We start from the raw sequence: 255,155 nt of genomic DNA on the forward strand, positions 1-255,155 counted from the left end.
CGACTTTTTTATCTTACTTCCGAAAACCCAAACGCCTTTTTTACGTACACTTCTTTGAGTGTATGTCGGTAATAAAAATTCCAAATGTCCGTCAGTCTCGTTTGTTCTCATAGACTTTGGAACTTTATAATATAGTATCGTCAAGACAGGTGTTTATCGTTCTATTTTCCACTTGTGATATGATACCCAAAATTAACTAGATTTCTTTGTAAATATCATTCATATATATGTGTGTGTGTGTGTGTGTGTGTGTGTGTGTGTGTGAGCGTTCCCATAAGTCCCAAGAAAGTTAAGTGTTTTACACAAGACTTGCAAGCAACCAAATTAGCTTGTGGCATTATAAATACGGCCATAAGAATGAGATATTTTACTCAAGGGCTATTATCGCTACGCTGACCCTCCGAAACATGTTTTTTTTTTTCATGCATATGAAGGTAACAAACCTAAAGTCCGTATCCTTGATGCCTTTTCAGTGAATGGGAGAGGGTGAGATTTTATGTCTATAAACAATATTCCATAAGGCATGATATAGATCTCGGCCCCATTTTATTAAAAAGTTGAAGTTGCAGAAATGCGGAGTTGCGGAGTTGTTGAAAGTTAATGGAATGGTAATTGTCATGGTAACGACATGAATCCAGTTCCCTGATTGGCTGTTATACCACGGGAAGCATGCTTTTTCAGGTGTAGAGTTGCTAATATAACATCTTTTTCGAAACAGGGCTGGCAGCGTAAAATTATGTGAACTGTATCATTCATATAGTACAGCCGTGGATGGAAGATGATAATGTACAACATATATATAGAGTGCTTGGTAACAGGAACAAAGAATAAACGCATACTGGCCGTTTAATACATAATCATAATAATAATGTGGGCTGAGGGAATGCAGTAATGTTGGTAGGACAAATTAGCGAAGTTTTAGGGAAATCAGACGATATGTTCAAAAGTTCCGATTTTTAAAAACTTTTGGCTCACCATAGCCGGATGAGAAGGCTTCAACATTTTTATGGCGTCACGCATGGACAGGGACTATGAGAAAGATCAGAATATTTTCACTTTTCCATAGCATAATTAAAGAACACTTGACTTACCTCTTTCGGAGAGCAGAGGAAATGATAATTATAATGAATTACCCTTAATGCGTCAGTGACAGGTCGATGAAATGTGTATATTTCTTCATCAAAACAAAAATTTGGGAAATTTGTATTCTCTTTGCATTTTCTTTATATCGTCGTTCTGCAACGACATCACGATCTGAAGAAGACAGTCTTCCAATCAAGCATGGCGGCACAAAAACGTTAACAATTTACAACTTTTCAACGGATTCTCCTATTCTCCCAGAACTTTGCTGATGTGTTCTATACATTGCTATGATACATTCACTAAAGCCACATGTATATTCGTATTTCATTCCCATTTCAGATAGACACTCTTAGCGACAATGATTTAAACAAAAGATAGATTGAAAAACAAACAAACAAATAAGCACTGATGAATAGAAATCAAAAAGGTTTTTAGTATATAGCTGATTCATCGAGGAAAGGACTTTAATGAAAGCTGTATATCTACAAACGGGGAGGTGAGGTACAACCTTTTGTCTAAATGGGTGTGATTTGACCGATTCCGTTGCTTCACGCGGAAAAATAAATGTTAACTTCAAAATTTCTTAACTTTCTTCGATATATTTGAAACTCGTTATACCGGCTTCCTTTCTTGTTTTCAACGTAACTCATATTAACAAAGTCAACGCCAGAGCGTACAGTTCTGCTGTAATCTGGTATTGTGGTAAGAAGGTTGTTACCGACAGATTTGAGTGAGTGTCACTGGGAAAACAACTATCAAAGCATGCAGCTTACTTTTCGTAACTGTTGCAGGCGACATCACCAGTGTCATTGTTGTAGACATTCCCGCCTTCATGGGTGTATGTATCCCATATGTTCTCCCCTTTACCTTCAGCGTCCCAAGCACCTTCGATCTGGTACGACGACGTCGCAGAGCTCCAGGCGAAGCCCTCGGGAAAAGTCCCGTAGAGAAGGGCGTCCCTGACGGGATCGTTGAACACGTCCGGATACACGAACTCTGGATCGTCGGAAATCGCCGGAGCGACACTGAAGATGATGAAAATTGCTAAAACTATCAGTAGTTTCGTCATGATACTTTTATTTTGTATTAATGTAGCACAAAGAAAAAATTTCGGATTCCAGTAAATCACTTCTTGGAAAATGTTTCTTAGTTTCGGACTAAATATATAACTTTCCTAGCGTCTTCCCAAGATACACCAGCTGTGTTCATAGAATGAGTGTATTTATTGGTTGTGCTTTCAAAACCCCCATTGCCAATTGTTACTTATTGCTATATTTAGGGGGATGAATTTCAACAAAGAAACGCCCCCTATAGTTCATGAAGGATTCGATAACATTATCTAGAGCGGATCGGGGGGGGGGGGGGGGGTTGCAACCCCCCCCCCCCCCCAAAAAAAAAAAAAAAAAAAAAAAAAAAAAATCCGGGGACCATTTTTTGTTTTAATCTTATCTTTTTTTTTAAACTTGCAATTTTTAATTTGGCAATGACCTCTATACCAAAAATAGTGGTGTTTTAGATGCAAGAAAACGCCATTTTCACACACAGATTTTCAAAAATTCTCCCTACTGTGGGACGGGGGACACCCCTCTCCCACACCCCCCCCCCCCTTTTTTTATAAAAAGCTAGATCCGCCCCTGATTATGTTGTTGAAAGGTTAATTGCATGGGTTTTTTTTATCTCGGGCACACACGCCCTTGAACTTTACATAATTATCAAAGTTTGCAAAAGAAAAAAAAACATATACCAACTGAAGCAAGCTTTGGGTGCGAACCAAGAGTAAAAAATCTCATATACTGTTTGATTCCAAAGGTGTTGATAAATGTCAAACTTCGAGATCGAGCAAGGGTAAATCCAACTTTGTACAGTAAGTAAAGCTTTGATCTATTTACCTTTCAACTCTACAAACAATTGGGGGAGGTACGGCCTTTTGTTATTTTCCTCATAAAATAATTGAACATTGAACGGAATGATATTCGATGAAGCTTTACTTTGGAGCATAAAGGGATGGGTCTGCTTGCCACTCCCTATGATTAAGGCTGTAGATGACCTACAAATTTTGGGTGGTGTTCGTTACTCCGAAGGCTCGTTAATGCGAAAATGAAAAACCGTTCGTTACTCCGAAGGTTCGTTAACCCAAAACACAAAATTCCTTATACATAGATGTTCGTTAATTTGAAAATGAAAGAGGGTTCGTTAATCCGAATATTTGTGGTGTATATTCCGAGGTTCTTTGTTCCGAAGCATTCGTTATTCCCATAAAAAGACTCGATAATCCGAAAATGAAAAAAAAAAAGGATCGTTATCCGAAGGTTTGTTACTCCGAAAATTAAGAAGGTTCGTTTTCCGAAATTGAAAAAGGTGTGTATACTTACATGAAACTTTGGAATTACGAACCTCATTTCATTTCGGATTAATGAACCATCGAAATAACGAAATTATGTATACCCGAAATTTTCACCTGCGCGTATTAGAGGGCAAGCAAAAGGATGTAACATGGTGCGAGTTATAGTATCAACGTTTTCCAACATAATCCTATCGCTATATACTGTCAGACATGTTAGTCACATTATGTAGTTCGTCATATTTTATTTGACTTAACATAACTTGCACATTCTACGATGTGGACTACATGTATTTTCATATGATTCTCATATATACTGTTTTACCATTGTATTAGCATCATTAATATCACAATAGTGCATGTCAATCTTTCTTGCAATTATTGGTACAGATTTTGTCAGAGATGGAAGACGGACATTTAGTACAATGTATACATATATATGTATATGTATATATATATATATATATATATATATATATATATATATATATATATATATATATATACATATATATATATATATATATTATGGCATATACATACATAGCCATATGTTACTGTATTATTACACTTGATTGAGCAAGCAAATGATTTAGTTTACATATTATGACTTGCAATGGAATTAAAGATTCCATAAATTATATTATCATGGTTTATGTTGATACTCTAGGTCCTGTATGCTTCAATGTTTGTACATAACTTTGAAAATTTAATGTCAAAAACCATTTGCTATCACACTGTTAAGTTCAGTGGCTTTGACACTGAACACATCAGGAAAAGAAAGAGGTGGGCACATCTTAAGTTTTAAAATAATCAGAAGCCTTAAGCAAAGCCTTATTTCACCAAATCTCTATATAGGGTGTGTTATTAAAAATCAACATTCAGAATCTTGCAATATCTTGCGTGACAACCCTGCCATGCATGAGGCGTTCCGTCGCTGACATGTGGACTTTGCCATGACAGGGCATGCAGGTGGTCATGTTGTTATGGGCGCAGCTCATAATCCACTATATGTATACAACTCTTTTCACAATACTTTGAAGAACAGATAAGCTAGGAATTGTCTACCTCTTTCTTTCTCTGATGAGCTCAAAGTCTAAGTCAAAAGCCAAAAAGCCTTTGTTGCATGATTTTTTTTTTCTGGAAATAAGAGGTATCCATGCTTCTCTTTATTTTTTCTGGTGTGTGTTGTAGCAAGAGGTTTTTGACATTAAACATTTAAAAGTCATGATACTCAAAGATACTTGACTAATTGGGTTTTCCGAATGCATAATTTGAAAGAGCATTTAAGTTCAAATTTTATGAACATTTTTCTTTTCTCAATCATGCATACACCCCACTTCTTCTGCATAATAAGCCTTTGTTTTAGTTTCTTTCTTTGTTGGACGCCCTGTACATCTGGTCTGAGTGAATGAAGCAACTACCGCAATGTGAAGTTTGAGTAAAAATCGGACAATCCGCTGAAAAGTGATATGAATTTTTAAAGTTGCAATGCCGCCACCGAAGACCATAACATTTTGTGACATCAGCACGTACTATGTACATACAACGATATAAAAGATATAAAGAGCATTCCACAAAGTTTTATTATCATGAAAAGTGCACTAGTACACAAAGTGCTGGTCAGGAGATGAGAATAGGGAATGAAAATGTGAAAATATCAAGCCAAATGAAAAGACTGTTAACTCTGCTCTAAAATGATAATGGAAATATGCATCACTTTCTTTCTGGAATCTGTTGAGTGTTATCCGTGTTTATTTGAGTTCACAATCCCTCTCCGTCTGCAGGGGACATGCGCTATATGGTCACCTTCAGTCACTGAGTATGAAATCAATTCTACAGCTTGTAACTCGATGTTTTCCTTGTCTCTGATCGAGTGAGAGTGTCGTGATGAATGTTGAATGTAGTCCAATATAGGTTGGAGCCATCAGGAAATGCCGGTTGAAACGTGTAGTACTTCCCACTTCTGTATAATACAGTATATTCATTTTCGGTGGAATAACGCACAAGTATACAGACTTATCTGGTATAATGGCTGTGACACTGAATGAAACGTACCCATGTGCAGAGTAATCTAAAGGATCAAAAGAAGGCATTTTACCTTTTGATTTCTCGATGATACTAAAACTTGTCGTTGCTTTGCTGTGTCACACCCTGTCCATAGTTCCATACAGTTCACCTCCTTGGAGGACACAAGGGGACCAGACCGGTCACATCAACGACAATGACAGACTGACCAATAAGAGGTTTAACTATCAATGTCAACTTAGTTTTGACACTTCTCTCGGTCAACTAGATCATATGGATCAAGCGTCTGCTTATTGGCTGACATGGTTTGGGATCATTTTAATGATCCGTTTCTAATCATCAGCGTTATTGTTAGCACACTCCCGCAGTTCCATATCGCCTTGAAAAATATTACTGGTCTCTTTATGCGCTCTTAGGAGTGTTCAGTTTGGTCTTTTGAGCATAGCCACGTCAAGACGGGGACCGAGAAATCTAGATAACTGTATATAACCGAAATAACATTCATAGGAGGAAAAGCGAAAAGGTCCTTGATCATTTTACGTTTAGAGTACATTGAAATTGATTTCTTTTTTAAAATTTCGTTTACTTGGCTGTCTTTATAAATCAGAAAGCAATAAATTAACAAATAACTATACCATTCTTTGCGAAGAAGGTTTCTGGCCACACTTCGAATTCACTTTGTTTGGCACTGAACTTTCGAGGAGTCCCTCCCCCTCCTCTTCTGTCTGTCTGTCTGTCTGCCTGTCTGTTCGTCTGTGTATCTTTATCTCATCTCTCTTTAGGGGAATTAGTAAACAGTGAAGCGATGTAAGGATCTTCTGATATAATGATGATGGCCCTAGGCAAATGAAACAAGACATTTCTGAAGACTATTGTGTGTTAAACATAAATTTCTGACATTATTGATTTGATTTAATTGCAGGTGAATAAAAAAGCATCAATTACACGATGCATTCGAGCTATTATATTATTCTTTCTCAATTCATGAAGATTTGATCCATTGGTGTGCTTTGAAAGTCCATTGCAACTACAACGGAAAAGGTTTATAGTAATGTATGATGGCTAGAGATTAAGAATAGACATTTCATAATTATGCAATGTGTGTCGCTACACATTTCAACCTGATGACGTTATTGCTTTCCTTATCATATATACTTTGATGAGAATTAGCAATTCATCTTTTCCTCGTTTAAAGCTTGACAGAGCATCAGCATTCGATAATACGATATTTGTTCTGATTGCAGCGAACTGAAGTGGCACATGACCTATAAGTAATAAGTGGTTGAATTGAATGTGTGCATAGTGTGCGATGTCTCGATATTTATATTTATTTACAGAATATTATTGATAGCATGCACGCAAGGGCGCTAACTCAAGACAGTGTTGACATAAAGAACCAATCATGCGGGCTCGGACGAAAGTAAACAAAGCATCACATAATAATATCACTGGGCTTAGGATACTCAACATACACCACCATAAAATGGTCGTACAATAACAAAAAGATTTTAATCGTTGTTTGTTAACTCAGCACTCATCCTACAAGTTGCCCTCCTAACTGTTGTTGCTTTTAACGAAAATAACAAGAAAACGGATGAAAAGGCACATTCTGCTCCAGCAGTGTTAAAGTTGAGTTTAATGATTAGGGTGAAGTGAATCAGTTAAGCAGAATGACAGAAATTTCAACAAAATCGGATATGAGACGAGTAAACCATGAAATTGCACAGATTTTCGTGTTTTTAACAGAATGATATACTTGCCGCAACCATAATTGTATTGATAAAAGATATGCATCAAAGTGTTCTTTGTTATTTAATCAAAAAAGAAAAGAAAAAGGAAATCAATGAAGACAGAGTCCGCGGAACCGGAGTGTGTGTGTGTGTGTGTGTGTGTGTGTGTGTGTGTATGTGTGTGTGTGTGTGTGTGTGTGTGTGTGTGTGTGTGTGTGTGTGTGTGTGTTTGTGTGTGTGTGTGTGGGGGGGGGGGGGAGCTGAACATTGACCCAACAATGCTCACGAACCATTCACACTGTACATGATTGTTGTTCCCCTTGGGATTGAACAAGTAACTATGTTATGCTCTGTCGAGAAATGAAATTTTGATTTTGTTGAAAAAACAACAACAGTATAGTAGTAGTAGTAGTAGTAGTAGTAGTAGTAGTAGTAGTAGTAGTGGTAGTATGATAAGATTTATAATAATAAGGTCAACTTCATTGAAGGTGTAGGTCTATTTCTGGAAAATTCCATTTTCTGCTTGATAAAAAAGGGAAAATTGATTGACGGGCCTGTTAAGTTAGAAACATGTGTCAAACAAACCAGACTAGAATCGAGGAAGAGAGATTATTGTCCCTGATTAAAATGTCTTTATTTTCATTTCATTGAGCTGTGGTAACGTAACCTCATTGTATGATATAGCCCAAGGTCATACCGTATGTTTATGATAGTGAAGTGATCGAAAGCCAAGCATGCGTGAGAAGCACACACGGTAACCCTAGCCACGACTACCCAGCATGCGACGGACTCTCAGTAAAAGCCGTTATTTTCGCGAATTTAACAACACGCGAAAATGTCGCTATGCGCCAGGCTAATAGTTCACTTACAATACTAGTAGCCAAACTTTCCATTCGCGAAAACAACATTTCGCGAAAATGTCCGAGACCTCATCGGCGAAAATATCTGTACGCGAAAGTAACAGCTTATACAGAGATTCAAGCAGGAGGCCATTCTGTGGCTGCTCGTCAATAGATGGCGCGATTCTACCGCTCTGCTTGTAAATCTGCTGGCGGTGGTAGTCTCAAACTGTTAACCGTTGACCTGACTGCATTAAACCGTATCAAGTTTTCAACATCTTCATGGTCGCTAGGAAAAGGGAACCCTCATCCCCACTCGGTATACATCTGGGTTAATTCAGAGTCCTTAAAGGAGACATTGCACATTATCCAGTTGTACACGTATCAAGAATAATGAGGGCACAAATATTTGTTTTTTCTTGTATATTCCACTGTCTATGTGCGTTTATGTCTGTGTGCGTTTATCCCATTAGTAACTGAACCGTCGCCGCCCGAAACCGCCCGTCAGCTTTAGCAGTTTTATGCTTTACTGTTTTCATTGTTTTCATAATATGTATCTATGAATTCATATTTCGTAATTTGAAAGAGGTCAAGAGTCAACAAAAGTATGTCAGAATTATTTCTGTGACACACAAGTGTCTTGTTAAAGACTTAATAGGCTTTCAAATAAACATGAACTACAATAGACAAAAATAAACATGCTTTGATCTAGTTTGCATAATTTAGAAAGTTGTCGAGTAATATTGCTATACTTTCCAGGGAACAACTGGCCATCATTTTACAGAATCTTAAGGTTCTAAAGGGGTGCGCAAGGAGATAGGCGAGCTCGCCGAGTGTACAATGCACATATTGGCTTTTGCATGTTTTGTGTGTGTGTGTGTGTGTGTGTGTGTGTGTGTGTGTGTGTGTGTGTGTGTGTGTGTGTGTGTATATGTATGTATGTGTGCGTGCGTGCGTGTGTGTGAAAGAAACATAAACATTCAGACATCCCCCATGTATGCTAAAGGTAAATTTGATTCCCTTAAAAAGTTGATGTTGCAGTTCAGATTAAACATCAGGCTATAAAGGAACATTCAATCATTGCAAGGGTTCTATAAATTATCTGTAACCTATATTCCCCTTCACTTCAACACACGCACACATATCATATACCTACGCATACATGTATCGCACATACTTTATATGAAGGCCTAAATATATGATTTATTATACATATATATATATATATATATATATATATATATAATTATAAACATGCACACACACATACAGATTTCAATTTGCTTATACGTTATATTCTAAGAAAATATTCAAACAACATGATCAATTTAAGAAAATAATAACAATGCATGAATCTATAGCTACCTCCCCATTGTGAATTTATTTTCATCTGTCATACTGCATTTATATGTCATACATCTGATAATAACTCTTGCATTAAATACAGAACACATATCTAAATATCACAATGTAGATATATCTAACTATAATTGTAATTAGCATTAGAACTTCATTGATAAATGGAATTGTTATAATTATTCTAATTGTTGTTGTCATCAATCATTATCACCATTACTGCCATCGATGTTATTTATCTCAACATCTATACATTTATTATCACTGTTATTATTACTATATACCTAAATCCATTAGCTGGTAGCAATTGTTCAAATAGAATGAAAGTCAATATTCTTGACTCAGCACATACTATGTCCAAAAAAAAATTCAAGCATGATAATATCCTCCCCTGACAATATTCGTTGCCTGATATCCATTTTTTTTTATGTGTGTGTGTAATTGCAACACCATATTCTGTCACTAGAATAAGTTTATTTCATTTTCGAAAATACGAATCTTATTTAATTTTCGGACGAACGAACCTTATTTCATTTTTCAGATTAACAAACCTCGGGAATAAGGAACCTTATTTCATTTTCGGAATAAGGAACCTTCGGAATAGCTATAACACAAATGGAGTCCTAACCTTCAGATTAAGATCTGTAACCCATAAAATACACCAACACACAAACATATTCTTTATCCATGCAAGAATCTCGGGACCATCCCACGAGCCTAACACCCACGGGTCATATTGCCCACAAACAAAGTAACATTGTGAAATTGATGTTATAAAATGGTCCATTAGTCGTACAACCCATGAGTCTTACAGTCCATGAGCTCGACACTATATACCCGCAAGTAAATAAAACCCACGAGTCCGACACGAGGCAAACAAGGTCCACGAGACCAACACTGCGTGAATTATGCCCCGTGATGCAATGTCCTTCTCGTGGGCCTTTTTTCCCCTAGTGTCTGACTCGTGGGCTTTGTTTGAGTATGTGTAGTGTCGGACTTAAAAAGGCCTTATACGCCGATTGTCGAGCTGGTGGATCGTAAAGCTCTTGGGCCTATTTCACTATGTCGAACTCGTGGGCCTTGTTCACTTAGTGTCTATATCGTGTGCTTTTTTTTATTCGTGGGCTGTCTGACTGGTAGGCTGTATGACTCGTGGGTGACGGACTCGTGACGTGCACCCAAGATCGTGCTCTCTCCCTCTCTCTCTCGCTCTCTTTCTCCGTATTCTTGTCATTCAATATCGATACATGAGGAAACTGAGATTTAACCAAGAACTAAATATGAAAATGATTTTTAAGCGTTATTTGTATAGCGCCGTGTTCAGTAAGAAATGGATACCTGAGTAACTATATAGGATAAATCAAAAAGAAAGAAAAAAAAAACCTGTACACGATCTATAATGACAAATTAAAATCAATGAACATGTCGGCAAATAACAAAACACACGTTCGTATTGGTACAGCGGCAGAACATATCAATGTATAAAAGTTATCGCGCAACATGCACACACACGCACATAATACACACAAACAAACAGATATATACAAAAACGTGTAAAATAAGTTGACTATACCAATGTTAGAGATTCTTTGCACGATTCATAGTGGTTTGCGTGCATTATATACTGAAATCAAATTCACTATTAAGCTATATATACCGTATGCCCCCCCCCCCCAAAAAAAAAAAAATAATAATAAAAAATTACAACGGTACCCTCCGCAATGATATCTTTAAAAATAGAGAATCAATCTAAATAAAAAATTCAGGGTATGAAACTATAACTCATTGCCCACATCTTACGCAAAACCCCATTCGATTTGCTTTAGTGGTCAAAGAGAAATGAGGAATTTTGTAGAGGATGTCTGGAGTCTCTTCCCTCCAAATTCTGTCTTATTCACACACAAGAGCATCGAAGTGCTAAACTTGGAAGAATCAGACTCATGGCATACTTTACAACAATCCACATTTCTCTGTGACTGCTTAACCAAATTGAATGGGGTTTTCTGCAAAATAGAGCTAAGATGTTATATTTTAAGACTCTGAAGTAGTATTTAGACAGTTTAATCATATTGGGTGTTATCAATGCAAAAACTCTGTAATTTTTTGGGACGTATTGTATATATATATATTTCTTTTTTCAGTTTGAATTATTAAAACAAGATACGAGTACGCTGCGTATAGTATTTTGACAGTATCGAATTACTGTTTTTAAATATTGTTTATTTCAGTCTTGTCCGGAGACTTGTTTCCCTATACCCTTTTACATCTTACTTTGGCCGCTCAGGCTGAATGATTGTACAGAGTATAAAATAGGATCCTACACCAAAGCCACCTATCTAATATTTAAAATACCTGCAGTGTATTTTGTATCCCGCTTGTTTTTACCAACAACAGGTTCACGTTTTACAGTCAAGATATTATGGGAGTTCGAGTGGTCACGTTTGCACAACATCGATGTCCTCCTTGGGTAAGCAGGGTTCAGGCTGTATACTCCGAAAAAGACGTAGCAAGTAACACACCGACATCACGACTACTGATGCAACCACGGTCCATTTCAAATGGTAGTCTGTTTCCCCAGACTTCCTTCGCGCCGCTTTCCATTTCTTTATCCTCTTCTGCTCAAACATTGCAGCGCAGTCGTCAACCATTATCTGCATAATCTGTGTACAGAGAACGTGAGCAAATTTGACCACAGTCCGAGCTCTGTGATACAACTGACAAAGAGGTGTGGTTCCTAGATGCCTTCAGCACAATTACTTTATCTGTACGTATTCTTATCAATCGCACAGTAAAACACTTGTTATTATTCATATGACAATCTTCACGCAGAAGAGGCTAATAATCCCCCCTCCCCCCCCCCCCCCTCCCCCCCTCCCCCGCTCCCCGGAAAATATTGCGCATGAAGATTTGGATTCATGAATACGTCAGACCAAAAGCAATACTTTGCAATACGAAATTTGTCACACTATATATAACGGCGATCACGTATTTAATTGTGCATTCCTCCCCGACTATTTCCTGTGGTCAGTGGAAATACTGTAGTGAGTAATACCATGTCCAGGAAGAAATTTAAAGAGCACAGCATGTATGAGAGTTGCTCATAATTATTATATTCATCTTTAAATTACAGCTGTCAATATATTGTTTTTAAATGTGGTGCCATATACCATGGCTCGACACTAACTTTTTTGTTTGGTGGCCCGATGGGGCCACCAAAATCCTAAATTTCAAACTTTTGGTGGCCCGAGAGAAAAATTTGGTGTCCCGAAAAAAACAATAAAAAACATGAAAAGTCCTTTTTTTTAATGAGTCAAATATCTAAGATTTATGATAGTAAGAATTAGAAATTGGACATATCTACTCATAAATAAACTTCAACAAACTTGCAACACTCACTCTCAGGCATTCATTCATTCCTTTTCATCCATCCTTTGAACAAATTTAACTGCTAATTTCCGGCGCAAAAAGTTACGAATTTATTGACATACTTTTCCAAAAATTTTGGTGGCCCGAGGCGGGTTACCAAATTTGCCCTTTTTTGAAATTTGGTGGCCCGACTTTCATTTTTGGTGGCCCCGGGCCACCGGGCCACCGTTAGTGTCGAGCCCTGCATATACTATCGTCAATTCCGTATACCTGGCCTACCTTTAGATAATGCTTTGCACACTTAGTATACTCAACACTTCAGAAGCCTATGAGAAAACTTGAATGTGTAAAAGATTGTGTTGCTATCCACAGAATTATAATTATGGTACACCGTGTATGCACATTGGCATAATTCGCTAGGGAAAGATCGAATCATCTGCGTAGTTAAAGAGATGTACAGTTTTGGTTGAGATGGGGCTTCAGGTTTCCAACTTTTTTGATGATTTTCTGAGATAATGAAAAACCTCTTATGAAATTAAGTGAAAGAGCATATATTATAAGAGTAATTCAAAGTCTATCAGATGAAAATTAGTTTTAAAATGGCTGAGATATCCAAAACAAAGCGATCATAATAAAAGGTGGGACCCACCTTTCATTAGGTATCGCTTTGTTTAACTTTTTTTTAATATCTCAGCCATTTCATAACCAATTTTCATCAATATAGAGTTGTATGCTCTTTAACATTTTACAAAGTGGTTTGTAAGCATCTCACAAAAAGTTAAAAGCTAAATCCTCACCTCAACCAATACTGAGCCATCCCTTTATGCCAGCAAGACGATAAGTTGTCATAATTATAATGGTTATTAAATATAGTGGATGTCTCACCCGCAGTCTGTCCCGCAGAACTCCGATTGTTTCCTGCACTTCTTTCTCCGCCATGATCTTGGCTGACACTTTTTGACACTCAGTGCATCTCTCAGACGGTGACTTCACATCCTACGGGGCAAAATCACAATCAACATGATTATAATGGCACCAAGCTCATATGGTTTTAAACTAATAGTGTTTATGCCTATTATCCCCAGTTTTATTAACTCAGGGATACCCCTAACGCCGCCATCACTCCAAACTCAAAATGCGTGGTCGACAAAAATCGACAACACACCGTCACCCGCTGCATGGTGTCCTTGTGGACCTTTTGTGTCACCCACGTTTAACAGTGTCAAAAGGCATTGTTTGGAGTTCCGCTTTGCGCATTTTGCTTTTAAACCCAGGCACGTGGTCACGAAAGATTTGTAAGATCTTATCGCTGATAATAAGATCACAGCGTAATCGCATTTCTTTATTTTGGTGCAACATTCTTAAAGGTTGGGCTAAGAAACCGAGTAGGGCACATACACATACTCACTACTATAGTATTATGATTGTATCATTTTTCACCAATTCTGTTTAGGTTTCAAAGAAATATCAGTAACCATTGCACTCAAACTAAGAATTTGCATTCTTAAATGGTTTGTCCGTGGCAGTCAGCGCTACTTCAAGCAATACACGTAGTTCCAGTTTCCGACCTATAACTGCAAAGCGAAGCAAATCTTAATCATGTAAAGACACTTTAGACTCGGAACGACTTTGAAGATAACTGTCTGCCTGAGGGAATCAAAAAATCAAGCATTGAAAGACTATATTATTTAGTATTCGGTCAGGGTAAGCATTATCCCAGAGTGTCGATTTATTGATAATGATGATGATATTATGATAATAATAAAAGATAACAATGATAATGATGATAATAATAGTTGTAATGATAATGATTCTATATTCATTACTAGCATTTTTTGTTGTTGCTGTTATGTATATACTTATATAATAGCATAGTAAAAGAAAGGCGTTAATGTTAATTCATCTTCTTATGCTGCTTAACATAATAATAACACTTCATGAGAAATCGAGCTCGTGAGAGGACCCCCTGTAAATGATCAGACCTTACTGGAGCAATAGGTATTATTGAACACCACTTGCATGTGCCATAATCATGTAGCATTGTCGAAATCTACCAGCTCAAGGACAAAAAAAAAAAAAATAAAAAATCGTCCTGCCTTTTCACCTCTCTTATCGATAATACATGTAAAATTATACGACACTCCGGTCCGTGGCAGCTCCCCATACCCCATGTTTCTGTCGATGCCATCTCAGTGTGAAGACGGCAGGTGATTCCTAAAAGGGGATGCTGTTGCTATGACAACTTGAGCACAAACGTACAGACCGCTCAACACCACAAAAGGCTCTCGTAAATGCAGAATATAACCCCATCACGAAACGACTTTGGATCGAATTCCATTGCCTCGAAACTGTGCATCATAGCATAGACTTCATGTTAACAATCCGATATTGATTCAGGTTAATGACAACAGTTGTCATACCCATAGAAAGGACGGGTACATGGCGATGAGAGTTTACCATCTTATGACATGAAACATGATAACATGCGGTCCAAATAATGTAAACCTATATTATGGTAAATTGATTACATTCTGTGCGAGAGAAATAATCACAATGATTATAGACTTCGAATGAAAGTAGAAAGTGAAATAACATGCAACATGATTGCCACAAAGGTGCGCGTACCATTCTTGTACAATGCATGGGTAGAGTCATATCCAGCTTACTTTCTACATTTTATAGACCTCAAGATATAATCTCCATAAACCCGATCCGGAGTTCAATCGTTCAGAACATGTCAGCCCATGCGTTTTATCAACTCCCACCCCCCCCCCCCCCACACACACACACCCGCACACACTTTATGTAAATAAGATACATACATAATATCTTATGTGTGTAAAAATTTGTGTTTGCTTAAACGCACTAATAAGCACGAGCGATTGAGTGAAACGACGGAGATGAACATAATATAGTTTTCTCTTACTGAAGATAGATAATATACATTCAGGAAACATGCACGCGTTTTTACGACGTGGAGTACTACGGAACAAATCCAACTGGAACCTGGTACTCAACCATGGACCTCCCTGGTCACAGTATGTAAGCTATAATTATGTAGGCTACGACAGGAACATGATCGTGATTGCGATAGCGTCAGAAAAGGGTAAATAAGATATTCTGCACACAAGAATGGCTATAGATATAGTGGAGAGTAGACGGATTGAATACGGATATGAAAGAGAGAAGAAAGAATTTTATGCTACGTCTCACCCCAGTGACCTTATCTTTCCGAACTGAGCCCGGAGGCGACACGTTGCCACATGTGTGGAACATCTCTCGTCGGATCCGCCGGTACAAAGTCGATTGTTGGCATTCAAACTGTACAACTCTTGTTCATTTTTCTTGACAACAACCTCAATCCATGGTACGGCGTAAAGCGTCTATATGATACAAACCAGAGAGGGGTTATACATGTAGCACGAGCGATGGAAACACGGAAGTTGATACCGAAAACTTGGCTTATAACCAATAATACTGAAAACATGAAACTGTTTTTGAAAGATATCCAGGTACAACACGAGATCGTCAGGAAATCGAAAACCAACTTGGCACTCAATATGAATAACGACCAGGGAGACGCGCTCCGACTGCCGAGAGAAAATGAAACGGGTCACATTGGTGGCAGAATCTGTCGATCTCTATCTCAAAGTCATAAAAACCCCCAAATTTGGACTTGTAGTAATTTGAAAACTCCTGAGCAGACCGTCAATGTTTTCCTGCTTCCATTTGCTACATATCCACGAAATTTTCAGATCTGCGCTATCCAGCGGAAAACAACACCAGTCGTGGCGGAGTAGCAGAGCAGGCGGAATAATGTAGGCGCGTCGATGATATGACACCTTCATCGCATACTTTGATCCAGCTATTTTATTCGAAATTGGCAGTAACACAGCAAATATAAATTCCACTTGATTCATGCACTATTTTATGGCGTAGTCAGGCGTTACTACCGACTGGGTGCGAAGCGCAAACATTGGAAAACGCTCTCTTCACATAGAAGAGAGCGAAAGACAGAAAAAAAATAACAGATAGGGTGGGGAAATATAGACAGAGACAATAAAATACAGAGAGAGAGAGAGAGAGAGAGAGAGAGAGAGAGAGAGAGAGAGAGAGGGAGAGAGAAAGGAAAGCCAGGAAGTGTGTATGTGGGTGCTCTCTTTTTTTTTGTTTTCATTTCAAGAGGAAGAAAGGAGAGAAGGAGAGAGAGAGAGCAACAACAAATTCCACGGCACTATAATGGCTTTCTATATATAGACTTTGTACGTTATGTTTCCATCTTCTTTTTGTGTATACACTTGTAAGTATGCTGATTTTTGCATTGATTATTGTTAAAGTATATTGAATAATGTAATTTACTGTGGAGTTTAGAGTTATGTTTTAATAATGTAAGATTATAAATACACTGTACACGTTTTGGTTTGATTATCTGTGAGGTGCTTAGAAACTCTGTTTATAATTATCATTATTATTATTATCATTATTATTATTATTAATATCATTGTTATTTATCATGATTAACGTAAGATACATGAGCTAATTGTATTTATAGTTTCAGTAATAAATATTATCTGGAGACCTTTTTGTAGCTTTTATTGGAGTGTAGAGCAATAATGAACCCGTCAACAGAGACTTTGAGATGATGTGATTTTAATTAGTAAAATCAGGTGAGCCGACACTTAGCCTAATTAGGAACTTGAAGATGACGTGTTCAGGAGTGTGTCTGACAACTTTCAAAACCGTAAAAACTAATGCGAACACGTACGATAAATCCTAGTGAAATATAACAAATCTAAAATGCGCATTTAAAAATCAAATTCGATCACTCATTAATGTATTATCAGTAATACTCAAGTAATTAAAGAATACAATCCACTCCCGTTATAACGAAGACAGTTATAACGAAATTCTGGTTGCAACGAAGTAAAAATTCAGACCGCAAAATTATCTACTCTTGATGTTTTTTATTGTTTATCTGTTCGGTTATAACGAAAAATCCGATATAATGAAAGGAAACTGCCGGTCTCGAGGACTTCGTTGTAACGGGAGTCCTCTGTAGTCTCATATGACACGTACTAAGTTAGCTCACATATTAAAGACTGCATTAAGTCATCCCAGACAACCAAGGACTACACACAAACTAATATACAAACGTTTATCTGTTACTTTTACTGATGTAAATCCACCTACATTGTATTTGCTTGGATACAGAAGACATGTATTTACACACCACGAGAAAGTTTATATTGCCTTGAAATCTTGAACAATATTGCAATATAAAACAATATTTCATGAGACTACATGTATTATAATTTTGTATGTTATAATTTTGTAACCTTCTTCTATTTTTTTCTGTCTTACCTCTTTATAACTGGTTCCCCATGGAAGACCAGCGGCACCAGAAAAGTGCAGCTGATTATGGGCTACCCGGCCATTATCATTCTCTAATCCTATACATTCTATTCTTTTTCGTACATCAATGATATATCGTATACTGTTCATTTACTATGTATGTATGTTTCATTTTCCTTGTATACCTTATGATGTATTTTTAATCTGTATGTATGTTTATGACGGAAATAAAACCAGAAACAAACAAACTTTCAACAAAGAACGCCTTATTTCCTACCCCATATACGTTACAGTATTCGTACATCTGTAATAGTGTAGATTTCTTTCCTTTCAGCTGTTTTATGCTATCAGCTTCCGGGTTTTTCTTTCTGTTTTATGCTATCAGCTGAATGCAATTTACCTTATAATGTGAGTGCTGTTTTATGTTTTCATAATTTGCATTGTCGATTTTTATGTTTCAAATATTCTGTACTTTCATGTATTCATTTACTTTATTTCACAGGGACCCGCGGAAGACCACGAATGTAAACGGGCCACCCTGTTTTTAGATATAAGCAGATGAATCCAAACTAAAAAAAATACATAAATAAATGTAGAATAAGCATCGATACCACTACGGAGATGACCCATCTAAATCTTGCTACTGGTTACAATAAATAAGATTTCATAAAACATCTGACTGATTTGTCTTGTGGGTAGTGATGAGCTGTAAGCAGATTGTTCTTGTTGAATTCCATGAAAGCCCAAAATAATATATATATATATATATATATATATATATATATATATATATATATATATATATATAAAATATATATATACATATATAATTTTGTATGCGCACAAAATATTTCTTGTGCACTTCCGGGTTTAATCAGCTGACAAGAGAGAGAGAGAGAGAGAGAGAGAGAGAGAGAGAGAGAAAGAGAGAGAAGGCCCTAACAGGTACTTTCTCGTACCACTTCCGGGGTTAACCGGCTGCCAAGAAAAGAAAAGAAAAAAAAGTTCAAATTTTCTCCTTGTTTTTCGTGCCACTTCCGGGTTTTTCTTTCAGAAATTAAAGTGCCCCCTTTCACTTTTCCTTTTTCATTTCTTTTATTAAAAAAACCCCAGAAAATCAAAGGGGGTAAAGTGACACGAGAAGATAAAGACTAGACGATTGCGATGTAACACATTGTGACATACTGTACTTCCAACAGTTAAAAAAGTAAATGTTTTCCTGGCTCTTCGATGCGGAATGATTCACATGATTTGTCAAGGAGATTCATATAGGCCTACATGTATTTAGTATTCTCTTCAAGTGTGTGTCTATTTTCCACATAAATTTACGAAGGTCAAAACTGGAACTGAAACAAGAACACCCAGCTGTCATCTGGAAAATGTCTGCCTATAGATATACACCGTTGACCAACGTAGTTACTTCAGTCTTTCGGTACAATATCCATGTAAATCAAAATAAGATCATTGACGAAAAAAAAAAACAATCTGCAAGTGTTTTAATATACAAGTACATCAACCTGCTACTTATTGCTACGAAAATGTTAATTACCTTGTAAAACGAATTATACGACCACATCTACTCTACAGATCTGATCAAGCAGGTATTAGTACAAAAGGAAGCAAATTACAGGGTACAGTGAACACGTTTTGTAATGTCATCCCTATTCAGTGTCCTCCATGATAACATAAAATGGCTGCAAAACTCCCGGTGGTAAGGTATTTGTCCTTCAGACCAAAACACACCTGCACTTGTATTGTAGGAGATACAGCTGTATACATGTAGAATATCCTGTACTTCCAAAGCCGAGCAACGAGGTATAAATGTGTGACAAATCACACCTAAAAATATCAAAGGACGATCACATAGTAGGGCCTACAGTTCATACAAAATATACACGTATGATGTGTGTGCACAATAAGAGAAAACAACTTGATTGCTGAATCGATCTTCAGTGCCTTCACTCAACAAACATCAAAAACGTCCTATTATCCACAACGTGGAATTATTATTATCTTTTTTTTTTTTTTTTTGATGGGCTGATACAATGTAACTCAAGTAGGAGATGCAACCTTGCCACATTATCCGACAGTCCAGATTCTAAACTACAGTGTTTTACGAAAGGTAGAATTTGGAGACTCTATGAATCAAACCATGCGAGAATGTAATACAATTTATACATTTTCGAAAATTTATTGTGAAAAACTGTCAAAGGTACTGTACAAGCAACCAAGATAAAGATGCATGTAAAACACGAACGACTAAATTCAGTAAATCTCTTTTAACATGACTTAAATATTCGCCAAATAATGATACAAAACATGAATAAAGACTGCACTTTACAGGGGGAGGGACTAGGGTGTTGACCGGCCGTTTCCGTATGTTTCATGCTTCTATACCAGGGCCGGCACTACGTTTTTCAAATTCAGGGGCCGACTTTATGGGAGCAGGGAGAGAGGTGGATTCGTTTTCAGGATGGAGGGGGACGTGTTGCTGCCACTTCTCCACCACAATCAGCTAATCAAACTCTAAAACAAAACGAAATAAAGACAGGGGGGAGTTGTTAACATATTTCCTGTGGTTGACTTGCAAAAAAAAAAAAAAAAAAAAAAAAAAAGAGGTTGCGCCAGCCATGTAACCTAGTGTACATGTCTTTCGCCTGCAATTTACACCACCAACGCTTCCTAGTTATAACAGTACATGTATTTCAGAAAGTTCTTTAGCATTTAAAATATAATAAAAACAAACAAACATGTGATGCACTCAGAATGTATACCATAGATAAATCCCAGTACTGTATAATAACTTTAAGATTTATTCAGTCACAGACAAGCAGGAAACTAGTCGTACATACATGTTTTTTGGGGAGCTGCAAATTTCAAAGGGAAATGCAGAATATCAATAATGTCAGATACATGTATATCATGACTGTAATTCTTTTTGAGATGCAATTCACAGATCTGTTGAACAGCACGTTTTCCATGTACAGTTGTACACTGTATTCAATTTTCATTAATAACCACAAGTACAAATTGTATGTACAATGAACTTTGTACACTGTACACAATTTAACAGTTTTATGGAATATGCGACACAGAACTGTCTCAACCACAGACTGTCAAACAAAACCTATAGACTACCTCAAATGATTTGTAATGCCAAATGAAATACATGTACAATGTACTTACACACACACACACACACACACACACACATGCAAAGAATGGCAATACATGTAACGCCCTCATTAAGCATGTTAAGGATAGTGCCCTTTTAGTAAACCGTCATTGCCTCCAACACACCTTCTTTGAGGTTTGCAATGTGATAACATCAGTTTCAAATGTCAGCTCTATACAATGTACACATAATTCATATCCTTGTGTTTCTTTCCTTGTGATATCTTTTTTGGATTTACTTTTGTATGTAACTTTGTATGTATTTCATGTTGTTTTTATGCAGGGCCCCTTTGTAAATCATTTTTTTTAACTGAAAGGGCTACCCTGTGAAAATAAAACGGTATAAATAAATAAATAAATAAATAGATAGATTAATCTTACAGCTGTCTTGAGAAAGTGTAGTTATTGAGAAAAAGGAACATAACAGCCCTCAACTAAACATTATGACTACGACCTGTATGTGTACTATGACATGAGCTGTCACTGCAAGCCATGGAGATCCCATTCAGTTTGTACCTTCCACATTGACTTGTATAACAAGGTGATTATGTACATTGTACAACGTATCTTAAAGGACAAGTTCACCTTCATAAACATAAGGATTGAGAGAATGTAGCAATATTAGTAGAACACATCATTGAAAGTTTGAGGAAAATCAGACAATCCGTTCAAAAGTTATGAATTTTTGAAGTTTTTGTGCAGTACCCGCTGGATGAGAAGACTACTGCAGTGTATGAATAACTTAGATGTCCATGCGTACAACAATATAAGGAAAACATAAAGAGAGTTTCACAAAATTCCATCTTTTGAAAAAAGTACACATTCCCCTGACTCGTTACCGGCAAATGTTATGGATAATATTATTCCCCCTGCTTTTAGAAAGAGGCAAGTCAAGTGCTCTTTTATTATGCGAAAAAAGTGAAAATATGTTGAATTTTCTTTTACATTTTCTTTATACTGTTGTACGCATATGACTCACAAGCTGTAGTACAATGTAGTCTCCTCATCCAGCGGTTCCAACACAAAAATTTTAAAAATTCATAACTTCTGCATCGATTGTCCAATTTTCCTCAATCTTTCACTGATGTGTTCTACTAATATTGTTGCATTTTCTCAATCCTTATGTTTCTGAAGGTGAACTTGTCCTTTAGACATGAACATACAGTATACCTGTATGTATTTGTGCATTTTCATTTGCAGCAAAAATAAGATACATACATTTTTGTAGTTACTTCATATTTTTAATGGATCACATACATAGTAAAGTGTACATTCACAGGTCATGCAACAATCTGTATTGATAGAATTTGCTTACACCACTGTACCACAGATTACTAGTACATCGTACATTGCATACATGTACTTTGTACTCGTGTACAAACAATGAAATCTGTTGTGCTGCACTTGCCTACGCTACAAAGAAAATTTATTAAAAAAGAATGATAATCTCTTGTTTTAATTAACATGAACAAAAGAAATCTTGAAGGTGAACAGTCAGAGGGCAAACTAAGTTCTTTAACAATTAATTTGCACAAACTTCTGGAAGACAGGGGAAAGGGTGAGGATAGAGCATGGATACTGGCTCTGATAACCTAAATTGTCAGTCAACAAAAATGAGGCATAGCCTAAAAATCAACATAAATGTACTACATGTAGTGATGCAAATGTGATCTGAGTTTGAAATATATCACTGATGAAGTTCATACAGTGAAATACATACATACATACTTGTAGCAAAACACTCCACCAACATGTACAGAGCACCTACGTTGTATGTTCATTCACATGAATGACATCTACACAGTACATTGTATCTAGAGAAGAGGAGCCAATGCATTTCCTGGACTAGAAACAATGCACTAAAATCACCAGTCCTCTGCATTCAGTCCAACATGTTCATGTCTCTGATGTCTTGGACTTTTTATTTGCACTTGAAACACAACTTTCTTCTGCATTTCTCTTAGTAGAATCCTGTCCTGTGTTTGGGCAGTCTCCACTATTGTCTTCATCCTCACCATCCTCATCCTCTAAGCCAAAGTCATCTCCATCACTGCCACCTGTGGAAAATCGCATAAAAGATAGTGCTTACATAAAATGGGCCACACATTTGTATCTCATTTTAACATTGAATCATTTCAATCAATTTCTAAATTTCAATGTCGATCTCATTTTAACAGTGAACCATTTCAATCAACAACCCTGGGTTCTATGAACAAAACAAAATTTAATCTTATTAGATATACAGTAAACCTCGGATAAGTCGACGTCTAGTGAGTCGAAAATCACTTAGCTCGAAGCAAAATAAAAAGTCCCAATTTTTCCCTATGTATTTTCTCTAAGAAATATGTGGAAAAGCCGAAGTACGAGAGTCGAATTTCGGCTGTGTTGAAGTAAAACATTTGGTCCCTTTTGTACAAAATACCCGTAGTTTACATCACTTGAGCCGAAGAAGATTTGTCTGGCATTCTCATTACATTAGAGGAGAACAAAAAAATCGGCATATCGCAGATTCAGAACCTCGTCCCTGACCTGCTGCAGGTACTAGTAAGCATGCACACTCAATATCTTACACCGTACCGCTCCGCACGCATGTCGAATACATACACATGTATACATGTATACACGCAACACATCAATCCATACTTAAACCATACACACAGCACATCCATACTTTATCCATGTCAAGCCAGAACTCCTTGGTCAAGCCAATCGCTGCTTTATCATTTTAGTGACAGGCCAAGTGGGCGGAGCTTGTTTGTGCATGCCGGCTGGCTGTATAGTTTTGTTCAATGGAGGTGGGATGGGCCTGGGAGAGTGTTTTGTCTCAGGGTTGACAGAGATGAAAGCACACAGCTGAGAGAATGTCTGCCAGCAATACTGTTGCACCATAGACATAGCACATGCACATTGCCACATTAGCGCAGACATTCTTAGAACTATGTTTAACTACTATTATTGATACAAATTCCATGTTCAATTTAGAACAAAATAAGAACATTATCTTCAAGAACAGACAAATTTGAATGCAAACACACACACACACACGCATGCAAATGTACTAGACCTATATACATGTACATAACTGTGAGTCGAAAAAAAAATTGACTCTCACGAGAGTCGAAGTTCACTTATAAATAAGTCGACACATTTTTTTCAGTCCCGAGAGCTTCGACTCATGTGAGGTTTACTGTACTTCAGGGATAATGGCATGTCATTTTCAGAAAATTGTCCTCTCCGACTTAGCGGGTCACATTTACTAGACTAGAACTGTCATCAATGGTCATGACTCATACTTTGGGTCTACACTGTAGAACAAAAAGTCTCAATAGAAACAGCCTCTTTCCACTATACAGTATACTGGGTACACAGCATCATCATCACATTTCCCATCTCAGTACAGGTCTGTAAAGTGCCACGTCTGCACTCAAGCATTGCCGCGCCGCCGCGCCTGGCGACACTCGCGCCAGTAATCGCTCGCATTACAGCATTCGCATGGGTCGTTTGACATCGCATTTAAATCCATGATTTTAGATATGATGCCTCAAACCGATTTTGCTCAAATTTCGTGAGTAACTAGGAAACTTGTGAAGCTTTATGGACATAATCAAGCGAATTGCCGCAGTCCTTTCATTTTCGCGTTGCATTGCAAAAAAGCGTGGAGACTCCTTATAAGGGGTGCCCCGGGGGTTACTTATAAGGGGGACGGGGTTACTTATAAGGGGGACGGGTTACTTATAAGGAGGGGCCCCCCTTGTGAGTGGGTTTCCCGAACTGAACCGTACCTGTACTTCAGTACTACTACTGCTACTTGATACCTGAATCACCTTCACTTCGCACTTACACCTCTTGCGAGTTGTAGCAAGTAACTCGTACTTCAGACAGGGCCTCCTCAATACTGTGAAAATTTACAAAATTAACGTTACAGTCGTTAGGCCTTGTAAACTTTAATTTAGACACTAGACACATTAGACTACCTGCGGTTTCTTCCTGCTGCTGGCTGTGTGTCCTTTCGTTCTTTCCTTTTGACTTTGCTTGCAGCTTCTCGTTTTCCACTTCTTTAGTCAGAAATGCATTCACATCAGCTTGGATTTTTGAAATAGCATTGCGAAGTGACTTATGAGTCAGTTCTTTATCGTTGGATGGAAGCGCATGCTTGAAAGTCGTGATATCACCGCACCTCGATGTCACAGAACAAGAGACACAGGGGGCTGCCATATTGAATCTGCGAAGCCTCTTTCATAATTTATAAAAAATATCTTTACTATAAAAGTGCTAAAACGCATAGTATATCTAGAAAACTCTATAAAAATACCAAAATATTATTTTATTCATTAGTTGAGTTTTCTTTTGCCAGAATTTTAAAAATGTAATGTTGAATACAGTAGAACATTTCTACAATTTATTGATATTTTCGGACTACGTAGAGCAAGGACAGTGGGAGCATGGAGCTAAATGCATACTGAATATACACGTGAGCTGGCGAGAAGTTCCCAAGCCTGTCGCATCTTGAGGTAGCTAGCTTCGGGGATCGCGGGCAGCTAGCTGAGGCGCATATTCACGGCCCGGTGCCGCATTGCCAGCCACGGAGCATTGCATTGTACATGTAACGTTACCGAGCACACTTTTAGCCCAAGGACTTGCAGAGCTGAGCACAGGTTGCGGTTGCCAGAGGTATTAGCACAACGGTATGTTTTGGTTCATGCCTTGGATGGTTTTATAGAATTTTAGATAGACTCGTATAGATCTACGTAGAGTAGTTCCTCTGGTGGTGGTGGAGGAGTAATGTTTTGTTTATCCCGAGTGGTCCCATCCATTTACATTTGGGATGATTTGTGTTTCCCCACCCCCTTAGGCTTTGATTTGCTGTGTGCTCGCAGTGCAGAGTGGCAGTGACCCGAAAGACAGTAGTTTGCGTCAAGACATACATCACTATGAATTGCGTTAATAGTAGTTACACTTGGTATTTAATCAAATTATCCCCGAAATGCCAAGTCCAGAGAGCATCCACTACTAGTGTAGACATCTAGACCCTATATTCTACTATCTGTTTGTGAGTTACTGACTACTCTGTGATACTGAGATTTTGCAGCACAGCTTCAGACTCAGAGTCATAAAGCCACTTGTATTTGTACTTGTGAGGGAGCGAAGGGGACTGGATGGCATGGGAGAGGATTTATTTTAAAATATTTAAAGAACTTGAGCATTTTTAAGCTGTACCTTTAAATCGTGTGATATGGTGCATACCGAATTTAATGCTTTGCCTTATTTTGTAGAAAAAAAAAAACAAACTCAAAGTGATAAACTGTGTGACATTTTGATGGTTTAAGAAACCCATGTTTTGTGTTTGGGTTTTGTACATACATGTATGTTTGTTTGTTTGTTTTTTCCCTGAGCTGTGAGGAGAGAAGCATGTCCGTGTGTAGCCTGACAAGTAGGTTAGTGTTTAAACATTGTAAACGATCGTCACTATTGACGGCAAAATCACATAAAATGCCTTTTATTTTGTTTGATTTTAAGAGTAAGATAATTTTTACCACTCACCTACATATGTACAGCGTATTTTCCTGATGGTTGAGTTGAATTCGGCGTTTTGTTGGTATCCAGACCTTATTGTTGAATTTTTCAGAGTAGATTGTGTGGTGGCATCTTTTCCTTCGAGAGCTTCACAAAATCAACAAACTACCACGCATGCGGAACCGGAAGTGGTTGCGTTTTACGTACGCCCTAACTACACGCAGCCGATGTCGCTTCGCGACAGTGGCTGCACGTCTACTCCTTCGCAGACATTGTTATTTTTCAGCGGTGGGTGTACGTTTCCTTCATGAATATCTTTATTAATCGTGGAAAACTAAAATATAAGGAATCCCCGTAATCTATGATAATCATTCACTAATCGGTATGCGTTTTTTTTTTATCATTACGTCAAAAACCCACCGAAATCCGTCCTTAAAATCAGGTCTGTAAGCATCCGTATTGCTTCACTCCTCATCTTCTGTGTGTTATTGAATGGCAATCACTCTCCTGTACTACAACGTAGCGAGTCGGAGCAGAAGTGATGAGCTAGTCGGAGCGGAAGTGACCCATGTAAAGGTCAAATCATGAGAGCAGCACGCGCGGAAATACATGTACGTAGAAGACGACAAGCTTTACGTAACACACGAAGCGCACGGGCCTACGTAAAATGCTACCACGGTACCTCGGGTTGAGCGTTCGTGGTAGTTCGTTGATTTTGTGAATCATCGCACAATCTACTCCAAAAAATTCAACAATAAGGTTTGGATACCAACAAAACACCAAATTCAACTCAACCATCAGCAAAATACGATATAGGTGGGTGGTATTACTGTTAAAATCAAACAAAATAAAAGACATTTTTTGTGGTCTTGCTGTCAAAAGCGACGGTCGTTTACAACGTTTAAACACTAGTACATGTCAGACTGCAGTGCTTTGCACAGCGGTCTGGTCAGGCTACGTACGCCCGTGCCCCCATGCGCCCGTGCGTTTTATGTGTTACGTCTGTAAAGCTACAGCACTCGTATCCGCGCGTGCTGCGCCGGCAATGATTTGACCTTTTTATGGGTCATCCCGACTGGCTCATCACTTCCGCCCCGACTAGCTACGTTGTAGTATAGGAGAGTGAATGCCATTCAAATAACACGCAGATGAGAAGTGAAGCAATACGGACATTTACAAACCTGACTTTAGCCACGGATTTCGGTGACTTTTTGACGTAATTAAACAAAAAATGGCATACCGATTATTGAATGATTATCATAGATTACGGGGATTCCTTATATTTTAGTTTTCCACGATTAATAAAGATATTCATGAAGGAAACGCACAACCACCGCTGAAAAATAACGTCTGCGAAGGAATAGACGTGCAGCCGCTGTCATGAAGCGACAGCGGCTGCATGTAGTTAGTCCGTGTGAAGTGTGTCATAAGAAAGTGATCATGAGAAAGGCTCCTGTCGTGCAAGTCTCAAGGCCTCTTATGTGTGACACTTGGTAGATCGGTTACCCATATAATGCTGATACCGGTGCATCAGTATATTCCTTATAAGTTATGCTACTTCTGAAGGGCATATTGCCAAATACAATTTCATGACATAATGTCATCTTTAGTTGTGATTTGCTTGAGCATTACTTCCATGTTTCAAGAAAAAGTGTGTCTGACTGACTTCTTGCCACATTTCTGCACACATGCTGAATATAGATTACCTGTGAAGTATCTAATGGTCTACAGTACATAAAAATTTTGTAAATACTTGTCAGTGATTGGTCATAATGCAATCATTTGACTACAGGTTTCATTACAAGTAGTGACATTATGTGAAGTAATGTAATTCAAGAATTGACTGTCTACCAATGGGGCAACAGTAAAATGATGTGTGTTTATGTAAACCATAAAGAATAATATTGCCTTGTCTGACAGTTCCCTTAAAGTTATCTTCTCCCCTCTCTGGAAATAATAGAAGTCCTGCGAGGATGTCAATTATTGTATTACACCTTTAAAAAGGCATTATCTGTGTAATGTTGACTTGTCCTCTTAATTCACTTGTTGATTTATTTAAATTTTGCAGCTATCTAGTACTAAAAAATATGAGTGATAATCTGATGGTGGGAATTTTCCATATAATGAGCATGTATATTTTTGTCTTGTTTTATCATAGATTTCCTGAGTGCAATATTGGCACATCTTTGTAATAGTTGGAGCGGAACTGTGGAAGGGACTTCAAGACAATGAATTTTCGGCAGAGGATGGCATGGATCTTCCTTGTTTTCTACCTGGGCATCAGTGTCCTGATGGCATATTTCATTTTTGAAATCAGTGACCAGTACAACATTCTTGCCCTAGAACACGTCCAAACGTACACAGACACCCTTCGTCTCAACCCTCATCAGCTGACGTGGTACATGTCGATTATGAGGAGAGTGGTGGCGCTTCCATTCTGGTTTTGGGTGATGGTCTTCATTCTGCCTTACTTGCAAGTCTTCTGTATAATCATAGCGTGCACAAGGAGTGACCCCATGAATGCAACCGTGATGGTTGTTCCGGTGTTCCTCTGTATGAAAGTCCTCAGCATTGGCAACAGGTCTCAACAAACAGTCGATGAAGACCTCCCACGCTTCAAGACATGACAGGGAGCTCCAGGACTACTTGATAGTCTTTCTTTATGAGAACCCTTCCAATTGATGGAAGTTGTACTGAAAGTTAGAACTCTTGTCAGTGACTGCAGAGGAGATGAACATTTTCTAGCAGAGTGCTATTTTGCAAACCAGCATATTATGTTTCATGGAATATTTTTGGTTTTCATATTAGACACACCGTAATTCAAATTTCATTTGTCCAACAAGTCTGAATGCCCATTTTACTGCCCTTTAGTTATAGATACAAGTGTAGCTAATATGGTAGAGCAGATCCATGATGGGAACCATTTATAATTGCTTTGTATTGAACCTTATACCCCTTTTAGTAACTCCTCTGGCTTGGACCAGGCATGAGCTAAGTTGTAAAATTTTAAGTTTATGAATGGGTTGGGCCAAAGTGGCCCACGCCAGGAGCGGGCTATTTTGGTGCTGCTGAAGCTACTGTAGCACCAGGCACGGGCCAAGCTCAGGCCTGGTGCCGATTGAAGAGTTTATGAATGATAGCAGTGCCAGGCTTGGGCCAAATTCCTTGCACGGTCAAAGGTCACAATTACCAGGCGTGTCCTCTGCTGGAGCACACGTTCAGTTACCATGGTAGTTATCTCTCCTTACAAGGCAGAGTTTGTGAATGGGTTAGCATTAAAGTAGCATGGTTCTGCTATAGTTACTGAATGCAATTTTTAGCTCACCTGAGCCAAAGGCTCAAGTGAGCTATTGCGATCGCCCTTCGTCCGGCGTCCGTCGTGCGTCGTGCGTCGTCCGGCGTCCGTCGTGCGTAAACTTTTTACATTTTCATCTTCTTCTTGAAAACCCCAAGACCGATTTTCATCAAACTTGGCAGGTAGCATCCCTAGGGGGTTAGGAACTCAATTTGATAAAATGGGCACCATGCCCCACCCAGGGGGCCCCCAGGGGGGCCCAAACCCCCCAAAATTAAGGAATCTGTAAAAATCTTCTTCTCTAGAACCAGAAGTGATAGAGCGAAGTTAATACTATGATTTGGTACATTGATGACTGTAGTTTCAAGTTTGTTCATGGCAGAATCAGGGGTGCCCCCTTGGGACCCAGGGGAGGGGGGTGGAGAGGGGTCCTAATGGGGCCTAAATTGTACATTTTCATCTTCTTCTTGAGAACCCCATGACCCATTTTCACCAAACTTGGCAGGTAGCATCCTTAGGGGGTTAGGAACTCAATTTGTTAAAATGGGCACCATGCCCCACCCAGGGGGCCCCCAGGGGGCCCAAACCCCCCAAAATGAAGGAATCTTTTAAAATCTTCTCTAGAATCAGAAGTTATAGAGCTAAGATAATACTATGAGTGAGTACATTAATGACTGTAGTTTCAAGTTTGTTCATAGCAGATCCAGGGGTGCCCCTCTTGGGGGCGGGGGGGGGGGGGGGGGGGGGGGGAGTGGGAAGGTCCAAATAGGGGCCTGAATTGTTCATTTTCATCTTCTTCCTGAAAACCTCTTGATGGATTTTCGTCAAACTTGGCAGGTAGCATCCCTAGGGGGTCAGGATCTCAATTTATCAAAATGGGCACCATGCCCCACCCAGAGGGCCCCAGGGGGCCCCAATCCCCCCAAATTAAGGAATCTTTAAAATGTTGGCCCTTATTGTATATTTTCATCTTCTACTTGAGAATGCCTGGTCAAATTTTAGTAGAGCTGTGAATAATTTAGATTAGTGACTGCGTGAAAGGTAAACTTGCTATACTCAGGTGAGCGCTAGACCCGCGGGTCTCTTGTTACTGCTTGGCGCAGGCCAAATTAGCTCGGACCACAAGCTGGCCAAAAATGCATGAGTTACTGAAAGGGGTAACGTGCATATGACTGTATCTTACTAAGGTGTGTTGGTTTGAAATTTTCAGAGTTAAAGAAACGCTAACCTGTCAATAGGAGTTTTGAGCAAATCCTTTGATTTTATATGTATGGCATTATTTATTGATTTGAGAGGAAATAGGAAATAGATAAATTGGTCATGGGTAGAAATATTTGTGTGGAGTTTCATCCTACATTTGTATATCCTCTGTTCTGTGTACATTTTTTTTAATGTATAGGTTGCAATTTAATAGCCATTTCTGGTACATGTATTTGTACATTACTTGCTGCCTAACTTCTAGAGTGAGAAAATATAACAATCAGTACAAAACTTTGTCATTAGTACTGTAAGCATTCTTTCATTGTAAGATTCATTCAATGTTTTGTGCATTTTGATGAAGTTAGAACAGTAAAATACTAGTGTACATTTTATGTTCAATCCATTATTGGATATGATGACATACAGCAATTTCAATGACATTCATATATTATATGACATCTGTATGATTTAAATGAATAGGAATTATTTATGCTCTCCAGATATTTAATCTGAAAGAGATATCAATCATTCATAGCGAGTGGTACGTTAAGGCCTCAGATCAATGAAGAAATTAAAGCATCGGTCAAAGTTTTATTTCTCTCATGGATTTCTAGGACCAATATTAAAAGATATCATGAAAAGAATAATTGTCTAGACCATAGAATACAGACATTGTTGAGGCCCCCAAAAGTGTAGGGAGTTACAATGACAGTGTCTGCCATGGTTAGGCTTTACTCCCCAAAGATTGATAGAGCTGTTGCCCAGATGCTGACCAATAGTATAATGCCATCAGCATAAGTTGCCACTATTTCTATGTGCTTTATGAGACAAGTCCCAAGGACAGGAAGCGTTTTACATTAACTGCAATTTGCAGTCACTGTAAGTATGATGCCAACAACATTACAACCAATAAGTCATGAGCATTTAAGTCTTTGCTGTGCTTACTCCCACATCTAAATCTATCATGATCCCAAACCTATATGGAATGAGCCCCGAATTTTATGGTACATGATACAAATACTGAATGGTCACAAGTGCAATGGTACAAGATTTCACACAGGGTGAAAGATAAGGTACTCGATACAACAAGGCGAAAATCAACTGCTAGTCGGTTGAATGAATAGAAAATTGTGCTTCCAGGGAAAGGAGATTATGAGCTATGTCAATGTAAGATGTACACATGAATTGCTGATAATATCAAATATCACTTTAGCAGAAGCCTTGTGCTCTCTCTCAAAGAATTAGGGTGCATTTGAGCACTCTCCTCGAATGCTCCAAAAGTGTACTGTACTGTACTGTACCGAGCCAAAAGTTGACCACTTCTCGATGTGCCCCAAAAGGGTACCAAAAGCATACCAAAAGTTTGCAAGTGAGAATGTGCGTAACATGTGCATATGTCATAATGCAAAGAGTTCATTCACTTTGTTCGGGACATCCGTAAATAGTTTAAGTGCGCCAGGTGAACAACCCTTTTGCTACAAAATGCATGACCCCCTCTAAAAATAACTCATGAGGTACACTTTCTCAACAATGCACTTAAACGCTCCAAATCTGGCAGTTCAGTGCGGTATGCTTTAGTTCAGTTTGCTTTGGTTCATTTTAGAGCACTCAAATGCACCCTTAGACTGAACAGATATGGACTGTACACTTATGTGTGTGTTTGGTTGTTGATTTTTTTTTTTTTTTGGGGGGGGGGGCTGTTTATTTTTAGCAGGTATACACCTGTATGTGAATTTGTGGTAGGAAGAAACTTCACAAAAAATTATGAAATGGACAATTGTATCAAGTCTGAATGTTGTTTCATTGTAAAGAAAATTGCATATATACAATTTTGTATTTTATAGAACTTGTATGAATTTGAAGTATTATTTGACATGCTTAATGATGAATTATAAGAAATTTTGTAGTGTGAAATCTGCTGGGTCATAAGAATTTGCATTTAGAAAACACAATGAGGGAAAAAAAAGTCAATCAGCAGCTGCTCACATATATTTTGAACAGAGACAATTATCACCTCAACAACATTGGTCACCTTGGAAGCATTTTTTTTTTTTTGTTGCTTGGGTTAAGTTCTGCAAATGTTAATTACACTGTTTTTCTTTTCTTTTGTTGTTGTTGTTGTTGTTTAGAAGTTGATATTACTTGTTTATTTCTTTATTTTCATTTACCAGCCACTTTTTATCTGTCTGTAAATAACGTCAGAACTTTCTTGTGAATGAATATGTTGCAGGTTTCAGACATGAATATGAGCCAACATATGCAAGGTTGATTGTAGTTTATAATACAGATTTATAGAAAACTAAACAATGTACATTTACTAGTGTCAAGGGTTTGTACAAGGTAAATTTGATCAGATACTTTTTTTGAAAGAATGTCTACATCTCATAGTATGTTATATCACGTGCTTGTTACAACAAAGACAGGGGCTGCCACGTCTCCTTGATTGTGCAGGATGCATTTTAAAAGTTTGAAAGCTCTTCATGACCCGACCAGAGGACGAAATATACCTCTCTAATTTGGGAATTACCTTCACATCTTGAGATGGATGTAACACACAGGAGTCTCCCTTATTGCTCTGTTGAATCTCCCATTGATAATGAATGTTGGCAAGCAGAAAGAGGTGTTCAAATGCCAATACAGTCAGCCTTGCTTAAGTCGACCTCACATAACTGATTTAAGTTGAATAATGGCCTGAGTTGAAGGTCTTTTCAAGTCCTCTTTATATTCTACTGATTTTAATCCTTCGTAAGTCAAATTTTCTCTGAGAAGAAGCTATTTCTTCAGTCCAAATAGATTCGACTTAGACATCGTTGACTGTACATATAAATGTATGCATTTGTTTGAGTTGTTGATTTTTTTTTTCCCCAATCACTCTCTGGGTTCCCTTTAGTGTGTTTCTATGGTGTGGGCATGTATATTTTGCCAATTATCGGGAGTTGGATCAGATAATTGTTCTATGGTTTACATATTTTTTGCCTTAAGAGTTGGGCTTGTTATGGAATTAATATTGATTGCGAGTATCTTCATACATAAATTGATATGAAATGTTTAAGTTATTGTTATGTATCATTTGAAATGAATCTCTTTTGCAAACATGTGATTGTTTTGGAAGACAGCTATAATTGAGAGCCTGCTGGTCCCCACTGGACTAACTAATCACTCACCTTGACTAATTCTCTTTTTCACTGATGTCCAGGTTTTGGTGTTAGTGATGTTTTATACTTGTGAGAGATTGATGGATGAAAGAAAAATTAATGCATCGTACAGTGCACTCCCATTATAACGAACATTGTTATAACAAAATTCTGGTTACAACGAAGTAAAAATTCAGGCTGCAACATCATCTGCTCTTTGTTTTTTATTGTTCATTTGTTCTGTTATTGCAAAATTTCAATGTAACGAAAAAAAAACTTGGTGGTCCCGAGGACTTGGTTATAACAGGAGTGTCCACTGTACATGTTTGTAGTACTACAGTTGTATGAATGAGGTTGTACTGTACAAATCAAGTGCAATTTCATCAAAAGGAATAAGAATTGAAAAAAAAAAACAGCAGCAGGAGGCTAATTACAACATTTTAGGGATTTTCCCCTTTTTTCCATTAAAGAGACTGTGTAGTTACCTTTTTGCTGGAAAAACAGTGGTAATGTGATGGAATATGTGCATATTTGTGTTTGTGTATTTGAACAGCTATTATACATATCAAGCAACAATAACAAATTTGTGTATAAACTTAGTTACTGATGCATGAGATTGGATCCATCTAGACCAAGAAATTTACATTGACTGACGTGAAATATAATGCATATAAGTGCAGGTTGAGCATTGGTCAATTTGCGCAAAAAGGAGAATAGACTTTACTTAAGAAATACATGTACTTCTGCTCAAAACTTCTTTATTTATTTATTTTTTTTTTTTTCGGTCTGTGATCCCAAAATGTTGAAAACATTATGATTTATTACTTTTGTAGCTAACATCTCAGTTCATTTCAGATTTTGCTGTTTATGGGAAAAGTAGTGTACTTTATGTATAGATGGTGGTATACTGTAAAAGTGGAAATTTTTGTGGTGTTGAAATGTTCGCGCAATTTGCGCAACCAGAAACTATCCTGAAAATAAAAGGATGTGAATATATATGCTTGCCATATGTTCCAGTAGTTGATGTCATGATTCTGCAGAATTAAAAACATGTGAACTCTTCTTACCCGGCTGAGTACAAATAATTAGTTGCGCAAAAATATTCACTTTTACAGTACAATGTATTTGCATTAGAATATGCCAGTATGTGAGCATTTTGTATGTAAGGACAGCTTCTCCAAGTGGACTTATTTTATTCGTTTTGTTTTTTTATTTATTTGCGTGTGTACGAGACACTGGAAATCTATTCAGTTTTACAAGATGATTTCTCTCCAAAACATTGTTATGAGGTCCTCAAATACCATCAGTTGTCAAATGAGATGATTCTTCCATATTAAATGATTCAAATGTTCACACTGAATGACTTTGTTTGGTGTTGTTGATTTTTTTTGAAGTGAGTGGACAACACAAAGTGATGATTCGTACTTGTGTGTTTGTTTTTAACAACAAATTGAATACTAATTTGACGTTCAGACAAATGTAATGAAGTCACTTTTAATGATATGCACTCGGTGTCTACTGGCATTGCTCTTACGCCAGTCACACAGCTCGACAAGGGTCCATTCAAAACAGCAAGAAATTATGCAATTCTGGAAATAGACAGGCACCACCACTGCCTGATACATGATATGTGGACATGAAATCTTTTAGTTTGTTCTCAAACTGCGTGCTAAAGAGACCGAATGGAGTCATATACAGTGGAAACTCGTCATTAAGAGATCTGATGTAACAAAATACGTGTACCTGACATGACGCACTAATTTCTCTCTCAATTTATTTCCTTTCTTTTATATTGTTTATTGTCTACATGTACCCCGTACATTGTACTGATAGACAAAATATTTGATATAAAGAACAAATTGTGTTGGTCCCAAGAATCTCATTATACATTTGTACTGAGTTTCCACTGCAATGTGTACAACAGTCTGTCAATTTTTGTTAGATAATTTTGAGGTGTTTGTTCATGTTTAGATGTATGATTCTACTGGGGTGGTTTCACCATGGAAAATGAATGAGAGTGAGTTTACATATAGTGATCTCCCATAGAACCTTGCAAGTATAATGTACATTGAGTACAATGTACTGGAAATCCTACGTGTGAAGAAAAGCTGGTTGACGCAGAGAGTAGAAAAACTACAGTTGGGCCTTGCTTAAATCGACAGCACATAAGTTGAATAATTAGATTTTCAAGTCCTCTTCTCTCTATATTCTCTTGATTTGAATCCCTCATACACTGAATTTTCTCTAAATGGAAGCTGTTTCTTCAGGCCAAATGGATTCAACTGGCCAAGGTTGACTGTCCATTGATATGAACATCCCTTAGGTTGGGTTTTGTTGGATTAGACCTTCATGTGCCCTTATCATGTATGATGGGAATCCAAAGTTCCAAATCACCGAGTGTGGCAGTCATGCCCACAAAAGTCCATACCGGTACACACTTGCAGTCATACAACTGATTCGCTTCAATTTGTATGGTGCAGACTACATCGTACACATGAAAGAGTCTTTTGTTACGTGCAAAATCTTTGGTCTCTCTTCAAGTTATATAAATTTTATAATATGTTTATAAAGTAAAGCTGTCTATCTGTTGATTTGATGCCCATGAACTGTAGCTGTGACACCCCATGGGTATCATCACCTAGGCACTACAGTGTATCTGTCAAACTGTGTAGCTAATGGGTCCACACATTTAAAGTGTAAATGTCAGTTTTCTTTTAGATGGCCCTTCAGATCTGTGTATGCAGTGTAGTTTGGCTGAGAGACGAGATCAGTATGAACACAAGATACATTGCGGGGGGGGGGGGGGGGGGGGGGGGGGCATTTCATCAAGCATTTTTGTTGGATATTTTTTTCCGACAAATGTGCTCTTAGCCAATCACATGCAAGGATTTTGGATCTTGTGAAATGTATCAGAAAACAATATCTGACAAAATGCTTGATGAAATGCCCTCCAGATGGTAGACTGTATGCATACTCCAACAACAGGGAGGAGAAGCTGTGAGTTTTATGTGAAGTTATCATCTAATATGGACACCTTGAAAGGGCCTTCTTGGTTATGTGACTGAATTTATTCTTTTTTTCTCTGTTTTTAAGCATTACATGTACATGTCTCACAAACTTCAGTTTCTTAGAGCAAGTGTGAAATATTGAACAAGAATACTCTCTATAAAGTACTGGAGTATAGCAGTGGAGATTAATGGAACTGGGAAAATGTATGATTGAAGAGTAAATAATTTGTTTTTTTTACGGACCCCTGACATAAACATTTACAGACATTAATTATACTAGGCGTTACAAAAAAACATTTCCCACTTTTGATCCTTAATAGTTCGAAAACCATACATCAGAAAACACTGTCATTGATATGAGTAATAGCTGAAGAGTGTACAATTTAGTTGGAGGTGATTTTAATATGAGAGCATGAATCAGTTTCGTAAAATTCATGATTAATTTTAAAGTTAAGTTCCAGATTTTGGTCAAATTTGAACCTTCTGTACAAAATTGAACTTTACACGAGAACAAATGATGTGTATGTGAGTGTGTGCTTACAATGACCCTCAACAATAGACATGACTGCCACGAATACCACCTTTTCAGAGCTCTGCTGACTAGGGTTCTGGGCTCTTGCTCCAAGGCACATGAATGCTTTATTAATAATTCATGATCGATTGCCCTGGGCACTGCTACTCTGAATTCATGGTAAAGGGTAAAATGCATGCATATGACAAAAATAAGCACATGTTTTCATGTGCTTGTATACACTGCATTTCAGGATGAATAAAGAGTTGATGTGACAGTGGAATTTCTCATGAATATGTAATAGAGCATTCCAATCCTGGCCATTGTTCGGGACTATTGTCAGAGTGTTAACCACACACTGCCATACACACCAACTGACTCCTGTGCAAAATCAAAATTTTGTACAGAGGGTTAAAAACAGAGCAAAATCTGAAACCTAACTTCAAAATAAATCTTGAATTTAATGAAACTGATTTATGCTATAATTTTTATATCACCTCCAACAAAATTGTACACTATTCAGTTATTGCTCATATCAATGTCAGTGTTATCTTATACGTATATAGTGTTTGAACTATTAAGGATCAAAAGTGAGAAATGTTTTTTGTAACACCTTGTACATGTACATTGTATGTACACTGTATTCATTCCTCTAGCCTGCAATTTATAGTTTAATGTCTTTAAGTGTCTTAAGTATCGAGACTGCAGTTAGAATACTACATTGCTAAGCATGCTGGTGAAGTACACACAATCACACACACACACACATACACACACACAAACACAAACAAACAAACACACACACACACACACACACAAAGAAAAATGACTTGCCTGACAATGTGTCTGCTGGGTAAGATCAACCAAATTTAATACAGTGTAGCTCATCACCTCAGTGACACTGTAGCTTTGTACATGGCATGAGATATTCAAACAAAAAAAATTGAAGTAACTCTGTTCTACAATGTACACCAGAAACTTTTTTTTTCTTTCTAGTAAATATGCACATAAAATCCTGCTGTGCTTCAGGTTTAGATCAAGACATCAAAATCAAATTACCTCTGATGGCATCTATAAATACTGTCAACTCCACGTAAGTCAACGTCGAATGTGTAAACTTCTTCAGGGGCTGTGGAATATTTTTCAGAGTGACGGTACTTTACTGAGGTACAGATCAGGCTGGCATGAATATAACACTACTGAAATATAACACTATGAAGTTCACATTATTGTCATTACAGCATAAAATTTGCACCAAAGTTCAAAAAGCACAAGTGATATTTTGTGGTGATTATGCATTAAACTGAGATTTGAACTCTTTATGTGACGGTGTACCAAGTTCGCATATTTTGCTCAAACGCACAAAATTGCCCAAACCAATTACAATTATAGTACAATAGAGGTTCACACGCTATTCCACTCCTCACACATGTAGCTTGCAATGCCTATGATTGAACAGCTGTGTTCCATATGGGTTTTAAAGTAAATTCTATTTTTCTGTCTCAGTTCTCTCTGCCAAAGTCATGCCTCGCAGACCTGGACAACAACAAAGCTACTGGTCATTTGCAAGAAAATAATCAGAGCTTTGTCATAAAATTTATATCCATATCAAAGCTTGGAATTTCGTCTTCAACTTATCCTCACTGCGTGTCTGGCATGAAGATTTCTGTAAAAAGGTACAAGGCTCTGCAAAACAGAATGGTTTCCTCAGAGTAATGTGTAAAACAGGGGGTTTACACTGTGGCACACATAAGTTAGATGGGACAGAGCTTAAATTGACATTTAATAGGGCTGATTTAGAATAATGCTCAATTATTAATTCCAAAGATTACATTTACCTAACAATTAAAATCATAACAAATGGGATAACTGACATCATACACAAGTTGCCTCTCTTTAAAAACAACATCATACAATGTATTTCAAGATTATTCCACAATGCTGACAAAATTATTCTGCCAGTTTCAGGTATTGATGATAGCATGATGAACTGAAGTGTCTTCTGCTCTTCTATGGTGAATTTCTTTTATTCAAATTTGTGAATCAGAAGTGTCTGGCAGGCACGAAATTATGTTGGATTTCAAATTCTGCTGCTGATTCACTGAGATGGAACTCCTTCAACCTGCCCAAGGCTCTGCACAAACCATGGATGAGTCTTCAGTTACTTTGAGTGTCAGACTTGCAAGGAGAAATGTATGATGCCAGGGGAAATAAAGTAGCAAGTTGACAGCCAAGATTGAGAGATGATGGTAAGGACGTCTTACACCTGATCAGAACCATGTCTGATTTCATTTGATTTGCTACTGCATGGAATAATTGTTTTCATCATAACTGCTGAGATGCTCAGAGCCGATTGGTCATCACCAAGGTGTTGGCATGACAACAGCAATGATTATGATTTGACACCATAATTGAACACTTCAAGAAATGAGGTCTACAAGACACAGTCACACTTCTAGTGATGTCACAATGAGAAGCTATATCTTCATCTCTTTTGCTTCCCTCTTCCTTTGCCCCGGAAGCCCTTGGCCCTTGGTCCTCTACTCAGTTTCTTGGCACGGATCTTACTCCTAGAGTCCACTCCTCGCACCCAGCGGTCACGGTCCATCTCCCATCGTAGCTGCTTCATATCTGTGGGTCAAACGGTCATGAAAAGTGACACACATTATCCTTTGTTACCACATTTTAAGTGGCAAACAGATTTAAAGTAATTTCTGACCTAAAAAGGTACAAATCTGCAGAGCAGCAGTACCCGTATGTTTGAAATCCCATGACAAACTGGACAGAGATTTTTCTATAACTCTGTAATAACTCTAAACTTTTACACATGTATTCCATAACAACCCACACATGTAAATGTCAAAAATGTAATTGAAGAGATATATATATTTTTGGGTACTTTTACTTTATCAGACTCACGATGGGAGCTTGGAACATACAATGTACTTTAGCACATATCTGTTTTGTATTACTCTCACAATTTGTTAACAAGAAGTTCTATATTCAGAATGGTAGAGCACATTTAAATATACCATCAACATTTCTACTCTCTTTTCATTTGCCCAATGTTAGAGATGAAATACTGACCTGCTTTGTCTTTGTTGGCAAGAGCGTTGAGTCCAACATCAAATTTAGACCCAACATTCTCATCTATCATGCTGGAAATCTGAAATATACAAAAAGGCAATAAATTAAGCATACTAGTGGTTTTGATAGAGTAAAATGATGTGGATATACATAACCACCACATTGTATGTGTTGAAATAGGCAATGTAATTGAGGCAATCTATTAGAATATATAACTGAGATATCTTGACACTTATAACAATCACATAGAAAAACAAAACCATGTATTATGTTTTCATAAACAATACAAATTTATGGGGACAAGGATTTGCATGGTCATTTCCGTGATCTTCAGCCAAGAATGCCCATATCGTAATATTCTGGCAATATAAATGCCACATTTTTTTTTTCCTGAGAAATGTATGATTCACATGATTTGGGATTTTCAGATTAATTTCTTAATGTTATGACCGGTAACATGAGTATGTGATACAAAGCTACAATTAAACACACATTGTGTTCACCAGCCTATAATATCTAAAAGTCATCAATATACATATATGTGTTCACCAACCTATCTATACTTCCTCAATATACATATGGGTGAGTAAGCATATCGAATATATTCTCCAGACTCCTACCACATTTTATCTGACAATGAGAGAGAAAGAAAAAAAAAATCCAACAGTGTGTCACATTTTTTGTTTGAAACTAACCTTGTACTTCGCAGTAAGGAAAAAAAAAAGATTATATATATATATATATATATATATATATATATATATATATATATATATATACATATATATATATATATATATATATACATATATATATATATATATATATATATATATATATATATATATATATATCTTGATTTTCCTTTTATATTTATATGACAAAAAATTTCTTCCAGCCACAAGGCTGTATCATACCCAAGAAATGTTGATTGTAGCTATGAATTTTGTGATATGCCAGAAAAATAAACTAACACTTAACATTACTCTCAGGCCCTTTCTGCTCAAGACTACAATCATGTTTGACACTCGGGTGATAACCTTTAAGAAGTCTTTTCAAAGTATGAATGAGTTTCTACAACTCTCACTTCCTTGTGACCCATTCATACCTTCTCGGTGACATCGGAGAGTTCCGTTGACTCTCTCTGTCTCTTGGGTTTCTTCGCTTCCCGTCTCCGCTTTCTCTTGCTGGCTTTGCTCGCCTTTGGTCCAGGAAAATCTTTTACAGATCACACACACACAAACCAAAATCATTGCGTTAATAACCGGAACACACAAAACAGCTTTCTACATAACATGTTGGAATGTGAAATGTACTAACAGATATGATAATCATGCCTATGTCTGTGCTGTACAGAAAATATGTGCAACTTAGGACAGGGTAAAGTAATAGAAGAGTGTTTTCATAGAGTGTAATGGTAAACCTCAACAATTCAGTTTTACAGTGATGACCACATGTACACACATCAAGCCATGCAAGCAAAATAAGTATTTATTTCATAAAATAGCTTCAGTACATATTTTCACCCAGCAATCAGGATATCACTCCCAGATAGTCATTAATGCCCATGGGATTAAATGTATAAATGTACTGCTGCATTAATCCCTGAAAAACATGATACTTCAGAGATTCTGGGCATACCTTCATCTGACATCTCAAATGCTTCCTCATCCAGTCCATCTATGTCCTCTGTCTCTGGAAGATCATCCATGTCATCATCATCTGCATCACTCTCATCGTCATCCTCCTCCTCCCCATCATCATCATCGTCGTCAGATGAAGACTCATCCTCTCCTTCAGCAGCCTTCCTCTTCTTGGACTGCTTTTTGCTAGACTTCTTCTGGAATTCTCTGGAAAAAAAATCACAGGGGATATCTTTATTCAATTTTTGCATTTAAAGACAAAATCTCAAATGGATGTCGTGGCAAACAAAGTCAGTTGCATTTTTTTTAGTGTGCATATCATCTCTTATTTCAGACCAAAAGAAAGACCAATATCCAAAATATCTTTGCTTTTTTAAAACCAAAGGATAACAATCTAGATAAGTGTACAGAAGAAATAAACTAAACAAACCAAAACATATACATAATAAATGATCAAAAATGAGTGCGAAGGCTCTATCAGAGGACTAGAGTAAATGCATTCCATAAATCATTTCCAATCAAGAATGATTCTCTAAGTGAATCAGTGACTTTGAAACTCACCCAGCAAAATCGAAGTCATCACCTAGGTCAGGATCTTCTGCACCTCCCTCCATCTCATCTACACATGTAAACAGGGAAGAAAATATCATGTTTTGTTTTGTTTTTTCACAATGGAAATGCCTGAAACTTGGGGAAAGGAATTTTGAAAACACAGCAGACGTTGTGATAGCCACTGTCATTTTAATTCCATTGGGGGGGGGGGGGGGGGGGGCATGAAATCACATTAAAATTGACTCTTTGAATTTTTGTACAAACAACAAACTTAGGGAGTATCATAGAGGAGAAGCACATAAGAAATACAACATACCTTGAAAGTTGTTGGAGACATTATCGGGTAAACCTTTAGAACAAATATTTACATCTGTTTCCTGTTACTGTACCATGACCAGTGATTCTAATCAATCGAATGATTTGGGTATGACCACTTGATATAGTTCCATTTTTGCACCGTGAAATGAAAGACATTTTATATATCAGCAGAGAATTGTGTGGTGTTATCAGCATTTTCACACAACAAGATGGTCATTCAAAACGTTTGACTTTGTGTCATATATCTCTGCTAATCATGAGCTTTCATTTCATTCTGAGATTACTTCAATGTTTACCAAATATCATCATCACACCAGGTAAGAACCTTTAGATATTCTCTGAAACCTGTAAGTTTGACATGTACCTACCCAGTATTCTGTCAAACTCCTCATCGTCAATGCTCGAAGCATCGCTGTCGATCTCATCAGGTGACTCGTCTACGAACTCATCAATAGAATCATCGCTGTCACCAATGTCTTCATCCTCTTCCACCTTCTTCTCTCTTTCTTGCGATGTTTTCTCTTTACTGTCTGTCTTTTCCTTGGTCTTCTTTTGCTTATGGTCTTTGTTGGAGAAGAACCTGTCAATCATAACCATGGAAGAGAATTTTTGAGAGTCAAGAGCTTTTCTAATTGTGATCTGCCAAATCTACCACTATCCTCCAGTCACAATGAAGATACCTTAACACGGAACACAGAGAATAATTAATGATCTATGACATAAATACCATAACAGATGCACAATTTTACATGAGTTACCATGAGCAAGATGATTTTAGTATGATCATACCATCTACTGTGTGTGTGCCTGTGTTTTAATATGAATACATCACACATGGTGAATATACCAGTATATGAGGCAGAGATACATATGTATCTGTGATCATGCTAGTAGTGAGACATATTTCAGCTGCAGAGAACTTCAGAAGTTACAAACCTGTGGAAGAACATCTCATCAATGGGAACATTCTCCTCAGTCAGACTGGTGAAGTCCTTGCTGTTAACGGGGAGGTTCCTGACTGCTGGAGGTTTGTAGGACCTTGACTTGGGCTGCATGACCGACTCTCTGCCTACACAGACATGTAAGAAAGCACAGTGAGAGTTTACATACTGGACTAGTCCATTATAGGAATGTACATACATGGTGTGTGTGTGTGTGTGTGTGTGTGTGTGTGTGTGTGTGTGTGTGTGTGTGTGTGTGTGTGTGTGTGTGTGTGTGTGTGCATGTACCTGATGTCCCGTAAATTTCTGAAGAAATATATGACCAGAGACAGGGCATCATCTATCTTACTGGGGAATTTTCAGCTATTTGTACAGTAATGGTAGGTAGCACGACAGCTCATAGTTTAAAAAAAAAATAATGATCAATTACAACAATAGTCAGCTTTTTCTTATGTATCCACTCTCTAGCCCATTTTATTGAGCTAATAATCAACAAATTTTAAACAACATTTTTACATTCATTTTATTATTATTCACATACATACCAATAGTAATGAATGATGAAAGTAAAAATATCTAAAAAATACACACAGCTCTTCAAAGGACTGGAATTAACTTGACCTTGTTTGAATATACAAGGGTCATGTATTCCTTAGTGTCGGAAAAACACAAGCAAACACACACATACAAACATCATGTTAAATGAAAATTCTATTAACTGTGATGCCATACTTGGAACTGGGTGGGTTTCTCAGCAGTACTACATTTGTTCAAGGGCAGTGAACTACTGGAGTGTACAACATTGTTTGGAGTTAGAAATATGACTTTCACTTTTTCACTTTTTCGGTAACAAGTCCAGGTGCTTTGAAAATGGATATATTGTTGAGAATGGGAGATTATATACACTTGGACAGCATTAGTTTGGGATCATGTAATTTGTAAAGTGCAATTAAAAGAATGTTATACAAGGCACTGTCATAATCAAAGCCAGATGTAAGCTTTGAATGAATAACACAATCTGAAACACTGCTGAGAGAGATATTACATACATCTAAACACTCAAGAAAATCAAATGTACACTAACTCTGTTTGGTACACTGGGTGGGTTGACTGGAAATCTGAGTAAAGAGTGCCACAAATCAATTTCCAATCTTACCAATAAGTTTCTGCTTGGGGTTGCGGTACACAAATCTGTCTAGGAAGCGTGTTGCTGTGAAGTCTTGCAGAGGGTTCCCTGTGTAAGAGACCAGTGTGCCAGAAAGGAGCTGGGAGGCAAACAGCGCCACTGATGGGTGGAAGTGCTTGGACAGCTGGAATGGGTAGATAGCATACAAATGATAAGGATAATAATAATAATAATAATAATAATAATAATAATAAGGTCTTATTTACCCAGGGTAGCCTCTTCAGTGTTGCCTCTGCTCTACCAGAGGGCCCTGCTATTATTATCATTAGAATTCTGATGAAGCTGCCACAGAAATTGGACACCTCGCATGATCTGACCTTAAAGCTTGGAAATAAATGAAATGAAATGAAATGAAAAATGAAAATAAAAGCTACACATACAATCTTGTCCTATTTCAACACCTGATAACTGGCAATAGTCAATTTCCATATCATGCGATCTAAAGATCATTGAAATATGAATATAAAAGATACAAAAACCTGAAGCTGAAGGCACGAAGCATATGAGGCATGTGTACATTCATGCAATAGCATAATAACTAGCGGTCATATAGGAGACTGCAGTGTTGACACCTGTATGTATATATGACACATGTTGGCAGACATGTACTACACTACACCACTTTCACAGCACAGTCCACTTCTGGTGAGCATTTATGCTTTCTGAGAGAATAATTCTTGAAGTTGTAAGATCTTTAACTCAATTTCGCACAACTCCACCCAGCACACACACACATGTATTCCACACTCTCTGCTTCCAAAAGAGCCAAATAAACAGGTTTAAATTCTCACCACTTTGAGTTCCCACATGATGGCATTGTCTACATGACTGTGGAGAGGATTTCTGGCCAGAGCATCATAGCTGGATGACATCTCGTCTGCAGAGAGAGAGAGAATTTCAACTTTTCTTGGTGATACAACAGTAGTTTTGCTTAAAGTTTTCAAGATGCCTTGCAATAATTTGACAAATATACTCATATCAGAGATGATGAATTAATTTCTCAGAATTTACTATCAACATTATCTTGGAATGTTATTTCTATGAGTAAAGGTTGCAAAACCCTTGTCTTTACCTTCTGGTGTGATGGCAGACAGCCAGCAACGGGAGTTCTGTCTGTTCATGGAAGAATTACAGGCCGTTGAGGGGTGCAACCAACACCACTTTTACAGGTGTACTTGTGCAAAGTACAAACAAGTGAGACTGTTTTGAAGAATATCTTCCCTTTGTTTAACATCTACCCTACTCAACAAGTTTCAGTGAACTTTAAGTTCTCAGTTATCACAAGAGAAAGAGTTAGGTGATCACTACCTTTGTCTCCTTCTGCCGTCTGTCGATGGACCCAGGATGACTTGTCCTCTCTGGTCTCATGTGATGTCGTCTTCATCTCACCCCTCTTCCTCTTATCACTGGTTTCATCTTCTTCCTCTTCCTCATTTATGTCCACAAAGTGCTCATCATCAGAGTCCTAGAAAGAAACAGAAGAAGTGATGATTCAATTAGGATGACATAAAATTTCACCAGTGAACCATAGATGTACAAGCAGAGAGAGAGAGAGAAAAAAGACAAATCTGCGAGTCATTCATTATATCTGCTGAAAATATCTAACTTTGAGAACAAGCACATGTTCATCAATATCTCATGAATAGTTCATATCCTTTACTAACATTAACACCAGCTACTGTGATCGCAAAGATTGCTGATTAATTTAACACATTTTTTTAAAGGTAGTATTTTATCGCTTCATTCACATTATAGTTAAGATGATCCATTCAGCTTTCTACACATAATATCACAAATTTGATGGTTAGTGATAGTATATCATGATAAAGCTAATCTCCAAACTTACCTCATTCCAGGAGGAACTGAAGATACCAAGTGAGGGTTTGACCCGGATGACCTCGGAGACAAGCACTAAGACAGCCGCTATAAATGGAGGCTGCTGCCAGCTACACACCTGAAGTAGACGCTTCACAAAGGCCTGGGGGAGGACAGCAAGAACAGAAAAAATCTATGGACTTGTGCATTAACTGATTGATAGACTCCTTTTTTTTATTCATTCACTCATTCATTCTCTCACTCAGTCATTCCTTCTTTCATCTCAGTCAAAGTTGAATATTAAAAAAAGAGTCATCATTGCAGGAAAAGATATATTACAGATATTTCTCATCACATAATAATTTAAGTAAAGTGTATTAAATTGTTTTTGTTGGGAATCTGTTGCTCTTTACACCTGATGAAAGCAATTTTGGGTGAAAATTAACAATACTAGTGGAAGAGACAACTAGGTAAATATTTCAAGTCATGGTCTTTATCATGAACAATTTTCTTAACTTCATATCCTCTAGATCTAAACATATTGAATAGGCAAGTGTCTCCAGATTCCATGGATGAAGTTATCTGCACTGATGAATACAAGAGAAAGAAAATCAAAGCATAAAGAGCACTCATGGTAGCTACAAGGAGACCCTTCATCAAGAATTAGAGAATTACAGATTCTTCCACTGAATGAAATCCATCCTCATTTGATTTTGTTTATTTCCAAAGTCTCTGTACCGTTACAAGTGATTGACAAATGACCCTTCATTGATGTAAAATGAGCACCAATTTTTCAGTGTTGTAGTAGTAGCCATGAAAAAAAAAAAACATGGGCATACAAACTCATGTTGGACTCGAACCAACTATCTCCTGATTGCTAGAAATGTGTTGTTATCTACAAGATGACCGAGCTGTCTAGTAATTAAGTTGGTTCGATTCCAACTGAGTATGGCTGCCACTAAAACACTGAAAAATATGTGCTGCTCATGTTGATGAAGTGCAATTTGTCAATCAGTTGTGATAAAAACAACTTGATGCAAAAATTCATTAATTTTAATCTCTGGTGCAGCTTTCTGAGATGCGACTGACCTTGACTCTGTTGAACACCTCATCCTCTTTGAGGGTTTGGAAGAGAAGATTGAGGAACATGGCATGTCTGGGTGAGGTAGAGAGCTGGGGGTCCAGCAACTTGCGGTACAGGGCTGAGTAGAAGCGGTCCATTGTGGATTTCCTAGGTATCAAGAATTAAGCATCACAAACCCACAATTTTTCTAAGGTCACTTCTCAAAAACTCTATATGTAAGCTTCAAGTACAATTTTGTGTACACTTACTTTTAAACCAGTTTACTTATCACAATAACTATGAGTTCTGTCGCAATCAATAACAAGTTAATCACTGTTGCAACATGTTGCAAATTTCAGCATGCTGTCTTTACATATACCATCGACATTATGTCAGTATCATTCATAGACATATGATCATAGCTAGAATAGTTCTATCAAAGAAGATGAACACCATAGAGAAGTATAATCTTTGAATTACATGAAGTGTGATTTCACCCATTCATATCATGAGTAAATGCAAATTACAGCCAAGATACAGAACAATAATGATGGTAATCACTGAAAACATCACATATCACAAGAATGCAAAAATGCAATCTCATGCATTTCCTGTTTTCTGACAGGTATCATCTCTCATAATGTATACACATTTTCCCTATTCAGAGTGGACGCTAACCTTTTGTCCAAGACTTGCTTGACCAGTAGGAGGGCCTGGATACTTGTGTTGAAGGCCACCTTGTGGATGACCTTGAAGAGAGTGTCCAGCTGTTCATGAACCTTCTCATCCTCTGGAAAAACACATTTATGGCAAGAAAAGTCCATTGGGTTTTAAGTTCATAAAGTACGAACAGACAGAGGAAAAAAAAGTGACAAATTAAATATATGTGGCTTTACATATCTTAACAAGATAAAACAAAAGTGACATTTGCCCCTCTCAGCTTATGTATTATCTTTATCCTCATCTTCAAACACAACTATGGAAAACAAAATGCCCATATCAATGCTTCCTGTTCATATATTCTCTTACCTTTGGAGTATGGGAAGGCTCTGTGGACTCCTGTTATGACTGCTGATAACATCTTGTTGTCAATTTTCTTCTGCTTTGTGCAAGCCTGACAATATAAAATCAGAAGAATATTTTAAGATGAAAATCAAGGTGAACTTGCTTGAAAAGTGCAGGTCAGCCTCTTCTCTTAGATAGACATGGACTTGACAATGATGATAATAATACACAAATATAAAAAGCACAGAATGAATGTTAATATGTTCTCCTGCAATGCACGAGCTGCTGATGAGTTTAACCCATTGAGGACAACCCAATTTGCAAAAACACACATTTCTAATAAGACATCCGCCCGAGTATACTGGGGACTGGTCTTCAACGGGTATGTTTTTTCTTAATTTTCTAATTAATGTTCTTAATAATGCTACAATTGGGGATTACCTGATTTCTAATGGAAATCTATCCCACAGTTTGGGGCTGGACAAGCAAATGCTCAGTCTCATAATGTTATTTATATTGCACATATTGGGATTTGTAGGGAAAAAAGGGTTCTTTAGGTTTCTTTATTATCCTAGATTGCATCAACATTTTGCCTTAAAGAGGCTCCTGGCTCATGAGCATTTCAAAACAACTTAAAGGACATTAAAAAAGAATAAAACAAAACATAAATGATACAAAAAATCTGCAGGCTGACAGACTGATAAAATGCAAAGCCAACTATATCAGTTTTTGAGTAACAAAGACTATATGAGTCAAAGACTACAATTTCCTCTGGGTGCAGGAAATAGGAATGGAAAGTACAAAGAACTCTCTCTCAATATGACTTGCCTTGAAGAATGAGAGGTAGACCACAATGAGCTGAGTGGCAAGTCCATCCTCCTCCTGGTTCAACACCAGCTGGTTCAGGAAGCATATGGCATAGTACCTGTAACAGCAAGGGAAACATCAGTTACAACCATGAAGTCTTCCACTGCCGGCAGGGAGAAGAACCCAGTTATATAATACCCATCCCTACAGATTCTTCCTGGTGTCCAACTCCTCGCTTTCATTCTACTTTTGATTTTTGCATGGGACCTCCTTCAGGCATAGATTACTTTTCAGCCAGTCCGTACTGCTAAACGAAGACAATATTTTCAACACTGCTGGCTCAGTATATTTGGTATGAGAGCATTATGTGCCAACTTGCAGCTCTGCCAATAAAGCACATAGTGGAGTATAAGTATCTTCTCATTACTATTACATATCGTCGGGTGCCCGTGCATTGGCCGCTAACGCAATACAATTTGTATTGCGTTAGCGGCCAATGCACGGGCACCCGACGATATGAGGGTCTACTTCCACTGGTGAAAATTTGACTTCAAAGTTTAAATGCTGTGAAAGGTCTATCACATAAGAATTCGATAAAGGAAAGACAGAAATCATTTCTGTACAGGATCCCACAGAGATGTTCCACAAATAACAAAAAAAAAAAAAAAAAAAAAAATGCCTTCAATCCTCACAGCATCACACTGGTTTGATCATCCAGATGATGTTAATTACATCTCAGATGTGAAGGAGAAGGATTGTTTCTATCACGTTTCCTCATTACATGTTAACAACATTATACCCTACACTAACATCATCTTGTGCAAAGTAACAGTAAAAACTACTGGCATTTACATTACCAAACAATGAGTGGTACATAGATGGAATCAGTCACATGTACATATCACGCTGTCCACACGATGCTGAACCAAATGGTTTTCTAACATTTATACAGACACTGCTTCTCAGTGTACACTTTATATTAGTCAGATTTCAAGTTTCTCCAATGCTTCAGTTTAAACTACTTCTTGGCAATGATCTATTCATCTAAGTGATTCCCTTGTCTACTTACTGAGCCTTGGTGTTGATGTTTGGTCTGAAGAGGAGTTCCTCTATGGCCTGAACCACCACAAACTTCATCATTGAATGAACCTCAACTATTTGTGAAAAATATGAAATTCAACACAAACAATTGATCAATAATGCATTTCTGAAATATTAATAAGATGAAATGTGTGATAGCTATTGTCTTTAAAAATCATCTCATTGGAGATCCTTCTTTCAAGAAATCATTAGGCAAAACATGGAAACAATAAAAGCAAGCCTAGTTAAAGATGCAAGTCTTGACAAAATCTAATTGCTAGCTCTTATTTGTCATACATTTCAAACTGAGGTTTACAATGTCATAAGTCTTTGGAAAGCTGATAGCTTGGCAAAAAGAAACTCACCCAACTTTTGTAGCCAGTGGACTGCTTTTGCTGCAACCTTGTAGTCTGGATCCCCAACTTTGTTGACTATGAGTCTAAGCAGTCGCTGAAAAACCAACAAACATGGACAAGCATTACAAACAGAGTGATAAATGTACATATCACTTGATTTTCCAATGTATGGAAAAAAGAAAAGATGCCCTCATCTTGGAGAATTTTGTAGATATTTTAGTCTTGTACTTATGACTATTTATGCCCTCCTTCACTTAAATATTACTGATACATTTTCAGTTGCCTCTGTAATAAGCTCACACAAAAGTGTACAATCTCTGAGAATTTTCAAAGAGTTTTCCTCGTTATTTAGAAGGAAAAAAACACACAAAATGAATGCATTCTTCACTAGAGGAGCACTCTATTTTGGTATCTCTATACTACATGAAATGTAAAAACAGCTGTTTTTACTTAGAAATAGTTTATGAAATGTTTCAGATGACTGTGTCACTTTTTCCTCACCTTCTCCTCCTCTGGTCTGTTCACAAGAAGCTCATAGCATGCTGACAAGGCTTTGCCCTTTATGGCACTTAGTGTATCTTGCAACATTTTCTAGATGCAACAAAGGGATACAATGAAAGAAAAATATAAATACTTTAAGCATCACATCATCACGTTTGACACAACCTACAAGCACAGCCAGAAAGCAGACAATTTCTAACAGCTACAACTATACTCTGACAATATTTCTGTCCTTGTTTTCCAGTAAACAGTGCACATCATCAGCTCAAATAGGATTAATCGATCATGGCTGTGAACATAAAGAAAAAATATATTGTCACGTAATATTGAAATGGTTGCAGTTTCAATAATTCAACTTGACATTCAGTTGTTACCCAAAACAATCACCACTAGACCTTACATCATTTTGCAAAGCACGAGAACACCGACCCCCCTTACTTTCTCATCATTTGTTTCTTTATGCCCTTAAAAGAGAACAGTTCATCCTCTACAATTCAAAGTTGTACACTTTTACTTTGTCTGATGAGGGTTTCAGCTGTAAGATAAGTTTCCCTAAACTCTGAACTCACCTCAATGATGTCAAGAAACATGCTGTATTTCTGCTTCAGCTGATCTTCAAAGAAGTACATCAGAATTTGCTTATCACGCTTGGCACGATCTGAGCCACATTTCCTTTCTAGATCCTCAAAAGAGTGCTGGAAACAAACACAGAAAAATATATACCGGTAATAAGTCCATCATGACAGAATTGCATAGTATCACTTGGTGTGGAATTTATCTGACAATGAAGAAATAAGTTATATGTTTATATGCACTTTGGAAACTTGATTCTTTCATGGTTACAAATCACATTTCTCACATTGGTACTTTTTCTCATTAAGAAGATGACATTGCAAAACATTATCAAAGTATATAATCACATGACCAAGGTGTTAACTTGGCCCCTGACAGACACTTTTAAAAGTAAAATATACAAATGGAGCTTGGAGAGACATGAAGAAATTGTTTCTCATAATTTTCCATCACTTTACCATCTTTTTTTGAAAATCTATTATAACTATTTAAAAGAAGTAACAGAAGAGGGTATTTTCCTTGACTATGGATAGAGAGTGAAGTTCAAAAATAATGTTTTGTGAATCATACAAACCTGAGAGAACAGCTTCAGCTTTCTGTTGCTAGGCAACAACTCTTCCAGAAACAGCCTCTTGACTGCATCCAGCCCCAGGAGGGCTTCCCTCCGACCCTTCTTCCTGACCATAGCCAGCAGGCTGTCCAGGCTGAGGGGTGTGTGGACAGGGGCACCCTGCACCTCCAGAGTGAGGGCCGCCACCTTGTCTGAGAGTGCTCCTGACTTTGCCACGGTCTGCATCCATCTGCTCTGAGATCCACTCTCACTGCTCTTTCCTGGATGCCGCACAGAAAACTCATATTCCGTCACTTATTTAACAACTCTTTCAGCTCCTCACTCTCACAATTTCTCTTTCATGTCAAAACTTACAATAGAGGGTATGTCACAAAAAAATGTCACACATGCAGAAAATAATCAAGTCTGAAATCAACAATATCTGAATTCTCACAGAGCAAAAAATAAACAAGGAAAAGTAGAAATTACGCGGTGCGTAACATATGTCCCCGCCGGAAGTAGCATTTTGTAACAAAATGTGCAATATAGGTAAAAAATCAAGGTCAAAGGTCAAAGAAGTCAAAGGTCAAAATTCTGTGTAGAAGTTTTGAAGCCCTCACCTAGTGCCATCACATAAAGCAAATGGAATCGAAATTGGGTTAGAAATGGCGAAGGAGTAGCATTTTGTAGCCAATGTACAATATAGGTCAAAAATCAAGGTCAAAGGTCAAAGAAGACAAAGGTCAAAATTCTGTGCAGAAGTTTTGAAGCCCTCACCTAGTGCTATCACATAAAGCAAACGGAATCGAAATCGGGTTAGAAATGGCGAAGGAGTAGCATTCTGTAGCAAAATGCACAATATAGGTCGAAAATCAAGGTCAAAGGTCAAAGAGGTCAAAGGTCAAAATTCTGTGTAGAAGTTTTAAAGCCCTCAACTAGTGCCATCATATAAAGCAAACGGAATCGAAATCGGGTTAAAAATGGCGAAGGAGTAGCATTTCGTAGCAAAATGTACAATATGGGTCAAAAATCAAGGTCAAAGGTCAAAGAAGTCAAAGGTCAAAATTCTGTGTAGAAGTTTTGAAGCCCTCACATAGTGCCACCACATAAAGCAAACGGAATCGAAATCGGGTTAGAAATGGCGAAGGAGTAGCATTTTGTAGCAAAATGTACAATATAGGTCAAAAAATCAAGGTCAAAGGTCAAAGAAGTCAAAGGTCAAAATTCTGTGTAGAAGTTTTGAAGCCCTCACCTAGTGCCATCACATAAAGCAAACGGAATCGAAATCGGGTTAGAAATGGCGAAGGAGTAGCATTTTGTAGCAAAATGTACAATATAGGTCAAAGGTCAAGGTCAAAGGTCACGACTGAAATTCTGTGTAGAAATTTCAAAGCTCCCATGTAGTGCTATCATATAAAGCAAACAGAATCAAAATTGGCTCATAAATGACAGAGAAGTAGCAAATTGAAGATTTTGATCACACACGGACGCACACACGGACACACGGACACACGGACGGACGGACGGACGGACGGACACACGGACGGACACACGGACACACACACGTACGGAGCCCGTTTCATAGTCCCCTGCTCGAACTCGTTCGGCGGGGACAAAAATAAAATATCACTGCAACTGACTACTTGGACAATTTTTTAATGCTGAATTACAAAACAAACCATACAATTTAAAAATACAATTAAATTACTTACTTGCTGCATAGAGTTCTACTTCATTGTCATAAAGTTTTGTTGCATACTCCTTGTATGCAGTAACAACAGCTTCATCTGGTGGCTGGACACTCACCGACTTTGCAGACTCCTAAGTCAAACATAAGAATTACAAAGAAAAACAAAAGGAGCTTATTAGAGATAATATCAAATTTGCAAGTTGATCCTGTTACTACAGGGGACTCCTGTCACAAAACAAAGGCCTCTGGACTGGCAGTTTTCTTTCACAATATTGAAATTTCATTACGACCAAATAGTAGAGTATGTGAAGATACATGTACAATGTATATACATACTTGATAATTTTAAGATCTGACTTTTTTCTTTGTTGTGTAAAAAATGTCGTTATAACCATGCTTTTGTTTTTGTTTTAGAATAACAGGAGTGCACTGTACTGTATTTATCAGAGCTCTCATCATTCTTTGTTAGATAAAGTAAATCAAACAAGAGCTCTAATGTTTTGCCTTAGACAATCATAACAACAATACTTATGAGTTCCTTTCACATGACCCAAAGCTTCATTCAACTTAAATATATTCAACAGAAAAAAACAACAACAGGGTATATCATGTGGCATATAAAAGGAAAAAAATCATGGTCTGCAACAAACAAATAATAGATGAAACATAACAATATATGACTGAAATAATTATACATATATGTGTAAACAAGCAAACACACATACTTTAATATATATAATGTACCATATGAACACATTTTTCTGGTATTCATATTTAGTTATTCATCTGTTCTTTCAATTCAAATTTCTGAATACTCACCAGAATTGTAAACCATTTGACTCCAGAAGGTACTAACATAATGGAAGTTGGTGACATCTGCAGATTGACTGGAACTTTTCCTTTGGAATGTTGCTTTACATTCTTTTCTGGACTTCTTTCATTCCCCACACTGGGTACTGTCCTTGCATTGACTTTAGGTGCATTTTGTGTATCTTTCACTTTTGCCTTTACAGCTGTGTTTCCTTCAACCTTTTTGCCTTTCTTTTTAGTCTTCACATTGTGTCCAAGGATATCTGGCTTCTCTTCTGTCTGATGCCTTGACCCATCTTCCTGAGTAATTTTGTCTTCATTTTCTTGTATGCTTTTGTTTCGCACATCCAAAGAGGGTGCTTTTTTGTCCAGTTTCTTCTTCTTTTTCTTTTCTTTAAAGCTGGACGGTTCCTGCTGATACCTGAAAGGCAACATCAAAGAAAATTACTGAATGCATGGAAAACTTGTTATCTTACAGCCTACCAATGTTTCTACTTCAGGATAGAACAACATGGTGAGTACACTCAAAAATAAAATTATATATCACAAGTCTCACCTTTAATTTCAGACCTGCAGAAAAGCATAACTTCTTCTGCAGTCATATTTATGAAGGACAACTATGAAACATGGTAAGATACTTGCTTATCTTTCTGATATAACATGGGATTATTTTCTACAAAACGAATTATTTCATACACTTTATTATTGGTATCCTAAACCACAATTTTGCCAAGCACGTAACCACTGGCTGAAGACATCGCTTCAGTTCTATGTGAAATAGACTTTTAAGGTGGTGATATGTAAATAAGTCTTCGCAGCATTTCTAATCTATTGATGATCTGCAGTGAAGTAGTGGAATGGGTTTCATGCATTGTAAGTTTGTAGCTCCCAACCCTCCAGGAATTTTGGTACTTTTGGTCTTTAGAGAAGAGAGTGGCTAAATTTATACCCATCATGCAATTACACTTTTATTTTGATTTCCAATGAAGGAAAGAATTCCATATGTAACCCCCTTCCCTTCAAATTGATCCATTATCACTCTATTCTTGCCTAAAACCAAGCCAAACCCTCACCCTAATCTTTTCTCTGTACCCTAGGACACTGGTGCCCACCATCTTTACAAAGGACACCAGGGTCCATGTACCATAGGACACCATACTTCGCATATCCTAGGATTATAAACAGGTTTTGAATACGAAAATGATCACCTAAATGTCTCATCACTTCTAACAAAATTAATCTAAGTTCACCAGTTTGTTAACATCCTCACATATAACATGTGATGAATGTGTTTAAATTGTTATGATATGAACAGAGTATGAAAATAGTATTTTTCCATGTTGTACAACCTGTCTACATCATAATACCCAGTTTCTTTTCTCATTTTTTTTGTGGGGGGGGGGGGGGGGGTGGGGATGGGGGAAAATGGTACTCTAGCCCCAATCAATCTACCTGTCAAGTTTCAACTTCTTGATGATGTCATTAATCTCCGATGCTGGGACATCTTCTCCTTCCACTTGATGACTCGTCTCCATCTCACCTCCATCATCCTGAATGCTATTCATCAACTGCAACAAATCTTCCTATGGAATACCAAGATCAAATTGAAGAAGTACAAAATTGTTGAAATGCTTTTAATTTAAAAATGGTATGGAATGGTATCTTTACTTTGTGAACACGATTTCAAGTGTGCAGATATGGGTGTATTCGTGTAGTGTATGAAAAACAATATCAACAGAACCAGTTTAATTCTTGGATACTCGGTGACTAGATCCAACCAACGTTAGTGATAGTGCTGTGTCGCTGTCTAACGTTACACGTTACATGAAGTGAGCTGATGAGCGTCTAGTCTGCATTTTAGTAGGATAGGCCTAGCGCTATACTGCAATTGTCTGCATGGGAGCTAATTGATAAATACATATTAAACTTACATTAAGCACGCCAACATTATACAAAACAGCGGAGATGATAAGGGTTTCTACTGTCTAGAATCATATACCTTTGAAGCCGAGGCGAGGGCATTAATATCATTATCAAACAGAAACTGTTGACAGCATAGCAGCTCATCACATTCACAGTATGAAACACACAAAAATATGCAGATGTGGGACTATGCACGTAGACGACAGTCAAGAGAGCTCAGAACACGAACATATCCCTAACACTCTACATTCATGAATACTCTGCAAAACAATGAGTTTTACGTACATCATCACTGTCTTCCTTTGAAGACCTTATCCGTCCCCCTGCTTTCTGCTTATTCTTCTTCATATCGTTGGTATCATCGAACTTATCATGCGCCGCGCTTCGATACAAAACAGTCTTCGCCAAGTCTTTGCCACAGTGCGTGCATGCACGCTGGAAAAAAGTCTGCCCTTTCGCCTTCACTAGCCCGAGCGTGTATCACTAGCACGGCGCTGCTGGCGTGGCACGCTATCAAGTTTACAGCACTGGTTTTAGTCTAGCGGATATAGGGCACATATAGGGTGAATCATGCACATTATGGTAAAAGCACCATATTTGGTACACATGTATATGATGCCAATACAAGTCATTTCTGATATGGAAGCCACTCTGATTCTGCCTGTGGCGGCCGTGGCGGCCATTTTTCAAAATGGCCGCCAATGGCCGCCATGTGATATAGCAATGCTGTGTATTTTGGAAACTATAAGTCCGATTGTCGTGATTCTTGTACCAAAGTATAGGTTTTGAGGGTCAAGGATTCCAATAGAATGATTTTTGAGAGGATAAAACCATGGCAACCTACTTATTGGCGGCCATTTGAAAAAATATGGCCACCATGCTAGATATAACATAACCTTAAAACGTATGGACAAAGGGTCATGACTCTGATACCAACTTATATGTTTTTGGCGTCAAGGACTCCGATAAATTCAACTGTAAGTGAATATGAATCGTTTCATCCTACGTTTTGGCGGCCATTTTAATAAATATGGCTGTCATACAACGGATAATGAATATTGTATATCTTCGAACTCAATGAATACATAATCACGATTCAAGTGTAAAAGTATAGATTTGGGGTGAAGGTTTTCAATATAATGATGTTTTAGCAAAGTGAGTAGGTTCATCACATCCTTTGTTTTGGCGGCCATTTAATAAATAGGGCCTCACTCCAGTTAAACATGGCTGCCGCTCTGCATTCTATTCATATATCTTTAAAACCAATGCATGCATCTTCATGATTCTGGTACAAAAACATGTTTTTGAGGTTCAATTATTTAAATGGATACATCTTTTCGTGTATACAACCATCCTATGTTTTGGCTGCCATTTTGAAATATGGCCACCGCAATATATACTATACTGTACGTCTTTGAAACTAATTGGGGTCAATGATTTTAAACAAGCATTTGTTGATGAATAGAACTAACACATTTCGTTTTCATGTCCATTTTGATAAATATGACTGCCGCACTACATAGTGTATGTACACACACACACACACATTATATACAGTGTGGCCTAGAATTAACGGAAACGCGAGTTTTCGCAAATATCTGCACATTTGCATTATTTTGATGCCAAAATGAATGACATAGTTGTAGAGAATTCATCTAGAAGAAGAATGACACCAAAATCATCCGATTTGGTTGAGTAGTTTTCATTCTACAGATGTTTTTTTTAAAAGACGGGTCGAGCGTAAATTTCTTAGCTCAATTCAACAAATTTCAGCATCGAACAAAAGCCACTTGGGAGACTAACAAAGAATTGAGGCCGCACATCACAATGTGGAATGCTTGAATAGGATTATTGTCGAAAATTGATCTTCAATTGTTGGGTAGTCTCCGTTGCTGAGCTTTGATAATAAAGTAAGAAATTAATGATTAACAAAAACATGTCTAGAAAGAAAAGTACTCAACAAAATTGGACAATTTCGTTTTGGTTTTGGAAAAATATTCGTTTCCATTTTCTGAGGGGCCACCCTGTATGTATTATATATACACCCTCACTTGCCATATGTATTGTCCCATTGACAAGAATCGTTCACCTATCATTGGTAAATGAACCTCCTATGTCGTTGCGGTGTTTAGTTCTTTATTGTTCATTGATTGTTGTTGATTGACCATACCTCTATCACATTCACTATTCAAGTAGGTATTGAACATCACATAAGTACAATTGTTGCATACGTGGAATACTAAAGATAATTATGTTGAATATCAAAGGTAGAATAAAATGGTGAGAATGGAAAAGAAGACTTTTCCCCAATTTTGGATGCATAGACAGGAGAGTACAATTAATGTACTGTCATAGTTTCCAGCCACAAAGACATGATTCGTATTGCAGTCTTATAAGACTGATTTCTAAAGTTTGTTTTCAGTTCTTGTTCATTATTTCATGGTATGACCTTGTCAAAACTGTTACACAAAATTATAAGGAATCATATGAAGGAATCGAATTAGCTCTGACAATCCGAAACAATATTGTTCCTTATCATCCATTGCTAAGCGGTGATGAACATGAATGCATAGATGCAGGTGCGCTTTAGAGAACGTCTTCAGTATTTCTACTGGTGCCGGTAAGTAAGATTGATTTACTGAATATTTTATTCTGCAGTTTTATCTTCCAATAATTATGAACCTAAAAATTTGTATTTCTTTGAGGTTTTCCTTAAATTCATAAATTAGCATAATTTTTCTTGTAGTTTATATTTTAATAGTAGAATCATGTGGACCTGCAAATGACAATTACATTTAAACCTATAAAGATGTATTGTATTTGCCGGAGAGATGATGAACTACAACACCTTACCGCCTTAGGGGTTCCGTTCCGGATTTGGATAAGGTTTACTCCCTAGCCTTTGATTAACCAAAAAAATGCCCGCAAGGAAGCGGAAGACTCGTGGAGGGCGGGGACGTCTTTCTACCCGTACAGGACCAGAAGGACCTGCCCACTGCCACTATTTACTTTATCGTTTGATGTACAAGATTCAGTGTAGTTATAAGTATCAGAACAGCCTGGTCAATCATGGATTTTATAGACATACATATAGTGTGTTTACATTTGATGTAAGTGACCCAAGAAGTTTTAGAAGTTTTCTCACACTTAGTGTCATTTTTCCAAAGAAAACAGATGTACTAATTGGTTGGAAAGTATGATTTTCATTCCATAGTCCAGGGACCAGAGAAAGCGAGAGTCTATATTTCTAGAAAATATATAATCTTGATTAATATGTACTTCAGACATGAAATTGTGAAGATCATGTTTTCCACATACACTGTACACAAAGAAATCCTATAAAGGAAGTTGAGCATATTTTCCAAAATGCTTACAAAGTTAACTATGCCCAGATGTCCCACATTACAATACTAAAAATGAGTGAACAAGTAATTGTTGACCCCTAAAACAAATGATTTTCATTCCATAGTCAAGGGACCAGAGAAAGCGATAGTCTATATTTCTAGCAAATATATAATCTTGACTAATATGTACTTCAGACATGACATTGTGAAGATCATGTTTTTGACATACACTGTACACAAAGAAATCCTATAAAGGAAGTTGAGCATATTTTCCAAAATGCTTACAAAGTTAACTATGCCTAGATGTCCCACATTAGAATACTAAAAATGAGTGAACAAGTAATTGTTGACCCCTAAAACAAACGTTTACACCAGAATCAATCCACAATGGGCATCCCGCTGTCATAACACTCGTACGCTATTTATTAAATGGCCGCCAAAACAAAGGATGTGATGAACCTATTCATTTTGCTAAAACATCATTATATTGAAAACCTTCACCCAAAAGCTATACTTTTACACTTGAATAGTGATTATATATCTTTTGAGTTCGAAGATATGCAATATTCATCATCTGTTGTATGGCAGCCATATGTATTAAAATGGCCGCCAAAACGTAGGATGAAACGATTCATATTCACTTACAGTTGAATTTATCAGAATCCTTGACCCAAAAACATATAAGTTGGTACCAGAGTCATGACCCTTTGTCCATACGTTTTAATGAGATGTTATATCTAGCATGGTGGCCATATTTTTTCAAAATGGCCGCCAATAAGTAGGTTGCCATGGTTTTATCCTCTCAAAAAATATTTTATTGGAATCCTTGACCCTCAAAACCTATACTTTGGTACAAAAATCACGACAATCGGACTTATAGTTTCCAAAATACACAGCATTGCTACATCACATGGCGGCCATTTTGAAAAATGGCCGCCACGGCCGCCAAAGGGAGAATCAGAGTGGCTTCCATATCAGAAATGACTTGTATTGGCATCATGTACATGTGTACCAAATATGGTGCTTTTACCATTAAGTGCATGATTTTTTCTATATCCGCTGGACTATTTACAGTATTGCACTGATTGCCCACATGTGGTTGATCGCACACCATGTTGTATTTCAACTCAAGATGGCGCTGTATCTTTTGATGTGCTCGCTGGACGGATCGGACTACTAGTACATCGAATCACAAGTTTGGAACCGGGTAGAGTTGCGGTAAAATAAAGTTGTTAACCAGACATAGTCACAGTAATGAATGAACATGAAGCAAATGGATATGAGTCCCCAAGAAGCAGAGCTTATGATTGGGGCCCATTATGAATGGACTTCTCGATCCCAGCTTAATCAAATGCAAAAGGAATTATCCAGTTTTCTCCTTTTCTTCTTGTCTTTTTGGAGTTTTTGTTCCCTGTTCCAGTGTGGTTTGAATTTACGATCTATGTTGAAGTTAGACAGGGTCACGATTATTATGTATTCAATTAATGTATTAATTCAATATGGTAATTAACAACATCAGCATTCTTTTCATTCTTTTCCCGGTTTTCTTTCTTTCTTTTTCATTTTTATTTCCTTATGACTATCTTAATCCAATCGCTGTAGGAAATAAAAGCAAGAAAAACACAAGTGTTTTTTTTTTTTTTTTTATCAAGCAAGCTAACCACAAAATTCATGAAAATCAATAAAGTGGAATCAATGAAATGAAAAAACGAAAATGCTCCATAATTTGATCAAAATAGAAAGTTGAGGAGTGTTAAACATTCATGTCTTTTTACTTAATAGGCCTAACTGATGTTGTTTCACTGTCACATAAAAAGTTATTAGACTGTCTTAAACTTTAAACAAAAACCTTGACCGAATTCTTTTGTATAGAACAATAATTGAAGAGTTTTATCGCAAAACGAGCGAACTCCATTCTTGTTAAATTGAAATATTTGTGATTAAAGCTGAAAAAAACCCAACAACAACAACAACCAAGGAAAATAATAAGAAAATACAGGATATTTTAAATCATAACTTTTAGAATATTCCTTGTTATGTCACAAGTGAGATATTACTGGAATGGTTACATTTTGTTATCTGATTATGGACTTACTTTAGAAATGGCGCATAACTCATTTTGCAATAAAACTCTTTTAATTTAAGACACCTTGTACAGTTTTCACTGCTACTGAGTCAAAGACATGTTCCTATGTAGTGCAAAATCCATTAGCCAATATTTCCTACATCACTTTTTAATAATAAGTTAGACAGCAAATTTCTCTTCCGCTTTTCACACACCATTTTCATGCCAGAATTTGGTATCTGTGTGGATGAAAGGACACCTTCACATTAATATAATCTATGTGTTATGTGGGTTGAATAAAGCAATATCAATATAAAACACATCTATAAATATATTCAGTGAAAAATTGCGGAAATTACTACCGATATTGCTGCATTCAATGACATCACTCAATCCACACATATTATATTTGAATGAACTTATCCTTTAAAATCCATTTCAAATGCCTGTAACAAATAATATCCTCTATCTTGGAGCATTTGAAATAGCATGATGTTTGATCCATACTGAGCAGAGAAAACATAATCTATTTGTCATATTTGTCATATTTGGCCCAAGTTATTGAAATTCCTTGCATCGGCCGATATTAAAAATGCCCCCTCTATATATACTCATTCAAAAGGAAACTGAAATTTTTTCTATTGCAATCTTATAATAATTAATATTCTACTGAATTGAATTAACCAGCTGTTATAACTCCTTATCTAAGAACCTATGTTTTCATGTATTGATCGCTACGTATCTTAGCTCCTATCATTATACTTGTATAAGGCTAGGATATTTCTGCGATTATTATCTCTATTAACACCTTGTTTTTTCTCGCGTTACTTTTTCCCACCCTCTCAACATACTTCTGACGAGATCGCTGTCTCTGCTTAACGTTTTTGTCTCTTCTGTTCTGTTCTTTACTGTTATGTTAGTTTTGTCTCATTTTGTCTCGTCTCATTGTCAACTCTCCGTTGTACTATTACTCCTATTTCAGTCCCGTTTCATGTTTATTTTTTTGTATATCTGCCTGTTTTTGTTGATCTCTCTTTCTAGTGGGCTTCCAGACTTTTACTTTGCTCTCAACTGATGTTTTTCCTCTGAGGGGCCCACATCCTACAAGCTTTGTCTTTTTAGTGGGTCCCTCCATTTTTCGAATTTTGCATACTGTTTACTTACTTCTAATCACTTGAGTTTTATGATAATGTATAATTATCGTAAGGTGCTACAATCATTGTACATTCTTTTCATCCTAAATAGTTTTACGCACCTTATTTTCTGTTACCCCCCAAAAGTGATGTCTATATGTTCTTGTCGAAAAATGAAATAAAACACTGAATTGAATTGAATTGAATTGAATTATGTTAGAATATGAAATTTATGACATGCAGCAGCTTCTCATTCATCCCCCCCCCCCCAAAAAAAATAGTCACTAATTCAAGTCTCACAGTAGGCCTTAAAATTTTTAGGCGGCCAAGGCTATTGGCAACAGGGCCGGCGGAACGGGGGGGGGGGGGGGGGGGAGGGGAACCCGGAAGTGGCACACAAGTTGCGCTGAAGGCTTTTGTTGTTGTTGTTGTTGTTGTTGTTGTTGTTGTTGCTTGTTAGCTGATGAAACACGGAAGTGCCCCCCCCCCCCCCCCACACACACACACACTTTTGAAAACGTGGCGCCGGTCATGGGCAATCACCACCATTGACCTATCTCAATAACATTTTCACAGAGTTTATGTTTTAATGTTTCACCATTTTTTTCTTCAAATAATCTCATCTCATAGACTGTAGGCAAAAATCCTACAGGATCTTTGCTGTAGGTAGTTCCGTCCACACCTTGCCTTTGAAGTTTCTGTTAGAAGACGGACCTACATCTTTTGAAATACAGTTTCACCTAAATTGATCGGAATCATTTCACGTTATTCATGCACATTCAAACTCAGGGGCGAATCCAGAAATTCCGTAAAGGAGGGGGGGGGGGCACAAACAATATTTCTGGTGCTACTTCCGGGTTTCATCTCATTCTTTTTCTTTTGTTTTAACAACAAATAAAGAGGGGGCGCGTACCCCTCTGGATCCGCCACTGCAACTGACTGGCCATCGGTATACTTTTGTTGTTCAATGCTATGTCATTGCTGCCTGGGGAGAAAAATGTTTTCAGCGGAGAGAGGAATACACAAAAAATATATCATCGTATGTAGGCCTATCGCTGTCTGTCATTTCAGCTTGAAGATGAACTGTGTATGGCGGTGTGTTTTCGTAGTCTTAATTTGATCGTTACAAGCTTATATCTTAAAATGTAACTACCTTAAAATATAATGAAAGAATTTATGATATTAAAATATATTTTTCAAGCTTTTAACTCAGTTAAAATGTGCTATTCTTTTTAAATTCATCAATATGATCCAATTGTAAGAACAAATTATATTAAACATCCTTATAAAGACTAATGAACTCTTGCGTTGCGTGACGACGTATCAACAATCCACTCAGCTGTGCCGATGGTGGCCTGGAGGAGAAGCACCACCGTACCCGCGGCCCGCACGCAGCGAGATGCTAGCGCCGTGAACAGTGTCGTCGGGCCGGAACCGCTGGAGTGCCCTATTTTCGTTATGCGGCGCTTGTTCATGTTATTCGGAGAATGTAGCGGTTAACATGAACGGAACAGTCAGTAAATTGGAGCCGAAAGACCGGACACAGATCAGGATTAGTTACATAAATAGGCCACGCGTAAGAATGGACACATTAACAGTCTAATTAACGACGATGTCTAAATCTTCGACGACAGTGCCCTCGTCGAAAGCAGCATCTGCAACAGGCGACAAGAGTGATGAGGAAACAGAAAATGGCGGCGGCGGCGGCGGAGGAGGTGTCTTGTTTTATGTGAACAAGGACGGTTTCCCCATGTCACATCAGACATGGGAGAAAATGTGGAACCACTGTGCAAATATTCATCCCGATGGTGAGAACATGGTGAACAAAATTCGCGGAAATAAAAATGTTCCAAAGGTGAGAGCTTTAACTTATGACCAAATCTACTTACTGTACTGAAACATTTGATACAGTTCAGTTGTAGGCCTAATAATAGTATAATGTTGATCATGTATATCTGCAGTCACTGAGTCAGGTTGGTTAAAATGTGATAGAGTCTAGTCCTAGTTAGTAGGTTGAGATATGTATTGATGTAAACACATCCCAATTCAAGTGGCCTGTTGTGCATTCTATTTTTAACTTTTTGATGCAGTATCAAATTGATATTGATATATTAATAAAATCAAAAGTCTCCGCTAGACGTGCACAAACAATTACATTCTCAGTAGTGATTCAAAATCAAATACTCTCAACCGTAAAGAAATAGCTTCAACTTAAAGAAAATTTGACTTATGATTGATTAAAATCTACAGAATATGAAGAGAAGAGGACTTGAAAAGACCTTCGACTTAGGCAATTACTCGACTTACACGAGGTCAACTTAAGCAAGGTTGATTGTACTGAACAGTATGTGATCAACAGTTCTGCTAGTACTACACTATTAGTACTGCTAGATGCATGAAAGACGCACTGTATGTACACATTTCGTAATCCCTGTCCGATCCCTTTTTCCTTCATCTAGTGATCGCACACATTCAGACACATGCAACCAAAGTAACATTTTCTCTCACAGAGATGAAATCACAACAACATTAATTAGCCAGGCAACATTTCGATGATACGTGATGGCATTTTATTATGTGTAGTCAGTGCATGTGAAATTCTATGTACCATGAGTGTCACATTTCTAAACCTTCTGGAGTAGATGTTTGAAGAGGTGTGACTGACCTTTGTTCTTATTTCATGTACAGTGCACTCCCATTATAACGAACACGGTTAGAACGAAATTCCCGTTACAACGAAGTAAAAATTTAGGCCGCAACATTATCCACTCTATGTATTTCTATTGTTTATTTGTTCGGTTATAACGAAATTTCGATATAACGAAAGAAACTGCCAGTCCCGACGACTTCGTTATAACGGGAGTCCACTGTATCTAATCAAAGTAACTTTTCCATTTCCCAGGTTCCTGTTCCAACAGCTCCATCAGTTCACCTGTACACATCTGCATCAACAAGAGTTGAGGCTGTACAGAACTACATGAAAGAACTTCAGTATCCTTTCCTTGAAATGAGGAATTTTACTTACTGGTAAAGGAATCCAGTTGATGAATTGTAAAGTGTGTGCACTGTCTTATTACATGTCATGGTGTATACACTCATGTCTTTGATTGTTGAATATGAAGTACATGTTGTATGAGCTGTCATGATTTTCATGCGAAATTTTCATGTTTTTTTTTCTGATAGAAAAATGTCTCATGTGTAGTAAATGTTACAGTATCAGAATATTGTGAGATTTTTACCTTGACCAATGTACTTTGTCAGATACAACCATACAGGCATGCAATTCTATGAGATCAGAAAGAACAGACCACTCTCAGGGTAAGTAGAATATCTCGCTAATACCTCTGATATGCCATGGCAAGTTGCTATGGCATATTAAAAGTATTTATTTGTTTATGTTTGCTTGTATTTAGTTTCCTCTTCTCCAAGTAGATTTTACTTATTGATTTTTATTCATTTATTTATTTATTTTTAAGATGGCTGCCACTCAAAGCTCCTAGAGAGCACACTGAGACATTCATTAAAATTCAGTATCATGCTGCTAATGTACTCTTCATACAAGGTAGGCCTACAGGCCTTTCTATAATTCTCCACTATTTCAGTAATCATCTGTGTATGCCTCTTACTCTATAATATATTGTCCTACTCACTTTTTTTTTTTCATGCAGAATGCTTTTTTTTTTTCATGCAAAATATCAGTGTTATTTGTTTTTGTTCTTTCTAGTTTAATGGAGTCTGCAAAGGAAATGATAAGAGAGTCCCTGCCAATCAAGTGCTTGGAGGCTGTTATACTTGGAATGTATCCTTTCATTAAAGCTGACAGTACCATCAGTCTCAAAGATGTGTATATTATAGGTAAGTATATAGGTAACTGAGTTGACATCTTTACACCATTTGGCCTGCTTTAGCCTGCAGGTGATTTTATCGATTTATTTTTGTTTTATCATTTGTATACCAATTACGTACTCACATTTAAAACCAGTACAGAATTCTTTGCAATAAATGATCTGGGGTTTGAAACCAGTGAGAATACTAGTCTCACCTGATGAACTTTCTATCTTTCATGAAGAGATGGAAAAGGTAAATACTGTATACGCCAAATATTTCGCGGGGTTTTTATTCTCGCGAATTTCGCGAGTCAGGTGCTATTCGCGAAATTAAAGACACGCGAAAATATTGACTCTGATCCCGATGTGAATGTGACGTACGCGTGTACACTTCTCCGTTCAGTACAGACGCCATGATCGCGAATTTAGCCACTCGCGAAATCGTTGGGAATTCCCGATTTGCGAAAATTTAGACTCGCGAATATATGGCGTATACAGTAGCACATTGAAGTTTATGAAGACTGTTGTACATATAAACAAATGCATATGGTACATCAAGGCAAGTTTTAAACCCATAGATATCTCCGCAAGGCTCATTGTTTTCCTCATATCTTTCATCTGTATTTTATTCCTTAGCTGCAAGGTATTGACACAACAGTCCCAGAAGTTCAAGGACCCGCAAATGTTCTGTGTACTAAAAAGTACTGTGTAGTCATGTGGTCTAATTAAGTAATAAGTTAAAGGGGAAGGTGTTGCTATGTGTTCTCATGTCAGTTCCATCGTCCTTGACAAAGACACTTCTGTTTAGCTATCTGACTAATGGAACCCCTGGCCTTGAGCGGTTTCCTATCAGCTTCAAGACACAGTTCTCTGGAAACATCCACAGGCACGTGGTCCTTGGCTTAGCGCACAATTCTCGCTATGGCGCCCTTGGGATGAGCAGGAGGGAAGACTTGATGGACAAGCACATAGATTTCAAGGTTCATATATCTGAAGTTTGGCATATTTTGTGTGTAATTCAAACCATCTTTTCTTAGGGGTATGAAACAACCTTTAAAAGGAATGATGGATGGAAAGTAATTCACTCAGCTATTGCATAGATAACAAAAGGTTGAATACAATAAAAATTGAAAGTCTTGGATTGAAGTGATATGCAGTAATCATTAACTGTGGCAAGAGCAAGGAATCAATTCAAAGGAGTTCTTTGTACAAATTTGAATCGGCTTTAATAATGATGTCATATTTTATGGAAAAAATATAAAACATGTCACGTACAAGGGATTCAAGTAAAGACTACTCTGAAACTGCTTGAACACTTGAATGTGAATGCACATTACGATGTGCAGTAATGATGATATATTTTCCTTTAGTAAGTTTACATGCCCTGAGAACCACATTTGTGTTCAGAAAGGTTAGAAAACATGACCTTCTACTGTTTGCCTTTTTAAAAAAATTCTGAGTCTCTATCATGTAATATGCATCATTTCCACATTGTGTTTATGTTTGTTTGTTTTTGCAGTCGTTATCAGAACTCATTTTCAACTACCAAGATGCTTACAAGAAGTGTAAGTACATCCACAAATGATATCAGAGTTGTTTAAAGATTTAAAAAAAATATATTTCTGTCACATTGTGTTTTTTCCACTCAAAAAAACCTCCATTATTAATATTCTTTATGAAAAAAAATTGAATTTAGAAATGTAGGCCTTATAATTGCTGAATGAAAAATGAAAATAGTAGCTTCATTTTAAAATCTAGAATTTAAGCTAAGGCATCTGAGAAAACTTAATGGAGTATTTTCACTTTTCCAACTTCAATATCATAGATTATACACGTATATGTTTAGTAATGTGATGTTAGGTTTCATTGAATTTGCTGTGTTCTGAGGTTTATTGCCCTTAAATGAAAAACTCTTCATAAAAAATACGAAGGCTTGAGAAAGAGGGATCCATTTATTCTTTCTTTTCAAGTATCAGTGATCTGAATTATGAAAAGTTGCTGTTTCCTTGCTTGTATGCAATGACTGCAGATGTTATTTGGTTAGCTTGAGAATTTTTTTTTTTTTGTAACTTGTAAACCTGCCAGAAATTTCAAAAGAGAATGTGTGTGTGTGTGTGTGTGTAAGTGTGCACATGTGTACTTGTGCATGTTGTAGTCTGATAATCATTACCAAAGTTGAGCAAAAAATTTCATGATAAGGATATGAAACATCACAGAAATCAATCAGGTATGACATTTGACTTTTAAACATCAAACTGTGCACCCATTTCAGTCTTTCAAAAGGAGCTAATGTGCTATGTGTTTTATATCTGTTCCCTTTAAACAGACTGGCACATAGTGAAGAAGGTGAAAGTTGGTCTGCCAATCTCCCATGACCCTCACAGCTTTGAGCAGATTCAGTGGAGGGTAATTATGGCTGATGTTCAGCCAACTCTTGTCTCTCTCTGGAAAAGATTACAGATCAAAACATGAGTATCAATTAGGGTACTTACAATGTATTTCTAAGTTTACCCAGGTGAGGTACTTTATCTTATTCTTTATATCATGTCGGTACCTACTGCAGTCTCATCATGGTATCCTCATAACAGAGGCAAAGTAGAGTGTTTCTATTTTCTTGCATAAGATCAGTGAGTGCAGATTTTTACCTTCTGTACCAGTACAGTATATAATAAGGAAGTAAAACATTGATTGCATTCAGGGGAAGTGTTTATTCCAATCTCACCCAATTGACAAGAGTAACTTGAACCCAATTATACAAAGTCAACTGTATGACACAGTTGTAGCATTTCAAACCAGAATATCAGTAATCAAACAACTGAAGGTGACTTGTATCGTTCATTTGCATGACATACTAATAGTTCTTACTATTGACTGAACGGGGTTCAGTGATATTAGCTAAAGTTTTCCATTCGCCCTAATCTTAGTTCTATTACATCCACAAAATAAGTGTGACAGGCCATGTGTCTATGTTTTTGTCCTCTTCTAGCAGTGCCATGATACTGACACTAATGTTCCACTTTATGTGTGTGATGTTTGTTTTCTAGCACCTTTCTCTCAATCTATGGAAAATGAGTCGGACAGAGGCCACAAGAGAGATTGACAAGTATGCCAAGGACATGAAGGCATGTGTAAGTAACCTGCTTTGCATCTAGTTGTCCTTTTTGTATATCACAAGCAGGAAGAGTAAGGCCATGGTGTTCTCTGATGCTATGTCCACTGTAAGGCAGTTAATATTTAGTAAATTTTGCAGCTTGTAGAGAGAGTAAATGGAAAGCAAGATGAGCATAGTTTGAGAGCTATGTGTTGCTCAAGCTCCAGCGTCAAATTTGCTGTTAACTCTTCAACAGGACCTAATATACTGAATAACAAAAAAGGTATTTACCTGCAATACTGTAAATTACTGCATTTGCTTGTGAATATCATAAAGTTTTGTATCTCCAAGTGTACTTACCAATCCAAGATAATCAACTCTTTTCTCTGTGCTGTAAAGCAAAAGATGTATAGGCATGCATACTTTTCACAGAGGGCAAGGAAACAAGAAAACTTAAAATTTTCGTTGGTATGGCTTGGATTTGTCAATTTGATCCTAAATTCTTTGAGAGACACTTTCAGTCTACACATTGCATTGACTTCATCAGTAATAAGACAAAGTCAGCTCTATCACTGGAGTGAAGTTACACAGACATCTGAAATTCCAGACTTTGTCTAACCATCTCCATCTTTCTATCCTAGTACAAATCCAGCAGGTCTGGTAACGCCAGCTACCAGTTCGTCCAAGAGGCCAACCCATACAACTCACCCCGAAGAAACCCCGGCCCCAGCAACACGCCTCGTATCAGAGAAAGTCATGCTTCCCCTGTGGCCATCAGGATGACCCAGGCAGGGACAGAGCAAGACAGTGATGATGATGGCCCTGTGGTGGAGAAGAAGCTCCATGCAGGAGGATATGAGATCAGGATTTAAACCCTCTGTGTGCCAAATTAATTTCCTGTCCATATGTTTGTGTGTGAAATTAATCCACATTTGACTCATTAGCAGAGAAAGGGTTAAAGGAATATAACTGTACATAATATGTAGTATACCATGTGCTTTCACATAATCAAGTGCAGCAGGTAATATTCAAAACCTTCCTAAATAAATCAGTGTTCTTCATAGAAGACTAGTGTTTTATGCTATATCATTGCTGTACAGTCAAACCTGCCTTAGCGTCCACCTGTCTATAGTGACCACCTGTCTATAGCGGCCACTGAAAAATCCCCCCAGGAGAAAAGCTCTGTTAAAGACCCTGTGTGTAGCGGCCACCTGTCTATAACTGCCACTTTTTCCGTCTCCCTTGGGTGGCCGCTAAAGACAGGTTTGACTGTACCTAAAAAAGGTGTGCTCAACAAATAAAAATATTTTTGTATTTCAGTACAATTATGTAGAAATATAAGATGTAAGAAAAAGAGCATTAGAGGAGAGAGAGAGAGAGAGAGAGAGAGAGGGAGTGATTGAGATTGTATGGACATGATGCTGGCATCTTAAAAAAAAATACAAACAAGCAGATGTAAAACTGAAATAGAAATGTTATCTTCATTTGTGTTCTATTTTTCATTTCCACTGAGAATTTAAGCATATACAGTGCAAGTATCTATTTTTTCTTTCGATTTAATAGAAAGACATAAAGAAATATCTAGGTATTCGAGATTGACAAGATATTGTTCAGCTCTTAACTTTACATTAGGTATGAACAACAACAACAAAAATCCAAGAAACTGGTATTTGATCGTCATATTGAAACTGCATGTATTCATACTCTACAGGGTATTCAATCTACTGAAAAAAATAAATTGATAGATTAGGGAGGATATTTTTGGCATTTTTCACTTCAGAGGAGATGTAATGATATCCAGAATATGAGGCATTCTTATCTGTACATAGTATGCATCTTTGTTCTGAAATGAAATCCCAAAGTTGCCAATGAGAACTTTAGCAGTTAGAATAACATTTGTCTCACTTGCCCACAATGCTGAGTATTTTCTTGCATTGCAGAGTACATGTACTTCAAGCTCTGATCAGAGTTACTGTATTTTTGTTCAGCAACTTTGTGTTGCAGGTATGATGCACTTTATTCTAAAAAAACAAGCAATCAATCAAGCAAGCAAGCAAGCAAACAAACAAACAAACAAACATCAATTTGATGGTTGCAATGAAACCGTTCATGAATTAAAAACAGTATAAAACCATATGCTGCCATACTTAAACACTCAGTTTTACTGTTGATACAGAGTAACGTACTACAGTCAAAACTGCTGTAGTGGCCACCTGCTGTATACGGCCACTAAAAACAATCCCCCCCCCCCCCCCCAAGAGAGCCATGTTACAGACCCTGTCTATAGTGGCCACCTGTCTATAACAGCCACTTTTTTCATCTCCCTTGGATGGCTGATATAGACAGGTTTTACTGCATTTTTTTTTTTTTTTTGGGGGGGGGGATATTGTGTTTTTAACGCGATTTAGAGAATATACTATATTTTTTTCAGGAGGTATAGAAAAGAAAAATAAAGATGCTGTGTATGTTTGTATGTTATCTAGGTCAGTACTTTTCCAATTATTCAATTCTTGTTTCATTCCGTCCTTATTTCCAGTTTTCTGTGACGTCTTTCCTAAAAATTTGTACTGATATCATGTACTTTAACAACACAAATCATTATGTAATGTATGTGGATCATTGTGAAGTGACTGAATTTATTTGTCCATGTTCATATACTTGTCAATTGATATGAACAAGGAAGAGAACAATACCTAGCTAGCTAGACAGATAGAAACAGAGAGAGTGAGGGGGGGGGGGGGGGGTGTGAGAGAGGTAGAGAGCAAGGGAGAGATAGATAAAGCAATACATTTGATGTAATGTTAAATGCCATGTAGGACTGAATCATGTTCTCAAATTTATGCATCTGAACTTTGCTCAAGCCTACAGTACAATGCAGAAAGTGCCTTGAAGGAGAATAATGTCCTTGTAATCCATTGGGTAAAAAATAAATGAAATCAAAGTCTCATGGTGGAGGTTTGTTAGTTGATCAAAACTTTGTCAATCACTGTTTACTTTATTACTCTTCCAGTGAAGTTCCATGTTCATAGTGAATTATCGTGATAAATCCTGCATTTTCATGGTAAAAATAGTGTTCTGTTAATCACTTTTTGAATGGAATAAACCATGTGTTAAGGTGTCTGTAATGAAAATGATTTATAGGCTTGAACTTGCAAAAACAAGGAAATCTGTGACATCTACACATGTTTGATTAAAGAGTAAGCTGGTGTACAGTATGAATTACCCAGGGATATCTATTTTGTCTTTGAAGATTATATCAAATTTGAGATCATATCGAATCTCTGCTTGTGATTATTGCGATGGCTGTCATGATTTAGATTACTTCTATAAAGTAGTCTATATACATGTAGATAATTACAGTGCCAACCCAGGGGCGGATCCAGGAATTCTGTAAGGGGGGGAGGGGGGGGGGGGGCGTGACTAATATTTCTGGTGCCACTTCCGGGTTTCATTTCATGTTTTTTCTTTTTATTTCTTTTGTTTTTAACAAAAAATAAAGGGGGGGGGGGCATGCGCCGGTTGCGCCCCCCTCTGGATCCGCCACTGCGAACCTACATGCTGTTGAATGGGATTCATAATTGAACCTTTATTATTACAGAAAAAAAGGTGTATATAATTGATCTCAATGTTGCATGAAAGTCCTTGCTGTTATGTCTATCATAGAAAGTAGTGTTCATGTGATAAAGCCTTGTTTTGGGCCCTACATGATTTCACCCATGTAGGAATATTGTCTAGTTGTATGCTTGGATGAAATAGATACAGCTCGACAACATGTAGGCCTATTTGTCTGTTAGGTGGATTTTTTTTTAAAAGATGTATCGTATCTTCTGCATGCATTATCCGAAATTAAGAGAAGTGAAGAGAAAAATAAAGAGAATTCAAAGTTGTAGACCTGACGTGTAATAAAAGAATAAGCTTGATATATCAACCATTGTTTTTGTGTGTATTTTATACACTCTACCTGTGTTTTTTGTATACTGTACCTGTGTTTATAATTATGCATATGCCTTTACTCTTACATAGTATACACTGTTTTTATAAACACAAGAACCAAACAACAGCTATGAGAGAATGGAAACAGCAGAAGTATTATGTGAAGATGAGTTTAGAAAAGGGGAAGGGGAACTTAATTCTCTGCATTAGTGAAAAAAAAGAATTGTAGAAGATACAGTACTGGGTATTACCATGTTTATAAATACTGAGTGATGTAATCATAAGGACATCTTTACTGTATGAGTTATAGAAGGGACTTGATAACTGAGAAGTTTTATTGACAAGGATTTACAATATATTATTCATCAAAAGTAATTTCAAGAGTAAAAAAAAATGCCATAGTGAGTCCACAGATGGAAGTTTGGAGGATTTGATGGGCAAGGTAGTCGTTGATATAATTTTATTTGAAATTAAAAAGAACACTGAAAACATTTTAAAGGCCCTCACGCAGTTAAATTGGCACCAATCACGTCCATCTTCTTTAATTAGTCTTGCTGTTTCTGGCAGCTTACGACAAATACATAAATAGGGGCCTATGTATTTTTGCATTGAGTTGTAATATTCAACCTTGCATTGCAATTCAGTGAGCTGAGAGAAGGAAAGAGAGAAGGAAAGAGAGAGAGCAGAGGAAAGGAAAGTAGACAGTGATATTAGTGGAAGAATACAGAGAGAGAGACCAGGTGAAGAGATACAAGGAAAGTAGGCATTGCTGCTGAGAATGAGAGTAAACAAATTGCGAGAAAAGAAGACAAACTACCTCTGGTAGCTGACTGTATCGAGATGGACTCTTCGTCTGAAGACGCGAACTAGTAGACGCAGACTAGTAGCAGACGCCGCTAGCCAAAGACGCGTAAACACACCGCCCGAGAGGGCGCTTCGCGTTGCCACGGCAACTGGTGTTTACACCCGCCCATTCATCAGCTGTTTTCGACGGAGACGCATGCTGCTGCCACCACAACATACATGTACTGCCGCGCCGGTGTATACCGTAACCATATCATATGAGAGGGTATCGATTGCCGCTGAAACACGTGTATTCAAGCTGCAGTACTGTCATCATTCTAAAAGCAGACTCTCAGGTTAACACTATCGTGCAAAATCCAGAAGAGTGAAATATGGATCCTCAAAAGATGTACGAGATGAATAACCAGCGCGAATCCTGGTGCGCTGTAGAACTCAGTGCACGGCAGGACTGGTGCAAAGCTCAGAGACAGCACTACTCGGAGAACTTCAAAAGCACCGTTATGAACCCGAAACAAAACCAGCCAGAAAGCGAGGCGAGATGCACTTTCCAAGTCAATGACAGAACACATAGAGAGAGGAGGCACTTCCCCAACAAATCCAGTAAGTAAACTATCAATATCGACGCTTTACATTTGCCTAATTTATTTGTTCGTATACTTTTTTTTTTTTTTTTAATGTGCAAAAGCCAACTTGTTTTATGTTTGAGTTAGACTTATTTCATTTTTCCGGTAACAACAAAAACAAACAAACAAAAACACAATCATATAAGCCTTATAGAAGCTGAGAAAAGTGAACATAGAAGGGTGTATTGACAGGTAGATAAATCATAAAAAAGCTAAAAGGAACCTGTACATGACTCAAATTTTAGTTGTTATTTTAATTATGGTTCCTTAGTCGAAATACTTCTGCCTTTGAATTTCCTATTGTGCACATGCAGTATGTTATGTGGCTATCTTTTGGACCCCCTCCCAATGTTGGGTTTGAGTGAGCTTGGGAACCGCTGAAAACTAAGAGATGGTAACACGTTCTTTGGCCAAAGCAGTTAACTTCACCATACACTTAGATTGATACAGATTTATATGGAGCTAGTATAGTACGTAAGTAGTTGGTAAGTTGTGCCTTGTATCGTCTCTCAATTTCCAGTATTTTCCAGGCTCAGTCAAATCGAAAATACAGTATACTAGACTGCACTATTCATGCACTTCTTCCTGTGTACTGAATATCTATATTGTGTAACCCCTAATTTTTACCCATATAATTGTCTTAGCTGGTAGATGTTGATGTTATTAACTATTTTGGTGCTTTTTATAATCTACAATGTAGTTATAACCTTGCTTGAAAATGTTCCCTTTTTTTCCAGGTTACAGTCATCTTGCCATCTAAAGCCAAGCAGGGAAGGGGAGATCTGCTGGAGAATACCTGAAGCTAGCAATGACACATAAAGAAGATGGGTGCTGCAGAGGAAACTTAAAAAAGGTGATCTGTTGATGCTGGACATCCATGGCTGGATTGCTTTGCTGCAGAGTCTGAGATCATGTGGAGCTGGACTGACCCTAATAATATTCTGCTTCAGTATAGATTCTGATCAGGGACTGGTGCCAAGGAACCTTCTGTGCTTGATAGTGTGTGCAAACTTCTCAAAATACACCTACCCATTGTATGTCTGATATTTATGATTAACATAAGGTATGGCAGTCATACATGTACATGTAGTGGATAATGTAATAAATTGGCTTGAAATGAGCTGGCAATACTATCATCATTGTTATGATGAACAGTTAGCATGGATCTTTTTCATTTTGTTACAAAGTCATCTTATAAAGGTTTCCTACAGTACACAGGATTTGGTCATGTGTGGTGCTTTTCACTTAAATGTACAAACTTTGCCTCTTCACACTGTCCAGGGATTTGTGTCATTCCTTCAAGTAGTATACCACTGTACTTCTGCTACAAGGGGGGGGGGGGGTGCCTCCTTATCTAATTCTCTCTGGTCATGCAGTGTTGAACATGTAATTTTCAAAGTATCAAAAAAGGGAAATGATGGGCACGAATTTACCAAGAACTCCTCCACCATGAAAAAAAAAAGAATCCTTCAATAGTTATTAGATTTTGCCCACAGCATTGTTATTTATACATTTAAAGCACAAATTTCAAGAGAGCATTTTTCTAATATTTATATGTACATTTCATTCAGACTTGGTGTGCTTTTCAATACATGTACCTTAGGGAACTGTCAAGTACTTGATATCTTTTTTTAATAGTAATCCCAAGAGAGTTGAATGTTTGTTACTCACTTGAATAATGTTACATAATGCATAGTGGAATTTTGAATGGCTTGCATTCGAACACTTCTAAGTATTACTGTATTTGGGTACCTCGTCTTGATCTGTCACATCAACTTGTCAGATGAAAGAACAGAAAAAATTAGTTTAATTCTAAATGTCAGAAGCTGTTTGCCGTTACCCAAGTACATCGTGCATAATACACAACATTCAATTTTGACAAATCACCATAAAGATGCCTTGTGTTAGATTTACTCATATTTGAATAAGGCAGCTACATTGTATGCTGAAGGTTGTTGAAAGTAATTTCTTTATGTCAAGATGCTACAACATATTTTTGAATGTGTGCATATTTGTCATTGTACGGTGTATATTGAAATGTGCTGCAGATCGAGGACAATTGCCGTAAAAATCTAAACTCACTCATGGGCTGTATCATACAGAACTGCTGTTATTATCAGCTATGTGTGACCATATCTGTGATAATAGAATACCCCGACTGTTCAAAGAGGGATATCTATTATGGCCCCGTGTAGTCATTAATTAAAGCGTTTCGACAAGATTCTTACAGAAAACCTGTCCAAAATGTGCAGTACATGTATGTAAGCTTCTTCGTCACAAGGATACATTTTTACTTGGGCATGCATATACCCTGTACATGTATCAGATTATGGATGGACAATTTTAGTCTGGTGTACTACTGGTAATACCAAAGGGGAAAGCTATGCAAGCCTCAGTTGGACTACACAGTAATCTTGTAAAAAATGTGTCGACAGAATGAGAGTGTTGTTACCTCTGCTGAGAAAGGTTGTGTTTCATCGCGTTGGTTTGTTTGTCTGTTTGCAAAATACGTAACTCAAAAAGTTGCTAATGGATTTCAATGAAACTTGCAGGAAAAGTTGATGACGACAAAAGGAATGTATGATTAAATTTTGGTGGTTAATCTGCGAATTTGTATGGGTTATTTGAAGGATTTTTGAACTTTTGGCAGATAGGGTGCATGAGTATGTATTTGATGTTTGCATGTGCTCTAAAGTGCGTGCTCTGAGTGCTCGGGTGAGGCACTGTGTAGCTGGAAACTGTAAACAAAAGGCTTCTGTATTGGGAAATTGGGCTATTTTCAGCATGTGTTCATGGGTGGAAATGAGCTGCTTGTCAGAGGTCTGCACTGAGCGTTTTATCTAGTTATTGTTGCATTCTTTATAGGGGGTTGTATTTGCAGGGCTGCTGTCTATATACACATAGCATTTCAAAAGCTTCTACAGTTACTTGAGTAGTTGTACACTGTAGTTGATGTCAGTTGCGATATTTCTTGAACCAAACAACACTGTATCATTTAACTAAACCCACAATGTGCTGATGAAATTTATGCAGAATTTGATTACCAGTGTGGTACTTGTCTTGATTTTTATGCAATATGTATGAACAATGTAAGCAATATTGATGTATACTTTTGAAATAAATATTTCAAGAATGAAACTTCTTGTCAAATGAAAGCAGCAATTCTTGTACAAATGTATGATAGTGAGTGCATGGGAGGAATCTGAATGAAACACCGACAAGATATCTCAGTCCATTAAAACTCATAAATGCACACCACACACACACACACACACATGCCTACTAATCCACACAGATTGGACAGATTGAAATGTCCTAGTTGACCTCTATGGCAGTCTGTGATGGGAAGGCATTTCATTTCACTTGATCACTCTTACACACACACTGTCAAGCTCTCATTATTGACCACCAATATCTTTACGCATGTTAAAGAAAAAAAAAAAAACTCTTCTCTTCTCTAAACAATGATAACATTCAAACTTGACAAATGATGTAACTGGACCATGGTAACATTTATGATATATTGCACTTAGAAGTTTATCTCTCTTTGTTTACATGTTGTAATAATTTTTTTTTTAGGCTGCCAATCAACCTTTGTGGGCCAGCCATTTTTTTTTTTTTTTTTTATTATTTTCCCCCCTCCTTTTGCTCCTTGAGAAATACAAAATAAATTCATGTTATGCTATGTTGAGGCACCAACTAAACCTACATGCCTATTTATTTATCTGTTTATTCAAGAAGGCTGAAAATCACATTCCTAGCCAATAATATTTCAAATTCAGCCCTACACCAGACCTATCCATAATCTATGATTGATTTTCAGTGAATGTCAAAATCAAATGTATAGCATTCAAAACAAGACAGTCTACCAATTGGTGCTCAAAAAGCTAGGAGAAATGTGGACTTTACATTGAAAACATAAGTGGGAGAACATTTGACATTTCAAAAATTGGGGCCCCACTTCTTGAAAATGTTTGCAAAGATTGAAAGTGGCAATACAGTGCACTTCCGTTATAGTGAACACGGTTATAACGAAATTCCGGTTACAACAAAGTAAATATTAAGGCGGCAACATTATCCACTCTATGTATTTTTATTGTTTATTTGTTCGGTTATAACGAAAGAAAACTGGCGGTCCCGAGGACTTTGTTATAATGGGAGTCCACTGTAACTTCAGTTGTTATGGCAACAGTTGGGAACAAGCTATCAGCTTTGAATATGTATGCCGTTGCTGCATTTATTGTGACTTGTGATGATGCAAACATTCTTCAATGAAATAAGACTGATGGAGAATTTGTCATTCTGCTGAATGCCATGCCTGAGGTATGGCTACTGTTGGGATGCAGGATGGCAAACCTATAGGCGTATGTATGTGGGTCACTCTCCCAGTGATAGACCAAAAACTTTGTCAAAAACCTGCATCCAACCCTGTTGCATGATAGATATCTTTGCAAGATTTGGCCACAATGTCACTGATGCCAAGTTGATGTGTCTTTGTATTGTTGGTCCTTTGCTCACTTTATGCAATCATGATGCAAGAGTCTTTCTATGACTGCTGAGCTTCTGAAATTTTGCACTTGACTTGTAACCTATGTCGACCAGTCTCTAAATCATATGAGTATATGTTTCAAGGTGCACTCGTCATCTTGGTTGGAGAAACTGCCGAATCCTGGGGAAGAGTTTGAGAGCATTTTCTCGGGTGACCTTCCTCACTGTCTCAGCTGACACACCTTTGACCTCTGCGATGTAGTCACATGATATTCGGATATTGCTTGGTTCATTTCTTGTCTGCATGGATAATTGAGTTAGGAGAACAGATATATTAATCATATCAAAATTAAGACTCCAAACACGATTCATGTTTGATAAAATCCAAAGCATTGGCATAAGGCTACAAAATCTCTACACGATGTCACATGTAGTCACAGCAATAAATTTTATGCCTTTCCTGTATGCTAGAGTCCTGAGGAGTGTGCAATAAATTTTTTCCCACCTTTTGCATTTTATCAAGTGTTTATTATTTGCTGTTTTATACCAATATCTGAATCGAGTTCACCAAAGAATGGGTAAAAGTCCTCTAGAATTGTATCACTTAGGCCAGAAAGTTGTATAAAGAGTCTGAACTGTTAATGAGTGAGAAATCATCTTTCCATGTCTCACCTGCTTCTCTGCAGCCAGGGCTGGGGAGTCAGTTTCCAGTAAGATGTTTTCCAATGGCAGCTGCTTCACCAGCTTTTGCTTCTTGTTGAAATTAATAAATAAGAAATGAGAAAAATTCATTGCAATACGAGAAAGAAGAGGAAAAATGGCAAAACAGCTGTATTATTTTGTATCAATATTCTGTGTCTGAAGTGTCATCTATTAGAATGTGCAACACAGTTTTGGTAGTTGTTTGGCAACTTAATATTGTTTCTTTCCAAATATCAAAACATTTTTGGACTAAAAACAAAAAATGTGTTTGCCAATTATGACTGAAGTTCAACCATAACCAACCCATTACTTCATTTGAAAGTTTGTGTTTATTTGTTGTTTTTTTACTAGGTGTGGTGATACTGTGAGTACTCATACAGTATTAATTCTATCTGCAAATCGCTATCTTTGTGGCAAGATGTATGGAAATAATCCTGCATGTCACCAGCATGTCACAAAATCTACATTTTTTTTTTTTGTTGTTGTAGAGTCTCATCATTAAGCATGATGTAAGGAGAATAATCAATGCCGAACAGCGATATCAGACGAGAATTCTTCAGACCAAATTAAAGTAAAGAAAGAGGATGAAAGAACACATGATTGAGACAATCTACAACAAGCCTACCTGACCACTCCTAATGATGGAAGGAGGGATAGAGAAGAAGTAGCCATACTGTACTCCCTGAAGAGCAACTGATGCCTTCCCATCAAAAGCATGGAGTAATACATTCTCCGCTCCTGAAACAAAGAAAATCAAGCAACAGTTACACACTGAACATCTGAACATGCCAAGCTATTAACTTCAGCAAATGTGATATGTTACGCTGTAACATTAAATGTTAAATATATATGATGTATCAACCACTATATATATATTGTGTATACGGTGGTTGATACCTCATAATCCTTTGTAAGGAGAGATACTGCAAATTATACATTTGTCACCCTGCTCTAATTTTTCCCAGGACAAACTTAAGGTCTCAAGAATGTGATGAAATTTACAGAGTACATGGTACTTTGGCAAGTATGAGACTGATGAAACTGTATCCTTTGAGCTAAAATCTACGATATGAACACTTATCTTAACATAAATAGTATCATAGGGTTGCCTGGGTTGGCAGATTGACAGTGCAAATCATCCCCTGACTCATTTCTCAATAGGCTGATTAGACAGTGAAGACAAATTCTTTCATCGAAGTACAGCATTTCTTGGACTATAATGCAAATTTTTGGTGGGTGTGGTCTAAACCATCACTTCATAGATGACTACTTGTCATAAGCTATAAAGTAATAATGTTTTCTTTCACATCATTGCAAAGTAAAACAACATATTGCCATGATACTACCAACTCTACAAAAATATTGGATAAAATCCTAGGATATGAAAATCACTTTTCATACAGGCTTCATCGTCTTGGTCTATTGAAAGACTATAAATCAGCGTGGATGGAAAATTCTAACAAGATGGGTGTATCATTAAGCAGATACGGTTTCCATAACATGTAATGGTCTGAGGTAATAAGTCTACAGTGATTTGAACAACACATTATGAACAGAAAGGGAGAGTGTAAGGACGGATCAGAGTTGATATGATTTGCAACAGTAAATGACATGTAAAAGAAGAAACCATCTTTCACCTTGTTCATGAAGAAGTGCTATTGTAGGTCTCCCTGCTGACCTTGAATGGACATTTCTACATGGAACACAGAGTATGAAAAGAATTACTGCCTGGTCTCTCTGAAAGCCATTTTTACATTTGACTCACATGTACAATAATATATATTCTTGAAATCATGTTTTATTCTGTATCTAAGTCTCTACAAAATATTCAGCGTTGCCCTAGCAATTAGCTTTGCTGAAATGCATGTATCTGGTAATTGAACACAATTGTCTCACCACAAAACAGAATAGAGGATACATAACTTACAAAGGGAGTCCTAGTCTCTTTGCCAGTTGTACTTGTTGGATGAGAACAGCTTTTTGTGTGTCCTTCTCCTCTGCATTCCTTGCTACTCTTGGTGTGAAGTCTAGTCCCACCTGAAAACAGAATTACATGTTTCAGTATATAACATCGCAATACGATAGAATGATACCTAAATTCATAATCACAGGAACCGATTTGCTTTTATCAGAAATCCTTTAACTGCAATCCATCTCCACTTTTTTTTTCTTTTTTTTTGTGAGGATTGAAGCTGTGCTGTATGGGTAACTTGAATATGAGCATCCATATCTATGAAAGGGTATTACCTTTACAATATTTCAAAATAAAGCTACGGATAAGACAGCAGATTTGAGCATGTAACATGCAGCAGTTCATAATAATCACCCTAGATACAAAATAGTTCAAAATAACTGTGTGCCTTTGACAAATGACATGACTTTGTCCTTCACTTCTGCTTACCATATAATAAAACTCATGATATATTCACACACAGGAAATAAGAGAAGAAAGGGTAAAACTAGCATGCATGAAAATGAATGAAATCTACAGAAATTCATAACCATGGACAAGAATTCCTCTTTACCTCTCCAACAGCCACAAGTTGATCGGCATACTTCTCAATAACTCCAATGCAGTCATCCAAGTCAGTATGCTGTACACTGCGCTGCTCATCAGGGGGATTTCCCTACAAACATGAAACCATAATGTAAAAAGTAAAATGCCATCAGTACATATCACCTCCCCCCCCCCAAAAAAAAAATAAATAAATAAATAAAAAAATCAAAAAAAAAAATCACATAGTCTGATGCTGTGCAAATATCAGGAAGGTCATTATCGTATATAGGATATCGCAGAATTCAATCTGACGTGCATTCACAGGGGACCTGAAAGAATTGTCTTGGTAACACAACTTTTTTTTTTTTTGTTGTTGCTAGTGAAATACATCTGTACTGATCATTTGTGTGAGAAAGTTATAATATTGTACACTTTTGTGAAAATATTTTTTCATCATGATAATCAAAAAGAGGCTGCAAACCTTGAGGACAAATCAGTATTAAACTGCTCAGGGACAAAAGAGCTTTACTCGCTTTTCATAATTTCCCTTTTCCTTTGTCACTAAATAGGGTCATTTCAGCTTGTGTATGTGTATGGATGCAATATCGCATGACCTGCTGATCCATAAAGTTATTAACACTGTGTTGATCTTTCTGATATAAAAGCTATTTTCAACAAATCCACTAAAATGATGACTGCTGTGAAAGGATGTCCCATGTACTGGAAATACACACACACACACACAAAAGAAAAAAGGTAGAGAATGTTTGAAAAACTTCAAATTATCTGAAATGGCATTCACCATGTGATTCAAAAAGCTCTTAGGTGTGATTTTATGACAAGATATGTAAGCAGTGGTCCTCTCTTTTCACTTATCTCTTAATGAAACAATCTTTTAAGACAATGCTCAAGATAAATGTGGGACTTAACATTCTTGTTGACATCTTTCATGGGGGAAGAAGTTAATTTGTTTTTAAAGACAAGTTGCAGGAACACATCAAATTCTGAGAACAAACCAAACACCTGCACAGGATGAACACCAAGGCATGGCAGAAGGAAGCCTGGGTAGAGTCTAGATAGTTCCATGACCCCCTCAAACTCTTGACCATTCTCTGCAACTACCAGTGCAGCCTCCACACCATGCTGGAATAAAACATATACCATACCACAAACAGATTCAGGTCAGATTTATGCTCTCTCTGTATTACATGCTACATTTTCCATTTTCTCAAGCTATACACACATTAAATGGCTGTACCTTGAAATGTGGAGTTGGTACATCAAGATATATTCTCCCTATTAATATCACCATTACCAAACATATGCACCCTAACTATAAAGTTACCTATAGAGTAGTAACTACATTTTCTAACGAGCAAAGTGAAAACTATATGATACCTCTTGTATGTTTACTTTTATTACCTTTTGTGTTCAGGTCTACAACTACACACTGAAGTTCATGTAAAACAGACAAATAAACATTTTACTAACCCTGGTTAGCATTATGTTAGATACTAATATTAACTCCTTCAGTTCACAAAAGTATGGAAGTCCACAATATCTACTACATATTCAAAAGTTGACACAAGTTTGTAACCAACGAGTAAAAAAAAAAATAGTGATACTTTATTTTGATCATATCTGGATAATTCCCAGATCTACATACCTCTCTGGCCCTGCACACCACCTCATCAATATCCTGTTGAAATGCAACACACAATACGATATACTTATTATTAAAGACAGTTGAAAAGTCATAAATTGGTATGACAAGTTCAAGGATTTCATTGTATGAAATCTTATTTTAACATTTTTTAAATGAAACTGCACATTACCTTGACCTTTTCCTGACCTCATCAGGCTCATTGGATTACTTAAAACCAATGCCCTGGAGCTTTATATTTCATTGCTCTTTCTCTGTCCAAGAAAAATTAATTCGTGTGAAATTTTTAGTATGACACTACCAATTGTTGCAGAGATCTCATGAATCAAAAGCAGCACTGAATATAGCCTACCCGTCTTAGCAGTGACCAAAACAAATTGGCATACTCATGAAATAGGCCCCACCACTGCGTGTCCGTACTAATACTACGGCTGCTCGCCTTATACTCGTGAATTCAGCCCCACTGTGTGGCGTTCATCGGTAGGTAAGCACAGTGGTGGGGCTTCCTTCCACAGTATACTCATGAATGCAGCCCCACCAAACGGCATTTATGCGAGATTGCTACAGCGGTGGGGCCGATTTCCACAGCATTATATTAGTCTTCAACTTTTTATTCTCGGAAGGCCTCCCTAATGTCCCTCGACTAATTTAACGGCCAGTTTAACCATAAATACAACCCTACCTAACCCTAAAAAACCCTAACCCTAACCATAACCCTAGGATCTACCCTTGCTTGCTAACGCACGGGTGCACGCACACTGCGGTGGGGCCTATTTCACGATTTTGCCAACAAATTCCCTTGGGATCAGATTTCAGATTCCAATATTATAAGCCCAAACAGATTAAATTTTATAAAGATAGATAAAAAAATAAGTTATTGATTTAATTATAATTGCTCACTGCTTCAGTTACAAACAACTAGATTCTCTAGATCTACATCATGGTAGTGGTGTTCTAGTCAGTACATTACAAGTAAAACAGCGTTAGTAGATTGTTGAATTGTGAAGCCAAGTTCACGAAGGAAGTGTGCAGTGGTGTCATAGTACAGTAAGGGTACCGGTTTTCGACACTTTAGCACATTTCCTTGTTTACCATCAATACTGCACCGTTTTACCTCAGAATTTCGATATGAAGTTGAGCTACTAAGGCCAGCAATAATATGCCTTGAACGTATTCCCATTTGAATGCACTCATGTTCAATTTTAAGCCATTTCCGTCACGCCGTCGCTGGCATCAGATTTCGACACCCAGCATCATTTTTCGACACAATCATGCAGCGCGCATCACACATAAATCACATGGCACGTACAGTATGCGTACACTGCATTGTGTGCGCAAACCAGCAATCATACCAGCGCAAGAACTTGTATTTTCTTCTATAACGTGTCTTAATATGGGAATGTCGAAATCCGGTGCCACATTCTCAAAGCCAACTCTTTCTAAAAGTTTGCTCATTTATCACGAATTCAGCCATGAAATTACCAAAGACGAATATGAAATGAAACATCAGGATTTGGCAAACAAACTGATACTAAAGTAAGATAACCGGCATGGGTCAATTTCATTTTACGGCGATGTATACAAAATGCGTCATATTGTCAGCTGATTGTTTTGAACCCCTAAAAATGGCTGACATCAACATTTCTGCTGACACTGTGTTGCTTTTCTACTAAATATTCTACCGTCGGATTATGATGACAAGTGACAAACGGTGTTTACATAAGACTAGAAATGTGATTGATAACTTGGTTGATTGTTGAAGTCAGACGTTTGTACTGAGTATAAAATTCAATAAGAATTATCTGCTGGGTGTCGAAATCTGGGTCCTGTCGAAAACTGGTGCACTAACGGTACATGTATCACTGTGTGGCAGCAGTGCAGTGCTTACATGGACAAAATCCTCTGCAGCGAGATGGCAGTGACAGTCTATATATTTAGCGTGTTCTTCTGGGCCCGATTTCGTCTCCATTCCTGTTGAGTTGTACCAGACCAGATTGGGATATACGCAGATTCACTGTCTTTTCTCGATAGTCGGAGCCAGGGTCAGCAGGGAAGTGTTAGACACTACATGCAGGCTGTGTGAAAACTCGAGCTCGAGTGGAGCCACAAATCAAGCAAGAAGGATCACCAGAGACACGGGACACGGCTCCCCAATCTGTGCCGTCTAAAAACAAAAACACGCCGGAGGAGCGGCGCAGCCTAGCCGACCGAAGACTTCAGATCCATGCACTGTTGAGCTCTCACTGCTCTCGTACTCCGAGCGGGTAAATTTAGTCCAGGCTAGAAGGCACCCAACCTTGTTTTTTGATATATACAATGTTTTTTGATGGTTTCTTGTCAATTCGAGGGTGCTGATTCCAAATCCGATTGATGCCACTCGCGTAACCTTGAGCATTTTCGGCAAAATGCAAAAATCCAAAATGGCCGCCAGATATGCTAATTCGGCCATGATAAACACAATAATGTGCATTATATGACCAATTATTCCACCAAGCTTCGTACATTATTGTTCCTAGAGTTACTCCATCTGCATTTGCAAGCGAATTTTCATTTCATATAGGTTCATTTAGCATTTAAAGTTCATTTTTGTATTCAAAATGGCCGCCATTCCTATACTTATGTACTATATGAATGGCAAAACATATGCATGGAAATATAGAACAAATTTACTGTATTTCCAGTCCCTTACCTACACTATCATAAAGTTTTGTATGTGCAATATGTTGGGTGTCACTTACAATATATAGGGGGGCTACATTATGAGCATTTAATATTCATAAACCTTACGATGTTGAACACAATTTCTTATATATTTCATTTTGTCTCAACAAAAGTCTCGACAATATAAATTCACTAACGTCTCGCAAAGAATGAAAATACCATCATAGTCTATATGCCGGCTGAATATAAACATGTAATACTAACACAATATATCAAGGAGCCTAGATACATGGTATTTATCAAATAATGTTGAAAATGGAGGGGAAGCTAGAAAGCAAAGCTTGTGATATGCATTCCCCTAAAACCATATTAACAAAGTACAGAAAAATCCTATACAGTAAGTGCAGAGATACGTGGTTGCAGACAAAAACACATCGGACGTTAATGGCACAACTAAAAACCCTTTACATTGTAGATTTTTTTTTTTCCAGCAAGGAGTTGGGGGGGGGGGGGGAGGGAGCAGTCCTGAGGCGAGTTCGAAATGGATCATAACCTCCATCACTTTGATATGATTTAATTTAGAAGTGCCGCCTTGATATTATCGAGCAAACCTGATTTTCTTCTTGAATTAAAACAACAACAAAAACTGTTGAAGGCATAAACGAAACTGTCCTAATGCAATACCGTACAAACTGTTCATTAAACATCAACCAAGGAGCAATGGGAGATACCTCTTTCAGTTCTCTCACAGTTCCCAGGTGTTGATAATACATGTATACACTTTGACATCATGATCTCATTCAGTGTTGTCTTAAAACTAAAACTGTCATTTTTATTGTCTTTAAAGAACCCTTAATTTAATCGTATGTTTAGCAGCAGGCGACATCAGCCCCAAGTTTGCAGAATTCTCAGGCTAAAGATGCATATTAGTCCTGCAATTGTTTTAATTGTAACCACATCTGGTGATGTTCAGCACTTCCTCAGGGGTCAGAGGGCGATTATTTGCCATAGAAACAGGATGAAGACATGAAGACTTGCTTGATCACCACCCGTTGAAGCCCTGTGGCTTTGTTGCCAGGCCAGAGATAGTGTTGTAGGTAACTTGGGTGGTATTAGAGATGACATCAGACCAGCATCTGCACCAACCTGTTTTGGGGTCAAAGCTTTCAAGTTACAGTAGGGAAATCTATAGGCTTGTGGGATTTCAGGCGCATTGATGGCAGGTTGTTCAAGGGGGCATTTCATGAAGTGTTTTGTCAGATCTTTTCTTTTTTACAAACTGTTATAAGCTATTAAATCCTTGCATCTGATTGGCTGAGAGCAAATTTGTCAGACAAATTTGTCCGACAAAATGCTTCATGAAATGCCCCCCCCCCCCATGCTATCGTGTTTGGAAGGTCAAGGTATGCGTTGACGGCACTGGTGACACTTGCCATCCTTTCCTTCCAGTGTGAGGGAGAGTGATTGAGTGCCAGTGAAGGAGGGTGGACTTCCTTAGCCTATATGATATGCTTGGAAGGCTTGCCACAGAGGGCTGCCTTGAACATGACGTTGGCAAGATGGTTACTAAGATGGAATGCATGGATCTGATGATAATCTAATAAAGGTTGGGGCAAAGTCTCCAGAAGATGAAGTACTCCACTATTGTCTTGAGATGGGTCAGTACTCGGCTCATGTCATCCAAGGACTTTAACCCTGAGACGTAAAGGCAAGATCATCTGCAAACTTCCTACGTGAAGTGAATGTAATGTCACCACATATATGTTAAAAAGACCTCTAGTGGAGTTAATTTACAGCCACCATTAAGGAGGCCATCATTCAGAGTCCTAACACAGCTGGTCTGGTTACCGAGAGCAATCCTGAATCTGAAGATTAAAGACAAGCAGTGTGAAGTTGTTATAACACTGCTTTCAGAATAAGGCAGCACTGTACAGATCTCAGAGTCTCCCTCGACATCATAGGCCTATACTCAAACACATTCACTCCGAAAAAAAAAAAGCGTGGTAAAATTCATCTACCATGTTCATCTGGGTTAACATAAAAAAACTTTGGGGCATTGTCTTCATTTCAGAGATTTGACAACAGGAAGTGAGGTGGTCCCTTTTTCCACTTTCCCCTGCCTCATGTTCTTTCTCGGATGAGGGGACTGAAAATTTTGTATAATATCGCTTTTAGATAATGTAGAACAGGACAGTTAATTGGAAATTTCATTTGTGTCATCATCTAGGATTCAGCCTTTTAATTCAGTAAATCAGAATGAATATTTTGATGTTGAACATCTCAAGGAAAGTAAGTATCAAATGTTCATATCTAATAATTCCTGATAAACGATCTTGATGTTGGCGTCAATTCAAGTTTTGGTGGATTTTTCCAAATACCTAGGGAAAATTTCAGGTTGAGGTAGCAAATTTGGATGTTTGCATAAAAAAAAATAAAACAGCCTTTGTTAGTAACAACCTTCTGATTTATAGTCAGCACACAAATTGGTAAACAGTGTACCTGAGTGACAGAAAAAAAAAAAAAAAAATTTGTTTATTTCACAAGCTCTGCCGTTCATATTGTGCAGGGGTATATTAGTGGCGTCCATTTTGAAGTTTTGTATAAAGAAGAATATAATAAGCCTAAAAACAATAAACTTTCTGTTTGTTTGCTTTTTTGTTTGCTTGTTTTGCTAGTGGCACTCATCAGATTTGCATTGCACATGCAAAACTTGATAAAAGCGTAGGTATGTGACTGGAAATTCGTCTTCTATTTCTATGCATATTTTTTGCCATTTATATAGTACATGAGTATAGGAGTGGCGGCCATTTTGAATTGAAAATAAGCTTAAAATACTAAATGTACCTCTTCAAATGAAAAATTTCTTGCATGTGCAAGTAGAATTACTCAAGGAACAAAAATTTTAAAAACTTTGATGGAATAATTTGTCATAAAATTGACATAACTGGGATTATCATGGCCAAATTAGCATATCTGGCGGCCATTTTGGATTTTTGCGTTTTGCCGAAAATGCTCAAGGTTACGCGAGTGGCATCAATCGGATTTGGAATAAGCACCCTCGAATTGACAAGAAACCATCAAAAAACATTGTATATATCAAAAAACAAGGTTAGGTGCACTTTCTATGGAGCCTAGCCTGGACTAATTACAGAATACCGGCAGCCAATCACGGAGAGCGCAAATCGCTCTGAAAAGAGCGTAATTACGCTTGCCGATAGCAACCATCTGAAATATTAATCCGATCTGCGATACGGTCCGTGATTCGGCTGTCGACGATTGCATTTGTTTACGTGTGTTTTCTTTGATCTGTGCGGTGAGAAGTGTGGTATCTTACGTTGTTCTCGGGGGTTTCGGGGGTGTCCCCCGAATAATGTAGTTCTACATCCTGACGATGCTAGTCTAGACTAGCCGTTAAAATTTACCCGAATTTACGATGAATACTCACGTTTTTAGGAGTTGAGGATAGTCCGTATCCTAGAAATCGACAGCAATTTAGGTGAGACTAGAAAACAATCACTTATCTAATTGCTGGTGCTAGCTTACAGTAGAGCTTACGCACTGTGTGGGTGCTCTTGACAGCCCACCATGTTGACTCTATGCAGTCGTACAACAATACCTACACACAACAGCTTATGATGCGTACGTGTGCAGTGGTAGCGCGTATTGAGTCTGCAGAACGCGCGCATGTTTACTAGTACAGTGTACAATACGTGTAGCAGTTGAGTGCGCACATGTCTCTTGACAATACGCGTATACGCGCTGCCTTGCCAAACTAGTGAGTAGTGTGATTGATCGTGAATGACTTGTGTCGAAAAGAGATGAAGGAAGGAGGATGTCAGCTGTGATGACGTCATCAAGTTTAAAGTAGTTCCGCCAAAATCGGCTCGATTTTCTTTACCGACGATTTACTCGAGTTATCTTGATTTAGAGCAGTTTTCCTCTGAAACCACTCAATTTTCATAAAAATTGTGTGGTCAACCTACTTTTTGACGGCCGTTCCGTTCCCGGGCTTTTTGGGGCCCCCAGACGACGGGAAAGACGAATTTCAGCCCTTCGGGCTGAAATTCATCTCTAAGGGAGAGCCGCCGGAGGCGGGGCCGAAGGCCCCGCCTCCGGCGGCTCTTATACGCACTAATATGCTAATTTATATGATGCAAAACCGGTATTCTGTAATTTCCCCCAAAATTCCTGTTTTTTAGCCAATAATTTTTATTAAATTACTATTTACCCAAACAAATAATCCTTTTAATGAACGAGGTCAATATCATTGAGGGAGGGGAGCACCGAACTAAGTTCGGTGGAGGGCCCGCGCCGCGCCCGGGGGAGGCTAGTGAGGGATCATCAGAGCAGGGAGGGTCCCTGCTCTGATGATCCCTCACTAGCCTCCCCCGGGCGCGGCGCGGGCCCTCCACCGAACTTAGTTCGGTGCTCCCCTCCCTCAATGATATTGACCTCGTTCATTAAAAGGATTATTTGTTTGGGTAAATAGTAATTTAATAAAAATTATTGGCTAAAAAACAGGAATTTTGTAAAATAAATTACAGTTTTATAAATACTTGTATGTGAAATATGATGAAAATAATATCAGAAATGATCTTAAAACATATTCATTCCTCAATGTACCCAATTCTGAGAAGCGCGATGGTCAAAAAATATGGAGGACAATTCAGATTCAACGCCGACTCTCGTAAACTGCTGTAGTAAACAAGCTGTAGAATCGGCTTGTCATATGGTTGTATCAACCATTCAGCTTGTGTTGGAGAAAAATGAGTATGAAGATGACTTCCGTGAACGTATCAAACAACGATTTAAAGAGGTACGTCTGTTTTATGTCGTATACAATCGTGACGCCTTCACCAATTATAAATCAGTCAAGAAAAGCAACCGCAAGACAGGGATGTAGACAAACGTTGGTTAGCGGCCGTTGGCGTGCGCGTTGATTTCTATGCACAGTCGCTGTACTCTGTAGGTCCTATTATTTTGCACGTAAAGTCGCGACAGGCTTCGCACGGCGTCATGTGTGTGTGTGAAGGACCGGTGTGATCGTGATCTGGGCCCCATTCCATAAAGAAGTTAATTGATGGAAGTTAAATAATAAGCAAGTTATTATTTTTTTTCTGTGCACTGGCGCAAGCTCTCACCGCACCGACCGCCAGTTTTCCCTTTAGGCTTTGAACAGTGTTGAAAAGCACATAAAATTTTAAAATCATGGTTTGGAAATCCATCCAGTGTCACTGTCAGTGAATGGCAAATAAAATAGATTCAGAATGCTAGCACACTCATTCTTCCCAGATGTAATTTCCCTTTGGAATAACCTCCCAAAAGAAATAATATTATCCAAGAGCACAGAAGTCTTCAAAACCAAACTAAAAAAGTCAAAGCTTTTATAAAACAAAAGAAACTTGTGTTACCACTCTCGTCAGCCCTGAGTTACCCTTCCTAGTGGAGGTCTTCGGGGATAACAACTACAAGGTACAAGGTACAAGGTATGTAACGATAGGCGTTAGGCTTAACGTAACCGCAGCAGCGACCCCAACACATACCAAGTACAGCGCCCCGTGCCGGGGTTATATATAGGCCTAACGTTACTGCGACCAGCAGCCCCATACGCATAGCGTTACGCTATGCGTATGGATGGGGCTGCTGGTCGCAGTTAGGCCTAACGTAGATTCTAGGCTATGTGTTAACAATGATTACTTGTATTACTAATGAGGATTTTCTTCCAATTCTTTTTTTCCTGAGATTATTTACCTGCATCCCCCTGATTTCTCTTGATTTCTATTCCATGCATACTTTTGTCATGATTTTATACGCGAGAAAGCCATTGCGCAAGCGCCAAGGGTGGTCGATCTAAAAATAGGTGGTTAATCGTGATGGATAGAAAAGTACTAGCTGTAGTAGTAGAACATAGGGTAAGAGCATGAAATTGATCCAAAGATATATTTGAATAATTCAGTTTTTCTTTTAGCTTTTAATATCCATAGACTCATGAAGAGTTTATTTTCCATGCATGCCTCAAGTTATCATTTCTTCTCACACTTAACCTCCCGTACATCACAATTCGTTTCCCCTTCCTTGTGCCTATTTATATACACTTTCCAGTACTGGTACCTTCTTTACATCTCACCCATCTCCACACCTCATGACTCTTTTGTTCTGTTCCCATTCATGTTTAAGTTCAACTCATGATCACCTCATCTTTACTTTCCAATAGTTCTTTCTTTGACCTCAGGGGGATGTTTCATCAAGTTAGTCAGCGCTGACAAGTTGTCTGTCTCTGACATTCACCATGGTAACAGTCAGTGACCAGAGCATCTCAGCCAATCAAAACCAAGGATTTTGCTGAAATTGTCAGCGCTGACTAAATTGATGAAACACCCCCCTGGTCACACTCTTTTGAATAGCGTTTTGATTGGTTTGTGTAGTTTGTGATTTAAATACGCAAATGGAAAGAACCCTGTGGGTTCTTAATAAAGAATCAGTCTACCACTGGAACTCACTGAGAGAGGACCTCCTTCTTCTGCCTAGGGCTCCCTTCTTTCTTTGAATGTTTGTTGGAGGTTGACTAAAATGCTGCTCAGCTTGTGGAGTGCCGAGTGAGTAGCTGATGATGATTTTGGACACCAGAATAAGTGTCACAGTCGACTAACTACATCTGGTCGTCAAGGATATGTTCTGCAGAGACTACGTCTGGCTTCACGGAATCCCCTCCTCTACAGAGGAGAGCCGTAAATGTCAAAAAATGATGAAAAAGAAAAAAAAACAACAACCTGCAGAGGACATACAACAGATTTTTTCTGTCTAGAATGTAATCTAGTAATCTGTATTCAGTATTTGCAAACAAGTATAGAAGTAGAAGATCTAGTCTAAGACTCTAAGTTTGACATCTCCAAAGTTAAATGTAAATTTTGCAGTGTGTGACTGGCATTCATGATTGACATCAATTATCATACCATTGAAGTTGTATGAAATTAAAAATAAATACAGTATGTCACATTGACATCAAGCAGCTTGAATTATCAAATATTGACAAATGCCTTTGTTCCTGCAGGTGTATGAAAATGCTGTTCACTACAATGTGTCAGTTGAAGGTCAAACCTGGAGTCAAGCTATGGAGGAAGGAAACGTAACAAAAGGTATTCACCACTATGCACTCTCTGATTTCTCACTCTCAAAATGTTACCTACTTTAACTGTGTAATTGCCTCCCCTTTCTTTTCTTCCTTTATCATCGATAGTGTAATGAATGCCAAGAATTCTTCAAGCTGGTTGGTCTACTGAATGGCCCTTTCTATATGCTTAAATCAGAAGACACAGTTACCACTGAATTTTCTTTCACATTTCTTATGTAATGGCCACAGGATTACACCTCACTGACTTGTTGTGTTGTGCTAAATGGAACAGGTGCCATAAAAACCTCAAGTAATACAGTACATGCCAGTGATTATAAAGACTTTAAGTCTTCTTTGTCAATATACATGTACCGGTATCATACTGTATGCTTACCCAAAAGATGGGGAAAAATGCTTTGCATCAATGTCTGCATCAAGTTTGTTCCTCCATTCATGTATTTGTTTGGGTTGCAGATTTGTCAAAAGATCTTGACTTAGTTTTGTAATTAATAACATACTTTAGAAGCAGGGAGGTGCCACCTCCCTGTTAGAAGTCAGGTTCATGTTTCTCTTAAATTGACATTTTGTATTTTTGTGAAGATTTAGTGAATTCAACCAGTCCCAAAAGTAGGACTCACACTAAAATTCTGATTTGCCAATGTAATGGGTCGAAATTATTATTTCTGCTGCAGAATGCCTTTAGGATTTGATGGGTTGATGAAAATTTATGTCAGTTTGGTTTGAGAAAAGATAGCATTTATGAAGTCCTTAATTACAACAATTGTAATCTGGACCTGCCAAATGAATTTGGTCATTACAATGTAGTGATATCACATAGGTTTTTTTTTTTTTTTTTTTTACTTTATTCAGTTTAGTTTCCACCCATGTAACAATTTCTCAAAGAACCTCTGTTTACTCCTGTTTAACAATACATTGTGCTGACTCGTATACAGAATGGGAGCTACCTATCCCATGTCTGCTCTTCTTGAACTTCAATTTAAGATGTGCCCTTCCACAAAGAAAGCCAACCCTCCACAACTTAGTGTAAACAGTTCAAGATTCTACAGTTAATTCTCAGAAGGTACTGGTAATCCCCACATGTTCAGAGCTGATTACATCCAAGGTGGCCATTCAGTCCAAAACATTAGAATCCCCAACTTGCTGTGTACTTACAAACCTACATGGCCCCAAAATGCAAAAGAGCAGTGGACAGTAGCACCCTCTTAGTACATATTGTGTACTCATTACATCTTCAACAGCTATTTAATCCCTCTTTGAACAGGACTTAATTGCCCACCCAAGCAAATATAAAGAATGGGACAAAGCCAGAGTCAACTTCACCAACAAGACATGTACTAAAGCTACAATTTTAATTCCCTCTATGAAGGTTGTCCAATCAAAAATTGAGTTAACAACCTTAAATCTATTGTTGTCTTGCACAAAATTAGCATATGGATCTCATATATCCCATTTTCCATGATCTCCTGCACAGTTGTAAAAGTGCACGAAATGATTTGTTTAAAATGTGTTTATTTTGCATTGTTTTAGATTATGAGCCAGTTAATGTGGAACTGAGGAAGGATGTGGATGCCAAAGCACTCAGATTGGATGAGCTCCTGGTGGAAACAACAGCAAAAAGAAGGGAGATGCCCCCAAAGATCACACAAGAAATCACCAAAAGGATGGAGCACTTGAGGCATTCAGCTGTAAGCCAAAAGCAGAAAAAAAAGTTTACTTCTCAAATTTGCTGGACAAATCAGACAGTTGACTAAAGTAATTATATATTCTGTTCAGTTCTATGGAGCAAAGTTGCAATAAAAGACATTTGATGCAACAGCACATGACATAATTGAACAGTGAGTAGCTCTGCGGTACTAGGAAAAAAAATTCCTTAAAAAAATATTTTGAGAGCAATAATGAGGCCAAGAGATAGAACTCTTGATCTAGGCTGCAATTAGTTTCAAATGAAAGATACTGCATCAAATGTTGATGATGTCTGTAACTACCAGTACTTAATGTGGTAAACAAGTTGTCAACATTGCATAGTTGTTTCAGTAGCACCTTGCTTGAAGATGAACCAGCTCTTCACTAAATTTTGGTGGGAAAGCAAAATCATGGTATCATCTAGGTATTTCATTTGCTGCAGTTGATATTTCCATAATATTGATTTTTTTTTTTTAATGGTAACCATGACTTGTGCTGAACTCATCATATATGGTAATACTGTACCTCTCTTTCTGCAGGAACAATATACACCAGTAGTGAATGGGCTTGAAGTTGATACCAGCAATTTTCCAAGTCAAGGTAATTATATAATGTTACTGACAGATTTGTCAAAATCACAGTGATACTCACACTTCCAAATTACCCCCATGAACTATCTGTAGTGCTCATGACTCCAAATATATTTTGCCCATTGATAGATGATGTAGAATGTGCCAATGTAAGCAAAACTTAAAGGCATTGTTTAACTATATGTCTAATTAAAAAGGGTTAAAGCTATCGCCGCGATGTGTCATACTCATGACTTTTTTCTTTTGAGTCTCCCGCATCTTTTGACACCAAATCCCAGATGCCTGGGCGCGCGATTCGGAAGTTGGGCATAAATATGTACGTGCATGTCAGACCAAATATTGCTCAAAACTGTGAATTTGTGTACAATTTCAATGCAAACTGTGCTTTCAGGCAAATTTCATAAAAGCATGATTATTTGGGGGTTTTATCCATTAAAATCAATTAATAGCATATTTTCTTGTTCGGAACAATGTCGCGGACAAGTTTCATCGAAAAGACAATGAAAAACATAAAGTCGAAAAACAGAGAAATACATAAGAAATTCAAAAAACAATAAAATACTTACGAAATTTTTTCTGATGCCGCAATTTTTGTCTCTTATATTTGCTCAGGACACCAAAAAGAATATTTACACAAAAAATGTGCCCATTTTGAGCTTTATTTAGTGATTTATACCAAATTGTCTGATTTCATGCATCATTATGCATAAATTAGCATAATTTAGCATAAATGATAATTTTTTTTAAATTTACCTTCGTAGTACCGTAGATTACGTCATAGGCAATGTGTGTGCCAATTTTCGTCACGGTCGACGGCCGAGATCTGGAGGGGGGGCCTAGGAGGCCCACCCCCCTGGCTCTATGATCTACCTAAATAGCCCGGCCTAGTTAGGGTTAAATATCATTATACATCCCAGTCAGCAAAGTGTGACAGTTTTCTTCAAAGTTTGACAGTTTTCATTAAAGTTTCATATTACTTACAGTGAATATGCATTGTCATATGACTTTAAGGGCACAAGAAAGTTTTCCGTAGTAGGGTAATCCTCCGTACTGTATGACTACAAGTGTTTCTATACTTTGTAAAGTATCCAAAAAATGTTACCGGGTACACACCTTGTGTTTGCTTATGTTACACTTCAGAGGAAGTAACCAATCCAAGTGCTAATTGCTTTCTGTTTTCCGTGCAGTTCTGAGCGACGATGCAAGACTGTTGGAAGAGTCAGGCGAAGCAATTGCCAGGTTATCAAGGGTAAGATAACAAATTTCTGGCTGTAGATGTACATGTATGCTGGCTAGTGTGTACAGTTAAATTGAACTTTTGCCAACACTCACTTAATAATGAGTCAATCTTTGAAAAGAAAATTGAAGTTCTTTGGTGAAATGATAAACTGCTGGATAAAGGTAGCATAGCATTCAAGTCCTGTTCCTAACTAACGTCCATTGAATGAAATTGAATATTTGATTTTAAGTGAATACCAGATGTAAAGAAACTGAAGTAATATTTCTGTCTGTTACTGCTAAACAAGTAGGCTGAGGTAAACTTTGATGAATGCTTCAGATCACTACCTGCCATCTCTTGATGAAATTTGATAAATTGTGTGTGCTTACAAATGAGAAGCTACCAAAATGAGATTACAAAGAATTGACATCCTCATTCTGTATTCCTCCAACCTCTCTTTGCTCTTTGTTACAGGACCTTCCGCTGCTGGAAGACAAGGCGTCCCGTCTCCACGAGGCTCATGAGATGAAGTCTTCCATGCATGGTAGCAGGGTCTACAAGGTTCTCTCTCATCCCTTGGAAGAGGAAAGCAAGATGGCGGTGTCTATGACTCCCCTGCGTAGAAGGCTTGCAGATGAGACACCATCACCTATCATCAAACCCTCGGCCAAATATGCTTTCCGGGCTCTCAAGGTGCAAAACCACCCTATTAATAATAACTACAAGTTAAAATGATTGCTATCGATTATGCTGTGAAGATTGGACAGAAATAATCTTAAATCATCTTACATCGCTTAACCTTTTCATGACTAGTCCTGTCTTTGGCCTAGATCTGTGGAGAATGTGTACTAGCCAAGCCACCATGCCATTATTATAGGAGAAATCTCTTTACACAGGATAGGCATGACTACAAACCAATGTTTGTCTGTAGTCAGAGGTAACCAGTACCTTTGAGCAAAGTTCTTGTGTTAACCAGTCTGCCACCACTGTTACTCTCTTGTTCTTCCCTGTAGCACACACTACAAGCTACATGTATATATGGAGCTGCATTGGACATGTATCTTTGTATACTGGTACGTAAACTGAGAACAGGCTTGACTGAGAGATACACTGAGATACACACATTCTTTCTCTCTCTCTTTAAATATATACATTGACTGACCAAATTGTACATCCACTACTTGTAATATCAATATTCACTATGATTTACATTGTACATGTATTTTTCTTTGAATTTAGTACTAAGACTAATAGCCATAACTATGCGCTGCTTTATCTTTTGTAGGCTTGTACATACAGTCCTACATACCAATCATTTGTGATAACATACAAGAGTTAATGTGTATAGTAGCAGATGACTTTATGTATATCAAAGCATGAATGTGATATTGCACTGCTAGAGCAGGGCAGATACAAGTGTACCAGCAACAAGCATAATTTGTGTCTTTGTGTGAAGTGTCTCAGATGGATTGCAAAGTTTTTAAAGGAAATGATTAATTATCAATATAAACTTGACAACAAAGACACTCAGTTTTAACAAATATGTGCTTACTTGGGGGGATTGCTGCATAACAATTTAATCTGTCCACAGGTGTCCATGTGCTATATTTACTGTTTTCATTTTGTAGGAGCAGCTGTAACTTTTTTATTTCCTTTTTGCAACACACATATGTTGTAAATGTGGTATATATTGTAGTGTTTAAAGTTTTACAAATTTTGCACGTTGACTAATATTCCCAAAATTAACAACTTCTGAAAATACACATATTCTGTCCCTCTATACAAATGCTGTATACCATCTCTTGAAGTGGGAAAATCACCAACTTTTTTTTTTCTGGAAAGAGATAGTGCATGTATTCATTTGTCATTGTATAATTGTAGTTCTTGATTGCCAAATCAACCACTTGCAAAATTGTCTTACTAGCCCCAAACAATGAAATATACTTAACAAATACCAAAGTATATACCATATGCAGTATGCTGTAAGATTATTGGGATAAAATGTGTAAACTCTGCTCCTAGTTCTCTCAGGATCATTCGAGTCAATGAAAATATCAGAAACATCCACAAAAAGTTCTTGTAAGCCACAAGGGTGTGACATGAACAAATGAAGAGTTTATTTGCAAAAACAGATAGGTCAATGTTTGAAGATTTTGAAGTACGGTCTCTGTCATGAAGTACAAAATAATACCTTTTAAATGATATATTGGTCGCTACATATAAAGGTACATTTTTGAAGTTATGGTCAAAAGAAGCAAAAATGTTATTATTCTCTTTATTTTTCTTAACCTTTAATCGCAAATATCTCCATTTGGCAAATATGGACTTATCGGTTTTTGTGAACAAACTCTTCAAATATTCACCACCGTCTCTAAGTAGTAGTAAAGTCTCTTTGATCTTGTTGGACGAAAGATGCCCGATTGATCCATACTGCTATTGCCACTATTGACAAACTAATAGATGGCACCATTTACACATATGTGTATTCTTGTGTGTGTGTGTGAAACAAACCACTTCTCCAGGTTTGCACTCCACTTTGCAAGACCTGAAGTGAGATTTTATGTATCACGAAAATATCCAAACAAATTTAATGATTCATTTCCTTCTTATATCAAGTGCATTAGGATGAAATTTGGCGAGTACACGTACATTGTAGTTCATTGAGCATGTTGTAAATGATGCACACAAAATGCTTACCGGTACATGTGATTTCGTGTCCGTTCTGATTTTTTTCATGTTTGTGTAATGGATCTTTACTTGGGAGCAAATGGCTACACTGCATATAACAGTGGACATAATTGGGTATTCCTGTAAATTCTACCGAGTTCAAATTAATGTGATTCACATTTATGTGTACGTGAGTGTATATTTTCATGGTACAGTATACTGTAATAGTGGATATTTTCACGAGAGCAATGTTTTACGCTCTTCTGATTAGGATAAATTTTGCAGGTTTTTAATTGCATGGAATCAAATCAAATTTCCGTGCTAGTTTCTGGTTATGCGAAATGTGTGAAACTTTTCACATGGCAAAAATTTCCACTTTTACAGTATCATCTGCATTCTGAGTAGCCAGTGTATAACATAGTGCAGTTCATGTATTGGCATACATAACTATTTTGGTAGAAAATCATTCATATTTGTCAAATTTGTAGTCAAAATTACATGTATCATATATTATTCTGATATATTACTTTGACCTTTGTTGCATAAAAACATGATTTTGAGTTCCAGCTATGTATTGCACTTCCTACCAAAAAGTCACCAGTGTGAGCCTGTAAACTGTATTATACAGTCCTTGAGCAACAATGTAATTGTATGGAAATCCTGTTCTAACAAGGTTGCCAGGACCACCAACAGTAAATATGCTGTACTAAAAACACACAACGTAAATACAGACTTGGAAAATCATGACCACAGAATTCACCTCGTTAAAAGTGGGACATGTACCTTGTTGTAAGCAAGCTTGTTATAGCTGAATTTCCTTGTACATCCAACCTCAGTTATCTGACCATGTTGGGACCGATGCCCTTTCGGACATGTAGGGAGATTGGACTCTCTGGGACAAGTGATATGGCTGGACAAGTGAGACCAGGGAGATGGGCTTCTCCCTGGTCAGATATGCTCAAGCCTGAGGCATGTTGGGGTTTCTATGTAAGACACTGATTATTCATTACGATTTACATGATACTTGCATGTGTCACAATTCAAATACACATTTGTAATGTGACGATGAAATGGAATATGTGTGGAAATATGCCTTCCTCTTGGTCTTTGTTCTCTCTAGCTACAGTATTTTGGTTGGTATGAATATATACACTATATACAAGTATTGTATCATAGTGATCAACATTGATTATGTCCTGACTTTCTCATTTCCTCATGAACTGTACACTGTATTTGCAAGAGAATCATTGCTTTGTACTATAGTTCAGTTTCGCACTGATGCTGAAAAGACGTAAGTACCGTTCCATGTCCGGAAAGTACAGAGATCAAGAAAAGTAATGGCCCAATAACCGAGGTTGGCCTGTAATGTTGTGGTTAAGGTACTTTGTACCGTAGATATGTAAATGTACTAGATTGCTTTCACAGAAATTTGGGATAAACTGACCAGACTGGTCTCATTGTTTAAGGACACCAGTCTATTCCATGTTACGTCATTCTCCGCAATAGGACAATGTGCTGGCACAAACACTTGTACTGTATAATGTTCAAGCTCATTTAGCATTTTGTTAGCCTGGGGTACTATTGTACAACGTACTTGACTTGACTACTGTACTAAATCAGTGGTTAGGTGGACTAACAAAATATATGTTCATTGCATTCTGTGGAACATTTCATAATCAAAGAATAAATTCATGTGTGAATGAATTGGTTTCTCACAAAAATTTGTTGGAATATTTTATTGAAATTCATGAAGTCAATGTACATACATATAGTGTCACACTTTGGACATTTATGTACAAAATGAGTCAAACTGAATGTACAAAATCTAAAAATAACATCCATAATGTTTCCTGGCATCCACAACCAGAGTGGAGAAAGAGAAAAGAAACTAAGGTAGACATCCAAGACGACTCAGTGAAAGTCAAAATCTTGAGTCGACACTCCACATCAGGTCTCCTGCATTCTCTCTTTTTCTTTGTAAGGTTTATACATTGTATAGTTTCATCTTTTCTATATCTGGTAAATGTATTTCCTTAATCTCACTGGATTTCTACTCAAATTTCAAGGTTTACTGAAAGTGACAAAATGCTTCTATGAGAATTCTCACAAGCTACAACTAAAACTATGATGCTCCTAATTTGGTAACTAACATCACATGCATTGCTCTTTAAACAATATGAATCGTGCATATCCTACACACCACTGAAAAACAACAAACAAACCAAAAACAAACCTGTGCAGAAACTCATACATTTGTTAAGTCAGGCATTGACTATTGGTTGTACATAGAACACATTTGTATATCTCTTTTTATTCTGAAGATATGTGTACTGATATGATTTTAAAAAAAAGGGGGGGGGTATTAGAAACCTCATCCATGTGACTATTACCACCTATGGAGTATGCCTGTAATATAGAAGTTACCACAGTGGAAAATTTGCACAAACATTTTCATAAGAGCAGGTTATTTCAGTCATGAGAAGCCGAAACAAATAAAAACATGATTTTTTTTTCCCCATCTGGACAAATGAACAGAGTATCTCATGTCAAGTACGACTGTATGTACAGTCAACCTTGCATAAGTCAATCTCATATAAGCTGAAGAATTAGCTGAATCAAAGGAAAATCGTACACTGGATGAACATAAACGTGTTAATTCTCTTGTGTAAAGCAAAATTCATGCATTAAATCAAAAGTATTTTCTCTGTTCCCTTTAGATGCCACTTAAGCAAAGTTAACTTTATTTTGCTGTATCAAGTACTCTGTACACCAAGTTTCTTCTGTGTGCACTGAATTAACATGGATGAGAAAAGTTGGCAGCTACTTTGTACAAGGGAACCTTGTTATAATGAGAATCTAAAAACCGAGACAATTACCTTATTATATCAGGTTCTCACTATGTCAGGGTACAAAAACAAGAGTTGGAACCTACAAAATCACCTTGTTGAAAGAGGGTTTGTTATATCCAACCTCTTTATGAGGTTCCATTGTATCTGTGCATTTACAGCTAATTGCAAATTACCATGGAAGACCAAACAATTCTTTTTATAAACACACACTGATTAATTTAACATTAATAAGTAGAGTGTGAAGTGTGCATCTCTCTTCTTGGTATCAATGGTAATAAACACATTAAGGCATTCACGATTCTCATGGATTTGTTCATTATTCCCAGAATATATCATGTAAAGGAAATCCTACGACAAATCTGCACAAGAAATCTTGAAAATGAGAAGGGGGAAAAATACAGTTTTGTCAGTCTTATCATATGGAATGATATGTGATAATTCAGATTGAAAACTGCTAGCAGTAAGCATTATGATTCATTTGCAATTTTCGTGTGATACACATGCAATGGCTCACCATAACTTGTATACCATCAAACTTACTTCCAGCTGAACCTACTCCTGCTAAAATTTAGCTGGCTGTGGACGAATGAATAAAATAGTTGTTACATGCCGTAGGCAAAATCTAGACCTATACAAGTCTGAGAAATGACCCTCCCCCTCCGCCCCCCCCCCCCCCCAAAAAAAAACAAAACCCACCACAACAAACTTTGATCATCATCAGCGGATTATCATGTCTTGATGGCACTGTCAGCAAACTTGGGTAAAAAAGAAATAATCTTGGCAGAAACACAAGACACACAACTCTGTTTAATTCCTGGTAGAATTGAGGAAGTGGAGAAGCTGCTCTCGATTTTTGTCCCGCTGTAGAGGGAGACAAAGACAACAGAGGGACTGCTGAGATGAAAGTTACTGGAAACTGGTGAGGAAGCATGGAATACATAGCTAATTGTATTGGGTCACACCATAATCCATTGCGACACCTTGGCAGTGGTTTCAAACCATACTGCAATGCTGCACACTGGCACTGGTCTAACGGTCCCTGACCACTAAAATTAATCAATGTCAGACCAGTAGCTTTTCAGAACGGACCGCTAAAATATGGAAAAACTTACAGATTGTGTGGACAATGATATAAAATATAAAGGGAATTCCACAAAAATTCATTTTTTATGAAAATTGCACATTCCATCAACTTGATACTGACATATGTTAAGGGTAGAAATTATTACCCCTGCTTTCTGAAAACGGTTAGTCAAGTGCTCTTTCATTATGCTAGAAAAGTGAATTTTTGTGGAATTTTCTATATATTTTCTTTATATGGTTGTCCACACATACGTCATAACCTCTACAGTAGTAGTCTCCTCATCCAGCAGTTCCAACACCAAAACTTTGAAAATTCATAACTTTTGCATCGTTTATCCGATTTTCCTCAAACTTTCACTAATGTGTTCTACTAATGTTGCTGCTTTCACTCAATCCACATTGCTCTTTGGGTTTGGGTTCCCTTTAATGATCATACAATTCTATAAGGAATTCAATGTTTATTTGATGAAAATTGATTTTTAAATGGCTGAGATATCCATAACCAAAGTAAAACAAAGCGATCCTAACAAAAAGTGGGTCCCACCTTTTATTAGGATCACTTAGTTTGGGATATCTCAGCCATTTCAAAACCAATTTTCATCAAATAAACTTTGAATTTCCCTAGAATTATATGCTCTTTCATATTTCACAAGAGGTTTCTCATTATCTCCGAAAAATCATCATCAAAAAATGTTGGAAACCTGAAGCCCCACCTTGACTGAAACTGCACCTCCCCTTTAAAGTGAAAACTTACTGCTTTGTCTGAACTGCTCTTCTTCACCTTCATCTTGATCTTCTGGCCGGAGACTATACTTCTGCCTGTTTCTGGCTTCATGTACTATTGGTAAAAAAGGAAGGTTTTTTAGTGTGTAAAACACTGTAAATTCATTAAAATCAGACAGACACATGATATTCACCTTGATACCATATACCATAAAATGCAAGTGGAAACTTAGTGACATCATAACAAGAGTTTGGCATCTACCCTGTTAATGTGATTGTATATTTTGTCAATGCAAGTTGCATTAATTCTGGTTGGTGTTTAAAAATATGACAAAATGATGATTTACTTCTCTTTTATCATAAGAGATGATAACATACACTAATGAAGAAATGCTACTTGTTGGTAGCAAGTGATATTTTCATTCATAGTGACTAGGACCGCAAAAAATAAGTCTTGCCACTTGTCATTAACTTGTCTAAAGTAATTCAGCATGGTACACAGTACATGTAGAACTTTTGTTATCTGTAGAGTACCAGGTGTATGACAAAAAGTTTGGAACAGCGAAGGTGACGTAATGACTGCTCTCATTGATAGTTTGTCATGCCGCAGATTTAAATTCATATAGGTAACTTTTGTAACACAGAATCTGCATTCTCGCCAAATGACTAAATACAAGGTAAAATGAGGTTTGCATTTTCATTCACAATGCCATTACTGCAGTGCAATAGACATCAAGTCCTGCATGTGTATTATTAGCAGGTTTTTGTTGAGATCCTTCATTATCAGGAAAATCTCAGTCCAAATGATCTAGTTGCAACGTGACATAAACCTACACATACGCACCTGTGATAAGCGAACAGGTCCACTGTCATTTTTGCTATCTTTCTTCTTCTTTGTCTTCTTATGTTTCTGGTAAAGAGAGAAACACAATACCTTCATCATTCATATCTTTTGATTCAATATCTGTGCTCTACCAAAAGCACTTGATAACAAACTCACTGATACAGTTTGAAGTAGGTGTACACCTCTAGTTCTTACTGGAAAGGATATGAAGGCTGATAAAATATTACCGGTAAATGTTCACGAAGACCCATGTGGAAGATGCTTACTACGAGGATTTTTCACATTTTTGCCCCCGAACTGCCAAAAGCCGTATAAAAAAATCAGTTAACTGCATATGGCTGTCTCATGTGTGTGTGTGTGTGTGTGTGTGTGTGATATTTCTGCCGTGTGAATTGTGGAGGGAAGGGAAGGATAAGTGGTTATGCAAGTGATAAGGGCATGGGGTGGGGATATTTGGACTTGGGAAATAAAGGGGATGGGAGGAATGAAGGATGTCTGTTTGGTATTGGACTGGATTTAAAGGGGGAGTGGAGATGTGAATATTGAGGGTGTTTGATGTTTTGGATAGTTGTAAAGGTATAGTATTAGGAACGGTAGTTAGGAAAAATTGGTCTGGAGATGGGTTTTATTTCAGATACGATATACATGTACAGTCAACCTCGCATAAGTCAAATAATCACCTTAATGCTTTCCAAGTCCTCTTCTCTTTATATTCTATCGATTTTAATCCCTCATGAATTAAATCTTCTCTAAATCAACGCTATTTCTTCAGTCCAAATCGATTTGACTAAGGCAAGGTTGACTGTATTTCCACTTTTTTTTTTTTTTTTTTGGGGGGGGGGGCGGTAATTTGCTGTACTATTTTCATTTCATCTGTTACAACAAAAATGGAATGTGAGTCTCAATTGATACCTTTGTTCATTTCCATTCCCAAGTGCAGAAATGTTACTAAAGGAATTATTTTAGATACATTGCCTGGGAATACCAAATTGAATCGCTGTTAGAGTATAATTTGGATGGAAGTGAATAAATATTATTGGGGAAAAAAGTGATAGGCAAAAGTGTGTGTTTCTTTGTCTGGTTCATATCATCCCTGTATCAGCCAACTCTGCAATATAATGTCCATAAATACAGAACGATTTGCTTTACCCATGTAAAATCAAGTAAAATTTACTGCTTCTCTCAGTGAGTAAGGGTTGTTTCAAAACCCTAGATGAACTAAAGGGATAATTACATGGTCTACGTAAATACTGGTCGGTGACTGGCCATGATGCAATCGCATGACTAATGCAGCGAGGATAGAAATTGTTACACATATGGTATTGCCAACAGTGATGTCACTTCAAGTAACATAATTCCAGAATTCAACTGGCTGAAGACAGAATGAGTAATACACAACTTTGTAATCATCCACACTGGTGTGATTCTATGCTACAATGAAATTATGTGTTTTTAAATAGATCATGCAGAATAACAAATATTGCCTCAAATATTGTTGCAATATAACTCTTGTCATCAGTTTGTTCCTCGGGATTTTATATTTTTTTCCTTGAGAAAATATTTTCCTGAAGCCTGCAGCACTTCAGGAAAATATAATCTATTAAAAAAATATATAACTTCTGCAATGATGATAAGTGTAAATATATTACTGTGGGAATATGGACATTTCTGTATAAGGTTGTCAAAAGAAGAATGCAATAATGGTATGTTAAAAGACACCATAGTAGGGGAACACCTCAAGCTGCCAAACATAAATCAAAGTACAGCAAGACTAAGGACCTACTGTTCACTGGTCCATGATGAGACCAAATCACTAAGTTTAGCTGTGGGGCTTTAGTAATCCCACACTGAAATAAAGCAGTCCCGAGATAATGATAATCCCTTTTGTTCATCAGGTTAAGAGATTTGCACTCAGTAAATTTTGTATTTATATCAAACATTGAGTATCATAAATATATCTTTATAATTAATGTGCATGTTCTGAAAATGATACACGCATATGAAGGGATATGTGATAGTTTGGTCAGTGGTTAGTCTCTAGCTTGGAAAATGCTTACTTTGAGAAAAGACATATGGCCATGCTGGAGAACGACAACACAGGATGAGCCATGCAGGCTGCTGATTGGAGAGCAGAATTTCATGTATTGGCTACATTGAGGTATGTACGATAAGTATTGCAGTTTGTTATTATTTGCTAATTTATCATTTGGAAAGTTAATGCTTTGTTGTTTGATTCATTTGATTCATGGACAATGATCAAATTGTTTCATAGCACACATTTAATGCTGGACAATGGCAAATGATGAAGTCATGACATTATGCATCAATGGTACGGGCAAATAGAAACAGTGCTCAGTGTTTAAGACTGTTCTTTTTTGTTCTTTGCAGAGGTTTTCTTCTCTCCCATTTTCTTCTCTACACCCGTTTCCTTCTTTCTGGATGTTGAGACGGTATTCAGTTATTACAGCCATGATAAATCCTGTTCAACCATACAATCATAAGTCTTGGTGTTTTCTTTGGTAGTGCTTATCTTGACATACAACCCCTTTCCAAGCTACATTATGCCTCTAAAAAGGCAATATCTGTATTATGTCAAGCTTTAAAAGACAAGTTCACCTTCATAAACATAAGGATTGAGAGAATGCAACAATATTAGTAGAACACATCAGTGAAAGTTTGAGGAAAATTGGACAATCGATGCAAAAGTTATGAATTTTTAAAATTTTTGTGTTGGAACCGCTGGATGAGGAGACTACTACAGCTTGTGAGTCATATGCGTTCAACAGTATAAAGAAAATGTAAAAGAAAATTCAACATATTTTCACTTTTTTCGCATAATAAAAGAGCTCTTGACTTGCCTCTTTCTAAAGGCAGGGGGAATAATATTGCCCATAACATTTGTCGGTAACGAGTCAGGGGAATGTGTACTTTTTTCAAAAGATGGAATTTTGTGAAATTCTCTTTACATTTTCCTTATATTGTTGTACGCAAGTTATTCATACACTGCAGTAGTCTTCTCATCCAGCAGTTGCTGCACAAAAATTTTAAAAATTCATAACTTTTGAACGGATTGTCTGATTTTCCTCAAACTTTCAATGATGTGTTCTACTAATATTGCTACATTCTCTCAATCCTTATGTTTATAAAGGTGAACTTGTCCTTTAACCAGTGTACTTATCACACACATATGTCTTCACAGTTCCTGTAATCCAAAACAAAGTGTACACACAAAACATGTTGTAAATAACAATGGAAAGCAACACAAGCATTCCAAAATGAAAATTTTGCAATAGGGAGTAATTCAAAAAATGAAAAGAGGTTTCAGATTATTTTGACACATACCTTCTCTTTTTTCTTTTCTCGCTTTCGTTTCTTCTTTTTCCTCTGCTTCTCTGTAAATGTTAAGGATTAAAGGCAATAATAAAAAATTCCTGTAAACATGAAGAGTAATGCTTATACAGAATTTTCAGAGTGCAAGTCAATATCTATTTTAATCTAAGCTTTTCAACGTTAAGTGACTAGATGGCCAAAAGCAATGACTACACTTGCAATTAGATCTTACCAGTGCCCTTGCCACCCCCAAACACAGCGTATGTGCAAGCTGTTGTTGGACAGTGGATTACCCAAATACATCTTCTGCATATGTTTCTTCAGTACAGAAGACCTGCAACGTGTTTGCTGATTTACTTCGTTCACTTGGCTCACCCTCAATTACGTCATTACTGTATCATGAGAGTATAGTTACCTTGCACACACTGTTACATTCCTCAAAGGCTGATCACAAAAAAAGAAAAGAAAAAAGAAAAGGAGACAAGTGAAAGTAACAGGTTGGAATATTAATAACAGTCAATGAAAATCTACCACATATGTAGGTGCATATTATACCTATACTAGAGTCACTTGTAGAACTGTCCGAATCACTTGTTCCCGAGGTTGAATCACTACTGCTGCTCTCTGATGAATATTTTGTCTTTTTCTTCTTTTTATGTCTCCTCTTGGCTACATCCTCCCTTTCACGAGAAGCGGAAGAAGGCGACGAACTGGAGCTTCTGGATCTATGCCTCTTACGATTCTTTGACCTATGCCTACTTGAGTCTCGTGAGTGACTGGATTTCCTTTTCTCTATGTGTCTGTCTCTGCGGTCATGATCATCATCACTGCTGCTATCAGTTGAATAGTCAGATGAAGAAGACCTGTGATGCTTCTTTTTCTTGCTGCTCATGATAATTTCATGTCCTCAAGAGGTTCTCTGAAACTAAGGAAAAATAAATCATAAAATTATGGAAAGGAAGTTGAATTAGTCCATGTCGCACGTAAGCCATTATCGCGAGAAAGAATCTTAGTCATGCTTTCCCATTTTGCTTCCTGTGAGAAAGTAAATAGGGTCCCAAATCATTTCAGTCTATGAAAAAATACTCACAATGAACACAGCTGTTGCAAAATTCTTGTTGTATGGAAGCAATTTTGGAGTGCAATGGATGAGAAATAAAAAACAACATCACAAATGCATTCAGTTAGACTGCTAAATAAATACAGAACCAATAATTTGCAAGCTTAAATGTATTGGTTCGGAATCAAATGTTTGACAGTTTCATAGTGTTAGCCATGCCTCCTGCAAATGAACCTCCACAGCATACTCACTACAAAGCTATTCAGACTTGAAATCCACCTGCAATGGCATAAAGTGTGACTTCACACTCTCATCGTGAAAGTTATGAAATGTGTTTCAACCTCCTTCCTTCACATCAGCACATCAGCACTAAGCATCCCTTCCAATAAACACTCAGATGATTTTTTTTTTCTTGTACTGCTATCTATATGATCATGAAACATTTTCTGATACATTGTAAAACATGCTTAATTTCATGTATACAATGTACTTATATGTTTCATTATTGTGCTTTCTACAATGTTGATGTGAATACAACTTTTGAACTCTCAATGTTTGTAGAATTGAACCAAGTCTTAGGCTTTAACAGGGTGTCTAACATTGCATTTCGCACTCTCCTTGAAGGCAAAATAAATCAGACACAATACTGCATGCACAAAGTTTACTGTTTTCATTATTTGCATATTTTTTTGTTTGCTGACTTATAATAAAATTTTGAGACATCGAGTTAAAAAGTGCCAGTCCAAAGGACTCTGTTACAAGAGGGAGCACCTTATTTGGTATTCTGTCTGAATATTAGTAGGGGCCTACCGGGTGCTCCTATTAATGGGTGAAGAAAGCTTACTAAGTTAAAGACTGCTCAGCACTAGTGACGTAGTGTATGTACACTAGTGCCGACTGCTATCTTGTGAGGAATTTGTGGGTATAGTACTTTGGGGAGGGTTGGGGCATTTTGTGCAAATAAGGAATACATACAATGACAATGTATACACTGTACATTGCACATACTTGCCACATAATAAACATGGAACTTGAATGAACTGATCCTTTAGATTGTCTGTTTTAAATAAATAGTGGCATTTACTCCTACAAGATTAGTCATCAACTAAGATTTTGTTTTTCATGGGGAAGAGGGTGAAACGGGAACAGTTGAGTTCTTGCCGTGGACTAAGTTCTGGACAATTCTTGACATAAATTGGACTGACAAGCCAAACCATTGAATAAGCAAACAAGAAACGGTCTGTTAATCATCCCAGGAAATTAAAACTTAGCTATCTTTTTTTTTCTTAAAACTTCAGAAGGAAAGCAAATTGAAGGAAAGGAACATTTTTTTTTTGGTGGTGCATAAAGTCCAGAGTGGGATGGCCATGCCATGTGAGGCCAGATAAAATAAAAATACTTACAGTTGCTGCCATGATCGGATGACATCTTTTCGACTTACACATGTATTTTCCTAAATGTGTTCACCTAGATAGTGCCAAAATTCACTGATGAACTGGTGTTAATCAAAGAAGACTGAACAGTGCACACACTGAAACAAGCAGATATTACCACAAACACAATACCAGCGCTATAGCTAGGCCTATGGCTATGGTAACCCCGTCGCGGGGCGCTGTAACACAGTACGGTACGTATTTGTCCGTATGGGGTCGCTGCTATGGTAAGGCCTATGGATCACTGTCTACAGAATTCGGAAGACAAGCTAGCAAGCAGGCTCACAGCAACATGAGTAAGATCAGATGGGACTACAGAAAGCAAAATTCGCTAGCGACGCACTGACATAGTCGCAACTCGCCCTTACCCTGACCACAATTTTTAGAGTTGTTGGGTCATGGAACTGTAGTGGACATGTAATGTCGGCACAGCACAAGTAGAATCGATACCTAAAACAAAAACAACATCGCAGGAAGCAGTACATACCTCTACCTTTTGCCTTCGTGTGGTCCCTTTTCGTAGCTTTTATTTCAGCTTGATGCGGATTTTAATATGTGCGTTGAGCAACGTCAATGATCTTTATATGTATATGTACGTACATGTATGTGTACTAATATGTGTATGGGATATTTGGTATCACACCCACAGTATAATCAAATGGTTGTTGCAGCATGCACTCACGCGCGGTATCGGTACACTACTGTATGCGATGCGATATGATGATGAGTGATGTAGACAGAAATAAATGATCCGTCTGTCGGGTGTTGTATCGTGGGTTACAAGTAACAAAACTTAGGACTGCAAATAAGGAAGGAACAAAAAAGGAGTCTTTTATTTTTTGTTTGACGTTATCGCTGTGGGGATCCGTGAGGCCAGACGCAGTCTCCGCGGAACATATCCCCGACGACCAGATACAGACCGATCTTTCGGTCAAATGATGATGATGATGATGATGATGAGTGAGTCGAACCACCAGTCATATGTGTTTATATCATTCTCTCTCTTCCTTCTGTAAAGGCATCTATTAATGTATATATATACACACACACATAGATACATGTATGTAGGCCTATGTATAAATGAAAAGATGCAGATTCCATGTATAATCACACGAAAATTATTGATGTTTTTCTTTCTTCCTTCCTTCCTTCCTTTCTTTCTTTCTTTCTTTAATTCTTTTTTTTTCTTCTTCTTCTCCTCCTCCTTCTTCTGGTTAAGTCTGCCTCCTTTAACAAGCTGAAGAGTCATGATCGTATTCATAATCATGAGCACCAGTTAATCACTATTTGCTTTGATGTTTTGTTTACAGAAAAAAAAGACAACGATATAGGCCTGCATACTGTACGCTATAGGGCCTATATTACAGGATTATTCTCGATTGTAACTCTCTTTGGTCTATACGGTAGGCAATTTGTATTTCATTTTCTTTTCCTCCTTTCTGATCCTCCCCAATTCATGAGTCTCTCTTGTTTGTAAGTAATGAACGAGATGAATGGAGAAATGTATACCAAAATACATGTTTCATCCAAGCAAAGGTAGAGAAATATGAAAAAATAATGAGACATTATGCAATTGCCAAGAAGGAAAGGGCTAATACATATATACATATATATATATATATATATATATATATATGTCACCGACGGGACAAATAGGCGTCCACTCGGTATTTAAGTAAATACAAAAGAAATATAAATATCAAAGTGGGAGAGCAATTCTAAATCTGTTGTTCAAATAAGAAGACTGGGGGAGAAAGAACGACGCATTATTAGCAGTTCTTTTAAATTGAATAGTAAATTTGTTTATTCATTCATTTTTTAGATCTGAATAACAATTACAAAACAATACATTTTTTTGGAATACAAGAATACAAAGAATGAAATTAAAATTTAAACCTAAAACAACGCAACACTGTGTTCAAGGTGAAGAGCTAAACCATAAGAGCTACACCATCTTCATCGTGATCCACTCAGGCGTTAAAACAGGAGACAGACAACAAAGTCCTGACAAACTCCGTGATGGAGAGAGTATGCCTCAGCCACCGATATTAACTGGTGTTAAATGTGGATAAATTATCCACAAAACAAGCGAGAGTGCGGGGTGTCCGGTAACGTTGGACTCGGATCAGCTCAGTGGATGAAAGCGTTCTTTTGTTATGATTTCTTCTATGGCAACAACAAACAATTGCGCATGCGCATTAACAAAAATACACAGAAATAAGCATTAGTAAAGGGGGCACACGTGTTGAAATATTTTGTATCATAACACTCACCCGCGCTTTAAAATTATTGTTGTCCTCAACAATAAGTGAAATTAGACCAATATGAATTAGATGAACAACGTTATTACGGGATTAATGTGACAAACATACTAGCCTGCATTAGACACTGAGGTGGAGTGCTCGCTTCCATAGCGTTGTGGTTTCCTCCTCGTTCTTGTTGAGCCTCGACATTTTTCTAGAGTCTGCGCCGCTTCCTCGACCACAAGTTCCTCTTCCTCGTCATCACTTGAGAACGTGCAGGCAGTAAGTAGATTTCGATGGACCGTTTTGCAATTGCCTTCGTCGTTACGTATGACATAAACGTCCTGTTGTGGCATTCTACTTTCTACAGTCCATGGAGTTGCCAGCCACCTGTCTGCGAGTTTCTGCCTACCAATAATGGCTTTATTGGCTAATAAAACTCTGTCACCTTTGCAAAATGGTGCTTCTCTCGCTGCAGTGTCGTAGATCCCTTTCATTTTCTTGCGGGCAGTGTCCGCTTGTTTCTCGGCAGTGCGATAAGCTTCCCGTAGCGTGTTGTGTAGATCGCCAACATAGGCTGATACTTCCTGGGGCTCGTCTTCATCAACATCGTCGTTTCCAGCCATGAGATCGAGAGGAATGCGAGGCTCACGCCCAAACATCAGGAAGAATGGCGAGTAACCGGTACATGAATGCCTTGTGGAATTGTAGGCATGTGTCATTGACTCCACATATTCTTTCCAGTTAGGCTTCTGTGAAGGTTCTAGTGTTCCAAGCATGTTTAGGAGAGTTCCGTTGAACCTCTCAGTCATTCCATTCCCCTGGGGATGATATGGAGTGGTTCTCCTCTTCTCCATGCCAAGGACTTCGCAAAGTTCCTTTATTACAGCTGCCTCGAAACACCTGCCCTGGTCGCTGTGAATGCGTTCTGGTATGCCATAATGTACAATGTATCTACTCCAAAGTGTCTTTGCAACAGTTGATGCCGTCTGATCCCTGGTGGGGAAGGCTTGTGCGTGTCGGGTGAAGTGATCAGTTATCACCAAGATGTTTTCTAGTCCACCTCTTGACGACTCCACGCTTAGGAAATCAAGGCAAACCAGTTCAAGTGGTCTCGTACTCTTGATCGGCATCAGTGGGGCTCTCGATTTGCATTCCTTAGTCTTCCTGACAGTGCATCTTCGACATCGTGAGATATATTGTTGGACAACAGATTTCATACCTGGATAGAAGAATCTGTCTTGCATGAGAGCCAGTGTCCGCTCAACACCAAGGTGGCCCATATCTCGATGTGCTCTATGCAGTGTCTTCTTCCTCATGCCCTTCGGCAGAACCAACAGCTTGTGGTCATCCGGCCTGACATACCATAGTACTCCCTCTTCACAAATCTCTAGACGATTCCAATGACGAACCAGCATCCTCACAGGGACCTTTTCCTCCTTCAGTTCCCGTGATTTGGGTTTGTTGCGCGTCTGAAGCAGCTCAATGACGCGCTGTATAGTCGTATCTTGTCTTTGACATTGGGCGATTTCACAGAGGGACATGCCTGGAACCACCGTTGAAGCCTCTTCCTCTGCATCACGCACTTCCATGGCATTGACTTGAACAACTTTTACTGGCGACGGGTCCTCTTCTGTGCGAGTGGTTCCTGAACAAGAGAGATCCAGCGTCCTTCTAACATCCTCTGACGAGAGTCTTGAAAGACTGTCAGCATTATCATTTGACTTTCCTGGTCGGTACTTGATATCGAGGTTACATTGAGCCAGATCATTCACCCAGCGTTGACCGTGCGCATCGAGGCGTGCCTTTCCGAGCACATACGTTAGAGGATTATTGTCTGTCACTGCAGTCACCTTCCTACCAAGAACGTAGTCTCGAAACTTCACGGTTGCCGCCCAGTGTAGCGCTTTGAATTCCAGCTTGTGTGCTGGATACCTTGCCTCTCCGGGTGATAAGCTTCTGCTGGCGTAAGCAATCACTCGCTCCTTCCCGTCCTGTTCCTGCGCTAAGACTGCTCCTAGACCAGATATGGATGCATCAGTCTGTAGAATAAAAGGCAGTTCAAAGTCAGGATATGCAAGAATTGGAGCCGATATCAAAGTCTCCTTCAGACATTGAAACGCTTCTTGACATTGCGGTGTCCAGACATCTGCTACGGCTGATCGTTTGCCTGGTTTCACCTTGCTTCCAACCAGAGCGAACAATGGATTAGCCTTCTTAGCATAGTCTCGAATGAAGCGTCTATAGTATCCTGTAAAGCCGAGGAAACTTCTGACTTCCTTCTTCGTCTTGGGAATAGGCCAGTCTTTCACGGCTGCGATCTTTTCCGGGTCGGTAGCTACGCCTTCCTCTGAAACGACATGCCCGAGGTACTTCACTTCTTTCCTTAGAAAGTGACATTTACTTGGTTTCAGTTTGAGGCCATGCTGCCGCAACCGGGTGAAGACGTGCTCCAGTCTTTTCAAATGTTCCTCCAGAGTAGAACTAAAGATGATTACATCATCTAGGTAGATCAATAACTCGCTGAGATGCATGTCACCGAATACCGTATTCATCAAGCGCTGAAAAGTCGCTGGGGCGTTCATCAGTCCAAAAGGCATTCTTGTGTATTCATACAGTCCCATTGGAGTAGTAAAGGCCGTCTTCTGCCGGTCCTTTTGTGCCACTTGGACTTGGAGATATCCTGACATCAGATCAAGGCTTGTGAAGTATTTAGCTTTGTGCAGCGCATCCAGGGATTCATCAATTCTGGGGAGGGGAAAGGCATCGCGAACTGTACGGGTATTCAATTTCCTGTAATCCACACAGAGCCGAATTCTACCGTCTTTCTTCCTGACGATAACGATCGGCGATGCAAAGGGACTTTTACTTGGTTTGATGATCCCGGCTGCTTGAAGCTCCTTCAAATGGTCCTTCACTTCACTGAAGTCAGATGGGGAAATTCGTCTGTAAGGCATACGAAAGGGGGTCGGATCAATAAGAGGGATGTCATGGACTATTGTGTCAGTACATCCAAAGTCTTCCGGGCCCTTGGAAAAGACATCTTCGTTTCTCTGCAACAGTTCCTCCAGTGCCTTCATTTCGGGAGGCGTCAGCTCACCAGTCGGTAGGTTCAAATCAGGAATCTGTGTCTTGACTTCTTGACTGAAAATATTCACCAATATCTCTTGAGGGGAGGCATAGTCTTCCAACTCATTTTCTTTGCCATCAGCTTCATTTTGGATCTCCGGCATTTGAGTTACAATTTCTAACTTCCCAAGTGGTGTATTTCTGTTCAAAGTCATTGTGTTTGCAGACATGTTAGACACTGTTACCGTCACCTTCTCGTTTTCGACAGGAGAGAATGTAGCATCTACTTTGATACCGTGCGAATCATAGCCCTCGACCAGAGCCATAAAACTGCGCCCACGTGTGCACTCTGGAGTACTGGCCCTGATTTCCATGCGCTGTCCTGGATTTATTGTTAGCGGTTTCTTTCCCTCAAACCGTATATCTCCAACGTATCCAGTCTCGTCAGCAAGATCAAGGCCATCACAGTTCAATACCTGGAACGCCAAGAAGTAGGGAGTCGACATCTCCTTTACTTTTCCCATGAAGTCCTTTCCGTACATCGTGTGAATTCTGTCACGGGATGCACGTAGAGCATTGGTGCCTAACAAGCAAGATACTTGTCCATCCTGTCCAATTCCTGGGACTACCAAAGCCGGCACTGATTTCACTTCAGTCCCGAGCATTTGAATGTCTAATAGGATGATACCGTCATGAGGAATGTCTTGACCTCCGGCTCCTTCTATTCTTACAGGACTTAACTGGATTTCTTGCTTCTGGAGGTGGGGGTTGCTTAAGACAAAGTCTTTTGTGATCGTCGTTACCTGAGAACCAGTGTCTAAGATAGCCGTACACGGTTGACCACAAATCATCACCGTAGTGCTGTTCACTGGTCCTATTAACGATTCACCATGGCCATGCTTCACCTCTCCTCCTTTAGGGCTGCGTTGCTCATATACTCCTACACCCACAGATCGCCCTTCATCTGCGGGTCGTCCTAGTTTGACTGCGTATGAAGGGTTGGGCAGGAGCTGGCGATGTGCCCAGGTTGTCTGCATCGGTAACAGATCAACAGTTGTCGGCGGGTCCGTCTTTCTCCTTTGTTAACCTGTTCCTTTTCTTGAAGCCGCTGTTCAAGATTCTTGATGTGACGGTGCTGTTCCTCTATCGTTTGATGGAACAGGTCCATCTGTCTCTCCTGAGTAACGGCCAGCTCGTTCACCATCTTCACAACTGTATCCAGATCTTGGGTGTTTCCCTCTTTCCCTTCCTTCGGCCTGGTCTGCTGTCTGTACACTTGGGCTGAGGCAAGTTTCTCTTCCGCACCGATGACCCGTAATTCTTTCCGAAGCTCCCGGAATGACATGTCTCTTGGCCTCATTGGTGCCAGACGGGCTCTCACCTTCTGATCGCGTAAGCCGTACATGAACTGTGTGGTCAGCATAGCGTCACGGACCGACTCTCCACAGAGGGCTGCCTGGTCACCACGATCTCGTGCAGCCCTTAGTTTAGCCTCTAAAGCTACTGCGTACTCCGACGGCGTCTCATTGGCTTGTTGCGTGCGTGAGTAGAAGTTTGCCATGGGTGATGATGTGACATCACTATCCCCATACTCATCGAGCAGTTCTCTGAATGCCCTCTCGGCCGACAGTTCTCCTCCCTGAAGCTCTAGATTCAGGACCAGGTCACGAGCCCTACCACCTGTGTGTCTGACGACTTCGTTAAAACTCGCGCGGGAAGAAATGTTTCCTCTAGAATCAAGGAGGTAACGCATGTCACGCACCCAGTCATCAACACTCATACCCCCTTTACCTGTGAACACATGAACACTTTTCAACTGCTGTGATACAAGGAGCGTCGGGGTAGAGCTGGAGTAGCGTCCATGATGAACTTCTGGGGCAGGCATCGGGTCGAATCCGGCCAGCTGTAGGGGTGATAGACTTGCTGTCGTCATGCTGGGTGTACGTTGAGAAACGGGGGTGTCACATGGTGATCCATTCGGCGTGATGGGAGACAGATGCGGTGGTCCTGGTGTATCCATCGTGGTCAGGTAGTCGTCGGTCCACAGTCCACAGTGTTGCGTTGGTTTTGTTTAAACTTTTATGAATTTAGTTATAATATCGCTAAAACACAAATTGCGGTGATCGTTCTTTCATTCAATCTTCCCGGGTTTCGGCACCAAAAATTATGTCACCGACGGGACAAATAGGCGTCCACTCGGTATTTAAGTAAATACAAAAGAAATATAAATATCAAAGTGGGAGAGCAATTTTCTAAATCTGTTGTTCAAATAAGAAGACTGGGGGAGAAAGAACGACGCATTATTAGCAGTTCTTTTAAATTGAATAGTAAATTTGTTTATTCATTCATTTTTTAGATCTGAATAACAATTACAAAACAATACATTTTTTGGAATACAAGAATACAAAGAATGAAATTAAAATTTAAACCTAAAACAACGCAACACTGTGTTCAAGGTGAAGAGCTAAACCATAAGAGCTACACCATCTTCATCGTGATCCACTCAGGCGTTAAAACAGGAGACAGACAACAAAGTCCTGACAAACTCCGTGATGGAGAGAGTATGCCTCAGCCACCGATATTAACTGGTGTTAAATGTGGATAAATTATCCACAAAACAAGCGAGAGTGCGGGGTGTCCGGTAACGTTGGACTCGGATCAGCTCAGTGGATGAAAGTGTTCTTTTGTTATGATTTCTTCTATGGCAACAACAAACAATTGCGCATGCGCATTAACAAAAATACACAGAAATAAGCATTAGTAAAGGGGGCACACGTGTTGAAATATTTTGTATCATAACATATATATATATATATATATATAGCCCATATAATAGTATATTAGAGTTATCATACACATACTTGTAATAGATAGGATGTAATGATTGCCTGATGATTGCACCTCATGGAGGTTGCATGAAACTCAGAGTTGCAATAAATACGGATGAACCTGCAGTGAACTGAGTGAAATTGTTCAATTACTTCTGTTCTATATATACGGTATACATATAATATATATATATATATATATATATATATATATATATGTGTGTGTGTGTGTGTGTGTGTGTGTATGTATATATAGGCCTATATAATATATATATGGTATATATACATAAATAAATAAATATATATATATATAATTATATATAGAAGTATTGCAACAAGTTCACTCGGTTGACATCAGGTACATCCGTATTTTATTGCTACTCGGAGTTTCATGCCACCTTCATTTCATGAAGACATTATGCAATGTTTCATGAAGGTGGCATGAAACTCCGAGTAGCAATAAAATACGGATGTACCTGATGTCAACCGAGTGAACTTGTTGCAATACTTCTGTCTAAAGCTCTTCCTTTGAGGATATCGAGCACTCTTCATAGAAGGATAGAATCACCAAGTGTATAATTATATATATATAGATTCACAACAGTAGGTCAATATAAACTCCGTTGGAAACGTAAATTTGACGAATTTTCGCCCATAGGGCTTTGTCAAGTCAATACATTTGACACTTTATTTTGAAGCAGATCAAAATAAAAGATGCGTCGACACTGTGATGGTAGCGCGTCCATAACAAGATATATATGTATAGTTGTTTATTATTATAGGCCTAGTGCATTTTGCAGTTCATGTTGATAATAATTATCAAGTAATGTAAATGATAACTAATAATGGAACTTGACTTTGCCAAACTTCCACAATTATGTCACATCCAGCTGCATGGATCCCATAGAAGACTAGCCAGTTCAGCTGAATATGGGCTATCCTGCCATCTTCTGTGAAGAAAAATGAAAGGTTCCATACCATTTAAGTATCATGAGATTTCCATGAATAGTATAAGGTTGACTTTTTACCTTGATTTACCTTGATGTTGGGCATAAGATATACTGAACTTATTTGCCCCTCTGCATCTGAGTCTTAATTGCTGCAAATGTTATTTGCACTGTATTCGCATGTGTATAAAAGGCAGGAGCATTATGGGAATTTAGTATCTGGATCATAACAGTTGAATTTATGTTTCCATGCCTCAACTAAATTTGATTTGATCGAAGGAGTTACTGTTGCTATTGAGTGGCTTCAGGTGGTACAGGCTGTTCCAGAGGTTGACTACACGATGAGAGAAATTCCTCTGTTGTGGGTTTGAGTTTGCGTGAAGTTTTTTGAGCCTGTACCATGTGACCTCTTGTCCTTGATGAATAGGTACATGTATATTGCTTGAAGAAATCTGCAGATGGGCTATGCAAATCGTCTAGGCCATTTAGGATCTTGAATGTCTGGACCATTGCATGTCTGCTCTGTGTCTCCCAAATAATTGTTAAAAACATGTGTTTTCATACTGTACGAGTGAGTTTGATTAAAGACATCTTTCTTATATGTGTGTGTTACATTGTATATACACAAATGACCCCCCAGAAAGTAACAAATAAAGAAAAAAAAAAAAAAAAAAATGCGACGAGGATGGGATTCGAACCCACGCGTGCAGAGCACAATGGATTAGCAGTCCATCGCCTTAACCACTCGGCCACCTCGTCCTATGCACGAAATGGCAACTTTTTGTTTATATACAATAAATTTTGGGGTAACCTCCAAAAGCTATCATTCATTTATTATTGACTAGATCTAATTGTTATACCATAGAGATAGGTGTTGCAAAACACAATTTGTTTGAATTTTATGGTTTTTGAAAATTAATGAGGAAGAGAGTCAGAATAGTTCTGCTGTAGCCAGCAGACGACGTTCCCTTATCAGTCCCAAATATTTATTTCCACGTTAGAACGTCATCACACCCGTTTACATACATACACGCATTCAGCCACACCACCGCGTATAAACCACGGCCTACGCTACTAGCTCTGTGGCAGTCAACGGCCAACCGGCCGGCCAGGGTGCAAATCTCCGCCGGCGGTGCCCGCGCCGCCCGCCCCGCCACCCGCGCCGTGAGTGGTCGAGGTGACCCAGCCAGCCAGAATACATGTTAGGACTCTTGCCTTGGTACCTTTGGTTTTCTCTTTGGACTCTTCATGAGCTGGCGGGAATAGTTTGCTTGCCATGCGGTGTGAGTTTACAGGGTTCTTCCTATTATTCTATAATCCTAGGCCTTTGATTAGCTTTATCACTATAAAATTACCAAAACGTTTCGGTAACTTCGCTTCGTGTCTGATTCTTTGTTGTGAAAGTAAATTTACTGTATGCCCTTCGCCTTACCTGCGGCATCGGCGCACGCATCCATGCGGATTGCGGGTGCACATGGCATGGGATGACGGGACGCATACGATACTGTGGCTGCGAAGTCAAAAACTGATCAAATGGTCAAGTTCCAGAGCTACATGTGCATGCCCCATTAAAATTCCTCCTTTAAGATTAAATTGTTAGTTTTGTGTTTAGCCTTTAGGCTTTAGCATGCAGCACATGGTTCTTTAATAGATTTATGGAAGTGTGCCACACGTGTGTTCTCTGCTGCATGTTCTGACTCTGAGTCTGAGTCTTGACTTTGGTGCCCGGCTCTCCAAATCATAATGGACAAATGACCCTGTGTTATGAAGAGTTATGACTTTATAGTTGATTTCCATGGTAAGTCTATGGCAGCCTGTGCAGTAGGGAAATTTACAATCAATTATATCTTTTGATAACACGTGGCCATTATTTTGTTTGTTTGTTTATAGATTAAAGTTGGGAAGAAACTTACAGTACTTAACTTAGGAAGATTTTCAGATTACCACGTAGGAAAAAACCCTGACTTAGGAAGACAATTTTTCCTAGGAAGGATCACCACCCCTAATCTGTAGCCCACCTGCACCAAGGTTCGACCTCCTGCAAAAGTATAGGTTTCTACATGTAAAAATAGTAGCTGACGGTCAAATTTTGGACAGTGTTCTGGTTGAATTATGGGCGGCTTGCTTTATTACCCTTCTGATTTGTAATTTTACAGAATTTACCATTCCTCAATTATTTTAATGCAAACTTGGACCCAAGGCTTCTTGGTGTCGTGTGTTTCAAAATTGTAAGCATGATCACTCACACTGAACACAAAGCAGAGTCCTTGATTTGGCATATGCCTCATTCTGCAAGATGAAGTTGGTTTAAATAAAATAGTCAACCAGTCCTCAGTGAAATGTGGTATGTGATGAATGTGGTAAATGTGGTACTCAGGTCAGGTTTAAATCCTGTCAACCATTATATTAATTGCTAATAAAAGTGGGCAGACCTACCAAGTCTCAACATTTAGACTCGGTGATTGAGACTGGTGGTAGGTCTACGAATGCTCACATGCTTTTTCTCATGCCTCACCCAGAAAACCTCTCCACCCCCCCCCCCCAAAAAAAAAGAATGACTCGCAACCACTAATAATGTCATATTTTGTCTGTTTTTTTTTTTAAGGGAAAACTTATATCAAAATTATATGTAGTATGCACCAGATCACACAATTTAAAGCTTAGATACACCCACCAAACCTGATCACTTTCCTCCCTTGAGCATTGCTAATGCACTGCAAATCTCATGCCTAGCTACTCTCTGACCTCCACATCTCTGAGTGAGTTAATCAGTAATTTTGAGAATAAAAGATATAGCGCCAAAAGGGAACTACAGTCCACACAATTATATATGACCAAAGGAAGTGATGAATACATGTACTGTCCTACAAATCATGTTGTAATTTGGCAGTTTCTAAAACTACCGGTCTTGCAACTACTAACTGCCCAAACTTGCCAAATCAGTTTGTGACACTGCCTGCATAACTATATTTAATGCACTTTTACAAACTATGACGACACTGTTTATTTGAGAGGAGTTGAAATAGAAGCAGTATTTGAAAAAAACAATGAGCAGCACAACAGTGAAAGTTTTAAGTGGAATCTGACCAAGGAAAGGTCACATAGTCACACTAATATGGCACACTACAAACAACTTGATATAAGTCCAGCTCATGTGACTTTCACATCACTGTACACAGACTTCATTGTGTGGGCTCCAATAATACGTGACTACTTGCCTTTTTTTCTGTGGTGTCTGTATACTTTTGTGCCTCTGAAAAAAACAAAAACAAAACTTGCAATAAAGTTTCCATTCACACATCTTTCTTTTCAGACTAGGCAAATTTAGCAAGGATTGGAACTATCTAATTGTGATACCATGTATTTTGTTTGAAGTGTAACATAACTGATATTACGAAAGGCAAATTTTATGAAGTGCAGGAAGAGAGCTGTTTGAATTATTTCATGTCATGTGAATGTGCCTTCCTTCCTTATCATTTTTGTCTTGGTTGTTAACAAGCTTAAACAGTGTTTATATAAGATGAGTTCTTTCATTCAAAAGTTACTTAGTAATCAAAGACAAGACAACTTTGAGTGATTGTAGTTAAATATTAGTATTATATCAAGGCAAAGTCTACTTCACACACTCAAGGAGGATTTGTCTTATCCTCAAGCAAAATTCAATTAGATTCAAACTCTGGATTTCCCTTTGCATCAAAAGAGCTACCTTTGTAGACAAGGTGCCCATTGATGGCTGGTTCTATAGGTACAAACCAAGTGTGCATACGGCAGAGGAGAAAGCACTCCCTCTATTGGTAGTTATTTACAATATGAGTTGTTGGCAGAGTGAGATTTATGTGTGCAAAACTTTGTAGCCAGCAGGCTCATTTGCTCTGAACAAGCAATTACATACACACACACACACACACACACACACACACACACACAAATTGCCAGGCTGAATGGCAAGATTTGTACGACAAACTTGATGTCGTGTAAGCACTGATTTGGTGTATTCTTTCAAGTCAGACAAATGACATGTTTGTAATTGTAAACTTTAGAAGAGGGGTATATATGCTGAAAAAACAAGGATTAAAAACTATTGATGCTAAGCTCTGTTAGCATAATCTGGAAAACTTCTACCTGTTAAAGGGACATTCCAGACAATTTTCATAATTTCACATCATGTAGTACATAAATCGACAACTCCATGTATATATTTGTGGAATTTATTGTGGTTCTTGAGCAGAGAAACAATACTTTGAAAAATTTTAAACAAATTACACTGAACAAGGATGATGACATAGGAGGTTCATATATTTCAGAAATGTAGGCTACTAGCAGTGTAATTCCATTACAATACCGCTTGCTTGCAAGTTCACCTGTGTATAATCTATGCATGCCTTCTTCTTTTGTTCTGGTTCCTTGAGCCCCAACTCATGCATTCATTATATGGTGACTCTGCCATGTCATCATCCTTGTTCATTGCAATTCGTTCTATATTTTGAAAATATTCTTATTCTTCATCCCAATTATCACAAATTCTGAAACTCTGTCCTCAGTATAACAAATTTATAGTTGTTCAAATGTAAAAATCTGAAAATCATCCGGAGGTCTCCTTTAATACAGACTTTAACCTGTTAAAGAGTATACTCGGGCAGGGGTCTATGGGAAATACATGTTGTAGCAAAATCTATCTGTCCTCAATGGGTTAACTATGCTGAATGTGTCAAAATTTTACCCTCATTGTTGCCTCTCTTCCCTTCATGAATATATCCTATATAATCACATATTGCATGATCTGTTATCTCTTTATGCTATCCAAAATATACTGTGATTAAATTACAGCTGTAAGAAATTGAACTGTCTAGACATGCTAAGGCATTACCTGAGTATGCTTTTAGTACAAGTTTACCGGGTTGTGCTGCTTTTTATGCTTGGCCTTTAAAGAACAAGAATACTTCTGGAATGTTTGTTAACAGAATGGCTCAAAATATCATGTTTATATTTTTGAATATGTATAATTCACAATAACTTTGAGAAACAGTGGATGCATAATTATATCAAAATTTGGGCATTACAATGCTTTCATCACTTTATTGCTTATTAATTGCCATAGTGCCTAAGACTTGGCTTGACTGGGTTCACAGTGTGTCCATGTGTCTGTCCTCTCATGCCTTGTAAGGGGATCAACAGGAAGCTTGTTCTGTGTCTATGATGAGATATGACCTGAAAACATACAAACGTTGTAATATTATTATTATTATTATTTTTTTTTTTTTTTTAAGATCATGTCTGTGATGTTGACTCGGTGCTTGTCTATGTTTATAGTGCTCTCCCCTTTGTATTTGTATGTGCTTTTAAATCAGTGGGGTTGGCTTGCAAAGGTGTAGAAAATTGTAAAATGCATGATCCAGCACTGTTCCATTGTCTCTATCACTGGCTTTTAAATAGGAAATTCTGGACCAGTTAAAAGTTACTCTGATCAAAAAGAGTAAATTTAGATAAGCACAATGTTGTATAGTTTATTAAAATAAAATAAAGATTATTTTTTTCCTCCTAGGAGGAGACATTATTGCACCAAAAAAAAAAAAATTGTTGAGGGCAGGAAAGAAATTCATATCATATTTGAAAGCACATAAAATACACTCTTACCCCTTGTGCATTTAAACAATATCAGCAGTTTCTTAGATGAGACTGAGTTAAACTGTAGAGTAACACTGTGTATCTCCCGTGAATCCTAGTGGTCATTGGCCTAGAGCCCAGATGTGTTCATACTGACTACACTACAGCTACAGGAGTACACTAGCCAGTAATGTCAGACATAGCCACCCCTGCAGGGTAGATCAGTTCTGTGTGTAGCTGAAGCCAGCCAGGGGGCAACGTATGCTTAAAAATGTTTTATTTCTTTGTTTGTTTGTTTGTTTTTTAAAGAGCTCGTGCGTTCTGAGAATCATCTAGTCCAGATTATGGACTCTGTTCATGATATCTTTACTCAAGCTGCTAAGCTTGTACATGTCAAGTCAAGTGATGGCGCTATACCGAGAACTGGAGGAAAAAGAGTCCAGGCTGATTGCTCTATGTTTATAACTTTACCTCAGAATTCTGAGTGAGTGTATGCATTAATTTCAAGTGTGTGAACTTTTGACCTTTGTCATTAGCTGAGAGCAATCCATCTGGACTCTTTTTTTCTCTCTCTGATTCTTGTGATAGCGCCATCACTCGGCTTGACGTGTACAGGTTTGGCAGCTGTAGCAAAGATCAAAAGAGTCCAGGATCTAGACTAGGAATTAGCCTGTATTAGCTCGGCATCTGTTGTGAATTTGCCCGTGGTAGAGGGAAAAATCAGTTAGAATACTCTCAATTAAATCTAATTGAATCAAATAACAATTTTTGACAACTCCTTTTTTTTTTGTCTGCTGCCATAACCATTGCCTATGTAATGATTTCTATTTTTTTGATTACTTTTTCTTTCCGTCTTCTTTGATTGATGTTATTTCTATTGTGGTTATTGTTATCATTTCCAGTATTTTATCTTCATCAATATTATGTGTATACTATTACCACCATCCTGTTGTAATCATTCTTATTAGATTAATTGATATGTACACTTATTTTCTTAAGGAATCAATATTTTCCAGAGTACTTGATGCTAGTGAGTAGTGTAATTGACAGTGGCAGTTTTGTTTATTCCTGTTTGACAGCTTTTCACGTCTAAAAATAGAGTAAGTGTGAATTAAAATACCTTCCTTATTGGCATGTCGCAGCTGTTGCTCTGTGATTGTGTTAGGCTCATACAAGATATACAGTGTGTACCAATGGCAGAATAGAAAGAGAACTTCGTATAGAACAAAACAGAACAACACTGGGGCAAGCCCACGGATTATGCATCTTTCAAGTATGAAAATGTGAAAATCTTTGTATTGTTTGCATTGTCAGCTTGTTTATGTTGCTAGATTAATAATACTAAGGATTTCCAGCAATATTCTTCACAGTCACTCATATGCTGAAATATTTGATTTATAAAGGTGTGGATAGCAAAAATATTCCTAAACATATGACATAAAGATCATGAATAGAGATACAGGTACAAGGTTAATACAAAGAATATATTTCTTTAGGTAGGTAACGTGAAAAGGGTTTTTATAAATGGATATTTTCGTATTTCATATGCCATGGCCACATATTGAAAATACGTTTCTGAAGTTAAAGACTCTTCGTATCCAATGTTCACAGCTGATAACATTTATTTGAAATGACCACAAGAAAAAGAGAATAGGAAATTTTGTTATCCAGTAATTCATTCTGTTGGTGAGTATATATATGTAGCTCATGTTTGATTCAAAATCATCATCTATTTTGCCTTGCAACCACATTACACTATGATGCTTCTTTCCTCTTGCTTACACAGGCAAGATTATATACATGACATGTGTGTTAAAAATTATAGATCAGCAGTTGCGATCTTAACAAATTTCATTTGTAAAGGGAGACAAATTGAAGAAACTCACACCTCATGATGCTCATGCTGTTGGCTATTTGTGATAATAATGCCGTATGTCTATTTCAAATGATTTATTGCATTATGAATTAACCTCATTTTGTTTTGAAACCTGTTTTCAAAGTGTGTGAAGGGAATTGAGTCTTTTTTTTAACAGAGTGAGGAAATCTAATTTGAAGGAAGAAGGAAAATCAATTAGATTTTACATACTGTTAGTATATGTTACACCAGGTAGAGAAGATACTTCAATTTGATAGTCTCTTCACTGTCCAGTCAGCCATAAATAACCATACTTATGGCTCAATATCTGGACTAGATATTCTTTCTTTCTATAAACTGTGCTTCAGTTGAAGATTTTAGTTTTGTCCTGTACTGCAACATTTCAGCTTAGTTTGTCAATAAGAAAATGTCAATATTTGTTACTGTATCATAATATGGTATGCCATCTGATATTTGTTTTCACAACAGTCAAGAGATGTTGTGGAACAATGATTTTCAGGGACTAATCAGGGAGGTGCTAGAGAAGGAGAGACAACTACTGCTCTCCTTTGAAGTCATGCGCGGCACCGCCGAGAAGTTATGCGTTCAACTACAGGTGTTACCCATGTGCTTTGACAAAAGAGAGCATCAATAATCGGGACTAGCGCTCTCACATCTAGAAATACTTGCCCTTACTGCAATTCGCACTCTCTTTCAATGTGATGGCAACAATGAGTTTGTATACCTTGAATTGGAGCAGCGAATCAAAATGCAGTGTAAAACTGACAATTTTAACAGCAAATAGTTTAAAAGCATGCTGGAACACGCTTTAGCAGAGTACTTTGTTTGAAAGATCAAAATATCCCAGATTAAAAGATAGAAAACTAACTTGTAGAAATGTGCGCATTCTAGAAAAATATTACGTTTTTAAGAGGGCCTAATTTTCATTTCATTTCGATTTGCGCATTACAAAGAAACTAAAAATACATGTTTATAATATTGAATTCTTTCCTAAACTATTCAAAATCAATTCGAGTATTTCATTAAAAATTCTACAGTGAAATAAAGCTTGTAATTCAACGAAAGGTGAAATGCGTTCTTCGTCTCCGAACTTCGTCTTGCAACTAGAGTGGTGCCAAGCATGACTTAAAAGGGTAGTGGAATGCTAGACATCCCATTGTAACGCCTTGAACCCAAACATGTGTTTGCATGAATTAAGGAGAGTTGCCACTCCATCTCTGTAACACCTCCCTGGACTAATCTAGCCAATGTGGCATTTGTGCCATGTAAATGAAATGTAAACATTGCCTCTTCTATCATAGCTTTCTGATTGGATGGTAAATGTGTCATATTTGAAGATTTGTTTGTGAACGAGCTATAAGCTTATGCACCTGTAGATACAGTAGTTCACTGGTTGCATATAAATACTGTTCACTGACTCACCCTGTCACAAACAGTTGTTGGTTATAAGATAAGTAGTGGGTGTCTTTCCCAGCCTAACAGAGGGATCAACAGATCGGAAGTCTCTATGTTCGCCCAAACCTCAACTTGGCTCAGGTAACCACAGAGTGAACCGCAGCGAGCAACTTCTGCAACAATCATGAGCAATGTATGTAATGGAACATGAAGGGATTGAGGATAAACATACACAAGGCTCTGTCCAGACTTTCATGCACAATTGACAGGTGACATTATTCAAAGTGAAGTTACTGGTATACTGTACACACTGACTAACTCTGCCCCTGCGTACATTTTCTTTTACCTTGGCATGTAATTGTCAATCAACTTTAGTGTAAATGGGTACTGTGATGAAACTATGACGTTGGTTTCAAATTCTTCACACATCATCAGAGTATGACCTGAGTAGAAATGCAAAGTTTACAAATTTCACTAGGTGATTTCTTTTCCGTGCAACTTATGCGTAAGTGAGGGCCAAAAGACTTAAAAAGAGTAAGTAGATCCTCAGACTATATCTGTAATCAGATCTGAGATGATAAGGGAACAGAGGCAGACAGAGAGAGATGACAAACATCTTTATAGTAGAGTCTGAATATGCAAATAAATTAAGCTTTCTCTGGAGTGATATCTCGTAGAATTAATGAGATATCTATACTAGTCTCCCACAGAGTGCAGGCTTTCAGTACATTTTTCTATCAGCCATCTGTTGATATAAAGCTGTAAGCAAGAAACATTGATGATATCAGTGTTCATCGAATGGGAATTACCTGATAATATTTGGCCAGCAGTAACCCGTGGTCAAAATTAAGGTAGCAAATATCACCCCCAAACTCACCAGATTTGATTTGTTTGTGTGTGTGTTTATGCACTTTAGTTCTGTTAGAGCTTATTTAGCCGGAGCGTGAGATCAATTCAATAAATTTAGGCAAATTTCTATTGGCCTCATGATGGTGGTATATAGTGTATTCTTTCTATCCACAGCCTTGTCAGACTCGTGACCCAGGGATGCATTTTGATGAAACAAGGCAAATAACATCTTGGGCTAGATTGAATTTCATGAAGAGATTCTTCGTAGCTTTAATAAAAGGATGTGTAGTGCAGATTTGATGCGAGTGTATACACACAAAACAAAACAATGTTCAGCAAATCAAACTGGGGCATGTGGAGGTGATAAAAAAGGAAACATGCCATTATTTCCTGTTTATTCAGAATGATGTTAGCTTCATCTCTGATGCATTATGAACTTAAATCTAAGGGCTTCATTATTCATTTCTTTCTAACCTATTTTTTTTTTCCTTGCTGGATGTGATAAATAATTTCCCATCACTGACATGCTGCTAATGAAAATATTCCTAAGTATTTACAGTGATCTTTGTTGCATTTGCTTCTTGAAAAAAATGGACATCAAGTAAGGAGAGAATAATCCCAAATCTAATGCATTAGCAGCACTTGTTATTTCCTGATGATGACCCCTCTGATTTCAAATCAATCCTTTACATGTTTTATGTGTGCACCTGTCATGCTTAGAGATCCCATTAACCTAATTGCGATGTGGCTTGTCTTTTTTATGAGAGCAAGAGAGCAGCAGATGAAATAAATAATCAATCTTGCTGGGATGGGATGGGAGGGGTGGGGTGGAGGATTAGTGGGCCATATGACTTTTGGAATGTGGGTCATACAAACGAAGCAACTGAATGACGTTTCAGACCAAAAACAACAACCAAAGTGATGTCCTTTAGCCGTCCTTGTAGGGGAATCCAGAACTGTCTCAGTGTGTTTTCTTTTGTGCATCCCTTCATTAGCAGAATTAGTCCGATGGAAATGTCTCACCCATTTTATATGTTCATGTGTTCATGTTTTTGATTATTTTTTCCAGGAGAAAACCGCAGACCAGTTAAAAGTTAGTCTGAAAAGAAAGAGGAAATTTTGCAAGTACAACAGTGAAAAGTTGATTAAAATTGTATTAAGATTAAAAGGGAATTCCAAATGATTAATGTAATTTTACATTATGCGGTACATAGATTGATAGTGCCATGGATAGATTTGTGGAATTATGGTCCTTCAGCAGAGAAACCAATACTCTGAAAAACCCAAAATGAAGTACACTGAACAAGGATGATGACATAGAAGGCTCACATATTCCAGTAATGAAGCAATGTAAATCAATGACAATGCCACTTGCTTAACAAGTTTACCTACTACACATTGTAGGTATAGAATTAATGCATGCTTTCATCTTTTGTTCTGCTTCCATGACCATTCAATCATGCATTCTTATGTGAGGCTACTATGTCATCATCCTTATTCACAGTGATTTGTTATGAATTAAAAAAAATATCTTTTTCCTTATCCAAATCACTATAAATTCTATATCTCTGAACCCAGTATAACAAATTTACAGATGTTCTAATGCCTTTAAAGAAGTGATGAAATTGTGAATCATGACTGATCATATGAATTTATTCATCTAGGTATGACATTGTGTTTAACAATGTAAAAACAGAAACATTTAATTTTTGTCAGTTTTTTCATACATGATCAGGTGGAAAATTGTGAGGTGATGACATCATTGGCTCACTCATTTGCATTCTCATATTGACTGTTAGAGAACTGCTTTGCAAAATGAGTGAAAACTTCCTAATTTTTATCAGATTTTTATTGAATTTTCACTGTTGTGTTTATAAACTTTTGTTCTTTGTGTTTAAACTAACTTTTAACCAATCTAGATTTCTCCTTTAAAGCAATCCTGGTTTGATGATTTCAAGACGTTTTGTTGAGGTGCCCATCTTAATGCCAAGTTTTGATGATTTACAGACATTTCATAATCATTAAGACATTTTTGTTGTATGGTTGATTGTGTTTACATTTTCAGCATCTGTTGCTGTCCTAGTGCTGTAATGCAGAACTACTTTCTTATCAAGAAAATGTTAACCTAGAATCAATTTTATTCAATGCGTAACTAGTTTAATGCAATTTTTTAGTGAAAATTATAGCAATTTATATGATAGTTTTGAATCCTGAGACTGAAAGGTATTGTGTCACCTGCTTTTAGTGTGACCTTATTGTACAAGTACAAATCAATTAAGGCAATATTCATACCATGGCTTCTTCTGATTTTTGCATTTCTTGCCTCTTTGGATCTATGAGTGCATTATCAAATCACTTCTGACATAGAATAAATGTTTCCAAACAACTTTCATGGAATTTTGAGCACTTGATACACCAAAGCTGTTTTGATTGTGGGGTTTGAGATGCATTTCTGAAATGCCTAAAAAAGTGTGATCGCAAATGCATTTTAGCCATAAATGCATTTCTTTAGAGATGATAAATGCAAAGTCATTTTGAAATGTGTTTATAGCTCATGCCTGCCCATGCCAACCACTGCAAACTACACAATCTCTGCTCCTTGGGTCAAACTGCTCAGTGGAGCTGCACAGTGACAAGGCCTCCCCCTCGACTCACAATAATCGATAAACGCAACAACTCGAGAAACACAATCTGAAAGGCCTTTGCAAATGCGTTTTGATAGTGGGTATTGAAATTTGTTTCAAACATGGGAAAGCTGATAACTGCACCCCAGCAGGTTGTTCCTAGTTAGAGATGAGGAGGCATCTCCAAGATGCTTTCACCCTGGTGGGGTACCTTTTTATTTATTTATTTATTTATTTATTTATTTATTTATATGTTTTATTTTCACAGGGTGGCTCCATCAGTGGGTTAAACACTGATTGTTCTTGGAGGCCCTGCATGAACACATACATGCAAATAAACACATAATAATAATAATACAATACCAACATCAAGTTTGCAGTATCAAATCTGTATATAACTTAACATACTCTATACTAATATCCACTCGCAATATGGAGCCACTAAACTCTCTCCAATCCCTGAAGGGTAATGAGTCTCCTATAGCACCTAACTGAGTGGCAGGCATCTACAAAGTATGTACTTCAGGTTGTCTTTCACTCTGCTTCTCCTTTCTGGTCACTGACAATCAGACTGTCAGCAATAAAGATGATATACTCATCCCAGCAATTCATTGCTTGAGTTGATGCTGGGAGTCTCAATTTTGCGAGAAAGTGATCATTTTTTGATTAGCAGGTATAACTATTCACTAAACATGCTAAGATTGTAAATGTTTGAAATTAGGGAATTGCAGCTCTATCAAATTTGTTGAGCATGAACGTCACATAATAGCCAATTAATACAGAGATGATGTTTGCACGAGTTGAGAAAATGGCTTGGATTGGCAGGTCGTGATGCTGTATCAACTCAGCCTTTTCTTCAGGGAGCAGATCACCTCTTGTCTTCCAAGCCTGCCTCTTCTTCCTAATGTTTGTCTCACTTTTACTCATCCCTTAACACAGGATGAGCGATTGCCCTTTATCCAGTCTGTTTACTTTCACTTTGAGGAGCAAGATGCTGGGGTATCGTGTGATTACCGCCTGCAAGTGATGGATATTTCAAGATGGCCTGCCTCCTGCTTTGTTTACACTGAAAAGGCTAAATAACTTGGGAATTTCAGATCTTCTGTGAGGTCCAGAGAGTCTGAGGATTTCAGAAAGAAAATAAGATTGTATAGAACCAGAGCAGGGTGGTCGGACATTGTTTGTGAATCGTTATAAATTCTACATATGTGACTCTGTGAATGCAAAGATAATGATTGCGTTTGAAGCAACAAGTAGCTGACCTGTTGTGATATGCTACTTTAATAGTGGCATTTCTATTGTGAATGAAACTAACAAAATGACTGTTACTTATTACTTGACAGGATTCAGTTAATAAAAGAATGTTTAAAGGCTGTGCATTTGAACAGAAGAGCTACAAGTTGATTCATGCTAATTATCCTATATTCACTTTCTATTTAGCATGAAAGCTTTGATGTGACATAACATCCCTCCATTTTGTTGAAATCTGACATACTTCTTAGACTGTGGTTTTACCTGTGCAACAGTTCTTAAGTAAACCATTACTTATAAGGGCAGCAGTATATATATATTTTTTTGAGGGTGAGGGTGTCTATGGGGTTCAAGGGTCAATAATACCCCTAATCTAAGAACAGAACGTACAGCAAGTCATAGGTGTTGTTATTTCTTTTTCCAATACATTTTTTTTCTTCTGATTTTGCCCCCCCCCCCCCTTTGGTTCTGCAACCCCTGACCTAAACTTGAAAATATCATTAACTGCCTGTGGAGTATAATTACCAGTGAAAATGGTAGTAGTTTAAGACAAACATTAGTGATACTCGTACAATTCGTACAAACAAGGCAGTTCACATAACGTGATACTCGTTGTACTGACATACACAAGGTACATATTTTATGTCGTGAATAGATATGATGATGATTCTGTAATTTATCATCTACTGTAGATCGAGTCCATGTCCATTGTTGATAGTACTCATGAAGATAGATGAGGCATATTGTTTTCAATTGCATTTCCAAATTAGATGTTACAGGAGATCAAAGACACTTCTGTTCATACTATTAAAGAGGAAATTCAGTCCAAATATAAGTTAGTCTGATAAAAAAAGAGTAAAATTTTATGAGTTTAACAGTATAAATTTGACTAAGATTGGATGAAAAATAAGGATGTTATGAAATTTTGAAGTTTTCATAATTTCTCCAAAACAGTTCTTGTACAGTGAGTATGAATATGCAAATGAGTGAGCTAACCATGTCATCCCCTCACAATTTTGCATTGATCGTGTACAAAAAAAAAATGACAAAAATTCAATGTTTCTGCCATTGAAGTCTTGAAATATGACGTTATTCCTGGTTTAATAACTTCAGAATAGTGATCACTTAGATATATGAGGATTTGAGCCTCGGGCATAATGGCGTTTGAATGAAAACCAGGAAATTTCAATATTTTTATGTACAAACTGTATGGGAAGTTGTGAGGGAATGACATGCTCACTTGCTATTTGCATATTCATATTGACTGTTCAAGAACTGTTTCCCCCCAAAATAGCGAAACTTCAAAATGTCATAACTCCCTTATTTTTCATCTGATTTCGATCAAATTTATACTGTTGAACTCATAATATTTTACTCTTTCTTATCAGACTAACTTATATTTGGACTGGATTTCCCCTTTAAGTACAATTTCCAACATATCTGGGTGTGTTCTACCCGCACCTTGCATGACTCTGTTAAAGGCTGAATGATTGATGCTTTCTCTCTCCTCCCCGGCAAGTGTGTTTGTGTGTCTGTTTGTCTGTTTAGCCGCTGAAGCCTGATCAAATATTGAATCATTAATCCTCGACAGCCTCCTGCTGCCAGGCACACTTGTCAGGGGTAGTTGAATGGGTAAAGCTGGATCAAATATCAGAGGGGAAAAGGGGCAAACATCAGAAGAGGAATACAAACATGTGAGTGGACAACTAGGTTATGGCTCTGTCCCACCTTGTTCTTCGCTAATGCTCATTGTGCAATATTAAGTTGCTATAGAATGGGAACATAGGGAGGATGAAATCTAGGTAATCTCCCGCTGCGCTTGATTCCTCCAGGAGATCTATAGTCGTGGCAAAATGACAAAACTCATCCTTTATTTCCAGCTTATTTCCAGCCCTGGGGCCCTTGTTGATAGGGTCAAATTCACAGATATGCCAAACTACAAAATGTGTCTATTCAGTTTTTGTTTTTGTTTCCAAATCAAGTTGGAAATTTGTTTCCAAATCAAGTACTGAGCTGATTTATATCTTATACTCTTGTACTTTATGTACAGTTTTGTTCGCTACCTTTTCAACAAGTTACTTGATATCAGCGGTCAAAAGAAAAAAGGAATTGTGTTATTTTCCATTTCCTGTGCAACAAGTGACTTGCTGGTCTGTGAATGCAATCAGGAAAAAGATGTCTTCATGGCCTTTAACTCTCTCGACTCTTGTAGTATGCACTGTACCTCTCTCTCTCTCTCTCTTCCTTCTCTGTCGATCTCATCCATCTTATTCCCAGATTCTTTCTATTTCTCTCTCCATCTCTCTCTATTCCTCCAGAGAGAAAGCAGGCATCTCAAGTGAAGACCCACTGTGCACCTGGCAATAAGCCACTGGCGTCTTGTGCAATCCCAATCAAATTAAACAGATATGCAGTGTCCGCCTTGGCCACAATTATCACCTCATTTGCACCCACCGAATTGGAGCTGCTTGCTATGTTATGAAGCACATCCCCTGGGAATGCAGACACGATCCCTGCGGGAGGAGCTCCACAAAATAATGCCGGAAACACCCTGATTTAAATTCCGGGACTCTGCACTTTTCCGCGATACCAGGGATTGGTGGAGAAGAATGCTGGAGCCAATAATGAGGATTTTCTTCCAGTCTCTGCCCCTTCCCCCCCCCCCCCCCCCCCCCCCCCCCGTTCACTGATGCGCCCCATTCATCTCTGGTCTTCATAGATCACCAATGACCATTCAAGGAAGGTTTCAGTTGCAAGGGAAAGCAAGTGGTTAACTTCTGATGGAATCAAATAATTCCAGCAATTTTTCGTCATAATGGTGTGATGGGGAAGGAAGTAATACTACAGGTGTGCAGAAATAATAGAGCTGATTTGAATGTGTGTGTGTGTGTGTGCGCGCGCGTGTGTGTGTGTGTGTATGTACTATGAATGCATCTGTAATTTTTTTTGGCCAGTTTATACGGTGTGTACTTTGATAATCTTTTAAATACGAATTTCATTTTACTTTTTATGAAGGATAACTTTCAGATTAAAATGAAAATTGGCAACATTCTTGTCCAACTCCTCCATCAATACATATGCTATATATCACATTACTTTTCACACTCAGATTTTAGGCCATTGAGTGTGCATGGTCACATGTCGATATGGACAGGTACATTAATTCCAGGCCATGAACAGCCCTCACCAATCTTGCATTATTGTAATCTTGTGTGTGTGTGTGTGTGTGTGTGTGTGTGTGTGTGTGTGTATGTGTGATGGTCTCTTCGGAGGAAGTGGAGTGATGCCTGAGATCACGTTGCATGACGACCAAGTCACCTCCTTCATATGGTGATGATGGATGGCATTTGATGTAAGCTTGATTCACCTTGTCACCCAGCCAGAATGCATGAACATCACACACAACATGAGTGTATATCGTCTGGAGAAAATGGATGTCCACATTATGCAACATGGAATGAGACCACAGTTCTTTTTTTTTTCTGTGGTATAGAGTGTGAGGTATTCTGTTTCTCAAAGATCTCTACACCCCATGAGATTTTATTCTGTGATAGTAGAACAACTTTCTTACTATTTTGATCAAAATGAAGAGTATGACATTCTCATAATGTGTTCTTTTTTAGGTGGATTCTAGAGTTATTTCACAACAATTTGTCATTATAAATATACTGGTAAAGAATGAACTTACAACTCCATTCCCCCCCCCCCCCCCAAAAAAAAAAAAGCACTTTTACCTTAAGTTGCCAAAGTTTGAACATCTCTGGTGATTTGGGAGAAATGCTCAATCGCGATATGAGGTAGAATCTTTGATTTTAGAAAAAATTATGGCTGAGAGTAAATAAATAGAGCAATTTTCAATTCAACAAAGCTTTTTAGTGTTTTGTTGGACTGAGGCATTGCATATGAATTTACAGAGAGCACAGAGTGAATTGACGTTGTGTAGTAATGTAACATTTTTCTTCCTCTTCAGGTCTGTAGAAAGCTGTTGAAAGCCAGGTACCTTGAGGCAGCTATGGAAAGCATTTTCCTAGGAGGCATGTGATGAATAGGTGAGAATATTTCTGATATTTACTTTTCATGAAATCAATATTTTATTTTAATATATTTAGGTTCACCTCTTTTCCGTGCCAGTATGTGCGCTTTTATTTTGTAAAAAGCCATTTCTATTTTCAGTTTGAACTCCCTGGGATATGCATAGAGTTATATGTTGATCATGTAATATTTGGGTCACATGTGAACAAATTTCTGTCCAGCTGTCACAAAGTGAAAATATAATGCCAAGCACAGGCATTTCCGAGGGGATGGCACCAGTAAAAACCTTTCATGAGAAAAACATGAGGGAAAGGTAGGGGTAAGATGAGTGGAAAAAAAAAATGGAAAAGATTATTCTTCTGGGGTGGTATTCTGAAATCCTTTCTGGGAAGAAATTCTTCCGAAGTCAGGGTTTTTTTCCTAAATGGTATTATGAAAATTTCCAAAGTTTCTTCCTAAGTGTCTTCCTAACCTTTTTCCTAAACTTAGGAAGAAGCTTACAAAGATATGCAAATGAGGATGAGATATGCAAACTTCTGACTTAGGAAGAAGTTGGTATTCTAGCATGCACTTAGGAAAGAATTTTGGGAAGATATTTAGGAAAGTCCCACCCCTGTCCTAAGTACGTTGTTAGGATATGGCAAGCTAGAAATCATTGTGATAGGCGCTTGTCATTCACTGCGCGCAACATGTACTTTGATGCGCGATATGTGCGTGAGAAAGGGGGCATGCCGTGCGCACATGTATTTAACCTTACATCATAATAATATGCGATTGTCATTGGTTCGTTCCTTGTGATACGGCATTTCATATTTGCTGAAGAAAGGATATGGGTGGGAATAGGGATGGCCTAATTTGTATTAAGAAGTTCCTCGGAAGAAATTTCAGAATACCAATTCTGTCTTTCGTAGGCACTTCCTAACTTTCAGACTTAGGAAGAAACTTAGGAAGATTTTCAGAATACCAATGACCATCCCTGATGTGGAGAACAGCCAATTTGAAAAGGAAAGAAAGAGGGATGGTGTACTGAAAGACAGAAATAAAAACAGACAAAGAGGAGGAAGAGAAAAAGAAGAAGAGATTTCAGTGCAATGAGTTGGTTATGAATTGTAAAGTGCACATGAACTTTTCACTCTTCTTCACGGTACATGAGCATTTCACGATACTGACAGTTTTTAGCCTGTTATTTTAGAGTACATAGTCTGACTAAGGACTAGATCTGCTGGCTTTAGTTACAGATTTTGACATCCTTAAATCCCATCTTGCCTTCAAAATGACACGACACGTCACTGGGGAAATGGTTCTGATCAGCACGTGCCATAATGTTATGCCCCTTTTCATTAGTTTTCCTGTTTATCTTGGGTTCAGGAGGGGGAGCTTTCTTGGCAGTCCCTGACATGATTGCATGTACCGGCCACATGTAGGTTTCACTTCATTCCAGTGACAGTGATGGCTAGCCTGTCTTCCAGACTAAGATCTCTGCACCGACATGCCAGTATGTTGCTATTTAGGCTGCATTCAAACAGTCTTGAGAAACAATTGTTCCCGCTACATGATGAATGCCTTACACTGGCTAGTCATACATAGCTGCTGAACTTGAGAGATAGTCTCTCCATAGATGGATTCCTTTATTGAAATTGACAGGTATCCAGGGAAGGGAAAAAAGACTGACTTTAGCCTTGAGATCAGGTTATGTGATGGCTATGTGTCCGTAAAGCCCGGAGTCTGAAATATCTCCCAGCTGCCTGGCCTAATCAGGGACAAGCTCATAAACGAATCAGCCAGGTTGAGGATAATGCCTATTGCAGTCAGCTTTTGGTGTTATCATGTTGGGAATCCCTGTGTAGTACATTACCATATATCTGCCCATGCTTGTGAAGAAAATGAGTGGACATCATATGACATGCAGTCTTGTATGTCAAGAAGATAATCATGTAAAAGAGCAGACAGTGATCTGTAGATACAACCAAAACATTCTTTACTTTTGATGTGGATACTTGAGATAGAAAAAAGTGTGTCTTTTACAGGCATTTAGTTTATTTTAACTCACCTGTGCTAGGAGCTCAAGAAAGGATTATAATACATCTTCTTGGTATTTGTCATCCAGTTTGCATTGTTTGTGGACCTATCTACATTTAACCCCCACCTTTTGATCTAAATGTAGCTTTTTAACTGAACTCTATAGCAATCATCTTCAAATGAAGATATGACTTTTTTTGTAATGGAAACAGTCAAACAGATTTCTGTGCACCAACTGATTATGTCTACTTTACAAACCCCTACACCTTAAAAAATACCTCCAGGTGAGTTTCATGCTTTTACATTTGAACAACTATAAATTGGTTATACTCCGTGCAGAGTTTCAGAATTTATAGTGATTGGGATGAGGAACAAAAAATGTCTTCAAAATTTATAACAAATCACAATGACCAAGGACGATGACATGGCAGCTTCACCATAAGAATGCATGATTGGATGCAAAGGAAGAAAGCATGTATAAATTCTACAGCCAGGTGAACCATAAGCAAATGGTATTGTAATGGATTACATTTGTACCGTACATTTTTAAAATGTGTGAGCCTCTTATGTCATCCTTGTTCAGTGTAATTTGTTTTGGGTTTATCAGAGTATTGCTTTCTCTGCTCAAGGACCACAATTCTATACACAGAGTTGTCAATTTATGTATACATGATGTGAAATTATGAAAGTCATGAACATCCCCTTTAGTAGGAAGATTGAGTTTTACTTTCTGTCGGTCCAATGCATGGTATGTTAATGACATTTTCATCGAATTTGCAAGTTGACCAAAATTCATGAATTTAACAATTCAAAAAAATTGTCTCCAGTAAAACAAAATAAATGTGTTGTATGCTTTTTCCACAATGGGGGAGTTGCTAAATTTTTTCTTGAAAAGGAATGATATATTTTTTTTAATCATTTTACCAGTGTAGTTTATGATCACAAATTAATCCTCTTCCAAAATTGCGTGAATTTGTGAAATATTAATATACTTGCAAAATGTATGGTGTGTAAAGTACTTGGAGACCTGCATTCATGTGAAATTATAACCCTGTAAGATATGAGTAGGGCCACAAAATGGCCGTTATTGCTAATGTGGTTAAACCATTTTGCATCAGTCTGAGTGACTGTGGGTAAGACTAGGCTGAGTGGAATATGTGTTGGCATGCTGATGCCACTTAGGCCTGGCTGAATCAAAGACTGCTAAACTGCGGCAACCCATAATTCTATGGCAGTTACTATGGCAACAGCTAGGTAACAACCAATCCAGCTGTGATATATCTATCAATTGTTGTAACTAAAGTAATGATGACCGTCTGATCTAGTTTAGGAGATATCTTCAGTAGATTTGGAGTCATTAAACTAATTGGTAATGTTGATTCTATGGTAGCCCATGTATCTCATTTGGTTTTGGCTCAACAAAAGGTCCATGATGCTCAAGGCTTTGTCTGGTGGATCTAATGATGCTGTACTTGAAACATGTGCAGAACCCTAGAGTGTTAATACGCTGTCTGATGCACTTGTTATGAAAAATGAAATGCAGTTGAAACTGGAGCAGCGAGCTCTAAGAGCTTTTCCCCCTAAAGTCCTCTTTAGATTGAATGCTAGTCTGTGTCATATTAAGACTCCAACACAACACCTACAGTTTTGTATTCATGTTGTATTGAAAAAATCATATGGATAGAACATAAAATGAAGTTGGATCTCGCACATTTGGATCAGTATAAATCATTTGTTCTTTTTTCCCCTTTAAAAAAAACATCTTTGAAATTCTATCCAAGTTGCCTGGAGCTGTAAATAATGAATGTAATGAAAAAAAAAATCAATTATCAGATGATTGTAGTAGTATGGGTAGTGCAGAAAAATCTATTTCACAGTTATATAATTGTTATTTACTTCATAGCTCAAAGTAAAGCTACATACAAGTCAACATCACAATGTAATCACTCATCAACAATATAGATCTCTGTTTTCACATTGTTCACCATTACGACCATGTGTTATTTCTCCTTTGTGCTTTTTATCTACTATGTATTCAATCCCTCTAAGGATTATCTTCGCCTCATGAGTGCACTTGTTGCTGCTGTAATGTTCTCATGAGTTATTCACTATGTTTGGAAGGACTGCCCATTGTGTGTGCAATGCTCTGATGCTGTATGCAGACATTACTAGAATGTGGCGTGACTCAGGCACACTCTTTTATGTCACAGAGGTTGAATTTTGAATTATCGGGAAATGCACATAAGAGGGAGGCCCCGTGACAGTGTCTGTGTGGGAGGACTGGATCGCCAAGTTCTTTGCAAGAAGTGCAGGATTTGCTGAATGCAGGATTATGTGTAACCTTAATGTATCTATGAGGACCTGGCAAAGGGGAGCTTTGCTTGGCAAGCTATCACAGGGGAGTAACAAATGTAAGCCAAATAGGTCTCATGGCATCGTCTCGAGACAATCCTTGTGTTCAGTCATCAATAAAAATCATACTTTACAGCATGGAAACAGATAGCAGGGACCTTGTTTTCATTATTGCCATGTTTTTTCTTTGTATTCTTTTATTTTGTGTGGAGACAGAATGGTTTTGTGCTGGATAGCATTATTTCACCATGATGTAGTCAGAAATATTAATATGATGATGTCAGTCAGACTGCTAGCCTGGGAATGAATATTGAGAGTTTCTAAGTCAGCAAGATTTTATGCAAAGCATCTTTATGTTGTGCAGTGTACAACTTATGTGATATCAAATCTAATAGCAAGCCATACGTCGTTATACACATATATCAAGATGGTGACCCTACAAACCTTTACTGATGATGTACAGTGTATTTCTTCATCAAACTACCAGTTATTATTGCTTCCCATAGAAGTTCCACTAGAAGAATTACACAAATTGTACATATTTCAAAAGATTAGAGAAAAAGGTTGTTAATAGATTTGAACTCTTAACATGTCATAGAATGAAAGGATTCATCAGTTTTCATGAGCTTGGTTTACAGCCCATTGTACAAATGTGTATCATAGACACAAATCAGTCCTGCATCCCTTGTTATCAGAACTACATTGTGAAACATTTTCCATCAGTCTTCAGATCATAGTCAGAGATTAAAATTGAACATTATCTCATCAATGTTGCCTATGCGGCATATCATGAAGGCATTTTACAGTAAACATGATTTAGTGGGTATTGATTTATATCAGTGTCTGTGACTTGATGCAAGTGGAAAATTACAGTCAATAGAAAATGATTGTAAATTAGGAATTCTACATCCAATTAGAAGGAGATTGCCTCAGAAAAGTATAATAATGTAGAGTATTGATTGCAAGAAGAGATTTCAAGTTTTTTTTTAACATTTCAACCTCCCAGCATTTTTATTTTGTTTTATGTTTCTAGTCTTCACCGTTATGAGCATCTGTGAACATGTGAGACTTGGCTTGTACAGTAGGAGCTGATTGATTCTAGATTGTGATGATGTTCCCCCAATTTGTATGAGGAGCGTGATATTTTCTCCAAAATATCACTGTTTAGAATGAGAGGAAATGAGGCACAGAAGATCTTGTTTGCTCATCCTTTCTGTTTTATGCATATGTTTGTCGACGTCGATAGGATTCTGCATTAAATTGATATCAAATTTTTGGTTGCGCTCCAACGTGAAATGTGTGACATCAAACATTTGTGATGATCCTAATGCACAAACAACTGCTAATGTAGTATCCGTTAAGTTATGAACATGTGAAAATGTCCTTATGATGCCCGACATACAGAGTTTGAGATGATGTACCATATTTGTAATGAGAAAAACATGAAGGTAGTCTGGCATGGAAGAGAAGCTGCTCTTAAAATCAGTCCCTCGATGATAAAATTAGAATGTATCCTCCAGTTGAGGAAACCCATCAACAATGTCTTTCAGATGTCAGTTGTAAAATTGAAAAGGGGAAAAATGAACATTATTATAGACAAAGTGTAATGTGAAGAAAGCTTCCTTTGACACAGTTAGATCAGGTATATATATATTGTGTGTATGGGGTTTTTTTTTCTGCGTATCCTTTTGGGTCTTGTTTCAGAGCAGTTGGATTCATTAAATGTCTATTTTCTACCCTTAAAGGTGTTGAATGAAAATATACTGAGACATTTCAAATGTATCATTGTGGATATGATTAGGAGTGTTTTGATCAGTGAGAATCATCAGTTTGAGATGTGGACCTCAGAGTCTGACTGAAGTCTGCCTAAAGCTCTTTTTTCCCCCCTTCCCACCCCCTTTTTAAGTAATCTTGGCTAATGAGTTTGTTTGTTTTACATAAGATCAATGTAAATTGTCATGATGCAGATAAACAGCCACTGCATGTCCAAAGTCAAGGACTTTTAAAGTACAACTTGTAAGATGAAGATACAGGCTTTCATTGCATTTAACTAACCAAAATTTCTCACACACACTAGCAGCAATGGAGACTATAGTGTACTTCTTCAACTTGAACACCCTTTTGCCACTGGCTGGATAAAAGGGTATCAAAAAGTGGGAGAAGCAAGAGCAAAATAAACAGATTCCTGTCTGTTTAAGATCTTGATTTTTAAGCTGATTGATAATGCATGATTCGTGAATCGTGAATCATTCACACAGCAACTACAAATCCCTGAAGTAAATTGCTCTTTTTTCACTCAGTAGCTGGCTCTGTCCATCACTGACCCATTGCTTGCAGGCGTGGACGCCCAGAATCCTCTGCGGTCACTTTGTGATGGTCAATTTAATAGACCATGATACCTGCATCATCACTACACATCAATTCTGGATGACACTTGGACAGCAAATTTTGCTGAGAGAGAGAATAATATGAGAAAAGAGTGTATAAGGAATAGAAAAAGATAGAGAGACTGGGAGGGGGTGAGGAAGTTAAAATGACAAAAAAGGGCTGAGGAACATTGCAGCAGAGGCTAGAATACATGGCTACTGAATAATGATACTTGAAGAAACATAATGATGAAGAAAAATGGAGTGAAATAGGGAAATGGAAATAAAGGGATACAAATGATGAATAGGGATTTGAAATACAGATTTTCATAAAAGTTATTTGAAAAATTGCAAATTAAGAGAGAGGGAGGTCTAATGTGTGTGTGTGTGTGTGTGTGTGTGTGTGTGTGTGTGTGTGTGTGTGTGTGTGTGTGTGTGTGTGATTTACAAAGAGGAAGAGCTTGTTAGAGGGGTGTAGTTCAGTTACTATAATGCCACATATTTCCTGAATCTACTGCTATTCCTTAAACTAACAACTCACAGAAAATATCGCCTCCCATAGCATAGTAAAAATGCACTGTATTATCAAATGAACATGGTGGGAAAGGACATTGTCATGTTTTCTCTGCTGTAAAGTAAATTACAACTCATCAAATAATCACATTAGCTAATTTTCGTAACAGTCAGAAGCATATTCAAAATGATCAGATTTAATTATGATGATAACAGTATCAGCAAAGTAATGATATTGACAACAAAAATGATTCATCCGGGATCAAGAGAACTTTAATGAAACAATTAGTATGATGTTTACATCGTGATAGTGTGTCATGCGTGTGCTGATAAGTGTGAGTTGGGTATAGTCTTGTCAGAACCATTTTCATGTTAAATTTATCAGCAATTATCAGTAATTGTTAGACCTGCAATGATGTAATTAAGTAAAGAGATTATTGTAATCTCATCATTTAATCTGTAATACAATTAGGGAAATTTCTCTTGGAATGCTCTTCAGAACACTGGTATTGCTGCAAAATTTGCTGATTAAAGAAATTTGTACTTGATGCTAATATGGCTTCTGCCCCTGAAGGCTCACTCCAATGCACCAGTCAGTGCTGTGTGCAGTAGTGCATGGAAACCGTATGATCCTAAAGGAGAGCTGGGAACTAGTATTCTCCCATATTATTTTGTAGTATTTTTTTGTCTTCAGCAAAATTAAGAAAACCTTTTTTTTTTAAATGAAAAAATTTGCTTCCAATAAAATCTGATTTACCAGAATATGATGTTTCCCACAAACATATTATCATTATTGCTATCACCTAGTGTGCATCAGTATGGTTTTTGTTCTGCAAGGGTTTTCAACCCTGGAAAAAGTTCTCTATTTGGCTTTGATGTTTTATCATGTGTCCAATGAAATGAAATCATGACTTTTTCCTATGCTTCTGCATCACAAGTTGTACTTCACCATGTGGCTGTTATTGACAAGGAAAGTTGGTTGTTATTTAGTTTTATTTCTGAATCATGTCTGAACAATCAACTGAGGTACAAAGAGTATATGTAGACATACTTACATAACATGAATGAAACAGGATTACTCAAATTTAGCTGTACTGCAGATAAAATGCAAGTTCAGTTCTTCCTGGGGCCCCATGTCCTAAGTGTCTGAAATGAAAGACTAGATAATGTACTCTTTTTTGCTGCATTCATTTTCCATGGAGGCCTCCTGAGATATCTTCTCAAGGGTTAGGACTTTTTCTCTCTCTCCATAATCCATAAGGAAATCCAACACAACAGTCATTCATGTGGTGTTAAGAGATTATCACTGCATGTTTCCTCGTTATCTTGTGAATGCCTGTTGGAATGAATGAAACAATGACAGCATGTAATCAAACACACTTTAACAGCTCTCTTCTCATGCTTTTACTGTGGGGTGTGAGAATATCAAACCGTCTGCCTGTGATAAAGTGTGCAGGAATATTGTGAACAAGTATGAGTGCAAGGTGATGTGATTTTTGTGAATGGTTGTGTGAATGACACCAAACTTGATGTGGAGAAGGGGAAAGTCTTGTTTGTGTAAAATGAGTACATGCTCTTCCGGGTGGGATTGAAACCGTGGAGACGCACAGTAATGCTGACCCTGCCTCTGCATCCTTTGACGTCAGGGAGACGGGCATGCATCTCTTCTTGTCTGAATGAAATATGGAGATGCAACGCCCTCACAAAAATAAGATGTTTTTCTTGAGCACGAATTCCACCCAGTTGATATTCCTTACAGGCCTGAAGGCATGCATAGTGCTGAGTCCTGCTCTTACTGAAATATTCTCTCCGGTCTATGACTCTTTCTTCTTTCACCCTCATCTATTAGGTTACCATGTCTCATGTTGGGATATACAATTCTTTTGCCTTAATCAAATTACAGAGAATGTGTGGTTGACGGATCTATGTGTTTGTTCATCTTGAATCAGCAGTTTAGAAATAACTTCAGGTGCACTTTCTGTAAATAGCAACTTTCTCCTTACTCTACCCCTTGTTGTTTGTGTACCATTTGTATTTTTTATATTTTGTACCCCTATTTTAAGAATTGAAAGTTGTGTGTTTATCTTTATGTACTGTGGGCCTTTCCCCCAAAAGCCTAGGAGGGTTTTATTGGGCCCCCGTGATGAATATTCTTACATAATGAATTGAAACTTCAATGAATGTTGTTTTGTATGTGGAAGTAAAGTGAAATGAAGTAAAATACCCTCTTCAGAAATTGACATTTCGGTGTAGGTCAGAATTGTTTTGTTCTTAGAAATATATCTAAAAAGAATGTACTTTAGAACATTTACTACACACAAGCTGAAAAAAAAGGTGATTCAGAACCAGTTTAAAAATGTTTCCTGCCTCTTGCTGTGTACCAGTACTGAAATTGTAATTTCTTACATTTGGATTTGTTATTTGAATGTCAAAAGAGGGATTGATGTCTTTATAGAGATTGTATGAATGATGCCACATTAAAATGCAAAATCACCAATTTCAAAATACGACTGAATCTACAGAATAGGTTGCTTTGAAGTATAAAGGACTGAAAACTGATATCATAGCAATATGTAAAGCTATTTTGGCTTGATGCATGTCTGTGCAGAAATGTGACTCCATGCATCATAGGTGTTATTTGTTTTTGTTTGTTTGTTTGTTTGTTTGTTTCATTCTATTTGTTTGTAGGGAATTGCTGTCTGGAACTTGGGCTGGGAACCAAAAATGAACATGATTACTAAACCATCTCACACATGGTCAATTCTGACCTGTACTCTTGAACGTTTGTGGTACAGGCTGTATTGATATTTCACAGGTTTAGGGTTTAAAATGTAGCGATGTAACAGATGTTTGTGTGATAACACCTTGGATGTTTGCAACCAAGTAAAAATAACGATCTGTGCTTACATCAGAGCAGCTGGCCTAGCCTGGGACATTTCTCAGCCCTCGGTGGCTGGTTAAAGGACAAGTTCACCTTCATGTACATGTGGGATGAGTGAATGCAGCAATATTATTAGAACACATCAGTGAAAATTTGGGGAAAATCAGACAATCCGTTCACAAGTTATGAATTTTTAAAATGTCTGCTCAGTTACTGCTGGATGAGAAGACTACAGAGCTAGTGTATGACGTCACATGCGTACAACAATATAAGGAAAATATAAAGATATTTTCACATATTTTTTATTTTTTGAAAAAAGTGCACATTTCCTTGACTTGTCACTGGCATATGTTAAGGGTAATATTATTCCCCCCCCCCCCCCCCCCCGCCTTCTGAAAGAGACAAGTCAAGCTTTCTTTTATTATGTGAGAAAAGTGAAAATATGGTGAATTTTCTTTATGTTTCCTTTATATCGTTGTACACATGTGACACCACAAGCCATAGTAGTCTTCTCATCCAGCAGTGACTGAGCAGAAACTTCACAAATTTATAACTTTTGAACAGGTTGTCCAATTTTCCTGAAACTCTAAGTGATGTGTTCTACTAATATTGCTGCATTCACTCAATCCACATGTTTATGAAGGTGAACTTGTCCTTTAATGTAACAAAGCAGAGCTACCCGGCAGTTCTTCTTGTCAAGCTTCTATGTTAATGTGGAAATTCATTTAAAATTTGCAGCTGCATGCACAGGGCTTGCATCAAATACCCAAAATAGGAACTTGATTACTTTCACAGTTTGTGTTTGCCACATTGATGCCAGTGGTGAAAAAAAAAAAAGGATATGTGCTTTGCATGCTGGGAATGTGGTGTGATGATGGGTCAAATGTCATATAAATGTTTACTGAGACTAATAGTGCATTAAATGTGCATCGTTTATTTGGTTGTTATTGTATTGGATTATTAAGAAATGCTAATAGTCATTGATTTTTTTTGAAATGTGATCAAATATTGAAACTAATCTTTAAAAAAATCTTTCCACAATAACAACATCAAGGTAGTGGTTACACCGTAAAATCTCTGGCTTCTTGCGCTGAACTCCCCCCCCCCCCCCCCCCCCCCCGTTAAGTTAATGCAAGCATTTAGCAGAAAAAAGGAATGCATCAGAGAAGAAAATACTGTTCTTAAAGTTCATGTTTATGGCCATTGCAGATTTGGATGCAGGGTAACCTTGAAGCTTGTTTGAGTTTTTCTGTGAGGCTTTTATGTAGATCGACCTCTGGTAAAAACAATCAATGTTCAGATGAGAACTTTTACCACAAGAGATGGAATAGCTGAGAGCAAGTTAAATAGGAACTATTTTCTGTACATTTATCTCATCTTGTAGCATGCTGTATAGAGGTATAATCTAACTGTGACAGTTTTTGTAGGGTTCTCTCTGACAGGATATTGTCTTCCTCTCTGGTAACAACAAGTCACATGCAAATAAATATCGGTGAAGTCAGTCGATATATATGTGAAGTTACATATCAGAAAAGCCTGATCCTGTTACAGTAAAACAAAGTCATTTTGATAAGACATTCCTTACAAATAAAGTGACAGTGCAATAATGAACAAATTTCCTCTAAACTTTTAATAAATGCTGTAAGTCAAATTGTCAGATCTATTGATCGGCAAGTGGGCTGGAGAGGGATCATTAAAGCCAAAATTTGAAAACCCTAGTAAATTTTTCCTCATAATAAATAAACTTTAAACTGTTCTTACTTGTCAATATTTAAAAGCATGTTTGTATACCCCAACTACCTCCACAGAGAAGAAGGGGGGGGGGGGGAGAGGATCAAGAGTGTTGTCTTGCTATTTTCATTTCAAATTCTCCTTAGATTTTATGTATTCTGCTTTTTGACAGAGGTGTAGATATTGTTGATTGCTTGGATTGTGTTAATTCACATTTCCATAATCTATTAAGCAGCACCGAAATCACTATTCCATGTTGTTTTTATGTTTAATAGATAATCGGTGTTTGTATTCCTTCGAACAATTATGTTGCTATTTTAGACTGTCTTATTGTTATAAAGATTTTTATCCTGTCAGGTTCTTTTGAGGCCACCATAGCTATATCAAGCTTACAAAACCTCTCAGATTTACACTATTAGGATTAAGTTCGCTTTTAAAACACTGTCAGATGACACTTCTTTTCTCTGTCAGTTTTGAAATCTGTTTCTTAATAAAGTGAGATGTTGAATTGTTTTCCTATTGCATTATATTTGTCAGGATTTAAAATGTCATTTGAATCTATTCAGCTGAGATGCACATAAGGTGTAGGAGGATAGGATTTAAGCTTAAAAGAGGCAGGTGCATCGCGGATTACTCTGTAAGTATGAACTGTCAAGGTGTATTCATTCTTTCGGGTAAACTCAAAATCGTAAATTGAGTAACTATAGTGAGAGACATGGAATGAACAAAGTCAAACAAAAGGAATAGCAAAAAAGCTATTTAGATCAGATGATGTAAGAAGACGTGGAATTCTGCATATTTTTTTGATGTAATGTAGTCAGAATAATGAGAGCAGATTGGAAACAGAAGGCGTTTTCACATCAGCCCGATAAAAATCCAAGCTCGAGATATTTTCCAATTTCCCAAGTCAGAAAAGAGCGCGCTATTTCGAAACATTGGGCTGATGTGAAAACGCCTAGTGTGGGATTTTTATTTAAATGAGAATAATTGAAGAAACATTACTAAAGCTATTTGCACTTTTTGATGTCTCATGAAGCAAATTATCAGCTCGTAAATTTTTGTTAGTATATGACATGAAAGTGAAGTCCTTCAATGTCTGTGTATATGATCAGCTCTTCTTAGATCCCTTCATGTTTCCATACCGTGCTGGTACTTTTGGGCACACAATTTATCATTATTTTCATCATTTAGTTCAAGTACAGTATACATGTGCAAGTCTTGTGTGAATGTGAATTTTCATGTCATATATAGCCAACATGTGGCTACTATACTTTCAAATACATTGATTTGTCTCTAAAACTGTAAATGAGCTTTAACTGAAAAGTGCCCTGAAATGATACAAAGGTAAAGCGGTGACTTGTTTTCTAAAGATTGAATTTTAGCTAATTGATGTAGATTTTAGTAGAATTTCAGCTACTGGAAATGGAATGGACACCCTTGGGTCTTTAATGAATGCTTTTGTTTTGTGAGAGTTGAAACTGCAATGCAGAATTTTTTAATTGGATATTGAGACCACTTCAGAAGAAAAAAACCACTTTACATATCTCACAATGCAAATACTGTATTGTCAGACAGCATGTCCTGAGAGGCATACGGTAATGCACAGACGCCAGTTCGAAATATGAATGAGCACACTCCAGGTTTGAATGGTTTCAAATTTCTTTGAAATGCTGGAAGGCATTGTGTTCTCATGAATGTCACATTTTAGCTCTGAATTGAATGAATGATATGTTTGTCCAGTGAGTCACTCAGGTATACAAAACCTAAACCATTGTTGACATGGAAATGAAGGTCTTTTGCCTTTGGGGAAATTGATTAATGCATTTTGTTTCTCTGCTACTACAGCTCTTTCGAACAATTAAAATTTTTCTAAGAGATTAAGATATTTATTAGCCAAAAGGTTTTTCACATACACCTTAAAATAACATTAAAAAGAGGGTTTGGGTTTTTTTTTCTTTTGCTGCATGATGCAAAAACTGATAACTCTTGGTCATATAATTTGTCTGAAACAGATAAAATTTTGTGTAAGAGATCAAGCTATTCATCAGTCAGAGACAAGTTCATGAAAATATCATGTTTTTAAAGATTAATCTTTGCTACCTGATGCAAAAACCAATAATTTGGATCTTGTGTGTGAATGGGCCTAATGTTGCATTTCTTCAGGAAAGTGAGTAGGTGTCTCTACAATCCTTACTTGCATAGTCTGATGGGTAAGATGAGCTAGTAACTGTTGACCGTTATAATTCCCAGTAATCTTGGTATCTCACTCCCCTAATCAGCCTTTGTTAACTTACTAATGCAGCTGAAGCCTTTAATTGCTGTCAGGCTCACTTAGCGAGTAGTGTACCGTCCCCGACCCAGGGCCCCAGTTAATGAAATGTAAATAGCTCAACCACAGACTGTTATACCAGTTTGCTCTTTTCAGAGCTATTTTTAGCTCTCAAATGAAACTTTATAAATCTGTCATTGTTTATGCTCTTGTTCTAATTATGTAATCCTGTTGATATAGGAATCATTGAATTGTGTAATTAAAGCATTGTGCATATTCAGTCTGTGCGATGAACTAAACCAAATTTTGATTGTCAGCAGTGTATAGAAACTTGGAGGGGGATAATGGCATGACACTTTGGTTGGGGTGTATAATTTGAAAGATACCATTTTTCCAGAACTTTATTTTTTTTTGTATGCCCTAATGCATGTGAGAACAAATATTCACACATTGTTATATTCAAGGTCTTGAAGCAAAAATGAACTTTGATATCAGAAGCATGTCACATCATTTAGTTTGTAATAATTATGAATGCAATTGTGAAATTAGTATTACAAAATTAAGTGATGAGCATAAGGATATAGAAAATATCCCAGATATTTTAAGAAATAGAAGATGTAGAGGAATTTAGGGAAAAAAAAGGATAGGAGTTATTTCCCTGAAGAGAAAATCCATTTGCAGAGAGCTAGTGAAAAAAAAAAGCACTAGTTCAGCAACAATAGGTGATAAATCCATTGAAAACAGGGTGATTTTGCTTCAACATGCATTTTCCATAGACACTTGCCCGAGTATACTCGGGACTCGTCCTCAATGGGTTAATTATCTCAACATCATGTGTTTTGCCTCTATGTAGGTTCTATTGGTCAGAGGATGTATAGTGCAACAAAGCATTTAATTGTTACCGAGATGACAGAGTAGGGATTTCTGCTGTATGTTTTGATGTTCCTCTTACAGAGCAATGCGCTCTGATAATTAATATCAATTTTTTGTAATGTATTGTTAGCTTGTTTACTGAGTGAAATTAGAAGATAAGAAATAGCATTACACACTTGTATTAGTATGAGAGGAGGAGTGGAAGAAAAGAGAGAGAGAAGGAGAGGTGGAGAGTAAGGAGGGGGAGAGGGGGGAGTTTGGGGGAAAGAGAAGATTGCAAAAAGCAAAGATGGGGAGAAGGAGGAAGGAAAATATTTAATAGGAATGGAGATGAAGGTAAAGTAGAAGAGGAATAATACCAGCATGAGAGGATATGAAACAGACAAAGGAGAAATGAGAAGAAATATTCATCATGGAGACAAGTGTGCTACAATGCTTCTGCTTGTAAAGTTTTGATTGTGTTTGTTTGCAAGCCATTAGCTATGCACGCCCTGTCTCCACGGCCAGCCAATGGTGACAGCCGCGTAAGGGCTCGCAAGGTGCTGGAGTGGAGTGATATGTCAACTCAACGCCAGCTCTAGTTCCCCTCCCCACGATCTCTCTCCTCTTTGGATCCATGTGTTGCTTGCCAGCCAGTGTGCAGTGCGAGAGAGACAGCATTGGTTGAGAGCCCTACACAGCTGAAAATCTATTTGTTTCGCCCACTGGAACCACAGAAGGTCAGGGTAGTACAGGCTTTGTTTCTCACTTGTGGTGTATTTACCTTGTCAGCTGTGACTCAAACCTTGGAGTGCACTGCAGTCTTCTCAGTGTCTTCAAATTAGCACAGATTCGGCACAGTTCTGGAGACACACGTGTGAAGAGAGCAATGTGTGGTATTGGTCCCACCCCTGTGGATTCTGTTGTCAAATGCTGAAGGAGTTAAAACTCGGTGAAATCACGGAGCACACATTTTGCCAGGATGTGATATTGGAAATGATGAGAATGGAGGATTAGGTATCTTCTTCTGTGCCTCTACTTGTTGAGAGAATATATACAGTGGTTGTTCACTTGGCTGAGATTTTCATGGTATATGCTAAGAACGTGCTGATTTTCACATTGTGACATCTTTGATCAGTGGATACCAACTTTTTGCTTGCAAATCAGTCGCTGCTTGTTATCAACGTACGTGCCACTCTTAATATTTCTTAAAGAAGGTTGGTATAGAGATACTGTCTCTTTCTTCACTTGTGTTTTTCTTTTGATATAGTACTTGATATGTTGTCTTCTCTCAGTTATTCTAAAGTGATTAAAATCATATCAATCATATTTGGCCAAGTTTCAGTGTATAACTAGAAGAGCACTCTGAGAGCACAGACCTCTGCCAAGCAGCTACCTTCCACCGATGATCTTGCTCTTCCATAGTGATCAGTGATTTCCACCCATACGTATGCATGCTGAAAAATCGCCCGATTTCCCAATATAGAGGTCTTTGTTACGTCATAAACCCTATACTGCGTGGTGCGCCTTACCCTAGCAGAAACTAGAGCACGCACTTAATAGTGAGCATATGCAAACCTAAAAAATGCGCAGCTTAATACTTTCATGTTCATTGACCCTACCTGCCGAAATATCGAAAATCCTTCATAAAATCCATAAAAGTTTCTGGATCACTACCTAAATCTAATCATTTGTTCCTTGTGTCATTCTCAACCTTTCCTGCAAGTTTCATCTAAATCCATTCCCAACTTTTTGAGTTATTTTGCATATATGCATACGGACAAACAAACGGTAACGAAAACATAACCTCCTCCCTTGGCGGAGGTAAAGAGAACAAAATATGCTAACTGGTGTAGTATCTCCACTATGACAACAAACAGTGCAATTTCCATGTATCATACCATGATCAGCAGAAATATGTGGTGTTACCAACATACGACCCAAACAGTGTCCCTCTATATTCATAATGCTCAACTGCAGACACCAATCAAGATTTATATCATTTGGGTGTCAAAAGTGAACCGTAATTAGCAGAGACTGTCAAATTTTCTGGGCCCTGTTTCATAAAGCTGTTCGTACAGTTACGAACAACTTACTAGTGACTGGTGATCAGTTCTGATGTGCTACACTTATTAGAATTTCCATAATTCAGCACAAGAATTGATCACCAGTCGCTCGTAAGTCGTTCATAACTTTACGAACAGCTTTATGAAATAACAACCCCCCCATTCTGACTCATTTCTGCTGGAACATGATAAGTAGGTCTAATGTTACGAATCTCTAAATGGTGTTATAGCTACAGGTTGATGAAATCATATCTAAAGTTTTCAAGTGGTGGTTCCACTGGCCAACCTTGCTCATAGACGTACAGTATATAGGCCTGTGTAGCTGTGTGGTACACCAAAACCTGTATGCAACTGATTGACAAATTGTCCTACATCAATGAAATTTCATGAATATGAAAAAACCTGCATGGTTAAATCGTTTTGTTATGATGTGCATCATTTCAGTTTGTCTCACGAGAGCGAAGTACTAGTAAGCTGTCTGGAGGAGAGGTCTCGATGCAGCTGTCAGAGCAATTTTATGCATCTTTGAGCACATAATAAAATGAGATGAATGTGGGGGCAGCTGGGGGTACAGTCATGCGGAAAACCTTTGGAAATTACCAGTGTTGGAGCTTTTAATTGTGTATCTACATCGTATAAATTTTCCCACAAAGGCTCAGCAAAGTGTTGGAAAAACATTACCTGTGTATGAGTTTTGTTGGTTAAAGTTCTTTTGTTAAAATAAGCCAATGGAAAACTGTGTAAGCACTATGCTGAAACGTTTTGCCATTTTGAGCAGGAGAATGCAATGGAAAGGCATTATAGTCAACCATTATTACCTCGTAAAAACCTAGGCGTTTTCACATCGGCTAATTTATGAAATAGCGCACTATTTTCAGAATCTCAAGCTTGAACCCGATGATGAAAAAGCCCACTATTTGATAGCATGAATTCAAATTAGTGCACTAATTTGAAAGCTAACCCCAAAAAAATTTCTTGACCCAAACCTGGGAAATTTCCAAAATGGCTGGATGATTTACAAACTAGCATAATTTGAATTTGCCTCTCTGATGCATCCCATCATGCCTGTCTCAAGTGACTCGATTTATTGAGGCAACGTGTACACAAATCGCGGGTAATTTTTTTGAAGGCATGCGCTCTACTGATGCTGTTTGCTCATGCTCAGCAATATGATTAGCTAAAAAAAAAGAATTGGGGCTAATTCTCTTCAGGTTGGTGTGAATAGGAAATAATATAGTGCACTAATTTGCGATTGCAAAAAAATTTGTGAGCTTTAATTTTCATTGAGTTGATGTGAAAACGCGTATTGGCTGTCTAGATATGTCAAAGCTCTAATATGAGGGACAAAAACAGATATCTTGTGACACAAATGATAATGTGCCATCGTAACTATATTTCTTACCCGTGTACACAACTTTATATCAGAGCATGTCAGATTAGTTTGAAGTCTCTCTCTGTTAAGCAGTAGCTGTTACAAAAATTGTTTGATAGTCACATATCTATGAAGTATCACTTGAGTCACTTAAATACCAGATTAAAAATGATACTTGCATATACGGAAGTGGTTTGCATCTCAACAACTATTCACAAGATAAATCTTCTTAGATTGAGGTTTATCATCTCTGCAGAAGATTTCTACATGTGAAACAAAAATATATGGGAGTAGAAGACACAGATATGAGCATATACCCAAATAGAAAACACATTTAGACTTGAATGACCATATGGGCCGTTCACCCAGGAAAGTGCAATGACCTGGTTTGAGGGGAGCATCTTTTTTTGCTTTAAATCATGCTAGTAACGACTTTATAGCAACAACAAATCGATTAGTTCAGCATCAACTTGTATGATGAATGTACATTGTACTTCTGAACTGATATGTAAATATTCCATTATAAAATCATTTTCTGCTTTGAGTAAAATTTGAGCTCCTGATGTGCATGTGTAGATAGAAGAGATACATGTAGGTATATATATAAATAGTAGATAGATAAATAGATAGATAGATAGATAGATAGATAGTAGAGATAGAAATATATCTAGAGAGAATGTGAAGACGGGAGAGAAGAGGGAGAGATGGAGAGAGAGGAAGTGTAAAGAAAAAGCTGATGTACTCCCGTTCTCAGGAGGTTGTGATTTCACCTCTGCTGGCATCCTGTATGGAAGGGGGGAATTCATGAATGGAAATTCTATTCAAGTATGGAGATTGAATCAACAAATGAAAGGCACGAGAATGGAAACGTGTACTTCCCGGGTGCTGATATTGACTGAGTGTAGCGTTTAGACGTGGCAATTTAGTTCTCACTTCCCCGACATCTCAAACCCTTTACATACAGTCGTGAGGCCTACAGGACTTTCTCAGTGCTGCGTAGAAACACTCCATGAAAGAAGATACTCCCTTTCCTTTGTCCTCTCAGTTTTCACCATGTTTCCACCAATTGTGATGTCACAATGACACATGACAAATATTAGCTCTGGATTACTTCTGGGAAATAACAACGTTCCTTGACAGCTTCACCCCCCCCCCCCCCCCCCCCTATGTTTATAACCGCTTTCAGTTCCTTGAAGATTAAACATTGATTTTTTTTTTTTTTTGTTAACACAGTTTGGCACTATTATCATGAGAGTGATATGGAGTACAATACTCGTGTACTTTATCAGTCCCATTCAAAAACACTCAAAATCAATGGCTTTTGAAATCCAATTTTTATAGTGCAATGCAAAAAAAAATGTAGATTCTTGCACTTGACCAAAAAATTGGTCCAGCTTGATTTGAAAAAAAAAACAACAATAAAAAATTCATGCAATGAATTGGCCATTGTGACATTTGCAAACAGCCTGTGAATAAACCCTCAATGTTTTTAATCCTGGGGGGCATTTCATGACGCGTTTTGGTTGGATATTTTTCTGACAAACTGTTACAAGCTACTGAAATCCTTGCATCTGATTGGCTGAGAGCAAATTGGTCTTACAACTCTGTCGGACAAAATGCTTCATGAAATGCCCCCCAGGGGCTGTACTGCACCGAGCCAGGATCATGGTCAGTCTGGAAATTCAAAGCATCTCATTTCCAGTTGAGTGATTTTTTTTGGCTATGTGTGAACGTTGGCAAATTAGATAGATTTTTTGTATCACGATGCAAAAATTGATAAATCCTTTGTGTGAGTGCAGGTTATGAGTTGTCTATTAAATTCACAATCAGGTGATTTTGTGGGACCCAACTCTACATTTAGGTTTTATAGATATGGGCTTCCACCTGCAAGATAACTAACAGTGGGAATATTTGTCAAATATCTGTTAAATATCTTCCATTTTCAATTTGATAATGTTGTGGACAGGGAAGTTCATATCTCTTTACTGCTTTGCCACATCAGTTATGGCTTTAGATCAAACCATGATAGAGCAGAAAATTGTGATGTATATTTTTCTTGTATCTGATTTTAAGTCTTCCTTCTATGTATTATATTATTATATTATATTGTATTTTTCTTGCATCCTACAAGAGTTTGCAGTTTTTTTTTTTCCCAAGTATGGTATTTACTTTATAGTACACTCCAAACAGTGTTGGAGAAAATGTGACTTATCAATGGAGAAATTATATTTTATATTCAGGCTGAAGATGAGGTACATTTAGGCTGTAGGAGGGTTAAGGAAGTGACAATGAATTAATATTTCGTTTGGAGGAAGAGATCCAGAGAGCTTTCCTCCTAGATTACAATTTCATGCAATATTGCATGAAGCTAATCCTTGAAGCCAATCCAATGAGGGATAGAAAGCCAAGCATCCCTCACCATCCTCCCTGGGAAGAGCCTTGCTCGGGGCCCCTGACGTGTGGCTTGAATCTTGACGTTTGCACAGTCAATTCGCCGCGCTCTGCCTTCTGCGGCAATCAAACCTTTTTAGAAGTTTGCCAGCACAGTCAAGCGAGCAAGATTGTATACATGTGTCCTAGATGTTTGATGAATGTGTACGTGCAGCCTTTGAACGCTAGTCCATGAGCCTGGCTTTCATTGCATGCCACAGAACTCCTTGATACGCCTGGCCATGGTAATTGAAGGAAAAATAGCTCTAGTAAAAGTCAATAATTTGAGAGTCCACGGACTGACTCTATTCATTACCATTCACTGCTTTCTTACTAGCTGTGTGCCGTGGGAAGCATGACACGAGTTGCAATTGCTCCAGAGGCATTTATTAGATTTCTCCCTAGCGTTTCTCAGCAGACGTACACACCAGAACTTACACTGGCATCATGCTGTCATGATCTATGGCAAATGAAGTGAGTAGTGGAGAGAGAAGGAGAGGAGTCAAATCATTAGTAGACTCATAATGACAGTAACTCACCAAAATGTTCACTGCCATAGCAACAGTAAAGCAACTTTAAAGGGGTAACATAGCAACAGTCAAGCAACTTTAAAGGGACACTCTAGTCATGTTCAAATTTATGACTGATGAGACAAGTGAAATCAAACAACCAGAGCAGTGAAACGTTTTGTAAGATTGGACTTCAAAGTGAGAAAGTCATGGAATTGTACAGTTTCCTAAGTTTTTACAAGTCAGTGACAGTGGCAATTATGTCATCGCAAGACAAAGCTTCCTTTGGTTTGTAAATATGTCATAGATTATGCGATCAGAATGTGAAGTCATCACAAAATATTTCATCATGAGGACATAATTCTTCTCTTCTCGAACTGAGGTTAAACAAGGAAAATTTGAAAGAAAAAAAAAATGTGTGAATGGAAATGGGAGACTTGTTAGGCCATGATATAAGTATCTTATATCCTTTGCATTTATAACTTTTACCAATATCACTTTTCTGGAAAAAACATGTGAATCTGTGAAAATCCATAACCCATATATTTACTAAATTATTTCAACAAAACTTTCACCGTTGTCATTTTGATTTCCCTACTTATTCATGTCATCTTGAACAAGAAGTAGTTTTTCTCCTCAAGTTTGTTTGTTTTTGTTTTTGTCTTTTTTTGCCATTGTCATTTCAATATATTGAAAATCTTTTTAATGCCATGGGAAATCCTGTCGGGAAAAAAAAAATGGCACCACCCTATTCATTCATTCAATTATTTTTTCCCCCATAATTTCCTACAGAAATTTCCTGCAGAAGTATTGTACAGAAGTTGAATGCATTTATGACATCCAAATGTATAATAAAGGAAATGTATAAGTTTGCAAAGTATTGAAAGTGTATGGATAATGCTAAAAAGCACTGTTTAACACCTAAGACATATCAAAAGAGTTAAGGGTTGCTATCGGTTAATATGCAATCATATCTATTAGACCAAGTTAGGTGATTTATTCCATTGATGAAATTAGAAAGTTTGCATATCAAATTAAACAGTTATACATAATTATACATTTTGACAAATTTTTCATCCCATTTGTGCCTCAATGCTCATGTGATGATTGAAGTGTGATATGAATGTATTGCCATCAGAATGATTGAATGTAAATTTTGTATCATTGCATGCATACAACTTTGTATGTGTGTGTGTGTGTGTGTGTGTGTGTGTGTGCATGTCTTTGTATGTTGAAATGGTGATAACATGAATATCTTATATAATTGGCCCAACTTCTAATCCAAAACTGGCATGCTGTGCATATCGTCAAGAAATGTGCAAAGATTTCCTAAAGTCCAGACTGTGTGATGGAGAGAGAGAGAGGAATTCGCACATAATGAGCTTCACTGCTACCTGATTATCGCTATAGGGCATGTAGTCTCTTGTATAATTCTCATCTTAGTGTGGCTTGGCTGAACACTCTAATATCAAAATGCTGCATCCCCATTTTGCATGACAAGACGAAGGATCAGTATGTCTGAAAGAGTCTGAAAGTGATGTATGCAGCGTGCCTCCGATTCATGTTGATAGTGAACGGATTTAGAGGCCCTTCTTGGATATATACTTTCCATTCGATCCGACCAGAGATCGTATTTTCCCCTGTTGAATCGCAAGCCCACCCACTCCCCTCCTCCCTTTCAACCATTGATAGTCTCACAGTGTTCCTGTAGGTGGATGTGGGAGTATCCTAGCTTTCTTTTATCCTTGCATTTTACCTTAAATTTAAGATATTTGTTATTAAGCAGCTCATTCTCTGTCATGTTCTAAGTTTTAAAAATGATTTCTCTCTTTTGCACTTTACTGTGTAGGTATTGAAAAAGTGGCTTATTCTAGATTAAAATGACAATTTGTGTAGTCAATATAAAATTCTTATTTATCTTATAGATTTGATATAGCCAATATCTGAAAATAGACTTTGCAAGAAACTGTGGGTCAAAAGAAAATGTGACAAAAAATGTATTAGGAAAACATTAGCCTTAGTCAGTCCCCCCCCCCCCCCCAAAAAAAAAAAAGGGGGGGAGTAAATTATGTTTTATTGGAGTAACAGGCCACTGAAAAATACTGTAAAACCTTTAAAAAAATAATATTTGTGGCATGAAATTTTTATGAATTAGAGTCAACCCCCTTTTTCATGGCATGAAATTTTCGCAAATTGCCACTGGCATTCAATGCATGAGTGAATAGACAAGAACTTTCATGTACACTCTAATTTTGTGAGTCCTGGCTCCTCTCAAAATTAGGGAAAATTTTCATGCACATGTCAATATTTGGTTTTACTTAATTTACAGTGGCGATGAAGGGCAATTTTGTTTTTTGTTGTCTTTTTAGTTGTTTTTTTTTTTGTGGAGCATGTATTCACTGCATGGACTTCATTGAGCAAGATACACAGCAATATGGGCGTGGGTAACATCCAAACAAGCAGGAATAGACATGTTCATTCAATTGCAAGGGCAGAATGCTCATATGGTAAGTGATATTGAAAGCAAAACAAAAACAGAAACAATAACATCAACAACAACAACAACCCCAAAACATGGAGTCGGGCGAGTTACAGCAATACAGACAAAAAAAAAAAAAATGTTTTGTCTTATCCACAAGTTGTTACAGTTAGTAGTTTTAACCAACCCATGAAATGTCATCTCTGAATAGAATTTGATAAAAACTGAAATGGCAAGGAAGAGACAGAGCCCATGCATTTTTATGACAGACTGTAGGCAGATATTATGATGCAGTAAAGCATTTCATTAAAGGCATTGTTTACCATTTGCAGATGAAACAAAAACCCTGCATTAGTGCTTAAAAATAGTTCTAAAATATGAGTTAGGGCTAGAAACAACCAATGTAAAAATATTCATTAGTATAATCAATGTTAAGCATTGTTTTATACAAAATATGAACAATAGTTGTGATAGAATTATTTCTAAATTAAACCATCTATAGTAATGGTTTTTTGAAAAAAGATATCTCCTTAAATTTAGCATTTATTGCAAGATTTTTATGTGGTAGGATGTTTTGTGAAACAACTGACCTACACATGTGCATCAAGTGTGATAACTTGAACATCTTTTAAATCACTGCTCACATGGTATTGTGTACCTTTAAATCATGTGATTTGGTGAATGTCGAAGAGCTGTAATATTATAATCACACTTCATGGAAAGGCATGAATGCTACAGATCCAAAAAATCACAAAATTGTTATGCCCCTACTGCTACATGTTTCTCTCATTGCTCGACACTCTTCTGTGTTTATAGTAATGCAATCATCTGTTAGTCATTTCAGATAGTGAAGCAAAATTTGATGCAAAGGAAGGATGACAGGAATTAAGTGAGATGGAAAGCTGTCCAAGAGACTTGTGATTAGTTGTAAGTTGTTACAAACTGATAAAGATATGTTTTCAACACAGGTGACCAGTTCATCAAGATATCACGTAGGGTACAAATAACAATCTTCTTTATGCTTTGTTTTGCATTAGTCAGAGTATGACACCCCTACCCATTATTTTTCCTTCAACCAAGAATGAAATTAATTCTTTTTCTTCCTTCATCAGTCTGTTTCTACTTTGACTCTCTCTCCAGTCTTAGAATGCTATGAAGTAGTTTGATTAGCCTCTTAGATGCTTAATTACACTGTTTTGATCTGTTTTATGTGAATACAAATGCATGACTGTCATTGTTAATAATAATGGGGGTATTACTATGAATATGAATTCGTATTCCATTGAGCAGTTTGAGTCTCTTAGATTGGAGGAACCCCTGGTGTGTACTTTGGATATTATCTATTTTGGAGGCGACAAGGTTCTGCCGGACAGTGCATTCCATGAGTTCCAAGCTTCGGCCTCTTGACGTGGGTCCGAAGACATCTCTCTTCAGCTGTTACTGGCCACTAACACTCAACCAAGCCACGTTCACACGCCACCGACAGCAATTCTCCCAATTTTTTTCCCTCGCCTCCTTACTCCTATCAGTGACATGTTTTGTGGGCGCCGTTTACTCTCCATTAGACTTTATGATTCAATTAGTAGTAGATATGCAAGAATAATGAATTTAAATTGTGTTATAATTACATTGCTATGATTCTACATAGTATACATTGTATCTAATTGATTTTGTTCTTGACACAGGTTTGCAATCTCAACACACTTTTAGCACTCCGTCGCGGACTCTGTTTAAAAGCACAGTATATATATAGCATTGATGTTTTCCTGTCGCACTGTGTCTTGGAATCAGTTATGATGCAATAGGTAGATCATATTTAACATGTAAGAACTGTTACTAGCAATTGAATTTTGCTATATTTTCTTTGTCATAGTGGAGAAGTAGAGAGAAGAAGGAAAAAGAGGGAGATACTCTCAAAAGAGGAAGAGATATAATTTTTGAATTTGTCATTTTGTGTCCTTTCTGCGAGGAGTGCCGTTGTTCTCTAGTGACATCAGACTAGTCTCAGTGGATATTTGGTAATGTTTCTCATGTATGTATAATATTTTGGTGACGTTGAGAGACGTGTGTAGAGGAGTGTGTGGATACAGCTGAGGGGCGCTGAAAGTGAAGTGAACCATGGCTGGTATTGACAACAATTATAGCCCGTTGTGACAGGCGTGAACCTGTCAGGCAACCGTGCTCATGGAATCATTTTTCAAGCTGATCGGAGGCAAATTTCACCCGTGCAGCTGATCAAAATCTTGCCACCCCACTTCCAGTCTGCCACTTGGGTTAATCATGTACTGTGAGGACTCTTAATTGCTACATGAAGATGAAGTGACAGATGCAATTTAAGGTGTGAATTTCACTTGCCAATTGAGGTCTGGGAGAAGGAACAATTTTTGCAGCGATGAAAAATTTGCAGCTTTGTACTGCTGCATTTCACGCTTGATATCAAGTAGAGTGCATTTGAACCTTTTCGGTATGAATAACAAAAGCAGTGGAAGGAGACTATTTTAATCAATTGTACAAGAATACTTGTATGTATGACAAGGTGCAGGACTGCATGGACTTGAATTTTTCATTCTGTCTTAAATTGATTTTGAATACCTTTTATTTCCTTTGAAAGTTTGATGAATTTTGCTTGATCATCAATGCCGATGCACTATGATATTGTGGAAGTGTTTTAGTGTGGCCTTGAGAATAGTTGTATCTTTCATTTCTGATATGTCTAGATATCTGTGTTAGTGTGCTGAAAGAATAATCACAATGAATTTTGCAGTTATCAGACATGTTTAATTTAAGAATGGTAAAGTATGGCAAGACCGACATGTCAGATGAACTATCACTACAAAGTGCATTATGTAAATGTATACAAGGGAAATCAGGGTGTTGTTGAGGCAGAAAAGGAGATTATGCACACACTGTATGCTCTTTATGATGGATGTCAAGAAAGCTTGCATTTCAGCAGCAAGTTTTCATTATATTGATTCACTTTGGTTTTCAATTCTGTGTAATTCCATCTTTCTTGGAACTTGTAAATGTTTCCTAATGTTTTATATGTCTTGTATGCAGTAAATGCATGAGACAAGAAACAAAAAATTGGTATTCATGCTTCTGTCATGTGTGATTCAGTTGAGGCTCTCCAGGCAGATTTAATCACATTTATTGAAATATCTCAGCCAATTATCATTTTAAATGATGAAGTATTTTGTACGCAGAAATCACATCAGGGTCAGAGGACTCTGCAAATGGTGAAAGGATGGCTCTGGAAAAGAGATGGCATTTGGAAGATCAGCAGAAAAAATTCTGTTGGGATGCAGCTATGCATACCTAGTGATTTATTTTTGGCTTGGAGGAACAGCAGGGAAGTTATGACTCCAGGGGAGGCCCAAAGAGCAAGCTTCATTACGGAACATCCAAGGACTGCGGACTGCAAATTAAACCATAATGACGCTGAGGTGCAATGCTGTCTGAGGAAGTTTAGATGTCATCCCTGGCATCATGTGTGTCGGGTCTTTTTTTTTTTTTAAATCGATATTTGATGAATTGATGACTAAATCCACCTTTTACACTCCCATAGAATGATGGTGAAGATAAAGTTAAGTTCACATGATATTTGTAATTTTCTAAGCTTTTAAATTTCAGTGATTACCGCAGCTACACAACACCTAATCTTAGAAACTGAATTTTTGAACGAGAGTCCCACTTGATGATTAAACCAAAGAACTGGAGGAAATACATACATGCAGCACTAGCAATAACATGTGATGATGTAGTTGTGTACAATATGTACTGCAGGTTGCCCTGGAAGCTTTAAAGGACAAGTTCACCTTCATAGACATGTGGGTTGAGTGAATGCAGTAATATTAGTAGAACACATCAGTGAGAGGTTGAGCAAAATCGGACGATCCGTTAAAAAGTTATTAATTTTTGAAGTCTCTGCTCAGTCACGGCTGGATGAAAAGACTACTATAGCTTGGGATGTCACATGAGTACAACGATATAAAGAAAGAATAAAGAAAATTCAACATATTTCCATTTTTCTCGCATAACAAAAGAACACTCGACTTCTCTCTTTCAGAAGGCAAGGGGAATAATATTACCCTTAACATATGTCAGTAGCAAGTCGAAGAAATGTGCACTTTATTCAAAAAGTCAAGTTTTGTGAAATTCTCTTTTTATTTTCATTATATAATTGTACGCGTGTGACATCATACACTGTAGTAGTCTTCTCTTCCAGCAGTGACAGCGCAGATACTCAAAATATTCGTAACTCTTGAACAGATTGTCCAATTTTCCTCAAACTTTCACTGATGTGTTCTACTAATATTTCTGCATTCTCTCAATCCTTATGTATATGAAGGTGGACTTGTCCTTTAAGGGGGAATGGGATTCACGAAGAGATCACACTAATGCTAACGTTCATGTTTGTTGATTATTGTGTCTCCACAATGCTAAACTGCAAGTAGGGACCCCCTCCCCCAGTTTGTGGCTAGAGCGTAAAGTCTAAGAAATCTTACGGTTCTACAAATTGACTGCATCTACATGGGGCTAAACTACAAGCTACCACTGCAGGGGCGGATCTATAGGAATTACGTAAGGGGGGGGGGCGGTGGCGCCTTTATAAAAATTAATGGAGGCACTACTGCACTGTAATCATTGGAGTTTAAAACTTTGAACTACATTGTAATCTTTAAAGGAAACAAAAACTCAAAGAGAAATGTGGATGGGTGAAGCAGTAACACATAAGTGAAAGTTTCAGGAAAATAGTATAATCAAAGTTATGAATTTTTAAAGTTTGGGTGTTGGAACTGCTGGATGAGGAGACTACTTGAGTTTATAACATCACACAATAAGTATTAAAAAAAATAGAGAGAAAATTCAACATGCTTTCACTTTTCTAGCATAATGAAAGAGCACTTGACTAAAGAAAGCAGGGGGAGTAATTACTTAACATATGTTAGTATCAAGTGGATGGAATGTGTAATTTTCATGAAAAATGAATTTTTGTGGAATTCCTTTTTTATTTTCTGTATATTTCCTTCCTCCATTTATTCTTCCATTTCCAGCAGAAACATACAAATATTTTACAGAAATTCATTTTCAGCACCAAATAGTTTATGAGTCTGGTCGGGGAGGAAGGCCTCGAGCCTCCATGATTAAGTTTACCTTTTCCTCCTTTGGCAACCAGCGGTATGCACCTAGAATCACCACTCATAATTTTTATATTATGTAATATGATTTTCTGCTTGTATTTTATGTTGAAATGCCAAATAAATAAATGATAATGAGCTAGCGGTAAGTACATCTATGTAGCTGATTATGTCAGAAATTTAGCTACTGCTGATAGCTTTATCACTCCAAACTGCTCATTCAACCAAGAGAATATCAAATGTGATTACCAGCTGAAATGCCTAAATTTGGATTGTTTCATGTCTCAGCCATCACAGTGCCTGGGGCATATGTCCTCTTAAATTGCTGATTTCCTAGTATTTGTAGTGGGTTTTGATTGCACAGAGCATATTCTGCACACAAACTACATTGTAGTGTAAGATTTCTTATTGTAATCTCTAGTGTTATACTGTATCCAAACAATCTTTTAGGCAGAAAACTTAGGCGCAGAGTTTTCTTAAGAGCATGATTTGTTGACTTTGCTTTGAGAGGGTCAGGATAGAGTTGACCATTTTCAGGATGAACAATGAGGGGCTAGTTTTAGTTTCATGAAAAATGAACCAAATGAATGCCACACAATATGACTCCATGCGTGTCATCAATAACTGTTAAACATCTCAAATTACCCCCTTTCATCTTAAATTGAAAACTGCCAGTGTATCAACACGTTACAAAAGTTGACCTTAAAGGACAAGTTCACCTTCATAAACATAAGGATTGAGAAAATGCAACAATATTAGTAGAACACATCAGTGAAAGTTTGAGGAAAATTGGACAATCGATGCAAAAGTTATGAATTTTTAAAATTTTTGTGTTGGAACCGCTGGATGAGGAGACTACTACAGCTTGTGAGTCATATGCGTACAACAGGATAAAGAAAATGTTAGGAAAATTCAACATATTTTCACTTTTTTCGCATAATCAAAAAGAGCACTTGACTTGTCTCTTTCTAAAAGCAGGGGGAATAATATTACCCCTAACATATGTCGGTAACGAGTCAAGGGAATATGTACTTTTTTCAAAAGATGGAATTTTGTGAAATTCTCTTTATATTTTCCTTATATTGTTGTACGCATGTGACATCTAAGTTATTCATACACTGCAGTAGTCTTATCATCCAGCGGTTACTACACAAAAACTTCAAAAATTCATAAATTTTGAACGGGTTGTCCGATTTTCCTCAAACTTTCAATGACGTGTTCTCCTAATATTGCTACATTCTCTCAATCCTTATGTTTATGAGGGTGAACTTGTCCTTTAAGTCTTTACCTGTCAGTTATGTAGTTATTGCTACTTTCTTTCAGTTCTTTTGTCATCCACCAGGTAGTTAGCGGATATACTCAGAATTGTTGTTGCATGTTTCCACTGTGAAAAGACACAAATCACTTTGAATCAAATTTGAAACTTTGTAACTTGTTGGTTATGATCATGGTTATTTTGAATAGGAAATTCAGGGGAGTGCTTATCATACACAGATTCTGTCTGTGGCTGCCGTACACCACCACTAGGGGCACTATAATGATTTTATAGTGATGGGATAACTTTTGGTTTCCAGTTGCCAAATGACAGGATATAGCTCTCTCATAAGAAACAGTCACATCATGAGACTTATCAATAGAACTATATTTATGGACAGAAGAAGTATTTTGGGGAAAAATTATGATAAAAAGTTAATCTATGTTTACGCAGTATCATCAGCAGCAATGTCAGCAATTTTGGATTGCCAAAGATGGCTTTGGCAAATTTAGAGAAAAGAAATTCACATCTCCCTGTTTAATAGTGTTTTGGTTGATCTAAACATTGATTTGCAATTTCAGGAGTAGTGATTCTAAAGTTCTTGTTTGTCTCAAACTTATGGAGCGATACTATATATCATGCAAAAGACCTTATGTTTTTACTAATCTTCGAAGACATAAGAACTTGATTCATTCACTCAAATGCAAGAAGAGTAATGATTTGATATTTGTGTGCAATAAGAGTCCAGCCATAGATACTGTAAAGCCAGAAATTTTTGTGTGCATGAAACTTTCAGGAATTTTGAGAAAATCCAAGATCTGCAAAAATAAAATGCATATATAAGTCTTTGTCTACACAATGCATTACATGCACATGGCAGTTGCAAAACTGTCGTGCTGCGAAAGAGGCCGTCGACTCCAATTTGCAAAAGTTTCGTGCCGCAAATTTTTCTGGTTGTACAATAAGTCGCACTATAATCACTTTGAAGGCAGTATAAAAAGTTATTTATTAATTCTCTTAGAAATACCTTTAGTGTATGTTTTGTCAAATCTACACTAACATCTTCCATTGCCTGTTGCTTGCCTTTCACTGTTTTCATTTTTTTCTGGTTTTGTTTTGTTTTATCATTGGAGTACCTCATTAGTAAACTTTGATGTACAGAACAGGAGAGAGTGATTAGAATCACCCAAGCTGTAGTCTGAAAGCAGCCAGTGTGAGTAATGTATCCTTCCATTAAACATTTAGGAACATGATGGCAATTAGCTGCTGTGGAACTACACATAACAAGTGTTAGCAATCGGACAGGCCAGGGTCATGGTTACCTGTCTTATATGCCTCCTTTTATTATATTGCTCGTGTTTTATTTATGGATCACCAGTCATCTATGTTCAGGTACTGTATACGCTATTATTTTCGCGTACAGATATTTTCGTGAATGGGGAGGTCACAGACTTTTGTTTTCGCGAATTGACACCTACGCCAATTTAAATGTACTATTACTCTAGCGTCTGGCGACTTTTTCGCGTGTTGTTAAATTCACGATCCAACTGTGATTTGCGAAATTCGCAAAAATAAAACCCTCGTGAAAATAACAGCTTATACAACAGTAAAACTGTGCATGTAATGGGTAAGCTTGTGTTACAAAATTTCTTGTAGCAATTTTATTATGACTATGAGGTAGCAAAATAACTTGTGTGTCAAAGAAGTGAGGTTAATTTATCTACTTATCTATCACTATCTACCTATCTACCTATTTATCTATCTATCTGTTGATCTATCTCTCTATCTACCTATGTATCTGCCAACCTATCTACCTGTCTGTCTGTCTGTTTGTCTGGCTATTGTATTTGCAGTATCCACCCCTCCCCGGTTTATATTTTGTCTCCTCTGTTAGATATTTACCTCCGCCAGTAAAAACCTACAGCTGACAGGGGTTATGTTTTCAGTTCCATATGTTTGTCTGTCTGTATGTCTTTCTGTTTGTTTGTGCACAAGATAACTTAAGAATAGATGAAAAAATTTACACTAAACTTGCAGGGTTTGTTGATAATGAAGTACGAAAGAAATTATAAAATCTGGGGGTCATGAGGTCCAAGGTCAAAGGGATCATTTAAGGATATAATATGATTAATTTCCCAATTACTCAGGAACGAATGATCAAATTTTCACCAAACTTGCAGGCTGTGTTTATGATGATGTACAAAAGAAAAAAAATAATTAGGAGATCATGAGGTCAAATCTCCCAATAACTCAAGAACAAATGATCAGATATTTACCAAACTTGTAAGGTGTGTTCATAATGAAACAAGCAATAAACTATTCAATGTAGGCAACATGAAGTCAAAGGTCAAAGGTCATAGGGGTCATAAAGTACATAAAAGACTCTTAAGTCTCCCAATAACTCAACAGATAATCAGATTTTCACTAAACTTGCATAATGTTCATAATGAAGTAAGAGAGAAATATTTTAATTTGGGGTCATGAGGTCAAAGGTTATAGGTCAGCAAATTTGCAGGATGTGTTTATCATGAAGAAAGAAAGAAATTATAAAATTTGGAGTCGTGACATTACAGGCCAAAGGTCATAGGAGTCATAAAGGACATAAAATATGCTTCACCTCCGAATAACTCAACAATCGATTACTTTTTCACTGAATGTGTTGATGTGTTGCAGACACTGCCCACAAAATGGTGATATTTTAATCATGGCTGCTTGGCAGAGGTCTACTCTCTCCGAGTGCTCCTCTAGTTGTAAATGGGATTCATCTGAAAGCCCTACAGAGCCATTTTTTCATAATCCTTTGTTTTTAGGGGGTCAATTCCTATGAGGGATAAATCAATCTGACATCTAGTGTGGTTTGCAAAAAGACCACAATATTCAGTAATCTTTTGCACTTCTCATTTTGTAACTCATAAATTTCTTTGGGCAACATTGTGAGTTTTTTATTGTGGTGTGAAAGGTAAAGGTCAGACATTGCAAAGTTTACTGTCATGACTCTTTCTACTAGTAAGCATGGGCCGATGGGGACGGGAGGCAAGTTAAAATCATGATGAGCTGATAATCACGACAGCAGTTCAATGCTACTTAAGATTATCTAAATTAGCAACAGAGAGCTTATTAGTCATTTCCACTTTAGCAGTTGTGTGTTAACTTCACTGAAATTGGAGAGGAATTTTCTCCAGGCACTTTGACGTGTGCGTAGGAGTAACTGTGTGAGGTGTTTAGCTGCTGGCAAAGTCAAAAAAGCTTCTCCTGACAGGATTTCATATCAGGCTCTTGTGATTCTTCTCAATTTCTGAAACTGATATTGGGCAAATGAAACAGTTCTACGTGAGTGATGAATATCGAGGCCGCATGATCCTACCCTAAGGAGTGTTTTACAAGCATTTTCACCCGATAGCATAAGCCTATCAATTGTATTTCCCCTGAAAGATCATTATTGGTGGAATATATTGCCAGTAATTAATCCCTGTGAGGCATCAAAGTTAATGTCAAGACATATATCGACACCTTATATGAGAAAATGATCCATCAGCAGCAATGGTTATCTGTTGATCAGCAGTCCCTGATCAGGAATCTCTTTAAAAAAAGTATCCTCATTACACTTATGATTATGAAGTAAGGTTCATAAACTGAGCAGTATGAACCCAAGTGATTATGTTGGACATCGAATATACACTATAACACCCACAGTTCAAGAGTTTTAAAAATCTAGTTTACCAGTATGAATCTGTCATACATCTATGAGTTAGTACAGTTATAATTGCATCAATTACATTCTCAACATAATGGAATAGATTTATTCTCTTGAGGCCACTTGGCAGCCACACTGTTGATCTCTCAAACTTTGCTTCAAAGCTAGTAGGCTCGCAGCATGGAAATTTCATGATTGCTATAAAAGTAATGTGATGGAGTCTATGTCAATGTTTCATACTGAATTGAGTTAAAGCAGGAGAGAACCTCGTGGCTATACTGCTGAGAAGGAATGTTGGGAATTCATTTATAACTGCATTGTGCAAACATTACCTCATGCCTACAGGTGCAATGTTCGTTTTATTGATCATTAGCTGTGTAAAATGAGGTTCACTTAGAAACATCCGGAGAAGAAAATGTTTTTTCAACCTATTTTGAGGTCTGTGTCTGCATTGTTTGTGATGATGACTTTCCCCCACAAGGCATCATGTGATTTTCCTGTTTTTTGACTACCATTTATTGAAAACAGTATATGGGGGCCCTGTTATCACAGTGGTTTGATAGCACTTTATTGTAGTTGTTAAATGTTCCTGAAATACAGTTGTACATCTGATATTAAGAGAAGTAAAGATGATTTTTAGGATATAAGTTACATTGTATTCCCCATCATCTGTAACAAGGAAAGTAGAAGATTCTTTTTTTTTCTTGAATTTAAAAAATACACTTTTCAAAAGTACCTGTACTTGACTTTCAACGAAAGTAAGCCATTTGGTCATCTTTCCGCTCTGTTTCATCAGACAATTGGGTTTAAATTACTAAGTGTTAATATTACCCAATGGTCTTATCAGAATTAAAGTGTATGTGATGCAAATAAGTGTAGCAAAAAAAGCTGATGTAAATAAGATTTTGAAATGTGTGAATCAAATTGGTCATCAACACAATGTGGAGACATACATGTATATACAGGTAAAGCATTATCAATGTGCACCATACATTGTGTATTATATCCATCACTACCTGTCCAATCAATCAAGACCTCAATTAAAAACAGGACACAAGATTTGATGTTGGTTTGTTTTCAGTACCTGTATGTCACATCTTTTAATTTGACAGAACTTCCCAAGTCTTAACCAGTCAAAGACTCAGTGATATATGAAGTGTGACAAGATATGCCCAAGTGAATGAACCATGACCCATGACGTATCATAGAATGTGCAATGTAACTGTGTATTTTGTGTTTAGCACATGTATGAAGCAGCTCTCAATTGGATTGCACCCAGTCATCTGTCTCACACATAGATTTTCACTTTTTTTCCTCTCCCTCTCTCGTGACACTCTTCCGACCCACTCATCCAGGTGTCAAGCGAGGGAGTGCTCCATGACTGGCAAATTGACGAGGGTAGTCAGTGGCTCAGCGTGGGAAGCGTCACGTTGATCACCAAGATGTGTCGCAGCATCCGCCACCATCGAGTGCACTTTCTGTCCCGCCGGCACGACTCGTCAGCAGCAGAGAAGTGACACATCAGTGCGTCATCCTCCCAAATTTGTCTAGACTACCAGCAGGGGGTGAAGGACTGGGGTCCCCCTAGCACCAGCTGGGCAGGGCTGCAACCCTCTTGGGTCGACTCTGGTGCCAAAGAGAGCTGCACCATCTTCGGGTCTCCGTGCCTACATCCTTCTTTTTTCTTGTTGGACTGCTCCAGTTACCCAGGCCAGGCAATGAAACCCACGGACTCGCCTCGCGTTCACTACAGCCCAGGGCACCAGCAGTCTACCCCTTCCTCCCCCTCCAGGGGATGGGGTACCAGCTTCAAGCACAGGTTCTGTTTTGGGTATGTATAAAATCATCTTTTTGGTCCTCCTTTCTTCCCCTCTTTCTCTCCTAAAGTCATATCTATGGATCCAGTACTATTCATGGAGGACATAAAATCATTTTCTAGTTCATATTTCATTCATATCTTCTGAATAGGAGTGAAACGTCAACAGTTATATCTACTATCAGTGTTTACCAATAGATTCTGTATTCTCTCCTAAATTTGTAAGATCTGTCATAGTGGGTGACATGACTTTGGTTCCTGCAACAGTTGCTCAGGTCTTTGTTTCTCCAAGAACGTAGGATTAGGGTTAGGGTTGTGATAGGGCTTTAGGTGTAGTTTAATGTGAGGATTAGGGTTTGGGTTAGGGTTATATTTGTGGGTATGTTTAGGTTTGCATGCAGAAATTTCATGGCAGCAATTGTTGCAGGAACAAATGTCATGGAGCCATCATAGTGAAGGCAAACATTCACACTGCTTCAAATTTCAACCACAAACCATCTTTACTCCCTGATCAGTGATGCCGACGCAAGAAGGTATGAGAGGTCACACCTAAGACAGAGTATGATTTTGTCTTGATCTGGAATTAGGGACTTCATAGGAGAAGGCATTTGTTAATGGTTCCTGTGGTCCAGGAAGGTGCATATTAATTTTACCACTTCCAAAGTTTGCACATGACGGGCGGTATGTTGTACTATCATGTGACAAATCAACATCCCTCCTCTATCCCGACCGACCTCCCTCCCTCTCTCCCCCCCCCCCCCCCCCCAGTCTCTTTCTCTCTCTTTCTATCTTTCTCTTGCTCGGTGTTTTGGTCAGGCAGTTGTATGTTGAAGAATATACGGAGAGCTAAGCTAAGGGAATCGGAGACAGTTTGATATAACGAGGTTTCCAAAAGTTTGCTAATGATGTTTACCTTCTGGCAATAAGCCAATATCTTCACCTGAGTGCCAGAAGGGTGTTATTGTTGTACCATTTCATCGGACTTAATTCATTTCTGCTTTTAAACTAGTGCACAAGTGCTCTAAATTTAGAAATTGCTGAAGTAAATGAATTCGTAGTCACTGTTTGCTTTCTCTTTCCAAGGAAAAGATGTGGCGAGTTCAAATTTTCTGGAATGCTGTGCCCACTGACGTGTTTGTTGGGATCTTGCAGCGTGATTATCAACACTTGATTCAAAGCTATCTATCATTTGCAAGATTTTGCAGGTGTCTGTCGTGACAACTCAATGGATTTGTGTCTTACTTCCATATTTGAGATATCGAGAATTACAGCAGTCCTGTCATTTCACTTTCCAAAGTATCTTCTTTGTTGATTAAAGGATAAACAACTTTAAGCCTCTTCATTTAACATTATGTGAATACTTGTTATTGTTTTTATATGATTTTTAGTGGGTTTTCCTGCTTGTACTGTTTTTATTTTTTATTTTTTGCCCTTAAGAGATGATGAGGGTGCAATGGCATTATAAAATATGTCCCTCATGTAGCTGCTGCTGATCCCCCCCCCCTAAAATGGAAGAACCATCCTCATTTTACATAATTTGAGACATGCCCCTTGGATGCCAAAGAGGGTGTGTCATTTTATTAGAACATTTTGCATATTTGAAGTGTTGCATCCTTGTGCTTTTTTCTACAGGAATTCATTTCTGTGTATTATGATAATTCTGCCTCACTTGTGTGCAAAAAGAACCAATAAATTATTTTTGATGTCACTATATAACAATATTGAGCATGACATATGCATTCACAAAGTGAATTCTCTTCCCAAGTTGGAGTTACGAAAGTGAGATATGCATTTAAGATGAAATAGAATCACAGTATGAGACAATATAGGACTTCTGGTATGTGTGTACATGTAGAGAATGCAGCCATCTTGCTGACGTCGAGTCTAGTCTGTAAAGTACTGTGTCATAATGGGAGGAAAAGTAGGTCAGTCTTGCCAGAAGGTCAGGGAAGATCCAAGTGCAAACCATAATGGAAGTCCTTTTAGAGTGTGCTGGTGGTACAGTTCATGGAATGAACTGTGCTGGTGGTACAGTTCATGGAATGAACTGTGCTGGTGGTACAGTTCATGGAATGAACTGTGCTGGTGGTACAGTTCATGGAATGAACTGTGCTGGTGGTACAGTTCATGGAATGAACTGTGCTGGTGGTACAGTTCATGGAATGAACTGTGCTGGTGGTACAATTCATGGAATGAACTGTGCTGGTGGTACAGTTCATGGAATGAAACTGACTCAGCTTTGTCCTGTGTGGTTAATTCCTCGTGAATCTGGACAGTCTGATACATTATAAAGATCCGAGAATACATACAAACATACACAAAACACATTCTGGAGACTATGTAGGCCTACAGTGTATTCAGCAAACACCAAACCAGAAATTTTGAAGGTTGTTGTATGTTTCTCTTGCAAATTGCAATCACTTTGAGTGCCAAAAGATTGGTCATAGAAGATTTCTCCTCAAAAACTTGCATTCACAAATGTAATTTCAGTTCTTTTCTTTTCTTTTTTTTTTTTTTGGTTAATTTTTTGATATCACTGTGATAATGAAAACAAAGTAAAGAGTGTACTTCGATTCTTAGATGACAATTAATCAATATTTTGCCCAGTATATATTTAGACTTACCATCAGTTGTCCAAACATTTCGTGTACTTGTTAGGATTTGACTTATTAGTGAAAAATTGAGCAAAAAAAAAAAACGGGATTCCAAACTCAGCTGTGTTGCACCTTGTTACATGATTGGATTTGAGCCATAGAAATGTAAGTAAACAAAGATTTATCACCAAGTATTAACAAGTTTAGTCTTATTGATAATAAACCCATTACAAACCTAATCTTTTATAGCCCAGGAAAATCATTTCAGCAAAGTTTTGGATGTTTAGAAAGTCATATTAGACTGCCCATCCAAGTGTAACAATGGACTTCAGTGGTATCATAGGGTGAACTGATAAAGATTCATAACTTTAAATTCTCGAGTGACTTATAGGTAATTAATTTGAGGTGGTCCTCTGTTTCTCAATGCATGTAAACTAGCAACACTAACTTGAAATAAGACTCATTCTAAAGTATATCATCAAAATAAACTGGTCAATTTGTTTATCAAGTACTGTAAAAATAGACATAGCTTTATTTGTGTACAAGCCTTTCCTTGATATGCTCTAGAGAGTGTGCGATTGAAACAGCAAAATGTAAAGAAACTCACCGAAAGGAACTAATTAGTTGGCAGCAAACATATCATTCCTGATTAATTGTCCTTGGAATACTGTCAGACCAATTGATATTTATTCTGCTGGGGGCACGCCGCGGGAAATGAGGAAAGGCGAGCACAAAGCGAGGAAGGAGGGTGAGGAAGGTAGAGTCCTATTGATTGGGAGACGGGAAGTGTTATTCAATGTCTCAAGGAGACATCTTTCTCAAAATCAAGATGGTGATATTGCCGCTGACAACGTCGGCACGGCAAAGGGGTCCTACCCTTTGTCAAAATAACTTTGCCCAGTTTCATCGAGGCGAGAGAATGCACAATAGGACTTGATAGAGAGCTTTCCACTGGCTGGGGGGAAGCGTGGCATGCTATTGTGATGTCATAGCTGTGGGCAGCTTGATTTTTTCCTTTCCAGACACTTGCAATAAGCTGCACTACTCTGAGTGCAGCAAATCAGATACCTGGTTTAAAGCACAGGGGATGATTTCATCATCAGTGATGATGTACTTTCTTACATCCTGATCTATTCATCTTCACATGATTGTAGCTGACGTAATTTGACATTATTTCTTCTTTTGTGTAATCAGGAGACTTAATCTTTTGGTTAATACTTTCTGAGATTCTGTTGCTGTTGATTTTGAGGCAGAGGGCTATAAACGATTTGGAACCATTTATGTTCGTATATTTGAATGTATTCATGATGATCCTTGTAAGATGTCCGCAATTCAGCCTCCTGGCTGCAAGAGATGTTATTCAATAAATAAATTTTTCAATCATATGAAAAGAAAAGACAAATTCCTAAAATGGGATAAGTTTCTAGTATATAGAGCAAGAATAGCTGGTAGGATTCTCCGGTGACTTGCTGGTAATCATATTTCTGTACCTTTCTGCAAACCCTCGTCAGAATTTCAGAGCATGGATTTGTCGACGATGACAAATTTTTGCTCTAAGATAATCTAATTGATTCTGTCAAGTTTGGCTGACATATATCTAAATGCCACAGGGATATCTTGATATATCAATATGCACTGCTAGCCTACATCCATAACCCATTTAGCATATACATATCTTTATGATAAAATAAAGGAAGCTTGCAGCAGTAATCAACCTTTATATACACCTCAGCTTAATTGTTCAGTGCAGTGATTTCAGAAAAAAAAAGTTCCCACAAGGAAGGAAAAAAAAACACCCATCAAATAACATCATTTCTGTGTATATGTCAGTCCTGTTAAAAAGGAAAAAGAATTTGCACTGATGTAGAATTGTAACAAAGGCAAAGATATCATCACTCCCTATACATCAATGCCACACCTGTCACATGAACCTGTTTTTCTTTTTTTTAAATATATTTTTGGTGGGGGTGGGGTGTTCCACAGTAGATGCTGTAGTCATGGCGTCAAAATTAGATTCCTGCCATGAATTGATTCATCACTGCTTGATTGATGCCAAGTTAAAGTTTAAGATGTCTAGCAAATGGCTCGGTGTCAAAATGTCAAGGTCCAACGACTTTATTTTGCCAGTCTTGTCACAATCAATTCACTCTGCATCTAGCCGAGAGATCTTTCTGGACTCATTCCCTCCTCCCCCCTCCCCCCCCCCCCCCTCCTCCATTACAGGTGCTTTTACTGCACACATTTGTGGTTCAATATTGGAAGGGTTTTGTCATTTCTCTATTTCACACAAAATGTGTTTTTCTGTTTAAATGTCAAACATGAAGTGGTGAGAACTGCCATTGAAATCAATTAAATCTTTAGATAGTATTCATGTGGAACTGTGAAGGAAGTGGTTTGATGTTGCTCATTGGAGTGGAAGGTCCATAGAGAACACTTTTACTTAAAAACCTGCTATTTTAGTGCAGTTTTACTCTTATTCTTCATACCTCCCCACAGGCTTCAGTATATTTCATGTTATGTACCCCTTTTAAAAAGTAGTTGGGACATAATGTTTAACTTTGTCAATGCTTTCGGGAAACATGCCTTGAATATGAAAACAAAGAGAAGTTAATGAGGAAGACAGTATGTGTTGTATAGATGTAATGCAAGCATTTGTTGTGTCAGAGATAAATAATAATAAAAATAATAATAAAGGACAGTTGTATTGCGCAGCTACAATGGTAATATACTCTACTGCGCATTACAAAATGACATACATACAGGAAATTCAAACAGAAAATACATTACTTCAAGAGATGACTTTTTAACTGATATATGGTGACAAAATAATGAATTTTGGAAGCAAAATTGTTTTTTCATCAGCAGTCCTTGTGTTTTTCTCTATGCTGTATGAGAGAATAACAAAATATGAACCTCAAACCAACAATTTTGGAAGTGACTATGTTTTACAGTAACTGTCAGATTAAAAAAAAAGATACTGCAAAAGTTGTGCACAATTCATTTTTATTTTCATAATGGTCATGTTATCACGTAATAAGAAACAGTACAACTCTTTTATTTTTTTTAGATATGAAATGTGACTTTCTGACAATGTACGCTGAATATACCTAGGTATTTCCACCCTATTAGACACTTAGATTTAGCAACTTACCATATTTTTGTACAAATGATTAAATCTTTGCATCCCATTAAAATTTGCAAATGTGCAAAAATTTAAGCTGACCTATCATAACTCTGAGAACCATAACCCAGCATTGACATGGATATTAACCCATTGAGGACAGGCCGATTTTGCTACAACATGCATTTCCCATAGACACTTGCCCGAGTATACTCTGGACTCGTCCTCAATGGGTGAATGTGAAACAAGGATAGTTAGTCTTCACTGCAGAACCCTTTTTTTTTTTTTTTTTGTGCAGACTGATTCCTTATCTACAGTATAATGCGATACACCCATGCTGTTTCTTTTGTCATACATGCAGGGGGAAAAAAACCAATATTGCTTAAGTTGTCTGTTTAATGATTTCCAAAGATTGTCCTCTGGCGGCATATATTAAAATGTTTAGTTTTAAATAAAATGAGAAAAGCATTTACTTCTACCACAACCCTTTACAATGAGTTACAGTGGAAATAGTAAAAGCTTGCGTAGAGTATGAAGACTACACCTTTCGATGCTGATCAATATGATTCAGACTAGAAACCCACAGGAGGCTACAAGCGAGGATTTGTTTTGTTTTTTAAGTTTTGATAATCATTTTCTTAACCTGACTCCTATCTTGAAGAAATCTGGTCATCAACATATTCCAGATTCACACCAGTTTTGAAAAGAGGCCCATGAGTCATGCATGGTGTATGGGTTGACTCCCTGAGCCCTGATACTTCAGCAGTTTCTCACATGAAAGGAACATATCCTTGTATAACAGTAGATTGAAAACATCCTTTATAAACTTGGCCACACCTAGGCTTAGCACTTCCATCATCTTGTCAAATAGTGATTCTTGTAACAACACTACTTATCACTCAACTCTGCGTCCTCTCCTTTCTCCTTTTCATTCCAATGGGTTTCAGACTTGCAAAAGAGCACATTTGTAAACATGTTTAGAAACATGCTTCAGGTTATTCAAGTTAAGTTTGTACATCTGAAAGCAAACATGAATAATCTTTTCCCAAACATATTTTTCTAATCAGGTTTGGGCAGCAGTGACCGAGAAGAGTCTGTGTATTAAAAGGGATGGTATAGTATTGGTTGAGGTGATGATTCAGCCTTTTTGCAAAATACTTCGAAACCACTTTATGAAATGTTAACAAGCATATGATTCTAAAAGGAATTCAAAGTTTATTTGATGAAAATTGGTGTGGAAATGGCTGAGATATTCAAAAACATAGTCAAACAAAGTGATCCTAGGAAAAGGTTGGTCTAACCTTTATTAGGATTGCTTTGTTTTGGATATTTTTGGATATGCTTTGGATGCAAAATTCAATTTTATTTGGTACCATTCACATACATTGAAAAAAAAAATAATGAGGCTACAAATGAATGTTTTGATTCCGACTCTGCATGCTGGAACAGTGACTGGAACGTTACTCTGGGCATCCAAGTGTGCATACCTGTGTGTGGCGAGTTGCATTATGGGATTAAAAAATTGGGGAATGGTTTCTTCATGTGTTTCACACCAAAGAAATCATTGTTTTCTGTGGTTCCACCCACCACACATGGCAAATTATTGTCAGAGTTTTAAAAAGAAAATCATGCAGAACTGAATTTTTTTTTTCATCATGATGCACACATCGCAAGAGGTAACTTTTTTTATGTGTCTACACAAAAGAATGAACAGTTTTTCGTATAGTTTGGCAAAAATTGTTATTTTTGCGTGTGTGTGAATGCAGCTAATGATAACAAAAAATAATTTTTGCAGCAAAGCCTGCCAGGATTTGATGGGTTAAAGGAAACTAGAGAGGAAATGTTCTTGAGTGACGCATTGTAATCATGCAAACACCTGAAAAATGCAATCCCATTACAAGCTCAATAGCCTACAAGTAGGTGATAAGTGCATGATAAGAGAATAACATGCATTGAAGAGTTCTTGCCTGTAGAAGAATCTCTAGAAATCATCTCCTTTAGATACTAGCCCAAGGCAGATACCTTTTTTTTTTCTCGTTAGAATGAAATGAATATTGTCAACTCAAACTCTGTAATCTACAATGCTTTGTGTTTCATTCTCTCTCTCTCTCTCTTTCTTTCTCCTCTGCATCAGAGCACTGTATCAACATATAATGTTGTTGTTTTGTTCCATCTCTCAGCAGTATAAACTTAACAAGGTTTTTGATGTATTGAGCATGCGGAATGAAAGCAAGAAAGAAAACACTGTGTGTTTAGAGAGAGAAGAGAGAAAGGTAAGAGGAAAATGAGCTCAACAGGATTTCTTCAGAAACCTCTTACTGATATCTGATAGCTTTCTGATCCGAGAAGAATTTGCAGTTCTTAGTCACTTTAATGATATTCTTTACTATATCAAGTAGTCAAGAAACCTCTCTGATAGTAATGATAGCCTTTCTCCCAGGCACTGTGCTATTTTTTTTTTCAACTGATTCCTCTGTATTCAAGTTGAATTTGTAAAATGATTTGAGATGAATGGAATGTCAGATAAAAAGCTATGGAATGTCATTTTCTTTCAGGTTTCAGTGAATATGTCATTGGTCACTCCCACATATACAAATTACAAAAGGTGAAATATAATAATTTCACATACCTTCCATTGTTTTATACACAAAAATATGCTAGAAGTCATATTTTTGGTCAATAATTTATCAACTGCATGTCCTTTCTCCCCCAATATCATTGTGATTACCCTATTTCAAGGCTAAGGTAATCGAAGTAATATAGTAATTTGTGGTGAAATATTCATTATATGATGAGCCAAAAAGTTTGAATTTTTAAGTCACATGATCATGCACAGACTCCCAGTCAATATTAGAATTATCAGTCTCCCCATCCAGAGCATTATACTATATATTTTTTTTCCCCACTTATACAAAAGTAAGGGCTCCATAGTCTGAATTTGCAAATACACATTATAAACTTGCCTGGCAGATTTAATTTATTTGCTCAAGGCAAAAGGGCGAGTGGCTTTGTAGCAACCTACATTCAGCTGCCGACATCTGGAGATTGGGGTAAATGATTTAAAATCAGTGAAAGCAGGAGAATGACACCAAAGATGAGTGAAATTTGAGCTCAGTTGGATGAATGATTATGAAGAAAACTGTGATCACTTGAATTCTAGTAAATCATTCTAACACAGCATCCTACTGCTATCCGATACATTAATACAGCCTTTTAAGTAAGCAAGCAAATATTACAGATCAGCAGTTGCGATCTTACAAATTTCATTTGTAGAGGGAGACAAATTGAAGAAAATTCACGCCTCAACCTTTTAAGTCTTTGTAGGTGATGTCTAGGATATAGTTCTTTTTAGTTGATTTGTCGTGGTACATTGACACATATAATGTCTAGGGTATGGTTCTCCTTATTTCATTTGTACTAAATTTTATACTTTTCCTTGCATTTTACGATATAACTCTTGCAGATTTTTAAAAAGATGTCTAAAAACATGATGTCAGATAACTCTTGAGTAGAGCCCAGAGGAAAGACCGCCTGTGAGAAACTTTGACTCAAGAGACATTTTATGGAAATAAGGAAATGGGGTGTTGTAAATATCACGTCTTCATACCAGAGCTACCAATGGAATACCAGATTTGCAGAATTACTGATAGACATTCAAATGGCTTGAATATTTTCATTTGCCCCACTAAGCTCAGGTATTGAGCAATTTGTGGGCTTTGTTTTCCTGTTTTCATCTTACACATCTCCCTCCAAAGAGTAGATATTTATGAGTTTGCATAATATGTGGAGCTAATCAGCATGCTGATTTGGAAGTGAACTTTAAATCAGCTGCCGTGGCCACCTTCCAAATCAACCATTCCATATCATGAAATCAAGGTACTGTTTTCCCCCTTTCATTGATGAGTCGTTGTCATTGTAGTTTCCACGTTCTATAAAAATATTTTCAGTCACCATTCTGCCTGAAGTATTGCTTTCTGCATGTTATTCATTTCTGTTGGACAGTAGCCAAACTTTGTGTAAAGCAGCGGTCAGTTTCATTATTCTCTTTCTGTGTTTTTGAGGGAAAACAGTCACAGGACATTGCAGGCAACGTTTAAAGGGATGGTTTAGGCCCTAGGTTTGGTCGAGATGGGGCTTCAGGTTTCCAACTTTTATTGTGAGATGAGGAGAAACCTCATGAAATATAAAAGAGCATGTAATTCTAAGATTAATTCAAAATTTATTTGATGAAAATGGGGTTTGAAATGGCTGAGATGTCCAAAACAAAGTGATCCTTATAAGAGGTGGGACCCACCTTTTCTATAGGATTGCTTTGTTTTGCTTTGTTTTAAGATGTCTCGGCCATTTCAAAAACAATTTTCATCTGATAAACTTTCAATTCCTTTTAGAATTGTATGCTCTTTAACATTGCATAGAGTGGTTTCTAATTATCTCACAAAAGTTAAAAACTTAATTCTCACCTCAACCGATACTGTATAACCCCTTAGTGTTCAAATCCTTATAAAAATATTTCAAAATCACACAATTGTTCACAAGAATGATCAAAACATCTTTGTTTTACTGATTGCTGCTGTTGTCACCTATGCAAAGCATTCAATGATAATGAACGAATAAAATTGATTTGAGGGTGTACTCCAGTGAGCAAGTGGAATGTTTTCATCAAGAGTCAATTCTTCATCTAGCAGTGCTTTCTAACAAGGGCCGCTTGGCTAACTTTAGCCCCATTAGTGTTGTCTCTCCCCTCATACCGGTCATTCCTATAGCTGGCAATGATTGCTTCACATCGGGCTGTAAACATCTTCCAGAAACAGGAAATCCTTCCAGGCAATCTGTGATCAATTTTTCTTCCCAGGGAAAGTCTCCTCTCTGAATATCTGCAAGTGTTTTCCCTTCTACTCATGTCTTTAGCCTTGCTCAGTCAACCCATTTTCTCTTCAAACATGCTACTGTGAATGATATTTTATTATGGCGAGAGTCAGATGTTGCTCTCATGTAAGATTCATAGTGTCTTTGTCAATATATGTTACTAGTTCTCATGTATGATGTTTGTGCATCAGACTTTTTTGTTCTGTGTATCATTTACATTTGTGGAAAGATTTTTGAGGCAATTTGAGAGACTTTGTGCTGAGACTAGTGATGGTAATGGCTTTGATGGATAGGTCTGTCTTGAATTCAGATGTTCATTGAAGGAAGAGAAGGTTGTTGCCCTCTTTCCTCCTCTTTAAGTCTTTAAATACTGAAGTATCAATTTTTCTCTCCCATTTGGGTCCTATTTCATCTGACACAGACTGAGGTTTTTTTTTTTTTTTTGATGAAGGTAACTTGATGACATGCCAGCTAAATTTGCATTCAGTTTTCCCCCTTTTTTCAATTAAATAGGTTTTCCTATTTTGTAGGAATTCCTTTTTTGCATTTTGATAGAATAAGTTTAGTGGCCACCAGGGACTTTAACAGGAAGGGACTTCAACTCATATTTGCGCTCATGAAAAATAAGTTAAGTAAATGCCTCTGGCGATGAAATGCAGCTCCAGAAACTGAAGCAATATGATGGAAGTGGGGTAGGGAGTAAAGAAAGCAGTACCTGGGAAGGAGATGATGGCAGAAATTATTCCAGGAGTGCATTAACTCACACTTTATGGGTTAGATTCTTATCCCGTATTACTTACTCCTAACCAGATGAGCTTGGATTAAACCCTTCCCGCTATGGCAAGTCATGAACAGTTAAAGTGGGTGGAAGAGGTCTCATGCCCTTTTTGAGACCACGGACAAAATTGATCAGGATCTTTGTATGCTAATGGAAAGAAGATTATTTTTCATAGTCTGATATATGGAAATTGATATTTCAGTATTACATTTCAAAGCTGATTTGTACCAGTATTATGTCATAGATCTAAAAATTGGCATTTCTCTTATATCATTCCAGTAATCTACCTCTTCTCAATCATTGAATTGTTATGATTTTATACACTTCTCAGTTTTATATGCAAATTGGATAGGAGGATCATTTTAATGAGTAATCCTTTAGCACTGTCCAGAACTGTTAGGTGTCTCAAAATTCACCGTTGTTTGCAAAACAAAAATTACTTGTTGTTATAAAATTAACAACAATTGAATCACAGCCATACTTCACTTTTACTCGATTAGGGACACAATGAATAGTTTGAAATTGGAAAATACAAGAAGCATGGAGAAGAAATGTTGCAATCCCTCATACATTTCAATTTCTCTTTGTTAACCCATTGAGGACGAGTCTCGAGTATACTAGGGCGGGTGTCTATGGGAAATGCATGTTGCATAGCAAAATCAAACCGTCCTCAGTGGGTTAAAGGTGAATGAAATCCTAGGATAATTGTGGATTGATGAATTTTCTCTATATTTTCCTTATATCATTCTTCATATGTGTCATCACAAACTTTAGTAGTCTTCTCATCCAGTGATGGCTGCACCAAAATCCATAACTTTTGAACAGATTCTCTGATTTTCTCAAACTTCCACTGGTGTGTTCTACTAATATTGCTGTAAATGCATTCAATCCACATAAAATAGTTTGGTTTCTTACCATCAAATTCCGTGATGTTGATCAACTTTTGAGAGATACATGATTGTGAAACATTGTACAAAATCCTAAGAGTATTTCAGTCCCTTGAATTGTCATTGTAGTCTTTACATAGCAACATGTCTGTTCTTATTGGATTTCTATGGCAGGTGGATAGAAAACGACTTCTGTTTCACCTGGTACATAGGAAGAAAACATATTGCCTTTCCCTCCCCTCAATTAACATATTCTGTGACAATCAATAGCAGAAACTGGAGCAGGTGTGTGTGTGTTTACTTCTTTTTTTGTCAGTATCAGCTTTCTTGGTGTTTTTTTCTCTGTTTCCAACTCTGGGTAAATGCTCAAAAAAGGAGAATACTGCATTAATTTTGTGGAGCAGCTATGCATCAGGTTACTAGGTTAGCTCTAACTTCTTTCCGTTTTTTTTTCCCCTTCTTTTCTGGCAAAAAGATGTGTGTTTTCTAACAGTCAAGCCTGTTTAAAATGTAGTGTAGTCAATGTTTTTATGTTGGTGGAAGATTGAAGTATGTTGTCACTCTTTCTGTTGGTAATTTGTCAGTGTGATTGATAATGTTTGTGCGACCGTACCCTCCGTATTTACACAGGTATGAAACCCTGTGCTAGAATGCAAATTATCAGGCGTTTTGTCTGTGTTTGTATCACAGTTCCAAAGGTTATTTCTTGATGTAGATTTTTTTTTTCTGCCACTGAAATTATTCGATTTGAGCATGGATGGTAAATCTGATGATGAATCAAAGAGAGAAAGAGAGAGAGATAGACAGACAGGCAGACAGACAGACAGAAAAGTAAAACCCACTATAGGTCATGGACAGAGTTTTTTTTCCAAGTGGGGTCTGTCTGCGTCATTAGGGGAAAAGGGCATCAGGGCAGTGACATTTAATGCCAGTTTGTCTCATCAGCACTGATTAAAGAGTGAGGCTTGTTCTGCACTCGGAACGATAGGGTATCTTTGTGATACCCATCTCTTGAGGAAAGGATTTGTTTTCTGCAAGCCTTCTATGTATACCACAAAGGGCATTGGCCACTCCTCAAATATTTCAGCACTTGCCAGAAGGACGAAAACTAGGTTTTTATGATACAGCTGAATTTGACAGTCTATCATGATCTATCATCATATCAGAATCATAGGATTTCTTCCTTAATGACTATCTTAATTTTTGGGCCAATTTACAAAATGAAGAAGATGAGAAACTTTTAGTTTTGAAACTTTGTAAGTAAGAATATTAAACATTTAGTGCACTCTGATGTTAGGTTTCTTATAGTTTACAGACCCAAAACACCACTGAAATTAAACTCAGGGCTTGAAAACGTGAGAACAAGGAACAATCTGATTTGTGCTTCACATAGAATTTTCCACGTAGATGATTATATTGCATACATGGCAATCCTACTTCTATGTTGTAACCTAATCATAGAGTAGACAAAGGTTTAATTCACTATGCTTTCAATTATTCAGAAGAAATTTTTGGTAAAATCAGGTAGCAACTACTTCTTGATTTTTTTTTTTCTTAAGCAAAACAATGCTAAGGGAATGTGTTTTCAAAAATCCAATTTTTTAGATATGTTGACTTACATTGTAGCACTGAATAACTGTAGACACATTTGATTGCATTCATGCTGTGGAATCTGTCATACCTCAAGTATTCTTCATGAATAACTTTTTATTTGTGTGTAAGATAAATGTCAAATATTTGAGTCTTCATTTAAATTTGAAAAGGGAGATGAAAGCCGCAATCTCACTCAGCTAAATGCTAGGAACTGAAGTATCAGGAACAATGTATACCATGTGATGTAGGACAGCGAAGGCTAACTGCATCCATTCACAACTCATCTACATCAAATCTTCATTGCATGGAGATATGAGTAGCCAGACAAAGCAGTTCTGATGTAGCGATAGGTGTATCAGATAGCCGTCTTGGTGATGGATTCAAGACTTTTTTTATCCATATCCACAACTTTGTAGAAAGGATATCGTATAAGACTATGCCTGCAATGTTGAGATGACATGGCATACTTCTTTCTATCTAGTTTGTAGAGATGGGCAGAACAAACTTCTCAGGTTTTTGTCTGAATCAGTGCCAGGAAAAGTTTATCTATTTAATATGAAAGAGCTTTGAATAAGTGATAACCCGAGGGCTTGATTTCTGACTCATCAAAGATGTTCAATTCAAGATTTTAGTTGTATGGAAATTTTCAGGGATTTTGTATCAAAATTATCCATGATTTTCAGATTTGTGTAAGAATGACATGCTTTTTCAATTTTAGTGGTATGGAAATGGTAGGATTTTGGAAAAGAGAGGTGCAACATTCATACATATTTTACATTGGCACTCCTGGTTTTCAATATATCTTATGGTCTTCAGTATTCAATTGATGATAAAGAGATCTTTGTGCAATTTTTTTGTATAATTTTGCATGTACTCATTTCTTTTATGACAAGTATAGTATAATAGGACAAATGCAAAAGTAAAATACAGAAAGTAAAAACACAATGGAGAAATATCCAGATTGTGGATATCAAAAAGTTTCCAGTGACTTTCAAATTGCATATGTTATATGCTTTTTTGGTGTATTCAACCAGACTACTTTTGAGTGTATTATTCAGGAATTCACATGTAGGAAATCAAAATGGGTATTCACAGCTTTTTTTTTTCTTTTTTTTTTTGGTGGGAACACTTCTTAAGTTCCATTTAAGTACAACATGTATGTGCACAACAAGTATGTGTACGATGATGTATTTTTGTTTGCTTGTTATGTATATTTTTGCATAATTTTTGCTAAATGTTTACAATAGTAGCAGTAATGATGTATAAGCATACATGCTTCTTAGACCTGATATGGATTTTGGTTACACGCTGATGAGTAGCTAGTGATATCACCAAACCTTAATTCACCTCCTTGTTTTAGGGAGAAATGATGCAAAATATGAGATATTATTTGGAGCATTATTGTGCTCTCACTACAAAAATGTTGTAAACTCTTTTTTTTTTTTATATATATGAGAATTCACAACACATTCTTGCAAAGAAAGTTAGTTAAAGCAGGGCTCCATGCTAACTGTTTTTTCTGGTGGTGGACTCAGTCTAACACTGAAATCTTAAAATTTGAAATTTTGGTAGCCTAAAAATGAAATGTAGTAGCCCTAAATGAAAAGAAACAAAGCAATCCATTTTTAATTTGAATTACCCAATTAGGCCACCAAAAGATAACAGTTTGTTTTTTGGAGTTTGATTCCTCAACATCAATTTTCAGTGGCACTGGGCCACTGATAATGTCAAGCCCTGCTTAAAGGACCAAAAGTTCTTGATTTTATTTGTGTTTAATATAGCCTCTTCTCTAATGTAGAATCCTGTTAGGGACAAGTGACTGCAGCAAAGAACTCTACTGGGATGAGACAAAGATATAATGGAAGAGAAAGAGAGAAAAAAACCCAACAACAACATTGCCGTTACTGAGAGTGAGTTGGAAAGGAAGCATACAGCCATTGCATCTTCATTGAGTTGACTCCTAAGTCATTTGATCTGGTTACTCATCTCATGAAAACATTGGATGTTGTAGTTCTCCCTTCTCAATAAAAAGAAGAAGAGAAGAGAACTGAACCCCCCCCCCCCCCCCCCCCCGATTATTACCTTGTCTGATAATCTTGTCAGTCTTGTCATGGTAGCAAGAGATGATAATGTCTCTGTAGGTACATAATGTCCAGTCTACTCCTCTCTCTTCTCTGCACCAGTTTTGTAACATTAGTACTACCCTGCCATCGCATTGAAGAAAAAATATGATACATGTAATTGAGAGGAGCATTTATTTTTAGAATATTAATCCAACTTATCAGAGACACAGACCTTGATGTCCCATTACTCAGATGGTATTGATGCCAGAATGTGATATGTCAGTTACAAGAAACCTTGCCCAATCTAATCTTCGTTTCGTGGAACGCATGGATGTAGGAAGAGACGCGTCTTCCCCATCAAAGCCAGCGACATGTAAAGCAATCTTCTTTCTTCTTTAATGCATGTCGCCAGTTGTTAACACATGTGGCTGTTATTGTATGGATCAAAGGAGGGACACTGTAGTAAGAGTATTGTATTAACAAGAGGACTCAGATGATGAGCCATTTTTTTTTTTTTTTTTTTTTGGGGGGGGGGGGGGCAATTATTTCTCTAGACTGAAGAATATCTCAAAAGAATTCCAGTCCAAGCATCTCATTGAATTGTCAATAAAACTGTAGAGGACACTTCCCACAATCCACAGACTTTGTTAGTCATTGATGCGTATATCAGCGGGTAATGGACGTGCTAAATGTTATAAAGGCTATGATACAATGTTGTGAAACCAGTGGCGGATCCAGAGGGGGGCGCACCTGGTGCGCACCCCCTCTTTATTTTTTGTTAAAACAAAAGAACTAAAAAGAAAAAATAGGGGGGGGAGGCGTGTGCCCCCCTTATATTTTGTAAAGGCCCCTCCCCTGTGTGAAATTCCTGGATCCGCCCTTGAAAACTATCATGCTTTTCAAACCACAAAGGTATAGATGATCATGCCACTCATGCAGAATGTGATGAATTCATTCTTCAAAACATCCCGCAATTGTATCTAGCCACAAAGATGATCATTGTGAATGTCTCAGTGAGTCCAGCATCAATTTCTGAGAACTAATGAATGGTTTGAAAACAAGGAAGTGATACATATGTTGGGAAGTCTCTGAATCATGCCGTGTCATTATAGAGTTCATGGGAATGGGTAGAAGGAGTCTGTGCATTCTTTCCTTTCATATTTTTTACATTTTGAGTCATGATGAATTCAACATTACTCATATTTCTCTGTGATAACCATCACTTCGTCTGTCAAGACAAATTTTCAACTTTTTCTCATGCCATTCCTCAGGGGGATAGTTAATTCTCCTGGCTTCTGTGCCCAAGTAGCTTTTATCTCCCGACTGCCTTTTATATTCTGCACTCTGCAATATTCTTACCCTCTAATCTCCACTTACTGTGACACCTTTTTATTACCCTGTGAATTTTGGGCTACCCTGGATCTTACATCACTCCATCCAGATTGCTTTATCTCTAGGCTTTGCTTCATAATCGCTCTTAAAGGGCAGGTTGCCTAACAACAATGTTGTTTGTAATGAAAATGGTGCTCTTAGGCAATTTCATTTCTTGGGTAAAATTTGTCTTGGACTGATTATTTGTATGCTAGTGTAGAGATGACCTGAAGGTTTACTGTTCTCACCTCAGATGACTTCTGTAAAACCAGACATTTTAGCATGCATGAAACTGTCACAAATTTCGCAGGGAGCCAGGTAAAAACGTGAAAGTAATTTGCGAAAGTTTCGTACTGCGAAAAAGGCAGTTGGTTCCAATTCGCAAAAGTTTCGTGCCACAAATGTTTCTGGTTTTATGGTATTGTGATCATATATCTATAATGTTATAGCAATACATGCTGTACTACACAAACAAACAAACAAACAAACAGAAAACTCTATCAAGGGCATCATTGCAGATATTTGTTCAAAGGGAAAATAATCTGTTGGAAGATTGATTGGAATACATTGTATACCATATGTCTCTTCCCCCCCCCCCCCCATTACAACTGGACCTTCTGCAATGATAACTTTAAAAATAGTCAATCAATCCAAATACAATTTCAGGGTATGAAACTATAACTTATTACCCACCTCTTGCAGAAAACCCTAATTGATTTGCTTCAGTGGTCTAAGAGAAATGATGATTTTTGTAGAGCATGTCAGGAATCCCTTCCCTCCAAGTTCTGTTCATTGTATTCACACATCGATATGCAGTTCCAAGAGCATCCATGTGCTAAACTTGGAAGAATCACATCCATGACATGCTTCACAACGATTCACCTGTGACCACTTAACCAAATTGAATAGGGTTTTCTTCCAAATATTAGCTAAGATGTTATATTTTAAGACCCTGAAATAGCATTCAGACAGTTTCATCATATTGGAAGTTATCAATGCAAAAATCTGATTGTAATTATTTTGGGGATATACTGTATTGATTATAGTAGCTTTTGAGAAGAATGACACAAGGATGTTCCTTCTTGAGAAGTATGTTTGTGATTCTTTCTGATGCAACTAAGGAGGAAAGACAATTACTAACACTGGAGTCTCTAAGACTAGTAGGGCTATATTTTAGTGCCATATTAGATGCACCTGTTAAATGGTTGGTGAAAAAGTTACAAGGGTCTAATGACCACCACATAAGTTTTCACTTCAAGTTTGGTTGCAATTTGATTTAAAAGTTGTCACCCTGCTTCTGAATTATATTAGTTTGCCCCATCCTACTGTGACTGTGAGAGGTCCATGATATGATTCCTTAGATTGACGAGGGAGGAGTTCTGTTTCCTCCATCACCTGTTCAGTCTCTGACTTATTCCCAAAGATCTATTTCTCTCATCTTTCTGTCCTGCTTCTCTTCCTAACCTTCCTTTATCCATGCAGTTATCCATTGGCTGTCACCGATTGTCACTCCCTTCTCTCTCTATCTCACCCACTTTCTATATCTCTCAAACATTCTTGATACCCCCCCCCCCCCCTCCCCCCCATTTCTCCATGTCATCAATAAAGTGTTCTGGAAGTGGTTCGGGTTACACCAAACTAATTAAATTCTATTCATCGAATGTTGAAAGACAAACAAACTGCCACTTGGAATTGATCTTCGTATGTGTGCTGTGTGCCAACAGCTTGTTTTACATTCCTTGCCAGAAACAGGGCATATAAGGGCATGTTCTGATGATACCAGTATGGGAGTGAGGTGAATGTTTCTCACAAGAAGTAGTGAACCATGAAATCATGGTGATTAAAACTTCAGCCCGGGGTAATTGAAATTCAATTCATTGTGAACGCTCAGATGCCTGTAGTTGCCTTCCCACTTGCATGGCGCCACATGGTGTCTGTGTGAACATGTGGTAAAGCAATGTTCTCTTTAGTGGAAAATGTGATGGTAAATGTTAGACACAAAGGCAAATTTATACAGTACTCCACAGGAAGTGAAAGTGTGAAAATACATCACATCACATCACATTCAGGTTCCAGGCTAGAATACAACAGTATAAGTTATTGTCCTTGTCTTAAAATATCTTTAATTCTTTTAAATTTGTTATGTATAAATGCTTATGAATGTAAAACAAGTACTAGCAAAAGATGAGGAAAGAGACATCCTCCAATTTCCCAGTAAATGCTGTCACTAAATGTTGTTCATCTATGCTCTTGGCAACATTATACTTTTGTATAACAATTTATAGGCAGTTTGCTGTTAGGAATTTTGCTGCAAATTGAGAATGTCATGATCTTCAGCTTACCTGCCACACATAAACTTTGAGTTCTTTCTCTTGACAATTTGCTCATCAGGGCAGTGAATATTGTCATAACTGTAACTTCCATGCATACTGTATTTGTGCACAGATGTACATCTTTGAAATCTGAGTGCTATATAAAGAATATGCAGAATGCTACAAATACTGTGCATATCTTTCAATAGAGTCAAACTTAACCTTACGTTGGATGACATCAGACATTGGGAACAAAAGTGTAATGGATGTACAGAGGAGGATTTACATCAGAAGAAAAATGACACAAATAGTTGTGCAGGAGTGGCACAAATCAGTCTGACCCAGAATGCTTCTTTGAGAATGACAGACTGGGGATGAGATGGCAGCCGGCATTTTTTTTTTTTTTGACCTGGCCAGTAGTTGTCCATCAGCTTTTCATTCCCCCTTCATATTTCTCAAAGCTGTCTGCCCCCACCCCATGTTCCTTTAGAGCGAGAAAGAAAGGGAAAGCAAGAGAGAATTAAGGGATGGTTGCAAAGACTCGCAGGGATTAAAGGGTGATACCTATTTTTGGCTCTCTCAAATTCCTGATGGTCTAACGTCCAGCCTTCCAACTTCTCCCTTCCGAGTTCACAAGAAGTTTGCAAAGATCTTCCTGGTTACTATTGTGAATGGGTCATCATCTACTGTAAAAGGAGGAATGTTCAGGTGCATTTTGATTTCGCAAATTTCGCGAGAGCCAAGATTTGCGAAATTAAAATGCACGTGAAGGTTCTTGTCTAGAATATACACATTGAATGTAAATGGCAACTCGCGAAAACTGCATGCCGCAAAAAAGTCTGTCGGCACCAATTCGTGAAAATTTCATGCCGCGAAAATATCATGTTTTAAAGTATACACCCGTACTTTTATTTGTTTGTGGGCAGAAACTTTTCTGCATTTGTTTCATAATCAATGTTAATAAACAATTAATGAGATGCACTTTTGAGAAAGTAACCAGGCGATAATTGATACAGTGTACACAGGTATATTCAATACAAAACCTTTTTTGATACTCAAGATAGAAACGAGTTGGATTAATGCAGAGGATGAGACTATCATAGACAATGCTTGAAGTGATGATAGAAAAAAATGCTTACATATTGGTGTGGAGTATTCAATAAATGATTCGGCACGCCGTACGCCGGGGTACCGTTGTAACCCGGGGTACCGCGTTGTATAGCGCCATCTCATGCCCATTATTTATAATGCGTATCCGAATTTAGATGCGCCGATTCCGAATTCGGATACAGCAAAGTCGTCGCAATGAACTAGCACCATAGGTGTTTTTCGAAGTAATTTCTAGCACCACACCGTTTTGTAAACATCATCTACCGTAACTTTTATTTTCAGAAAAAAAAAAATCACTGAAAGCCCAGAAAACTCACCCCAAAATCAACTGTACTTCTTCAAAATTTGATCATGGGGGCTGCCATCTTTATAATCTTCTACGCGTGCGCGAATGGTCAATAATAAGAGATGAAATGCGAAAGAAAAAGGTTCAAATTAAATAATTGGAATTTATTTCTTAGATTAATAAAATATTTACGTGGATTTCTAATGTTATCATTAAAAATATTTCATTTAAATGATTTTCTTATTTCATTTTGTATTCATTAATTTACGGGGTAGTAGACTGGCAACTTCGTCTGCAATTGATTATTACACGTACACTGCGCTACATGATTATAAGCACGAATGCTAGCATTACGCCAACGCAACGGCCATAGTCATGGCGTCTGCGTGCAGTGATGGCCGTGCTAGCAGCAGATGCAAGGACCAGTGTTCTGGCATTGCTGTTACTGAAACTCTTGAGAAAATTGTGTTTTGCCAAATGATTTATGTGAGATCATATTTGATATTAATATTTGATATTCATAATTTTATTATTCATAATTTGATATATTTATTTCAATTGAAGAGCTGTGTTAAAGCATACATTCTTGTTCATCCTGTTACTGAAACGTTACTGTGAAAGAAGTTTATTAGAAAATTGTGTCATGCCAAATTTGTGAGATCATAATTGAAAGTGAAGAAATTTAGCCCACAATAACATTGCTTTGATTCAAATTCAATAAGAGCATTGTGTTTCTTTCTTGTATGTAAGATGTTTTATGCTCTCTTAATAAAAGCACACTTGATCATTCATTCACTCAATGCAAGAACATTAATGAATCAAATTGACACTGTCTTGGATAATAAACAAAATTTACTTTCCAATCTCATTCAAATTCAACATAATTTAAAATCAGTACTAACAATAATATGTACAATAATATCAAACAGTTAAGATTATAACAGAGCAGAAAATTATTATCAGTTGCATGCATTAATTGTTGCATAATCACAAATAAGAAAACATTTTTGTGCATAATAATACTAAAAAAATTTTTGACACATTTTTTGGTAAGCCAGGGTACAGCGCTGAAAAAAGAATAATTAATTCAACAAAATGGCGAATTTTCATTTGGTACCCCAGGGTACCAAATATTGCATCAAATGATGATTTTCCACTTTGTATAATCATGTGTTTGGAGGTGTAAGTGGATGCAAAGGAAAAATGTGTCTTGCTTGTACGTGTCACATTCTTAAATCAGAGCACACTCTTGTGTGAAAGGACTGTCAAACTTTGAATGTTAGTTGATAGAAAACAGAAAGACTTCCATAATGCATATTTTATGCTCTGCTAGATCTATTAGAGGAGCATGCTGTTGTCATACTCAGAAAAAATATGATATGATCAGTTTATATCAAGATATAAGAGAATGAAACCAATCTGCTAACTGTATTGTTTTACATTTTCAAGGCATTTTGATAAAAGACCAGATATGACTTTTTAATATTAGAAAATTCTCCTGATTTATCCTTTTTTCTTTCGTTTGATATTCACAAGAGAATGTAAGTAAACTGGCATCTTAGTTACTAATTTTGGCTGTACTCTTTAAAAGGAAGATAGGCAATTGATCATTATTGAATCGTAGTTGCTAAAGTGTGCTTGAAAAGATTTCTCCTCTGAAGAGAAAAAAGGAAGCTTACTTTGTGGACAAGTCCCTCAATGATGCTTAATCTGTGTAAATGCTTGAAGCTGAAAGCTTGCTCGAAATGTCAAACTTGTCATTCATTGGCTAGGCTTCCTCTGTGATTGTTACTCACTGTAGTTAGTGACTGATCATGACCAGCATAGAGTTGGGTATAATTAGAGTCTGTACTTAATGAATTCTGTCCATGTTCTTGCCCAGCATAGGTGAGACCATTACAGCCATCTCCATCACCATCAATTCTACCCATTCAATCTCCAACACGAATTAGATTCACACACAAAGTGAGGCTTGAAATTATTCTACAGCATGTACCTCTGAATGGCATATGTGTTATTGACCCAAACTTCATCTGTTGTCCACATCCATTATTAATCTATCGAGTCTACTCCATCTTTTAATTCATCTGTTCTCCATTCGCTGTGCTGAAGGCTTCTCCCCCTATCTATCTGTAGGGCAATGAACATCAATTTTAATTGTATGGGCCAAAAGCTTGTCAATTTTTTAATGAATATTTATTCAATCATCAATATTTGCTTTTATCTTTTTATCAAATTATGTTGTGTATGTATATTTATCCACGTAGCTCTTACTTTATGATAACTACCTCGGGGGGATTTTCATAAAGCTGTTCTTAAAGTTACGAGGGAGTTAAGAACGACTGGTGATCAGTTCTTGTGTTGAATTATTGAAATTCTGATAAGTATTGCACATCAGCACTGATCACCAGTCGTTCTTAAGTCGTTCGTAACTTTAAGAACAGCTTTATGAAACACCCCCCAGTTTAGCAATATGTCAGTGTCTAAATTTTGACATTGTCTTGCAGCATCTTATCTCCTCTCTCCATCTCTCCCCATGCAGGTATGCCATGCTCCTGAATCGCTACTCTGTCATCATCATCCTCCTCATCATCGCCATGGTTTCAGCGTGTGGCGTCGTGGCGGTTCTCTTCTTTGAGACTCCAGACTTCTCTGACCCAATTGCGGTAGGTGGAGGAATTTGGGGAGGGAAATGTCAGAATTCTAGGAGTCGTCTAAACTTCTCTCATACATTTTGCCCCTCAGTAGATTGTGCTCCTTCCCCATTATACCCATCCCATCCCCCTCCTTTTCGCAGAATCATAGCTTTGACGCAGTTGGAGGGAGTCCAGCATGGATGGATCTGGGACGGCTGGTGTACAAGATCGCCAGCTGGCACCCTACCTTGGCCTTAGCACTCACTGGCCCAGCTTCAATTTCAGACATGATAAAAGTGTGTTGGTATTTGGAAAGACGTCACAGGAAATGAGTGATGAGGCTCAGTGGAGCTAGACAGGCTGAATTTTTTATGGCATTGACCACTAATAACAGCAGTACGCCAGACCATGTTAGATAAAACAAATGAGAGTTCTTGGAAGAGTTTTGTAGATGTAGACAGGTCACTCAAGACTTTCTGGTGATGTGATTCCTCTTTTCCAAGGAAACCTGAATCATGGAGCTGAATCATTATCCTTTGAATGTTTAAATCCTGCTCTATCCACCGGTATTTTGATGACGTGTTGGGGTTTAGGGAATTAGATCTGAAAGAAGATTTGAAAGACTTTTTGACTTTTTTGTTGTTGTATTTCAAGCATCTTCCTCCCTGAATTCATTTTTTTTTTCTTTTAGGATTTCTTGGATAAATCCTAATATGTTAAACTAGTGTAAGCAAATGATGAAAAATGTTATTTTGTGCATTTAGACTGAATAATGTAACATGTTTAATCAATATTTTACATTTCAAACTTAAATAAACTGTCTGTTGGCTCTTGACATGAAAAAAAAATCACAATTCATTTTATTTGAGAGGTCATGTGACAGCATCTGACTTCAAGAGATGAAAAAAATGGACCACACGTCTGAGATAGAATCCCTGGTTACCATGACACTTTGATTTGGTCTGCTTCAGATTGTTGTAAATCTTAGCTCGACTAGATTCATATTCTGTTCACATCACATGCTGAGTTGATGAAGCTGCTGTTTTACAGTAGGATGCCTGCTATTTGTCACAGCAGGTACACCTGGTTGGTAGCCAAAAAATGCATTGCAAATACCTAGCCTTGAGAGCTTCATTTCTACCTATAGAGAGAAAAAATTAGCCAGAAAAAAAAAATGCTATCAAATGTCAGCTTTGTGTCAGGGAAAAGAAATCCTTGTCAGGAAATGAAAATCCATCAAGAGCCCAGTAAGTGTAGCGGCATCGGCTGTCGGAAAGAGAGAATGTCGCATTAGGAGGTGGGTAGGGTACGGAGGAGATGGTTATTGATCACTAGGACCCTCTCTCTCTCTGCCAGGAATTTAATACCGGAGTAATACTCCTCTGTCTCACTCTTTCTGCATCATGATGGAAAACAAGTGGGGATGCCCTCCAGGCATGACCCTCCATCTTTAGAGTCAGCGAACTAAAGTGCTCTAAAAGATGTCAACAGTAAGTCCACCTCCATCAGAGCTTCTGAGAGATGCCGGTTGAAGGGGGCGTGTGCGTAGGGTGAGGGGTGTCAGTCAGGGTTAATGTCGTAAGGTTATTCATTAGAAGTTTTCTCACCGAGTTCCAGGCACGTTTGATGCTCACTTTAGGGAAATGGGTTAGACAGAATGAACCTGTCAGCTAAAAACAGATGCATGTAAAGTGCAATGATGTGATGTTGTGCCTCATGGGCGTAAAATCTTACAAATATGGGAGCAATAGTCTTCAGATAGTCAAAAGCAGTATTTACAGGTTTGTGGTAAGTAGTCTGATTTCAGGGGTCTACCAAGAAACTTGTCTGGATGACATGATTTACCAGGATAATGAGTTGTTTTGGAGTAGCGTATTTTGAGATCAAGAGTGTAAAATAATTGTGATCATAATACACAACTCTTATTCCTGAAGCACTCTCCCTGTTCAGGTAATGGGTAGATGAAATGTTATGTGATGACCGATCATGCCTTAGCAGTAGTACTTCCCTGTAAGCTGCAAGCAGTTCAATTTCGCTGCATGAGATCTATGGCTACTGTTGTGGCCCAATTTGTAAACGATTATTTAAAAAAAAAAAAAAAAAAAACTGCCCAGCAACTATGAATAATTTACTCTCAGATTACAATACTGTTGCCATACCTTTTTTAGCTAATGTTTCACATTTTCGTCATAACCCAACTGAAACTGCATTAGCACAGCATTATTTCATGCATCTTATGCATATGTGTGCATTTTAGAGCAAATTTGACAGTTTCTTCAAGCATGTGGAAACTATGTTTCACCGTTGAAGAAACAGATACCCTTTTTTTTTTTTTTACGAACTTTGATTCATGTAAAAACATACTACTTTCTTCGAAACTTCTAGCCACATCACAAGTTTTATCTGTTCAAATATCTGCAGATATCAAAGTGCCCTAGATTGCCATAGATAGGAAGTAAGAGAAAGTCAGTCTGTCTGTATCTATGTGTACTTCTTTATTAGTATTTGATTAAATTCTCTATGAGCTCTACTTATTTGCAGTTTGTAGTGGAACAGTGAATTAGGTTTGAAGGAAACAGCCCTTGGTACATGTATCTTACATTGGCCCAGATTCTCTGGCCATCTTGTTGGTCATTCTTCGTCACTCAGGGTGAGATGTCACTATTGTACAATGAAATTTGTACACAGCATAGCGTGTGACACTGTTTATTAATCCTGGCATGCCTGAAATTATTCTGATTAAATACCAAGGTTCCCGTTTGCATTTCTAATTGCAGGTATTTTCTTAACATTTGGGGTTGATAAGCGAGAGTCAGATCCTTTTTTTTCCCCTCTCTCATCTCTCTTACCTTGGTAAGTGTGTTGGGGGCCCCAGAGCTGGGGCAGTGTTTACCATAGTTTGAATTCTGATGGTTCCTGTACACACCCGTCATGGGCAGGATAGTGGAGTGCAAAAAGGGCGCTTGTACGGCCTCTCATGAGATTTATTGTCGGTGAGGATTCAGTTATTACGGGACACATCATGTCTTGTTTACAGTGAAAATGTAACAGATTGAAGTATGTGCCTGTGCAAGCACTGTGGTTAACAACACATGTCCTACATTTTTAGGTGATAAAGATTTCACTGCCTGTATCGTGTTTATTGAGACACCACCCAACCGTAAAGTTTCAACAGACATTTTATAGGTCATGTAACTAAGAAGGCAGCAAACCACCATAAATCATTCTCTAGGCACCAGTTCTGAGGTGTTCGGAAAATATTTTCTAACTTCCCAAATGGGCAATGGGTCAAAAGTGCTGTGCATTTAATTGACAAGTACCCATTTGTTTTATTTGCCCAAGAATGAGGTTAGGTTGCTTCAGGTGAGTTTTAATGTGAGATTGTAGCCCTCTGAGTCAACTGATATTAATTCAATTAGACCAGTGAAGTTAATGTCTTTACATGAATGTGCTTTTAGAACTTTTTATCCCTTTTCACAAAATGCCCTGAAAATGCTCAGTATTATCCAAAGCAAGTGATACACTGAACATGAGATGTCACAGACTGTGGCACCACTCTCTGCTATCTTGTGAAGATTTGAAGTTGTTCAGCTCATCCCAAAGTGTGGAAGGCAGTATGTTAGTGTGATTGTACACCAGTCTGCATTCTATGTAGAACAGGTTCATTGGCATACAAAATGTGTCACAGTTCTTGTTAAGGAAGCTTGCTGCTGAATTGTTTATGCAGAGCCGACACATAGCAGAGAGGCACATTCCCACTAGCAGGATGTTTGCCCAACAAACATGGCATGTTGCATTCAGGCAAACATATTAGCACATACGCTGAGCTCCGCATTGTTGGGAATTGAAATGGATAGTGCAATCTCAAAAAAAGACAGGGAAACAGATGTGGTAGCATCTATAGAAGCTTTCAGTTACTTTTTTTTTGCTGTCTCTATTTCTTTATTCTTATTCTTCTTTTTTTTCTTCACTTAGAGCCTGGTTGATACTAGTAGCAATCACGTGCTATCTGTTTTGATTGAATATTGAGAAGTTAGAATTTCTCACCTGTTTTTCCTCAACATGTGTGGTTATCTTTGACTGTTGCTGGGATTTTGTCTTGCTTTCAGCAAGGAGCCTAGCTTGATCTTTTAAGTGTATTGGCTGTGAAACACACACACACACACACACACACACACACACACACACACACACACACCCTCCCACCTACACTCAATATTTAAACCCAAACTGTCTTACTTACATGCACTTTTGCAATGTTATCTACTTGCAGGGAGAGCTGATTGTGTGAAGGGAAAAAAAAGTAAAAGTGAATAAAAATGGAAAATCAAAGAAAAATAAAAGAACCAAATGTTGTACAGTAACATCAGTGTATTTAACCAGTTCCTGGGTAGGAATTTCATTGCATATGGATGGAGATGTGCCATAGAAAGGTATCATTTGCTATCAGAAACTGTGTTAGTGACAGTGAAGGGACACACTCGCTTGTCTTCTCTCCCTCCAAGCTGAATCATGGCCTGGCGTTTATCGCAGCATAATCAAAGATGGAGTCTCAATTGCACAGATGCGTGAAAAGTCAGTGGCAAACTTGACATGCAGTATCTTTCCCGAGTGACCGCTTGACCAGCTGACTGCCTTAGAGGTCAGTAGCCAGGCACCACTGCCAGGGCAATGGCTGGAGGTGTCCTGGATGTTCCACAGTTGATTAACCTGTCAGGTCAACGCTAGAAATCACCTGCTCATTGTATGTGTGCAGCCTAGATGCCACTGCATGGAAATCAATCTCTTTCTAACTTCAGGCCATGCTCAGATGGATTTTCCATCTCCACATTCAGACTCAACCAATTCTCTTACTTTTATTTCACTTCAGTGTAATTTTCATATCCTTCCTCTGATGATGAATTTCAAATTTCTGTTCACCTGAACATCCAACCTTAAAGGGGGGGGGGGGGGGAATCCCTTTCTTTTAAGAGTGATATTATCTAAGATTTTCTCAGTAATTCAGTTTCAGTATCTGTTGCTTATTTTTCACAGTAGCACCATGTTTTACTGTGCATACTTGCTCATGCTGTCATTACTTCATACAATTGTTAGATCATCAAAGCTCTGTGTTGTGATACACTGTAAAACATTATATATTCACGGCATATAATTTTTGCGAATTGGAGCGGATGGCATTTTTTGCAGCACAAAATTTTCGCGAATATCGCCACTAATGCATACAGTATAGAAAAGAACTTTCTTGTGCATTTTAATTTCGCGAATCTTTGCTCTCGCGAAATTTGAGAAATTAAAATGCACGCGAACATTCCTCGTTTTTACAGTAGTAAGGAAGGATAGTATCTTACAAGATTCTGAGAGAAATGTACCGAAATTCAGGGTCACAGGTCAGATTACATTTCAAACTTACATTGTTCAGATGAAGCATGAAGTATACATTGTTCTGATAACATGATACATGGTGATACAATGATGGGACGAGACAGAACAACAAACTTATTAGATTTGTGCATAGAGTGCTGGATGTTAGGAATAAGATTAATCTATCTTCAAATGATGACATTTTAAAGCCAGTACATAAGACTGTAAAATACATTCAGTAGACTATTATCATCAGAGTTAATCCATATGTAGTTTATCACATGGGAATTCTCATGTCAATTATGCAAAATAGTATAAGATCAGTCTGGCATGAATATGTATTACCTTGGTGAAATGTGACATGTATGCAGTGGTAATATCAGCTGATGAGGTGATAGTGAATGTTGCAATGTATCTGGGTCATGTGTCAGATTAGCTTTCAGTGTTAATTCACTGAAAAGTACACATGTAATTTTATTTTACATACATCAAAAATATGTGTTCAGCCCCATCACCTGCACACACTACCATCTTTACTCATACGTGTCTCTCTGAATATTTGTACACCATGCGCACAAGATATCCCCAATTTGAAGAACAATGAATGCTAATAAATCAAGAATTAAGTCTACAGCAAAATGATAAATCAAAACAGTGACGCTGTCCTCCCAAGGGAAAATGACCAGCTGAGATTTCCTTCCTTCTTTCTTTCTTTCCTTCCTTCCTTCCTTCCTTCCTTCCTTCCTTCTCACTCTGTCCATCTGATTGGTTCCCTCTCTATTTCATAATCTGTCTGTCTTCATTTCCGCTCCCTTCCTCATTAAGTGAACTACACTCTCGATGTCCACTCCATAGACCTGTTTGTTCCAGGTCAGAGGAATGCAGAGGAGTGGACACTCCGTGTTTTCTCTCACATTTCATGTGAAGGCCTGATGGTCGCATGCGAGATCTGTTAGCCGCACTTAAATCAAGACATCAAATATACTCCAATGAACTGCCCATTCACAGGTCTGTCCAGCGTCTGACATTGACCTTTCTCATTTAATCTAATTTCATTCCTCCCTTGCTACAACTTACACAGAATAGCAATCCATATGGTGTGTATAATATACCAGGTAAAGTGCAGCTAGGCCTATCTGCAAGACATTGATTGGCCTATGTCCAAGATCAAGACAAAAAAAAAAGAGAAACCATCAAAGCTACATTGCACAGTGAAAAGTATGATTGAATGGTCTTGACAGTCCTGGGATGAGATAAAGCCACTAGCAAAGTTAGATGGATTACTATAAAACACAACATTTTGCAGCATGAAGTTTTCGCGAATTGGAGCCAACGGCCTATTTCGCGGCATGAAATTTTCGCGAGTTGCCTCTTAACATTCAATGCGTATAGTGTAGACAAGAACTTTCATGTGCATTTTGATTTCGCGAATCTTGGCTCTCCCGAAATTCGCAAAGTTAAAATGCACATAAACATTCCCCATTTTACAGTATCATATTTTCACCGTGCAGTAGCACCATTGCATTGGTTGTGCAATAAGGAGAGACATAGATAGGTAGTAAAAAGAACGTAAAGGAAGAAGAAAAATCCAGCTAGAAGAGTAGGGGAAGGAAGGAAAAAAAAAAACAACCATAGAGAGAGAGAAGGTGAAATGGCGGGTGAAGGGGTGGGGGTGGAGAGGAAGTAGCTATAGTAGCTTGATGCATTGGCACATCCGACATAGTGGCCTAAATCCAGGTTGATGTATTCAGATATTTTAGTTTGCATGTGAGTTCTGAAGCCAAAGGAACAGGGTTAACTTCTTTCCAAGTCATTTCTTTGACCTGTGTGATTCTGTTATATCAGCTGTCATGAAAATATTGGCAATCGATTCAGAGCATGAGTTATTGAGTAAGAAGAATTTGTCACTTGTTTGGAGGAATGCTGAAATAGCAATAAAATCGTGATCAAGAGTCTCATAAATTTGCCAGTATCGTTCATAATAATTCAATTCAGGTGTATGCTTCTTTGAAATTGAAGTGAATGTTTCATAGGAACATATGTTACAGTTCTAGAAACATCACACTTTGGGATTCAACACATGATCAGGATGCCTGTTTGGAAATGAAATACAAACTTTGAAGCAGGTCATGCATGTTTTAACATCTGAACTCTCGTTTAACCCTCTGCCTGAGTAATGCTATTTGATTCATTAGGCTTATTGTTTAACCTCTTTTTGTTCAACGATATTTTGAGACATTTTGATTAACAAAATCTCATTACACCACGTGCAGTCCAAGCAAACTATGCTTCAAGAATTTACGTTGTGTGTGGACTATACTGTATTTCCAAGAAACTAGCTGTATCCAGATATCATGTATCTTGTTACTTTGAGCCCTGAATTTGCAAACCTATGGAAGGTTGTTCCTTCAATGCTAATTAATCTGTGAGTGCAACCAATAAATCTATGGATTTGAATTTCAGACTCAATTGCCCGACTGAATCTGAAATACGATAGAAGGAGCTGATTTGGAGGGAGGTATTTGGGGCATCTGATTCCAAATTGGCCTCCTGCTAGGTTGGCTACACCATCCCCGCCCATGCACCGGTCTCACCGGAAGCCCAGTATCACATGGTGGGCCGCCATAGCCGAGGATTACATCGTGAGCTGATGGACTGGTATCAGAGATGTATTAGCAGAGAAATCGTTTCATCCTTGAATCAAGTTGGAGCAAAATTATGAACCAGATCCCGACATGTACGAGTTGCAATCCCTGTATAGATCTACATGTCACTGATTTTGCTGCATTGCAGTTTGCGTGTTTGCTTTGTTTTTACCTTGTAGACATAGATTCATCAATCATGTCAAACCAAATACAATGTGATGTCGCATCTTTATGGAGAAAGACAAAATGGGAAGGCATCACTATTAATTGTCATCATTCATTTGTGAAACGTTTCTCAAATACTATTTTGCAGCAGACTGTACTTTCATTATGAACTCTTGTAAGATTGCTTGTGTGTGGTGCTACACAAGCATTTAGAGTTGAGCCAAGTACAAAGTGAATAATTATATGGACGTAGTTTATAGGATCCGTGACTTATTGCTATATTACTCTTTAGAGCTTTGTGTTCTGTTGTGACCATTACCTACATGAAAAAGATATTCTTAATTAATGATCTATAATTATCTCTTGGAAATGTGTGGAAATGCACTTAGATGTATGACATGAATGTGTTTGTGTTTGTTTGTTTGTTTGTATGTGTGTATTGATAAGTCACCGTAAGTGATTTTGAATGGAGATCTCACTGCAGCTTCTTCATCACATAATTCTTACTTCTTTTTATTGTAATACATGTATTGTACAGTTGAGCCTCTCTTATCCGGCCTCCTTTATCCGGATCTCTCTATTATACGGATGCAATCTTGCCGCGATTTCTTTTTAAATAATTACGGGAGGAAAGGGGGATTCCCAACTCCTTGAGAACTCCTATACAAACACACATGAATTACATATTACTTCCAACATGATTAACATACATTACATCAAATTTCCTTCCAAATTGCTTACCTTCAGACATTTTAACATCCCCAAACATCCCCAAATGTAACAATGAAAAGGTTGCAGTATACACATTACTACATGTGGTACTACAATAGGCTACATCAGTACATGTGTATGTATGTACATGTACAAAGCATTGAGTCTCCCGTATCCGGCCAAATCCCTTATCCGGATGAGCCCCGGTCCCGACTTGTCCGGATACGAGAGGTTCAACTGTATTAGTTATTGTTGTTGTTGTGTGGTTTTTCAAAAACACAAACCAACAAAGAATGGCACATTTCTTGAATTTCTCAAGAAATCAGGTCCCTCTGTTACAGGTTCTCATATCAGTATAGGTATCTACTGGAGTAAAAGTATAGGTATCTACTGGAGTAAAAGTACAATGTATTGCTCACAAAAAATCTAAGATAAATGGTTGTATACCAATGATGATTGATAATTCATATAAAGGTGATTGTCTAGATAACACAAGTAATCCTCTATTGAGGCAGAAGAAAAGATTATTGGAAGTATAGCTCAATGAATATCATCCCATGCAAAATGTAGGGCAAGTAGCCCTTTGAAACTTCACTCTTACAGGTAGCCCTGCAGCCAGGTATCTATTTAAGCCATACTCAGGCAACCAGTTGACATGATATATTTCAGAAGTTTCATTTGAATTGATAGACCGTGCATTATTATATTATTTAACAGGAATATTTAATTACTTATCAATGTGACAAGTGAATGAAGGCAGAATTTCTCTGATATGAAGTGGGAGGAGTTGAGAAGTAGAGAGTAGGACCGTGAAGAAAGAGGCAGATAGAAAAAATAGATAGAGAGATAGATTTATAGAGAGAGAAAGAGTGAAGAGATGAGGAGAGATCACTAATACTGCACTATGTGCTTAATTGTGACTTTCCTTTCTTTATCATGCATCCTAGATTGACCGTCATCAAACCCATTTGCTTACTGCTGAAACTTTAACATCAAGATGTTTTCCTCTGATATGAAGAAGGTCACTCAATATGGCCCTTGGCTGCATCTATTAGGAAAAGAACACTTGAGCTTGCTTCAAGACTCTAGTAAAATGATATCGGTTCTGTTTCCTAAGATTTTACCATTGGAATTATCTTTCAATCCTCTACATGCCTCTCAGACCTTTGAGAGTATTTCAGTTTGACCACTTCTATCCCTTAACTAATCAGTCGACGCCCACATCATTTCTGAGGATCTCACTCCAAGACACTCATACTTCTCTCCTGTCCTTTCTTTGATTTGTTGTCTCTTTTTTTTTTACTATATAGGGCATATATTTCGCGGGATTTTTATTTTCACAAATTTTGTAAGTCGGGTGCTATTCATGAATTTAACAGCATGCAAAATTATTGGCTTTGGTTCTGACATGAATGCAACATGTATGTGTACATTTCTCCATTTATGACTGTTATATTCCATGATTGCAAATTTAGCCACTCTCAAATTTGTTTGGAAGTCCTGATTCATGAAATATTAGACTTGCTAAATATATGGCATAATATATTCAATATAGTGAATTTCCTGTCTTTTCCTGTCATCAACCATTCACAGACAAGCACACACACAATATATGGTTTGTATGAGATCACCCCTAGATAGACAATTAAGTATTTTGCTGCACATTGTTGCTGGTATTGCTATCATCAGTACTTTAATCAACCCTGTAACCAAAATCAAATATCTCTGTCCACTCGTACATGCTTTGCATGGGGGTAAAGATCCTGCTCAACATTAATTTGCAGTTTATTGTAGAGTTTATAATTAGGCATGTTGCAAACATCTCATAAGTCATTCGGGAATATCTTTAAGGTCTCTTAACTTGGCACAGCATTTGGTATGATAAATATAATCACATAAAAAGATGGATTTTCTCTCTTGTTCCATTCAATTTATGGCAAAACTTGACTGCAGGGGTCATCAGAAAGCATTAGATAAGTTTGATGGTTGGGTTGGACGGAAGGAAAACACCTTGTCAGCAGTCAAACTCACACAGGCATGCTATATGTCATGCATGGTAAAGTGCAATACATGTAGTTTATTGTCTCTGAAGTTTTCAATTATTCTCACTTGATCCATTGTAAAACATAGTGTTTCCTCATTGATCTGTATTCAATTGAAATATCATATAATAGATATCTTATTATTGTAGTAAAATGGTAAACAAGTCTCTTTTTTCGCAAACAGTAACAAGAATATACATCATTCATGATTGCAAAATTATACAGTCTTATGCTTTACAATACTGGGGGTGGAAGGAATAGTGTGTAGGTATAACATGCAGGACATGTAGATTTCTGTGAGTTCTTTTAATGTTGAACTGTATTTTATTTGTCCATTCTCCCAAGAATACACAGTCTTTTGTGTAATTGACTATTCATAGCAAGATGAAGACATTATCTTCCAATATGAACATAATATAATTCCTTTATCTCATATGAGTTGGTAACATTCCTCTGCTGTCCATCATCATTCTCTGTATCCGTACATCCCTCCCACTCCCAGGATGAATCTAGTGTTGCCATAGCGAGACACCCTTGCACCTCATCCCTCTCCCTCCTCCATCAATCCCCCGCCCACTGGATGTAGCCGGATAACTTTGGGAGGTAGTCTTTGAAAGAGGCCAAGATTATCTCTTCTTATTACACCTAATGAGATGTAGGATCAATCTAGCCCAAGCCCTAAACTGATTATGGCGCAAGGCCTCTATGCTGACGTCAATCAGAACCCAGTATGAGCGTGATGGGACTCCGCGGACTATTGTCTGGCCGTGTGTGGGCAGGGCCAGCTGTGATGTCGCCGACTCTGATTTGGGAGCATCACCATCAAGATACCATTGGGCCCTTAAAGGGATCATGCAAAAATGAGACCGCTGTGGGCCGGATGTCTGTACGTACTGATGGCTGATAAGTTTGTTGGCAAGGAGACGCTGCTCGTCTCTTCAACTTGGTTGCCTCTTGCTGCAGGGAGTAGAAATCCCCCTCAGGATATTCATTCCTAATGAAATTTGCGAGATGAGGCTCCAAGAGAGATGCATTTTTTTTTTTTTTTTGGTCATGAATATTTCTTGCTCTAATTAAAATGTGTGAAAAAAAAAATGTCTGAAGCAATCACAACATTTTGAGGACTTTGTCCATGCAGTGAATATTATGTATTTTGAGAATGAACTTTAAAAGAATTATTTTCAATTTATTTTGATGGAAAAATCAAGGTATCAAGGTATCATTGAAGTTCCTTTTGTCTTTCTACTGTAGATGTGAAATCATGAGACATACTAGAAATCAGTATCATACATTTCAAAATATTTACATGTGTCATTTTCATTGTACTTTAAACCTGTAATTTGCAAGACACTATAAGAGTTGAACAATATTTAGTCAGAGTGTAGGTTTGTTTTTTATTCAGATAGAAACTGTTTTTCAAGGCCCTCATTGGTAATATATGTAAGTTCCTTGTAAAGAAGAAGGAATTAAATGACTGACCATCAGTCATTTTGTCTTTTCAATCTCAATGTGCCAACTGATACACCAGAAGTTTTTATTTATGATGAAGGTAATAGTTTGTGACAAATATGATTAAAGTTAATGTCCAGTTCCTGCAAATTCATTCTGTCATAAATTTTTCAACCAATTTTTCAGCCGTTGAGAACTGGGGGGGGGGGGGGAGTAAAAGACATATTTGTCATTGATAAATGATTATCTTATTTCCATTTTACATCCCTGCATTGCCAGTTTAGGGGTTGTCAAGATAAAAATGATTTCATCAACAAACAAACAGATAACACAAAAATGTAAATGTAATATAAAAACAACAGCATGGATTTTGCTCAAAACAACTTCAACTTCAGAATAAAGAAGCCACAACTGTGTAGGTCTTAAAATCATACAAAGTAATGTTATCTACGCATGTCTGAATTTGATGTGGATGTAGATAGCTTGTCTGCACCAAGTGCTGCTGTGCTATTGTTAATGACTAACTAACATGCATTACTGTTGAACGTGATACCATTCCCAACTGGTTTGTGGTACATTAAGTTGCATTAATCTCACAATGTCAGAAAAGCATCAGAATTTATCCTGAGAGGCCCACAGTCACATAAATTCCACTCCTCTGATCACATGATCCTGTTTTGCTATAAAACAACCGCAAGGTTATGAGCAGCAAGGACATTGGAATTTAAGTTCCCTAGCAGCAGAGAGCATCAATGTATAGTGAAATTTAATCCATAGGATCTAAAAGGAAGAACCTCTTTTTCTTGTTGTCCAGTGAATGTCTTTCTTAATTGACTTCTGTTTGATTTTTCCCCCATCACAGAGATGTGGGCAGAGCATGTAATTTGAGTAGTGAAAACTTTTTCTATGCCATTCAGGCTTTGACTTGGGTAGTATCATATTTTCCACCATTCTGAAAGGCTGCATATTTATTGATGGTTGTTGTGTCTATCTTGCTATAAATCATGATGGTGTTGTCATAAACACTGTTTGGCCATGATTACATTAGCACACAACTAAAGGGGATACCTTACTTGACTCTGGTAATAAGTTCATCTATATTCACATTTCTAATGAATGCCTAAGGTTATTCTCAATCTACCATTTCTCCTGTCCCTGACAGGTTGGAAGAAAACAGGAAAAATGGAATCAGAGAGCCACACAGAATGCACACACTGACAGAGATATTGCACCTCTCTGAGTAGGACTTTGAATTGTAGAGGGTAATTTTCCCTGCAAATCCTTTGTGTTGTCCTGACAACCTCAGCGACCATTCTATCTGACTTGCCAACCTGTTGACGGTAGGGTGATTGCGAGGTTTTTCGGCTTTCATGAAACGTGACATTTATAGGGACGTAGCCTTCTTCATTTCCTGTCAGACTCGGGATATCTCGTTTCCAGGACGAGCAGTAGAAATCAATGAATTGGTAAAGACACTGTTTCACCCACATATTCACAATGGATGGAGAAATTACTGCTTGATATCAGATACCTTCATATCTTGATTAGATGTGTATTGATTACACTTATGGTGCATTTCCACATTTCATGTTTCAAGTAGCTTTAATGAGTAAATATAGATGAAAGCGGTAAACATTTTGTAATCAGATAGACTAACAATGTGAAGCTTCAATGTTTCCAATGTTTTCACTAATTGTGATATTTGTCATATCATACTCGAACAAGCAGAGGTGTGACAATGTCACCAGTTCACCAGTCTCCCACTGAACTCTACACAAATCTTCACTAAATTTCAGACTTGACATAAAATCAATAAGAATGAGATATTTCCTTCAATTTCAATTCTTAGTACAACCTTGCGATAACCTAGCAACAACGATTGTTAGGGAGAAAGCGGCTGGTTGCTAAATTATTAACCAAAAGCATGAATGCAAGAATATTCCGTGTTCAAACGAATTAGAGAGTATCTGTGTCCAATTTGTTTGTAGGCAACATAATGCGGTAAGAATGTAGAAGTGTAAATGTCTGTACCCTGCTTGTGTTATACCTGATTTTGATGAAAATAGTGTCATTCTGTTCATCTGATTTTTCTGTTTTTATTAAATTCAACCTGAATGTGGTGAGGAATTGCACTTGAAACAATTTTATTCTAATCCTTTGTGAGCTCTGAGTCCAGATTGACACAGTAAACCTTACAGCGCTTTACACATTACCGAAAGTCCCTGGCACAAAAAGGGTTAAACCATTTCTTCAATAACATTGGTAAGTTCTTGTCAGTGAAGATATTTGCAGATTAACTTCCACCAACCATTACATCTGCTTTGCCACAGATTACTGAAATTAATTAATCCAAGGTACATACCAACAAATTCAACAAGATTTGATATCTTCATTGGCGAGAAAAAAAAAACAAGACAAATTTGAATGAAAACATATTGAAATTTTCTTCAATGCTCAAATTGTTTAAGTTTTCATATGTCAAATTTGAACTTTAGTCGTTCAACGTGTCTATTAGTGTCAGTAATCATGTAGTAATGATGGGTTGATGAAGAAAAGAAAAAAAAAAGTTCTACAGATGTGATGTTGAAAGCATCTTAGAAATAGAATAGGGGCCTACTGGTATGTGAGTAAAGGTCTCCTGTTTGATACATCCAGCAGTACCCCTCTCATTATACCGAGAGCACACAGATAAAGTGATGGTCAACTTTTGATTTATGACACTTCACCAGCTATAAGGCCAGCTTGCTGACCATTAATTCTGTCTTAGTTGTGTTAGAAGGAGGAAAAGGTAATCATTGCTGCCTGCAGTCTGGTCAGTAATTTTATGATTGTCCTTCTCGGCATGTACAATGACACCTAGCGCCCAGGAACCATTGCCAAACATTGTCTCAGCTCATGACGTAGGATTTGGCTTCACCCTGCAAGGCCAGATGTGTTACCGGATAGAGGTAGCCTTGATATGGGCATACCATGGAGTTTTAAGATCCTCAAAAAGATCCTTATCATCCTCTAACAAACTGTGGTGAACATCGTCTCTCCAGCAAATGGGAAAACACAACTGCATATTTACACATGAGGTGATTGTCCCACATTTCTGTTGTCATCAAAACAAAATTGCATAGAAAACTCTCAAGACTAAGTTAGTTGTTTTTTTTTTCATCCTTATTGGTGACATCAATTCATCATTCTTAACAGAGTGCAAACTCGAAAGGTTGTAGTGTGCAAGTTCATGCCATACAATTATGTTAATCCCTAGATAGTTCAGACAGTTGGCATTATTCCCAAAAGTACATCATGATGATGTTTTGCAGATGTACATATCACGTAGTTTCCTTTTTCCCATCCCCTTTCAATGAAGCATGGAGGTCTGATGAAATTTGGGAGAAACTCCCAAAAGTGACTCATAATTGTGTACCCCTTGGCTTTCTTCTCTCTAGGCAAGCAGTAAGACCTGCCTCAGTTTGTGTTTTCATGCTTGGAGTAGACAGCACCCAAGCCCCTCGGGATTGATGGCAGGGTATTTGGTGATGTGGGTTGGAAGTGGATTGATGTATCACTAACCTTTCTCACCGAGCCAGGTGGGTATGCAGGCTGGAACCGGAAGTAAAGAGACGAGGAGGCTCTCCGGAGGATGTTTCCCCCGAGACTTTTGTCATCAGTTTGCATCATCTCTCACCAGTGGGTCCAAGGATGGAAAGTCTTGCATGCCATGTCAGTTTTGGGATGGGAAGAAAATGATTTGTTTGTTTGGCACTGTCCGGTGTTATCTTTAGCCACCTTCTCTTAGAGGGGCCAAAGTGTCAGACGAGGAGAGATGGCTCTGGTGGCCAATGGTTTGTTTTCTTCCAATCAAATGTTACCAGTACAAACTTGTGTCTTACAGCTTGTGTGTTTGTGTTTATTAACACAGTCTCTCATCTTAGGACAGCTCAATGAATCATCTCTTTTGAGAAGGGAAAAAAAAAAGAGGAAAAAGGATGTATCCAAAGTGTTCTATTTTGCTTTAGGATTTTGTTTTTTAAGACATCGAGTGATGGAAACTGTCCCAGTATTATCACAGTGTTACTTCCTAAGTTCTATCACCCTAAGAGTGTTTGCATCTTTACTTAAAATGCATTCACCACAGCTTTATCTCAGAGAGGTCTTTTTTTTGGTGTTTTTGTTTTTGTTTGTTTTGTTTTTTATACCCCAAGCCAATAACATGGCTTGGCAACCAGTTATCTGCTTAGATAGCTGAGAAGAGGAATGTATTCTTCCTTGATCATCATGCACATAAATTGAAGGACCTGTAATGTTACAAAAATAAGGTCATATCAGCAATAGTAGTGTTAACATTGAGTGAGATATACGTGTATCTAAAACTACATTTCCATATAGGTGGTTTTGCAACTGTACAAATAGGTATGACAGGAGTGGGATCACAAATGCATTTTTGCTTTTCTTGTTATGCCCTGGGGATGGGATGTTGTTTGAAAACCAAATTCAAGCCCTGGGAAGACATTAAGCATTTATGTTTATTTGAGGTGCTGAAAAGATGTTCGACATTTCTACAGTTTGTGTGTTTGTTTGCTTTTCTGTCCATGCCATGTCTTTGTTTTTGTTCTTGTCAGTGGACAGGGCCATTTTGGAGCATGAAATAAATTCCATGTGATAGGATTGAGTCCAAGGAAAGCCAAAGGGCCCCAGAACATCTGTGCAATCTATGACTTTGCACGTTGATGTGATTTCAGGCAAATTGGATTGTTAAAATAGCTCCAAGAATTTTAGAGAGTTGAGTATCAGAACTGATAGGATGTTATGGATACATTGAGAGGGAATGATACAGAAGGTGAAAGAGAGAGAGAGAGAGAGAGAGAGAGAGAGAAAGAAAGAAGCTGGTTCTTCATGCTTCTAGTCAGAATTGGTCTCAATCTCATTTGAAAGTATAAATCACACATATTCAGGTCCAGAACTCACTCATGGAGCAGCATAAACATCTGTCACAGGGCGGAGGCTTCTGCTCAAAGCTCAAGATTTATTGGAATAGCCCTAACTTTACAGTGTCATGACATAGCTGGATATAAAGGTTTGTGGTTCCCTTTTTACCCTTGTAGCAGCATAAAGTTCTTCATTTGATAGGCAAGCTACAGTGTAAAGTAATGTTTCCTGTCCACGAATGTTTGATGCTCTCATTTCTCAGTGCATTGACTCATCAGTTGCCACTCGCTGAACACGCGTTTATCATCACAACAGAACTCAAGCAGCCAAATATACCCTCATCATGCATATTTGGCATACTTGATGTGGGGGCAATTTTCATGGAGGATTTGACGGGTTGTTGAGGCGAGCGTACTGCTGAAAACGAAACCCCAAGACTGGCTTTCAGGATGCCGCTTAGGCCGGAAAACAGCCTTCAAAGTTCGTTTATCTTGAAATTAGCAATCAATTCTAGTCATTTCAGCTTTATAGTATCAGTTTCCAGGAATACCTCAATGATTCATAGCCATTGCCTGTTATAAATTCTTTGAACAAGAAAGATAACAAAATTGACTTCTAGAAAAAAAAATAGTTTCACTTTTGAAACACCAGCACAGTTAAGCCAAACACTTGTGCTGTGTGTTTCAGAGAATATGTGAATGGATTTGCTGGCATAAGTGTGAGACAAGTTTAGATATATATACCCTCACCTCCTTGATGGGGTCGATATTAGCCCATCCTATTAAGAGTAAATATCATGATTGTATTGTTATCCTTTGTTATTTTTGGTGGGGATTGTTGACATGTTTATAAGTGGGTCAATGTTCTTCTCATATCCATTATACTGAATAAATTTGTACTGCCTTTCAGGTACATCCGATATGCCAAACTTGAAGAGATGAAGCATTCATTGCTGAGGATCTTCATGGTATGATGTTAAAGTAGATCTTAAATCAAGTTGTGCACCCAGCAGGGCATGGATCAGTGAACTCATTTTTTCTTTTTTAAATAGAATACATCACAGAATTTGTGTGTACTTTGTGGACAAAAAGCCAGAATGTAAAGTGTTGGTGGTGCTATAGTTACTTTCAGTCATATTGGATGATATTTTGTTATAGATATATTCCCTGTACTTTGTTATGGACATTGCGCCGTTATGTTGTTCCCAGACTAGGTATAAATCTGTCAAACCAAGAAAACGTCCCCATGTGGCTGTTTCTGTGATGATAGCTATTAAAATGTCTAAGTATACCTATCCGCCCATGTTAGTTTAGTCTGTAGTGACAACAAAAACTGTTTTTTGCAGCTCAGTGTAGCCATGCAGCAAATAAAATTGTCTAATTTTGCATTTAATATATTTTGCTCAGAAGATATGATTTTTCTCAATGTTTGTATTGTATCTTTAATAAGTGTGTACTTGGTTTCTGCTTAGAAGGAAAAAAAAAGAGAAGTAGTTAGCTCTGGAGACGTGTGCAGTATTATTCAAATGAGAGTAACTCACTTCCAGGCCGTAGCTGTGACTGCATCCATCTTTCTGATATTATGTACATTATCACAAGCCCTGTGCTCAAGAGCCTCGGTTGCCCCTGCATAAATATGGTAATCCTGTGCAAGTGTAAGCAGCTGCCTGCAGGAAGAAGTAAAGCATGGATGATCCATTTACATTTCATTGTCTGCCTGGCTTTCTATCTACCTTACACTTCACTCTCAACAATGCCCATACATGGTTTTAAAGCTTATTTTCTAAGATTTCCACAGGATATTCAATGTAGCGTGGGACAAATCTCCTAGACTACAAACTGCAAAGTACACTGAAAGTCATATCACAAGACTGAAGTTCAGCGTAAGATGAAAAAGCTTTGAAAAGCTAGTGAAACGCTCTTGGCACTTTGTTATGAAATATAGAGGAAAGGCCATCTCACCCTGATGGATGCCTCAAAATGTCAACATCACAAGATGTGGGAGGAAAGACCAATAACTACATTTTGAGATGCAAGACTCTGGTCCTTACATCACTGTGGTGTTTGTGCGTGTGTGTGTCTGTCTGTCTGTGTGTGGTCATAAACGGCTTCAATCAAGGATGTTGTAGTGCTTCACTCCAAGCAACCGGGGATACATTTCACACCGGGCATATGCCCTTTTATGACAGAGTACTTAAAGCAAATGAAAAAGTGCCTTCTTAGGGCACTAGGGGTACTTTAGGGGTATATAATGCACCTGCCCATTCTGCATATTTAGGACCTTTATGTAGGTGAATAGTTTTCACACTATTAAGTGGGTAAATTTGAAAATTTGACATGTTTCCTCGATTGTTGTGTTTGCACCTATAGACTACATGATGCCTGATTGTCTACTTATTAAATTGAATTAAGTATTACTTTTTCATGGTTTTCAATTTTAAAAAAAAAGAAATTAAGAAACAAATAATGGAATATCCCCAGTTACCTTGAACCTTGAGAAACCAGTTGAAGCATCTTACGAGAATGTGTGTGTATGTGTGTGTGTGTGTGTGTGTGTCTGTGTGTTTGTCTGTGTGTGAGATCTCTTTGTGATGTCACAGTGTTATTGTGAAGTGCCACCTGTATGACTCCATTTTGGCATTGGTTGTTAACACTGGAGCTAATTTGGAGTACTTCTGGAAAATTTGTTGATCCATCACTCGGACAGCAAGGTGCAATTCTGATCCTCTGAATGCTGTCGTTTTATTTGAAGACATTTCTCGTAAGGTAAGTGAACTTTGAAATGAGAATGAGTGATCTGTGACGACTTCTGTAGATATGAAATGAGTGTAGGGATGTTGTTATGACTCTAGAGGGAAAATGCGGAATATTGTGGAGTATTGATGAAATTCTAGTGAAGACAAATTGCCCTGGATCGACACGTTCTGAGAATATCAGTCTCCCACGCCATTGCAGCTGCTCACCACACAGGTGTGGTACCGGATGATGTATGCCTGTAATTTTATTTGCCGCTGAGTACGAAGCATCCCTGCCGTTTTGAGTGATGAGAAGTTTTCTAGGCTGCGAGGCATTAAATGAATGAGTCAATACCATTACATAATTTGTCTCATTTTTTGATGGGTACCAGATGAGCAAGGTGTCAGCCAGCCATTCTGTCATGGTTTATTTTATCATACCACCAATTCCTTTTTGTTTAACATTTCTCCCCAAAGACCATTCCTCTGTCCTACTTTTTGAATTTCATGCCATGATAGATAACCGACTGCAAAGCAAGCGTGGACAACACGTCAAGCAATAAATCAAATGGAAAGTTCAATTTGCACTTTTCAGTCATTATCTCACGCTCAGAGGCATAATGAATAATTAAGTATAAGTGATGGAGGGAAATGTAATTATCAGTGGTGCGCAGACCGCCCTTGCTGGATATGGTGCCTTTGGCCGTCAATTAACATTAGCTGGCGGGACATCTGGGTGATATGTGACACACATTAGGTCCATGAGGATCGTTTTACCAGCCATATTGTGTCCAAACCATTCCTCACCCAGGTCCTTGATGGTTTTAGTTTTCCTGCGAGAGTGACATCGCATAGAAAGTTTTAAGAGATGTTTCCAGGGCAACTAATAATTTCACAGTACTTAAAGTACAATCACCCACCATGTTGATGTTGACCTTGATAAATAGAGTAACCTCAGTCAGACAAAATGATAGAAGTGCTATCAAAATCTCTCTTGAAACAAGAAAACTGTCAGTGGAATTTTAAAGATTTATGTGTTTTCACTGAATACATGGATGCTATAACAGTGCGAATTTTTGTGCAAGTATTTTTAGTCTGCAAAGAGAGATGAATTTTATGTCTTTTCAATTTCATGAACAGTCTCAACAATTAAGCAAGCACTTCAAACCCTTCACCGCTGCTACAACGGCTAAGGGGTAAAAGGTAACTGGTTGGCGTTGCAATAGCAAATTTACTCTTGATACAGAACTAGCAAACATGGAAAAACTAAAAATGGCCTGGCAGTTATATCCTACCTTGAAATCAAGGACATGAAATAGTATTACATAAATCAAGCAAAAAATTCACACACTTTTTTTTTTCACACCAGCTTTATGCTATACAAAATGCACAGAAATTGCCACCCTATGAAAATACCATATTGGAAGAAGTGCCGATGTCACCACTTTACAACTTTCCCTTTGGTGTGTGCACTTTAATATTTCTGATGTCATGTTTTTCTCTTTTTTTTCTTTTTTTTTTTGGGGGGGTTCTTTCTCTCTAAGTCATCTTTGTTCAGTTTGTTCAGTCACAATAGTTTGATGCTGTTGATACATACTGTTCTTCTTGATTTCATGGCAAAAAAAAAAAAAATAGAGAGCATTTTGTCCAGATTTGTGCGCAACTGTGATTAGGGACTTTAGAAGAGATGATGTCATCACTTCTGCCAGGTCAAATTTATGGTTACAACTGATCACTGATTTGTGAAAACATGGAAAACATCAAAATTCCATGACTCTCTTACTGTAGGTCCAATTTTGATGAGACACTCAACATTTTATTTGTCAGAGTTTCTCTATTGGAATCAACTTGAACATGATGTGTATTACCCTTTAAATATTTAGTGAATATTATTTTGGTGTGTTTAGAGATTTATATGCAAAGTCTTTTCCCCTGAATAATGCAGCTTGATAAAACTGAAGGATTGAAAGTACAAAGTATGCTTGCTTGCAAGTTGAGGGGTAAAAGAAATGCTACTTTGCAAATGGTCATCATCATACATGATATGAAGTCTGACAAATTCCTCATAGTGAATTTCCAATTTATCCTAGGTGTGTTGACACCAGGGCTCTTGGAGGTACTGTAAAACAAGGAATGTTCGCGTGCATTTTAATTTCGCAAGTGCCAACATTCGCGAAATTAAAATGCATGCGAAAATTCTTGCCTGCACATTATGCATCGGACGTCAGTGGCAATTCCGTGAGAAAGGTCGTTGACTGTAATTCACGAAATTTTTGTGCCGCAAATATATCGTGTTTTACAGTACTTTGTGATTGCATTTGACACCATCTTATTTCTTGTTGCCTCACTAAAGACAGCCATTTTAGCTCTGTGTTGATGTTAATGTATATTAAGTTTGCTTGCAGTACAGTGGCAGAAAATAGCATGCATTGATACAAAAGGCTGTCTTTGCCAAAAGTTATAAGTGGACGACATGTCAAACAATAAATCAAATGGAAAGTTCAATTTCAAAAGGCTGCCTTTGCCAAAAGTTATAGGTGGAGACAATTTCAGCATAGAGTTGAAATGTTTGATTGTCATTGTTACAATCAGATATCTTTTGACTGCCATCACCTACTCAAGGCTGATGACTGAATGAGATTAATGTGAGCTTATCAAAATAATGTCCTGGCACTATGTATCCAATGTAATCATCTAAATGAACACAACATTACCATCATCTCATCCACCTACGATTGTACAGAAGAAAATGGCCTGACTATATTCAATAAACTTTTTTTAAAGCAGCTAGTATTAAAAGTCTTGCAAAATTTCCATTAGCCTTTTCCTCAATGATGACGGCGGCTGAAGTAATTCAAGCATCATTCCTCGCCACAATGCATCCTCTCCCAGCTGTGAAATTTAATCCCGCGACAGAATTTTCATGTAGTTTATCTCCCTTTGTGAATACCATTCTGGAGAAAATTACATCCATAATTCATATCGGCTCAAAGCCCTCTCTCAGCCATGCCATTTTTAATTTAGGTGTCCATTGAAGGACTCCAGTGACCATTGTGGCATTTTAATGGACATTCTTTACAATTCAAATAAGTTTAGTGTTGCTTTATTCAGCCAGCAATTGATGAAGATGAATGGGTGATTTTCATATAATACTGTGGCTGCTGATTTCAGCTGAATGGCATTTATGCACTTTAAACCCTCTAAAGGCCTTGCAAACTGTATTGTCTTTTTTGTAACTGTTGCATTGTAACTGCTCAGCATAATGGAAATACGGAAAGTTTGCTGGTAGGCTGAATACGATTGTCTATTCATATGATACTTCTCACATTATTGCACTCTCACTTTGGCATGCTTCTAATTCCTATTATTTTTATATTTGTTCCTTTTTCTAATTTTCTGGCGCCTCACATATCTTGTCCATTAAGAAATATATCAAACTTTTGTACACAGGCTGAATACACATCAATTCATTGTTTTTCTTTTCCTGTGTGTCACAGATGGTAGCCGAGTTATATCACAAAAAAACACAAATGAACAATCAATCAAAATTTATAATCTACAGATGTACATGTGAAATGAAGTGAAAAACTGCATTTGCTGATTGAATAATATTGTTATTCACATGACACACACACATACAGGCAGAAAAAGTCTGGGCAAAAAAAAAAAATATGCCGGTCATTTGAAGTATTGCCTCCACACATCAAACTGTATGCTTCCTAATTTGTACCAGTAAACCTATTTCAATGTCGGATATAAACTTGACAGCTGTCAATGCAAATAGAGATAGACAGAGCATTCTGACATCTGAACCAGTACACTGATCCATCTAGGGTCATCTGCAGGTCAGCTTGCTACAGATGTCACAGAATTCCCTCACACAAATGGCCTCTGTCTATTGTGGATGTATATATTTGTTGTTATTTTATGTCATTTTTCACACGTCATGTCTTAATAGTCGATGTTTCCCATTTTAGGCCATTGCAACTCTTTGTCCTTTTCATCTGGTTGACAAGCATTGTACACAGCATGGAATACAATATCGCTTTGCACTTTTCCTATGAAACAGGCAAACAACAACAACACACTGACTTTTATCATTCATGCACTGGTATTTAAGAGGCATTCTATTTTGCATGCTTTGCAACCTCATTGAGTGTTTGTGTTACAATGGAAATATAAATGAGTGTTAGAGGAACATTGACATCAAGGCCTATAATGGTTTGTGTTCACAGATATTGCCTACTTTTGTCAGTTTTGTATTGCTTAGTTTTGCTGAGAATTGACATCAAAATGGTGCTTTCCAAAAGAAAGAGCAGAAGCTGTACTTTGCTTGCTCTGCCAATCGACTGACTATCTTTGAAATGTAATTCAAATTACCATGATATTGCTCCTATTTGCCAAATTCCCTTAATTTGTTACTGATGTGATGAGAAATTCAGCATTACTTTCCAGTTACTGCGTGTAACTTCACTTTTATTTCTTTTAATTTGTGGTTGTATATCACTGCTACCATTTTGAACAAATTTGTATTTGAGATGAATTCTTCGTAATTCAGAGATAAAGGTATAGATTAGACCCACAGCACACCAGATAACTCAAGCAATGTTGCTAAGGAAACACAACAACAAAGAACATGATATAGCGATGAGATATCTCGTCTTAGTATGGTGTGATGATGAGCCTGCTATATTCATGGAATGAAAACTCCCAATTAGTTGTGACCCAAAGTACCTCTTTAGCTTCCCTATCACCCAAGTGGAGATGGCCAGTGGTATTAGAAGGAAAGTGGGGGAAATTACTCATTAATCTTTGATGCAATCCTGATGAATTAGAGGACCAGATCAAATGAGGGAGCTAATTGGGTGCTACTACGCTAGTATGTGTTCCAGAAGTAATGTGTCACAAAATGTGAGGTAAAGATTAAATTGGTTAATTGCATTCATTTTTTTTTCTCTCTCTCTTTCTATCACTCTCTCTCCCTCTCTCAAGTTCCAGACTTATTTAGGTCTTAGGTACATTACAGCAAAGCTACCACAGACCTTTCAGTGTTAGTTCCATTTAAAATTGTCATTTGTATTACAAACATTTACCACAAATCAGAAATCCTTTAAACAACACTGCAGTGCACTCCTTTTATAACGAACACAGTTATTATGAAATTCTGGTTACAACAAAATAAAAATTCAGGCCACAACATTACCCGCTCTATGTTTTTTTATTGTTTGTTTGTTTGGTTATAACGAGATTTCATATTAATGAAAGAAAACTGCCGAGGACTTTGTTATAATGGAGTCCACTGTGTAGAGAATATAGTAAGTTCATATATATGAACCTATACAATTTTCTCAGTTGTGATGTCTTATAAATCTAAGAAGATCGGTCATCTCATACCCATCCAATTCATGAAATATATTTAGGAAATGTTCCTGTGTCTTATATTTTTGTGATATGATACGAGTCTGAAGCATGTATCTAGCACAATGATATCTTTCTATTGTTTTGTTCCTTATAATGAGAAACGGTGAATGCGTCAAGCATGACAAAAAGTTATGCCCATTTCATATCAGTAACATGACTTACTAACTCTACCTTGTGAATGGTAGAAAGTGAAGTCAGTTTGACAAGCTTTTTGACAGACTTTGTGAGCTTGTGAGAAATATTTCTGCATTTCTTTTCTTTTTTTTTTCTTTTTTTCTTTTTTCTTTACAAAATTTCTTATGGAGCAGATTTCGGACTAGTAATTTCCATCTCACAGCGAGCAGATAGGGCCTGCAGACACACAGAGTCACACACATGCACTAGCTCTGGTGGAAATATGTAAAGGTCAGAGGATATTTGTGTGTTCTTATCTGGCGCTGATATTTTGTTAGCTTTTATTCCCGGCCAGCACTGGTCAGTTTTCTGGCCAGCGGATATCAGTGAGATATCTATGAGGAAACCTTGGATACCACACATCACACTCATCTCATACATAAAATTGGCAGTGCCTGCCACTCGATCGACAACACAGTATCAATACAGTCATCACATCTGGAGTCACGTTCATTGTATCAGACTATACCTGTTTGTCATCAGAAATGTCCCTTACTGGTGATTCAAGAACTAGAAATGTGAAATGTTTGCCTTGGATGGCTAACGGCTAACAGTAAGATCTAGGTTGCCATGGGAACGCCCTCCTACCTGTCTAATGAAAGGACATCTTAGACAGTTTCTCTGAACCAAGGTTGTTTTCCTAGTTACCTGTCCATGTGCGGAACGTGCTTTGTTTCCACACTTATGTTTGCTTTCACGGCAAATATATGGAATATCTGTTTTTATCCTGTCCTCATTATCATGCTAGTTAGTAGGAGAAGTCTGCATTTACTGTCATCTCGTGTTTTGAGGTAGGATGCTCATATCTCAGGGAGGGAGCAGCTCATAGCACATTCAGGGAAACTGTTGTTTATGAAACATCTCCTTGGTCTGTTTTTCGCATGTAGCCTTTTGTTTGTGAACTCCTGAGCTTGATGATGCTGCAGCAGGTACTTGTTTACACCAAGACTGATTCTTTATGTGTATCAGCTTATTCAATATTCAGGGCAAATGTGGACACTCAAGTGAAATAATTAAAAAACAAAAACATCAACCCACAGCTCATCAAGAAAAATGACATCTCCACGTTCCAGCCATTTCTGTGAAGTATACAGCCATCAACTCAGGAGCTGTGGACATGATCCCTCCCTCCCTCTCCTGCCCCCCCCCCCCCTATTTCTATCTAGTTCTGCCAACACTTACATCATTTGGTATGATCAGACTCCTGTAAGAGGATACAGCAACGGGAAACGAAGTAAATGTATTGTCCAAGAAGTGAAGTACCCTGATGCCTCGCCTGTTGTACGAAATGGAAAAACATCCCAACTCTGACTCCACCCACGCACATAAGAAGAAGAGTCAATTACATTTTTTTTTCTTTAGTTAGCACAAACAGGTCAGGAGATTCTGACTCGCTGGCCTTCTTTCGCAATCCATAACAGTAGATGGGTAACTCACGGGCTTCATAGGATGTTGTTTTGATCATGTCTAACCCAGCCCCCTCAGTCGTCATCTCATTCTTAATTCCCCTAGTGTTGTGGCAAATTCTATGAAGATGATTTTCTCCTGGCATTTCATTTGGCTAGAAAGCTTTGCTCAAAATGATCACTTCTAAGCCACAAGGTAATGGTGGTATATGGCATTAGTTTCTTGCTTGTGTTTTGGTGCCCAGCAGGAGCATATTCACCAAAGTTCAAACTTAAAGGACAAGTTCACCTTCATAAACATAAAGATTGAGAGAATGCAACAATAATAGTAGAACACATCAGTGAAAGTTTGAGGAAAATTGGACAATCGATGCAAAAGTTATGAATTTTTAAAATTTTTGTGTTGGAACCGCTGGATGAGGAGACTACTACAGCTGGTGAGTCATATGCGTACAACAGTATAAAGAAAATGTAAAAGAAAATTCAACATATTTTCACTTTTTTCGCATAATAAAAGAGCACTTGACTTGCCTCTTTCTAAAGGCAGGGGGAATAATATTACCCATAACATTTGTCGGTAACGAGTCAGGGGAAAGTGTACTTCTTTCAAAAGATGGAATTTTGTGAAAATCTCTTTATATTTTCCTTATATTGTTGTACGCATGTGACATCTAAGTTATTCATACACTGCAGTAGTCTTCTCATCCAGCGGGTACTGCACAAAAACTTCAAAAATTCATAACTTTTGAACGGATTGTCTGATTTTCCTCAAACTTTCAATGATGTGTTCTACTAATATTGCTACATTCTCTCAATCCTTATGTTTATGAAGGTGAACTTGTCCTTTAATTGATGATGTTGATGATAATGATATGGATTTGTAATGCCATGCCACTTTCATTGATGTAGGATGGTGAAGGTATGAAATTCATCTCATTTTGAAACATTTTAAAAAAAAAGGTTTATTAGAGCAACATCGATGTCTTTTTTAATCTGTTGAAGACGAGTCCTGAGAATACTCGGGCAGGTGTTTATGGAAAATGCGTGTTATAGCTAAATCAATCCATCCTCAACAGGTTAAAATCTTACTTTGACAGAGGTATAAAGTGGGTAGAAAGAGATTTCTGTCCTAAAAAGTCAATGAAATAAAATTTGCTGATCTCATTACCCAAACTCCATTCAAGAAACAAGAGGATTTCCACGTTGCTCAGATGCAAATTTGATTATCATGTTCAAATAAGATTCTCCCCAAAACTGCACTTGTAGGTTAAATAAACATTGCTAGCAAGGTGTTTGTTTGCTTAATCTCTACAGGGCTTTGAACCTCGAGGTACTACTATCAGCCAAAGGTCAATATCTTGGAGTAACATGATGAACGCAACGGGAGCAGGTCTTCCCCTTTCCACCCACCCGGTACGGGAAGATGGGGGCGCCCTTTGGGTTGGCAGTCAACAACCAATAGTATCCCAGACAGCCTCACCTATCATATCTCACACCAATGAACAGAACACGTCTTCTTCCGAGGTGGACGATGAGGATGAGGATGAAGAGCAAGAAGTGCCAAGATATGATGAAAGCATCAGACCAGCATCCACAGCAACTCTTGGACCACTCTGTGGACCTCCTGGTAAGTTTTGTTGTCATGGCAACATGCTACCTAATTGTACTCTGGCCTAGTCCTCACTCACCTTTCTACACATAGATTCAAAATGTATCATGCCTTATCGTGGATATTGTGATGTACTGTGTACAAACACTGATAAACATAAAATGCGCTATTACTTTCCCAAAAGTTGGATTAACATTTTCGTAGCATGCATTGTGCAGTAATAGGAATCTTGCATTCTAACACACAGTTGTGGCCTGGTAATGTGTTCACAGACTAAATTAAATTTTCTTGATACTAATGTCAGTAAAAATGTATGAGAAGTAACATTCTGTTATGATAATAATGAGTAAAAAATACATAAGGTGACAGACACAAATAAGAAATAAATTACTGTATTGCTAGAAGCAAAGCTATTGCTGGATATTTGGTGGCTGCATAGCAAGCAGACTAGAGACAGACGGGCAGGGAGGCCTCATTCTCAGCGGAGGGCTTTGAATCGATTCACCCCTGGTTGTTTGGTCCATCTCAAGCTTGCCTCCTGGTGCTGTGGGCTCCCCTTGTGGGAGTGGAGGTGTGTGGGGGTGTCTAATTCTACTATCTTTGGTTTCCATGGAGATATCTCCTGCCCCCATCAAACTTATAAGACTTTATTGAGAGCAGGAGAGAGAGCACCCCCCCCCCCCCCCCCAGATAAGAAGGAACATAGTAAACTTAAAGGCGTATTCAGGGCAAAAGTGTAAAATGCTGATAGAGTGTCACAAGAGTCTACACCACGGACTGGGCAACTGGTGTCTGATGTCTTGCTGTAGTGGGCACAATGAAATTGAAATTCTGATTATCTGGGAACGTGAGTGCTGTTGCTCTCTGGGAAGGGCAGGTTGCATCACAAGTCTTCTCCTGTGAGCCTCTGCACCCGATATTTGCGGCCAATTTTCTCTGGCATATTTACCAACACAACTTCTCACCCAAAGTAAGTTGCCAAAGGAGATGAATACAGAAAGGGCTCAAGTTCTATTCCCACAGGGAGTGACATGGATCCATTACACTTGTGAGGTCTCCTCCTCATTACCAAATACAGTCTACCACTTTTCTTCTTTTTGTTTGTTTTTTTCTTTTCCTTCAGCATCTGCTATCTCCTTTTTCCCCCCTCAACATCTCTCTCGTATTTTCTTTTCTTGTATTCTACTTTTTTTTAACCTTTCCCCCCTGCACCATGTTTGTCTTCCCCTCTCTGTGTTCTGGATAGTTTAGTTCTCTTCTCATGGACATGTAGAATGAGAGCACATTCAAACAATCTTCCTTTGTCTTGAAAGTTGGAAAAGTCAAAAGTATGTATCTCAAAAAACTGAAAGAAGTGCTGAAGTAATTTCTCCAAACTCATTTGTTGTCATGTGGGGTACCAAAAAATGTGTGCATGCACACCAATGGAAATTAACATCGTATGGACTTTTTTTTTTACATAGCGTTTTTTTCAGCAGATTAATTCAAACATTTGCCTATATTCGAACAAGGGAATAGACTTATAATTCGGCAGCATTTGCAAGATGATGAGCAAATTAGCATTTGATTTTTAATCACACATTTGAGTGCAGTCACCATTTTCCCATTAGTACAGTGACTAGGCATGCAATAAAGGGAAAAAAATGGCAGAAATATAGAGGGATCTAGAATCGTGTGCCATGCTTAGAGCAAATTAAGCTGATGTTATCCCGTAGGTATATTAATGATTGCTATGTTGACTGGTTGGCACTCTTTTTCATGTTCAATTTGACCAAATTCACTTATAGGCTTACTGAGAGATGAGACTTCTCAACTTTTTGCCGCTCCTGGATATGTCTTTAAATTTGGAGGCAAGATTGGCCACCTCTTGCTTGGCACATCTTCAAATCGAGGTCATTATTCCATCATATGTCACTCTTCACCCACATATGCACACAAACTCTTTTCACTTTGGGTTACGGCAAAATTCAGTCACATGGGAGGCATTTGTTTAGATTATTGATGAGATATAATCTTACACATTGATGACTTAAAGGACTGGAATTAGAAGATGGTTTAGCCTTATATTCTGTATTTAAAAGAGCTGATAAGCAAGAACATTCTCAAAAGATTCCTTCCTGAATAAGAACAGGTACTTTGCAAACAGTACTGAAGTGAAGATGAAATCATTGGTCATATTTTATTTTATTTAACAGGAAATGTATGAATTTTATTGTTATCAACTCCTGTAGCAAACATTTTTCTGTCTGTCTGAATGCAGTCATTTTTGGTTTATTTGCCAGAAGATGAGAATTTTCTGGCAATGGACATTTCATTTTGTTGTCTTCTTGAAGCATCCCATCTTTTTTGTTTAATTTCCAAAATGAAATGATTCATATTGGCCAAGACAAAAACAAAAAGAAAATGGCACATTTGTTTTGTATTGTGTGCAACTTTAAGGCAGGATTATTACAGGTTCATTGGGTACCTCGATGGTCATATTGGCGGAATCCTTTGCACAATCTATTGCTGTATAAAAAGGATACATGAGCCCAGAAGACTTTTTTTGAAATTGCAGAATTTTTTGTCTCCTATGATTATGTTTGCACTGAAAGGTCAGGGTTAGAAGAAAATTGCAGTGATGTGTATACTATGTATGCTAGGAAATATAATTCATCTTTAGAATAAGTCTTAGCTGCCTTCACATGTAATTATTTTATGAAGTCTGAATACCCTGGTACATTATGCTGCCTCAGTTGTTTGATATGATTAATTACATGATTAATACCTGTAATATGCCAAGATAAAATCAGTAACCGTGTTACATGTATTTTCTCTAGAAGAGCATGCATTTGTTTGTATTGTAGGTACTGTAGTTGTTTTTTGTAAATTGAGATGTTATTCTTATATATCATACACATATGATTTGTATTCATATTGCTGATATGGCAGAATTTGATAGCTACTAAACATGGAGATTTATCTTCATACTGTATATGATAAAAAAACATCTATGCCATTCTTTCCATGTGATGTTGATGTAGGTCAGAATCACCTGAAACTGGGTCAAATTCCCTGGCAGCAAGCATGTTGCCATGACAACAGATAGTGGCTCTCCTCCCTCTTTGGGTATCATCTTAATTTGTGGTTTGCACAGAATAAGGGAGTGGGGAGCACAGAAATAAAGATATGCCAATGCCAATGGCAAAGGCATCCACATTCATGACAACCCTTGCAATTGATAATCTCATTAAAGCCATGTTTATCACAAGTTCTGAGCAGCTAGTCAACTGTTTGACCTGATAAGCTGCGAGGCATGTCTAATCCAGTTTAGGGCTGAGCTCAATTTATTAAATGAGAACATCATTCTCTATGGATGATATGTATCTGCTGTGTAGGCCCAACTTTGAACTGCTGTTAAGGTTGCCTGTGTATTTATTTTTATTTTGGATCGAGGTAGTACTTCAATAATCCTCTTTGTTAGGTACTGGTTTTTGTCAACAATTTTTTTTCATTTTTATAAATTATATATAATCTTAACTAATGCATACAGACAAAAATTTACGATAGGAGAGCCTGAAAATTCCAGATTTTCTTTCCTCTCTCTCTCTCTATTCTTTAGATTATGCAAAGTTATCACTCCAAGAACTATACAATGCACATTTAAACATTCATACACTGATAACATAAGATTTTATTGATTTTTAATTCAGTCATTACTGTATGATGTTGATATGAAATCATTATTAGAGCATTTCAATAGTATGTAATAGTTGTGATTCATATTGAATCTTGTGGCAGCATCGACAATTTTGCTCTCTACCTACAGAGTGATTTTATGTATCAAACAGGACTTTGGTTTAAATTGCATGATATAAGTGATATTCTTTATTCCAATTGTCTTTCCAGATAAAATCTATGCCCGCATGGTTTTTGCTTCAACCCACGACAACAACCTCCTGTCCACCGAGGCCCTGCACTCCATGTGTCGTTTGGAGCAGCAGACAGTCCGATCTCATATTCAGTTCCTGAGGGCGTGCTACACCAGCAACGTGACCCATGCCTGCTGTCCCAGCTGGTCGCTGCCCAATTATGTGGCCCTCCTCAACAACAGAAGCAGCTGTCTGAACATCACCAGGAAAGACGTAGAGGCAACCCTGCACTTGTTGAGGGATTGTTCACACTTCTACCGGACTCGAGAGCTGAGGCACGACTGCTCAAACCCTGGCCTGTCCCTCAGTAGCAGCTGTGCCAATGTGCCCAAGCGCTGTACGAAATTTGATGCGGTATACCACATACTCCACTACCTTGTGGACGTGGACTTCATGTGTGTGGAGAGCCCAAACAATGAACGTGTCACCTACGCCCTCACAGTCCTCCCTATCTATGCAGGCAATGACATCAGAGCTATTTACGATGATGAATTCAAGGCAGGTGACATTCGCGATGAAACGACAAAAATTTCAGGATTGTACTTTGGGATTAAGCAAGATTTATTCAGCGAGTACCTGACAACGGATGCTATCTATCCCTGCCTTGGAGTAGTGTTTGTGGTCCTCTTGATGTGGATGTACATCGGCTCGCTGTTCGTCACCATCATGACTGTGCTCAGTATGGCGATGTCTCTCATCTCTGCCTATTTTGTCTACATGGCTGTTTTTAGAATCCCCTTCTTCCCTTTCATGAACCTCACCAGCGTCATCCTGCTTGTGGGAATTGGAGCAGACGATGCATTTGTCTTTTGCGATATCTGGAAGCAATCGAGACAGGATCGCCCCAATGCTCCCCGCGTCATTATTGTCATGGAGACACTCCGGCACGCTGCTATGTCCATGTTTGTCACCAGTCTGACCACGGCCTCGGCATTCTATGCCAACACCATCAGCAACATCACGGCCATTAAGTGCTTCGGACTCTTTGCCGGAACCGCCATCTTGTTAAACTTTGTGCTGACAATAACATGGCTGCCAGCAGCGGTCATCATAGAGGACAAATACTTTAAAGATTTAAAGGACTGTAGTTCTCAGAAGCATGACAAGAAATATAAATCCCAGAAAGGCTTCTGCAGCCATTTAGCAGATATCTGGAACAGATGCACGGAATGGATCAGTGATTGGTCACGCATATTTTTCCAAAAGATCCTTCCATGTATTGTTATCAAACCACGGTTGCTATGGCTACTGTTGCTAGGTATTGTAATGCTTGGTGGGTTCTGCCTTATTTTCTTGGATCCCCGCCTTCAGCTACCAACGCTTCCAGAATTTCAACTCTTCAGATCCATGCATCCATTTGAACGCTATGACTTTGTATACAAAGACCTCTTTTGGTTTGAGAAGGTGAACCATGGCTCCCTCTATGCCCATTTACCAATCACTGTTGTGTGGGGAGTAGAAGCTGTTGATAGTGGAAACCCTCTGGATCCAAATGACGTTGGAGAATTGGTCTTGAATCCAGACTTTGATATGGCATCGCCCAAATCACAACGCTGGCTTCTGAGGTTCTGCCAGTTGTTGAGGAACCAAACTTTTTTCTCCCAAACACCAAGTTTGAGAATTGAAAATTGCTTTATAGAGACATTCAAGGGATGGATGGAGAGCAGAAGTTGTAGCGATGTGAACACAGGGTTGAGTAATACTCCATGCTGCAGAGGATCTCGCTTTCCATACTCAAGAGGAACATTCAATCAGTGCCTAACACAAGCAGTAGCAGAATTATATCAGTACTCTCCATCGTATTTCGACAAGTGGAAACCGGGGCCAAGGTTTGGTGGCAACAATAGTGCCGTTAAAGCTGTCATCATTGAATTTGACAGTTCGTACGCTTTCTCCCACTCCTATGAAGAAATGAAGCAGTTCTGGACCAAACTTGAGAGCTGGCTGAAGCCTGTTCTGAAGACAGCACCCCAGACGTTAGGGGAGGGCTGGTTCATCAGCTACCTTGACTTCTACAACCTTCAGGACAACCTTGCTCGAGGCACCCCTCTATCACTTGGTCTATCCATCATCATTGCTATGGTAGTCATGTTCTTGACCACACGTAACTTTGTCATCAGTCTCTTTGCCATCCTGTCCATATCGGGTACCATCTGTGTCACTATCGGTGCTCTTGTCCTTCTGGGCTGGCAACTCAACATCCTAGAATCGGTCATCCTCTCTGTCTCTGTCGGGCTTTCAATAGACTTCACAGTTCACTACGGAGTGGCATACCGTCTTGCGCCAGAACCAGACCGTGAGTCCCGGGTGGTCTACTCGCTGGCCCACATGGGGTCAGCGATCACCATGGCAGCACTAACCACCTTTGTAGCAGGAGCACTGATGATGCCAGCTAGTATCCTCTCCTACACCCAGATGGGCACCTTCTTGATGCTCATCATGACCATCAGCTGGCTCTACTCCACCCTCTTTTTCCAGTCCATGTGTCGCGTCATTGGCCCGGAGGGAAACGTTGGTCAGCTGCCTGTGCCTTCTTGCCTGTGCCACTGTTTGGAGCGTGTGTGTTGTTGCTGCTGCTGTAGCTGTTGCTGCTGCTTCAGGACACACTTCAGATACTCCAGCTCCTGTCACCACGCTGGGGAGGAGTCGGAGGTCAGCATGTCGTTTCACTCCTCAACTCTACAGAGTGGCGAGTCGCATGAACTGGAACCCCTGAATGGGGTCATCTCAGAGAACAGCTCCACAGGCATTGAGTCAGGATATTGCTCACACATGAGTACAAACCGTGGCTCATCATTTGTCAGACCAGACTTTAGTCCCCGACGGGAACCACACGCTAACCTTGGTGGACGTTCTCCCTACAGTCCAGTCAGGACTGGTACCTGTACCTTCCACAAAACGCACCCCACACCCCAGAGAGCGAGCAACGGATTCTCTCAGGTGGTAAAAACCCCAAGCCAAGCCAGGAAACCTCCCCTCTCTCCATCCAAGTCTGCCCCACCTCCAATGCCCACCCAAGTGGTGTTTGAAGGTTCACAGGTTGTCACCAGAGTCTTCCCCTCCCCCAGTGATGAGATCCTGGAACCAGAGGATGCCATCATTCCCAACAGGAGCTCACAGGTGGAAGATGTGTGGTTGCCAAGGTGATGACAGTCTTAGTAATCCCTCTGCACTTTTTCTTGTTTGCAGCTATTATCTAATTGCCAGCCTCAAATGAAACAAAAAATTGTGTTTATAACCAGATATAGAAACTATAAATATGCCAATATCTATAGTTTATATATGCCAATGATTTGTTTTTACTTTGGTAGTAACCTCATTGCCATTTGTTGTATGACTGAACTAAAGTTATGCTAGTTCCCCTTCTAGGCTAGAAAGCAGATGGGTATGCTTTTTGTGCGTGTTTTTCCCTATATATCATGTGGATTTTTTCTTGATTCATATCCCAATCATGACAAAAGTGAATGCCAATTTATAAGAGGTACAGTAAAAGTGAAAATTTTCGCGGTGCTGAAATTTTCGCGCATTTCGCGCAACCAGAAGCTAGCGCAAAAATATAAGTACACGGATATTTTTGCGTGCCATATGTTCCAGTAGTTGATGTCTGATTCCACGGAATTAAAAACACGCGAAACTCTTCTTACCTGGCCAAGCGCAAAAAATTAGTCACGCGAAAATATCCACTTTTACAGTAGTTCATTGTGCAGTGAAACGTTACCCTAGACACAAAAAATGATAATAATAATAATAATAATCATTGTGTAAGTCAGTTAGTCATACTTGATGAAAAGCAGCTCTTATATTTTGCCATTATGCAAAAAGAAATAATTTAAATTCCATGATTTTCAAATTATGACACAAGGGTGTTGACTGGTGTTTTATTTGCTATGCTGCTGTGGAGAAGAAAAAAATAAGAAAAATATTATTTCCCATTAGACTATTGCATTTCTTTATCACAAAAGCTGTTTGATCCTTTGACATATTAAAAAAAAATGAAATATGAAAGTACTGCAGCTTTAAGATACAAGTACTACATGTTACAGAGCTTCCAAACTGTAAGATGCTGATGTTGAAGTAATGCTTACAATTCCGACCAGGCTTGCATGAAAGTCAGTATTGATTCATTAACTACAATGTATAATGCACTCTGTAGGTAGGTAATGTCAAAAGTTGCAATGTACTTTTCTCTAAATGGAAGTTTCATTAATCGTGTTTGGATTGTTAGTGTTGGCTCATCAAATGTAATCCATACTCTTTGTACATCAAATACCAAAATGTCCTCCAGATGTGTGGAATGACAATTAGGAAAAAAAAAATGTTGTACCTTGACTAGATGTGCATAGACGTAACTCCATTGATGTCTGGGGTTAAAGTCCTTTTGGCTCATATTGGCTTTGTCTTTGTGACAAGACAGGTTTGGGTTCATAACAAGCAAATGTTTAAATATGCTTTGTAAGTGTGCACACTGATGTTATTTGTGGTCAATTTGTCTTAAATACCAGAGAAATGTGAATCTGAACAATGCCATGCCCTGGCGTCATTTTGTATGGAAAGTTGAACACAGCCAAGTGTAGACAAATTCATTTAAAATTCATTTACAATTTATCTCTACTCTTGACTGTTTTACCTTGAGCACTTCATGTTCTGGCTGCTGTGGGCTGAAGAAGAAAGTGTCACATTTCTGATGGTGGGTCAATAAGTCTAGGATCATCCTGTGCTGTTGTAGGATCAGCTCTGGAACTTTCTCTGTCTTTCCTTCAACTTCCCTCATCTCTGCTATGACCCAGGGATTGATCAAAATCTATTGCATGTGCATTGAATACATGTACAACTGTTGTGGTAAAACAAGACATTCCAATTAGCGCGTGTATATAGAGGAAACATACTGTCAGCGAATGAAGACGTAATTTATCACATAGATGCAGCTCACTACACTCGTAATTCTTAAGTATACATCTTGTAAGCAAAAGGTATTTATTTGTGTGATCGCTAGATTGCAAGCTCTTATATTGTATCTTGTGCCAATAGAAAACATGCAATAAGCGTATGTGTAATTTGTGTAGACTTGGGTTTTATGAAGTGCCATTTTTTAACGGATAGCATTGTTTACTAAATTCATCAATATTCACACACACATATGGTATTTATGTGCTTGCCTTGTTACCTTGCATTTCAGGTAATTTGAACAGTAAGGACAATTGTGTTTTGTAATGCCATAATCATGAACTTTTTTTTTTCTACTTCACACTGTAAATCTTTTTAGCCATTATATGTACACATTTCAATATCTTGATTGATCTATATATTGTTTCAAATATAAGTTATTCAAATTTATGTGCACTGAAAATGAAAATGTTGAATCCCAGTGAGTGTTTTTTTAATACTACATTCAGTGTTTAAACTGTACATGAACAGCATTGCATGTTTGATTCATGTAATCACCTAAAGTAAGTATTATAGGATGCACTTGTATGCTGTTTGCAATTTCAAGTACAATGTATTGTTGTACTGGTATATGTACTAGGCAAGTGTCTGTCTCTGCCTATTGATAAAAGAACAAAATCATAAACAGTCACATGGTGTATTATTTCATTGTAATTTTTCTATCTTTGATATATATATAGTTACAAGCATTGACAATAGTTCTGTGGCACTTGTGTAAAGTTGAGCTCACTTGCTTAGAATCTACAACTTCAACTACTAAGGAGATATGACATCTTACTGATACTGTCTATTATAAATACCATGTAGGTAGTAATGACACTACAAGAAATCTTGACAAATTCACATACATAAGATATTCATATATATCTTTGTTATCTACAACTGTTCAAATGGCTGAAGAAAAAAAAAATCACTATGACTGCATATGGTAAACATAAAATTATTGTCTTTTTTATATTGACATGAAATGGTTTTCTTTTAATTTGTGAATCTGTGGCATTTTGAATGGAATTAAAAGTGCACTGTATATAGTGGATTATTTATTATCAACCATCTTGATATAGTTTGGTAGGTGTATGTTATGATCTTAGTTTGGATCTCAGATCACAAGCAACTCTGTTACAGTATGCCTTTCTTGTACATTGCTGGATATGTGAATCATATGTTGATATTTTTTGTAATAAAACTTGACTAATTGCACACCTGGTATTTGTATCGTATTATCATTATTTTTTAATAAAACGCCTAAATAGATCCTTGTCATTTGATTGGCTGTTTGACATTGATCATTCATCCCATTTCACTATGACATCATCATCCATGCAATTGTGGCTCCATTTACCATGCAATTTTGGATCCATACGATTTGCTCCATTGCGCGCGTGCTGAAGCCCGGCACACTATACGCGTGTAAAACGCTTGAGCTTGCAGTGTGTGTATGCGACAGCGCGCTTTTTAAACATAAAGCACTCAGTGAGCACTCTCTCAATCTCAGATTTTCTCTAGTTTCTAAAATAGCTAATAAAAAATCAGAAGACAATGATCTATTTTAGGCATTATATAAAACAATAATTTTTTTCTTTCGTGCAATGAACAGAATATTTCATTTGGTGAAAGATGAAATCTGTGATCATTTCATCTTTCGTCTCATGAAATATTCTGTCCATTGCACTCATAAACATTCATTATTTTTATACTATTTAATGAGGTGAAGAGACAAATAAAAGATAAACAAATATGACACATCTGTTTGTACATCAAAATATATTTTTATTCATGCAGTACAATTGCCAAAAATAAATCTGGTAATGTCTCAATGCTTTGTCAGAGCTTTGTCAGAGCACATAAAATCACTCCAAATCATGTTTGATCTGCAAGAAATAAGGATTTACTTGCACTTGCAACAGACATGTCAGTCACATATTGAGTTGAAATTACTTTCATTACACCAAATGAAGGGGGATGTCCCTTCCACATAAATGCAGTGGAAGCAATTTGATCCTCTGAAACACTGAACATTTACAATCTCATACCTAATTTGTCAAATCAAACATTACTACATGAAACTTAATAAAAAGCATTTTTTTTTCTGGGAGCAGAGCACACACATACTAATAGTAATAAAGATACATTTACCTTAACCCGTTGAGGACAAGGCCTGAGTATATTCGGGCAGGTGTCTACAGGAAATGCGTGTTGTAGCAAAATCAGCCTGTCCTCAATAGGTTAAAAAAAGTAGAGTATGGAAAAACAACACATTTTAACTTTCAGTACAGCCATCGCAGGATGAGAAGACTACTACAGGTCATGACCTCATGTATGGAGAACGATATAATGAGAGTTCCTCAAAATTTCAGTTTTTGTGAAAATTGCACATTCCCATGACATCTAACCGACATATATTAAGGGTAATATTGTTCTCCCTTCTTTCTGAAAGGCAAGCCAAATGCTCTTTCATTATGCTAGAGAAATGAATTGTTGAATTGTCTTTAAATGTTCTTTACCCTGTTTTCCACATGTGACATCACAAAGCATTGTAGTATTTCATCTAGTGATGGCTGCACCAAGATTTTTAAAATTCACAACTTTTAATGGATTGCCTGATTTTCCACACACTTTGTTAATGCATTCTAATATTGTATTCACTTCAACAATTCACATGTACATTTAGATTTCATTCTCTTTTAACCCTTTCTGTGGCAATGAGGCAAATGTGAACAAATTTCTCACACAAACAATGTACCTACCTGTATAAACAGGATATAAATGTAGCACGCAGAGGGTTAAAGGGATGGTACAGTATTGGTGGAGATGAGATTTGGGCTTTTACCTTTTTGCAAGATACCAAGAAACCACTTACTAAATAGTGCATAGGCGTACCATTCTAAGAGGAATTCAACGTTTATTCAATGAAAATCGGTTTTGGAATGGCTGAGACATCCAAAAACAAAGTAGAACAAAGCGATTGTAATAAAAGGTGGGTCCCACCTTTTATTCAGATCGCTCTGTTTTGGATGTCTCAGCCATTTCAAAACCAATTTTCGTCAAATAAAAGTTGGATTCCTCTTGGAATTACATGCTCTTTCATCTTTCAGTTTTCTCATTATCTCACCCAAAAATGCTAGAAACCTGAAGTTAGGTCTCTGCCAAAACTATATGATCCCTTTTAAGTACACAAAGGATTAAAGCTGCAGGCAAGGCCTCCACAAAGGTGGAAATATTGCAACTCAAACTCTCCTGTTCACAAAGTCTTATGGGAACTTGACCAATTACATCAGCATAGCACATGATACTCTCGGTTCAATCTGCCATGATTTTTGTGTGGAAAGAAAGCATACCTTCTATATTATCTCGTATTGATCAGTCACTAAATACAAGTTACATCATCCTCTCATTATCTGCAATTGAGGGGTCTAGTTGTCATAAGCAAGTTTCTCTTGTACTTAAAACTGAAAGGTGTAAAGTGTTCATAACAAGGAATAGTCATTGTAGGGCTGCAGTAGCCTGCCTATTTTTTCCCCTTTTGACCTTCATAAGATGCCATTTTGTGAATGTGGGGCAATATAATAAACTGAGAGAGAAGAAGACATGGCAAGCTTCTGTGAGATCAATGTTTTACCGGTACATCTAACTTTACACTATCACCAGTCATGGAGGCAAGAGTGGTGCATGAACATGACTTGGGATCAGGAAATGACACTTTCAATTTGATGGAAATGTGATGTGTTGCCTCAGTCTGGCAGTAAAAATGTAGCCACATCACCTCGGGGTGGACCTCTGCCTAGATGATGGGACCCAAAAAAGAAAAAAAAAAAAAGGAGAGAGATAGTGAAAAAAAGGGGACACCATCCCGTGTCAACTTTGATGTAGGTGGGAGGATAAGGTGTCTTGGAAACCTCCTCCATAACCACACTGATTACATTACCCCAAATTTGATGTGATTAGGGAGCGAGGGATAGATGCAAGGTGTGATCCTGTTGTCGGCAGAGAGAGGGCAGCAGACTTGTTTGGATGTTAGAGATACACATAATGATGTAGGTAACAGGTATACAAACGTGGACAGATGCAAGTCCGAACACTGATATGGAGCCACAGAAAGCAACTTTATAATGCTGACATAGATACAGATGTACGTGTGTGTGTGTGTGTGCTGTGTGTATGTCTTTTGGTCTGTCTGTCTATCTGTCTCACAGTGTATCTATATGTGTGTGAGATTGGGAGGGGCAACATATTTAAGTTAAATGTCTCTGCATATCATATCATAACATATTTGACCATGAAATCCTCGTGGTTTACACCAATGTTTCTCAACCCTTCGAGGCCCACTTACATAGAACACAATTTTCTGTTATGTATTTGTTTATTTTTATTTTTTTGCTGAAGCCCATAAGTTGAGGTGTGGGGTTTTATACAATACCAACTGCAACAACATTTGATTCAAACTATGTTAATGTCAAGTACTGTATCACCGAACTAAATGTAGTGTCAAGTCATGGTATAATCAGTAGGGCCTACGCATTCAGAAGACCATGAACTTTAACATAACCTTTAGATTTACTCTGCAAGCATCTCTGTGAACCTTGCGTAACTTACGATTGCAACTGATTGACAAATTGCTCTGCGACATCAACATAAATTCATCAATTAGTTTCAATAAAAACAACTTGACACAAGAATTCATAAATTTGAATAACTTATGATTGCACAATATTTCACTGAGTTTAAAGTTTTGACAAAATTTTTATGTTTTGCTAAACGGTAAATGCTTAACTAAGTCTTTACACATACAGAACAAAATATGTTTTGCTAAACGGTAAATGCTTAACTAAGTCTTATACATACAGAACAAAATAAAGTTTGACATGCTCTATTCTGGTGGTTCCTCATTTTCTCCCTTCACCACTGATTTGTGAACTTTTAATCAGTACCTGAAATCTAACTGATCATCCAAATGTAGTTTTTCACCCTAGTAAACATGTATTACAAAGAAAAAATACAAATGTGACAATGAACAGAAAACAACCAAAAACACCTACATACACAATACTGTTTGAAAATAGCAATAAACCAATGAATTATCATGCAAGTAGTCAAATGTGTCCCTTCCACTGGTACTTGAAAAATAACAATCAACACAGGTCTACTTCAGTTTTCTCCATATCAATGATATGAAGATCCTGTCCTTGATCTCCACACAAACCTTGACCATTTATAAAATGGTTCCTAATCAGTTCGCATTTTAGTACTCAGACATACATAATATGTACAGTTGCATTTATAAACCCTACAGCTGTTCTCATGCAGGTAATGGTGTTGAATTTAAGATTAAGAATCGACAGACAGGACACAGAGGGAATATGATTTCTAAAGCACCACTGTTAGGTAGAGACATAAAAGTAATGTGTATTATAAATAGTTTAGGAATGTTTCAACAGTTACTGCTCTTCAGTTCCACACATAGCAAATTGCGTTCTGCCTGATTTATTTCCTTCTTTGCTTGCTTTCGCTTTGGTATGGACACATATTTTTCATTTCATTTTTATAAATTGATATCTGCAATAAATACATATCATCTTTTAGTGATCTTGAATTTTGTAATCTCATTGGTCAATCACGTAATTGATAAAATCCTGTATTACCTGTGTTACTCAGACCAACCACTGAATATTTCCCGTATTCCGTGAATAAGGTCATATTGTGCGCATGTGCTAAATCCGCCGCTGAATATTTTCTGTATTCCGCGATATGACGTCATGATATTGCACAGCGAGTTGCGCGTGTACGTATGCGTAATCAGCTCGTGAGACATAAGTCAACATGGCTGACAGCAGGCGATTTCAACATCATTCACAAGAGGAAATCAGCGAGAAGAAGGTTAGCACAACGCCCAAAAATACAGCAAAGGCCAGATCTACACTTAAAAAGATAAAATCGTTTGCTTGGTCTTACAAAATACGAGAAATATCTACGGTCTGGTGCAATATTCCATTCGGCCTCCGGCCTCATGGAATATGGCACCAGACCGTAGATATTTGCCCGTATTCCCTGAAAAAGCAGGGGGTAACTAATAATATCCATGAGAGACATCAAGACCTTCAGTCTTTTAAAAAACAACACATCAAATGGAAGAATCCTGAACTCCCATATCTTCAGGCCAAGAAGAGGTACATGCCAGTGAAATTGTCTATGTTGCGGCACTTTCAACTAAAGACCTTGCACCAGGAGAAGTTGGCTCTGGAGAAGAAACAGACACCACCACCACCGACACTGACATCTTCTAAAACTGACAGAGACGCCAAAGTTGAAAGAGAAAAACCTCCGAAGAAGCGACCGAAGGGCAGCAATGGTAGAGCCATACCAAACACCTGATACTGAACTAACACCAACAAAAGACAAATAGGGCCAAGTTTTCCCTGAGACCGAGTTAGTCTGGATCCTTCTGGAATAAAAGTCGGTATACCGACTCTTATTTTTGATCTCGAAATACTCCAAAACAACTCATCATCCTGACAAATTGCGTCAGCCAGGTAAGTTTCTTGGTAGACTCTTTCGATGTATTGCAAGCAAATATGAAATGGTGTCAGACAGGTTCTCAAACCCTAGCGAAACTATCTTTTCACTTTAAAGACAATATGCCGACCAGGGGGGCATTTCATGAAGGAACTTGTCGGATAAAATATCTGACAAGTCAATTATATCCGACAAGCTTTAAGAAATTCTCTAGTCTGATTGGCTGATTTCTCTGAACTTGTCGGATATAATTGACTTGTCGGACATTTTATTCGACAAGTTCCTTCATGAAATGCCCTGGTCTTTGTTATTTGTATCGCACAAACGGATTAGCTGATAACCACTTATAAAGACACGTGCGCAAGCATGCGCGTTTCAGTTAGAGATCTATCTGCAATGTGGATATTAACTAGCCTATAATACTCTTTGATTAGAAATGAACAAAAAGTCTTAAGCAAGTGCCTGAATAAGCAGTTACAGAAACACGCAGACTTGCCATGTAAGGATCCATGTGGAAAGGGCAATTAGACGTTTAAAATGCTTCAAGCTTTTGAGTGGAATCATACCAGGTAGCGTAAAGAACATAGACCAATTTACCATGGCCTCCAACAATATCTGCTCACACGACAGTATTGTAGCATGTACTCATTGTGGCATGTATATATAGAAGTTTGTTTCTTAGCCACAGTTGATGTATTTTAATGTATTGATATACTAATGTACATACAAGGTATGAATATTCATGTTCTTTTGTTTGGAAATAATGTCATAAGCGCGCTGTGCTAAATAATTGATTATTTAATTAATTCCTTTTGTTTACATTTTTCTTCGTGTTGTCTCAACCGATCTTATATAAAGTAAGTTTTTGGAGGTAATACACGCAAGAATATATTATATTAATATATTGGTAGTTAAAATCCTCCACAGTTTCTACACATCCTCGGTTTCCTGCTTCACCGTTACCAGGACATCTCCTTCTACATCCTCATCAACAACATCATAGTTAATTGCACCATCTCCCTAAACTGTTGAAATACATCTTCTTACTGTCTGTATATTTTCTTAATAGCACAGCAACATGTATCTCTAATTAAGACCTAATTCAACTGCCTTATTTTTGTTGTAATATAAATCTACGAACTTCCTGTACAGTTCAAAGTAATTATTATCTTTCTTTTTATGTAGATATATCTCGACGAGTGTATCGCAGAGTTGTCAGTATTCTAAGAGTGTGTTAGATCTATTTCTGATTCCAATATAAATATCAAACCCTCAACTTTTTGGCATTGAACTCAAAACAAATATATCTAGTGTCCACTTCTCGATATGTAATTCCCCAAAGAGTTTAATTGTTAGCTGTCAAAGTAGATTCTATAATAAAAGAACATAATTGATTATTTAATCAATTTCCTTTTGTTTATATTTGTCTTTGTGTTGTCTCAATCGATTACTTTCATAGAGTAAGTTTGTCGGATTTGTTAATACAAAGGTAGTTCAAATCCTCCACATTGATTATAATAAAGATGATGCAATGATGAAGATACACTTTTCTCTTCCATTTCTGTCTTGTTTACTCCTTAGCATGGATCATTTATGTCATACGTTCTTTTTAAGTGATAACCACAATGGTCAGAAGAGATCTATGGTTATACCATCCTATCACAAAAACAATCTGCACATCTGTGAATCCCGGCAGGTATACGGCATATTTCCAAATGATTGATAATGATTAGACTACATGGTCAAATTCCTTGTTCAGAAAGTTTATTTAAAGATGTAAATACAAACAATGACGGACAATGGAGGTATACATTTTTGTTGTATATATATAAAATTGTAGCAGTAGAAGATTAAAATATTAAACAAATATTTTTAAATACTGATTAACCTTATATGGCATATGTAATATATTTATAAACTTTCTTGTGGTTTGGACAAAATATAAATGTAACATCCTAACTTAATTTTTTTTTTGCATTTCATCCTTTTGACATTCAAGAGATCATTTCCCAGCTCCATCTAGGCTCTACTGATATCCCTTCCCTTCACCCATCTATCTCAACAGGATTTGCACACCTGAGGGAATGAACTCTCAGAAACTCAACCCCCACTCACGTTTTCCCCCCATCCTGTCGATGTCCTCCAACGAGCCATCTCCGCCCGATTCCCAAACTCCCCCACAAGAAGCAAACTGCTGGATGCAGTGAGATCAATCAAACCCGCAAAAAATCATGAACTTGAAATGATAAGCATTTTTCAGCGGGCACTAGAGAATGGGCTAACTACATATACCTTCAATGAAAACAAAAGTATTTCACCGACATCTACATCAAAATGCTATTTGAACTGTCAGACAATAGAGGGACAAAAGAGTGTGCAGTATTAGAAGAGGACGTACTGGAGAAAGTAGAATATAATCACGATCACTTTATAATCATTGCCTAGTCCCTTGGAGAGGACTTAAACCCGTCGGTCCCCTGGTGGCTTACTCATAAGCAGTTTGCTTTCTTAGTGGCCAGGCAAAATAAATCCAAAATCGAAATCAAAGTTTAAGAGTAATAACACTTTTATGGTTTAAATCCACTCCAGAGTATCGGACACCAGTGTTAGTTAAACATCATGTTTTGACATTGAGTAAATGCTGGCGTTGTCAACAGTGTTAAAATATGTTCACACCATGTTGGTGTAAGAATTTTAGCACCCTAATTTTTACAGTGTATGTTTTGTGACCTTGAAATGGGCGATATAAAAGCCCACTTCTTTCAATGACACTTTGGTAAGAGGTTAAATTCAAAAATCATATTTCAGCTTTGGTAGCCGATTTGAGGAAATCCTGGCATTGTAAACGGTGTTTTAGCATGTTCACATTATGTTAGGGTAAGAATTTTAACAGTACATCAACAAGACATTAATTGGCCTGATCAAGATTCCAGCGAGTGACAAATGTTGAAGATGGCCTTACCATCTGCATGCACTGTGTGTATACCAAATTTAGTTGCAATCAGACAATCAACAGCCAAGATCTTATGGGAAGGGGCCCTTTAGGCTCTCGCTCCCCCCCCCCCCCCCCAAGAAAAAAAAAAAAAAGTTTTCCTAGCCTTCAAAACACCCCAGTCTTTTTAGGGTTAAGCTTCTGAATAAACATGCTGAATTATTGGGATTATCAGTTGGCATTAAGTGCAATTATATACAGAGAGACGAGCTTCAGCTAGCAAAGGTTAGTTTACTATCAATGTGAATGAAGGCTTGCTCAGCTAGAACTAGGAAAAGGGGGAAAACGTGGTCTCAGCGGAATTTAAACTTCTGAATTTGCATAAACGTGTTGAATTATTGGGACTGTTTGGGGCATCACGTCCAAGTATAATAGATATAGACAGTCAGGCTCCAGCTATCAGTTAAAGTCGTTATCAATGTATATGAAGGCGGGTGCAGCTCATGAAGTTCTAGTAGGAAAAGAGAGGAAAATGTGGGTAGCGGAATTTAAACAGCCTGAATCAAAGTGACTTGAATAACAAGCTCAGATGCTCTTTTACTTCACAGAACACTTTACTACCCCGTGGCACAGATGCAACAGAATTTTGTGTATGCTTGAATATTTTTTTGGGGGGTTGTAAATGTGTCATCTGCTGCTTTTTAATGTTTAATATAAACAGTCTAGAGTCTATTTGTTTTTAAAAATGTGATACAGGTGGTCAAGAAAATAATCGACGACAATGGGCGCTGCACTCCCTTTAGAAACAACGAACCAGGCAACAAATGGTTTTCCCTCTTCATGAAAAGGCACCCCGAGCTGTCAACAAGGACGTCACAGCAGCTCGGGGGAGAACGCGCCGTCTTGTCGCGGGATAAGGTTGATGCGTGGTTCAGTGAATTAGAGTCATATCTTCAAGAAGTAAACGCATGGGATATCTTCACTGACGCCACGCGAATATGCAACTGTGACGAGAGCGGATTCCCGCTGGCAGGGAAAGTGGAAAGGGTCGTCGCAGCCAGAGGAGCGAAAACGGTCAGCACGTTTACCGCGTCTGACAAGACGCAAATGATGGTCTTGGTGACCATCTCGGCTGCAGGAGCCTTTCTGCCCCCCACCATGGTCTATTGCAGGGCAACGATTCCGGCAGAATCCAATAGAAGGAGGACCGGCCAATGCCTATCTTGGGGGGTCAGCGAATGGTTGGATGGACAGTGATGTCTTCTTCTGCTTCATTTCGAATTGTTTCGAGCCATTCCTGACCTCCCACGGTATCCGGCGGCCAGTTCTCCTCCTGGTGGATGGGCATTCCAGCCATGTCTCCCTCGAAGTAGCAGAGTTCTGCAAGGAGCGTGAGATTATTTTGTAATGCCTGCTCCCCCACAGTAGCCACGTGATCCAGCCGTGCGATCTGAGCGTCTTCCGTCCCCTGAAGACTGCATGGGCACGTGCTGAAAGGGAGTATCGCTTGGACCACCCTGGTGAGTTCATAAGAAAGCTCACGTTTGCGCGAGTTGCTTGGGAAGAGGTGTCAAGCAAGCCAGAGGTTACACGCAACGGGTTCCGAGTCACCGGGATTTACCCATTCTCAAAGAAATATCCGGCAGAGAAGCTTGGACCAGCTGCAATCTTCGAGGGAGGTGACATCACCAATGCAAGTGAGGACGCTGCCCTTCCTGCTGATAGAGAAGAGGCACACCAGCCCCAGCCAAGCAAGTGCCCATCAACATTGAACACATCAGCGTCATACCCAAGAGCTAAAAATTGAAAAAGCTCCTTACCGTGGGAGGCCACAGGGGGGGGGGGGACAACCCCTCCCACACCCTCGCTTGCGCGCACATTGGCTCGCTGAGATGCCGAGTCATGAAAATCTAACTCACAAAATTTTTTTGAACTCGGCATCCCTGATTGTCTAGCTGATCTGTGGTCCTAGCAGTCAGCAAAACTTTACAGTCATCCTTCATCTTCACTACAGTCCAGTTACCAACTCCAAGTGCACAATGATTACTTTCGAGAAGCAGTGATGTAGTGTTACACTGTGCAGTACCTCAGAAGTTTATAACATCAATTGTACATAGCAATGTGAGAGCGAGCACTTGTATTATGTAAATACATAATTCCAATCACTAGTGTATACAGGGAGTAATCCAATCAGTAGCTATCCATTTTCTATGACTTCAATCTATGACAATGTAATGTATGTGTCATATTTATGATACAAGCTTCTTACTTCTGTTACTTACAATTTTAATACATAACAGAAGTGAGATATATCCGATGAGTTGTTGGATATGGTCTGTAATATTCGGAATCAATGTTAAGTTGTAAAATTGATAGCTGACTGATGAGGTTAAGAGTCATACATTTGATAGCTAAACAGTCTAGAAGCCAAAATGTCTTTAACCATGTATTACCGATACAGATAGCAAATGTTGTTTGGAATTTGTGACCGTCTGATTTCAAGGATTATAATTTGGTAGGCATTTGGGCAACGTTCAGGAGTTTTCAGTAATTTGAAACTGCGTTGTTAATTGGTATAATTATTTGGTGATGCACACTGAACCGACAGAGTGAGCCAGTGTTGAAAGCGGAAGGGGTTAGGTGCCATGAAAATCCCGGCAAGGTGACTGGGGAGCTGATACAATTGTATACAAGCGAACCTGGCTGAGGGCTGAGGGCAGTGTCTCTGGGTTGACCTAATATCATCCAAGATTTAGGAGCGTTACGCTGTTATATAGGCTGGATGGACATACGAACATCATTTACCTTAAAACTACCACCCAATAATATTTGTTGGTACTAAACTATAAATGGACATAACTAACACTACACTTAGGTGTAAATGTAGTTTTAGTATTTCATAGGAAAAAGGTGTCATCACAAGATGATTACGATGTACAGGCAGTGGACAATTCATGGTCTAAGTACTTCTATTTGTAGAATACCACCATCAAAAGGTAGATATAAAAGACTGAACCAAAAACAAATTTATTGAGAAATTTGATATTACATTAAAGGTTTTCTGGACGTTTATTTCTCTGGCGGATCAAATCTCCAGCCCAAAAGGTGGGATCTGGACCTCGCCGATGTCAGGGCCCTGGCCAGGGCTGCCGCGCGCCAGCTGTTGGTTGAAAGGGAACCAGTGGAGTGGGCCCTATTGCACTTGCAGAAAGGTAAATATGTCTCAGAGATTACACTTCTGCCAGAAAGGTTCTTAAAAGAAAATTTGCATTCGTTTATAAAGGAAATTTTAATTACTAATCTTGAGTTTACCTATTTGCCTCTGATACATTACAGCTAGCAGAGCCTGTGGTGCCATTGAAGACCAGAAGATCAGGTCTGGCAGGAGCTGCTACTGCAGGTGTCCTGTTGGTGGGCCGGTCGCCGAGATTTCACGCGCGATCAGTTCCGGCACGCGCACCTCCATCTCAGCATCCAGAAACTTTGCCAGCTATGCAGTTTGTATACAGCAAACAAACAAAGCCTAGTCATTGCGCCTTACATGCTGCTCGGTAGGGGATTTTGAAAAAATAAAAAAGATAAAATAATACACAATGATTGCAGTGAGTTTACAACTCTCCTGTGAGATCCATGGTGATTGCTGGTGCTTGTTGAGCTGATGTGGGATGTGATTCAAAGAAGGTTAGTACGGGGTGCCAGATCTCCATATATAAAATTAATTGGGTGGAGGCAGGATTTTCTCTAACAATCGAGATCTTACATCGATAGATCGCATATACAGGCACGCGTAGCAACAGAGAGTTGTCTAATGTACCAGACTTCCAACTCTGGTTGTGTGGTCTCTAGTAGATATCTTTTTATCCCCACTGGGAGTTTCCCGCTACAATATTATACAGATCTGTATACATACTTCATGTACAGTTCCAAGTAATTATTCCTTTTTATATAACTTGGCGAGTGTATCTCAAAGTTGTCTATAAACATGTAAGAGTGTGTACAGTTTCTGTTTCTGATATATCAAACCCTCAACTTTTCAGCATTGAAGGCAAATCAAATAGATCTCAATAAGTAATTCTCCGAAGAGTCAAATATTTCCCTTTCGAAGTATGATAAAATTTGCTCTGACCATCGTTGAGGGCGGACGTGTGCAGGTCGAGCTCGCACACTCATGATCTTTTTATCGCCATATACTGGATCTGTGCAGTCATTCTTATATCTTTGGAAAGTGGAAGTGATCCTCTTCAACAAGGAACCATTGACTGTGAATGTATCCTGTCCAATTTTCGTAAGTTACGTGATTTACGCTTAGTTTTCCGTCATATTTTTGGTCATAGCCAAAAATTATCGCGTAAAATCATAACAAATTTAGTGTATGAGAGAAATACCCTGCGGCGCGTCACCAGCACAAGCACACAGTATTAACTGAGTTCATTGTGACGCCACTGGCTTGATGCGGAGTTGTATATCTGGTATCCTTGTGTGGACAATTTTATGGATCTTCCCGTTGTCTTCACTGCGCCTGTCTCCTGTACCAACCCCTACACCTGTCTCCTATAACAACTCATTTCTTTCTGTTGAACTGTGAGCCACATTCATCCGGTATCTGTGTGTGGACCATCTCTATATACGCATCTGTCTTGTTGTCTTCACTGCGCCTGTCGCCTATAACAACCCCCACAGCATCATCACTTGGATAAGCTTCAGCTTCCAACTTCATTGTGACATCATAAATACCAGTCCAGGGAAGACCATGGATTCTGAGATTATGTCGACACTTTAGGGCGCCAACGGCAAGCACAGGTATAATGTATCATATAACCGCTGCAAATTTCGCAAAATATCCGCCGCAACTCTCAAACCATCAAATTGCTGTAGCTTATTGATATGTGGTGGTTCCCCGAGAGAGGTCAGCTTTTCCCTTGGTTCTGATAAAATCTGATCACTGAAAGATAAACCCCATCGGTTTCTAGGGGCCCAGATTTGTTTCTTTGGAAAAACAAAAGATGTTCTAAAACATGTCCACAGCGAAATCGAGTCTAAACTTGAAAGAATCAACGGGGCAGAGATAAGACCAGAGTTTAAGCCTGCCATATACACCTGATACTTCCAACCCTCCATCCGGTTTCTGTTAACTGTTCACTCACTCCAGAAATGTCATTAGGAAGATCTTGACTTTCTATAGAGAAAATTTCTCAAAAAATGGGTGGGTATCACCTCCCGAGGAGCTAATGTAGGTCTGTTACATATACCTAACGGAATGAATATACCACAATTATCAGACATCTATCGTGAATGTCATACCTCGCATACACACAGTCAATAATAAGACAACTTAGTGAACCACGCACTTGATTGTACTCTCAGGTGAGAACTACAATGGTCAAATAAGCAGTCAATGATGGCCCACTGTCACGAAAGTCTGCAAAAAGCCAAAGACACCACTGATGTCAATAACAGCAAGTAGAATTCTGTGAAGAAAACGATTAAGGGGGCACTTGAAGACAATATAACCAAGTACTGGAATAAACGTATCGAGCCTCTTGCTTTTGGTGCAAGGTCAATTCGTAAAGCTCCTGGCCCTTTCTGACGAAAATCTCACCTGGAAATCAATTATGTACAACTTGCCGAAAAGGGTACTATTAAGTTTTGTAACAAATGCATGTATTGACTCCTTACCATCATATGCAAATCTTTATAGGTGGGGGAAAAGGTTAACAAACAAATGCATATTTTGTCCTAATACAACCGGCACTCTCCACCATATTCTGTCAAATTGCCCGGCATTTTTGGAAAGGTACGAATGAAGACACAATAACATATTGCAATATATTTACCGCACGATCAAAGAGTCCCTTCCAACTGGCCATGTCATACATGCTGATCTAGATGGGTGCAAAGTGGCAGGCGGAATGATTACACCCCACATAGTTACAACTAATCAACAACCAGACATGGCAGTCTTGCTAGAAAGAGTAAAACGAATCCTAATTGTTGAATTGACAGTACCTTTCGAACCTAACACTGAGGTCGCTCATGAAAGAAAAGTAGAGAAATACAAAGTATTGCTGAATGAACTAAAACGCAAAGGCTATAAGCCTTCCTTTCTTGCCATCGAGATCGGAGCAAGGGGGCAGATACATTAACACTAGAGAACAAACAACGACTGAAAGGCCTACTCAAAACATATAAATCCATACAAAGTCCCACTGCATTTTATCAAGACATTAGCAGATATGCAAAAGTTTCACCATTCACCATATTCTATGCAAGAAAAGAACTGAACTGGGGGGATTTAAATCACTTAGAAAGTAACATGTAAGAATGAAAGGCACTAAGTAATAATGTAGTCATTATGTGGAATTATTACATTGGTCATTGGTATTACAGTGCATGTGTACTGCATTGGGAAATGTATTTAATTTTGTGTAATTAATGTTGTGTAATTCTCGCTATCGCCAATGACGTAAAAAGTACCCGGATGTTGATTTAAGCGTCATTTACGGTGCATTATGGGATAGTCCGGTAGCAAAGTCACTTCCGTTCGTACGCGCGTGATACGTGACTAATGCTATTTACACACACAACCGACTGTATTCTACGTGTACTTCCGGTTTTCTCGACTTGAATTACAGCTTTAATATGATTTGAAATTTCTCCATTCTTAAGAAATTGCTGTTAATACGACTATTGGTTGTTGCTGCGAAGCTGCCAATGTGTTGTTCGCACGACAATAAATGAAAAAAATCTGCAGAACAGGACCCTTACTGGCATGCGAGACGTGACGTGGCCGCGTGGGTGAAGTTTGCGGGTGACTCCACAGCGCAGTACGTGCACGCGCGACTTACTAGTAGTGGTAGTATTATACAACTGTAGTAGCACTAGGTAGTAGGCCTAGTGCCGTACATTGTACGTACTTACTTGGAAGAAATTGCTTCGGAGACAGGATAAGTTCGAGATCACTGTTCGTTCCCGATTGTGTTCGTGACATTTCGACAGAGAACAAATAAAAAAAAAAAAAGATGGGCGTTCCATGACGATATACTGGTGGGTGAATATTTTCCAGCATATTTTCAGCGTATGCAGAGATGACTGATCTGTGATGTGCACATCGCTCGCATGATCAAGCAGTACGCCGTACCGGTATGTGTTATGTAATTAGCTTATGCGCTGCGTGCAGTGGTGCATGTTGACCGAAAGATCGGTCTGTATCTGTCCGTCGGGGAATGTTCCGCGGAGACTGCGTCTGGCTTCACCGATCCCCTCCGTCTACGGAGGACAGCGTTAATGGCAAAATATAAAAGAGTCCTCCGGACAGACGGATCTTTCTGTCTATGGTGCATGCTAATGCAAGGCCGGCCGCCGGCGGGGACTACAGTGTACGAGTATGACAGGCCTGGCATGCCACTCGCTGGCTCGGGCGGTAGGGGCAAGCATGGTGTCACCGGACACCATGGTATTACCGGACACGCACATTTTTGCGTACTAATGACATTCTGTACGCGCGAGACTTCGTAGATTAGCCTCACAGAACTTTGTGTGGACCGAAATCGCAAAAAACGCCACATAAAAATGTAAAAACACGAAAAAATTCACATTTTACCTCAAATTTATAGTTGAGTGACCCGCACCTCGTTTATAGTTAATATTTATGCATGTTTGAATCACATTTCGCGACTGAAATTCTATGAAATCCCACCCACATACAGGAAAAATGCTGAAGATTCTATAAGAACCAAAAGTTCACTGATCAATATCGGAAAAATTGGTAGCTATCGTCCTCAAACGCGAACGATGCGGAATAGTTGTGCGCTAAGGGGCAAGCAACTCATCACCCGCGCGTGCAGCTCCCATAGACAAAGCACGTATACTCTAACCAGTTGTCGATTTCTCACAAGGTTTTATTGCGTGAACTGTTCGAAATGGTCAAGACAGACATTTTACTGTAAAATACGAAATTTGAGCTTCATTTGCAGATTTTTTTGTGTGTCATCCGCTCGGTGAGAATGTGTACGGTGATTTGTGGGATGAATTGTGATTCTGGTGCAAGGATTAGGTGAGAAAGACCTCGATTATTCGATTACGAAAATAGCGTCCGGTAATACAATGCGATTTTGCACGGCGCAAAAAACCACTATTTTTAGAGGGGTATGTTTGAAGCATATTTTCTAAAAACTGGAACGAAGAAATGACGTAAGTTGGCTGAATTCGTAATTTCCATGAGTCTGTGAATAAGTGGTGTTGTTTTTAGCCGAAATTTCATTCTATGAGTACGGAATTCAAAGCCACAAAGAAAAGCGTCCGGTAATAGGATGTTCCACCCTACATACAGCGGCCTACTGTACTAGTACTAGTATCCGTGGTCGGCGCTGCGCTATAGGTAAGGTACACGTACGCGCACGCTAGCGTTGTGCAAATTATGCCCCGCGCCGGAAGTGCCCTTGCTACCAAGTGCACTAAATCTTGACGAAAAAGCCACATCCGGGTACTTTTTACGTCATTGGCGATAGCGAGAATTGTTGTCAACCTCACAAATCTGTTGCGAATACAGATTATCATTCATTCACTTTGTAAGTATTTGTAAGTGTGTCATTACCTGCCATGTGTCGAGAATAGGACCATGAACCTGGTATATATGTCAACATGTCCTTTGTTTTACTTATCAATAAAGACATGATTACAACAACATTTATCATCCAATTAATTTCCTTCTGTGTATATTTTTTTCTTTGCGTCATCACAACCAATCACTTTATTAAAGTCAGTTTTTGGAGCTTATACTTGTGAACATGCTAGAACATATTATTGTCAATATAGGAGTTCAAATCCTCCACAGATCTACGTACTTCATGTAGAGTTCCTAGTCATTATATTT

At 37.8% G+C, this 255,155-nt stretch overlaps 10 protein-coding genes and 1 non-coding gene across 14 annotated transcripts in view; 5 read left to right on the top strand and 6 right to left on the bottom strand.

Annotated features, from left to right (window-relative positions):
* The window catches only part of LOC139745620 (cytosolic beta-glucosidase-like), a 7,571-nt gene extending 5,419 nt beyond the window's left edge, over positions 1–2,152 (bottom strand). Inside the window, exon 1 of the mRNA XM_071656022.1 lies at positions 1,857–2,152. Coding sequence (XP_071512123.1) covers positions 1,857–2,152 — 296 coding nt within the window. The remainder of the gene's footprint in view (positions 1–1,856) is intronic.
* A 20,656-nt stretch (positions 2,153–22,808) lies between these two features.
* On the bottom strand, positions 22,809–25,485 carry LOC139745595 (uncharacterized). The gene is made up of 2 exons (XM_071655988.1): positions 25,244–25,485; positions 22,809–23,326 (listed from the first exon to the last, which is right to left on the bottom strand). The coding sequence occupies exons 1-2, from the start codon at positions 25,482–25,484 to the stop codon at positions 23,166–23,168; spliced, it is 402 nt and encodes a 133-aa protein (XP_071512089.1). The 5' UTR covers position 25,485; the 3' UTR covers positions 22,809–23,165.
* A 3,544-nt stretch (positions 25,486–29,029) lies between these two features.
* On the top strand, positions 29,030–29,410 carry LOC139745621 (lysosomal enzyme trafficking factor-like). Its single transcript, XM_071656023.1, has one exon. The coding sequence runs from the start codon at positions 29,030–29,032 to the stop codon at positions 29,408–29,410; it is 381 nt and encodes a 126-aa protein (XP_071512124.1).
* A 10,484-nt stretch (positions 29,411–39,894) lies between these two features.
* Positions 39,895–65,848, bottom strand: LOC139745622 (CCAAT/enhancer-binding protein zeta-like). Its single transcript, XM_071656024.1, has 24 exons — positions 65,681–65,848; positions 57,361–57,491; positions 55,918–56,329; positions 55,121–55,229; positions 53,433–53,689; positions 52,855–52,980; positions 52,286–52,375; positions 51,794–51,878; positions 51,418–51,502; positions 50,370–50,466; positions 49,566–49,650; positions 49,215–49,326; positions 48,563–48,704; positions 47,505–47,636; positions 46,967–47,123; positions 46,450–46,535; positions 45,629–45,782; positions 44,468–44,600; positions 43,900–44,111; positions 43,223–43,280; positions 42,660–42,868; positions 42,127–42,236; positions 41,019–41,097; positions 39,895–40,562 (listed from the first exon to the last, which is right to left on the bottom strand). Exons 1-24 carry the CDS (start codon positions 65,846–65,848, stop codon positions 40,417–40,419), a joined length of 3,375 nt encoding a protein of 1,124 aa, XP_071512125.1. The 3' UTR covers positions 39,895–40,416.
* Positions 65,849–65,985: 137 nt separating this feature from the next.
* Positions 65,986–72,163, top strand: LOC139745623 (tubulinyl-Tyr carboxypeptidase 2-like). Its single transcript, XM_071656025.1, has 9 exons — positions 65,986–66,228; positions 67,276–67,364; positions 67,635–67,691; positions 68,098–68,172; positions 69,009–69,180; positions 69,720–69,765; positions 70,527–70,606; positions 71,245–71,328; positions 71,933–72,163. Exons 1-9 carry the CDS (start codon positions 65,986–65,988, stop codon positions 72,161–72,163), a joined length of 1,077 nt encoding a protein of 358 aa, XP_071512126.1.
* A 4,236-nt stretch (positions 72,164–76,399) lies between these two features.
* On the top strand, positions 76,400–77,564 carry LOC139745596 (protein SPATA45 homolog). Its single transcript, XM_071655989.1, has 2 exons — positions 76,400–76,628; positions 77,389–77,564. The coding sequence occupies exons 1-2, from the start codon at positions 76,400–76,402 to the stop codon at positions 77,409–77,411; spliced, it is 252 nt and encodes an 83-aa protein (XP_071512090.1). The 3' UTR covers positions 77,412–77,564.
* Positions 77,565–80,786: 3,222 nt separating this feature from the next.
* Positions 80,787–88,015, bottom strand: LOC139745597 (putative deoxyribonuclease TATDN3). Of its 2 annotated transcripts, none has more exons than XM_071655991.1 (9): positions 87,890–88,015; positions 86,005–86,037; positions 85,362–85,481; positions 84,367–84,468; positions 83,769–83,878; positions 83,479–83,534; positions 82,467–82,579; positions 81,812–81,889; positions 80,787–81,439 (listed from the first exon to the last, which is right to left on the bottom strand). In XM_071655991.1, exons 1-9 carry the CDS (start codon positions 87,968–87,970, stop codon positions 81,293–81,295), a joined length of 840 nt encoding a protein of 279 aa, XP_071512092.1. In that variant the 5' UTR covers positions 87,971–88,015; the 3' UTR covers positions 80,787–81,292. The 2 variants fall into 2 exon arrangements, with proteins under 2 accessions (XP_071512092.1, XP_071512091.1); XM_071655990.1 differs by having other exon boundaries at positions 81,812–81,892.
* Positions 88,016–93,348: 5,333 nt separating this feature from the next.
* Positions 93,349–100,374, top strand: LOC139745600 (kinetochore-associated protein NSL1 homolog). The gene is made up of 6 exons (XM_071655992.1): positions 93,349–93,478; positions 95,714–95,798; positions 97,322–97,479; positions 98,017–98,077; positions 99,255–99,316; positions 99,761–100,374. Exons 1-6 carry the CDS (start codon positions 93,392–93,394, stop codon positions 100,019–100,021), a joined length of 714 nt encoding a protein of 237 aa, XP_071512093.1. The 5' UTR covers positions 93,349–93,391; the 3' UTR covers positions 100,022–100,374.
* Positions 100,375–105,506: 5,132 nt separating this feature from the next.
* LOC139745601 (uncharacterized) lies at positions 105,507–113,864 on the bottom strand. The gene is made up of 6 exons (XM_071655993.1): positions 113,763–113,864; positions 111,338–111,707; positions 110,795–110,844; positions 107,453–107,518; positions 106,640–106,723; positions 105,507–105,663 (listed from the first exon to the last, which is right to left on the bottom strand). The coding sequence occupies exons 2-6, from the start codon at positions 111,672–111,674 to the stop codon at positions 105,610–105,612; spliced, it is 591 nt and encodes a 196-aa protein (XP_071512094.1). The 5' UTR covers positions 111,675–111,707; positions 113,763–113,864; the 3' UTR covers positions 105,507–105,609.
* A 9,175-nt stretch (positions 113,865–123,039) lies between these two features.
* Positions 123,040–123,121, bottom strand: Trnas-gcu (transfer RNA serine (anticodon GCU)). The gene has a single exon. It is a non-coding gene; the product is annotated as a tRNA-Ser (tRNA).
* Positions 123,122–123,538: 417 nt separating this feature from the next.
* LOC139745602 (protein dispatched homolog 1-like) lies at positions 123,539–235,146 on the top strand. 3 transcript variants are annotated; one of them, XM_071655996.1, is made up of 6 exons: positions 123,539–123,643; positions 139,932–140,010; positions 175,275–175,750; positions 199,259–199,382; positions 227,692–228,004; positions 231,875–235,146. In XM_071655996.1, the coding sequence occupies exons 3-6, from the start codon at positions 175,638–175,640 to the stop codon at positions 235,042–235,044; spliced, it is 3,720 nt and encodes a 1,239-aa protein (XP_071512097.1). In that variant the 5' UTR covers positions 123,539–123,643; positions 139,932–140,010; positions 175,275–175,637; the 3' UTR covers positions 235,045–235,146. The 3 variants fall into 3 exon arrangements, with proteins under 3 accessions (XP_071512097.1, XP_071512095.1, XP_071512098.1); XM_071655994.1 differs by lacking the exons at positions 123,539–123,643; positions 139,932–140,010 and adding an exon at positions 155,663–156,193; XM_071655997.1 differs by lacking the exons at positions 123,539–123,643; positions 139,932–140,010 and adding an exon at positions 155,663–156,161.
* The last annotated feature ends 20,009 nt before the right edge of the window (positions 235,147–255,155 follow it).

The sequence above is a fragment of the Diadema antillarum genome, unplaced genomic scaffold (genome assembly GCF_040938485.1).
Source record: "Diadema antillarum isolate AM-2024a unplaced genomic scaffold, OU_Dant_1.0 seq00001279_RagTag, whole genome shotgun sequence".
Taxonomy (NCBI): domain Eukaryota; kingdom Metazoa; phylum Echinodermata; class Echinoidea; order Diadematoida; family Diadematidae; genus Diadema; species Diadema antillarum.

Coding starts and splice junctions, on each gene's coding strand:
- LOC139745622 (XM_071656024.1), bottom strand. CDS start 65,848: ATGAACAAGCGCCGCATAACGAAAATAGGGCACTCCAGCGGTTCCGGC. Junction 51,879..52,285: donor ACAGACCAGAGGAGGAGAAG/GTGAGGAAAAAG, acceptor TTGGTTTTTCAG/CGACTGCTTAGACTCATAGT. Junction 44,601..45,628: donor CCCCAAGCAGAAACTTATTG/GTAAGATTGGAA, acceptor ATGTCTGTGTAG/GCAGAGAGTCGGTCATGCAG.
- LOC139745595 (XM_071655988.1), bottom strand. CDS start 25,484: ATGGCAGCCCCCTGTGTCTCTTGTTCTGTGACATCGAGGTGCGGTGAT. Junction 23,327..25,243: donor GCAGCAGGAAGAAACCGCAG/GTAGTCTAATGT, acceptor GATTTTCCACAG/GTGGCAGTGATGGAGATGAC.
- LOC139745600 (XM_071655992.1), top strand. CDS start 93,392: ATGGTTGTATCAACCATTCAGCTTGTGTTGGAGAAAAATGAGTATGAA. Junction 93,479..95,713: donor TCAAACAACGATTTAAAGAG/GTACGTCTGTTT, acceptor TTGTTCCTGCAG/GTGTATGAAAATGCTGTTCA. Junction 97,480..98,016: donor AGCACTTGAGGCATTCAGCT/GTAAGCCAAAAG, acceptor CTCTTTCTGCAG/GAACAATATACACCAGTAGT.
- LOC139745601 (XM_071655993.1), bottom strand. CDS start 111,674: ATGAGCAGCAAGAAAAAGAAGCATCACAGGTCTTCTTCATCTGACTAT. Junction 110,845..111,337: donor TACAAGTGACTCTAGTATAG/GTATAATATGCA, acceptor TAACATTTACAG/AGAAGCAGAGGAAAAAGAAG. Junction 105,664..106,639: donor AGAGCAGTTCAGACAAAGCA/GTAAGTTTTCAC, acceptor CTCCCTCTACAG/CGGGACAAAAATCGAGAGCA.
- LOC139745602 (XM_071655996.1), top strand. CDS start 175,638: ATGAAACCCACGGACTCGCCTCGCGTTCACTACAGCCCAGGGCACCAG. Junction 175,751..199,258: donor AAGCACAGGTTCTGTTTTGG/GTATGTATAAAA, acceptor CTCCCCATGCAG/GTATGCCATGCTCCTGAATC. Junction 228,005..231,874: donor ACCACTCTGTGGACCTCCTG/GTAAGTTTTGTT, acceptor TTGTCTTTCCAG/ATAAAATCTATGCCCGCATG.
- LOC139745621 (XM_071656023.1), top strand. CDS start 29,030: ATGGCATGGATCTTCCTTGTTTTCTACCTGGGCATCAGTGTCCTGATG.
- LOC139745623 (XM_071656025.1), top strand. CDS start 65,986: ATGTCTAAATCTTCGACGACAGTGCCCTCGTCGAAAGCAGCATCTGCA. Junction 68,173..69,008: donor GAGGCTGTTATACTTGGAAT/GTATCCTTTCAT, acceptor ACTTCTGTTTAG/CTATCTGACTAATGGAACCC. Junction 69,766..70,526: donor CCAAGATGCTTACAAGAAGT/GTAAGTACATCC, acceptor CCCTTTAAACAG/ACTGGCACATAGTGAAGAAG.
- LOC139745597 (XM_071655990.1), bottom strand. CDS start 87,970: ATGGAGACGAAATCGGGCCCAGAAGAACACGCTAAATATATAGACTGT. Junction 86,038..87,889: donor CTGCAGAGGATTTTGTCCAT/GTAAGCACTGCA, acceptor GCATTTCAACAG/GATATTGATGAGGTGGTGTG. Junction 84,469..85,361: donor TTGGTGTTCATCCTGTGCAG/GTGTTTGGTTTG, acceptor TCATGTTTGTAG/GGAAATCCCCCTGATGAGCA.
- LOC139745596 (XM_071655989.1), top strand. CDS start 76,400: ATGGATCCTCAAAAGATGTACGAGATGAATAACCAGCGCGAATCCTGG. Junction 76,629..77,388: donor GCACTTCCCCAACAAATCCA/GTAAGTAAACTA, acceptor CTTTTTTTCCAG/GTTACAGTCATCTTGCCATC.